Genomic DNA, 239,165 nt, shown 5'->3' on the forward strand with positions numbered 1-239,165 from the left:
TTAAACGAGAAAAGCCAGAGAATAAAAGATAAAACAACAATCACTTACCATTACACATAAACTGACTGATCCAGAAATTTTCATAAAGGGGGTGGGGGCACTGACTGTTAAAAAGCAGGCCTCACAAGTCATGGCAGTGGCGGATCCAGATATTTTCATAAGTGGGGCCCACTGACTGCCTAACTGAGGGTCCCGCTCTGGTCATGCTTCAGTGATTTCCTATATAATCAACCAAATCCCCCCCGGCCCCCTCTAAATCCACCTCTGCATGCTTAAGTGATAATCCCTATACAATCAATCAAATTTTTCCCACAAAAAGGGGAGGGGCAGGGTGCACTAAATTCGCCTCTTTGTGCAACATGAACATCCAAAATACATGAATGAACTCAAGTAGAGATAGTAGTGAACAGTTCGGAACTTCCCGTGGCTGCTCAACATGTGGAAACCTACGTCTTAGTATAATTGCAAATTTAGTAAGTAAAATTTTGATTTGATTCGACATTTTGACAAACATGATAACATAAGGGACTGACGACATCATAAGATCGATGTAGGATAAAAAAAAACTTAAATCAAATAGTTTGGGGGTGGGGTGGGTGGGTAAAAATTGCTGCAAGTTTTGTTTATCCAACATCAATTTTACATATATATCAAATCAATTTTTCCCAAATTAAGTGAAAAAGGGGGGGGGGGGGGCAGTGAATTATCCTACATTGAACTTTTGATGTCGACTCGTCCCTAAGATCTGGTGAGCTTTTCGTTGAATATAGGAGATAGTGATTAAAGTATTTGCAAGCAAAGTTCATAAGTTGAGAATTATAAAACAAAATATATTGTTTAACCTTGGACCAATAGATCAAGTCCAAAATTTAGCCATTTCAAGGATCGATCAGGGTGATAATGTAGCACTGGCTATTATAATACTTGTGTAGAACCTTGTATAGAGTAAACCAAGGAGGCAGTAGGAAAACTTATAAGATGTTTCCTAATAATCATGATTACAAAAGAACTTGACACGGATTCTTAACTGAAGGTCTGTCCGATTAGTAAAATTTCGAATGCACTTAAATGAATACATAAGTGACCCCCCCCCCCCCCTCCTTAAGTCTCCGCCAAGACTGATAGACTCCTAAAGCCAATTCTGTAACCAAGAGCATTCCTATGTTTATATTTTATTTATTATTGAGTTACTGTTTAACCTTTAGTTCTTCTCTGATTAGAGCTAGGATTTGTATAGTAATAATATACAAATCCTTGATAAGAGTAATCCTCGTTTGTCAATTTTCCATAATTCCGCGGCACCACCCCCTCAGCAAACAGTCTTGTATTTAATTCTGAATAGAACAAAATGTAAAATAAGTGAATAAGTTATAGATTAAATAATAAATAAATAATTAAATATTCTTTATTTAGTTTTTTCTTTATTCTCACTTCTTCCAGAGACATGTACATGTATGTCTCTGATTCTTCATAGTCTTATATCAGAGACATATATACACAGAGATTGGCAACTCCGTGAAATCCCGTTAAAAAACGCGGCCCGGAATGAGATTCTCGTCGATAATTATTCTACAACATGTAGACAAGTCAGGGATGAATAACCTCGATAGCTAATCAAGAAAAGTAATAGGAAAACTTATTTCAGATCAAATAAATTCTTTTTCTAAAAAACTACTTGAAATAATATATTATATAATAATATTTTTTTAATGTATTTGATTGAGAAAATATTTTTTTCTTTTTTTCGGCATTTCTTTTTATTTAAAAAGTAAAATCTGGTAATGATCATGATGATCATGATATTACAAGAAACATTTCTTTGCTAAAGTTTGCTTCTAAATTACACAGTGAAATTATGTGTGTCCGATTTTCCGGTCATTATTTCCTTAGAGTTGTGACTGTGGATTCACAGGTGTGCGATTACGCAAATTTATTGCCCTCCGATCACCTGAATTTTGCCGGAGGTGAAGTTCTAAGTGGATTGTTACTTGGTAATTGTTTTTACAACTAAACAAATTCTGACATTATTTTAACCATGACCAGAACTTTATTTTAACAGAAACACTGGGCTATACTATGAATAGGGTAAACGGACAGAAAGTCACAGGACATAAAGTCACAAATTTGATAGGACAAAAAGTCACAAATAATGTATTGACAATTGTTTGATTATATAAGAGAAAGATCTTCAAATAATATATTTTTTTACATTTATTCATTTTTAAGTTCAGGAAATTGTTCATAAGCCTTGATAAATGAAAAATTATTAAATTTTAATCATGCAAATAATATATTTCTTGGCACCATGAAGCCATTTAAGTGCCAAACCACTTTGACATTTTGTTATCATAACAATTATTTGATCATCATTGATATTTATTGAATAAATTTTTAATTACAAAGTTGCTTCATATATTATAGTTCAATAAAAAATCAAAAAATTATTTTTAAAATTAGTGTTTTCTTGTTCAGAGAAAAATAATCTCAAAACTGAATTGTGACTTTTCGTCTGTGACTTTTTGTCCGTGACTTTTTGTCCTGTGACTTACTGTCCTACATTCTACTATAGTATTCAATCAGGAACAAAAATAGTCATTTAACATGTCAAAAAAAAAAAGAAATCAGAAAGCAACTTTTGTATATAAAAAAAATATGTAGCCAGTAGAATTTTGTCTCGTGGAAAACGGATTTAAATGATTACTTTTTGATTGACCTACAATTACATTATTTGTGGAACCTTTGCATGAATTTCCTAAATGAACGTACATTATGTACAGTGTTGTCGAAATCACTATTTTTGCTGTCATGAAATATTGAATATGAATCTGTCATTATTTGTAGTTTTTTATAGACTTAATATCACAGACCCTGATTAAAAACAACGTGTATCATAAGTGCAGTAAAATGCTCTGCTGAACTGTAGAATTTTAATGTTCTGTTTCATAGACCACAGAAGTACTGCAACATTCTTATCTTTACTCTTTCCTATCGGGTAGTGAAACTCGAGTTTGAAATTAGAAAGATTTAAAATTGAAGACAAGTTTTATCTGATCTTTTGTGGGTTTATGTTTCGGTGCAGTGCTATGTGGGCTGTTATTTTCTTTTCATTTGTCATTTTTTTATCTGTGTTACACGACCTTGTACTTTTTGTATTGCCCCTTGACATCTCCTGCTTCTGTTTAAACCTTTACCACTAATATCTCATCTGGTTTAAATAAAATAGTGTCTCATTCCCGGAATTTGTTATACAGGAATTCATTGCAATATCAGTTTTTTTATAAGCATATAAACTGCTTGGTCTCTTCACACAATTTATGTTTAGGACGAAATGCATCAATAGGTACATACATGTACCAGGTCACCAATATATAAGTACACGTTATGTGCTTTTGACCTCCACAAGAATTCTTAAACATTCATAGATGTGCAAAGAATATTTTTGTCGTTGGGTTGTTGTCTCATTGACATATACCTCACATTTCTGAATAGTCATAGCAGCTGTGCCTTTTCAATTTATTGCAGAAAATATTTGCATTAACATTTTTCAAAATAGGTGAGGTGAAACAGTGATCACAGAATGAGGACATGTAAAACTGAAACAACACAACACAACAGATAAATATAAACAAGCACCATTGCTAAAGGACTGAAACAAACATAGATGATGACTAATATGAGCGACTAGTAGTGTACAAGTAGAGTAAACATTTCTTGCTTCTTATTCTACACATTTTGTCATTTCATGTAAACAATTAAATATGTTATTTTCCGAGGAGAGGAAGGAATTTGTGAAACGAAATATTTTGCCTTTAGTACTGTCAAGTTATATATTCACAGGAGTGTTGTTGAATAAATGAACATTTTCCCTTTTTTACATTATGCTACCTTTATGCTACAAAGGTAGCATTTCCATTCTCATGATATACAAAGATATTATAGAGTGGTCTTCCAATGATAGTCATACATGTAAATCATTGTCTCATTGGCAATCATACTACATCATCATATTGTTATACATGTATGTAAAAATTATGTACATGTATACTTTGTAAACGTAAAGAAGACAAATGAAGTTGAACACAAGATATTTATTTGCATTTTTATCCGTATAGTCTCTGCACAACTGCCACTTCTGTTTCAAATTCAATAGATTGAATGCAGAGTCTTGTATTTATTCTTAGTTCAATGATGTCACCATCACTTGCACAAAAATCGCATACACATGTACATCAAGTTTGGCATATGAACTATGATATTTGAACTACAATAATGTGGTGTTTTCACAGTCAGGATAAGCACAGGTCATTTTCTCTCTTACAAAACCATTTTTTAGTATCACATTGATAGTAGTACATGTAATCAGTCCACTACACGACTGTGCAGTAACATTTGAAAAAAGTCATCACTAATAGTTGTTCTTGTCTGCCAGGGAATCTTTTTTTTTCAATCAGAAAGGCTAGGGAGTCCTACATTCAGCACATGTATGATATTACATCTCTTGTATGCTGCACTGTTAGGTAAATTTGATCAACATCTTTGTTCTTTTATAACATGCAGGATCCTGTTAAAAAAAAAATGCTGTCAGATACTGAATGTAAATATACATGTATATAAACTTGTAAATGTCATCAAAGTGGTGGAAATAATGAAAAAAACAATTTATATACACAAAACCGGTATGACTTGGGAAAGTAATTCCTGTGATCAATGGTGATGGGTACATTTTTTCTTTAAAGATGGACAATTTTATAAACTGTAGCCATGGACAGGTGCCTGTCTTTATATTGAAGAGAATGAAAATGGCTGACAGCTTGAATGGTCATTTTTAATTGTAAATTGCATCAAAGCTGGTGAAAATATGGAAAAAACAACTGTTATATACAAATCCAGTATGTCATAAGAAAGTAATTCATGTGCTGGGAATAATTATTCTCTAAAGATGGAAAAGTTTATTGACTGTAGACATGGACCTGTCTTTATATTAAAGAGAATGAAAATGGCCGACAGCTTGAATGGTCATTTTTAATTGTAAATTGCATCAAAGTTGGTGAAAATATGGAAAAAACAACTGTTATATACAAATCCAGTATGTCATAAGAAAGTAATTCATGTGCTGGGAATAATTATTCTCTAAAGATGGAAAAGTTTATTGACTGTAGACATGGACAGGGGCCTGTCTTTATATTGAAGAGAATGAAAATGGCCGACAGCTTGAATGGTCATTTTTAATTGTAAATTGCATCAAAGTGGGTGAAAATATGTAAAAAACAACTGTTATACACAAATCCAGTATGTCATAAGAAAGTAATTCATGTGCTGGGAATAATTATTCTCTAAAGATGGAAAAGTTTATTGACTGTAGACATGGACAGGGGCCTGTCTTTATATTTTAAAAATTGAACGTGGCCGACAGCGAGAATACTGAATTTTAATTGTAAATTGCATCAAAGTGGGTGATTTAATGAAAAATTCAACATATTTACAAAAAACCAGTATGTCTTGGGAAAAGTGATTCATCTCATAAATGGTTTTATTCCTTTTCGAATGAAAAGGTTTTAATAAAAAATACGTCCGTGTAAAAAATTTTCATAACGTCCAGTCGGCCAAGCTTTCCCCTTATTATTGACCACAATAAAACGTTAATCGTCACAATATTTTAACTAACAATTACTACAAACTGAATAAAACAAGGTAAATAATTTACGAAATTGAAATATATACTTACATTATGCTGTTTTGAAAAGCTTGATGTAAAATAAAAATCGAAGCGGTGGTGAACTTGTCATGATCAGTTGCAAAATGGCGATCTCGTTAAAGTCTCGTGTGACGCGTGTTTTTAATTGGATTTCGCTGACCACTGTTACAGTTGCCAATCTCTGTGTATATATGTCTCTGCTTATATTAAGGATTTGTAGAGTATACAAATCCTTGATTATAACAAAGGCATATAATACTCAGTGTACCACTTCTGAACTTTTTTGTAATTATTTTCTATACTTAAATCCCCATTCTTGATTCCAGACCGGGTAAAGAACTAACTCTCATATATACGTAAATGATCGTAAATGTACGAAAGCTTGACACGTCGAATACGAAAACCCGGAAATATTTTCTCCGTTGCCGTTTTTTATACTATGACGCAAAATCCATGGACGCTCGTCTGCTGCTGAATTCATGTTTTACAGTTTAACAAGGATTTGTATAGTGTCACTGTACAAATCCTTGAGTATAAAGAATGGAAAGATATATTATAGTCAGATAGATAATACAAAGAACTCTGGTTTTTCAAAACCGATTGGTCAAAAAGTTATTAGTATGAACAGATAAATTGAAATGGGTTGCTTGTCGATTAACTGATTAACTGGAAGAAACCGGGGAACGAAAGAAAGTTGTGTTTCTCTTAACGGATTACGTACCCAATATTTTGTACTTGGAAAGCGCAACGAAAGGTAAATATTATCATGTACATATTTAAGAAGATGCTAGTGCTATACTTTTCACGAAAACAAATTTGAATTTATAAATGTCATCGCATGCAAACCCGAAAATCAGTCAAAGATTGTCAAGAACGGACGCAAGTCAACTCGACCCACTGGCAAAACGCCCTACTTTTTTAACAACACGCCTCCCTTTATAAAAATATCCCACTCTTGTTAAGGGAGCTACCATGTGAGTTTTATTGGGGGTACTGGTAGGGGTGTATTATTTGAAAAATATGCGGAACTGGAGTTCTGTCAAGGGTGCAGGTCGTTTCGTAACCTGGTCGTTTCGTAACTAGTCGATTCCTAACTTAACTAGGTCGTTTCGTACCTGAGACGTTTTGTAACCTTATATCAATATATAATAACAATAAGAGTAGTAGGTTACGCAAAAAGTAATAAAAAGACTTAGTGATGTATGTAAAATTGAGAATGGAAATGGGGAATGCGTCAAAGAGACAACAACCTGACCATAGAACAGACAACAGCAGAAGGTCACCAACAGGTCTTCAATCACGCGGCAGCGAGAATTTTCCGCACCCGGAGGCGTCCTTCAGCTGGCACCTAAACAAATATATATACTAGTTCAGTGATAATGAACGCCATACTAAACTCCAAATTGTACACAAGAAACTAAAATTAAAAATAATGCAAGACTAAAAAAAGAGGCTCCTGACTTGGGACAGGCGCAAAAATGCGGCGGGGTTAAACATGTTTATGAGATCTCAACCCTCCCCCTATACCTCTAGCCAATGTAAAAAAGTAAACGCATAACAATACGCACTTTAAAATTCAGTTCAAGAGAAGTCTGAGTCTGATGTCAGAAGATGTAACCAAAGAAAATAAACAAAATGACAATAAGACATAAATAACAACAGACTACTAGCAGTTAACTGACATGCTCCAGACTTCAATTAAACTGATATATATCTATATTTATTTATTAAATAATTAATTGCACATAAATTTACACTTTACAAGTACAGTTTTGCACACATGCGAATAGAACAGAAGAATTTGAATTGTCCATCATCATTTAGATGTACCCCGTCTTTATCAAAGTATTTAGTCTTCTGCCACATGCTTTGGTGTCTCCAATACTTGACATCACTCATCTTTATGTTGCTTAGTTCTTTATTTATCTTCTTTTTTTTCTATCATAAGTTGTTTCTTTCATGTTTCTTGTTTTTAGTCTGACGATGTTGGAGCCTATAACTACAGAAGGAACACCTAAGCGCTTGACATCTTTTGCGAGTTGTACAATCTCTGATGCTGTGTGTGATGCAGATAATTTATCACAGATGTCATTCTCTCCAATCTGTATGAAAACAAGCAGACTTTGAACGTGGCCTGTGGAATGCTCTACACAGTCTGTTTCCAGGAGTCCCCGTCCAAGGTTGTGCATTTCACTGGAGTCAAGCCATCTTCCGTAAAATCCAAAAGACAGGCTTGGTAGTTTCATACAATTCCAAGGGCAACACTTTTAAATTTTTACGTAAGTTGATGGCCTTACCATTCCTACCAGTGGAGCATATCAGTACTGCCTTCAACAAGCTAACGCCGGTCCCCAGCCCGGGTAAAAAAGGAGGAGGGTTATGCAATTGCATGTAAAAGTGAAAAAAAAGGAGAAAATAATTATTTTTTTCAGGTCGTGTGCCATTAATCTACTTAATCACTTTACACCTACTGTAATTACTTTTTATTACCTGTCATTAGTTGTCATAAAACCATTAAAGCTGTCACCGAGTGTAATTACCAATTAGCCAATTAGCCAATAATTAAAAAGATTTCAGAAAATTTTAAATTAAAAATATTACAATATTGTTATTATTAGATGAACAATTTGATTATTTTTAAATAATAACTTTAACTTTTTTATTTAAACTAATTAATTTAAACTAACACTTTTGAACCATATTTAATCACAAAAGTTACGAAACGTCTCAGTTACAAAACAACGTGGTTACAAATCGACCAGGTACGAAACGACCAGGTTACGAAACGACGTGCATTCTCTGTCAACTTATAAGGAATCCATGACAAATCGCCCCACTTTTTCACCAACTCGCCCCACTTCCTAAAAAATTGCCCCACTCTTGTTTACCAACTCGCCCCACTTATGAAAAGGGTAAAATCCCATTGAAAATAGGTTGGATAACTTGCCCCACTTATGAAAAGGGTTAAAATCCCGCTGAAATAAGGTCTGCCAACTCGCCCCACTCATGACAAATAGATAAACCACGATGAATTTAATAATGCCAACTCGCCCTACTTATGGAAAAAGATGCTATCCCGTTGTATATGTTCCTGCCACTTATAAATAAAATCAATACCTATGAAAACCTTGGATAAACATCTTTTGTAATTCTTTTCTTTTTGTTTAAATAAAGCAGTAAGAAGTGAGTATCAGTATTTCGGTGACGTGAATGTCAACTCGCCCCACTTGTGAAAAATAGAAAAATCCTGATGAATTGAGTTAAGTCAACTTGTCCCACTTATGAATAAAATGCTCCGCTGGGGCGCAGCTTGATACGACCGCAGAGGTCGAACCCTGAACAGTTGGGGCAAGTATGGACACAACATTCAAGCTTAATACAGCACTGAATTTGGATTGTAATTAAATATTTGACACAGCATAGGTTTCTGACACAGAATGAAAGTGGACTAAGAACTTAAAAATTTTCAATTTACCTATTCATACATGTGATGGACTGTGAAACTCAGATCAGGAGATTGGGAAATTTTGGTCAGGAGATTAGGACTCAGATCAGGAGGTTTTTAATCGACATTAATTTTGTTGTAAATGTAACCGTGTGCTGTAAAAATGGTCTTTTAAAGTGTGTTTTCTTCAACTTTCCAACCAATTTATTATGTTTATAGTACCCTTGTACTTATAAAGTTTCTCCATATTTATATTCTACATGTTCAATCTAACATTGTTTTTTTCCAGTATGTTCTTTAAATTTTTTACTTCATATTCTATAAAACAATCATTGCAACCAGAACATTTGTTTAGCTGTCTGCAAATAGTTTTTAATTTTTTTTTTTTCTCTTGCAAATAGTTTTTATTTGCAAACTCAGAAATTCATTCTATCTGTAAAGTTAGGGTCATAGTTATTATATAAATTTCAATTTAAGCCTTAAAAGGAAGTATAGAATCCTCAAATAATTTTCAAATTATTATTTTTTTATTTGTCCTAAGACATTTAAAATCATTTGATAACCATCCTTTTATGATTATTTGTTCAATTTATATTTTATTTATATTCTTTTAAAAATTTTCATTATTAAAAGGAAAGTAACTTAAAACAGGATAAATCAAGGGAAGTAACCCAATAAATACACAGTTTTTGTTACACAACGGCAGTTAGCCTGAGGTAAAAATCGTTGCTTACCAGTATGTTTGACACCCAAGCTGACAAGTGAAGCCATATAATTATGCATGTTAATTGATTTACAGGTAAAATATAACTTCAGGTAATATCAGTTACACCAGATGCCTGAGATGTTATGTTGGGCAGAAATTTTTCATTCATGAAAAATTTCATACACGGGATTTTTTCAACGGGAGGTCGGGAGGAGACCCCTGAAAAAGGGGATTATTGTACTCCCGTCGGGAGGTTCACATGTATGCCTATTCAAACCATATCATTATTATTTGCTTTTATATATAAATCAGAAATAACCAATTTAAAATGGAAAATGTTAAAGAAAAAAAAGGAAAAAAAAAATCCCCCCCCCCCCCAATTTTTTGAACCCCCTTATGATTCATCGCCCCCAAACTCAATCCCAGCTTTCCCTTTGTGGTATGGTACCTTGCAGTACAATTTCAGAGAGATTCATACACTTGAACACAAGTTATTGTCTGGAAACTAGAAAAATGCTTGTTTTTTGGCCCCTTTTTGGCCCCAAATTCCTAAACGTTTAGGGCAATTACCCCCAAACTCAATTCCAGCTTTCCCTTTGTGATATGGAACCTTGCAGTACAATTTCATAAAGATCCATACACTTACACACAAGTTATTGTCCTGAAACTAGAAAAATGCATGTTTTTTTTGCCCTTTTATGGCCCCTAATTACTAAAATTTTGAGGGAAAACCCCCAAAATCAATCCCAGCCTTCCCTTTGTGATATGGAACCTTGTAGTACAATTTCATAAAGATCCATACACTTACAAACAAGTTATTGTCATGAAACTAGAAAAATGCTTGTTTTTTGCCCCTTTTTGGCCCCTAATTCCTAATATTTGGAGGAAATTACCCCAAAAATCAATCCCAGTATTCCCTTTGTGATATGGAACCTTGTAGTACAATTTCATAAAGATCCATACACTTACAAACAAGTTATTGTCATGAAACTAGAAAAATGCTTGTTTTTTGCCCCTTTTTGGCCCCTAATTCCTAAAATTTGGAGACAATTACCCCCAAAATCAATCCCAGCATTCCCTTTGTGATATGGAACCTTGTGGTACAATGTCAGAGAGATCCATACACTTACACACAAGTTATGTCTGGAAGTTACAAAAATGGTTATTTTTGGCCCCTTTTGGCCCCTAATTCCTTAACTGTTAGTACCATAACCCCCAAAATCAATCCCCACCTTCCTTTTGTGGTATTGAACCTTATGGTAAAATTTCAATGAGATCCATTCACTCAAACTAAAGTTAGAGTGCGAAAACTAATGTGTATTTGGACGACGACGCCGGACGACGACGACGACGACGCCAACGTCATACCAATATACGACCACAAAAATTTTTTTTGCGGTCGTATAAAAATAGGAAAATCCTAATATTGAGTCATGTCAACAAATGAGTGTAGGCCTTCCAATTCGCCCCACTTATGAAAACGTTAGAAATGCATCTTTTTTTTTGTTCTTTTCTTTTGGTTGAAATAAAACAGAAAGAAAGTAGCATCAGCATTTATGTGATGTTTTTTTCCTGGTAAATATATTCAATGTTTTATAAGATAAGTCAAGAATCATGTGTGTTTACATAATTTTATTCTCAGATGATAGGTCTGCACATCTACGTAAGTATGCATAACAATAACATTTTAAACAAACATACATTAAATCAATTATGACAAGCACTGGCATGATAACATAAAAAAGAAGTACTAGATGAAATGTCAGCACTAAAAACAAGCACATGAATACATGAATACATTGTCATTAGAAAGTTCAATAGCTGTCTGCTTCCACGACTGGACCGTTGACACGACCACACTGGCGTAAGAGTCTGGTTGTAGATATGCTGCCTGCAACTTGATATACTGCTCCCACATGTTGAATAGGATGGCTTGGTTAGTGCGGGCTTGCTTGCACTGGTATTCTGTGTAGATTAGTTTTCATTAAGTGGGGCGAGTTGGCAGACATGAAAATTATATATTCATCTAGATATTACCGTTTTTCATTAAGTGGGGCGAGTTGACAGGAGTAATATTAACGGGATTTAACCCTTTTTACAAGTGGGGCGATATTTTAAAAAGTGGGGCGAGTTAGTAAACCAGTTTGGGGCGATTTTTTTAAAAGTGGGGCGAGTTGGTGAAAAAGTGTGGCGATTTGCCAGTGGGGCGATTTGTCCTGCTTCCACTTATAAGTTAAAAAAAGCTAGGATTTATGTAAAGAATTACCAGGAACGAAAATAGTGAAAAATTAACTGGCAGGACAGAGATTTCAATTAAAAAAAAAATTCAGGATAACATTCTTATCCTAGCCCCCACCCCATAAAAATCAAGTGGTGGCTTCCTTACCAACTCGCCCCGCTTTTAAAAAAAATTGCCCCACTTATGAAAAGGGTTAAATCCGTAAAATATACTCCTGTCAACAATGGCAACTCGCCTAACTTGGGTAAAATCCAAATGAATATAGAATATAAAAAAAATAAAGGTCTGCCAACTCGCCCGTATTTACTTATCTACCCAGAAATTAGAAGACACTGATACAAAAAAATCGAAATTTAATATATGATATTTATTGATTTAAAATGATGTTTCACTTCTTAAAATATGATTGTAGATTCATTATTTATTATTAAATTATTATGTAATTTATGTATTAATTTATTGTATCATAATCTATTTGATTCTTTTTTTTAGCTGACTCAAAATCATGCATGATGATGCTGTTTGGGCCCCCTGGTTGTACATAGGAAGTGGACTCCTCGAGAAGATGAAAGGTCTGCTTTACATGTATGTAATGTAAATATAAAAATAAGAAAATGTGGTGATTGCCAATGAGAAAAAATAGAGGAATTTTTAAAAGTGTAAATTCACTTGTTTTTCAATCCTAATAAATCTGTCATATTGTAATGATAATAATGTTTAAATTACGTAATTATTTTCAAAATAAAATATTGTTTACACCAATGAGAAAAGACAACTCTCCACCAGAAATCAAATGACATTGAAGTTAACAACAATAGGTCACTGTACATCCTTCAACAATGAGCAAAGCCAATACCGCATAGTCAGGTTTTAAAGACCCTATATGAGAATCACAAATTTGTAAATCAATTCAAACCAGAAAACTAACAGACTAATTTATACAATGTAATAAATAAAAAACAGAACCAAAAAAACAAAATATTATAAACAGCAACAAACGACAAACTGAACCACTGAATAACACTAACAGGCTTCTGACATGAGACAGACGCATTCAAAAGGTTGTGGTGGGGCTAGACTAGTAGTTTGTGGTGCTAAACCAACCACCTTAGCTGGGATATTGGTGTGAAAAGGGCTTTTAAAGCAGATTTATACATCCCCAAAACTAAAAAGACTAAGTATAGATTTGAGAGTACTCCCAATTGCTAACAGCTAGTTCAAAGCCAATAACAACTTTCAAGGTACATGTATTTACCACAAAACCTTGTCTCGTTTAGTCCATTTCTCAGATATTACCTTATATCAAATACTAGTTCAACTTTTGGTATAATTTAAACATTTTTGAATGACTTCAAATTTCAAAAAGTATCATGATTATTAAAATAACTTGATGGTAAGTTGATGCCCAAAGATTGGCATTATAAATCATGACAGATTCAGAGATCCAATTATACATGTATATAACCGCTTTTGTTCATCCCTTCATTCAAGGGTCATATGGATTTTATATGATGGATTAGATCATTAGAACATTAAAATGATTAAATACTTTGATTTTTTAGTCATTTTTATACGCCTGTCAAAATTTTTACGGGACATATTATGGTATACAAATGTCCGGATTCCGGCCGTCTGTCTGTCTGTCTGTCTCTCTGGCGTCCACATGTCGCACTGTAACTTGAGAACCACTTATCCAAATTTAATGAAACTTAACATAGTTGTTTCTTATGATGGTCAAACTATCTGCATACTTTTTGGTGAAAATAAGATTTAAACTTTCGTAGTTACAAGACTTTATAGCTAAAACAGGGGTGTGTTTTTTTCACATGTCGCGCCGTATCTCAAAAAACATGTATTATTATTACTTAAAACTTTACACACTACTTATTTATATTAATCTTAAGATCTGTATACTTTTTGGTGATGATTCAAAATTTTATTTTAGAGTTATTGAGTTTTTTGTAAAAAAGGGGGGTTTTCACATGTCGCGCCGTATCTCAGAAACTATTTATGATTATTGCATAAAACTTCACACACAAGACGACGGGTGTATCATGCGCTCGTGGCACAGCTGTTTATTAGCTTTTCTCATCACAAGGCGTCTGTCGTCGTTGTCCGTCGCTGTTAACTTTTACAAAAATCTTCTCTTCTGAAACTAGGGAGTCAAATTGAACCAAACTTGGCCACAAACATCATTAGGATATTTAGTTAGAAATATGTGTCAGATGACCTCTCCTGCTAACTAACATGCCAACATGGCTAAAAATAGGACATAGGGGTAAAATGCAGTTTTTGGCTTATACATGTGTAGGACTCGGAGGTGCGATGGGGATGCTGAAGTGCGATGGTCCACGCCGAAGTGCGATGGTCCACGTCGAAGTGCGATGGTCCTTTCGATGAAGTGCGATGATTTTGCATGACGTTTGATATTGTGACGTTTTCAAATACAACGTTATGAAACAAATGGATTCACAGGCAGGAGAATAAGATTTGTAGATGAAGGTTTCGTACGTACGAAGGAAAGGAAACAGAATGAAACGAACGATTTAAGTCCCAAACAGTTTTGAGCATGTCTTGGTCTTATATAAAATTTGACTTCTCCTCAAGTTAACATCACATGATTTTGTGTGGACAACTTTTAAAATAATAAATTAATATTAGCAATGTTTTCGTTATATCAAGTAGCGATAATTTTGTTTTATTCTCGAAATGAGTCCGGCATGCTTTGTAAGAAAACGGGCAATCTTGGTTATTTTATTTTGTTTAAAGTATTAATATTCTGCTATGGGTTAGGCCAAAAGAAACCCAAATGGTGCCAACTTGTTGTAATTCTCAGTTTCTGCTGCTTAGCGAAAAATCAGCTAATTCTCAAGCTAATGACAGAACAAGCGTCATGTCTCACTATATGTCAAGCATAAATGTAATCGGTAGTTTTTATTTCTTAAAAACTGTTATGATTTATTAAATAAATAGATGCATGAGTGTTGTGAGAAATTTCGTAGCTACTGACATGACAAGAACAAGTTACTAGTATATTTGATAAAATTAAATGTATCCTGCTTAGTTAGTACTACAAAGAGCGCTGTGCTATACCCGTTTTTTTTATTTTATCGCACTTGAATGCTCATTTTAAAAACAATGTCCCCCAACTTGAATCCATTATACTTAATCTGAGCCATCCAGTCTATTTTCTGCCTCATACTGTTGTATACTAAGCAAAACATTAGCAAATTAAAAATTAAAGTCTTTATTTTGACCTGACCAGAAAACCCAGTCTTCCAAACGCGAGGCTAGCACATTAACCACTACACCGCCACATTTAAAAATGGGATTTCAACTTCAGACCATTGCATTTAGCTAGTATACACGTCACAGTTAGACCATCGCACTTCAGCGTATCCACCAAACGCACTTCAGCATATCTAACAACAAGTTAGTGTCACAATGGACCATTGCACTTCAGCGTGTTAACCAACGCACATCAGCATGGACCATCGCACTTCGGCGTGACCATCGCAGTTCGGAGTACCATCGCGGTTCCGAGTCCTACACATGTATCTCTGAGACTAAAGCATTCAGAGCAAATCTGACGTGGGGTTAAAACGTTCACCAGGTTAAGTTCTATCTGCTATGAAATTTTTAGACAAATCAGACAACCTGTTGTTGGGTTGCTGCCCCTGAATTGGTAATTTTAGGGAAATTTTGCAGTTTTTGGTAATTATCTTGAATATTATTAGAGATAGAGATAAACTGTAAACAGAAATAATGTTCAGCAAAGTAAGACCTACAAATAAGTCGACAGGACCAAAATTGTCAATTGACCTTTTAAGGAGTTATTGCCCTTTATAGTCAATTTTATTAACCATTTTTCGTAAATTTTTGTAATCTTTTACTAAAATCTTCTCTAAAACTGCTCGGCCAAATTTAACCAAACTTGGCCACAATCATTATTGGGGTATCTAATACTATTTATTATGATTTAAACGTTATTTTACATGATTTCCAAAACCACAGTGGATACTGGTGAGTGACTGAGGCTCTTGGAAGCCTCTATTTTTTCAGGGTTGTTTGTTGGTCTAGTTTTAAAAGATCAAACTAAGCCAATTTTGCCGGATCAAATATTAAAGGCAATTTTGGCAGATATTATAACTTCATTTCATTAACCATTATTTCTTTTAGCATTTTCAATGAAAGTACAAGTACTTTGAGAAGTAGGAGAAGCTAAGCAACAGAACAGAATTCATTTGGGTCATTGATGTCTAGATTATATAGTGGATTCATAGATTGTCATATTGATTTATGTGCATATGAGCACAGAGGAGCAGTAGTCAATGAATAATTTTGTGATGAGAGGTATGTTATTAAAATGATGACTTTATTTGAATATTTTTTTCTTGTCAGACTCGGTACATCATGTTCATGTAGTCTCCAAATTTTTTTAAAGTTTGAGGTCATAGAGTTCAAAGTTTTGATTCTTGTTGTGGGCAAGTCGAAAATTATCCATGTTAGAAGTGACAAATTATTTTATTTACAAAACCGTAAACAATTTGTTGATATTCGTGATGAGGTCAGTTTAAGGAAACTAAGAAATAACTTATGGTAAAGTCATTAATATTGTGCAGTTGTAGTAATAATACTCCTTAGTACTTAACTTAAATGTTGACAAGTTTCTGATTCCTTGATACAGGTCTGAATTTGGTTTTAAATTAATATTTGACACATTATAGTTTTCTGAATAAATGTAGTCAAAGAACTTGACATTGGTTACACAGCTACTTTTGCATAGCTACTATTTCTGTACCAAAATTATGTAGTACTGGAAATCTACTTTTAATATTTAGTACCATTTTGTTACTTTAAAATTATCATGATATTAAGTTCCTGTATTTTACAGTACTTGATTTGTACTTGAAATTTAAGTACTACAGTTTTTATGCCCCCACCTTAGCGGAGGGGGCATTAAGTTTTACCCTTGTCCGTCTGTACGTACGTCCGTCCGTCCATACGTCCCGAAATTGGTTTCCGTTCTCCAACTTGAGTTTGCCTCAACCAAATGTTATGAAACTTATACACAATGCTTATTACCACAAAACACAGATCAAGTTTGAATTTTGGTGGCGTCACTATAACCGATCTAGAGTTATGCCCCTTTATAAAAGGAAATATTGCAAAATTTTTAGTTTCCGTTCTCTAACTTTAGTTTGCCTCAACCAAATATTATGAAAGGTATACACAATGCTTATTACCACAAAACACAAATCAAGTTTGAATTTTGGTGGGGTCACTTTAACCGATCTAGAGTTATGCCCCTTTATAAAAGAAAATATTGCAAAATTTTTAGTTTCCGTTCTCTAACTTAAGTTTGCCTCAACCAAATGTTATGAAACTTATACACAATGCTTATTACCACAAAACACAGATCAAGTTTGAATTTTGGTGGCATCACTTTAACCGATCTAGAGTTATGCCCCTTTATAAATGGAAAAATTGCAAAATTTTTATTTTCTTCTAAATATCAAGTTTATAATATATTTTTAAAATTGGAGTTATCTTCCTTTGACCATGATTATAGTTTAATCAACTACAATCAATGCTTTATACAATGCAATGTTTAATTTTGACTTCCACTGATAAAACACAGATCAAGTTTAATTTGGGTAGTGTCACTTTAACCATTATTGAGTTATGCCCCTTTATAAATCGAAAGATTGCAAAATTTTTAGTTTCCATTGTGTAACTGAAGTTTTCCCCAGCCAAACATTATGAAACCTTTACACAATATTCATTACCACAAAACTCAGTAGAGATCAAGTACAATTTTTTTGTTTCCGTTCTCTAACTTGAGTTTGCCTCAACCAAATGTTATGAAACTTATACACAATGCTTATTACTACATAATACAGATTAAGTACGAAATTAGGTGGCAACACTTTTATCATTCTAGAGTTATGTCCTTTTATAAACATAAAAATTGCTGATTTTTTGTAGTTTGTCTCAACCAAATGTTGTAAAACTTATACACACTCACGTTAGAGTTATGCATGTTTACAAATAGAAAAATTGCTAAATTTTTAGTTTCTGTTTTCTACTTAAGTTAGCTTCAACCAAATGTTATGAGACTTACACACAATGCTTATTACCACAAAACTCAGATCAAGTTCAAATTTGGGTAGCGTCACTTTTTCCATTCTTCAGTTATGTCCCTTTATAACTATATGGTATGCAAGTGGGGGCATCATCTGTGTCCACATGTGGACACTATCCACATTTATTCATTCATGTTATTACACCGTTACATTTTCAGCATTTTGATAGTTTGTCTATTTCAAATCTCTTAAAGTTATGATTTTCAAACATGGAATATTATGATCACTGTGGGTATTATTTCTGTACCAAAATTTTTAGTACAAAACAAGTACTGTAAAATACTGGTACCGTACCTAAATATTACAATAATTTTTAAGTAAAGAAGTAGTACTAAATATTAAAAGTAAATGTCCGGTACTAAAGATTTTTAGTACAGAAATAGAGTAAAAAGGATAAGAATGTACGAAAAATACTCTGGTTACCAACCAATCAAAATCCGGCATTACTATATAAGGTTGAATTTATAGGAAAATTGCATTGCAAGCAATCCCAAACAGGCCTACATTTCTTGTAGATGAATTATGAAAAAGTTTAAAAGAACAAACAATTTTTTTATACAACCACAATATGGGGTCGTATACTGCTACACAGTATACTGCTATCACATTGTTGTCCTTTAAAGACATTTGGTTTCTGGACAAAAAACTTTAGTTTAAGTGTATGGTACTCTTTAATCTAAAGGTTCAATACCCAGTGGCGGATCCAGAAATTTCCCCCTATAATGTGTCAAATATTTGATTACAATCCAAATTCAGACCTATATCAAACTTGAATATTGTGTTCATTTTTACCCCAACTGTTCAGGGTTCGTTTCCAGCTTTGCTTGGGAAACCGTTTATTGAAATATTTTTGCTTTTTGACAGAAAATTTATCCATTGCCAAGGTACATTGAAAGGTTTTTCTTTTATTAAAATCTGCACATACATTTATATTAATTTTTTATAAGCTTAACTGTTGATCTTCTTTCTGTTGTTTGCTTACATTTTGTTTCAAGTCACTCAAAAGTAAAAGTATATAGTAAAGGTATAAATTAGTGAGCATCAATTCATACTACATGTAGTTTTTGTCTGGACTTCTTGATTAAATTATTTATATATACAATTTTAGCTTGTTACCAAATGAAAGGAAAGTACAGTATTGACAATGATTGATATCACTGGTGAACATGTATGTCATGTAGGTGTGAATGTCCTGCAAAAAAGAACTGATATCAAAGTAAGTTCATCTGTAGAATTGCAGTTAATTTAAATAATTTGATGTTATCTACCTTAAACTGTTTCAAGTATATCTGTACATGTACACTGTTGCTTATTTTTCTCACTTTCCCATGTAATGTATGCATCAAGGCATCCTTACTTTGCCCCTTCTACTGCTCCATACACACACACTTGAGATGTCAGAAGTTCAAACTATCATAGCATTTACATTTCAAACTTACACAGCTACAATAGTACAAGTAATCTTGACGTACAGTTCTAAAGATGCATATCGAATGTACATCTGTAAAGCTGTATATAAACTGTACAGCTGTAAAGCTGTATATCAACTCTACAGTTTACAAACAGTTTTACAGATGTACAGTTTATATACAGCTTAACAGCTGTACAGTTGATATACAGCTTTACAGATGTACAGTTTATATACAGCTTTACAGCTGTACAGTTGATATACAGCTTTACAGATGTACAGTTTATATACAGCTTTATAGCTGTACAGTTAATATACAGCTTTACAGATGTACATTCGATATGCATCTTGAGAACTGTACATCAAGATTACTTGTACTAAAGTAGCTGTGATATAGACATCAATCTTATTCTACAAGAAGAGAAAAAGGGGGGGGGGGGGGGGGAGGGGGGAATCAGAATCAAAGGCATGTATAATAGATGTGCCATTTGACTTTGGTACACTCAAAATGATTGCTACTACTTGACAATGTCCAGTACGGGGTGACATCCTCCGCTATTGCTTGCAATAGCAAATCTAGTGTTAGAATAACCTTAATCGCCATTCATTTTTTTCTGATGTAAGAAGAGGAAATAGAGTATATTTCTCAATCTTACGTGTAAAATTGTGCGTTAGATATTTGACACTGAACAGTACAAAACGTATAGACAAGGAATAACCAATGCAAAATGTGTCATTTTAGGCTATACAAAGTATTGATCAATCAATCAAATCATGATTAAAGTGATCAAATCATGATAAGAGATCAATCAATCAAGTTTTGATATCAAACAAGTAATTAATCAAGTGCAGAATTCGAAAAAAAAACGTCCCCTCACCTTTTACAAACTGTCGATCAATCAAACGATCGATCAATCAATCGATTAATTGATCAATCATGATCACAAACCATCAATCAACCAGTCCACATATCTTTTCCGATCAATTTATGAAAGAAAATACCTTTAATTCGCTTTTGAACAATCAACTTTTGCATATTATTATGTCACCCCTTTGATAAAAGGGGGGACATATTGTTATTCTACGAATTATTCTTCCACACTTTTTGTCCAGCTTAGTTCTCGGAGATGACTTGACATACATTGATAAAACTGCTCCATAATGACAATCCCCATGTGCAGATGTGCACTTTGGGTTTGGAATTTTCAAGATGGCTGCCGTTACCATGGAAATGGCAAAAATGTGAAAAACCGAAAAATGGTCCAAATTAAATGAAACTTTATAGCTGTACAGTTAATATACAGCTTTACAGATGTACATTCGATATGCATCTTGAGAACTGTACATCAATATTACTTGTACTAAAGTAGCTGTGTACCTAGTCAGACTGGCCTATATTATGAACTGATAAGTTGTTATCATTTAGAATACATAAAATATTTGCCACTGGACATTAAAATAAGCAAGAAAAATCAACCAATTAATGATTTTGCATTATCAGAATGAATTTGCAAACATATAACAATCAGACTATGTACATGGATAAACCTTGGAGCTTTTTCAATGAACCAGGCTCAACCAGCATATAAATATAAAAAGATGAGGTATGATCCTCAATGATTCATTTAAAAGACCAAAGGACATTATTATTTATATAATATAATGCTATTTCACACTTTCAATTTTGTTTTTTGATCAGAATGTTTTTTTGTCAAAACATAGCCATAAGTATTTCTATTCTTGGCGGCATTGTCAACAATTTGTATAAAGCTTTATATTTCAGAAGGTAGAAGACCTGGCCTTGAAGTCATAAAACTTTTGAGTCGGATTTTTGTACTCATACTCCAAAATCAACCAATCAAAATGTTTGATTTCATGTTTCGAGCAGGATTTTTGTGCTCCGAGCACTGAGCAAAGTTTTATGACTTCAACCCCTGGACTTCATATCTTGTTTGCAGAGGCTTATGTTACAAAGATTCTGTCTGTCATATGTCCATTGTCCTCGACCTCATTTTCATGGTTCAATAACTGCTTGAAAAAAATATATAGTTCTTTTGTCATGTGAATTTCTCACTTATGACATGTATGAGTTATAGGATATTATAACTATATTTGGTATATGGGTTCCTTGCAACATCTACATGTCTGTTAGAAGGGTTCACCTGACTTCTTCTTCACTTTTTTGATCAGTGACAAGGTCCATTTCTCAAATCCTATAAGCAGTAGGTCAACTGTACATGTATATCAGTCTGGCAAGTCAGTCTGGCAGGTTTCATCTGATCTTGGGTATGACCTCATTTCATTTATCAATGTTAAGTTTTTGTATTTTTGCTGATTTTCAAGTACTACAAGCTTAAATAATAGGTCAACTATATTTGGTGTATAAAAAAATCGTTTGGTGTAGATGTCTGTCTGATAGGATTTATCCGACCTTCACCTCATGGTCAAAGATCTGTAAAGTGTTAAGATTTTGTGATACTTTTAGTAATTTTACCTTTATCTTAAAGAATTTCAACATAAAATAAATGGTCAGCATGTGCACTCTAAGTCTTGTTGAGGTACTGGTTACCTATGAGTTGTACGCTTAACATGCTTTGACAATTTTGTAAATACTGGTTCAACCTACAGCTTGTATTTAATAGAGGCTCTTCCAAGTTACGGCTATGGTAGTTTGATCAAAATTCCTTCATTGTTTGATTAATCTATTGATACTGTTTCTGCACATTGATATATGAGTACACACACAACTTTGTTTTAAGATTTCATAAAAGGAAAGTAAAAGGAAAGGCTTACATTAGTTTGACAGCAACCTTACAACAAAAAATACAATAAACATGGACATGACAGCAGTTTTTATACAACCGCCAAAAATCACATGTCAACCACAGAAATAGCCAAAAGCACAGGCACTTGATAAACATTTGGCTTTCCTCCAATTTTTAGGAAATTAAATTGCTGCCAACAATTAGGTTTCGATGCTTTACTGCTTGAAAAAAAAATGGTTAAACAAGTTAACGGTTATGAATGATTATCAAAATATCTTTATTGCAATCACGCAAAGTCGAAACCAACAAAATAAACCACCAATTACTGAGGCAAAATAATAAGAAACTGATCAAACTCAATAAGTCTCACAACCTTATGTTTTGTGATTTACGAAGTCGTAGCAATTTTATCACATATTTTATATTTTGATATAAATTAAGTAAGGCGAGAAAAATCACATCATCGTCCGAAATTAAAAAAATTCGCAACAGCATAGTGTACTGCACAAAAGCAAAAAATGAATATAAATTCAAATCATATAACCAATTCTAGTTCTTTGACTACATTTATTCTGTGTCAGAAACCGATTATTTGTCAAATATTTAATAACAATCCAAATTCAGACCTGTATCAAGTGCGAATATTGTGTCCATTTTTGCCCCAACTGTTCAGGGTTGGACCTCTGCGGTCCTATCCAGCTGCAATCGGCAAAGCAATTTATTTTAACATGCTAAAACTCACAATATGTCATAGGCATATAATTTGTAGGCGGTTTGGGACCTCTTAAGTGTATTAGACTATTAATTATTATAACATTACTTCATGGAAGTTAAATTTATATTATTTATGAATATTTTATTTCAGTTACCATTCACAGTGAACATGGTGAAGAATAACCAATACCATGAATACAGGACATAGAAGACTACCTCACAAATATGGGAATTTTACAAAAAATACAACATTTAAATTTACAAAGAAGACATTTATTTTGACATTCATGGACTTTTAAAGTAAAGAAATTAGAATGTGAATAAAAATCCTTGGAAATAAAATTTTGAACTTTGAAGAAGATTAAAGATTATGTTTGTTCTAAGAAAGTTTTAAGAAAACAGATACATTCAAAACTGTAAAAAGGAAACAATACAATATTCACAATTACTCTTGAGATCAATTACTCTTGATATATAATTAAAAGATCATATAAAAGTAAGGAAATTTGGTTGAATTGCCAATGAGAAAAATATCCACCAGAGTTCAAATGATGTGATAGTGAGCAATTATAGGTCACCATATGTCCTCCAACAATGAAAAAAACCGAACTATATAGTGTGCTATGAAAAGGTTTGGATATGACAAATAGAGAAAACTAAGAGCCTTATTTTAACAAGTTAATATATGAAAGCAAAATATGAACCAAAGACAAGCACTGAAATACTTATGATTATTGTTGATTTACTCTTGAATATTCATGTTGAATGTTAAAAAAGATTTTAAATCAGAGTTATCATCAATATTCAACTTGTTAAACAACAAGTCACTGTTTGACAGAAAGTTCTATGCCAAAAACCTTGTATGTATTGCATCAGAAACAAATTTTAGATAGAACACTAGGAGACTATATACACAGGTAAAATAGCTACGGACGTTTCACGGATGTGGTAATAAACGTCCGTAAAACATCCGTAATACGGATGTATTACGGATGATACGGTTACGTCCGTAAAACGTCTGTAAAAATACATCCGTAAAACGTACGTGTAAAAACTGATGTAAAACGGATTTTCCGTTTCACGGACGTTTCTTAAACATACGTATTACGGACGTTTCTGCAACATCCGTATTACGGCTATATCTTATTCAAAGATGTAAAAGTACCATGCATGATATATGCACGACAGCTAATACATGCATAAAGTAAAATTCTTAACTTGCTTTCAACATTCTGCATGCCAGACATACATGTGTATAGTGAATCTCTGCTTCAAGCCTATAACTTTTAATATTTGCATAATATGAATACATATGAAGTGATTTTTTTCCAAAAAGACCACATGATTTAATTAAAAGTATGAAATATTAAAATAATTAACTGACAATGTCAATGACTGATTTATAATCCTTTTCTCCAGAGCATTTTTTTTTTATATACTTCATTTGCATAGGATTTTTCAATGAAATGCAGAAAATACGTGTACTTTAATGCAATGTTAACTGTACATGAAAACGTTTCAATTGATGCACTACAACACAGAGGCGTCATTATAGAGAAAAGGGTTAAATATAGCAATTTAATGAAAAGTGTATAGTAACAGGAACATATATACTGATAAACTGTCATGACTGTTCCCAGGTAGTAATTAACAAAATTAAATGGAAAGCTTCTTAACAACAGTCACGATGATTCAACAGTTTTCTCATTCTTTCATATAATAAAAAAGATAGTGAGTTTCTAAACACTGAATTTTTTCATTGCTTCTTGATGTTCATCATGAACATCCATTTATTTAATTTAAGATATGGTTGTACTTTTCCATCAACCATTTTAAAACATATCTTCCAAAAAAAATCTAGAAAAGGAGTCAACTTGTAAGTGAAATTATATAAAAATAAAACAATGTTAATTAAAAAAAATATCTTTTTCCTGTATGTAAGGTCAAATAAAAAAATATGTGTGTTTCTTATTTCCGCAACTACCCTATATTTCAAGCTTAGAAATAGCCTACCCTAAAGTTTTTTTGATTTATCAATAAGCACTGTTAAAGTCAGAATTTCTCTCCCATCAGCCCATAGACTCAATGTAAAAAAAAATTGTAAAATAAGAAAAATCCCCTACCTATCCTATTTTTTTCAAAGATGTAATAGGAAACACACATGTTATTTCAGTTGGCCTAATGAAGAAATAAATGTAATTGAAAAAAAATATTTATAGTTTTTAAAAGATTTTATTTTTAAAAGCTTGTCCTCACAATATTCATGATATAAGTTGAATTATACAAAGAGTGCTTGGTGTCTTTCCCACAAACAACTAATGATGGATGGCTGATTAATTGCCATGAATGCAGTTAAAAGAATATAAAAATCTAACATTTAACCTTATTTGTAACGCTTGAGTAAAAATGACTGGATGTATATATATATTGTACAAGGCTGAATTAAAATTACCGCATACCTGGTTTCTTCAAATGAGACCGATGAAAATAGACCTGACTGTTGTCAATACTTGATTGTTGATCATTCTGATTATCTGTCCAAGTACAAAACTATGCTAACAAGAAATTGCACATGAGCATATAGAAAGTACTTGAAAAGTTTCAGATTGTTTGATGTCTGAAATAGTTTCTATCCTGTTCAATGACTGAATGAGGATCATAAGATTTAGGGGGAAGGAAACACTCTTATCGTGTTTAAATCACGACAACCAATGCAATAGTCACATGGTGTTACTTCGTCCCTTATACCCGCCCTTATATTAAAGCCCTTATACAATGCATCTGAGACTACTATAACCTCAGACTATAACATAGTGTTATAATAGTCTCAGAATATATGTAGAATAATGCCGGTAACATTATAACTTTACCATACATTCATTCTCCTTTGGTGTGGAATAAAAGCAAATTACCTGCAGTGCTTCTATTTTATTAAGTTGTGTTTCAAGCAAGCATTTGTGAAAACAGTACTATTTAAAGTATTTTTGGGCAAGATAGAAAATTACAGTACAGGGCCTTTTGGTGTAGGTCTATTGTTAATGATGAAATTGAAAGAGGATACCAATTAAATTAATTTATAACCAAAAATCTAATTAAACGAGAAAAGCCAGAGAATAAAAGATAAAACAACAATCACTTACCATTACACATAAACTGACTGATCCAGAAATTTTCATAAAGGGGGTGGGGGCACTGACTGTTAAAAAGCAGGCCTCACAAGTCATGGCAGTGGCGGATCCAGATATTTTCATAAGTGGGGCCCACTGACTGCCTAACTGAGGGTCCCGCTCTGGTCATGCTTCAGTGATTTCCTATATAATCAACCAAATCCCCCCCGGCCCCCTCTAAATCCACCTCTGCATGCTTAAGTGATAATCCCTATACAATCAATCAAATTTTTCCCACAAAAAGGGGAGGGGCAGGGTGCACTAAATTCGCCTCTTTGTGCAACATGAACATCCAAAATACATGAATGAACTCAAGTAGAGATAGTAGTGAACAGTTCGGAACTTCCCGTGGCTGCTCAACATGTGGAAACCTACGTCTTAGTATAATTGCAAATTTAGTAAGTAAAATTTTGATTTGATTCGACATTTTGACAAACATGATAACATAAGGGACTGACGACATCATAAGATCGATGTAGGATAAAAAAAAACTTAAATCAAATAGTTTGGGGGTGGGGTGGGTGGGTAAAAATTGCTGCAAGTTTTGTTTATCCAACATCAATTTTACATATATATCAAATCAATTTTTCCCAAATTAAGTGAAAAAGGGGGGGGGGGGGCAGTGAATTATCCTACATTGAACTTTTGATGTCGACTCGTCCCTAAGATCTGGTGAGCTTTTCGTTGAATATAGGAGATAGTGATTAAAGTATTTGCAAGCAAAGTTCATAAGTTGAGAATTATAAAACAAAATATATTGTTTAACCTTGGACCAATAGATCAAGTCCAAAATTTAGCCATTTCAAGGATCGATCAGGGTGATAATGTAGCACTGGCTATTATAATACTTGTGTAGAACCTTGTATAGAGTAAACCAAGGAGGCAGTAGGAAAACTTATAAGATGTTTCCTAATAATCATGATTACAAAAGAACTTGACACGGATTCTTAACTGAAGGTCTGTCCGATTAGTAAAATTTCGAATGCACTTAAATGAATACATAAGTGACCCCCCCCCCCCCCTCCTTAAGTCTCCGCCAAGACTGATAGACTCCTAAAGCCAATTCTGTAACCAAGAGCATTCCTATGTTTATATTTTATTTATTATTGAGTTACTGTTTAACCTTTAGTTCTTCTCTGATTAGAGCTAGGATTTGTATAGTAATAATATACAAATCCTTGATAAGAGTAATCCTCGTTTGTCAATTTTCCATAATTCCGCGGCACCACCCCCTCAGCAAACAGTCTTGTATTTAATTCTGAATAGAACAAAATGTAAAATAAGTGAATAAGTTATAGATTAAATAATAAATAAATAATTAAATATTCTTTATTTAGTTTTTTCTTTATTCTCACTTCTTCCAGAGACATGTACATGTATGTCTCTGATTCTTCATAGTCTTATATCAGAGACATATATACACAGAGATTGGCAACTCCGTGAAATCCCGTTAAAAAACGCGGCCCGGAATGAGATTCTCGTCGATAATTATTCTACAACATGTAGACAAGTCAGGGATGAATAACCTCGATAGCTAATCAAGAAAAGTAATAGGAAAACTTATTTCAGATCAAATAAATTCTTTTTCTAAAAAACTACTTGAAATAATATATTATATAATAATATTTTTTTAATGTATTTGATTGAGAAAATATTTTTTTCTTTTTTTCGGCATTTCTTTTTATTTAAAAAGTAAAATCTGGTAATGATCATGATGATCATGATATTACAAGAAACATTTCTTTGCTAAAGTTTGCTTCTAAATTACACAGTGAAATTATGTGTGTCCGATTTTCCGGTCATTATTTCCTTAGAGTTGTGACTGTGGATTCACAGGTGTGCGATTACGCAAATTTATTGCCCTCCGATCACCTGAATTTTGCCGGAGGTGAAGTTCTAAGTGGATTGTTACTTGGTAATTGTTTTTACAACTAAACAAATTCTGACATTATTTTAACCATGACCAGAACTTTATTTTAACAGAAACACTGGGCTATACTATGAATAGGGTAAACGGACAGAAAGTCACAGGACATAAAGTCACAAATTTGATAGGACAAAAAGTCACAAATAATGTATTGACAATTGTTTGATTATATAAGAGAAAGATCTTCAAATAATATATTTTTTTACATTTATTCATTTTTAAGTTCAGGAAATTGTTCATAAGCCTTGATAAATGAAAAATTATTAAATTTTAATCATGCAAATAATATATTTCTTGGCACCATGAAGCCATTTAAGTGCCAAACCACTTTGACATTTTGTTATCATAACAATTATTTGATCATCATTGATATTTATTGAATAAATTTTTAATTACAAAGTTGCTTCATATATTATAGTTCAATAAAAAATCAAAAAATTATTTTTAAAATTAGTGTTTTCTTGTTCAGAGAAAAATAATCTCAAAACTGAATTGTGACTTTTCGTCTGTGACTTTTTGTCCGTGACTTTTTGTCCTGTGACTTACTGTCCTACATTCTACTATAGTATTCAATCAGGAACAAAAATAGTCATTTAACATGTCAAAAAAAAAAAGAAATCAGAAAGCAACTTTTGTATATAAAAAAAATATGTAGCCAGTAGAATTTTGTCTCGTGGAAAACGGATTTAAATGATTACTTTTTGATTGACCTACAATTACATTATTTGTGGAACCTTTGCATGAATTTCCTAAATGAACGTACATTATGTACAGTGTTGTCGAAATCACTATTTTTGCTGTCATGAAATATTGAATATGAATCTGTCATTATTTGTAGTTTTTTATAGACTTAATATCACAGACCCTGATTAAAAACAACGTGTATCATAAGTGCAGTAAAATGCTCTGCTGAACTGTAGAATTTTAATGTTCTGTTTCATAGACCACAGAAGTACTGCAACATTCTTATCTTTACTCTTTCCTATCGGGTAGTGAAACTCGAGTTTGAAATTAGAAAGATTTAAAATTGAAGACAAGTTTTATCTGATCTTTTGTGGGTTTATGTTTCGGTGCAGTGCTATGTGGGCTGTTATTTTCTTTTCATTTGTCATTTTTTTATCTGTGTTACACGACCTTGTACTTTTTGTATTGCCCCTTGACATCTCCTGCTTCTGTTTAAACCTTTACCACTAATATCTCATCTGGTTTAAATAAAATAGTGTCTCATTCCCGGAATTTGTTATACAGGAATTCATTGCAATATCAGTTTTTTTATAAGCATATAAACTGCTTGGTCTCTTCACACAATTTATGTTTAGGACGAAATGCATCAATAGGTACATACATGTACCAGGTCACCAATATATAAGTACACGTTATGTGCTTTTGACCTCCACAAGAATTCTTAAACATTCATAGATGTGCAAAGAATATTTTTGTCGTTGGGTTGTTGTCTCATTGACATATACCTCACATTTCTGAATAGTCATAGCAGCTGTGCCTTTTCAATTTATTGCAGAAAATATTTGCATTAACATTTTTCAAAATAGGTGAGGTGAAACAGTGATCACAGAATGAGGACATGTAAAACTGAAACAACACAACACAACAGATAAATATAAACAAGCACCATTGCTAAAGGACTGAAACAAACATAGATGATGACTAATATGAGCGACTAGTAGTGTACAAGTAGAGTAAACATTTCTTGCTTCTTATTCTACACATTTTGTCATTTCATGTAAACAATTAAATATGTTATTTTCCGAGGAGAGGAAGGAATTTGTGAAACGAAATATTTTGCCTTTAGTACTGTCAAGTTATATATTCACAGGAGTGTTGTTGAATAAATGAACATTTTCCCTTTTTTACATTATGCTACCTTTATGCTACAAAGGTAGCATTTCCATTCTCATGATATACAAAGATATTATAGAGTGGTCTTCCAATGATAGTCATACATGTAAATCATTGTCTCATTGGCAATCATACTACATCATCATATTGTTATACATGTATGTAAAAATTATGTACATGTATACTTTGTAAACGTAAAGAAGACAAATGAAGTTGAACACAAGATATTTATTTGCATTTTTATCCGTATAGTCTCTGCACAACTGCCACTTCTGTTTCAAATTCAATAGATTGAATGCAGAGTCTTGTATTTATTCTTAGTTCAATGATGTCACCATCACTTGCACAAAAATCGCATACACATGTACATCAAGTTTGGCATATGAACTATGATATTTGAACTACAATAATGTGGTGTTTTCACAGTCAGGATAAGCACAGGTCATTTTCTCTCTTACAAAACCATTTTTTAGTATCACATTGATAGTAGTACATGTAATCAGTCCACTACACGACTGTGCAGTAACATTTGAAAAAAGTCATCACTAATAGTTGTTCTTGTCTGCCAGGGAATCTTTTTTTTTCAATCAGAAAGGCTAGGGAGTCCTACATTCAGCACATGTATGATATTACATCTCTTGTATGCTGCACTGTTAGGTAAATTTGATCAACATCTTTGTTCTTTTATAACATGCAGGATCCTGTTAAAAAAAAAATGCTGTCAGATACTGAATGTAAATATACATGTATATAAACTTGTAAATGTCATCAAAGTGGTGGAAATAATGAAAAAAACAATTTATATACACAAAACCGGTATGACTTGGGAAAGTAATTCCTGTGATCAATGGTGATGGGTACATTTTTTCTTTAAAGATGGACAATTTTATAAACTGTAGCCATGGACAGGTGCCTGTCTTTATATTGAAGAGAATGAAAATGGCTGACAGCTTGAATGGTCATTTTTAATTGTAAATTGCATCAAAGCTGGTGAAAATATGGAAAAAACAACTGTTATATACAAATCCAGTATGTCATAAGAAAGTAATTCATGTGCTGGGAATAATTATTCTCTAAAGATGGAAAAGTTTATTGACTGTAGACATGGACCTGTCTTTATATTAAAGAGAATGAAAATGGCCGACAGCTTGAATGGTCATTTTTAATTGTAAATTGCATCAAAGTTGGTGAAAATATGGAAAAAACAACTGTTATATACAAATCCAGTATGTCATAAGAAAGTAATTCATGTGCTGGGAATAATTATTCTCTAAAGATGGAAAAGTTTATTGACTGTAGACATGGACAGGGGCCTGTCTTTATATTGAAGAGAATGAAAATGGCCGACAGCTTGAATGGTCATTTTTAATTGTAAATTGCATCAAAGTGGGTGAAAATATGTAAAAAACAACTGTTATACACAAATCCAGTATGTCATAAGAAAGTAATTCATGTGCTGGGAATAATTATTCTCTAAAGATGGAAAAGTTTATTGACTGTAGACATGGACAGGGGCCTGTCTTTATATTTTAAAAATTGAACGTGGCCGACAGCGAGAATACTGAATTTTAATTGTAAATTGCATCAAAGTGGGTGATTTAATGAAAAATTCAACATATTTACAAAAAACCAGTATGTCTTGGGAAAAGTGATTCATCTCATAAATGGTTTTATTCCTTTTCGAATGAAAAGGTTTTAATAAAAAATACGTCCGTGTAAAAAATTTTCATAACGTCCAGTCGGCCAAGCTTTCCCCTTATTATTGACCACAATAAAACGTTAATCGTCACAATATTTTAACTAACAATTACTACAAACTGAATAAAACAAGGTAAATAATTTACGAAATTGAAATATATACTTACATTATGCTGTTTTGAAAAGCTTGATGTAAAATAAAAATCGAAGCGGTGGTGAACTTGTCATGATCAGTTGCAAAATGGCGATCTCGTTAAAGTCTCGTGTGACGCGTGTTTTTAATTGGATTTCGCTGACCACTGTTACAGTTGCCAATCTCTGTGTATATATGTCTCTGCTTATATTAAGGATTTGTAGAGTATACAAATCCTTGATTATAACAAAGGCATATAATACTCAGTGTACCACTTCTGAACTTTTTTGTAATTATTTTCTATACTTAAATCCCCATTCTTGATTCCAGACCGGGTAAAGAACTAACTCTCATATATACGTAAATGATCGTAAATGTACGAAAGCTTGACACGTCGAATACGAAAACCCGGAAATATTTTCTCCGTTGCCGTTTTTTATACTATGACGCAAAATCCATGGACGCTCGTCTGCTGCTGAATTCATGTTTTACAGTTTAACAAGGATTTGTATAGTGTCACTGTACAAATCCTTGAGTATAAAGAATGGAAAGATATATTATAGTCAGATAGATAATACAAAGAACTCTGGTTTTTCAAAACCGATTGGTCAAAAAGTTATTAGTATGAACAGATAAATTGAAATGGGTTGCTTGTCGATTAACTGATTAACTGGAAGAAACCGGGGAACGAAAGAAAGTTGTGTTTCTCTTAACGGATTACGTACCCAATATTTTGTACTTGGAAAGCGCAACGAAAGGTAAATATTATCATGTACATATTTAAGAAGATGCTAGTGCTATACTTTTCACGAAAACAAATTTGAATTTATAAATGTCATCGCATGCAAACCCGAAAATCAGTCAAAGATTGTCAAGAACGGACGCAAGTCAACTCGACCCACTGGCAAAACGCCCTACTTTTTTAACAACACGCCTCCCTTTATAAAAATATCCCACTCTTGTTAAGGGAGCTACCATGTGAGTTTTATTGGGGGTACTGGTAGGGGTGTATTATTTGAAAAATATGCGGAACTGGAGTTCTGTCAAGGGTGCAGGTCGTTTCGTAACCTGGTCGTTTCGTAACTAGTCGATTCCTAACTTAACTAGGTCGTTTCGTACCTGAGACGTTTTGTAACCTTATATCAATATATAATAACAATAAGAGTAGTAGGTTACGCAAAAAGTAATAAAAAGACTTAGTGATGTATGTAAAATTGAGAATGGAAATGGGGAATGCGTCAAAGAGACAACAACCTGACCATAGAACAGACAACAGCAGAAGGTCACCAACAGGTCTTCAATCACGCGGCAGCGAGAATTTTCCGCACCCGGAGGCGTCCTTCAGCTGGCACCTAAACAAATATATATACTAGTTCAGTGATAATGAACGCCATACTAAACTCCAAATTGTACACAAGAAACTAAAATTAAAAATAATGCAAGACTAAAAAAAGAGGCTCCTGACTTGGGACAGGCGCAAAAATGCGGCGGGGTTAAACATGTTTATGAGATCTCAACCCTCCCCCTATACCTCTAGCCAATGTAAAAAAGTAAACGCATAACAATACGCACTTTAAAATTCAGTTCAAGAGAAGTCTGAGTCTGATGTCAGAAGATGTAACCAAAGAAAATAAACAAAATGACAATAAGACATAAATAACAACAGACTACTAGCAGTTAACTGACATGCTCCAGACTTCAATTAAACTGATATATATCTATATTTATTTATTAAATAATTAATTGCACATAAATTTACACTTTACAAGTACAGTTTTGCACACATGCGAATAGAACAGAAGAATTTGAATTGTCCATCATCATTTAGATGTACCCCGTCTTTATCAAAGTATTTAGTCTTCTGCCACATGCTTTGGTGTCTCCAATACTTGACATCACTCATCTTTATGTTGCTTAGTTCTTTATTTATCTTCTTTTTTTTCTATCATAAGTTGTTTCTTTCATGTTTCTTGTTTTTAGTCTGACGATGTTGGAGCCTATAACTACAGAAGGAACACCTAAGCGCTTGACATCTTTTGCGAGTTGTACAATCTCTGATGCTGTGTGTGATGCAGATAATTTATCACAGATGTCATTCTCTCCAATCTGTATGAAAACAAGCAGACTTTGAACGTGGCCTGTGGAATGCTCTACACAGTCTGTTTCCAGGAGTCCCCGTCCAAGGTTGTGCATTTCACTGGAGTCAAGCCATCTTCCGTAAAATCCAAAAGACAGGCTTGGTAGTTTCATACAATTCCAAGGGCAACACTTTTAAATTTTTACGTAAGTTGATGGCCTTACCATTCCTACCAGTGGAGCATATCAGTACTGCCTTCAACAAGCTAACGCCGGTCCCCAGCCCGGGTAAAAAAGGAGGAGGGTTATGCAATTGCATGTAAAAGTGAAAAAAAAGGAGAAAATAATTATTTTTTTCAGGTCGTGTGCCATTAATCTACTTAATCACTTTACACCTACTGTAATTACTTTTTATTACCTGTCATTAGTTGTCATAAAACCATTAAAGCTGTCACCGAGTGTAATTACCAATTAGCCAATTAGCCAATAATTAAAAAGATTTCAGAAAATTTTAAATTAAAAATATTACAATATTGTTATTATTAGATGAACAATTTGATTATTTTTAAATAATAACTTTAACTTTTTTATTTAAACTAATTAATTTAAACTAACACTTTTGAACCATATTTAATCACAAAAGTTACGAAACGTCTCAGTTACAAAACAACGTGGTTACAAATCGACCAGGTACGAAACGACCAGGTTACGAAACGACGTGCATTCTCTGTCAACTTATAAGGAATCCATGACAAATCGCCCCACTTTTTCACCAACTCGCCCCACTTCCTAAAAAATTGCCCCACTCTTGTTTACCAACTCGCCCCACTTATGAAAAGGGTAAAATCCCATTGAAAATAGGTTGGATAACTTGCCCCACTTATGAAAAGGGTTAAAATCCCGCTGAAATAAGGTCTGCCAACTCGCCCCACTCATGACAAATAGATAAACCACGATGAATTTAATAATGCCAACTCGCCCTACTTATGGAAAAAGATGCTATCCCGTTGTATATGTTCCTGCCACTTATAAATAAAATCAATACCTATGAAAACCTTGGATAAACATCTTTTGTAATTCTTTTCTTTTTGTTTAAATAAAGCAGTAAGAAGTGAGTATCAGTATTTCGGTGACGTGAATGTCAACTCGCCCCACTTGTGAAAAATAGAAAAATCCTGATGAATTGAGTTAAGTCAACTTGTCCCACTTATGAATAAAATGCTCCGCTGGGGCGCAGCTTGATACGACCGCAGAGGTCGAACCCTGAACAGTTGGGGCAAGTATGGACACAACATTCAAGCTTAATACAGCACTGAATTTGGATTGTAATTAAATATTTGACACAGCATAGGTTTCTGACACAGAATGAAAGTGGACTAAGAACTTAAAAATTTTCAATTTACCTATTCATACATGTGATGGACTGTGAAACTCAGATCAGGAGATTGGGAAATTTTGGTCAGGAGATTAGGACTCAGATCAGGAGGTTTTTAATCGACATTAATTTTGTTGTAAATGTAACCGTGTGCTGTAAAAATGGTCTTTTAAAGTGTGTTTTCTTCAACTTTCCAACCAATTTATTATGTTTATAGTACCCTTGTACTTATAAAGTTTCTCCATATTTATATTCTACATGTTCAATCTAACATTGTTTTTTTCCAGTATGTTCTTTAAATTTTTTACTTCATATTCTATAAAACAATCATTGCAACCAGAACATTTGTTTAGCTGTCTGCAAATAGTTTTTAATTTTTTTTTTTTCTCTTGCAAATAGTTTTTATTTGCAAACTCAGAAATTCATTCTATCTGTAAAGTTAGGGTCATAGTTATTATATAAATTTCAATTTAAGCCTTAAAAGGAAGTATAGAATCCTCAAATAATTTTCAAATTATTATTTTTTTATTTGTCCTAAGACATTTAAAATCATTTGATAACCATCCTTTTATGATTATTTGTTCAATTTATATTTTATTTATATTCTTTTAAAAATTTTCATTATTAAAAGGAAAGTAACTTAAAACAGGATAAATCAAGGGAAGTAACCCAATAAATACACAGTTTTTGTTACACAACGGCAGTTAGCCTGAGGTAAAAATCGTTGCTTACCAGTATGTTTGACACCCAAGCTGACAAGTGAAGCCATATAATTATGCATGTTAATTGATTTACAGGTAAAATATAACTTCAGGTAATATCAGTTACACCAGATGCCTGAGATGTTATGTTGGGCAGAAATTTTTCATTCATGAAAAATTTCATACACGGGATTTTTTCAACGGGAGGTCGGGAGGAGACCCCTGAAAAAGGGGATTATTGTACTCCCGTCGGGAGGTTCACATGTATGCCTATTCAAACCATATCATTATTATTTGCTTTTATATATAAATCAGAAATAACCAATTTAAAATGGAAAATGTTAAAGAAAAAAAAGGAAAAAAAAAATCCCCCCCCCCCCCAATTTTTTGAACCCCCTTATGATTCATCGCCCCCAAACTCAATCCCAGCTTTCCCTTTGTGGTATGGTACCTTGCAGTACAATTTCAGAGAGATTCATACACTTGAACACAAGTTATTGTCTGGAAACTAGAAAAATGCTTGTTTTTTGGCCCCTTTTTGGCCCCAAATTCCTAAACGTTTAGGGCAATTACCCCCAAACTCAATTCCAGCTTTCCCTTTGTGATATGGAACCTTGCAGTACAATTTCATAAAGATCCATACACTTACACACAAGTTATTGTCCTGAAACTAGAAAAATGCATGTTTTTTTTGCCCTTTTATGGCCCCTAATTACTAAAATTTTGAGGGAAAACCCCCAAAATCAATCCCAGCCTTCCCTTTGTGATATGGAACCTTGTAGTACAATTTCATAAAGATCCATACACTTACAAACAAGTTATTGTCATGAAACTAGAAAAATGCTTGTTTTTTGCCCCTTTTTGGCCCCTAATTCCTAATATTTGGAGGAAATTACCCCAAAAATCAATCCCAGTATTCCCTTTGTGATATGGAACCTTGTAGTACAATTTCATAAAGATCCATACACTTACAAACAAGTTATTGTCATGAAACTAGAAAAATGCTTGTTTTTTGCCCCTTTTTGGCCCCTAATTCCTAAAATTTGGAGACAATTACCCCCAAAATCAATCCCAGCATTCCCTTTGTGATATGGAACCTTGTGGTACAATGTCAGAGAGATCCATACACTTACACACAAGTTATGTCTGGAAGTTACAAAAATGGTTATTTTTGGCCCCTTTTGGCCCCTAATTCCTTAACTGTTAGTACCATAACCCCCAAAATCAATCCCCACCTTCCTTTTGTGGTATTGAACCTTATGGTAAAATTTCAATGAGATCCATTCACTCAAACTAAAGTTAGAGTGCGAAAACTAATGTGTATTTGGACGACGACGCCGGACGACGACGACGACGACGCCAACGTCATACCAATATACGACCACAAAAATTTTTTTTGCGGTCGTATAAAAATAGGAAAATCCTAATATTGAGTCATGTCAACAAATGAGTGTAGGCCTTCCAATTCGCCCCACTTATGAAAACGTTAGAAATGCATCTTTTTTTTTGTTCTTTTCTTTTGGTTGAAATAAAACAGAAAGAAAGTAGCATCAGCATTTATGTGATGTTTTTTTCCTGGTAAATATATTCAATGTTTTATAAGATAAGTCAAGAATCATGTGTGTTTACATAATTTTATTCTCAGATGATAGGTCTGCACATCTACGTAAGTATGCATAACAATAACATTTTAAACAAACATACATTAAATCAATTATGACAAGCACTGGCATGATAACATAAAAAAGAAGTACTAGATGAAATGTCAGCACTAAAAACAAGCACATGAATACATGAATACATTGTCATTAGAAAGTTCAATAGCTGTCTGCTTCCACGACTGGACCGTTGACACGACCACACTGGCGTAAGAGTCTGGTTGTAGATATGCTGCCTGCAACTTGATATACTGCTCCCACATGTTGAATAGGATGGCTTGGTTAGTGCGGGCTTGCTTGCACTGGTATTCTGTGTAGATTAGTTTTCATTAAGTGGGGCGAGTTGGCAGACATGAAAATTATATATTCATCTAGATATTACCGTTTTTCATTAAGTGGGGCGAGTTGACAGGAGTAATATTAACGGGATTTAACCCTTTTTACAAGTGGGGCGATATTTTAAAAAGTGGGGCGAGTTAGTAAACCAGTTTGGGGCGATTTTTTTAAAAGTGGGGCGAGTTGGTGAAAAAGTGTGGCGATTTGCCAGTGGGGCGATTTGTCCTGCTTCCACTTATAAGTTAAAAAAAGCTAGGATTTATGTAAAGAATTACCAGGAACGAAAATAGTGAAAAATTAACTGGCAGGACAGAGATTTCAATTAAAAAAAAAATTCAGGATAACATTCTTATCCTAGCCCCCACCCCATAAAAATCAAGTGGTGGCTTCCTTACCAACTCGCCCCGCTTTTAAAAAAAATTGCCCCACTTATGAAAAGGGTTAAATCCGTAAAATATACTCCTGTCAACAATGGCAACTCGCCTAACTTGGGTAAAATCCAAATGAATATAGAATATAAAAAAAATAAAGGTCTGCCAACTCGCCCGTATTTACTTATCTACCCAGAAATTAGAAGACACTGATACAAAAAAATCGAAATTTAATATATGATATTTATTGATTTAAAATGATGTTTCACTTCTTAAAATATGATTGTAGATTCATTATTTATTATTAAATTATTATGTAATTTATGTATTAATTTATTGTATCATAATCTATTTGATTCTTTTTTTTAGCTGACTCAAAATCATGCATGATGATGCTGTTTGGGCCCCCTGGTTGTACATAGGAAGTGGACTCCTCGAGAAGATGAAAGGTCTGCTTTACATGTATGTAATGTAAATATAAAAATAAGAAAATGTGGTGATTGCCAATGAGAAAAAATAGAGGAATTTTTAAAAGTGTAAATTCACTTGTTTTTCAATCCTAATAAATCTGTCATATTGTAATGATAATAATGTTTAAATTACGTAATTATTTTCAAAATAAAATATTGTTTACACCAATGAGAAAAGACAACTCTCCACCAGAAATCAAATGACATTGAAGTTAACAACAATAGGTCACTGTACATCCTTCAACAATGAGCAAAGCCAATACCGCATAGTCAGGTTTTAAAGACCCTATATGAGAATCACAAATTTGTAAATCAATTCAAACCAGAAAACTAACAGACTAATTTATACAATGTAATAAATAAAAAACAGAACCAAAAAAACAAAATATTATAAACAGCAACAAACGACAAACTGAACCACTGAATAACACTAACAGGCTTCTGACATGAGACAGACGCATTCAAAAGGTTGTGGTGGGGCTAGACTAGTAGTTTGTGGTGCTAAACCAACCACCTTAGCTGGGATATTGGTGTGAAAAGGGCTTTTAAAGCAGATTTATACATCCCCAAAACTAAAAAGACTAAGTATAGATTTGAGAGTACTCCCAATTGCTAACAGCTAGTTCAAAGCCAATAACAACTTTCAAGGTACATGTATTTACCACAAAACCTTGTCTCGTTTAGTCCATTTCTCAGATATTACCTTATATCAAATACTAGTTCAACTTTTGGTATAATTTAAACATTTTTGAATGACTTCAAATTTCAAAAAGTATCATGATTATTAAAATAACTTGATGGTAAGTTGATGCCCAAAGATTGGCATTATAAATCATGACAGATTCAGAGATCCAATTATACATGTATATAACCGCTTTTGTTCATCCCTTCATTCAAGGGTCATATGGATTTTATATGATGGATTAGATCATTAGAACATTAAAATGATTAAATACTTTGATTTTTTAGTCATTTTTATACGCCTGTCAAAATTTTTACGGGACATATTATGGTATACAAATGTCCGGATTCCGGCCGTCTGTCTGTCTGTCTGTCTCTCTGGCGTCCACATGTCGCACTGTAACTTGAGAACCACTTATCCAAATTTAATGAAACTTAACATAGTTGTTTCTTATGATGGTCAAACTATCTGCATACTTTTTGGTGAAAATAAGATTTAAACTTTCGTAGTTACAAGACTTTATAGCTAAAACAGGGGTGTGTTTTTTTCACATGTCGCGCCGTATCTCAAAAAACATGTATTATTATTACTTAAAACTTTACACACTACTTATTTATATTAATCTTAAGATCTGTATACTTTTTGGTGATGATTCAAAATTTTATTTTAGAGTTATTGAGTTTTTTGTAAAAAAGGGGGGTTTTCACATGTCGCGCCGTATCTCAGAAACTATTTATGATTATTGCATAAAACTTCACACACAAGACGACGGGTGTATCATGCGCTCGTGGCACAGCTGTTTATTAGCTTTTCTCATCACAAGGCGTCTGTCGTCGTTGTCCGTCGCTGTTAACTTTTACAAAAATCTTCTCTTCTGAAACTAGGGAGTCAAATTGAACCAAACTTGGCCACAAACATCATTAGGATATTTAGTTAGAAATATGTGTCAGATGACCTCTCCTGCTAACTAACATGCCAACATGGCTAAAAATAGGACATAGGGGTAAAATGCAGTTTTTGGCTTATACATGTGTAGGACTCGGAGGTGCGATGGGGATGCTGAAGTGCGATGGTCCACGCCGAAGTGCGATGGTCCACGTCGAAGTGCGATGGTCCTTTCGATGAAGTGCGATGATTTTGCATGACGTTTGATATTGTGACGTTTTCAAATACAACGTTATGAAACAAATGGATTCACAGGCAGGAGAATAAGATTTGTAGATGAAGGTTTCGTACGTACGAAGGAAAGGAAACAGAATGAAACGAACGATTTAAGTCCCAAACAGTTTTGAGCATGTCTTGGTCTTATATAAAATTTGACTTCTCCTCAAGTTAACATCACATGATTTTGTGTGGACAACTTTTAAAATAATAAATTAATATTAGCAATGTTTTCGTTATATCAAGTAGCGATAATTTTGTTTTATTCTCGAAATGAGTCCGGCATGCTTTGTAAGAAAACGGGCAATCTTGGTTATTTTATTTTGTTTAAAGTATTAATATTCTGCTATGGGTTAGGCCAAAAGAAACCCAAATGGTGCCAACTTGTTGTAATTCTCAGTTTCTGCTGCTTAGCGAAAAATCAGCTAATTCTCAAGCTAATGACAGAACAAGCGTCATGTCTCACTATATGTCAAGCATAAATGTAATCGGTAGTTTTTATTTCTTAAAAACTGTTATGATTTATTAAATAAATAGATGCATGAGTGTTGTGAGAAATTTCGTAGCTACTGACATGACAAGAACAAGTTACTAGTATATTTGATAAAATTAAATGTATCCTGCTTAGTTAGTACTACAAAGAGCGCTGTGCTATACCCGTTTTTTTTATTTTATCGCACTTGAATGCTCATTTTAAAAACAATGTCCCCCAACTTGAATCCATTATACTTAATCTGAGCCATCCAGTCTATTTTCTGCCTCATACTGTTGTATACTAAGCAAAACATTAGCAAATTAAAAATTAAAGTCTTTATTTTGACCTGACCAGAAAACCCAGTCTTCCAAACGCGAGGCTAGCACATTAACCACTACACCGCCACATTTAAAAATGGGATTTCAACTTCAGACCATTGCATTTAGCTAGTATACACGTCACAGTTAGACCATCGCACTTCAGCGTATCCACCAAACGCACTTCAGCATATCTAACAACAAGTTAGTGTCACAATGGACCATTGCACTTCAGCGTGTTAACCAACGCACATCAGCATGGACCATCGCACTTCGGCGTGACCATCGCAGTTCGGAGTACCATCGCGGTTCCGAGTCCTACACATGTATCTCTGAGACTAAAGCATTCAGAGCAAATCTGACGTGGGGTTAAAACGTTCACCAGGTTAAGTTCTATCTGCTATGAAATTTTTAGACAAATCAGACAACCTGTTGTTGGGTTGCTGCCCCTGAATTGGTAATTTTAGGGAAATTTTGCAGTTTTTGGTAATTATCTTGAATATTATTAGAGATAGAGATAAACTGTAAACAGAAATAATGTTCAGCAAAGTAAGACCTACAAATAAGTCGACAGGACCAAAATTGTCAATTGACCTTTTAAGGAGTTATTGCCCTTTATAGTCAATTTTATTAACCATTTTTCGTAAATTTTTGTAATCTTTTACTAAAATCTTCTCTAAAACTGCTCGGCCAAATTTAACCAAACTTGGCCACAATCATTATTGGGGTATCTAATACTATTTATTATGATTTAAACGTTATTTTACATGATTTCCAAAACCACAGTGGATACTGGTGAGTGACTGAGGCTCTTGGAAGCCTCTATTTTTTCAGGGTTGTTTGTTGGTCTAGTTTTAAAAGATCAAACTAAGCCAATTTTGCCGGATCAAATATTAAAGGCAATTTTGGCAGATATTATAACTTCATTTCATTAACCATTATTTCTTTTAGCATTTTCAATGAAAGTACAAGTACTTTGAGAAGTAGGAGAAGCTAAGCAACAGAACAGAATTCATTTGGGTCATTGATGTCTAGATTATATAGTGGATTCATAGATTGTCATATTGATTTATGTGCATATGAGCACAGAGGAGCAGTAGTCAATGAATAATTTTGTGATGAGAGGTATGTTATTAAAATGATGACTTTATTTGAATATTTTTTTCTTGTCAGACTCGGTACATCATGTTCATGTAGTCTCCAAATTTTTTTAAAGTTTGAGGTCATAGAGTTCAAAGTTTTGATTCTTGTTGTGGGCAAGTCGAAAATTATCCATGTTAGAAGTGACAAATTATTTTATTTACAAAACCGTAAACAATTTGTTGATATTCGTGATGAGGTCAGTTTAAGGAAACTAAGAAATAACTTATGGTAAAGTCATTAATATTGTGCAGTTGTAGTAATAATACTCCTTAGTACTTAACTTAAATGTTGACAAGTTTCTGATTCCTTGATACAGGTCTGAATTTGGTTTTAAATTAATATTTGACACATTATAGTTTTCTGAATAAATGTAGTCAAAGAACTTGACATTGGTTACACAGCTACTTTTGCATAGCTACTATTTCTGTACCAAAATTATGTAGTACTGGAAATCTACTTTTAATATTTAGTACCATTTTGTTACTTTAAAATTATCATGATATTAAGTTCCTGTATTTTACAGTACTTGATTTGTACTTGAAATTTAAGTACTACAGTTTTTATGCCCCCACCTTAGCGGAGGGGGCATTAAGTTTTACCCTTGTCCGTCTGTACGTACGTCCGTCCGTCCATACGTCCCGAAATTGGTTTCCGTTCTCCAACTTGAGTTTGCCTCAACCAAATGTTATGAAACTTATACACAATGCTTATTACCACAAAACACAGATCAAGTTTGAATTTTGGTGGCGTCACTATAACCGATCTAGAGTTATGCCCCTTTATAAAAGGAAATATTGCAAAATTTTTAGTTTCCGTTCTCTAACTTTAGTTTGCCTCAACCAAATATTATGAAAGGTATACACAATGCTTATTACCACAAAACACAAATCAAGTTTGAATTTTGGTGGGGTCACTTTAACCGATCTAGAGTTATGCCCCTTTATAAAAGAAAATATTGCAAAATTTTTAGTTTCCGTTCTCTAACTTAAGTTTGCCTCAACCAAATGTTATGAAACTTATACACAATGCTTATTACCACAAAACACAGATCAAGTTTGAATTTTGGTGGCATCACTTTAACCGATCTAGAGTTATGCCCCTTTATAAATGGAAAAATTGCAAAATTTTTATTTTCTTCTAAATATCAAGTTTATAATATATTTTTAAAATTGGAGTTATCTTCCTTTGACCATGATTATAGTTTAATCAACTACAATCAATGCTTTATACAATGCAATGTTTAATTTTGACTTCCACTGATAAAACACAGATCAAGTTTAATTTGGGTAGTGTCACTTTAACCATTATTGAGTTATGCCCCTTTATAAATCGAAAGATTGCAAAATTTTTAGTTTCCATTGTGTAACTGAAGTTTTCCCCAGCCAAACATTATGAAACCTTTACACAATATTCATTACCACAAAACTCAGTAGAGATCAAGTACAATTTTTTTGTTTCCGTTCTCTAACTTGAGTTTGCCTCAACCAAATGTTATGAAACTTATACACAATGCTTATTACTACATAATACAGATTAAGTACGAAATTAGGTGGCAACACTTTTATCATTCTAGAGTTATGTCCTTTTATAAACATAAAAATTGCTGATTTTTTGTAGTTTGTCTCAACCAAATGTTGTAAAACTTATACACACTCACGTTAGAGTTATGCATGTTTACAAATAGAAAAATTGCTAAATTTTTAGTTTCTGTTTTCTACTTAAGTTAGCTTCAACCAAATGTTATGAGACTTACACACAATGCTTATTACCACAAAACTCAGATCAAGTTCAAATTTGGGTAGCGTCACTTTTTCCATTCTTCAGTTATGTCCCTTTATAACTATATGGTATGCAAGTGGGGGCATCATCTGTGTCCACATGTGGACACTATCCACATTTATTCATTCATGTTATTACACCGTTACATTTTCAGCATTTTGATAGTTTGTCTATTTCAAATCTCTTAAAGTTATGATTTTCAAACATGGAATATTATGATCACTGTGGGTATTATTTCTGTACCAAAATTTTTAGTACAAAACAAGTACTGTAAAATACTGGTACCGTACCTAAATATTACAATAATTTTTAAGTAAAGAAGTAGTACTAAATATTAAAAGTAAATGTCCGGTACTAAAGATTTTTAGTACAGAAATAGAGTAAAAAGGATAAGAATGTACGAAAAATACTCTGGTTACCAACCAATCAAAATCCGGCATTACTATATAAGGTTGAATTTATAGGAAAATTGCATTGCAAGCAATCCCAAACAGGCCTACATTTCTTGTAGATGAATTATGAAAAAGTTTAAAAGAACAAACAATTTTTTTATACAACCACAATATGGGGTCGTATACTGCTACACAGTATACTGCTATCACATTGTTGTCCTTTAAAGACATTTGGTTTCTGGACAAAAAACTTTAGTTTAAGTGTATGGTACTCTTTAATCTAAAGGTTCAATACCCAGTGGCGGATCCAGAAATTTCCCCCTATAATGTGTCAAATATTTGATTACAATCCAAATTCAGACCTATATCAAACTTGAATATTGTGTTCATTTTTACCCCAACTGTTCAGGGTTCGTTTCCAGCTTTGCTTGGGAAACCGTTTATTGAAATATTTTTGCTTTTTGACAGAAAATTTATCCATTGCCAAGGTACATTGAAAGGTTTTTCTTTTATTAAAATCTGCACATACATTTATATTAATTTTTTATAAGCTTAACTGTTGATCTTCTTTCTGTTGTTTGCTTACATTTTGTTTCAAGTCACTCAAAAGTAAAAGTATATAGTAAAGGTATAAATTAGTGAGCATCAATTCATACTACATGTAGTTTTTGTCTGGACTTCTTGATTAAATTATTTATATATACAATTTTAGCTTGTTACCAAATGAAAGGAAAGTACAGTATTGACAATGATTGATATCACTGGTGAACATGTATGTCATGTAGGTGTGAATGTCCTGCAAAAAAGAACTGATATCAAAGTAAGTTCATCTGTAGAATTGCAGTTAATTTAAATAATTTGATGTTATCTACCTTAAACTGTTTCAAGTATATCTGTACATGTACACTGTTGCTTATTTTTCTCACTTTCCCATGTAATGTATGCATCAAGGCATCCTTACTTTGCCCCTTCTACTGCTCCATACACACACACTTGAGATGTCAGAAGTTCAAACTATCATAGCATTTACATTTCAAACTTACACAGCTACAATAGTACAAGTAATCTTGACGTACAGTTCTAAAGATGCATATCGAATGTACATCTGTAAAGCTGTATATAAACTGTACAGCTGTAAAGCTGTATATCAACTCTACAGTTTACAAACAGTTTTACAGATGTACAGTTTATATACAGCTTAACAGCTGTACAGTTGATATACAGCTTTACAGATGTACAGTTTATATACAGCTTTACAGCTGTACAGTTGATATACAGCTTTACAGATGTACAGTTTATATACAGCTTTATAGCTGTACAGTTAATATACAGCTTTACAGATGTACATTCGATATGCATCTTGAGAACTGTACATCAAGATTACTTGTACTAAAGTAGCTGTGATATAGACATCAATCTTATTCTACAAGAAGAGAAAAAGGGGGGGGGGGGGGGGGAGGGGGGAATCAGAATCAAAGGCATGTATAATAGATGTGCCATTTGACTTTGGTACACTCAAAATGATTGCTACTACTTGACAATGTCCAGTACGGGGTGACATCCTCCGCTATTGCTTGCAATAGCAAATCTAGTGTTAGAATAACCTTAATCGCCATTCATTTTTTTCTGATGTAAGAAGAGGAAATAGAGTATATTTCTCAATCTTACGTGTAAAATTGTGCGTTAGATATTTGACACTGAACAGTACAAAACGTATAGACAAGGAATAACCAATGCAAAATGTGTCATTTTAGGCTATACAAAGTATTGATCAATCAATCAAATCATGATTAAAGTGATCAAATCATGATAAGAGATCAATCAATCAAGTTTTGATATCAAACAAGTAATTAATCAAGTGCAGAATTCGAAAAAAAAACGTCCCCTCACCTTTTACAAACTGTCGATCAATCAAACGATCGATCAATCAATCGATTAATTGATCAATCATGATCACAAACCATCAATCAACCAGTCCACATATCTTTTCCGATCAATTTATGAAAGAAAATACCTTTAATTCGCTTTTGAACAATCAACTTTTGCATATTATTATGTCACCCCTTTGATAAAAGGGGGGACATATTGTTATTCTACGAATTATTCTTCCACACTTTTTGTCCAGCTTAGTTCTCGGAGATGACTTGACATACATTGATAAAACTGCTCCATAATGACAATCCCCATGTGCAGATGTGCACTTTGGGTTTGGAATTTTCAAGATGGCTGCCGTTACCATGGAAATGGCAAAAATGTGAAAAACCGAAAAATGGTCCAAATTAAATGAAACTTTATAGCTGTACAGTTAATATACAGCTTTACAGATGTACATTCGATATGCATCTTGAGAACTGTACATCAATATTACTTGTACTAAAGTAGCTGTGTACCTAGTCAGACTGGCCTATATTATGAACTGATAAGTTGTTATCATTTAGAATACATAAAATATTTGCCACTGGACATTAAAATAAGCAAGAAAAATCAACCAATTAATGATTTTGCATTATCAGAATGAATTTGCAAACATATAACAATCAGACTATGTACATGGATAAACCTTGGAGCTTTTTCAATGAACCAGGCTCAACCAGCATATAAATATAAAAAGATGAGGTATGATCCTCAATGATTCATTTAAAAGACCAAAGGACATTATTATTTATATAATATAATGCTATTTCACACTTTCAATTTTGTTTTTTGATCAGAATGTTTTTTTGTCAAAACATAGCCATAAGTATTTCTATTCTTGGCGGCATTGTCAACAATTTGTATAAAGCTTTATATTTCAGAAGGTAGAAGACCTGGCCTTGAAGTCATAAAACTTTTGAGTCGGATTTTTGTACTCATACTCCAAAATCAACCAATCAAAATGTTTGATTTCATGTTTCGAGCAGGATTTTTGTGCTCCGAGCACTGAGCAAAGTTTTATGACTTCAACCCCTGGACTTCATATCTTGTTTGCAGAGGCTTATGTTACAAAGATTCTGTCTGTCATATGTCCATTGTCCTCGACCTCATTTTCATGGTTCAATAACTGCTTGAAAAAAATATATAGTTCTTTTGTCATGTGAATTTCTCACTTATGACATGTATGAGTTATAGGATATTATAACTATATTTGGTATATGGGTTCCTTGCAACATCTACATGTCTGTTAGAAGGGTTCACCTGACTTCTTCTTCACTTTTTTGATCAGTGACAAGGTCCATTTCTCAAATCCTATAAGCAGTAGGTCAACTGTACATGTATATCAGTCTGGCAAGTCAGTCTGGCAGGTTTCATCTGATCTTGGGTATGACCTCATTTCATTTATCAATGTTAAGTTTTTGTATTTTTGCTGATTTTCAAGTACTACAAGCTTAAATAATAGGTCAACTATATTTGGTGTATAAAAAAATCGTTTGGTGTAGATGTCTGTCTGATAGGATTTATCCGACCTTCACCTCATGGTCAAAGATCTGTAAAGTGTTAAGATTTTGTGATACTTTTAGTAATTTTACCTTTATCTTAAAGAATTTCAACATAAAATAAATGGTCAGCATGTGCACTCTAAGTCTTGTTGAGGTACTGGTTACCTATGAGTTGTACGCTTAACATGCTTTGACAATTTTGTAAATACTGGTTCAACCTACAGCTTGTATTTAATAGAGGCTCTTCCAAGTTACGGCTATGGTAGTTTGATCAAAATTCCTTCATTGTTTGATTAATCTATTGATACTGTTTCTGCACATTGATATATGAGTACACACACAACTTTGTTTTAAGATTTCATAAAAGGAAAGTAAAAGGAAAGGCTTACATTAGTTTGACAGCAACCTTACAACAAAAAATACAATAAACATGGACATGACAGCAGTTTTTATACAACCGCCAAAAATCACATGTCAACCACAGAAATAGCCAAAAGCACAGGCACTTGATAAACATTTGGCTTTCCTCCAATTTTTAGGAAATTAAATTGCTGCCAACAATTAGGTTTCGATGCTTTACTGCTTGAAAAAAAAATGGTTAAACAAGTTAACGGTTATGAATGATTATCAAAATATCTTTATTGCAATCACGCAAAGTCGAAACCAACAAAATAAACCACCAATTACTGAGGCAAAATAATAAGAAACTGATCAAACTCAATAAGTCTCACAACCTTATGTTTTGTGATTTACGAAGTCGTAGCAATTTTATCACATATTTTATATTTTGATATAAATTAAGTAAGGCGAGAAAAATCACATCATCGTCCGAAATTAAAAAAATTCGCAACAGCATAGTGTACTGCACAAAAGCAAAAAATGAATATAAATTCAAATCATATAACCAATTCTAGTTCTTTGACTACATTTATTCTGTGTCAGAAACCGATTATTTGTCAAATATTTAATAACAATCCAAATTCAGACCTGTATCAAGTGCGAATATTGTGTCCATTTTTGCCCCAACTGTTCAGGGTTGGACCTCTGCGGTCCTATCCAGCTGCAATCGGCAAAGCAATTTATTTTAACATGCTAAAACTCACAATATGTCATAGGCATATAATTTGTAGGCGGTTTGGGACCTCTTAAGTGTATTAGACTATTAATTATTATAACATTACTTCATGGAAGTTAAATTTATATTATTTATGAATATTTTATTTCAGTTACCATTCACAGTGAACATGGTGAAGAATAACCAATACCATGAATACAGGACATAGAAGACTACCTCACAAATATGGGAATTTTACAAAAAATACAACATTTAAATTTACAAAGAAGACATTTATTTTGACATTCATGGACTTTTAAAGTAAAGAAATTAGAATGTGAATAAAAATCCTTGGAAATAAAATTTTGAACTTTGAAGAAGATTAAAGATTATGTTTGTTCTAAGAAAGTTTTAAGAAAACAGATACATTCAAAACTGTAAAAAGGAAACAATACAATATTCACAATTACTCTTGAGATCAATTACTCTTGATATATAATTAAAAGATCATATAAAAGTAAGGAAATTTGGTTGAATTGCCAATGAGAAAAATATCCACCAGAGTTCAAATGATGTGATAGTGAGCAATTATAGGTCACCATATGTCCTCCAACAATGAAAAAAACCGAACTATATAGTGTGCTATGAAAAGGTTTGGATATGACAAATAGAGAAAACTAAGAGCCTTATTTTAACAAGTTAATATATGAAAGCAAAATATGAACCAAAGACAAGCACTGAAATACTTATGATTATTGTTGATTTACTCTTGAATATTCATGTTGAATGTTAAAAAAGATTTTAAATCAGAGTTATCATCAATATTCAACTTGTTAAACAACAAGTCACTGTTTGACAGAAAGTTCTATGCCAAAAACCTTGTATGTATTGCATCAGAAACAAATTTTAGATAGAACACTAGGAGACTATATACACAGGTAAAATAGCTACGGACGTTTCACGGATGTGGTAATAAACGTCCGTAAAACATCCGTAATACGGATGTATTACGGATGATACGGTTACGTCCGTAAAACGTCTGTAAAAATACATCCGTAAAACGTACGTGTAAAAACTGATGTAAAACGGATTTTCCGTTTCACGGACGTTTCTTAAACATACGTATTACGGACGTTTCTGCAACATCCGTATTACGGCTATATCTTATTCAAAGATGTAAAAGTACCATGCATGATATATGCACGACAGCTAATACATGCATAAAGTAAAATTCTTAACTTGCTTTCAACATTCTGCATGCCAGACATACATGTGTATAGTGAATCTCTGCTTCAAGCCTATAACTTTTAATATTTGCATAATATGAATACATATGAAGTGATTTTTTTCCAAAAAGACCACATGATTTAATTAAAAGTATGAAATATTAAAATAATTAACTGACAATGTCAATGACTGATTTATAATCCTTTTCTCCAGAGCATTTTTTTTTTATATACTTCATTTGCATAGGATTTTTCAATGAAATGCAGAAAATACGTGTACTTTAATGCAATGTTAACTGTACATGAAAACGTTTCAATTGATGCACTACAACACAGAGGCGTCATTATAGAGAAAAGGGTTAAATATAGCAATTTAATGAAAAGTGTATAGTAACAGGAACATATATACTGATAAACTGTCATGACTGTTCCCAGGTAGTAATTAACAAAATTAAATGGAAAGCTTCTTAACAACAGTCACGATGATTCAACAGTTTTCTCATTCTTTCATATAATAAAAAAGATAGTGAGTTTCTAAACACTGAATTTTTTCATTGCTTCTTGATGTTCATCATGAACATCCATTTATTTAATTTAAGATATGGTTGTACTTTTCCATCAACCATTTTAAAACATATCTTCCAAAAAAAATCTAGAAAAGGAGTCAACTTGTAAGTGAAATTATATAAAAATAAAACAATGTTAATTAAAAAAAATATCTTTTTCCTGTATGTAAGGTCAAATAAAAAAATATGTGTGTTTCTTATTTCCGCAACTACCCTATATTTCAAGCTTAGAAATAGCCTACCCTAAAGTTTTTTTGATTTATCAATAAGCACTGTTAAAGTCAGAATTTCTCTCCCATCAGCCCATAGACTCAATGTAAAAAAAAATTGTAAAATAAGAAAAATCCCCTACCTATCCTATTTTTTTCAAAGATGTAATAGGAAACACACATGTTATTTCAGTTGGCCTAATGAAGAAATAAATGTAATTGAAAAAAAATATTTATAGTTTTTAAAAGATTTTATTTTTAAAAGCTTGTCCTCACAATATTCATGATATAAGTTGAATTATACAAAGAGTGCTTGGTGTCTTTCCCACAAACAACTAATGATGGATGGCTGATTAATTGCCATGAATGCAGTTAAAAGAATATAAAAATCTAACATTTAACCTTATTTGTAACGCTTGAGTAAAAATGACTGGATGTATATATATATTGTACAAGGCTGAATTAAAATTACCGCATACCTGGTTTCTTCAAATGAGACCGATGAAAATAGACCTGACTGTTGTCAATACTTGATTGTTGATCATTCTGATTATCTGTCCAAGTACAAAACTATGCTAACAAGAAATTGCACATGAGCATATAGAAAGTACTTGAAAAGTTTCAGATTGTTTGATGTCTGAAATAGTTTCTATCCTGTTCAATGACTGAATGAGGATCATAAGATTTAGGGGGAAGGAAACACTCTTATCGTGTTTAAATCACGACAACCAATGCAATAGTCACATGGTGTTACTTCGTCCCTTATACCCGCCCTTATATTAAAGCCCTTATACAATGCATCTGAGACTACTATAACCTCAGACTATAACATAGTGTTATAATAGTCTCAGAATATATGTAGAATAATGCCGGTAACATTATAACTTTACCATACATTCATTCTCCTTTGGTGTGGAATAAAAGCAAATTACCTGCAGTGCTTCTATTTTATTAAGTTGTGTTTCAAGCAAGCATTTGTGAAAACAGTACTATTTAAAGTATTTTTGGGCAAGATAGAAAATTACAGTACAGGGCCTTTTGGTGTAGGTCTATTGTTAATGATGAAATTGAAAGAGGATACCAATTAAATTAATTTATAACCAAAAATCTAATTAAACGAGAAAAGCCAGAGAATAAAAGATAAAACAACAATCACTTACCATTACACATAAACTGACTGATCCAGAAATTTTCATAAAGGGGGTGGGGGCACTGACTGTTAAAAAGCAGGCCTCACAAGTCATGGCAGTGGCGGATCCAGATATTTTCATAAGTGGGGCCCACTGACTGCCTAACTGAGGGTCCCGCTCTGGTCATGCTTCAGTGATTTCCTATATAATCAACCAAATCCCCCCCGGCCCCCTCTAAATCCACCTCTGCATGCTTAAGTGATAATCCCTATACAATCAATCAAATTTTTCCCACAAAAAGGGGAGGGGCAGGGTGCACTAAATTCGCCTCTTTGTGCAACATGAACATCCAAAATACATGAATGAACTCAAGTAGAGATAGTAGTGAACAGTTCGGAACTTCCCGTGGCTGCTCAACATGTGGAAACCTACGTCTTAGTATAATTGCAAATTTAGTAAGTAAAATTTTGATTTGATTCGACATTTTGACAAACATGATAACATAAGGGACTGACGACATCATAAGATCGATGTAGGATAAAAAAAAACTTAAATCAAATAGTTTGGGGGTGGGGTGGGTGGGTAAAAATTGCTGCAAGTTTTGTTTATCCAACATCAATTTTACATATATATCAAATCAATTTTTCCCAAATTAAGTGAAAAAGGGGGGGGGGGGGCAGTGAATTATCCTACATTGAACTTTTGATGTCGACTCGTCCCTAAGATCTGGTGAGCTTTTCGTTGAATATAGGAGATAGTGATTAAAGTATTTGCAAGCAAAGTTCATAAGTTGAGAATTATAAAACAAAATATATTGTTTAACCTTGGACCAATAGATCAAGTCCAAAATTTAGCCATTTCAAGGATCGATCAGGGTGATAATGTAGCACTGGCTATTATAATACTTGTGTAGAACCTTGTATAGAGTAAACCAAGGAGGCAGTAGGAAAACTTATAAGATGTTTCCTAATAATCATGATTACAAAAGAACTTGACACGGATTCTTAACTGAAGGTCTGTCCGATTAGTAAAATTTCGAATGCACTTAAATGAATACATAAGTGACCCCCCCCCCCCCCTCCTTAAGTCTCCGCCAAGACTGATAGACTCCTAAAGCCAATTCTGTAACCAAGAGCATTCCTATGTTTATATTTTATTTATTATTGAGTTACTGTTTAACCTTTAGTTCTTCTCTGATTAGAGCTAGGATTTGTATAGTAATAATATACAAATCCTTGATAAGAGTAATCCTCGTTTGTCAATTTTCCATAATTCCGCGGCACCACCCCCTCAGCAAACAGTCTTGTATTTAATTCTGAATAGAACAAAATGTAAAATAAGTGAATAAGTTATAGATTAAATAATAAATAAATAATTAAATATTCTTTATTTAGTTTTTTCTTTATTCTCACTTCTTCCAGAGACATGTACATGTATGTCTCTGATTCTTCATAGTCTTATATCAGAGACATATATACACAGAGATTGGCAACTCCGTGAAATCCCGTTAAAAAACGCGGCCCGGAATGAGATTCTCGTCGATAATTATTCTACAACATGTAGACAAGTCAGGGATGAATAACCTCGATAGCTAATCAAGAAAAGTAATAGGAAAACTTATTTCAGATCAAATAAATTCTTTTTCTAAAAAACTACTTGAAATAATATATTATATAATAATATTTTTTTAATGTATTTGATTGAGAAAATATTTTTTTCTTTTTTTCGGCATTTCTTTTTATTTAAAAAGTAAAATCTGGTAATGATCATGATGATCATGATATTACAAGAAACATTTCTTTGCTAAAGTTTGCTTCTAAATTACACAGTGAAATTATGTGTGTCCGATTTTCCGGTCATTATTTCCTTAGAGTTGTGACTGTGGATTCACAGGTGTGCGATTACGCAAATTTATTGCCCTCCGATCACCTGAATTTTGCCGGAGGTGAAGTTCTAAGTGGATTGTTACTTGGTAATTGTTTTTACAACTAAACAAATTCTGACATTATTTTAACCATGACCAGAACTTTATTTTAACAGAAACACTGGGCTATACTATGAATAGGGTAAACGGACAGAAAGTCACAGGACATAAAGTCACAAATTTGATAGGACAAAAAGTCACAAATAATGTATTGACAATTGTTTGATTATATAAGAGAAAGATCTTCAAATAATATATTTTTTTACATTTATTCATTTTTAAGTTCAGGAAATTGTTCATAAGCCTTGATAAATGAAAAATTATTAAATTTTAATCATGCAAATAATATATTTCTTGGCACCATGAAGCCATTTAAGTGCCAAACCACTTTGACATTTTGTTATCATAACAATTATTTGATCATCATTGATATTTATTGAATAAATTTTTAATTACAAAGTTGCTTCATATATTATAGTTCAATAAAAAATCAAAAAATTATTTTTAAAATTAGTGTTTTCTTGTTCAGAGAAAAATAATCTCAAAACTGAATTGTGACTTTTCGTCTGTGACTTTTTGTCCGTGACTTTTTGTCCTGTGACTTACTGTCCTACATTCTACTATAGTATTCAATCAGGAACAAAAATAGTCATTTAACATGTCAAAAAAAAAAAGAAATCAGAAAGCAACTTTTGTATATAAAAAAAATATGTAGCCAGTAGAATTTTGTCTCGTGGAAAACGGATTTAAATGATTACTTTTTGATTGACCTACAATTACATTATTTGTGGAACCTTTGCATGAATTTCCTAAATGAACGTACATTATGTACAGTGTTGTCGAAATCACTATTTTTGCTGTCATGAAATATTGAATATGAATCTGTCATTATTTGTAGTTTTTTATAGACTTAATATCACAGACCCTGATTAAAAACAACGTGTATCATAAGTGCAGTAAAATGCTCTGCTGAACTGTAGAATTTTAATGTTCTGTTTCATAGACCACAGAAGTACTGCAACATTCTTATCTTTACTCTTTCCTATCGGGTAGTGAAACTCGAGTTTGAAATTAGAAAGATTTAAAATTGAAGACAAGTTTTATCTGATCTTTTGTGGGTTTATGTTTCGGTGCAGTGCTATGTGGGCTGTTATTTTCTTTTCATTTGTCATTTTTTTATCTGTGTTACACGACCTTGTACTTTTTGTATTGCCCCTTGACATCTCCTGCTTCTGTTTAAACCTTTACCACTAATATCTCATCTGGTTTAAATAAAATAGTGTCTCATTCCCGGAATTTGTTATACAGGAATTCATTGCAATATCAGTTTTTTTATAAGCATATAAACTGCTTGGTCTCTTCACACAATTTATGTTTAGGACGAAATGCATCAATAGGTACATACATGTACCAGGTCACCAATATATAAGTACACGTTATGTGCTTTTGACCTCCACAAGAATTCTTAAACATTCATAGATGTGCAAAGAATATTTTTGTCGTTGGGTTGTTGTCTCATTGACATATACCTCACATTTCTGAATAGTCATAGCAGCTGTGCCTTTTCAATTTATTGCAGAAAATATTTGCATTAACATTTTTCAAAATAGGTGAGGTGAAACAGTGATCACAGAATGAGGACATGTAAAACTGAAACAACACAACACAACAGATAAATATAAACAAGCACCATTGCTAAAGGACTGAAACAAACATAGATGATGACTAATATGAGCGACTAGTAGTGTACAAGTAGAGTAAACATTTCTTGCTTCTTATTCTACACATTTTGTCATTTCATGTAAACAATTAAATATGTTATTTTCCGAGGAGAGGAAGGAATTTGTGAAACGAAATATTTTGCCTTTAGTACTGTCAAGTTATATATTCACAGGAGTGTTGTTGAATAAATGAACATTTTCCCTTTTTTACATTATGCTACCTTTATGCTACAAAGGTAGCATTTCCATTCTCATGATATACAAAGATATTATAGAGTGGTCTTCCAATGATAGTCATACATGTAAATCATTGTCTCATTGGCAATCATACTACATCATCATATTGTTATACATGTATGTAAAAATTATGTACATGTATACTTTGTAAACGTAAAGAAGACAAATGAAGTTGAACACAAGATATTTATTTGCATTTTTATCCGTATAGTCTCTGCACAACTGCCACTTCTGTTTCAAATTCAATAGATTGAATGCAGAGTCTTGTATTTATTCTTAGTTCAATGATGTCACCATCACTTGCACAAAAATCGCATACACATGTACATCAAGTTTGGCATATGAACTATGATATTTGAACTACAATAATGTGGTGTTTTCACAGTCAGGATAAGCACAGGTCATTTTCTCTCTTACAAAACCATTTTTTAGTATCACATTGATAGTAGTACATGTAATCAGTCCACTACACGACTGTGCAGTAACATTTGAAAAAAGTCATCACTAATAGTTGTTCTTGTCTGCCAGGGAATCTTTTTTTTTCAATCAGAAAGGCTAGGGAGTCCTACATTCAGCACATGTATGATATTACATCTCTTGTATGCTGCACTGTTAGGTAAATTTGATCAACATCTTTGTTCTTTTATAACATGCAGGATCCTGTTAAAAAAAAAATGCTGTCAGATACTGAATGTAAATATACATGTATATAAACTTGTAAATGTCATCAAAGTGGTGGAAATAATGAAAAAAACAATTTATATACACAAAACCGGTATGACTTGGGAAAGTAATTCCTGTGATCAATGGTGATGGGTACATTTTTTCTTTAAAGATGGACAATTTTATAAACTGTAGCCATGGACAGGTGCCTGTCTTTATATTGAAGAGAATGAAAATGGCTGACAGCTTGAATGGTCATTTTTAATTGTAAATTGCATCAAAGCTGGTGAAAATATGGAAAAAACAACTGTTATATACAAATCCAGTATGTCATAAGAAAGTAATTCATGTGCTGGGAATAATTATTCTCTAAAGATGGAAAAGTTTATTGACTGTAGACATGGACCTGTCTTTATATTAAAGAGAATGAAAATGGCCGACAGCTTGAATGGTCATTTTTAATTGTAAATTGCATCAAAGTTGGTGAAAATATGGAAAAAACAACTGTTATATACAAATCCAGTATGTCATAAGAAAGTAATTCATGTGCTGGGAATAATTATTCTCTAAAGATGGAAAAGTTTATTGACTGTAGACATGGACAGGGGCCTGTCTTTATATTGAAGAGAATGAAAATGGCCGACAGCTTGAATGGTCATTTTTAATTGTAAATTGCATCAAAGTGGGTGAAAATATGTAAAAAACAACTGTTATACACAAATCCAGTATGTCATAAGAAAGTAATTCATGTGCTGGGAATAATTATTCTCTAAAGATGGAAAAGTTTATTGACTGTAGACATGGACAGGGGCCTGTCTTTATATTTTAAAAATTGAACGTGGCCGACAGCGAGAATACTGAATTTTAATTGTAAATTGCATCAAAGTGGGTGATTTAATGAAAAATTCAACATATTTACAAAAAACCAGTATGTCTTGGGAAAAGTGATTCATCTCATAAATGGTTTTATTCCTTTTCGAATGAAAAGGTTTTAATAAAAAATACGTCCGTGTAAAAAATTTTCATAACGTCCAGTCGGCCAAGCTTTCCCCTTATTATTGACCACAATAAAACGTTAATCGTCACAATATTTTAACTAACAATTACTACAAACTGAATAAAACAAGGTAAATAATTTACGAAATTGAAATATATACTTACATTATGCTGTTTTGAAAAGCTTGATGTAAAATAAAAATCGAAGCGGTGGTGAACTTGTCATGATCAGTTGCAAAATGGCGATCTCGTTAAAGTCTCGTGTGACGCGTGTTTTTAATTGGATTTCGCTGACCACTGTTACAGTTGCCAATCTCTGTGTATATATGTCTCTGCTTATATTAAGGATTTGTAGAGTATACAAATCCTTGATTATAACAAAGGCATATAATACTCAGTGTACCACTTCTGAACTTTTTTGTAATTATTTTCTATACTTAAATCCCCATTCTTGATTCCAGACCGGGTAAAGAACTAACTCTCATATATACGTAAATGATCGTAAATGTACGAAAGCTTGACACGTCGAATACGAAAACCCGGAAATATTTTCTCCGTTGCCGTTTTTTATACTATGACGCAAAATCCATGGACGCTCGTCTGCTGCTGAATTCATGTTTTACAGTTTAACAAGGATTTGTATAGTGTCACTGTACAAATCCTTGAGTATAAAGAATGGAAAGATATATTATAGTCAGATAGATAATACAAAGAACTCTGGTTTTTCAAAACCGATTGGTCAAAAAGTTATTAGTATGAACAGATAAATTGAAATGGGTTGCTTGTCGATTAACTGATTAACTGGAAGAAACCGGGGAACGAAAGAAAGTTGTGTTTCTCTTAACGGATTACGTACCCAATATTTTGTACTTGGAAAGCGCAACGAAAGGTAAATATTATCATGTACATATTTAAGAAGATGCTAGTGCTATACTTTTCACGAAAACAAATTTGAATTTATAAATGTCATCGCATGCAAACCCGAAAATCAGTCAAAGATTGTCAAGAACGGACGCAAGTCAACTCGACCCACTGGCAAAACGCCCTACTTTTTTAACAACACGCCTCCCTTTATAAAAATATCCCACTCTTGTTAAGGGAGCTACCATGTGAGTTTTATTGGGGGTACTGGTAGGGGTGTATTATTTGAAAAATATGCGGAACTGGAGTTCTGTCAAGGGTGCAGGTCGTTTCGTAACCTGGTCGTTTCGTAACTAGTCGATTCCTAACTTAACTAGGTCGTTTCGTACCTGAGACGTTTTGTAACCTTATATCAATATATAATAACAATAAGAGTAGTAGGTTACGCAAAAAGTAATAAAAAGACTTAGTGATGTATGTAAAATTGAGAATGGAAATGGGGAATGCGTCAAAGAGACAACAACCTGACCATAGAACAGACAACAGCAGAAGGTCACCAACAGGTCTTCAATCACGCGGCAGCGAGAATTTTCCGCACCCGGAGGCGTCCTTCAGCTGGCACCTAAACAAATATATATACTAGTTCAGTGATAATGAACGCCATACTAAACTCCAAATTGTACACAAGAAACTAAAATTAAAAATAATGCAAGACTAAAAAAAGAGGCTCCTGACTTGGGACAGGCGCAAAAATGCGGCGGGGTTAAACATGTTTATGAGATCTCAACCCTCCCCCTATACCTCTAGCCAATGTAAAAAAGTAAACGCATAACAATACGCACTTTAAAATTCAGTTCAAGAGAAGTCTGAGTCTGATGTCAGAAGATGTAACCAAAGAAAATAAACAAAATGACAATAAGACATAAATAACAACAGACTACTAGCAGTTAACTGACATGCTCCAGACTTCAATTAAACTGATATATATCTATATTTATTTATTAAATAATTAATTGCACATAAATTTACACTTTACAAGTACAGTTTTGCACACATGCGAATAGAACAGAAGAATTTGAATTGTCCATCATCATTTAGATGTACCCCGTCTTTATCAAAGTATTTAGTCTTCTGCCACATGCTTTGGTGTCTCCAATACTTGACATCACTCATCTTTATGTTGCTTAGTTCTTTATTTATCTTCTTTTTTTTCTATCATAAGTTGTTTCTTTCATGTTTCTTGTTTTTAGTCTGACGATGTTGGAGCCTATAACTACAGAAGGAACACCTAAGCGCTTGACATCTTTTGCGAGTTGTACAATCTCTGATGCTGTGTGTGATGCAGATAATTTATCACAGATGTCATTCTCTCCAATCTGTATGAAAACAAGCAGACTTTGAACGTGGCCTGTGGAATGCTCTACACAGTCTGTTTCCAGGAGTCCCCGTCCAAGGTTGTGCATTTCACTGGAGTCAAGCCATCTTCCGTAAAATCCAAAAGACAGGCTTGGTAGTTTCATACAATTCCAAGGGCAACACTTTTAAATTTTTACGTAAGTTGATGGCCTTACCATTCCTACCAGTGGAGCATATCAGTACTGCCTTCAACAAGCTAACGCCGGTCCCCAGCCCGGGTAAAAAAGGAGGAGGGTTATGCAATTGCATGTAAAAGTGAAAAAAAAGGAGAAAATAATTATTTTTTTCAGGTCGTGTGCCATTAATCTACTTAATCACTTTACACCTACTGTAATTACTTTTTATTACCTGTCATTAGTTGTCATAAAACCATTAAAGCTGTCACCGAGTGTAATTACCAATTAGCCAATTAGCCAATAATTAAAAAGATTTCAGAAAATTTTAAATTAAAAATATTACAATATTGTTATTATTAGATGAACAATTTGATTATTTTTAAATAATAACTTTAACTTTTTTATTTAAACTAATTAATTTAAACTAACACTTTTGAACCATATTTAATCACAAAAGTTACGAAACGTCTCAGTTACAAAACAACGTGGTTACAAATCGACCAGGTACGAAACGACCAGGTTACGAAACGACGTGCATTCTCTGTCAACTTATAAGGAATCCATGACAAATCGCCCCACTTTTTCACCAACTCGCCCCACTTCCTAAAAAATTGCCCCACTCTTGTTTACCAACTCGCCCCACTTATGAAAAGGGTAAAATCCCATTGAAAATAGGTTGGATAACTTGCCCCACTTATGAAAAGGGTTAAAATCCCGCTGAAATAAGGTCTGCCAACTCGCCCCACTCATGACAAATAGATAAACCACGATGAATTTAATAATGCCAACTCGCCCTACTTATGGAAAAAGATGCTATCCCGTTGTATATGTTCCTGCCACTTATAAATAAAATCAATACCTATGAAAACCTTGGATAAACATCTTTTGTAATTCTTTTCTTTTTGTTTAAATAAAGCAGTAAGAAGTGAGTATCAGTATTTCGGTGACGTGAATGTCAACTCGCCCCACTTGTGAAAAATAGAAAAATCCTGATGAATTGAGTTAAGTCAACTTGTCCCACTTATGAATAAAATGCTCCGCTGGGGCGCAGCTTGATACGACCGCAGAGGTCGAACCCTGAACAGTTGGGGCAAGTATGGACACAACATTCAAGCTTAATACAGCACTGAATTTGGATTGTAATTAAATATTTGACACAGCATAGGTTTCTGACACAGAATGAAAGTGGACTAAGAACTTAAAAATTTTCAATTTACCTATTCATACATGTGATGGACTGTGAAACTCAGATCAGGAGATTGGGAAATTTTGGTCAGGAGATTAGGACTCAGATCAGGAGGTTTTTAATCGACATTAATTTTGTTGTAAATGTAACCGTGTGCTGTAAAAATGGTCTTTTAAAGTGTGTTTTCTTCAACTTTCCAACCAATTTATTATGTTTATAGTACCCTTGTACTTATAAAGTTTCTCCATATTTATATTCTACATGTTCAATCTAACATTGTTTTTTTCCAGTATGTTCTTTAAATTTTTTACTTCATATTCTATAAAACAATCATTGCAACCAGAACATTTGTTTAGCTGTCTGCAAATAGTTTTTAATTTTTTTTTTTTCTCTTGCAAATAGTTTTTATTTGCAAACTCAGAAATTCATTCTATCTGTAAAGTTAGGGTCATAGTTATTATATAAATTTCAATTTAAGCCTTAAAAGGAAGTATAGAATCCTCAAATAATTTTCAAATTATTATTTTTTTATTTGTCCTAAGACATTTAAAATCATTTGATAACCATCCTTTTATGATTATTTGTTCAATTTATATTTTATTTATATTCTTTTAAAAATTTTCATTATTAAAAGGAAAGTAACTTAAAACAGGATAAATCAAGGGAAGTAACCCAATAAATACACAGTTTTTGTTACACAACGGCAGTTAGCCTGAGGTAAAAATCGTTGCTTACCAGTATGTTTGACACCCAAGCTGACAAGTGAAGCCATATAATTATGCATGTTAATTGATTTACAGGTAAAATATAACTTCAGGTAATATCAGTTACACCAGATGCCTGAGATGTTATGTTGGGCAGAAATTTTTCATTCATGAAAAATTTCATACACGGGATTTTTTCAACGGGAGGTCGGGAGGAGACCCCTGAAAAAGGGGATTATTGTACTCCCGTCGGGAGGTTCACATGTATGCCTATTCAAACCATATCATTATTATTTGCTTTTATATATAAATCAGAAATAACCAATTTAAAATGGAAAATGTTAAAGAAAAAAAAGGAAAAAAAAAATCCCCCCCCCCCCCAATTTTTTGAACCCCCTTATGATTCATCGCCCCCAAACTCAATCCCAGCTTTCCCTTTGTGGTATGGTACCTTGCAGTACAATTTCAGAGAGATTCATACACTTGAACACAAGTTATTGTCTGGAAACTAGAAAAATGCTTGTTTTTTGGCCCCTTTTTGGCCCCAAATTCCTAAACGTTTAGGGCAATTACCCCCAAACTCAATTCCAGCTTTCCCTTTGTGATATGGAACCTTGCAGTACAATTTCATAAAGATCCATACACTTACACACAAGTTATTGTCCTGAAACTAGAAAAATGCATGTTTTTTTTGCCCTTTCATGGCCCCTAATTACTAAAATTTTGAGGGAAAACCCCCAAAATCAATCCCAGCCTTCCCTTTGTGATATGGAACCTTGTAGTACAATTTCATAAAGATCCATACACTTACAAACAAGTTATTGTCATGAAACTAGAAAAATGCTTGTTTTTTGCCCCTTTTTGGCCCCTAATTCCTAATATTTGGAGGAAATTACCCCAAAAATCAATCCCAGTATTCCCTTTGTGATATGGAACCTTGTAGTACAATTTCATAAAGATCCATACACTTACAAACAAGTTATTGTCATGAAACTAGAAAAATGCTTGTTTTTTGCCCCTTTTTGGCCCCTAATTCCTAAAATTTGGAGACAATTACCCCCAAAATCAATCCCAGCATTCCCTTTGTGATATGGAACCTTGTGGTACAATGTCAGAGAGATCCATACACTTACACACAAGTTATGTCTGGAAGTTACAAAAATGGTTATTTTTGGCCCCTTTTGGCCCCTAATTCCTTAACTGTTAGTACCATAACCCCCAAAATCAATCCCCACCTTCCTTTTGTGGTATTGAACCTTATGGTAAAATTTCAATGAGATCCATTCACTCAAACTAAAGTTAGAGTGCGAAAACTAATGTGTATTTGGACGACGACGCCGGACGACGACGACGACGACGCCAACGTCATACCAATATACGACCACAAAAATTTTTTTTGCGGTCGTATAAAAATAGGAAAATCCTAATATTGAGTCATGTCAACAAATGAGTGTAGGCCTTCCAATTCGCCCCACTTATGAAAACGTTAGAAATGCATCTTTTTTTTTGTTCTTTTCTTTTGGTTGAAATAAAACAGAAAGAAAGTAGCATCAGCATTTATGTGATGTTTTTTTCCTGGTAAATATATTCAATGTTTTATAAGATAAGTCAAGAATCATGTGTGTTTACATAATTTTATTCTCAGATGATAGGTCTGCACATCTACGTAAGTATGCATAACAATAACATTTTAAACAAACATACATTAAATCAATTATGACAAGCACTGGCATGATAACATAAAAAAGAAGTACTAGATGAAATGTCAGCACTAAAAACAAGCACATGAATACATGAATACATTGTCATTAGAAAGTTCAATAGCTGTCTGCTTCCACGACTGGACCGTTGACACGACCACACTGGCGTAAGAGTCTGGTTGTAGATATGCTGCCTGCAACTTGATATACTGCTCCCACATGTTGAATAGGATGGCTTGGTTAGTGCGGGCTTGCTTGCACTGGTATTCTGTGTAGATTAGTTTTCATTAAGTGGGGCGAGTTGGCAGACATGAAAATTATATATTCATCTAGATATTACCGTTTTTCATTAAGTGGGGCGAGTTGACAGGAGTAATATTAACGGGATTTAACCCTTTTTACAAGTGGGGCGATATTTTAAAAAGTGGGGCGAGTTAGTAAACCAGTTTGGGGCGATTTTTTTAAAAGTGGGGCGAGTTGGTGAAAAAGTGTGGCGATTTGCCAGTGGGGCGATTTGTCCTGCTTCCACTTATAAGTTAAAAAAAGCTAGGATTTATGTAAAGAATTACCAGGAACGAAAATAGTGAAAAATTAACTGGCAGGACAGAGATTTCAATTAAAAAAAAAATTCAGGATAACATTCTTATCCTAGCCCCCACCCCATAAAAATCAAGTGGTGGCTTCCTTACCAACTCGCCCCGCTTTTAAAAAAAATTGCCCCACTTATGAAAAGGGTTAAATCCGTAAAATATACTCCTGTCAACAATGGCAACTCGCCTAACTTGGGTAAAATCCAAATGAATATAGAATATAAAAAAAATAAAGGTCTGCCAACTCGCCCGTATTTACTTATCTACCCAGAAATTAGAAGACACTGATACAAAAAAATCGAAATTTAATATATGATATTTATTGATTTAAAATGATGTTTCACTTCTTAAAATATGATTGTAGATTCATTATTTATTATTAAATTATTATGTAATTTATGTATTAATTTATTGTATCATAATCTATTTGATTCTTTTTTTTAGCTGACTCAAAATCATGCATGATGATGCTGTTTGGGCCCCCTGGTTGTACATAGGAAGTGGACTCCTCGAGAAGATGAAAGGTCTGCTTTACATGTATGTAATGTAAATATAAAAATAAGAAAATGTGGTGATTGCCAATGAGAAAAAATAGAGGAATTTTTAAAAGTGTAAATTCACTTGTTTTTCAATCCTAATAAATCTGTCATATTGTAATGATAATAATGTTTAAATTACGTAATTATTTTCAAAATAAAATATTGTTTACACCAATGAGAAAAGACAACTCTCCACCAGAAATCAAATGACATTGAAGTTAACAACAATAGGTCACTGTACATCCTTCAACAATGAGCAAAGCCAATACCGCATAGTCAGGTTTTAAAGACCCTATATGAGAATCACAAATTTGTAAATCAATTCAAACCAGAAAACTAACAGACTAATTTATACAATGTAATAAATAAAAAACAGAACCAAAAAAACAAAATATTATAAACAGCAACAAACGACAAACTGAACCACTGAATAACACTAACAGGCTTCTGACATGAGACAGACGCATTCAAAAGGTTGTGGTGGGGCTAGACTAGTAGTTTGTGGTGCTAAACCAACCACCTTAGCTGGGATATTGGTGTGAAAAGGGCTTTTAAAGCAGATTTATACATCCCCAAAACTAAAAAGACTAAGTATAGATTTGAGAGTACTCCCAATTGCTAACAGCTAGTTCAAAGCCAATAACAACTTTCAAGGTACATGTATTTACCACAAAACCTTGTCTCGTTTAGTCCATTTCTCAGATATTACCTTATATCAAATACTAGTTCAACTTTTGGTATAATTTAAACATTTTTGAATGACTTCAAATTTCAAAAAGTATCATGATTATTAAAATAACTTGATGGTAAGTTGATGCCCAAAGATTGGCATTATAAATCATGACAGATTCAGAGATCCAATTATACATGTATATAACCGCTTTTGTTCATCCCTTCATTCAAGGGTCATATGGATTTTATATGATGGATTAGATCATTAGAACATTAAAATGATTAAATACTTTGATTTTTTAGTCATTTTTATACGCCTGTCAAAATTTTTACGGGACATATTATGGTATACAAATGTCCGGATTCCGGCCGTCTGTCTGTCTGTCTGTCTCTCTGGCGTCCACATGTCGCACTGTAACTTGAGAACCACTTATCCAAATTTAATGAAACTTAACATAGTTGTTTCTTATGATGGTCAAACTATCTGCATACTTTTTGGTGAAAATAAGATTTAAACTTTCGTAGTTACAAGACTTTATAGCTAAAACAGGGGTGTGTTTTTTTCACATGTCGCGCCGTATCTCAAAAAACATGTATTATTATTACTTAAAACTTTACACACTACTTATTTATATTAATCTTAAGATCTGTATACTTTTTGGTGATGATTCAAAATTTTATTTTAGAGTTATTGAGTTTTTTGTAAAAAAGGGGGGTTTTCACATGTCGCGCCGTATCTCAGAAACTATTTATGATTATTGCATAAAACTTCACACACAAGACGACGGGTGTATCATGCGCTCGTGGCACAGCTGTTTATTAGCTTTTCTCATCACAAGGCGTCTGTCGTCGTTGTCCGTCGCTGTTAACTTTTACAAAAATCTTCTCTTCTGAAACTAGGGAGTCAAATTGAACCAAACTTGGCCACAAACATCATTAGGATATTTAGTTAGAAATATGTGTCAGATGACCTCTCCTGCTAACTAACATGCCAACATGGCTAAAAATAGGACATAGGGGTAAAATGCAGTTTTTGGCTTATACATGTGTAGGACTCGGAGGTGCGATGGGGATGCTGAAGTGCGATGGTCCACGCCGAAGTGCGATGGTCCACGTCGAAGTGCGATGGTCCTTTCGATGAAGTGCGATGATTTTGCATGACGTTTGATATTGTGACGTTTTCAAATACAACGTTATGAAACAAATGGATTCACAGGCAGGAGAATAAGATTTGTAGATGAAGGTTTCGTACGTACGAAGGAAAGGAAACAGAATGAAACGAACGATTTAAGTCCCAAACAGTTTTGAGCATGTCTTGGTCTTATATAAAATTTGACTTCTCCTCAAGTTAACATCACATGATTTTGTGTGGACAACTTTTAAAATAATAAATTAATATTAGCAATGTTTTCGTTATATCAAGTAGCGATAATTTTGTTTTATTCTCGAAATGAGTCCGGCATGCTTTGTAAGAAAACGGGCAATCTTGGTTATTTTATTTTGTTTAAAGTATTAATATTCTGCTATGGGTTAGGCCAAAAGAAACCCAAATGGTGCCAACTTGTTGTAATTCTCAGTTTCTGCTGCTTAGCGAAAAATCAGCTAATTCTCAAGCTAATGACAGAACAAGCGTCATGTCTCACTATATGTCAAGCATAAATGTAATCGGTAGTTTTTATTTCTTAAAAACTGTTATGATTTATTAAATAAATAGATGCATGAGTGTTGTGAGAAATTTCGTAGCTACTGACATGACAAGAACAAGTTACTAGTATATTTGATAAAATTAAATGTATCCTGCTTAGTTAGTACTACAAAGAGCGCTGTGCTATACCCGTTTTTTTTATTTTATCGCACTTGAATGCTCATTTTAAAAACAATGTCCCCCAACTTGAATCCATTATACTTAATCTGAGCCATCCAGTCTATTTTCTGCCTCATACTGTTGTATACTAAGCAAAACATTAGCAAATTAAAAATTAAAGTCTTTATTTTGACCTGACCAGAAAACCCAGTCTTCCAAACGCGAGGCTAGCACATTAACCACTACACCGCCACATTTAAAAATGGGATTTCAACTTCAGACCATTGCATTTAGCTAGTATACACGTCACAGTTAGACCATCGCACTTCAGCGTATCCACCAAACGCACTTCAGCATATCTAACAACAAGTTAGTGTCACAATGGACCATTGCACTTCAGCGTGTTAACCAACGCACATCAGCATGGACCATCGCACTTCGGCGTGACCATCGCAGTTCGGAGTACCATCGCGGTTCCGAGTCCTACACATGTATCTCTGAGACTAAAGCATTCAGAGCAAATCTGACGTGGGGTTAAAACGTTCACCAGGTTAAGTTCTATCTGCTATGAAATTTTTAGACAAATCAGACAACCTGTTGTTGGGTTGCTGCCCCTGAATTGGTAATTTTAGGGAAATTTTGCAGTTTTTGGTAATTATCTTGAATATTATTAGAGATAGAGATAAACTGTAAACAGAAATAATGTTCAGCAAAGTAAGACCTACAAATAAGTCGACAGGACCAAAATTGTCAATTGACCTTTTAAGGAGTTATTGCCCTTTATAGTCAATTTTATTAACCATTTTTCGTAAATTTTTGTAATCTTTTACTAAAATCTTCTCTAAAACTGCTCGGCCAAATTTAACCAAACTTGGCCACAATCATTATTGGGGTATCTAATACTATTTATTATGATTTAAACGTTATTTTACATGATTTCCAAAACCACAGTGGATACTGGTGAGTGACTGAGGCTCTTGGAAGCCTCTATTTTTTCAGGGTTGTTTGTTGGTCTAGTTTTAAAAGATCAAACTAAGCCAATTTTGCCGGATCAAATATTAAAGGCAATTTTGGCAGATATTATAACTTCATTTCATTAACCATTATTTCTTTTAGCATTTTCAATGAAAGTACAAGTACTTTGAGAAGTAGGAGAAGCTAAGCAACAGAACAGAATTCATTTGGGTCATTGATGTCTAGATTATATAGTGGATTCATAGATTGTCATATTGATTTATGTGCATATGAGCACAGAGGAGCAGTAGTCAATGAATAATTTTGTGATGAGAGGTATGTTATTAAAATGATGACTTTATTTGAATATTTTTTTCTTGTCAGACTCGGTACATCATGTTCATGTAGTCTCCAAATTTTTTTAAAGTTTGAGGTCATAGAGTTCAAAGTTTTGATTCTTGTTGTGGGCAAGTCGAAAATTATCCATGTTAGAAGTGACAAATTATTTTATTTACAAAACCGTAAACAATTTGTTGATATTCGTGATGAGGTCAGTTTAAGGAAACTAAGAAATAACTTATGGTAAAGTCATTAATATTGTGCAGTTGTAGTAATAATACTCCTTAGTACTTAACTTAAATGTTGACAAGTTTCTGATTCCTTGATACAGGTCTGAATTTGGTTTTAAATTAATATTTGACACATTATAGTTTTCTGAATAAATGTAGTCAAAGAACTTGACATTGGTTACACAGCTACTTTTGCATAGCTACTATTTCTGTACCAAAATTATGTAGTACTGGAAATCTACTTTTAATATTTAGTACCATTTTGTTACTTTAAAATTATCATGATATTAAGTTCCTGTATTTTACAGTACTTGATTTGTACTTGAAATTTAAGTACTACAGTTTTTATGCCCCCACCTTAGCGGAGGGGGCATTAAGTTTTACCCTTGTCCGTCTGTACGTACGTCCGTCCGTCCATACGTCCCGAAATTGGTTTCCGTTCTCCAACTTGAGTTTGCCTCAACCAAATGTTATGAAACTTATACACAATGCTTATTACCACAAAACACAGATCAAGTTTGAATTTTGGTGGCGTCACTATAACCGATCTAGAGTTATGCCCCTTTATAAAAGGAAATATTGCAAAATTTTTAGTTTCCGTTCTCTAACTTTAGTTTGCCTCAACCAAATATTATGAAAGGTATACACAATGCTTATTACCACAAAACACAAATCAAGTTTGAATTTTGGTGGGGTCACTTTAACCGATCTAGAGTTATGCCCCTTTATAAAAGAAAATATTGCAAAATTTTTAGTTTCCGTTCTCTAACTTAAGTTTGCCTCAACCAAATGTTATGAAACTTATACACAATGCTTATTACCACAAAACACAGATCAAGTTTGAATTTTGGTGGCATCACTTTAACCGATCTAGAGTTATGCCCCTTTATAAATGGAAAAATTGCAAAATTTTTATTTTCTTCTAAATATCAAGTTTATAATATATTTTTAAAATTGGAGTTATCTTCCTTTGACCATGATTATAGTTTAATCAACTACAATCAATGCTTTATACAATGCAATGTTTAATTTTGACTTCCACTGATAAAACACAGATCAAGTTTAATTTGGGTAGTGTCACTTTAACCATTATTGAGTTATGCCCCTTTATAAATCGAAAGATTGCAAAATTTTTAGTTTCCATTGTGTAACTGAAGTTTTCCCCAGCCAAACATTATGAAACCTTTACACAATATTCATTACCACAAAACTCAGTAGAGATCAAGTACAATTTTTTTGTTTCCGTTCTCTAACTTGAGTTTGCCTCAACCAAATGTTATGAAACTTATACACAATGCTTATTACTACATAATACAGATTAAGTACGAAATTAGGTGGCAACACTTTTATCATTCTAGAGTTATGTCCTTTTATAAACATAAAAATTGCTGATTTTTTTTAGTTTGTCTCAACCAAATGTTGTAAAACTTATACACACTCACGTTAGAGTTATGCATGTTTACAAATAGAAAAATTGCTAAATTTTTAGTTTCTGTTCTCTACTTAAGTTAGCTTCAACCAAATGTTATGAGACTTACACACAATGCTTATTACCACAAAACTCAGATCAAGTTCAAATTTGGGTAGCGTCACTTTTTCCATTCTTCAGTTATGTCCCTTTATAACTATATGGTATGCAAGTGGGGGCATCATCTGTGTCCACATGTGGACACTATCCACATTTATTCATTCATGTTATTACACCGTTACATTTTCAGCATTTTGATAGTTTGTCTATTTCAAATCTCTTAAAGTTATGATTTTCAAACATGGAATATTATGATCACTGTGGGTATTATTTCTGTACCAAAATTTTTAGTACAAAACAAGTACTGTAAAATACTGGTACCGTACCTAAATATTACAATAATTTTTAAGTAAAGAAGTAGTACTAAATATTAAAAGTAAATGTCCGGTACTAAAGATTTTTAGTACAGAAATAGAGTAAAAAGGATAAGAATGTACGAAAAATACTCTGGTTACCAACCAATCAAAATCCGGCATTACTATATAAGGTTGAATTTATAGGAAAATTGCATTGCAAGCAATCCCAAACAGGCCTACATTTCTTGTAGATGAATTATGAAAAAGTTTAAAAGAACAAACAATTTTTTTATACAACCACAATATGGGGTCGTATACTGCTACACAGTATACTGCTATCACATTGTTGTCCTTTAAAGACATTTGGTTTCTGGACAAAAAACTTTAGTTTAAGTGTATGGTACTCTTTAATCTAAAGGTTCAATACCCAGTGGCGGATCCAGAAATTTCCCCCTATAATGTGTCAAATATTTGATTACAATCCAAATTCAGACCTATATCAAACTTGAATATTGTGTTCATTTTTACCCCAACTGTTCAGGGTTCGTTTCCAGCTTTGCTTGGGAAACCGTTTATTGAAATATTTTTGCTTTTTGACAGAAAATTTATCCATTGCCAAGGTACATTGAAAGGTTTTTCTTTTATTAAAATCTGCACATACATTTATATTAATTTTTTATAAGCTTAACTGTTGATCTTCTTTCTGTTGTTTGCTTACATTTTGTTTCAAGTCACTCAAAAGTAAAAGTATATAGTAAAGGTATAAATTAGTGAGCATCAATTCATACTACATGTAGTTTTTGTCTGGACTTCTTGATTAAATTATTTATATATACAATTTTAGCTTGTTACCAAATGAAAGGAAAGTACAGTATTGACAATGATTGATATCACTGGTGAACATGTATGTCATGTAGGTGTGAATGTCCTGCAAAAAAGAACTGATATCAAAGTAAGTTCATCTGTAGAATTGCAGTTAATTTAAATAATTTGATGTTATCTACCTTAAACTGTTTCAAGTATATCTGTACATGTACACTGTTGCTTATTTTTCTCACTTTCCCATGTAATGTATGCATCAAGGCATCCTTACTTTGCCCCTTCTACTGCTCCATACACACACACTTGAGATGTCAGAAGTTCAAACTATCATAGCATTTACATTTCAAACTTACACAGCTACAATAGTACAAGTAATCTTGACGTACAGTTCTAAAGATGCATATCGAATGTACATCTGTAAAGCTGTATATAAACTGTACAGCTGTAAAGCTGTATATCAACTCTACAGTTTACAAACAGTTTTACAGATGTACAGTTTATATACAGCTTAACAGCTGTACAGTTGATATACAGCTTTACAGATGTACAGTTTATATACAGCTTTACAGCTGTACAGTTGATATACAGCTTTACAGATGTACAGTTTATATACAGCTTTATAGCTGTACAGTTAATATACAGCTTTACAGATGTACATTCGATATGCATCTTGAGAACTGTACATCAAGATTACTTGTACTAAAGTAGCTGTGATATAGACATCAATCTTATTCTACAAGAAGAGAAAAAGGGGGGGGGGGGGAGGGGGGAATCAGAATCAAAGGCATGTATAATAGATGTGCCATTTGACTTTGGTACACTCAAAATGATTGCTACTACTTGACAATGTCCAGTACGGGGTGACATCCTCCGCTATTGCTTGCAATAGCAAATCTAGTGTTAGAATAACCTTAATCGCCATTCATTTTTTTCTGATGTAAGAAGAGGAAATAGAGTATATTTCTCAATCTTACGTGTAAAATTGTGCGTTAGATATTTGACACTGAACAGTACAAAACGTATAGACAAGGAATAACCAATGCAAAATGTGTCATTTTAGGCTATACAAAGTATTGATCAATCAATCAAATCATGATTAAAGTGATCAAATCATGATAAGAGATCAATCAATCAAGTTTTGATATCAAACAAGTAATTAATCAAGTGCAGAATTCGAAAAAAAAACGTCCCCTCACCTTTTACAAACTGTCGATCAATCAAACGATCGATCAATCAATCGATTAATTGATCAATCATGATCACAAACCATCAATCAACCAGTCCACATATCTTTTCCGATCAATTTATGAAAGAAAATACCTTTAATTCGCTTTTGAACAATCAACTTTTGCATATTATTATGTCACCCCTTTGATAAAAGGGGGGACATATTGTTATTCTACGAATTATTCTTCCACACTTTTTGTCCAGCTTAGTTCTCGGAGATGACTTGACATACATTGATAAAACTGCTCCATAATGACAATCCCCATGTGCAGATGTGCACTTTGGGTTTGGAATTTTCAAGATGGCTGCCGTTACCATGGAAATGGCAAAAATGTGAAAAACCGAAAAATGGTCCAAATTAAATGAAACTTTATAGCTGTACAGTTAATATACAGCTTTACAGATGTACATTCGATATGCATCTTGAGAACTGTACATCAATATTACTTGTACTAAAGTAGCTGTGTACCTAGTCAGACTGGCCTATATTATGAACTGATAAGTTGTTATCATTTAGAATACATAAAATATTTGCCACTGGACATTAAAATAAGCAAGAAAAATCAACCAATTAATGATTTTGCATTATCAGAATGAATTTGCAAACATATAACAATCAGACTATGTACATGGATAAACCTTGGAGCTTTTTCAATGAACCAGGCTCAACCAGCATATAAATATAAAAAGATGAGGTATGATCCTCAATGATTCATTTAAAAGACCAAAGGACATTATTATTTATATAATATAATGCTATTTCACACTTTCAATTTTGTTTTTTGATCAGAATGTTTTTTTGTCAAAACATAGCCATAAGTATTTCTATTCTTGGCGGCATTGTCAACGATTTGTATAAAGCTTTATATTTCAGAAGGTAGAAGACCTGGCCTTGAAGTCATAAAACTTTTGAGTCGGATTTTTGTACTCATACTCCAAAATCAACCAATCAAAATGTTTGATTTCATGTTTCGAGCAGGATTTTTGTGCTCCGAGCACTGAGCAAAGTTTTATGACTTCAACCCCTGGACTTCATATCTTGTTTGCAGAGGCTTATGTTACAAAGATTCTGTCTGTCATATGTCCATTGTCCTCGACCTCATTTTCATGGTTCAATAACTGCTTGAAAAAAATATATAGTTCTTTTGTCATGTGAATTTCTCACTTATGACATGTATGAGTTATAGGATATTATAACTATATTTGGTATATGGGTTCCTTGCAACATCTACATGTCTGTTAGAAGGGTTCACCTGACTTCTTCTTCACTTTTTTGATCAGTGACAAGGTCCATTTCTCAAATCCTATAAGCAGTAGGTCAACTGTACATGTATATCAGTCTGGCAAGTCAGTCTGGCAGGTTTCATCTGATCTTGGGTATGACCTCATTTCATTTATCAATGTTAAGTTTTTGTATTTTTGCTGATTTTCAAGTACTACAAGCTTAAATAATAGGTCAACTATATTTGGTGTATAAAAAAATCGTTTGGTGTAGATGTCTGTCTGATAGGATTTATCCGACCTTCACCTCATGGTCAAAGATCTGTAAAGTGTTAAGATTTTGTGATACTTTTAGTAATTTTACCTTTATCTTAAAGAATTTCAACATAAAATAAATGGTCAGCATGTGCACTCTAAGTCTTGTTGAGGTACTGGTTACCTATGAGTTGTACGCTTAACATGCTTTGACAATTTTGTAAATACTGGTTCAACCTACAGCTTGTATTTAATAGAGGCTCTTCCAAGTTACGGCTATGGTAGTTTGATCAAAATTCCTTCATTGTTTGATTAATCTATTGATACTGTTTCTGCACATTGATATATGAGTACACACACAACTTTGTTTTAAGATTTCATAAAAGGAAAGTAAAAGGAAAGGCTTACATTAGTTTGACAGCAACCTTACAACAAAAAATACAATAAACATGGACATGACAGCAGTTTTTATACAACCGCCAAAAATCACATGTCAACCACAGAAATAGCCAAAAGCACAGGCACTTGATAAACATTTGGCTTTCCTCCAATTTTTAGGAAATTAAATTGCTGCCAACAATTAGGTTTCGATGCTTTACTGCTTGAAAAAAAAATGGTTAAACAAGTTAACGGTTATGAATGATTATCAAAATATCTTTATTGCAATCACGCAAAGTCGAAACCAACAAAATAAACCACCAATTACTGAGGCAAAATAATAAGAAACTGATCAAACTCAATAAGTCTCACAACCTTATGTTTTGTGATTTACGAAGTCGTAGCAATTTTATCACATATTTTATATTTTGATATAAATTAAGTAAGGCGAGAAAAATCACATCATCGTCCGAAATTAAAAAAATTCGCAACAGCATAGTGTACTGCACAAAAGCAAAAAATGAATATAAATTCAAATCATATAACCAATTCTAGTTCTTTGACTACATTTATTCTGTGTCAGAAACCGATTATTTGTCAAATATTTAATAACAATCCAAATTCAGACCTGTATCAAGTGCGAATATTGTGTCCATTTTTGCCCCAACTGTTCAGGGTTGGACCTCTGCGGTCCTATCCAGCTGCAATCGGCAAAGCAATTTATTTTAACATGCTAAAACTCACAATATGTCATAGGCATATAATTTGTAGGCGGTTTGGGACCTCTTAAGTGTATTAGACTATTAATTATTATAACATTACTTCATGGAAGTTAAATTTATATTATTTATGAATATTTTATTTCAGTTACCATTCACAGTGAACATGGTGAAGAATAACCAATACCATGAATACAGGACATAGAAGACTACCTCACAAATATGGGAATTTTACAAAAAATACAACATTTAAATTTACAAAGAAGACATTTATTTTGACATTCATGGACTTTTAAAGTAAAGAAATTAGAATGTGAATAAAAATCCTTGGAAATAAAATTTTGAACTTTGAAGAAGATTAAAGATTATGTTTGTTCTAAGAAAGTTTTAAGAAAACAGATACATTCAAAACTGTAAAAAGGAAACAATACAATATTCACAATTACTCTTGAGATCAATTACTCTTGATATATAATTAAAAGATCATATAAAAGTAAGGAAATTTGGTTGAATTGCCAATGAGAAAAATATCCACCAGAGTTCAAATGATGTGATAGTGAGCAATTATAGGTCACCATATGTCCTCCAACAATGAAAAAAACCGAACTATATAGTGTGCTATGAAAAGGTTTGGATATGACAAATAGAGAAAACTAAGAGCCTTATTTTAACAAGTTAATATATGAAAGCAAAATATGAACCAAAGACAAGCACTGAAATACTTATGATTATTGTTGATTTACTCTTGAATATTCATGTTGAATGTTAAAAAAGATTTTAAATCAGAGTTATCATCAATATTCAACTTGTTAAACAACAAGTCACTGTTTGACAGAAAGTTCTATGCCAAAAACCTTGTATGTATTGCATCAGAAACAAATTTTAGATAGAACACTAGGAGACTATATAAGGAAATGCAGATAAAAAGTATCATCACCTTAAAATAAAGTATAGCATTTTGTCATTGACAGTTCCATCAAAAGTTTCAGCAATATAACTGTTACATAAAAATCAAACCATACAGGTATTTTTTTTCAAAATATCTCTATATAATAATATGCATAATATTAATAGACGTTATACGTCCGTGGTACAAAAAATCCGTATTACGGACGTGGTACTAAACATCCGTATTACGGACGTAGCATTATAAATCCGTATTACGGACGTTTAACGGATGTTTTACGGTTTGATACGGACGTATTATGGATGGGAAGCAACGGACGTTTTACGTCCGTGGTACTATTCGTCCTTAGGTTTTCCGTATAATACGGACGTATTACGGATTTTTTACGGACGTAATACGTCCGTAGCTATTTTACCTGTGTAATACATAATTCAGAAAATAATAATGATGTTTATAAACCGAAGTGAATTTCGTGTAATGTAAAGAATAACTTGTATTCTGTAACTTACATGAAAATACAACCATGCTGATTCCCAACATGCTTATTGTTCGTGATTACCAGTACGTTCTGAAAAGAAAATACAGAATCAATATTACTCTATCGTTTTTTCTCGTGTATGATAACCTTACTTGTACTTTTTTCAGGTACAATAATACAGACAAACGACTCTCACATATTGAGTTCATCTAGTTCCGGTAGTCTGTTGAAAAAAAGAACGTCCTAATATTTTTGCCGTTGAACGTTTTAGTAAAACAACAATCAATCAATCAATCAATCAACCAATCAATTTTTCACTCATTCAATCATTCAATCGACAGTTTGCATGCAATTTTTTACCGAGTAGCGATATATATATTGATTGGGAGAATACCCATACATTTTTGTAAAAACTTTTTTATGTCGAATTCTAACTGTAAATCGAAAGCGATGCACATTTATCTCATATTTCTTTCTTTTGGACAGATGTATTGGAAATTATAAACTGTAAGTCACCGAATAATATAGAATGCACTCAAATCGGTGAACTCTTTTCTTTAAAACCAATGTATATATATTTTCTTGGAAACCGATATGTTGTTGCCCATAAATTATCCAAGGAGCACTTGTTAACAAGTAGATAGTGAAATAAAAAATTTGTTAATGTTACAAAAAATTATTCAAGGAAAAGTTATCGATGAAAAAAAATATCATATGTCGGGATATATGCATGCAATACCAAGAATTTACAAACTGTTAGTTTGTATATTTCTAACCTGCACTGAACAGTTGACAGAAGGGATGCAACTGTATCATTTTAAATAGTGCAATACTACTGATGTTTGTACTCAGAATAAACTCATCATAGATACCAGGATTAACATTTTGTACACCAGATGCGCGTTTCATCTACAAAAGACTCATCATTGACGTTCGAATGAAAAAAGTTAACAAGGCCAAATAAAGTACTAAGCTAAAGAACATAGAGGACACACAATTCCGAAAGGTTTTGCGTTATACACCTCAGGTAATTTATTCCTGGGTAGATATTCTAAGTCTGGTATCATATATGATGATGACAGGGTACACATTAAAATAAGTTTACGGTATCCCTTGGCTCCTTCTCGTCGAAAAATTACCCTTCTTAAATTTACAAGACACCGACTATTTACGTCTTATTTACATTCAAATTTAAGATAAGATATTTATGTTCAAATAACTTACTTACTTATCCCCTTCATCCCAAGTGGGACATAAGGCCTCAGTGTTGAAATCATATTCCCTGACAAAGCACTGTTCATTAGGAGATATCAATAAGCCACGACTATGACTATATCAAATCATAGAAGAAGAAGATATGCTTGCCAAAAGTTAAAAAGAACGATCGATTGATTTGCTGAGGATTGAATAAACAGGTCAGGGGAATCATCGCTACCATAATAAAAACTTAAAAGTTGAGTACTTTGAGCCTGCTTCCAATAAATGCTATGATTCTTTGAAAACGTTATGATTCGTTATCTATTTTGTGTTTTTGTTGCCTTTTATGTCGTTGAGTGCTTTTCCTGTAATGTTTTTATTGTATACTGGTATGTACTTCATAAGGAGATGTGGTATCAAAGAACGAGGATGTTTGTACAAAATAAGGAGATGTGGTATCAAAGAACGAGGATGTTTGTTCAAAATAAGGAGACGTGGTATCAAAGAACATGGATGCATGTACAAAATAAGGAGACGTGGTATCAAAAAACAAGGATGTATGTACAAAATTAGGAGACGTGGTATCAAAGAACGAGGATGTATGTACAAAATAAGGAGACGTGGTATCAAAGAACATGGATGTATGTACAAAATAAGGAGATGTGGTATCAAAGAACGAGAATGTATGTACACAATAAGGAGACGTGGTATCAAAGAACATGGATGTATGTACAAAATATGGAGATGTGGTATCAAAGAACGAGGATGTATGTACAAAATAAGGAGACATGGTATCAAAGAACATGGATGTATGTACAAAATAAGGAGATGTGGTATCAAAGAACGAGAATGTATGTACAAAATAAGGAGACGTGGTATCAAAGAACAAGGATGTATGTACAAAATATGGAGAAGTGGTATCAAAGAACGAGGATGTATGTACAAAATAAGGAGACGTGGTATCAAAGAACGAGGATGTATGTACAAAATAAAGAGATGTGGTATCAAAGAACGAGGATGTATGTACAAAATAAGGAGACGTGGTATCAAAGAACGAGGATGTATGTACAAAATAAGGAGATGTGGTATCAAAGAACGAGGATGTATTTTCATTTATACATGAGATTAAAGAGATCTAGAAAAGTAGTTTAACCCCGCAACATGTTATTTTCAGTCCTAAGTCAGGAACCGCGGTAATACTAGTAGTTTTATTTCATATCTGATTGTCTTTCGTTATTTTGGAGAATCGGGTTTGAATGAGACCTTTTATGATTGTTCCTATTAAATTTATTCACAGCTTTTATGGTCTCGGGACGATTTAAAGCTTGACATATTGTATAGACACGTGTCTATTGTTTAAGACTGTGTGTTGCCCTCTTGTTTTCGGTTGGTAATTTTTGTCGTTGGGTTATTATCTCGTTGACATGGAGTCAACATTTTTATGTTATTCAAAGCCATTGTTGAAACTGTTCTATATTTCTGCTTTATTAATAAAGTTAAAAAAATATGTTGAATTTAATCAGTAATTTGATAATTTTAATCAAATCCCAAAATCTTCGAATGAATTGAAGTTATATTCCTGTATAGATGATTTAAATTTGTCATAAAATGTCATGAAATAAATTAAGTAAAACTTACCAGTAACAGACAATGACAACAATTCCGCTGCTACATTCGCATACTAATCAAATTGTCACATCGTTAAGTCTCGCAGCATCTTATATACGGTATAACCGCAAATTATGTATTCATGTCATATTGAATTATTAAATGTTATTTTATAAAAGAGGGGCGAAAGATACCAAAGGGACATTCAAACTCATAAGTCGAAAATAAACTGACAACGCCATGGCTAAAATAGAAAAAAAAAACCAACAGACAAACAATAGTACACAAAACACAACATAGAAAACTAAAGACTGAGCAACACAAACCCTACCAAAAACTGGGGGTGATCTCAGGTGCTCCGGAAGGGTAAGCAGATCCTGCTCCACGTGTGGCACCCGTCGTGTTGTTCATGTTAGTACACACACGGTAATAAGTCTAATTCAGTAGGTCACATTCGGGGAAAGGGGACGGGGTTGTAGTTACGACATTAGGAACATATCCGTTATCATCTGTGAAACGGATATTCTGTAACGGTCAACCAACTCGTGATGGCGTCCGTAAATTTTACGAAGGGATGATTTCAACTTGGAACTCTTGGTTTAATAGCTTCCTTGTGAGCAGCAACCTTCTATCAAGGAAATCATGATAGGAAATACAAGCCCTATAGTATCGTATCAACTGAGAGATATATACTCCGTATGCAGGCGCTGCTGGAATGTTGCTACATAAAAATGGAAAGTTCACAATTGGGAAGCTGAAATCATCTCTTTTGTCATAAAGTTTTGTTTTCAACCGACCCTCATTGTCAATTTCTAGATGTAAGTCAAGATATGAGGCAGACTTAACTGTATCTGTTGTGTCCTTTATCTCAAGTTCGATGGGATAGATGCGTTCAACAAAATCACCAAATTTTGAATTACAGTATTTAGTGAGAGAACATCATCTATGAAGCGGAAAGTAAAGTTAAAGGATACTGCTAACTTCTTTTCTTTCTTCCTAAGAAGTTCCTGTATGAAGTCAGCCTCGTATGAATGAAGGAACAAGTAGGCAAGAAGAGGAGAACAGTTGGTTCCCATGGGAATGCCGATTGTTTGTTGAAAAACACGTCTTCCAAACGTAACAAATATGTTGTCAATCAAGATATCAAGCATCTTGATAATGTCTGTTTCAGAGAATGTTTTGTTAGAATCAGAGTGATTTTTTACAAAGTAGGATTTATCCCTCCATAAGACCAGATACTTGTATCTACGTTGGCCATTCTTTTTTATGAAACAAAGCAGGACCAACTCTTTCAATTTGTCTTTTAGTTTGGAATGGGGAATACTTGTGTAAAGTGTAGAAAGTCAAATGTTTTAATACTACTGCAAGATGAAAGAGTCTTAGATTGTATGTATAGAATATGTAGTTTCACAATAACTTTGAATATCATCATTCTGGGGAAAACAAAATCAGTCTATTTGTGAAAATAGAATAAAATCTTTGGAGTCAATAATAATGTATCTACTTACAACAATTATAATAAGACAACCCAATAAATCCCTGTATTAACTCATACAAAGGACAGTGATCTAATAAGTAGATATAAGACCTTTCAATTAGAGCAAGTACACATAATTTGTCATCTAGTAACGTTTCATAAATAAAACAAAAATGATTACAGACTTTCGGTTATAATATCTTTTGAATCTTGTGTAATAATATCTTTTGAATCTTGTGTAACAAGAAAACAAGATAATAAAAGCTAAATCAAAAAATTAATAACAATGAAACGCATTCTGAAGTATTATATCAAATCATAAGTAAAAAAGTTTGTCCTTGGATTAATCTATAGGATTGAATGTACTAGGTCATGGAAAGCATTGCTACTTGAATAATTTAAGTAAAATTGAATGACTTCAGAGAAAAATAATATTTTCAACACCTCTTTAGCGAAGGACCCTCCCCCAAAACAAAAACAAAATAAAAACATATGAAAATATAACCTATAGTTTCAGAGAACTGTGATAATACACGAAAAAACACTGTACGCTCAAAAAAGTAATATTACGTCAAATAGACCATTATAACTAAGCTCATAACAATGATACTACCCGAAAGACCCCAATATCGAGAGCTTAGAACAATGATATTTCCTGATAGACTCCAATATCAAAGACTCACAATAATTAAACTACCTGATCGACCCCAATATCAAGAGCTCACAATGATGAAACTACATGATAGACCTCAATATCAAGAGCCCGAAACAATGATGCTACTTGATAGACCCTAATGACAGAAGTTCATAACAATGACACTACCTGATAAGCAAGAGCTCACAACAATGATACTACCTTATAGACCATAATAAACAGAGCTCACAACAATTATACTACTTGCTAGACCCTAATGATTAGAGCTCAGAACAATGGTACTATTTGAAAGACCCTATTAACAAGAGATCATAACAAAGATTCTACCTGATGGATCAAAATATCAAGAGCACACACCAATGATACTATCTGATAGACCGTGATAACAAAAGTGCCAAGTCAAATGATACTAACTGATAATAATAAGAGCTCAGAACAATGATACAACCTTACAGACCCTTACAACTAGAGCTCAGAACAATGATACAAGCTAATAGACCCTTACAACTAGAACAGAACAATAATACAACCTGATAAACCCTTACAAATAGAGCTCAGAACAATGAAACAAGCTAATAGACCCTTACAACTAGAGCTCAGAATGATGATACAAGCTAATAGACCCTTACAACTAGAGTTCAAAAACAATGATACAAACTAATAGACCCTTACAACTAGAGCTCAGTACAATGATACAAGCTTATAGATCCTTACAACTAGAGCTCACAGCAATGATATAAACTAAAAGACCCTTACAACTAGAGCTCAGAACAATGATACAACTTAATAGACCTTTACAACTAGAGCTCAGAACGATGATACAAGCTAATAGACTCTTACAACTAGATCTCAAAAACAATGATACAAACTAATAGACCCTTACAACTAGAGCTCAAAACAATGATACAAGCTTATAGATCCTTACGACTAGAGCTCACAACAATGATACAAGCTAATAGACCCTTACAACTAATACTCAGAACGATGATACAAACTAATAGACCATTACAACTAGAGATCACAACAATGAAACAAGCTTATAGATCCTTACAACAAGAGCTCACAACAATGATACAAGCTAATAGACCCTTACAACTAGTATTCAGAACGATGATACAAGCCAATAGACTCTTACAACTAGGTCTCAAAAACAATGATACAAACTAATAGACCCTTACAACTAGAGCTCAAAACAATGATACAAGCTTATAGATCCTTACGACTAGAGCTCACAACAATGATACAAGCTAATAGACCCTTACAACTAATACTCAGAACGATGATACAAACTAATAGACCATTACAACTAGAGATCACAACAATGAAACAAGCTTATAGATCCTTACAACAAGAGCTCACAACAATGATACAAGCTAATAGACCCTTACAACTAGTATTCAGAACGATGATACAAGCCAATAGACTCTTACAACTAGGTCTCAAAAACAATGATACAAACTAATAGACTCTTACAACTAGAGCTCACAACAATGAAACAAGCTTATAGATCCTTACAACTAGAGCTAACAACAATGATATAAACTAAAAGACCCTTACAACTAGAGCTCAGAACAATGATACAAGCTAATAGACCCTTGCAACTAGAGCTCAGAACAACGATACAAGCTAATAGACCCATACAACTAGAGCTCAGTACAATGATACAAACTAATAGACCCTTACAACTAGAGCTCAGTACAATGATTCAAGCTTATAGATCCTTACAACTAGAGCTCACAACAATGATATAAACTAATAGAGCCTTACAACTAGAGCTCAAAACAATAATACAAGCTTATAGACCCTTACAACTAGATCTCTTAACAATAATACAAGCTAAAAGACCCTTACAACTAGAGCTCAAAAACAATGATACAAACGAATAGACCCTTACAACTAGAGCTCAGTACAATGATACAAGATTATAGATCCATACAACTAGAGCTCACAACAATGATATAAACTAATAGACCCTTAGAACTAGATCTCAGAACAAGGATACAAGCTTATAGATCCTTACAACTAGAGCTCACAACAATGATACAAGCTAATAGACCCTTACAACAAGAGCTCAGAACGATGATACAAGCTAATAGACTCTTACAACTAGAGCTCAAAAACAATGATACAAACTAATAGACCCTTACAACTAGAGCTCAGAACAATGATACAAGCTTATAGATCCTTTCAACTAGAGCTCAGAACAATGATACAAGCTAATAGACCTTTACAACTAGAGCTCAGAACAATGATACAAGCTAATAGACCCTTACAACTAGAGCTCAGATCAATGATACAAACGAATAGACCCTTACAACTAGATCTCTTAACAATAATACAAGCTAATAGACCCTTACAACTAGAGCTCAAAAACAATGATACAAACGAATAGACCCTTACAACTAGAGCTCAGTACAATGATACAAGATTATAGATCCTTACAACTAGAGCTCACAACAATGATATAAACTAATAGACCCTTACAACTAGAGCTCAAAACAATGATACAACCTAATAGACCCTCACAACTAGAGCTCAGAACAATGATACAAGCTAATAGATCCTTACAACTAGAGCTCAGAACAATGATACAAGATAATAGACCCTTACAACTAGAGCTGAGAACATTGATACAAGCTAAAAGACCCTTACAACTAGAGCTCAGAACAATGATACAAGCTTATAGATCCTTACAACTAGAGCTCAGAACAATGACACAAGCTAATAGGCCCTTACAACTAGAGCTCAGAACAATGATACAAGCTATAAACCCTCACAACTAGAGCTCAGAACAATTATACAAGCTAATAGACCCTTACAACTAAAGCTCAAAAACAATGATACAAACTAATAGACCCTTACAACTAGAGCTCAGAACAATGATACAAGCTAATAGACCCTTACAACTAGAGCTCACAACAATGATACAAGCTTATAGATCCTTACAACTAGAGCTCAGAACAATGATACAAGCTAATAGACCTTTACAACTAGAGCTCAGAACAATGATAAAAGCTAATAGACCCATACAACTAGAGCTCAGATCAATGATAAAAGCTAATAGACCCTTACAACTAGAGCTCAGAACAATGATACAACCTTATAGACCATAATAAATAGGACTTAGAACAATGTGACTATAAATCATATGATACATTTAAACATCAGTATTTTACCGATGTTCAAATCTCAAAAATTTATTAAGAAGACAATCAAAGTAAAAAAACACAAAGTAAGGGAATCACTTGTTTTCCAAAGGTAGCGATGCTGGGTGCGTCGACAGGGTAATAGTCTTCTACTATACATATATGGTAAGCCGTTATAATATAAACTAAATAAGATATCTTATATACTAACAAAGATATCCTATAAACTAAATAAGACATCTTATCTATTAAATCACAACATCATTGCCCAGATAGTCTTCAAGCATAACCTGTTATGAGGTAGACCAGTTTTACGTGCTTACAACCCCTGAAAATAACTAAAGAGCTCAAAGTGATGGTAATGCACGATAAGACGTAGAGCTCAGAGTAATGATACATCATGATAAGACGTAATAACTAGAAGCCGGAATATGATTCTACACCATAAGACATAATAGCTACAGAGCTGCTCAGAGTTATGATAATACACGATAAGTCGTAATAGCTATAGAGCTCAGAGTAATGATAATACTCGATAAATAAAGGCAACAGTAGTATACCGCTGTTCGAAATTCATAAATCGATTGAGCAAAAAACAAATCCGGGTTACAAACTAAAACTGAGGGAAACACATTAAATATAAGAGAACTACGACACAACAGAAACACATTAAAATGTAACACACACAGAAACGAACTATAATATAACAATGGCCATTTTCCTGACTTGGTACAGGACATTCTAAGAAAAAATGGTGGGTTGAACCTGGTTTTGTGGCTAGCCAAACCTCCCCCTTTTATGGCAATGTTAAATATAACATAAAAAAATGACAACATTACATGACAGGACTACAATACAAATAAATGGGAGAACATATAGGACAGAGAAACATACGAATAATAGCTAACAAAAGGTACCAGGTTTAAAATTTAATACGCAAGACGCGCGTTTCGTCCACACAAGACTAACCAGTGACGCTCAGATCAAAATAGTTCGAAAGCCAAAACAAGTTCAAAGTTGAAGAGCATTGAGGACCAAAAGTTCCAAAAAGTTGTGCCAAATACGTCTAAGGTTATATGTCTGGGATAAGAAAATCCTTAGTATTTAGAATAATTCATACTTTTGCAAACAGTAAGTTTAAAATTTATAAAAAAATGACTATATAATAGATATGCAAGATAACACCGAAGTGGTGACTAACTACAGAATAAAAACTTAAATTTAGACGTAATAGCTATAGAGCTCAGAGTAATGGTAATACACGATGAGACGTAATAGCTATAGAGCTCAGAGTAATAATAAGCGTGTAAAATACATTTCAAATTTAATTCCAAACTCGTTCGATACAATTTTTACAATAACTAAAAATTCTTTGCTGTTTTGATTTACCTGAAACCTCGGCAACAAGAAATGCTTGTATTCAAAACAATATTCAAGAAGGCGAAATGTTATCTTTACATGTTTAAAGTTGATTATGCTATATTATTGAAATCCCAAAACCATATAATGTATGTCTGATAGAGAAATAATCTTTCTTTACTTATTTTGTATACTGGTTTAAATGAAAGTCACCGAGGGTATCACCAGCCCAGTAGCCAGTACATCGATACTGGCATGAAAATATGGATTTTGTAATATCAAAATTGCTGTTACAAAATTAAAAAAAAATATTTTAAATTAAGGAATATATCTCCCTCATGCAAAGCTCTGATTCCTTGCACGGCTTTTGCTATACTTTTTTGTCCTTTTTTATCCATAGCTCTTCCTCTCTTTAATAAGCTTCGGATTTTCTAATATTTTGGCCTCAAGCATCACTGAAGAGACATTGATTGTCGAAATGCGCATCTGGTGCAGAAAAATTGGTATCGTTTATTTTACTAAACAAATATCAAAATGCAGTGTTTGAATCTTATATAATTAGCAGGCCTTGAAATGAACTGCAACTGGCCACAAGAATCCAATCTCGTTTCTGAATTAATTGTCATTTTTTAAAAAGTATTAAAAAAGGTGTGTTAACACAAAAAAAATACCCCTACCAGCATAAAATACAACATGAAAAGGAAAGCAGACATAATTTTCACAAATGAGCAAAATATTGACTTATGATGTACATACCACAGAACTTTTGTACATTGACTGGTGATGAACATACCATTAGATTTTCGTGAGCAACCTCACATATCAACGCCCTTATATACAGGGGAAGCTGATACAGTGACCTGCTTGCATCATTTTTAAAATTTGTTTTTAGGTAGGATTCTTTTCTGTTATGATTTCATACAGTTATAGTGTGAACAAAACTGTATTTTTAGTAACTTTGGCAAATTTCATCAAATAAATTAGGGAAAACATAGCATCTTATACACGGTCTAACTGCCAATTATGTTTTCAAATCGTACTGAACATAAATTACTGTTATTTTATGTAATATCATCACTCTGGAGGGATAAACAACATCATTATATTTGTCCCAAAAAAACAAAATATTTGGAGTCAATATTAAAGTATCTACTTACAAAAATTATTATAAGATAACCAAGTAAATCTCTTTTTTCAATCAAACAAAAGACAGTGATCTAATGAGAAGATATAATACCTTTCAATTAGAACAAGAACATATAATTTGTCATTTAGTAACGTTTCATGAGTAAATAAATATTATGATAATAGACTTTCGTTAATAATATCCTTCGAATCCCGAGTTCAAGAAAACAAAATAATGGAAACTTAATATTTCTCTTTGGTATCTTTCGCCTCTCTTTTAGAAAATAAGTTTCAAGTAACCATTACTGTGAAATATGATATCAAATCATAAGTGAACAAAACAATATAATTTCTTAGAATAATCCATAGGATTGAATGTACTAGGTCAAGGAAAGCACAGCTACCGAGAAAAGAAAACTCACACGAAAACTCGGAGAACAGAGATAATACATGAAAAAAACTGTAGCCTAAAAAAATAAAAAATATCCTAAAATCAAGAGCTCCAAAACAATTATAAATAAACCTTATAAATAGGATCTAGAACAATGACTAAATATCATATGATAAATTCAAGCAACAGAAGTTTACAGATTTTCAAATCTCATAAATCGATTAAGAAGACAAATCCAGATAACAAACAAAAACTAGGGGAATCACATGCTCTCTTAACAGAGCGAGTCCTGGAGCGTCGACAGGGTATCCTTCTCCTGCTCTGCATGCACCCCCGACATGAAAATCCAAACTCAGTGTCAATGTTACAATAAGGACCGTTATGAAATAGAGATACGAAAATGTTACAGGATGATTACATGCTAAGACCATAATTACAGAGCTAAGAACAACCATTCTTCATAACAAGACCATATAAATGGAGCTAAGAATAGACATACTAGTACTTGATTACAAGTACATAGTGAATTGAGCTTAAAAAATCATAGTTCATGACAAGACCATAATAACTAAAACAAAGAACAGTCATACTTCATTACAAGACCATATTAACTAAAGCTTAAACAATCACAATTCACGACAATATCATGATAACTAGAGCCAAGAACAATCATACTTCATGACAAGACATTGTAAATACAGCTAAGAACAACTATACTTCATGATGAGACGATTATAACTAGAGCTAAGAACAATCATATTTCATGACAAAACCATAAACTTTTCCTAAGCGCAATCATATTTCATGACAAGACCATAGTGACTAGAGATAAAACAGTCATACTTCATGACAAGACCATAATTACTAGTGCCACATTTGGAGCAGGATCTGCGTACCCTTCCGGAGCACCTGAGATCACTCCCTTTTTTTTTTTGGGATTCGTGTTTCTCAGTCAGTCTTTAGTTTTCTATGTTGTGTTTTTTGTAATATCGTTTGTCTGTTGGTCTTTTTCGTTTTTAGCCATGGCGTTGTCAGTTTATTTTCGACTTATGAGTTTGAATGTCCCTTTGATATCTTTCGCCTCTCTTTTAAAGGTTGCATGAATACGGATTCCAGAGAGGTTGAAAGTATGTACTATCAACTACAAAAACTTTTTATCGGCGTCTTTGTAAACTTACTATCAACTACAAAAACATTTCTGTTGGTGTCTTTGCCAAATTTACTACCAACTTCAACACCTCTTCTGTTGGCGTCTTTGTCAGATTTATTTGTATGTTTTTTTTTTAATTTGTTTAAGTCAGTTGTGTTGTATGTCTGTGATGTATGTTTACACATTTTGGTTGCTGGATCCCAATTATTGTCACATTAACCTATAATGTCTGTTTGGGTTTGCTAACCCAATTTTGTCAATATAACAGAACTATTTTCTTCGGGAAATGCATGTACCAAGTCAGGAATATGACAGTTGTTTTTCACTCGTTGCGTTGGTTGATAACATATGATTTGGTCAGTTTTTATCAACTTCCACTTTTTGAATTTATCTTTGAGTTCGGTATTTTTGTCTTACTTTTTTGGATTTATTTATTGACTTCCAAGCCAATAGATTATTTTGACAAAATTGAATCAAACTGACTGTTAATAGCGAAATGTTATTTCAATATTCCGCTTTTATAAGTGTTTGAAACAAAACAAAGACATATTTTAGTTTTTTTCTACATCAATATAATTTCTCTCGTTTTGCCACGAATTAAAAAAAAAATCCTATGAATAGTATCTAGTTGTATCAAAGCAACAAAGTAACCAAGTTTTGAAAGTTCTACTCGTGTAAAGATGTAATAAGGCATATGGATTCCAGCAAACTTTTTTTTATATCTATTGACATAAATGTTCAGTTAGACGTGTATTTTCACTTGAAAGATTATTTATTCCACTATTCTAACCCCCGATGAGAAAACTTAGAATTAACTCCGCTAGCAAGTTAAAAAACTGTCGCCGATTTTGCAATCTACGAAGCAAAAATAACAGATAAAAGAGAGGCAGAAGATACCAAAGAGATCCAAACTCATACGTCGAAAACAAAATTACAATACCATGGCAAAAAAACCCACCAAAGACAAACAACAGTAAACAAAACAAAACACAGAAAAAAAACCGACTGAGCAACTAGAACCCCGTCAAAAATAGGGGTGATCTCATGTGCTCCGGAAGGGTAAGCAGACCCTGTTCCACTAGTTTCAACCAGTTGCTCATATAAGTACAAAACCCTGTCCAACTCGTTAGGTCACATTTGAGGAAAACAGGACGGGAGTGTGTTTACGACAATTGGAACATATTCGTCATCATCAATGAAACAAGTATTTCATAACAGTCAACCAACTCGTGATGGCGTCCATAAAATTTTAGATAGGATGATTTCAACTTCACTAATTGGAATTCTTGGTTTAATAGCTTCTTTGTAAGCAGCAACCCTCTATCAAGGAAATCATCATAGGAAATCCTGTGACCTATAGTTGTTAACTTTTATGTCATTTGGTCTATCATTGGGGAATACTTGTGAAAAGGGTATAAAAGTCAACTGTTTTAATGTTATTGCAAGAGGAAAGAGACTTAGATTGTGTTTACTATTAACGGATCTTTAGAATTTTTAAGTATCCACATCTAGTTCACGCCGCCCCAACAGTTGGTGGTTCCACAATAACTTTGAAGCCCGGCTTTCATTGCTGATAAAATTGATTATAATAATTTAGAAAGGGGTTATGTGGAGCACATGGAAGACCCAGCAATATAACGTACTATGTAACGACATTTATACAATTTAGGTATCCTAAACAGTAAAGGAAGATCCAGTTCTTAATCTTTGGTTGAAATTCCAAAGGAACATAGAACAGACCTATGATTATTCACGATTTCCTCATTGGTAAGTGTCGTGGGGGTATATGTTGAGTTTCAAAGTGAATTGTCAATACCTAGTTCCTTTACCAAAGAGAGGCAAAAGATACCAAAAGGACATTCAAACTCATAAGTCGAAAATAAAGTGATAACCTCATGGCAAAAAAAGAAAAAGACCAACAGACAAACAGACAAACAAGTCAAGATATGAGGCAGACTTAACTGTATTTGTTGTATACTTTATCTCAAGTTCGATGGGATAGAAGCGTTCAACATAGTCACTGAGAGAACATCATCTGTATAGGAAAAAGTAAGGCTAAAGGATACTGCTCACTTCTTTTCTTTTTTCCTAATGAGTTCCTGTATGAATTCAGCCCCATATGAATAAAGGAAGTTAAACTGTTTATGTATTGTGATTTACACACATAAACTATGTTGTTTGGGGCTTTATCTGAGAGGACAATAACATATTTGTCACATAAATTAGCATGAAAAATGAACTGTTCCTGTAAGTAGAACAATATTCAAGAATGTGTTATGTTATCGTCATATGAAAACAGTTACTAGTAAGAAAATCTCAAATAATTTCAATGGAAAAAAGCTATGCGTTCTCGTTTTAGTATACAAAACGATGATTGTGTTGTGTTCATTCTACATTTTATAGATTTTGTGCTGTTTTGAATTACATGCAGAACAATATTCAAAAAGGTGTAATATTATCTTCATATGATATTTGTGCTATATTTCTAAAATCCCCAACCATGTGAGTTTTATCTGTTAGGTACATAAACTCATCATATATACCCGGATTCAAATCGTGTACGCCTGACGCGCATTTTGTCTACAAAAGACTCATCAGTGACGCTCGAATAAAAAAAGGCTAAAACGGCAAAATAAAGTACGAAGTTGAACAGTATTGTGGATCAAGAATTCCGAAAGGTTTTGCCAAATACAGCTACGGTAATTTATTCCTGGTGTAGAAAATGCTTAGTATTTCGAAAAGTTCAAAGTTTTGTAAACAGTTAATTTAAAATTATAACCATATCAATAATAATTCACATCGACACAGAAATGCTGACTACTGGGCTTAATTATAATATTCCTTCACTTATTTTGTTAACTGGTTTTAGCAAATATCAAGTATTTCATTCATATATATTCTTCAGGTATTGATTTATAGAGCTGCGAATGGTCACAAGAATTCAAGCTCATTCTGAAGTAAATGTCAATTTCTAAAAGGTATTATGTAAAATAAATTGTGTGTTTTAAAAAATAAATAAATGACTAAACCAACATCCAAATTCCAATATAAAAAGGAAACCAGACAATATTTTCACAAAAGGGAAAACTTTTGATTTAGCATGTACATATCACCGAATTTCTGTATACCCAGTCAACAGACTAACAGTGGGCCAACGTTGGCAAATTGTCGGTCCGTTGGTCGACCGTTGGTGTTGGCTGCACAACATTGGCCCAACGTTGGCAAATTGTCGGTCCGTTGGTCGACCGTTGGTGTTGGCTGCACAACATTGGCCCAACGTTGGCAAATTGTCGGTCCGTTGGTCGCACGTTGGTGTTGGCTGCACAACATTGGCCCAACGTTGGATTGCTGTTGTAAATCCATATTATTATCTCATGTTGGTTATAAATAATCGGGCCAACGTTGGCATTATGTTAGTAGCAACATAGGGCCGATATGAAATTTTGTTAATAAAAATTGATTATGAAATATTTTACGCTTTATTTCTCTTGGGAAGGCGGATGATTTCGATTGCTGCATGCTTTGTGAAAAGTTAATGTTATACCGAAAGTGTTCATCAACTGAAATTACATTTACAACTCTTATGTTGGGCCAATGCTGGGCCAACGTTGATCCTATATTATACTCTATATATAAGTCAGGTAAAATTTATACTGGAATATCATTACTGTAATAAAACAAATATATCGTAAACATAGATTGCCTGGTTAAAAGTTTAAATTTATTGCAATCATTATTTATTATAACTTTATTCATTTAACTTTGTGATACATAATAATTTAGCAATTATATACAGAGTGATATTTGATACAGCCAGTCTGTTAATCAAGCACATTCTGATAAGGTTGACCATATGTTAGCCAAATTTCAAAGATAGTTGCTATGGTAATAAAGTTTATAGGAAATCTGAATGTAATGGGATGGTCACTTTTGTGGTTATTTCCTGTTGTGTATTTGTAAGAAAGCAGTGAAATGAAGAAAACGAAAAGAGAAAATCATATCATCTGAGGTTCAAAGAAAAAGAAAGTGACATGTAAGTTATAACTTTAAAAATTCTGTTATATATACGATTGTGAATGACAAACATTTTTTTTTTAATCTGAGGGATGTTGTTCAAAATTAAAATATATAATTTCTATCATTTTATAATGTTGATCTTGAAGTTTATACGTTTCTGGCGAAATATTTTCTAGATTTTGTTTAAACCATTTCAATCCTTAATAATCATGAAATATTTGCCACTGAACATTATTATCATCAAACAAATTGTAAATTGCTAATATTTTAATATTTTATTTCTGAAATCTATAACGATTGCATTCATCACCATTACTGAAGTTAATGGAAAAAATCTGTCTTAAGATGTACCTTGTTCCGTAATGTTTCAGAAATGTGGTATAATGATTTCTACTTCATATAAATTAAATGAATTTGTTAGTTTTATTATTTCTAAATCGCATGCAAACATATACAATATATTTGTGAAACCTTATCATATACACACTTGCATGTGTAACAGTATTTTAGATATCAAATAGAGTATTTATTTATTAAATTCATTGCAAGAATGTTGTAATTTATATATAATTATACGGACTCGACTGAATTTAGTTTTTTGTCCTCGGCAAAACTTTTGCAAAACAAACCCGATATTTGAATAGTTTGTAGGAGTAAATATCAGTCACAAAAAGCTGACACTTGAAATATAAAAAAAATAGGGGGGATGTAAGAAAAGACTTTACCACCCATAAGGATATTTATAAAAGAAAAAGACTATAAAGATTATTGTCTGAATTACTTGAAGTAGCTTTTCTTTTTAATATACAATTTTACATTTTAATATAAATTTATAGGTCAGGTATTTGAGTACTACAGAAGACAAAATAAACCAGAGTGCAAAGGAAATAATACAGAGCTAGGAATAATAGAAATTATTGACAACATCCTGGCTTGAAAATGCATGGGAATGGAGATGGGAGAAAATGCATTCTACCATTTGATAGCCCAGAATGAATAACTTTAAGAAAGTAGGTTAACATAATAGCCATCATTTATGTTACATCGGATTCAAATTTTACAGATATATATATGCATAAAATGTTTAATACTACCGTTAATGCTAGTGTATTTAGATTTGACTTTGTGTTTTTTTTTCAGCTAGTTTTATTTATTTACTTAAAACGTTTTTTGACAAAGTTTCCTGTATCCATTTCTACACTCAATTGTCCTGCTTAACCTAGCTAGCGAGGTTAAGTCTAGCCATTATGGTAAAGCATGCAATATGCCTTTTACCTTGGCTTGTATAGGATAGGGAAAATATAAAAAAAAGAGTATTTTTTCTAACTATTGTAATGTGCCAGGACACCGGAAACAATGCATTTTTTGTCTCTTTGTTTATTTGTTTAGGAGGATTTAAAATACTCTAAATATACATACATTGAGTACTCATTTATTCATTACTTTATTACAGAGGTACACGTAGTGAAATAACTTTTATGAAGATATGCTAAACTGGATATTAAAAAGATTTAACATAAGACGGAGCCAGAAATAGTGACAAAACAAAGTGTAGCAGAAAACAAAAGGAACTCTCTTGTGAATAAAAACCTTGTTGGAATACAGAACTAGAAAAATAGCTGTATAAAATAAATTATCAAGGCCTTTATACTTGGATATTGTAACATAAACTGTAATGATATTATACAAATGGGATAAATGGCATGAATAGACTTTATAATTTTCATTCTATAGATCTGATTTAGCAACGTATAGATACAAAAAAGACTTTTTTTAAATTTGCTGGTTGTCTAGTTAATAATAAATTATATTTAATCATACCTTTGTATTTACATTATTTAAGAAAAATAGGTAACATGGATACGTTGATTGAGTTCATACAAATATAGGTATAAAACTCAGAAGTACAATTCCTAGAGAGAGATTAATTGGTTGTTGGTTACTGAAACGTTCATTGGCAAATATTTCATGCATGTTCAGGAAGATTGAGAGAAAGCGGCAAAATACAAAATTTTCGGGTAGTATGTAAGACACAACATGGTATAGTGGATCTGTAAAACGCAATAATTGCAACATTTTAAAAAGGTAATACTTTCGCCATTTTGAACTGATGTAAAAACCAGGAATTATTGCAGTTGTTGTCTGAAAGGGATTTTAGTATCCTTCATATGGATAGAAAAGTTTACAGATTGAACCAACGGAGTGCCAATGTTTGTTAACAGTTTGTATTACTACGTTGGCCCAACGTTTGTTCAACATCGGCAAGTATTATTCCATCATTGGACCAACGTTGGGCCAATGTATTGTATAAAACCTTACAACGTTGTGCCAACGTTTAACCATCACGTTGGGCCAACATAGGGCCACTTTGCACTTATACATTGGGCCAACGTTTAAAAACAACGTCGGGCCAATGCATGTAGATACGTTGGGCCAATGTTGTGCCAACGTACCAATGTTGTCTGGGTATTGACTTTTGATGAACATACCAATGAATCTATGTATAAATTAAAGAACCTCAAGTGAGCAAACTCACATATACCACGCCCTATATAAAAGGGAAGCTTAAAGTGACTTGCTGGCATCATTTTTTAATATTTAGATTAAGGTATGATTCTTTTCTATAATAATTTCAGTTATAGTTTCAACAAATTTTTTTAGTTACTATGAATTTGACCTTAGACACAGTAATCTAATCAAAGAGCTGAAAGCTCTGAGGAAAAATGACGCCACTGTCTCTAATATTGTGATATTTTTTATGCAAGTCTTGATTTTCACATACCGTAATAAGTTTAACATTGCAACATGTCTCGTAAGCATATAATTGATATTCGTATATGTGTCTGTTTTTTCAGTACAAATGAATAGGTCAAGACTACCTGAATGATCTACAGTATCCAATTACTACCGGCTGTTTTTTTTGTATAAATAAATAGGTCAAGACTACCGGAATGATCTACAATATCCAATGACTACTGGCTGTTCTTTTGTACTAATAAAAAGGTCAAGACTATTTGAATGATCTACAATATCCAATGACTACTGGCTGTTCTTTTGTACATATAAATAAAGACTACCTGAATGATCTAAAGTATTCTAAGTAATGTGATTTTTTTCTTGCAATTACATTTTTCTAAATCAAGAATATAGACTACTAGTATCCTTTTCAAACCAAATGATTATGAAGAGCCTGTTGTTAGCAAGCTCTTATACCCCACATACTCATTAAATAAGTTACAAGTGACCTAGTTATTTCTGTTACTTGAAGCAAATTATATATCTGTATATTTAGACAATAGTATAATATTGTTTTACTAGTTTTATTTCACCTTGAAGATTAGACAAAAAGGGATACTCCTTCGATTTTTTATTTCATGTCAGTCAGGTCGCTTTAAATGAAACTTGAAACCACTTCTCTGCCATATTGTTATTTTATAACAACTCTGCCCTTGACCATGTTGACCCATGTAATTGATATTCATTCTTTAACCATATATCATAGTCAGTTAGTTTTTGATTTTGCAATCCCACACCACCTTTCATGTCTTTCAGGTCAAATGTCTGTCTCCATTTAAGTTAATGACATTGAACAATCATGGTATTAAACGCAATTTCAATAGTGATAATGCTGTTCTCGTGGGTCACCATATATTCAACTTGGGTAGCATTCCAGTTATTGAAATTTGTGTCAGATTAGAACAATGATCTAGATCTTTAGGAATGGATCTCATAATTTAATATGGAGCCATAGTATGGGGCCCCTACACGGTAACAAAAAAAAAAGCTTGAAAGGATACAATGTCAAGCGGCAAAATCTATCACCAGAGATTACAAGTCAAAAGAGGATGGACGGGATACGTCTCTAAAATGCTTGCTGAACTGGAACTACAGCAAGATCTCCAGACAAGACGAACAAAGCGTTGAAGCCAGAAGTTAATATTTATGTAAAAAGTAGTTGAGGGGCTGATTCCCGCTATTGAACCATACTGTCATTCTATAATACCATTGCGTAAGTATTTCTGTATTGGCCTTGTTATTGGTCCATGTCTTGGGTGTATTGGTCTGAGGCGAAGCGGAAGGCCAATACTGCTGGCCGAGGACCAATAATAAGGCCAATACAGAAATACACGTAATAGTATCTTTATTAATTAACTACAGTGTTACAATATTTTTTTTATTTCATTTCACAAGAGATAAACATTTTTACCTTGAAGTGGAACTATCCAAATCTCAGTTTCCTTTTATAAGATGCAATATCTAATGATTCGTTGCCGTTTGACTGCTGGCCGAGAACCAATAATAAGGCCAATACAGAAATACACGTAATAGTATCTTTATTAATTAACTACAGTGTTACAATATTTTTTTTATTTCATTTCACAAGAGATAAACATTTTTACCTTGAAGTGGAACTATCCAAATCTCAGTTTCTTTTTATAAGATGCAATATCTAATGATTCGGTGCCGTTTGAAGTATCTTCAGCCTTTTCTCATCTGATGAATTTTTCTATCCTTTCCAGTCACTATAAAGTGTTACAACTTTAATTTAGACACGACACATAAATAGTTATTGGAAAGATACTGCCATTGCATGTGTAATGCAAACATATTTAAAAAAAAAAATAATGTAAGAGTTGAAATTGATACAACTATCCATAAGCCAATTGACCTAACGAAGATTTGCACAATTACAGAATGCATATGCCTGGTTCGGGTTTAAAAATAAACGACCGTTTAAATACAAAACATGAGAAGCGACAGTAAACAGTAAAAATCGATGAAATTATGAGGTCGTCAAGAAATGAACTTTGTGATAATTTACTGATAAACCTGAAATAATACCATCGTCTACTTTCAAAATGCTTTTTAAATGAATGGGACCGTCTTTAACCTAAAATATATTCCATACTGAACGTTTCAGCTTGTTTATGGTGAGTAAACCTGCGTCTTACAAACAACTGTTTACTTTCAGTTTGAGTTTATCGTGACTTACGATCTAAAAACTAGAGACGTTCCGAAATCCTGTTTTGTAAACAAAGATTCATACGCACCGCGTGGGTATAACCGTATTACTAATTTCCGATTTTTGAAATCTTTGTGAATCTGGATAAAGACCAGTTTCTATCCAATGGATATCAAAATGATTCCGATTTTCACATTTTTTAATGATCGTAAAGTTGAAATGGCATGAAAGGCTGACCTTATTTAGGAGAACTATTTTGTCTAGCGATTGCTGATCATTGGAGGGTAAAAAGTCCAACACCATAACAAAACGGATCTATTTATCATGTATACATACCGATTGTTAACGATTGTAAGACATGTGCATAAAAGTGAAAGCTCGAATAAACATGAAAAATATAACAAAGGGATAGTTCCAAATACCATTTAATAACAAAAACATATGGACAGGTCAAGATATCTTTTTGGTAAATAAAATAAAGTATGTAAACTGGTTCCCGTCCAACTACAACACTTTGTTCGAGTGTAGCGTAATACAAGCAGATTCCAGTTAGTATGTAAAATAGTAAATATGAAACCGAGTGCGGTTGGATGAGGCAATAATCGACTTCCGTAAGTTCTGGTCAATGGTATCGGAAACATGCCGATGATAGCGTTATTTTCCAAAAATCAAAATCTTTCCCTAATAATAAGAGACCATATATCCAAGGTTAAAATCTAGATGTCAAATATTAAGATCCCTTTTCTGTACAGATTTTGATATATTTTAGTAACTTTGACTATAAACATTGACTTTTACCTTAGATGTAGTGACATTAAAATAAAAACGGATCTTCCTCCCATTACATGTGACTATATATCCTACTGATGAGTCTTTTGTAGACAAGGGGAGAGTCTGGCGTTCAAAATTTGAGGTGTGGTGTCTATGATGAACTGATTCCAAGTAAGGTTGCGATCAGAAATCAGGTGTTTGATTTAGAATCTGGAAATCACTTTCCTGCACACATTTTGGTTTATTTTCAGTAACTATGAAAGAGAGGCGAAAGATACCAAAGGGACATTCAAACTCATAAGTAGAAAATAAACATTTAAAACTTAAGACTAAGCACCAAGAACCCCACCAAAAACTGGGGTGATCTCAGGTGCTCCGATAGGGTAAGCAGATCCTGCTCCACATGTAGCACCCATCGTGTTGCTCATGTTAGTACAAACCCGGTAATAAGACTAATTCGGTAGGTCACATTCGGGGAAAAGGGGGACGGGATTGTAGTTCCGACAATTGGAACATCTGTGAAACGGGTATTCCATAACGGTCAACCAACTATGACCTTGACCTTAATTATATAAACCTCATGGTCAATAGGGATCTCTTCTTATTTGTGTCCATATATTCAAGGAAGGTTTCAGTCAGATATAAGGTATTTGATTTAGCATCTAGAATCCACTTTACTGCACAAATTTCGGTCTATTTTTAGTTACTATGACCTTAACCTTGGACGCAGTAGCCACAAAATCATTATAAGGATCTGCTTCTCATCATAATATGACTATATAGTCAATACAGGTTGCAATCGGATACAAGTTACTTGATTAAGCTTTCAGAAACCATTTTGATCTATTGTTATTAAATATGACTTTTACCTTACCACAAGAGACCTCAATATCATTAAACGGATATTCCTCTAATTATATTTGACCATATTGCTCAGCAAGGTTGCAATCTGATATAAAGTTTTTGAGTTAGCATTCGAAAATAAAAAATCTGGCAGATTTCGTAGCGTTGGGTATATCAACTGACCCGTTATTCATTCAAAATTAAAGGTAAAACTTATCGAATTATAGTTATACATCTAAACATAAAAAATTGGCTCCTACTCAGTATTGGAAAAAGTTTTAGACAACTGATATATACAAGAAGCATGTAATGGTAAAGGAATAGAAGGAAGAAATGATTAAAATGACAGAAAAGAGTAAAGCTATGTGTCGTCCAAGTAGTTGGTGTCATTAAAGCATAGCTAAGAGGGTGAAGACTCACATAGAAAAATTTGTTCATGAAATTAAACTTTCAACTTCATCATGAAAGAGGGTCAGATAATTAAGTTAATAGTCAATTAAAATTTATGGATTTAAATGGAACTGTTCTTCTAATATCAATGGTTTAAAGTGGTGATTAGGACATAAGGTTACCTGGAAATCTCCAAAGCAGTAAGACCAATTCTTAGGATTTGTCCGTCTAGCAACTCTAGATCCACTTCATGTCAAAAAGAACATACCTTTTTCTCACCCTCATTCCCTGTACATCCCGTTTACAGAATATAGCTATTTTGTCTATTTTGATCTCCTTCTGAATATGCATTATTAGCCACCAGTGGTCAAACAAAAACAATAAGAAAATCAAGAATAATTATTCTTAAATGAATTCATTGGAAAAGCTCAAAATAGGCGTTGAGAACAATGAAACATTAAAACTGTTTTCTTATTTTGTTGCAAGGCTATACAAAACACCAAACCAATAAGACAATGCATGTTTTATTAACAGATTTGAAGCATAACCAATGCTTATATTGAGTATCATGGAAAATATAATAATATGACTCAAGTTGTAAAACAGTAATACAACTTACATTTATCAGTAATTCAGACAATATTAGGATCTTTTAAAATCAATTAACATACAAAAATAATTAGTCAGACAACTCTATAACTTCATTTGATGAGAATGCCATTTTCAAAACATTTAATTAGTATTAACAGATTGTATGTGGGGATAGTGATTGACATATAGTGAGTAGCTGTACAAATATATCAAGCATAGTGGAAGAAGTGTGTAGTGTGCACTGTAGACTGATGCAGTTCTGTCTTAACTATCATAAATCAATTACATTTAAAAATTAATTTTTAATCTGTTCAAACTAGTAATATGTTTTGAAGAATAACGTCATCTCAGTTATCAAAGGCTGCATTCATCTTTAAAAAATGCTCTATGGTTTGATACTTAAAAAACGTATTTCACCTCCAGTTTAAGGTGAGGTTCATTTGACTCAATCTTGAATTTTCTGCGTAGTCTGTGTACTGGTGATTGTCTTTTCATTATAATTATTTTTTTTTGCCATGATGCTGTATGTCCTTTGTTTACTAATGATCGCATTTTCCCCTAGGTATTTTCTTATTGTTAAAAATATAATAATGTAAAATACATGAAAAGGTATAGGCACTTTGATGACTTATGGAATGTTATAATATACATATGTTATTTAAAAAATTCAAAATTATTTCATGTAAATATAAGCAATCTCATTAGCAACTACATAATAAAAACCACTTTCAATTTGCTAAAAGCTCTAATATTTTGTTCGTAAGCTAATCTTTTGCTGTTTCTTTGCTGTAACTGCATTCTTTCTACTATTTCTGCATTTAAAACATTTTGTTTTGAAAGATAGAAGTAAAAGTTGAAGCTTTTTTCTAATTTCAATGCTGAAAAAGACAAATTGATGACATGCGTAAAAAAAATAGAGAGACTTCAAAGATTGTATATTACAAAGTTTTCTCTTTGGTACAAACACCTAAATAGTTAGTTCCCTTGTAGCTTAGACATATTGTAATATCATGTTCCAACTGCCAATGGTTATACCATCAATATCTTCACTAAAGAAAAACCAGACATAAATAACATTAATATTACTATCAACTATGGCAATATATACAAGTAGTTTTGGTATGAAAAGTATAAGAAAGGCTTTATATAATCATTTCAGCATCAATATATTAACATATTTATTCCAAAAAAAAATAGTTTTTTTGTAATAAAACAACTATAATACCCTCTGTATCATTTTGTGAAATATCTCAATCTACCTGTCAATAAATCATGATATGAATATCAAGTCTTTCATCTATTGTGCTTCATTGCAAAAAAAAAATGCCTTTACCTTCTTTTTATAAAAATAAGAGATGTGGTATGATTGCTTTTGAAATAACTATCCAACAGAATCCAAATGAAGTTGTTTTAAGCAACTATAGGTTACTGTACAGTGACTTATAATTAGTATCTTATACATATACATTGTTTACTACATGTTGCAATAATAATCACTAGGCAATAATAACTTAACACCTAGAATTCAATTTTACTACACAATATCATTTTTTGCAGCTAACATTTGCGTAATAATTGTATGCATGTTTTACTTTTCATTTTTTTATACATTATGCCAGCATTAAAAATTAGATATACAAAAGCACAACTCAGCTATTTTAAAATGACTTACTATTCATTTTTAAATAAGTGTTTTACAATTTGATAAGCTTCGCTTTAAAATTGGATCATACATTCCGGTTTCATTGTCATTTCTGTCTGAAGATGTCACTATTCTTTCCTTCAATCAGTTTAAATGATAAATACTTTTGATTTTTTAAAAAGAACTCTAAATTTGTACTTTTCAAATTATCAAAGTTCTTTCATAGGATAAATCGATATTTTTGTTAATCATATGAAACAAATTTCCTAAAAAACTGGTACATTTAAAAAATGAAAAATAAAATGTCAATATATTAATCATCTACAATAACTGTTTTTCATTATCAAGTGCATCACAGTTTCTCATGTTAAATCATTTTTGTAATAAAAAATTATAAAATACTTTTTATAAAACTTAATAAATACTTAATCTATACATAGAACTATTTTGTTTGATCACAGTTACCTCAATGTTGTCCTCTCCAAACATTATGCTATATATATATATCTATCTTTGTTAGTAACAAAAACTCTAAATTAAATAACTCGGTTTATAAACTTCAAATTCTTCATCGCTCTTACATGGTCAAATGTAATACTAGGAATAAAAACAGAAACAATACTGTCCTCTTCTGGATCAAACAATCTATAATCAAATAGTTGTACAGCTAGAGGCGATGAATTATACCCTTTAAATTCTTCTATTGCTATTTTCTAAAATTTTCCTATTATAATTTTTCATCTCAAGATACTCGAATGAGATGAGTTTTTCTCAGTTGTGTGGAAAGAGCAAGCAAAGACATCATATTAAAGCCATACATCATTGATGTTGCCTAGGAAATTAGCAATAAAGGGAACCTAGGAAATTAGCAATAAAGGGAATATTTATGTTTTTCGAAACTCAATACAATTTTTATATTCTCATCAATCTAAAAGGCTGTTGCCTTTGAGGAGATGAGGAAGAGAAAAGGTATTGAATTTCAAAAAAACATGTGTAATCCAAAAGGATCAAGCATACCACATTCCTTCTTTTGTTTGTCATTACTCCATCCATAATTTCAAAAAATATTACACTTAATGATTTGTAAAATTTTCAGTAGTTGTATTTCAAGCAATATATACAATAGTCTATTTCTAGTCAGAGGAAAACATCCTTAAGTGTTCAGTTTCATTAGTGATTAATCTAAAATAGTCTCAGCTTACTTCAGTATAATTAGTGATAACAATCTGATTTTTTAAAGACCATGTCATCAGGCGAGTTTGATAACATACTGTATTGTCACGAATTAACCTAATATATTTCTTCTAATAAAAATGTTCCAACAGCAAACCATCTAAGCAATTTGTCTACCTAAAAAGACATGAGTGTATTAGTTATAAATTTTAAATAAAATGCTCCGCTGGGGCGCAGCTTGATACGACCGCAGAGGTCTAACCCTGAACAGTTGGGGCAAGTATGGACACAACATTCAAGCTTGATACACCTCTGAATTTGGATTGTGATTAAATATTTGATACAGCATAGGTTTCTGACACAGAATGAATGTGGTCTAAGAACTTAAAAAATTTTAATTTACCTATTCAAACCATATCATTATTATTTGCTTTTATATATAAATCAGAAATAACCAATTTAAAATGGAAAATTTTAAAGAAAAAAAAGGAAAAAAGGAAAAAAAATCCCCCCCCCCAATTCTTTGAACCCCCTTATGATTCATCACCCCCAAACTCAATCCCAGGCTTTACTTTGTGGTATGGTATCTTGCAGTACAATTTCAGAGAGATCCATACACTTGAACACAAGTTATTGTCTGGAAACTAGAAAAAATGCTTATTTTTAGCCCCTTTTTGGCCCCTTATTCCTAAACGTTTTGGGCAATTTCCCCTAAACTCAATTCCAGCTTTCCCTTTGTGATATGGAACCTTGTGAACAATTTCAGAAAGATCCATACACTTACATACAAGTTATTGTCATGAAACTAGAAAATTGCTTGTTTTTTGCCCCTTTTTTTGGCCCCTTATTCCTAAAATTTCGAGGCAATTACCCCTAAAATCAATCCCAGCATTCCTTTTGTGATATAAAACCTTGTGGTACAATGTCAGAGAGATCCATACACTAACACACAAGTTATTGTCTGGAAGTTACAATGCTTATTTTTGGCCCCTAATTCCTGAACTGTTGGTACCATATCCCCCAAAATCAATCCCAACCTTCCTTTTGTGGTATTGAACCTTATGGTAAAATTTCATAGAGATCCATTAACTTAAACTAAAGTTATTGTGCAAAAACCAATGTGTCTTCTGACGACGACGACGACGACGCCAACGTCATACCAATATACGACCGCAAAAAATGTTTGCGGTTGTATAATAAAACTGGTATCACAGAGAAATAAATGCCTTGCCTGAATACAGCAGAATAAAAAGAATAATTCCATGATATGTAATATTTTTGATTAGAGTGAGTGTCCTTTTCAAAATATTCAAATAGAATGGAGTAGGACTAAAGAATAAGGCTTCACAATCTTCTTGAAAATGCTAGTCTAATTTCATTGGTTAATAATTCATTACTTTTAATAAAAACAAGTAATTTTACATTAACACAATGTAGAATTTCTAAGGTCACTGAAGCATGATTCATAAATGTTAATGCAATAACATTCCTAATATCAATTGACTACTGTAAATTCAGAAATTATTGCGATGTTTTTATTATTGCGAAAAATGTGCAGGGTTATAATCGCAATAATTAAACTCGCATTTCAGTCTAAAATGACAAAATCGCAATAATAAATGCACACAATAATTTCTAAATTTACAGTATTCTGAGAAACTTCATTATTAACACACCTAGGCAGAATATCTCATATTGAAGCAAGTGTTAGAAAACCCATCTTTTAAAGCATGTGATGCGTTACTTTTGCACATAATAACCATTACATTTGTGTTCCGCTTTTTATTGCATTTCCAATTACTGCAAATTCAACTATAAATGTGTGCATGTATTATTGAGAATCCTTGACCACTGGCAAATATGTGAAGATTACGAAAAATTTTATGATGGAAAATCACTAATTAAATTATGAATGAGACTTTTCATTATTGCAAACCTGATACTGTCACATATTTGGCATTAATAAATATATAACAACTTAATTTACAGTAGCTTTACATTACATTCACAGGTAAACTAATTTACAGTAGCTTTACATTACAGTCACAGGTAAACTAATTTACAGTAGCTTTTCATTACATTCACAGGTAAACCAAGATACATTTTAGGCAAATCTAAAATTGTCCAATATATGTTGATATGTTTAAAACATATCCTAATAGAAAAACCTTTGTTTTGCCTTCAAGGACATTAGTTGCTGGAAAATAAACAATACAATGTAAAGTTAATATAAAGAAAACAATTGATGGCACAACAGTTGACTTTTACAGAAAGTTGCAGTTTCCCATGTTTCTGGTACATAAAAAAATGTCTTTTGTTTTTATAATATGTTGTGCCTAATTCTTACAGAATATTTTACTTTATGTTATTTCGCATCATCAAATAATCACTACCAATGTAATGGAACTGGTAACAATAATTAAGCACGTGCATATTGGTTTACAAATTATAAACTAGAACTTTGAGTGGATACCCCTGCAATACTATGATTATATTGATGTCAGTTAATTTGATTATCTCTGAATAAGGTTTATGCTTCTTTGTGAACATCATCAGGTTGTGTTATACAACTGTGTGTAGTTTGTCAATATTTGTCTATCTTTTTAAGGTGGAGTTGCCCAAAATAGGTACATGGACACACAGACTGATGGCTAGACCTGCAGACAAGGTGATTTCTATATAACCACCCCAAAACTTTGTTTGTGGAGGGTATAAATATGTGTATCATACAATAAAATAAGACAAATATAAAATGATATATAAAATAACACCGATTAAACATATAACAAACAAAAAATAAATGTTAGGAATGATCAATCATTAACACAAATATATACAGATTTTTCTGAACTTGAATTAAATGTTGCCAGTTTTGTCTTCAGACTGAGCCAAAATGGCCAAAGTTCCCTTCCAGGACATAAACAAAGGCCATAAATAGTTATACATTTTCATATATGGTATGCTTGGAGCTATAAACTCTGTTTTTTTAAATGTGTATCTATTGTGAATATAATATCGTAAACATTTTTACTGTATAACAGTACACTTTCAATTTGCAATTTAATAGTGTTCTTTCTTTGTATAGACAGGGAACTGTTGTCACTCTAGGACCAGTCTGAATACATAAGCAGAATCTAAAACAAAATCAAAATGAGGATGCAAAACAAACTATTAGTTACAAATTATAAATATACAACAATACAAACAATTTTAAATACATAGTGTTATTTTTTATTAATAAGGAATTTTGATGCAGAGAAATCAATAAGATTAATGTTATTGCTATATATGTATGATTTCCTATTCTGTATCATAGGATAATATACATATTTGGTTGGACAGTCTTATCAAAGTATGAATAGAGCATATGATGTAAATAGCATGACCCAGTGTTCTCCCAAGGCTGTTTTAGCGCTGTGGTTTTCAGGGCAATCGTATTTAAGCATAGTGCTATTGGGCAGACCGCAGTGGTATCCAATCAAATATTGGCGCTATTGCTTTTTAATTTTTAAATTCTGGTGTTTATCTGTACAACTTTGATCCATGATCATCTGGTTGATACGTCCGAGATAATTTATTTACCTAATGAAGTCAAATATGGGAGGGGTCAGTTCAATGAAAGAACAAAATGGCATCATTGGCAGAACTTTAACTGTCAAAAATACCTATTTCTTTCTAGAGATTTTAACTTTAAAGAAAAAAGAGATCTAGAAATTTCTAGAAAGGGATGGAAATTGCTCATGAAATCATTTCCAAAGCATTTAAGAAAAGTTTTACCCTTTCTCTGACAACCTGGTCTTGTTCAACTTTTGAATCATCTACGATTAACTAAACTGATAACTTGTCCTTGAATCACTATTTACAAAATCTAATAGAGGATAAACAAAACAATAAAAATCTCTTTATATTATAAAATTATTTTTTGCAATTCAACTTTCATTAGATTTCAAGATATTATTTTAAAATCAATATTGACAGAGGATTGCTTGGATTTGAAATAGCATTTAATGATTCATAGAAACAGCCATTTAGTCAGTGTGTAAACAGGAACGGGGAAAAAAAAGGGAGACAATTTTGGAGGAAAAATGTACTAAAACCAGTATTGTCAAATATTTCTGGTGCCAGGTGGCAATAATTTAAACATTGTAAAGTTATTAAACACAATACTTAAAGGTGGATGTTTCAATTGGCAAATATAATTGGTATTGATAACTCACCTTTAATAATAAAAAAAATCATTCTTTAAAAAAAAAATAGGTTTCTATCAGATGCATCTTGGAATGTGTTAGCATTTCTTAAAAAATGTCTTTGATACCATTTTTAGTACTTATTATGGAAAGGGTAATTCTATTTCTTTCTTTGATATGAAATAATATACCCACTTTACATGCAAAATGTAATCTTGAAAGATGTATGAAATCCATTTGAAATAAAAGTTTAAGAAAAAAGTCCAATTTGGTCATTGAAATCTTTCTTTAAATAGGTGTCAGTTAATTATGAAGTTGTAAATGAAATACATAACTAGTTTATAATTCAACCTACTAAAAGTGAAAAAAAGATATACCTACTGTGCTACATTTACATACTTTCTCTTTAAAAAAAGGATGGGTGGGTTGGTAATGAAATCAAAATATGGAAATTATCTAGGCACTTTAATTTTTAAAGCTAAATAATGAAAATGTAACTTATTTCCATTTCTGTTCATGCATATGTATAAAAAAATCCTGGGAGAACACTGTGACCTCTAAATATTTCCTCATATGAACTTTTTGACTTATAATGGATTATAAACAAGTTTTTGTTTAGGAATATATTACTGATGGTAAAAGAAAATTTTGCTTATGAGATAAACTTCTTAAGATAAGCATCTCAAGTTCATTAACTATTTAAAAGTCTGTATGGAATTTGTTTAAGAAATATTTTGATTTATCATTAGTTTGATTATTTTACAGAAACAAATTGTTCAATAACAATGAATTTCCTCTGAGTAAATGTATATAAAATAAAGTCCTTAAATTTAATATTATTAAACTGAATTATTATCATACTACATTCAACTGGAATTAAATACTTCAGTTAATTCTTCATTTTGATTGGTTTATCAAGTCAACAATATAAGAAATAATTCAATGGTTGTTTTTTTTAAAACATTTTACTGAAAAAAAACATTAACTACAGTATAGTTTTTGTATATTTCACTTGACACAAAAACTCCAGGCATATCCAGAAACACAAACAAGGAGTTCCAAATTGACATTTGACAACTTATGGGAAATTGAAATATTCACATAAATCAAACCAATTATATTTGAACACACTTCAACTATGAGACAGTTTAACATTGTTCTTTTTTACATGTTGGTATGGTATACAGGAATAATTGTCAATTATCTGAAGAAAAAAAACTTATATCCATTTACATGGGTTTTTTCATATTTCAAAATATGTGGTAAAGAGAATAGGAAAAATTAATAAAAATCACTTTATAAAGTCTAACAGATATATATGTTATTTGACACTATTAGAAACCACTTATTGTCAAAACTAAGTTTTATTTTTTTCTAATCTAACCTTAAGGTGTAAAATGCTTTTATTGAATGAATGAATTCTTAATTGCAAAACAGTAGTTACATGCTATAGCAACACACACATATTGAATTTTAGAACTTACTGGAGTTGAATTTTTATTTCATATTTTTTATTTAAAGTTCCAACAAAAGTTTTCAACAACAGACAGACTGATAAGTAAGTTACAACTAAACAATTCTGTTGTTAATTGTTCCCTTATAAAATGCTGCAATTACATTGGTGATTCCACATAACTTTCATGTAATGGTTTTGATGAATTCTCATAAAAATATATTACAACACCATGAAAGCACCATATACAAAACTTGCCAGTGACAAAAACTTTTTAGAACTGCCAAAATAAACATGATAAATGAAATTTATAATTTTACATAAAAAGCACATTTATAAGCAACCTATTGTACCAATGGTATAAATAATAGCAGTATAACAGGGTTAAAAGAACTACTAAGAAGTGTTGTACAAAAATTTGAACCTTGTTCTCTAATTCTCGTTTTGTATTTCAATTCTATGACATTACATACAGAGATCTTATCAATTTACATATAATGTCAATAAGATAATCTGACATTTTACAAAAAAACATAACAAACAAACTTTAGTGTGAGCAACTACTCACAAATTAAAAACCCTTTCCCTTGTTGATTGTTAGCATAATCCTATGACTTATGCATCTGGATCACACAGAGCAGAAATACATATATTTGGCTTTCTTAACCGAAAATCTTAATTATTTTTATATATTGTATTTGGTATCATTCTATAACCTGCATAATATGTCATACAACAACCTTGCATATTTCAAAATGCCAAAAATTCTAAATATAAGTGAAACATTTGCACTTCATAAACAATTACTGTTATGATCTTCCCAAATTTTCACAACCCAGTTAGCTATTACCAATTATTAAATATTTGCTTAAATTTTTATAGAAAATCTCAAATTGTAATAAAATGTCTTCTATCATATATCATTGAAAAATTTTCAATACAGACATACTATTATAATAATGCCATATTCATCAATAACCACTGGGTAAAGGACCAATGTATGGAATACAGGCTCTTAGTTTCTAGCACTGACTTAGACTTTTGATTGTTCACTGGGGGATTGGGTAGGCTCAGTAACTTCCACAATATTACTGTCATCTGATGCTGATGATGAGGAAGTTCTAGTCAATTCTTCTTCTGAACTTGCCTCTCGTAGTACCTATGAAAATAAAATATACACATACAACATTTTAATTATTTTCTTCTTTTTTTTTAAAATAACTTTTTACTTCTTTTGATCTCCCAAAGAAGTCTCTATTATCAATCTTTGTATTAAACTGTTGACACAGAGATATGTCTCATGTTTTGTAATTTTGATGGTATAATGCAAAGGTTGAAATTAAAATGGCAAAATTTCAACATGTAAATTAAACTGCAAATAGTTCAAAGTCAATGAACTATCATAATAGGCCAAATAACCTCCATGAAAATGTGAATTGCCAATGCTTATTAAACTGCATAACAAATACCACCGACTTATCAAAAGTGGTTCCCTTTCAACTAATCTAAACACAAACTTTGTTGTAAACTATGTAAAAGTTACAAAGTCAATGAACCGTGATGAGGGGATGGTGCCATATAATCTTCATGGAAATTAGACTTGCAAATGTCAATACATGTACAACTGTATACCAAATATCTTAACTTGACTTAACATTAGTCTTTCATCTTAAACTGATATAATTACTAACTTTTACTTGTAAATAATGTAAAACATTCAAAATCAATGAACCTTGACTGATGAGGGAGCCATACAATCTCCATGGAAATGAGATGTGCCAATTTATACAACTGCATACCAAATATCATTGACCTACCACTAATGGTTCCCCTTAAACTGACCTAATCACAAACTTTTACATGTAAACTAAGCAAAAGTTTCAAAGTCAATAGAACATAACTGATGGGGCGGGGTCAAATAATCTATATGGAAATGAAATGTGCCAATGCTAATACAACTGCATACCAAATATCATTGACTTGATATTTGTGGTTCCACTTAACCTGACCTAATCACAAACTTCAACAAATTGTTGAAGCCATATTTGAAACAGCATGCCAAAGTCTTAACTTTGTGATTTCGTCCTAGCAAGACAAACAATGATTGATTGAAAACAATTTTGAAAGAAATTATTATAAATGTATTTCTATTTATCCTAAGATCCATGTTGGTGCCATTTTGGATTTGGGATCAATGGTTATGACCATTTTACATTTTGGATCTAAAACTTTATTTAAATAATGATGTCAGATGTCCATCTTTGGGTAGTTACAATAGCCAATTGTTGTTTACTTGCTAAAACACTTAATTGAATATGCTTGGTATTTACATTTCTAACATAAGATCCATTGTAAAACATATTATATTCATGGTACCCATCTTTGAATTTGGACAAACAAAACAATCATTAGTTCTGTTCATGTCTATCGAGACAATTGCCATCAGCAGTTCTTTTCAATATATGCCTTCAAATATTTGTGAGCTAACAAACAGAAAATACACATTTCTATTTCTAAAAAAATGGCTGCAGTACTTATATGACTACAGCAAAATGGTTTAAACTTACCCTCAAATGCTCTTCAATATCAGCTAATGATTGGTCAATCCAATCCATACTGCCAGAAAACTGACAAGCATGCTTTGTGACTAAAACAAGATGGCTAACAGACAGAACCAATGCCGTACACCTGAAATATATATAAATTGATCTGTTTGTCTGAAATTTTTTGCTATCAACATAGGCAAATAATAGAACATAATGTTTGTAGATCTACTGGTATAGTACTTCTAAATAAATTGACCTAATCAGTAAAACAAGCATGTTCAGTTATTGAAGCATGATTAAGGGATCAGGAGTCGGTTTCAAAAAAAAAAACTTAGGACTAAGATTGATCGTAAGTATACTGAATTGTTCATGACTTACGATCAATATTAGTCGTAAGTTTTTTGTGAAACCAACTCCAGAGCTTCATATTCTCTCTAAAAACAAAGTGCATGAATCATTCCTTGATACTAAATCAAAAGCTTTGATCAGCATAAAAGGTAAAAATTCTAAAGACTTAATAAAAATAAACTGTTGACACAGAGATGTCTCGCCAGGGCTTCCAAAAAATATTTGAGCCAGCCGGACATTTTATATCTTATCCCGATTTTAATCTCTTAAGACTAAGTCACAAAAGGCAATTATGGTAATCAGATTGCCATCCCAATGATTGACATTAGATTAAAAAAAAAACGATATTAAACTTTACTTTGATGTGAATTTGATGTTCGGACGTAAACTGTTAAATTGGCAGTGCATAATTCGAAGTGTGCACATCAGTGTGCTCATAACTGCCTTAGACTCTTTATTTGTGCAAAATTACGTTGTCAAAAACTTTACTTTCGTTTTTAAAATCACGTTTTCCTAATACCGGATGTTGACCTGACAATGGTAAAACATGGACCAGAAACGGATACGTAAAATCCGTGTACGTTTACAAAGCACGACTGAATGAAGAAGCTCTTTCCACGTTATTTCTGCAACAAAATACTTGAAATGAACGTTAGATACAGGTATCAATGATAATTTTTATCATTTTTTAAGAAATGAAGGATGCATAATATTAAATTTCCCTACTGCGCACATGCGCACACGTGTTCTAGTTCATAAAACGTAGTTCTTACGATTTTTCATTTAAAACCTTTTTAAATTTTTCATCAAATCATGTTTATAAACGTATTTCTTATAATTTCAATCTTTTGGACTAAATCAATTAGATAGAAACCGCCGAAATGTAAGAAATTAACTTTGAATAGACCGATCAATTTATACGATGTCCGGTACTGGAAATAGTTTACCTGTCACCTGAACAGGTAGATTTCAGCTGTCCAAAAACTAATTAGCCTTGATTAAAATTAGAAAGTATTGAAGTAGGGGTTGTTTTGATAGTAATTAATCATCATGTCACTTTTATGACCGGAAATGTGTGGCTGTTAAAGGCAAAAGGTTGGGTCAAAAAGATCGCGAATTATGCTAAAATGACCGTCTCTTAAGAAAGCCTTGACAACTAAAAAGTAGATGACCGTTTCATGCTTTGCCCAGCCGGACTTTTACCGGACATTATACAATTGTCCGGAATATATGACCGTTTTGGAAGCCTTGTGTCTCGCCTGTCTGCATAAAATTCAGAAAAAGACAATCTGATGGACAGCAACATTGCTAATTAATTCAGTCGCAGGACCAATCAGTGGGTAGGGCCTCGAAATGGTTGACAAACTGAGATGTACAGACAGCAATGTAACTTTATAGAAAATATTGTCTATTGTAAGTAGTTCCTATCAAACTAACTTAATCAGAAAACTGAACATTAAAGAAATTTAATTGATTGAAAGTCACTGGACCATGACCTAGGAGCAGGGTCTTAAAATAGTCGTCAAACTGATATGTACTGATAGTAATACAACTTTATAGAAAATATCATTGATCTATCGCAAGTAGTTCATATCAAACTAACTTAAGCAGAAAAATTATCATTGATGGCTACTTAAATCAAAGTCACTCAACCATGGCCTAGGGGACAGGGCCTCAAAATAGTCGTGAAACTGATATGTACTAATAGCAATGCAACTTAACACAAAATATCATTGATCTATCACCAGTAGTTCCCATCAGCCTAACTTTTAACATTTAAAATGGCTAATTAATTCAATGTCACTGGGCCATGGCCTTGGGGGCAGGTCCTCAAAATTGTCGTCAAACTGATATGTACTGATAGTAATGCAACTTCATACAAAATATCATTGCCCTATCACAAGTAGTTCCTATCAAACTAACTTAAGCAGAAAACTTAACAATGAAAATGGCTAATTAAATCAAAGTCACTGGACCATGGCCCTGGGGGCAGGTCCTCAAAATTGTCGTCAAACTGATATGTACTGATAGTAATGCAACTTCATACAGAATATCATTGCCCTATCACTAGTAGTTCTTATCAAACTAACTTAAGCAGAAAAACTTAACAATTGTTGACGCTGTCATCGCCGTCGCCAGAAAAGCAATCCCAATGTCTCGCTGTGACAAAAACCAAGTGTTTCTAAAAGAAAATGTCTTATGATGATGAGAGCCCTACTTTTACACATTTTTGGATTTCAACGTTTCTTCAGAACTTTAAAAGACTAGCATTTATCTTACCTGGCTTCTAGTAATCTTGGATCTAGTGGTGGATACATGGAATTAACAACTTCATCCACTCTAGGACTTATTCTTTTTGCCACAGCAATAATATCTGTCAGTAATTCTTGGGTGCGTATCATCTGGGAATTTCCCATTGTCATACCAACTAGACGTTCCGTCAAAATATGACAGGTTTTTAAAATGGCAATACAATGAGGAACTAAACCACTGAAATGCAACATGCAAAAAACTTTTATAAATATTTTATAACAATATTACTATTATTATCATTTAATTTCATTTTAAGTCATACCAACTAGACGTTCCGTCAAAATATGACAGGTTTTTAAAATGGCAATACAATGAGGAACTAAACCACTGAAATGCAACATGCAAAAAACTTTTATAAATATTTTATAACAATATTACTATTATTATCATTTAATTTCATTTTAATTTTTTATATCTTAAAATATGCTAGAAAATGATGTTTCCTGGAATAATGATTAATTTATCAAGTATCTTTAGTTTTCTTTGATAGACTAAGAAATGAAAAAAAAATCTATCTTGAATTGTCAATGATTGTATATAAGAGACATATGCATAATTATGAAAAAAATATGACAAATAGACTGATGGACAGACAGGAAAGTTGAAAACTATATAACTAATATATAAGTCTTTAAACTCTGGAGGTACTAAATTAATCTGAAATTTGTCATAGAAAAGATGTTATACAAATTTCTACATATATAATAACTATCTGTGTCTTTGAGATGTAGATTAGCAATACAAGAACTCTTCTTGAGCTTGAGTTTTGTTAAGGGCATACGATACAGTAGAGATCCCTCGTTGATTTTTTCTTGACATTTTGGCAGAAGGTCAATTTCGATGCGTACTTTTGAAATATGCAAAGAAAAATATACCTTCATGACTTACTTTTTGAGATAATTTGGTTCGAAATTTGCATATTTGAAGGAAAAACCCTGAAATTTCAAAAATCAGGACTTTTAAGGAAAGTACCAATACTTTTGAACGAACAGTCATAATTTAACCGGGTTTTTTGTAAAATGTTCCCTTGATCCATGGCATCAGCATGCTGTAACAAGTTAACGGTTGAAATAAATATTTATATCCTAAATTCTTTTAATACAAGTGAAATAAAGAAGATGAAAATATTTTTGCGTCTACACAGAAGTGCAGAAAAAATTCTATCGTTGATTTTTTCTTAAAATTTTGGCGGAGCGTTCTTGAAACAGAACCTGATTGATTGCAAAAGAAAAAACTGGGGGTCCATGTGCTTGTTTTTTCAATAAAAGCAATAAACCTTAATTTTTATTGGCAAACGTCCCGTTTGCCAATAAGGCGCCAAACTACGTTGGAATAAGTTTTATTCGCAACAACGTCGTGAAATCTTTCCCGCCGTTCACTACTACGTTGTCAATTTCAGTGGTAGAGCCAAGGTTTTTTTTTTAAACCAATGATATTAATCATGAAAATTAATGAAGCTGGCTCCTCGTAAATAGCATCATTTTTGCCAAACCTTTATGAATTGTTACGAAACTTGCATAGAAAAAGTATTCTAGTAAATTACTTTTAGAAAAGAAATGTTCGGAAACAAAACAGATATATATATAATAAAAAAATTAATTTGCATCTCTGCATGTCCGACATTAGTCATACAATTCATGTAGACAACACAGCTTGAACATACATGTAGTTTTAATTATTCAAAAGGCCCAGACATGACAAAATGTGCAACAATTATAAAGTAAGGGGGATGATATAAAAATAAGGACATTTGGTATGATTGCAAAATAGAAAACTATCAACCATAGTTCAAATGACGAAGATAAACGCTATTAAAGGTAACCCTACGGCCTTCAACACAAAAAAAAAAAAAGAAAGAAAAAAAAAGCCACACAGTATAGTCAGCTTTAAAAAGCCCCGAAATGAAAATGTGAAATAATTCAAACAAGAAAACTAACGACCTACTCAATAGGCATTACATGAACACAAAATCATACCCACATTAAATCGGGTCAGCTTAGTCCATTACAGTGTAGTATAACATTTCATACAGCAGTCGATATAAGAGCATGAAATTTAATGATTCTGTATCAATAGATAAGTTACCTAAGCTTGTCTTCAGGGTATTTTTTTTTATTACGGTACATATAATCATTGAATTACTTGTCTGTATTATACCTTCAATCTAGGAGTGAGTGCAACCACATTGTTTGTCCGGTCCAACAAATATATTTATCTTATCTGAGAAACTTCTTTACAAAAAGACTTCGTATTGTTCAGTAACTTAACATCAATGAGTTGCAACTCTGGTCTGTCAAATACCAAATTCCTGTGTGCCGATTTTTCTCTCTCAATATGTACATAGAGGATATGCTTAGCACATCAACGGGTGCGTTTTTGTTTTTGGGCTATAATACGGGGCTTATAACTGTGTCATTTTAACTGACAGTTCTTCTTCATACACATATATATTCCACGGGTTAAATTCTAAAAATGTCGTTAAACTCTTTATTGTACCTTTTCAAAGTCAGGAACAGTAAGATGCGCTGTCATTATTTAATATTACGTTTTTTTTGTGAGCCAAATGGTGAAGTTACTATATAAATTATTTTCATATCTCTTATTCATTTCCTATATGAAATAACAGACATACAAAGTTAAGAATGTGGATTTGATTTTTTCCCCATTCGAAGTTAATATTGTTGACTTCCTTATTAATGAATAAATATAACAATTCTCGTGATTTGGCCGATTTCCATTGCAGGTACTTTTTTCAAATTCGCGCAATCGGGATTATGACGTCAGTGGATTTTCCGCAAATGTGACTACATCTAAAGCGATGTCGCGAAATGTAATCGTTCTTATTAGAAACATCGCGAAATTACAACGTTCTGATTAACAACGTCGCGAAAACAACACGAAAAGTTTTGAAAACGTTATTATCTGCCCCTGCTACTGTATCGTATGCCCTTAAGTGTATGTAAGGATGTTATACCAAGACTTAATACACCATCTCCTTTCATTTTCATTTTATAATGCTAAAACTTGTCAGAAAAGAACTGTGGGCATTGAGTTTACATACCCCCTGCATTTATATCCAGTAGTCATACAAATATTATCAACTCTCTCAGAGCAAGGAGGTGAATACATGAGAATAATAGGCAAATAAATGGAGAAACAGGTGATGCTCCGCTTGCATATAATGTTATAAAGGGACATAACTCAAGAACGGCAAAAAGTGATGCCACCCAATAGTTATTAAGATATTAGGTAATAACGCAAAAAATTGGTAAAAATCGTCATTAAAGGGCAATAACTATAATGAGTCGTCTGACGATTTTGGTCATGATGACTTGTAGATCTTGTCTTGCTGATCATTTTTACTTCTAAAGTTTCTGTCTATGCATTATAATTTTTCGAGATAATAGGCAAAATATTTAAACTAGAGGCTCTCAAGAGCCTGTGTTGCTCACTTGTATCTACTGTGGTTTTGGAAATCATGTAAAATAAGGTTAAAATCATAATAAATAGTATTAGACACCCTAATAATGATTGAGGCAAAGTTTTGTTTAATTTGGCCCAGTAGTTAAATTAAAAGCAGGTCATCCCACTAGTAACTAGTCTTACAATAGTTACTGAAGACTACTAATCATTATTTAAATTAGTTTTCAAGTTGTGACCATTTGAAATTGGTTTTTTTTACAATTTTACCCTAGACTTCTATAGTAAATCCCTATGTTCTATTTTTAGCCATGGCGGCAATGTTGGTTGGATGGCAGGGTCATCGGATGCATTTTTCAATCAAGATACCCTATTGAAAATTGTGGCTAATTTTACTTTCTATTTGAAAAAAAATTTGTTAAAAATGGACTATAAAGGGCAATAACTATTTATGGGGTCAATTGACAATTTTGGTCATATGACTTATTTGTAGATCGTACATTGCTGAACATTATTGCTGTTTACAGTTTATCTCTATCTATAATAATATTTAAAATAATAAACAAAAACTGCAAAATTTCCTGAAATTACCAATTCAGGGGCAGCAACCCAACAACAGGTTGTCTGATTTGTCTGAAAATTGCAGGGCAGGTAAATCTAAACCTGATGTACATTTTTACCCATGTCAGATTGCTCTAAATGCTTTAATTTTAGAGATATAAGCCAAAAACTGCATTTTACCCTTATGTTCTATTTTTAGCCATGTTGGCCATGTTGGTTGGCATGCAGGGTCATCGGACATATGTTTTAAACTAGATACCCTAATGATGATTGTGGCCAAGTTTGGTTAAATTTGGCCCAGTAGTTTCAGAGGAGAAGATTATTGTAAAAGTTACAACGGACGAGGACGAGTGACGATGGACGCCAAGTGATGAGAAAAGCTCACTTTGCCCAATCGTAAAATTTTTTAAAAATCGTAAAATTTAAGGGCAATAAATCGTATAAGAAGTCATCTAACAGTTTTGATACAAATGGACTATAGGTAAAGTTCCACATTCTGAACATTTTTCGCACCTGTCAAATTTTCTCTCTTTATCGCGGTTTTCAAAATAATAGGCAAAACTTGCATTTTTACCCTATGTTCTATTCTTAGCCATGTTGGCCATATTGGTTGACAGGCAAGGTCATCAGACACAATTTCCAAACTACATACCCTAATAATGATTGTGGACAAGTTTGGTTAAATTTAACCCAATAGTTTCAGAGGAGAAGATTTTTGTAAAAGTTAACGGACGAGGATGGACACCAGACACCAATTGATAAGAAAAGCTCACTTGGCCTTTTGACCAAGTGAGCTAAAAAATCAGAGCACATACTTTAATACTTGAAAAAGGCAAACAAAAAAGAAAACATAAAATTGGGACTGTAGTGCATAACATAATTTATAACAACTGTCTGAATCTATAAATAAAAAAAGAATAAAATGCTCCGCTGGGGCGCAGCTTGATACGACCGCAGAGGTTGAACCCTGAACAGTTGGGGCAAGTATGGACACAACATTCAAGCTTGATACAGCACTGAATTTGGATTGTTATTAAATATTTGACACAGCATAGGTTTCTCACACAGAATGAAAGTGGTTTAACTTAAAAATTTCTAATTTACCTATTCAAACCATATCATTATTATTTGCTTTTATATATAAATCAGAAATAACCAATTTTAAAAAAAAGGCAAAAAAAATCCCCCCCAATTTTTTGAACCCCTTATGATTCATCACCCCCAAACTCAATCCCAGCTTTCCCTTTGTGGTATGGTACCTTGCAGTACAATTTCAGTAAGATCCATACACTTGAACACAAGTTATTGTCTGGAAACTAGAAAAATGCTGGTTTTTTGGCCCCTTTTTGGCCCCAAATTCACCCTTTGTGATATGGAACCTTGCAGTACAATTTCATAAAGATCCATACACTTACACACAAGTTATTGTCCTGAAACTAGAAAAATGCTTGTTTTTTTGCCCTTTTATGGCCCCTAATTACTAAAATTTTGAGGGAATTACCCCCAAAATCAATCCCAGCCTTCCCTTTGTGCTATGGTACCTTGCAGTACAATTTCAGAGAGATCCATACATTTGAACACAAGTTATTGTCTGGAAACTAGAAAAGTGCTTATTTTTGGCCCCTTTTTGGCCCCCTATTCCTAAACTTTTTGGGCAATTACCCCCAAACTCAATTCCAGCTATCCCTTTGTGAAATGGAACCTTGAAGTACAATTTCATAAAGATCCATACACTTACACACAAGTTATTGTCATGAAACTAGAAAAATGGTTATTTTTTGCCCCTTTTTGGCCCCTAATTCCTAAAATTTGGAGGCAATTACCCCCAAAGTCAATCCAAGCATTCCCTTTGTGATATGGAACCTTGTGATACAATGTCAGAGAGATCCATACACTTACACACAAGTTATTGTCATGAAACTGGAAAAAATGCTTGTTTTTTGCCCCTTTTTGGCCCCTAATTCCTAAAATTTCGAGGCAATTACCCCCAAAATCAATCCCAGCATTTTTTTTGTGATATGGAACCTTGTGGTACAATGTCAGAGAGATCCATACACTTACACACAAGTTATGTCTGGAAGTTACAAAAATGCTTATTTTTGGCCCCTTTTTGGACCCTAATTCCTTAACTGTGGGTACCATTACCCCCAAAATCAATCTCCACCTTCCTTTTGTGGTATTGAACCTTATGGTAAAATTTCATTGAGATCCATTTCACTTAAACTAAAGTTAGAGTGCAAACGACGACGACGCCAACGTCATACCAATGTACGACCACAAAATTTGTTTTGCCCATCGTATAAAAAGATTGTTTCTATAAATCTAATAACATACGTTGCATCATCAACCCAATGTTCATCTTGTAATAACTGATCTAGTCTGGGGTTAGATATCCTAACTTCATCTAACTCAACATCAGCTGGATTAGACTGTGTGTCATCTTCTATCAACTGTACATCTGGCCTGAAATCAGAAATTAACAGATCGTATCCATTCTTTGTCAAAAATATGGTTATCACCTGTATCTAAATTAACTGAAATGTAACAAATTTGAAAAAGAGAGGAGTTATTGGAGTTTAATCTCATCAAAAGCCAAAAACATTTTCAAACACAATATAACAAAAACAAAATATTTTAGTTAGGAAAAACTTTTTGGATATTGAACTGTGAAGACAGACATCTTACACTCTATTGAATTATACTTCATCTTTATAACTAATGCCATGACACTAATTTTGTTGAAACATGCTTCTGGCACAATCACCAGTTTGTACTTATTGAGCAACAACATGACAGGTATTAATTGTGGATCTGGAACTACTTCCCCTTGTAGAGCATTTAGTTTATTCCCAAATTTTGGGAGGCTTGTGTTGCTTAGTCAAGTTTTTCTTGTAGCTTTTTGAGTGCACATGCTGAAATGTCTTGCCTGCTTTACTGAACATTGATTTTATGAAGTCTTACTGATAAAGGTTTTACTACAAGTATCACACAAACTAAATATTTCAGAGATCCGTGACAATGAGGTCAAGGTCAGATGAATCCTGTCAGACAGACATGGATACCTTACAATTAATCCATACACCAAATATAGTTGACCTATTGTTTATGGTAATTGAAAAAAAGACCAAAACACAAAAACTTAACATTGAACAATGAACCATGAAAATGAAATCTGCCAGACTGACATTTACCCCCTTGAAATCATTCCATACAACACATATAGTTCACCTACTGCTTATAGTATCTAAGACACAGACCTAATCACGTAACTTTAACCTTGATCACTGATCCATGAAAAGAGGTCCTGGTCAGGTGATCCCTATCTGACGCACATGTAGACATTGCAAGGAACCCAGATACCAAATATAGTTATCCTATTACTCATAATAAGTGAGAAATTCACATGACAATAAAACTATAATTTTTTTAAAGCAGTCACTGAACCATGAAAATGAGGTCAAGGACAACGGACATATGACAAACAGAAACTTCATAACATAAGGTATATGCATACAAGGTATGAAGCATCCAGGTCTTCTACTTTCTGAAATTAAAAGCTTTATACAAATAGTTTACGCCACTGCAGGATAGTAATCCCTATGTCTCACCATCAATTATCGTTCTATGGATTATGCAGCTCTTAATCCCTCTTATATGTTTACATGATAAATTATCTTTTATAAATGCTCTTATAAAATTGGATTTTAATTTGGTGTTACTGTGACCTTTATTAACTATGCATTTGGCCTGAATTACAATCTGGCCATGGTTAGGTATACCACCAAAAACTATTTTAATTTATCCATGTCTTAATTATCAACTGCTACATCTAAGACAACAAATCCTGATTGAGTAGAAATATTCTCCTAATCCATCTATCAGCAAACTTATTAAGTATTGATACACACACACATATATATTCATATATAATATGGTTTGAGAAAAGTTAATTTCATCCTTGTAGAATTAAATGTTTTAATTCTTCTTCATTTCAACATGTTCAAGCTACACATAGTTAATGAGTGAATAATTCTTTGTTATCAAGACCTTTCACTGTTGATGGTGACTAAATGATTGTTTTTGCTCAAGTAACAATATCCCTCCTTCCTCCATTGATACATGATGCTTACCTTGTATCCTTCAATTGTGATGTTATGAGATCGGTTTTCTTACATTTCACCTTACAAACATATAACAGTCCAACAAGAGAGGCAATAAATATGGTTGCTAATACACCAATGGCTACGGCAACTACTGTTTCCATCATGGCCATTCAATGACTAGGAAAAGCAATTTAACTTCAGCAAATCTTTCAAGGCCCCATTCATACTGAAAAAGACACATATTTATATATCAACTTTCAAAAGTCTTTTACCACAAACTTATGATCATATGGAAATAAACTCCATGTATAATAACAAAACATGTGATTGTTAAATTAACTGAATCTTTCAAAATGTATGAAAAAATTATATAATTTTGCATTGTTAAAAGCTTTTAAAAAATTAGATGTTCCATTAAAATATGATAATGCTATTGTCTTGCACTCTGTATTACTTTTGAATATGAATTTTTATGTTTTAATGAACCATTCCTGAGGATGACTTTAAGTAATCCCCTCAATCTAGTTCTCCTTTTAAAACTTTAACAAAACAACTTGTAGGAAAAGTTGATATCATGAAGATGAATGTTATATAAAATAAAACTTCAACTTTATTTAATATGACCTTCTAGCTTGTAACGCCTATTATACCTAAATATAGTGTAATCTGTAATATGAGCAACTGCACTTTTAAGTCTGCAGTTTGTCATGCATGACTTCCATACAAAGACAAACCAGTGATTTATTTATTAGTAAAATTGACATTTAAATCATTAACTTGCATGATAAAATCATATCTTGTTATAATAGTAAAGTGTTTTAATTGCATACTAATAATATCTTTTTCAGAAATTTGTAAAATCGATGGAAATTACATTATGTCCAATTGAACGCACAGAAACATTGAAAAGAGATTTACTAAGTTAAATAATAAGGACAATGAATGCATTGTAGATTTTTTGTAAAACGCCCTTGACGTTTAAGTGGGTTTTTTTGTTTGAAAGAAATGTCTTTTTTTTTTTAGACTTGTTATCCGAACTTCCCATATTCTTTTATATTGTTATTTATCAACAAATTAGATAATTGTTGTGTTTTTTGTGACAAAATGAACTTTGGAGTTATTTTGTATAAAATGAGCTTTGCAGTAAATTTCTTTAAAAAAAAATTTGACACAAAAATCTGCTGTGTCTGAGTTAAAATAATAATAGAAATGTAACAGATACACAGAAAGCGTGTTAAAATAATGATTATAATAATAATAATGGCATAAACTTAAATCCAATATCTTGTATTACAGGATTATGGTACAAGTGTACACATTTTGTACATGTAGTAATATTGTATAGACACCTGTCTATTGTTGACCTCTTGATGTCTTACAGTTATTTGTGTTTTGTTGCGGTCTCATTGACATATACCTCATATCTCCTTTTATGTGTACAATAAAAACATTTTTAGATAATACTACATACAACAATTTTAGATAATACTACATGTACATACAATAATTTTAGATAGTACTACATACAACACATGGAGTCATTTAATTTCATGGATAACAATTATCGTGTATATTTGATTTCGTGGTTTTGCCAAATTCTGCATTCAAGCATTATGAAAATGTGCATTTCGTTGAACATTTAAATTTGTGGTTTAACTATACCCACAAATTCATGGAAATAACTAATAATAATGAATGTATATAATTGTTCAAATGAGTAAAAAGAAAACAAAAATCACAAGTTACTCCCACTTTTTAAAAACTTGTTTTCATTAATAAAAGAACAACATCCTATGGTACTAAATGAGAAGACCAGATCTTGTATGTCACCAAATAGAGTTATGTTGCTACATTGTTTGTTGTGTACTGTTGTCTGTCTTTTCTTCGTTTTTCATTTTTTGCCATTGCACTGTCAGTTTGTTTTCGACTTATGAGTTTGAATATCCCTTTGTTATCTTTCGTCTCACTTTTACCTATTGCTTTTATAGTATTTGAAAATAAATGTGGAATGTGTCCATGGGACACAGATGATGCCCCCGCTTGCATATAATGTTATAAAGGGACATCACTCAAGATCGGTACAAGTGATGCCACCAAAATTCAAACGTGATCTGTGTTTTGTAGTAATAAGAATTGGGCATAAGTTTCATAACATTTGGTTGAGGCAAACTAAAGTTAGAGAACGGAAACGAAAAATTCAGCAATTTTTCCATTTGTAAAGGGGCAATGCCGCATTACTCTTTAACGGGTACAAGTGACGCCACCAAAATTCAAATTTGATCTGCGTTTTGTGGTAATAAGCATTGTGTATAATTGTCATAACATTTGGTTGAGGCAAACTAAAGTTAGAGAATGGAAACCAATTTTGGGACGTACGGATGGATGTACAGACGGACAAGGGTAAAACTTAATGCCCCCTCCACTATGATGGGGGCATAAAAACAGACCTAACCATGACAAATTAACTTTGCTAACTGATCCATGAAATGAGTTGGTCAGGTGGACCCTGTCTGACAGACATACATACCAAATATGTTTATCCTATTACCCATATAATAAGTGTGAAAATTACACCAGAAAAAACACTATTTCTTGTGAAATAGTCCTTTTCTTACAGATTTGATGTAATTCAAACTAATGAAAACACAAAATTTAATAGTTACTCTCAAACTGGTAAAAAAAAAATTGTCTCTATGGAAGTTTAAAAAAAGTGAGATTCAGCCTTATATAAACATGAATAAGCATATTAAAATTTCTTACCTGCTTAAATTATCAATCAACAATGAATAAAGGTCAGTCAATCAATACTATGAGGAGACATCAATCAATGTTTCACTACTTAACTTTACTTAACTGAGACAATCAACTAATACATTAGCATGATTAGTGCACATGTTACTTGTACATTAATCCAACATCCTCATATTAATGTTCAATTATTGGATATACAGCAAATTTGAGATGAGCAAAAAGCTTTCAGACTATACATTTTGATATATTTTGTTAAGGATAAATTAATAAACTGAAAGGCACTTTGAATAAATAAAGGAAAAGGGTAATATGTGATAGATCAGACAACTTTCCCAAAATATAAAATAACAATAAATTGCTGTTCTTAATCTTTAAAATTATTAGCTATAGTTGTGCAAGGCTATACTTGTAAGGAACTAACACCTTTCTGGATGGCACCTTATTATGGCATACAAGTTTGTTGGTCTGGTGTACACCTCAATATATTAACTTATGTCATTTATCCTTCATTCTGGTAGATTGAACAGATATAAAGTTGTGCGTATTGCTGTGTGTTTGTTTATTTCACATTGGCTAGAGGTATAGGGGGAGGGGTTGAGATCTCACAAAACATGTTTAACCCCGCCACATTTTTGCATCTGTCCCAAGTCAGGAACCTCTGGCCTTTGTTTAGTCTTTGATTTTAGTTCATTTATATGTTTTTGAGTTAAGTGTGACGTCCATTTTCGCTGAACTAGTATACATTATTGTTTAGGGTCCAGCTGAATCCCGCCTCTGGGTGCGGAATTTTCTCGCTGTGTTGAAGACCCATTGTTGGCTTTGGGCTGTTTTCTGCTATCTGGTCGGGTTGATGTCTCTTTGATGCATTCCCGGTTTCCATTCTCTATTTTATTTAATATGCAAAAAATTTGAAGGAATCCATGCTTGTTTTCATATACATTGTAGGGTGCACTTGCAACATAGTTTCTTATTTACAAATTCATAAAGGATACACTGAAAAATCAGATTTATCAGCCAAATTAAATCATAAACTTGATCTGATTACACACCACAAATAAAGCATTTTCCTGCTAAATTTAGTTAAATTTTGTTATCATATGAAGTTTCAAAGAAGATAAAATTTATGTTCAACTGCAAACAATGGCAATAGTGAACATTGCCCAAATGGCCAGGTGAGTAAAATATCAATGTAGATAATTTACGCTTTTCACTGTAGACAGTCTTGACAGTCTTGACAGCACATTTGGATATGCATAAGGAAAACTTTCTTGTAATTCATTTCATGATCAAAACAATTTATGTGCATACAATTCTAAATAGCATGCTAAAAAAAAGTACAGGACAGGGCATGCTTTGTTAGTGAAGTTTTAACTGATAACTTTTACAATTGACTTAGAAGAAGATGGTCAAAATCCTTAAGTAGAAAGTTATTTAGCCAGGCTTTTGCTAACAGGTAACTGTATAGTTATTTTTGATTTCCAATATTCTAAAATTGTTGTTGAAAGTTTTTTACTTTAAATGATGTCTACATGCCTATTAAAGTGTAATTTACTGAGGCATTCATCTTCCAAGATTATTATTTTCATCCTTATATAATGCATTATGTCTTTTTAGACAGCCATTCACAACCAAAATAACAACTTTTGTATAAGCCTGATATTGGAAATAATATATAAGCTGGATACTATAAAAATGTCAAACGAAAAAGATATTGATTTTTCTTTTGATAACCTTTTATAATTAGTAGATGTCTTATGATTGCCAAAGAGACAACTATTCAATAGAGTCCTTTAAGCAATTATATGTTACCGTACAGCCTTCATCATTCAATGAGAAAAACACATACTGTATATAGTCAGCTATAAAAGACCCTAACATGAGAAAATGTGAAACCATTCGAAAAACTAGAGGCTCTCAAGAGCCTGTGTCGCTCACCTGTATTTACTGATGCTTTGGAAATCATGTAAAATAAGGTTAAAATCATAATTAATAGTATAAGATATTAGATATTATAACGATATCTAAGATAATAACAAACAAGAGTGTACACGCTGAAATGTCTCGCCTTCTTTACTAATCACTGATATTATGTTGATAGTCCTAAATATAAAGCTTTATTACAAATGTCACATAAACTTAACATTAACCAAGAAAACTAAACATTGACCAATGAACCATGAAAATGAGGTCAAGGTCAGATGAACCATGCCAGGCAGGCATGTACAGCTAACAATTCTTCCATACAACAAATATAGTTGACCTATTGCTTATAGTTTAAGAAAAGCAGACCAAAACACAAAAACTTAACACTGAGCAATGAACTGTGAAAATGAGGTCAAGGTCAAATAAAACCTGCGCGACTGACATATAGATCATAAAATATTTCCATACACCAAATATAGTTGACCTATTGCATATAGTATTAGAAAAAAGACCAAAACTCAAAATCTTAACTTTGACCACTGAACCATGAATATGAGGTCAAGGTCAAATGACACCTGCCAGCTAGACATGTACACCTTACAATCATTCCATACACCAAATATAGTTGACCTATTGCTTATAGTATTAGAAAAACAGACCAAAACACAAAAACTTAACATTGACCAATGAACCATGAAAATAGGTCAAGGACAAATGACACCTGCCAGACAGACATGTACACCTTACAATCATTCTATACACCAAATATAGTTGACCAATGGCTTATAGTATTAGAAAAACAGACCAAAACACAAAAACTTAACATTGACCAATGAACCGTGAAAATGAGGTCAAGGTCAGATGAAACCTGCCAGACTGACATGTATCCCTTATAATCATTCCATACACCACATATAGCTGACCTACTGCTTGTAGTATCTGAGAAACGGACCTAATCACGTAACTTTAACCTTGATCACTGATCCATGAAATGAGGCTGAGGTCAGGTGAACCCTGTCTGATGGACATGTAGACGTTGCAAGGAACCCATATACCAAATATAGTTATCCTATTACTCATAATAAGTGAGAAATTTACATAACAAAAAAACTAAACTTTTTTTTCAAGCAGTCGCTGAACCATAAAAAAAGGTTAAGGACATTGGACATATGACAGACGGAAAATTCGTAACATAAGGTATCTGCATACAAAGTATGAAGCATCCAGGTCTTCTACCTTCTGAAATATAAAGCTTTATACAAATAGTTTACGCCGCCGTCGCCGCCGCCGGATAGTAATACCTATGTCTCACTTTCTGCGACTTTCATCGCAGGCGAGACAAAAACTGCAAAATTTTTGTAAAATTACTAACTCAGGGGCAGCAACCCAACAACGGGTTGTCGGATTCGTCTGAAAATTTCAGCGCAGATAAATCTAAATCTGATGAACTTTTTGCCACCTGTCAGATTTGCTCTAAATGCTTTAGTTTCAGAGATATAAACCTATGTTCTATTTTTAACCAAGTCCGCCATGATGGTTGGAAGGCGGGACATCGAACAAATTTTTTAAACTAGATACCCTAATAATGATTATGGCCAAGTATGGTTAAATTTGTCTCAGTAGTTTCAGAGAAGAAGATTTTTGTAAAAGATTACAAAAATTTACGAAAAATTGTTAAAAATTAACTATTAAGGGCAATAACTCCAAAAGGGGTCGACTGAAAATTTTGGTCATGACAACTTATTTGTAGATCTTACTTTGCTGAACATTATTGCTGTTTACAGTTTATCTCTATCTATAATAATATTCAAGATAATAACCAAAAACTGCAAAATTTCCTTAAAATTACCAATTCAGGGGCAGCAACCCAACAACAGGTTGTCAGATTTGTCTGAAAATTTCAGGGCAGATAGATCTTGACCTGATAATCAGTTTTACCCTATGTCAGATTTACTCTAAATGCTTTGGTTTCAGAGATATAAGCCAAAATCTACATTTTACCCCTATGTTCTATTTTTAGCCATGGTGGCCATCTTGGTTGGTTGGCAGGGTCATCGGACACATTTTTTAAACTAGATACCCTAATGATGGTTGTGGCCAAGTTTGGTTAAATTTGGCCCAGTGGTTTCAGAGGAGAAGATTTTTGTAAAAAGCTAACGACGACGACGACAACGACGGACGCCAAGTGATGAGAAAAGCTCACTTGGCCCTATGGGCCAGGTGAGCTAAAAACCAAACAATGGGTCTGATTTATTACAAAACAATAAACAATAAATTGCTTTGACAAGCGCAGCTGGATACAACCGCAGAGGTCCAACCCTATACAGTTGGGGCAAAAATGGACACAATATTCGCACTTGATATCAACAGGTCTGAATTTGGATTGTAATTAAATATTTGACACATAATAGGTTTCTGACACAGAATAACTGTAGTCAAAGAACTTAGAATTGGTTCTATGATTTGAATTTATATTCAATTTCTTGCTTTTGTGCAATACACTGTGCTGTTGTGCAATACTTTGTAAATCTGTTTTCAGACAATATACAAAGAATTAGCAATTGTGACACACAAGTTTTCTTTGTTTTCTTTGGAAAATCTTGAAGAAAAAAGAAAAATTGACCCCCCCCCCAAAAAAAATTATTTTGTTACCCCCCCCCCCCCCCCCCCTTTCTTTTGTCTAAAAAAAAATATTTGAAGAAATTTTCTTTCTAATTTCTGAAATCTTGATAAAAAATTGTCCCCATCCCCCTCCAATTCCCCCCTCAAATTTTTTTTTTTACCTCCCCCCCCCCCCCTTTTTCCAAAGAGAAATTCTTTCCCTCAAGATATGGTCATAATCTCAATTCAAATTTCCAATGGAGTTTGCAACCATAAAAACCCATTTAAGTACATCATAAAAGTATTGAAATAGAAAATGACATACATAATCATGGCTAAAATTAATATACCTTCATCAGCATTTAACAGTAACTTCTAAAAATAAATTGACAGCTAATCACCTCAAGACAATACAACATTTCTTTATAACAAAACCATTGTAAGGGAGGTAACTCTTAATGCTAAAAAAAAACTAAACAAATGATATTGATCACAAATAAACAATTCTGAATATGAAAATTAAAATTTATTACCACTGAACCCTTTGATATACACTATTATTATATTAATAAAAAATATAAATAAGTCTATATACTTCCATCACAGTATTTGATGTTTCTAGAAACAGCTAAAAATAATTCATACTAGAACTAGCTGACAACTTTACATAATTTAAAAGCAATGTAAGGAAATTAAAGTAATTCAAATATAAAATTTGTAATTATTATCTTTTAAATTTTATTTAATGTTTATTAAATCAAACAAAACAAATCTTATAGCCTTAGGACCAAAATTTGGACCAATTAGAAAATGGACCCAACAACCAAATACACAGTTAGATTCAGCATATGAAAAAAATTGTAATACTAATAGCATGAAAAATTGTAATACTTATAGCAAAAAATCCCAAAATATTGTTCTCGTCTATATACTGTTAAATATCATGAATCAATCGAATGCTATCCCTTATATAATGCTTAATGGTCCAATATCTATTTCATACAGATCCAAAGACCAATACTTAAGTAATTGTCCATTAACCAGGAAACCCTTGTTTCCCCCCCCCCCTTTTTTGCCCCTAATTCCTAAACGGTTTGAGCCATAACCCCCCAAAGCCAATCCTAACCATCCCTTTGTGGTATGGAAACTTGTGGTATAATTTCAGAGAGATCCATACACTGTTCCACAAGTTATTGTCTGGAAACTAGAAAAATGCTTATTTGGGCCCCCTTTTGGCCCCTAATTCCTAAACTGTTGGGACCATAACCCCAAAAATCAATCCCAACCTTCCTTTTTGGTTTTAATTAAACCTTGTGTTTAAATTTCATAGATTTCTATTTACTTATACTAAAGTTATTGTCTGGAAACCAAATGTCTTCGGACGAAGCTGACGCCGACTTGATACCAATATACGACCGCAAATTGTTTTCCCGGCCCAGATCGATCAGTACAAAAGAAGTGTAAAGACCTCATAAACAATCTGGGAAATGCATGACCTTGTGCAATGCCAAAATATAAGTACATAAGTATTAACAAAAATACCGAACTCCAAGGTAAATTCAAAAAGCTTGAAAATTGCTTGTTTTTTGGCCCCTTTTTGGCTTCAAATTGCTAAACATTTAGGGCAATTACCCCCAAACTCAAACCCAGCTTTCCCTTTGTGATATGGAACCTTGTAGTACAATTTCATAAAGATCCATACACTTTCACACAAGTTATTGTCCTGAAACTAGAAAAATGCTTGTTTTTTTCCCCTTTTTGGCCCCTAATTCCTAAAGTTTTGAGGCAATTACCCCCAAAATCAATCCCAGCCTTCCCTTTGTGGTATGGTACCTTGCAGTACAATTTCAGAGAGATCCATATACTTGAACACAAGTTATTGTCTGGAAACTAGAAAAATGCTTATTTTTGGCCTCTTTTTGGCCCCTTATTTCTAAACGTTTTGGGCAATTACCCCCAAACTCAATTCCAGCTTTCCCTTTGTGATATGGAACCTTGTAGTACAATTTCAGAAAGATCCATACACTTACACACAAGTTATTGTCATGAAACTAGAAAAATGCTTGTTTTTTGCCCCTTTTTGGCCCCTAATTCCTAAAATTTTGAGGCAATTACCCACAAAATCAATCCCAGTCTTCCCTTTGTGATATGGAACCTTGTGGTACAATGTCAGGGAGATCCATACACTAACACACAAGTTATGTCTGGAAGTTACAAAAATGCTTTTTTTTGGCCCCTAATTCCTTAACTGTTGGTACCATAACCCCCAAAATCAATCCCAACCTTCCTTTTGTGGTACTGAACTTTATGGTAAAATTTCATAGAGATCCATTCACTTAAACTAAAGTTAGAGTGTGAAAACTAATATGTCTTCGGAAGACAATGACGACGTTAATGTCATACCAATATACGACCGCAAAATTTTTTGTTGGTCGGCAGACGGGGTCATCAAACACATTTTTAAACTAGATACCCAAATGATGATTGTGGCCAAGTTTGGTTCTAATTGGCCCACTAGTTTCAGAGAAGATTTTTGTAAAAATTAACGGATGCTGACTGACAACGTACACCAAGTGATGAGAAAAGCTAATTAGGCCCTTTGGGCCAGGTGAGCTAAAAAGTCTGTATAACTCTTATTTTCACAAAATTTTCAACATCCAAAGCCTGTAATTTCTGCAAAAATCAGCAGAGTCAGAGTGGAACCAAACATAAACTCGATCTGTAACTCACCATAGTAGACTCACATACAAAAATCAGCTCAATATCTGAAGGCATTTAGAAAAAAAGTTAGTATAACTGTTATTTTAACAAAATTTTCAAAGTCCAGAGCCAGTAATTTAGGCAAAAATCAATGGAGCAGAACCAAACAAAACCCCACCACATTTTGTTTGAGTACCAAGTCAAGGTATCTGGACCATGTGTTGTATGTTGTTGTTTGTTTTTATTTGTACATTTATTTTCTCAGAAGAGCCAGGCTTTGCTAGTTGTTGTAATGTGGGTTTTTATTCTGTCAAATATCCCTGTTAATTCACCTATTAGATTAGAAACCCGACATTGTCAATATATTCTACAATATACATATTTTTGTTACCTGGTACTTTTATTTCAGTAGATAAAATGTGCTACATGTAAATTTGTGTCAATGTCAGAATGTCACTAAATTTACATAAAAGTTTCTTTGAAATTGCAATTAGATATTCTTATCATTGCTTATCGAATCATGATCAGAGTTTAAAAGTTTTAAGTTTACATTTTGTCTTATGCTTGTAGTTCCTGTATAAAACATGTATATATAAATATATATACATTTAAAATGTCACACAAAACATCAGCATCCTGGTCATTAGGAACAATTGGTTTCTTCCAATTTCACATGGATCAAATCAAATATCTGCAATATTAATGACTTCCTCCATTTTTTAAAAATTTAAGAGTACATTTTTTTTTCAGTAACACTGATTTCCTAAATTTTCAATCTGGATATAATACATAGTGCATTGTACATGACTTTTGGTCCCAGCTTCAATCGTGAGATACCAATTGCATTACTGATACAGTCCATCATAAAAATTTTGACATGGGTAAAATAGTGGTGCCAAAAATATAGCTAACAGTTTTATGAAGCCTGATGAAATTAAAAATTGCAGTCAGTAGGATCCCTGGTTTTAATGTACAAATGTAACAAGATCAGACCTGTTATACTAAATTATGTAAGTCAAAAGTTTGGTAAAATGTTTGATTAAAATTTGCATAATATAAATAGAGGAGTTGAATTAAAACTCCACCTTTGTCTTTAATAGACGACTTTCAAATTCATGCATTTTCCTGTACATTTCCTACATGTATGTCACAATGCTATTGTTAGAACTGATTTTTCAAGGACGCCATTCACGCTGATTGACCTTGTGGTTTTCTAAAAGAAACTCCAATACGATTGATTGGTGTTTAATGCCACTTTCAGCACTATTGTGCTGTTTCGTGGCAGTCAGTTTCTACTAGTGGAGGAAGCCAGAGTGCCCGGAGAGAACCACTGACCTTTGGTAGGAAAACTGACAAGCCTAGTCAATTAAGATTGGAGTTGAGCGAACCTGCCACTCGCGGGATTCGAACTCACAACCTCAGTGTTGACAGGCTAGTGATACAGTATTTCGACTACTTAGACCCCTTGGCCACCGAGGCCCCAAACTCTAATACGAAAAATGAGGCACTTTAGAAGAGCACCCCTCCTTCAAGAATGGTACTGCTACCAAAGTCCTGTATAAGCTGGTGTGACTTCTTGCTTCTGGTCATTTGTCATACATGTAAGTCTGCAAATACATAAGACCAAGTTACGGTTCGTGGATATTTGAGATCATAGTCTCTTATATACTTTTACATAAAAGTGTTAAAAGGTACAAGCTGGTGTCTGATAGGAAATTACTGACTTGTATCAGTTGTAGCTTTACGAGGTTGTACCGTATTGGACTATTGTTACAGCTTGTAGGGTACATAATTGTACCATAAGGACAAGTTTGTTCCTGACAGAGGATAAATTTTTAATTGTACAAATTTGCACCAGTCGTATATACATTTGAAGTAGAATAGATAGAGATAATTTGTTTTAGAACGTAAAGAGCAGTGGTACATGTACATGTATATACATGTAATTTAGTTCATTGGTATCATTTTATGTTAACTTCTTGGATAATCTTAATATTTGTAAATAGAACATTTCAAATCCAGTATCAAACTGGTAACAGCCCTTTTACATATTTAAAAAAAATAAAACAGACATGCTGACCTGGTGCACACGTTGAGGTATATGGTAACAATGCACAAACTTTCAGCAAATTGAGAAAAATAATAATATACTTACTTAATAAAGTATAGCAGTTAAAATAAGGGTGCAAAATGAGTATAACCAAATTTCTTTTGAATTCTTTCTGTATTATTCATAGATATGGGATGTATATGTATCTGAAAATTTATTTCCGTGCATGTAAATTTAGTGGCAAACCAGGCTACATCCATGTCTGTGATTGTGAAGCACTGAAGGGATGCCTTTAGAAAGTTTGGAACATTTTAATCTTTACAAAAATTGGTAAACTATCGTTTTGCATAAACATGTTAAATTGAAACCGTTAAATTAAGTCAAGATTTTCAAGTGTCAGATTAACCCCTTGTTTGAATTTTTAGAACAAGGTAAAGGCATTTTCATGTGGTTTTGGTACAAGTACAATTGCATTTCTGGACTAGGCTCTTTGATCAGAAGGGCGGGAATTGAGGTCATGGAACCTCTGATACCAGTTAAAAGTCAAACAGGAGTATCAAATTCAATGTAACATTATTATGGTTTACTGATCGTTGGCTTGAGCCTCGACTCTGAAATCGACATCGATACTCAAAATGCTGGTGCTGCGGGAATGTTTCATAAATTTGTCTCGATTAACTGATGCAAACTGGGTCATTTACTTCCCAATAGTACATGACATTGACTATAACAAACTAGATTTACCTTAGTTTTTTACCTGTTTTTTTTTTGACAAAAACAATGTTTTCTGAACTTTGGAAACTTGGAAAAAAATATAAATTGCCGTTTCTTTAAACGTAAATAAGATATAGATTTTTCAAGAAATCTCTAACATAAGAGTATTTGAGTAAAATGTAAAAATCGTTAAATATGTAAGGAATAAAGAATTTAAACATTTAAAACTCATTTGATATTTTTCATGATACATATTAAAGATAATATTATATTATCTTTTAAAATGTATTATGAGTGAGTTGTTTTGGTTTAGAGATTTTTAAAGGGTGGCTGGCGGTAAAATTCGTAAATTTGTTCAGAGAGCCACTTGCAACAATTACAATGTATTGGTTATTATAATAAGTCAAATAAAACAAACAATTTCAAGAAATGCACACATTTAAATTTTATTGAAACAAAAAATGAGACAAAACTATAAATAGGTTTAATACCTGGGATCTCCTGTAGTTGGTACCAGTACAGAAACAACTCACTCATAATACATATATTATTTTTATTATAACATGCACGGTCACATTCTTGAGTCAGTTGAAAATGCAAAATATTTAGGTATAGCTATATCATCAAATTTAAAATGGAACAAACACATTCAGAACATGACATCAAAAGCAAATAAGACTCTTGGATTCATCAGAAGAAATTTAAAAATAAACTCAGTAACCATCAAAGACCGAGCATACCAAGCCCTTATTAGACCAAAACTTGAATACTGCTGCACTGTCTGGGACCCTTACACAACAGAGAACATTAACTCCATAGAAAAAGTCCAAAGACGTGCAGCGAGATATGTATGCTCCAACTACAAATATACTGAAACTGTGAAAGTGTAACAAACATGATAAACACACTTCACTGGCCAACATTACAAGAAAGGAGACTCAAAAGCAGATTAAATATGTTCCATAGAATAACAAACAACAAAATTGCCATACCACATACTGACATACTAATTAAAAGCAAATCAAACACCGGTCTAGCCACGAACAAACATACCGACAAATTCGATGCAGCAAAGACAGTTACAAATTTTCATTTTTCTGCCAAACTATAAAAGACTGGAACAAATTACCTGAACCAATAGCCTGCAGCACCACTACTGAGTGCTTTAAGGAGAAACTCACTAGAGAGATGCTCCTTGACACTTACAAACACCTACATGTTTAATATGTATTTTGTTTTTATCTTATACCAAAATTAAAAATAAAAATTGAAAAATATTACTTACATACACGTATATATAAAAAATTGAAAAATTATTATGAAATCAAAAATATATTTTTAATCATTAACAATATTGTTAAACCAGGCATGCGCCAGAAAGTAATCATCAACCAGTTGTCGTTTTTCTGTATATAAAGAAGAGTACGTATTGTATTCCAGTATTGTACCAGTATTTTTTTTTTTTTTTAAATAAACAATACATATATGATATAGTAATTAATCTTTTATTAAAGGTGTCACATAATGCAATTAACATATTTGACATGACAATTTTATAAGACATTTGAATGATTGGACATATAGATAGTCGAGCACTAAATGATAATAATAAACATAAGGATAATAAATACTGATATGAAATGTACCTTTTTAGCACTAATTATAAAATGAAAGCATGATGTGTAACAAATGATAAAATTACATGCTTAAATGATGGTACACTGCATTTTTCATCAAAGGGAACTATACCGTATACTGTCCCAGCAATTCAACAAACTCTTTATTTTCCTCTACCTTATCTTTCAGGGCTTTCTTTCCAAGGCTCATGGTATATTTTAGTGATTTGTTGATTGACATTATAGCTCCTGTATCATCAGCATTGGTATTGTCTATTTCTTCTTCAGATGGCATCTCTGGAACCCTCCTCTTTCTGTATTGGTTTTCAGTCTCTGTGGACTTTCTCTTACGCTTTACAACATGACTAGCTTCTTCAAATGGCACTTGTACGGCTCTCTAACTGTTGTAGGTGTTGGAGTGCTGACGCCATAGGATGGTGGCAACATCTTTTGCTCTTGTAGTACTAGTGATTGTACCAGTTGATATATCTGCTACGTATTGTGTGGCCCATGGTTCTGAATCATCTGCTTCTCCCTTAGCCATACATAACGCCAATTTCTTGTTCCTTGAGACCTCATTTTTCTCTATATTTTCTTTGTAAATAGATTCTGTGATTGGGGTTAAAGGTCTTGTTGTGAACCATATGTTTGCCTGATCAATTCAGTTGACCAGTTCTTGTAGTAGTTGCTGTTGTGTCTGATAACTTTTTTGCTTAGGAAAGTCCGGGAATAGAAGAGAAATACCAGCCATATCAAAATCTTAGTTAAAGAAGATAGCATGCATATTATATTCTTATACAATTATTTTATATAATTAACAATTGTTTGAATAATATGAGTTAATTACAATAATATTTTGTTTATTTGTATCTGTTTGATTTTAATTAGGGCTAATGAGTATCATGTTTATTTTAACTAGTTGTTGATTTATTTAATAATTCAATTATCTTCTATTATCGTTTTGAGTTCATTTAACACCCTTTTGAACTTCGATATCCAATTTTACTAAAAAATACACAAGATATTGTCTACAATACAACTACAATACTGGTATATCAGTAATGTACCAGTATTGCGATCACCAACTACAAGAGATCCAATACCTGTTAACCTTCTCGACATGCATTAACAAAATGTAATTTAATTAACCCACCCTATTCCTTCAATACATAAATGACCTTCAGATTACACAGTCAACAAATCGTCAGACTATTTGCCGATGACTGCGCCCTGTACAGGGAAATAAAAAACAGCACAGACGCAGACCTTTTAGATTTTACGTTTCTGAGTTATGGGATTTTATTTCAAAAAAAAAAGGGGGGATTTTCCCGTTCTCGGACAATAACTCAAAAATGCTTTGAGCAGTTTTCATGAAACTTTGGTGTCTGGTTTGTATCTATTATATAATAAGCTCCCTTTAGTTTTTTATAAATTTCTGATATGACATTGAGGAGTTCTTGAACCTTATTCGATTGAAAAAGCGACAGGGGGTATCATGCACTCATGGCGCAGCTCTTTATTAATATTGGTGTACGTGTAACTACTGTTTCCTTTTTAGCTCACTTGGCATCCATGGTCGTCGTCCGTCCAGTTTAAACTATTTTAAACATCTTCTCCTCTGACACTACTGAACCAATTCCAACCAAACTTAAGCTGAATGATCCTTAGGGTATCAAGCATAAAGTTTGTGTTTTATTTTCTGTTTCGTCAAAAAATATGGCCGCCATGGCTAAAAATAGAACATAGGGGTAAAATGCAGTTTTTGGCTTATATCTCAAAAACTAAAGCATTTAGAGCAAATCTAACATGGAATAAAATGTTCATTAGGTCAAGTTCTATCAGCCCTGAAATTTTCAGATGAATCTAACAACCCATTTTTGGTTTGCTGCCACTAAATTGGTAATTTTAAGGAAATTTTGCAGTTTTTGGTTATTATCTTGAATATTATTATAGATAAAGATAAACTGTAAACAGCAAAAATGTTCAGCAAAGTAAGATCTACAAATAAGTTTCATATGACCAAAATTGTCAGTTGACCCCTTATGGAGTTATTGCCCTTTAAGGACAATTTTACACAATTTGTTTATCATGTTTTCTAACTTTAAAAAATCTCCTCTGAAACTACTGAACCAAATTAAACCAAACTTAAGCTGAATGATTCTTAGGTTATCTAGAATAAAGCTTGTGCTTTATTTTCTGTTTCCTCAGAAAACATGGCTGTCATGGCTAAAAATAGAACATAGGGTAAAATGCAGTTTTTGACTTATATCTCAAAAATCTAAAGCATTTAGAGCAACTCAGACAAGAAGTTAAAGTATTCATTAGGCCAAGGTCTACCTGCCCTGAAATTATCAGCCAAATCGGGTATCTGATTTTTAGGTTATTGCCCCTGAATTGATGATTATAAGGAAATTTTGCAGTTTTCGGTTATTATCATGAATATTATAATAGATAAAGATAAACTGTAAACAGCAAAAATGTTCAGCAAAGTAAGATCTACAAATAAGATTCATATGACCAAAATTGTCAATTGACCCCTTAAGGAGTTATTGCCTTTTAAAGACAATTTTTCACAATTTGTGTATCTAGTTTGCTTACTTTAAAAAATCTTCTCCTTTGAAACTGCTGAATCAATTTCAGCTAAACTTGGGCTGAATGAGTTTCAGAGTATCTAGTATAAATTTTATATTTTATTTCCTTGTATGTCAAGAAACATAGCCACTATGGCTAAAATGGAACATAGGGGTAACATGCATTTTTTGCATTTGAAGAAAATATGACAGATACAAAGAACATTTAAATGAAAAATTTAAGCAAAAAATTACAGGTGAGCGATTCAGGCTCATGAGAGCCTCTTGTTTAATATTGGTGTTGTTTTGTATACTTTTTTAGGCATATATATTATTTTTCTATTAGGTACATTATCATTTTGTCATTCCAAAGGATCCAACGCCCTCGTTTGAAATTCATTGACAATTATCTAGATGTTTTATATATATATATATATGTTCCATCTTGTTATGGGAGAGGATGAACATAGGCTTTGCTTGTTGTCCAATTGCCTTTGATAATCATAATTACTATCAATAAAATATTTGAAACTAAGGCCACACCAATTTGATTAATAGTTCTTTGGAATTTCCCGCTCCTGTTTTGGAGAAATTGACTTTTCAATAAATAAAAAAAATTACCGCTTCCGAAAATTTTTGGGCCGCATGCCGCTCCAAATTTTGTTTCTCCTTGAAATTTTTTTTTCACATAGACGTTTTTCTTGTGCATATATTGCTCTGTTCGATTCAAATGCACGTGTGATAAATCGAATTGTAAATAAAAGGTCAAAAATCGGGATGCCAACATGTAGTTGTGTCAGCTCATTGTCGTAGACAAGTAGTTACTGAACACACATCCGAAATGCATCTTGTTTTATCTATGAAGACCTGTTCTAGGAGACAAATATTAAAAATCTGTCTTTAGATGACCACGATCACATCAATGTTCGTTAGAACCATCGTCATCCCGGATTATTGTTTCAACAGACATAGACCTGAATCTGAATAAGTACGTTGCAGGGCCAGGATAGGCATCAATGGCAACGCCAACGGAAGAGAGGCGCTGGAAAATTAGTCCAACGATGTGAGAGCAACCGAAGTTTTAAAGCTCTCAATTGTATTGGTACACACGAGATTGTTTGGTAGTCTATTCCAATAAAAAAATGTTTTTACAAAGAATGACGGTTTATATTGTTCAGATTTGCTATGTGGAATTTTGAAACACTGGCTGCTGTTTTGTACAAATTTATCTACAATGTTTGTTGTTTTATAGACCTATCTATCTTGGATGAAATTAATATTAAATTCCCTTGAATTTTAAAAAAGTCACAGATTTATCTTATTTTGATGAAAGTCCATATCCCCTTGTTAGTCTATTGGCATACAAGCAGAAATCTTTTGTAAGGGAAAATTTAAGAGTTCCAACGTTTGAGACCAAAGTGGTGGTATTGTGATTGGCATGCTCATATAACAATTAGGGATGTGTAATTGGTTCAACCACTTCTAGTCAAGCTAAAGAGTTTAAAATGCATTGCAGCTTTTAGGAGCAAAAGGAAAGAGTATTTTGCTGTCAGAATAATGCATGTGAATGTTGTGACAAGTATTTTAAGGGAATATTTTAATACATTGAGATCTACATGCATAGCAATATAAATATCTATAAAGTGGACATCAAGCAGCCAATAAACAATCATTACCATATATAGATATAATGAAAACAACTATATCAAAAAATATTTAATATTTTGCAGGGGCATTTTTTTTTGGTACATACATGTACACATATTTAAATTTTATTCAACATATGTCATTTACCTAACTAACATAATTCCACAGGCACTTGTTTCAGAATTTTTTCCCCCTATATACCTTAATAAGGTGTTATATTAAGGTATATAGGAAATTTTTTTTCTGAGACAAGTGCCTGTGCATAGTTCCTCTTGTTAAACTGCATCTGCTATGCTTCCTTAATATGTACACATGTATGAATTTTAATGAAAATTCATGCAGACAAAGCTTATTTGACGAAAATAATTATAAATTAACTAAACCCCAGCGAGACAAGAAAGTTGGGTATGGTTCATGCGCCAATCCATCAAATAATATGCATTAGAGCATGTTTCTTCTCCTTTTTCTATGAAGTAACCCAGTTTTAACATGTACATAACTTCTAAATCGCACAATTTAAAAAAAAAATTATACCACTCACTTCACCTGTAAAGCACCCGCCTCATAAAAACTCATTTTCAAGAAAAAAATACAATCAAAATAATTTCGCTCGCTCGCCCCATATTTTTTGGAGCTTTTGTCCGAAGAACTACAAATCAAATTGGTGTGGCGTAAAAAACAGCAGACAAATAATCTGATGTATAAAGAATTATGGATTGTACTGGTACTTTTGATTCCAATACAGTATAGACTATAAGCAATCTGATTACCAAAAACTTGTGCTTTTATGACTATTATACAAGGAAAAAAAGCCTGTGGGTAAAATACACACAAGAGATTTACGACCAGCGACAGATACATCTTTATTTAATAGGACACAGTAAAAGAAAAAAAAAAACAAGTTTAATGAACATCACATTTTAGCTTAATGGAAACACTTAAGAGTCATAAAACACTCTGTTTGAGTCTCTAATTACATTAATTATTTTCCAGAAGTATGACATCAACAGGAATACAAACAAGGTCAAGGAAGAGAAAAGGTAAGATAAAAGAATTATATTAATGTAATGGACCTTTGTCTGTACCCCCCTTTTCAAACAAGAATTCAGTGAAAAAACTTTTTGTAACTGCTAAAAACTAAAACTCTGGTAACTTCAAATTGTGTGTGATCGTTTGCAGTATTTTCATGGAAAAACCCGTTTTCCATCATCAAGTAGAAATTGAAAATGCTTTTTAATGATTCTAGAACACTTCACAGGTGTTAAAATAAGTCAAAATCTCCAAAAAACAATTGGGAAAGTTGTGTTTGGAAGTACATATACCTCGTCTAAATCGAAAATAAATACAGTTAGAGTGTGTGGAAAATCAGTACTTTATAGATATAACTATAGATATAAACTAAAACAGTTCCGTTCTTCAGTAAAATACTGTTAAATATAGCCATTACATGTTTGAATGATCTTTAGCTTTTGCGTCAGTATGAAACACCAACACGGAACAAATAACTGATTACATTTTGTAGTTTATACATCGTAATGCATAAGCTGGTTCTTGGCTGATTTATATACTTTTTATATGTCCGTTTACGCGTCGTATTATGGTATACAGTTGTCCGTCTGTTGTCAACATGTCGTACACTAACTCAAAAACGCTTTAACCAATTTGCATGAAACTTTGGTGAATTGTTTATATCTATTGACTTGAGCTCCCTTTCCATTTTTATAAATTTTTGATTTGACGTTTCCAAGTTATGGGGATTTATTCATTAAAAAAGGGGGACTTTCCAGTTTTCGGACAATAACTTCAAAGTGTTTTGAACAGTTTTCATTAAACTTTAGTAACTGTTTTATATCTATTCAAATAACCTCCCTTTAGTTTTTTTTATAAATTTCTGATATGACATTGAGGAGTTATGGAACTTTATTCTTTGAAAAAGTGACAGGCATATCATGTGCTCATGGCGCAGCTCTTTATTTCATTCTGGTAAATACAAGCAGATTCCAGTTTATGTTATGCAATGCTATGTAAAGAAACTTGTAATTTTTAATGAAGCATTAAATTTTGATATTTATCAGTTAATATTGGATTTTGAATTAAAATTGCATATTAATATGGATTAGGTAAATTTTTAGTTTTAAAAATAATAAGGACGCCCTCTACATTTTCAATAACAAACATGACGAAACGTAAACAAACCTCGTGAAATTGAGTTTTTCTCCTATTTCTTGCTCATCTTACTCTATAATCTGCATCCCTGCCTGGCAATTTTAATTATGAAGAAAAAAAACATGGACTATACATTGTACAAGCCCGAATTTCAGTATTTTGATTTGGAAATATATAGAAAGTTGATTTATACAGTCAGAACTGGGACACAAACAAATCAAGACTCTCACAAGTCAATGAAGATTAAGCACATGAGTTACCATTTAAACAAGTTGATAGCAGACAAACCTCATGCATAATTGTTAAAATGTGGGTCCTTTCGAAGGCCATGCAAACCAATTTATGAGTCAAGCGCCCAGATGTGAATGCAAAAATATTGCTTACAAATACTCCTTTATTGGTAAAAATTTAGAACATCAGCACAACATCAGATATGCAGATCCTCAATGATAAAGTAATATATTATATTTGCATTTAAGTTATTAACAAACTTAAAAAAAAAAAATATCTAAAACTGAAGCAATATCTTGAAAAGATAATGTTTTTCTTTTTGTACATGTGTAGCTAGCAACAGTACCAGTGATACATCTGAAGAAATCACAGATAAGTACATCAATGACATCCTGAAGAATAAACAAATTTTAGAAAATATTTGTGGACAGTCAAGTTGTACTGATGTTTCCAGTAAAGGTTCACAGTATGAAAAACTTGCAAAGCAGGTTGGTAGACAAATTCATTTTATCAATATTGCAAGAAGCAAGAGAAATAATACTTTGCCTAAAACATCACAATGAAAGTTATTTTTCATTACTAAATTCTTTTTAAAAGACAGAATAGCGATGACATTTATATAAATATATTCACTTGACTATAAAAATGTCTAAGAAAAATGAATTATATATTGGTATTGATAGATTTTTTTATATTTTTTACTCACAATGTCTTAGTAAAGGAAAACATCTTTGTTGATTAAAACACATGTAAAAAGACAAGTTTTAGTTGAACATGATGATGATCGATCAAGTCTTCTTATGTGAAATAAAATATTTGCACAACATACAATTGACCCTTATTATTTATTTGAAATCTGACATACAATCATGCACCACCTTTTGTCATATACAGAAGGAAAATTATTTCACAATTTACTTTTTTTTTCTATATGTTTTGAGTGAAATAGCCTGTTAATTTTTCAGTTTGCAAAATAAATCAAAATGTCACATAAACATATTTAAAAAAACATGTAATTTCCACATGCTTTATACTATTTTATTTCAGGTTTTGAACAGACATCTATTTATTTTACACCAGCCTCCATTGTGTTTTTATTTGACAATTTTTAATTTTCAAGAAGCTCTTACTTGCCTTTAAAACTGCATTTGCAACTATCAAATCCTCAAGTGACAGTAGTAACTTTTCAAATATAGTACATTTTAATATTTACTAAATCTGGCATAGTATGTAATAATCTTGTATCATTGATGACCTTAAAGAGCCATAAAGCTTTAAAAGGTGATACATTTTCTATGACCAAACAGATTGAGGATTACACTTGGGTTCAGTGTGATAATGTAGACTGTCAGAAATGGAGACAGATTCCTAACAGTGTAGCCAAGGAGTTAAGTGACGAGAGCCAGTGGTATTGTTACATGAACAGTAACACACCTTACAATAGCTGTAGTAAACCAGAGGAGGACTACACAGCATATGATAAACTAGCTAAAAAACTAGGCTTTAAATATGTCATGTCACAGCTTACTGAAGGAGTCCTTGTTTGGGCTAAAATGCATGGTTATTGCAGGTGAGAATATTATATGTCAAGTAGTTTTCACATTAGGGTTGTGAGAAATTTCAGTTTTTAATTGTTGGTTACATATACAAGTTTTGTTGATATTAAATTCTAGGTATAATGCATCCATTATTTTACATTGCTGACTCACACTTGACATATATGTGTCGTTTATACAGATTTTAGAGGCAGTCCTTTAACACATTACTAACCTTCATGACTGATGTTTAAGTTAGCAAAAGCTTTAAAATGTAATGGATGTATCATCAAGGCCAGCTAAGAATTTATATGGGAATCTAACAAGCAATTTCAAAAATAGTTTTGTTAACTTGTAATTTTGTTATATATTTTTACATCGCTCTCTCTCTCCATTTAGTAAATAACTCCCATAATAAATTCATTCCCATGTGTAGAATGTTTTCTTCTACACATAAGTGTGTTTAATGCAAATGGAAATGAAACCCTTGGAGTAAATCTTTCATGGAATTTATACACAAATATAGTTAATTAAAAAGTGTTTAGTCAGTTACTTCTAAAAATGTCTCTTTAATATGTAAGGCTAAAGAATGATATGATTTTTTGACATCAGTGTTGCCATGACATCATTATGACCAAGGGTCCGGAAACGGTCATATTTGCCAGTCATGTCCTAAGATGAAACTATTTGTCCTAAACGAGTAATTGGGATTTAGGACAAATTTTATTTTTTTACAGAAGTAATTTCGGTCATTTCTTTGACTCAATGTTTGAAATCGGATTTCTTAATAGACATTTTGCACTTGTGATCACTTGTTTTTGTTTATAATCCCTTTCCTGTAATAAAACTGCCACTACAGTAGTTTGATAATTCTGTGGGCCCTCCTAATATCTATATCAATGCCTCCGGGAAACATTGGCTAATGATCGCTAATCACTTTTTACCTGTGGTTTTAATTCACACCTGACAGTGATCACAAGCTCAGAATAATATCTTTAAAACATTAAAGTTCCCTGACAAGTGTTTTCATTATTTATTTACTTTCCATCAAAGACAGTCATCAATTCTGATTTAAAAGTAAATCTAAATTTACGTAGAAAAAGTATTTTTTTCATGAGTAACACATGTGCTTTATTTACTATGTAATACGCATGCGTGAAATTATCTTCAGCAAATTTAATATTTAATCGTAAAATGCAAATTGATTTCATGCTAAATTAAACGAGTGCAACTATTATCTGTTATATTCAAACACTTTTAAAGGTAATAAAATAAAAAAGCCATAAAAAGCCGGTGATTTCCTGTCAATTTGATAAACAAAACAAATCCCGGAAATGAATCCGGAATTATTCGTACTTTAAAATATCGCAAACTTCCGGTTTTAACTTTTGTCAAATCGAAAGAAACGTAAGCAATGTCTGAGAAATTAACCATTTTGAGTCATTAAAATCATTTCAATTTTAGACTGTTGCCTTCCCTAAACTGTCCTTCATGGTAATGGTAAGACATTTACTTAGTAAATGCGATAATGAAACAGCAATACAAGTTCGTCATGTTCGTTGATGCTATGAATATAGTCCAGTCGATATTGACAATTTGAGAAGGGGCACCAACTTTTCAAACACCTCAACATGACCGAAATTGTCTGGAAAAATTTCCGGATCCTTGATTATGACAGCACAATTTTTTACACAATTATTTGAGAAAGCAGTTAGTATAAAGATTTTTGTCTACATTTTAAGATATCTTTGGCAATGAACACAATTCATTTAAAAGATAGTATACATACAAAAAAAATATATTTGACTAATTTGAATTTTCTCACAAAATAGAATTTTATTCTATGCTTAATGTTTCAGAAGCAAGAACAACAAGAAATTAGGCAATTTCCTAATTAAGTTATTTGAAAATATGATGCTATGGTTGCAAATAATTATAAGAAATATTTTAAAAACCTATTTTTAGCTCAACTGATCCTTTTCTCATCACTTGGTGTCCGTCGTCCGTTGTCGTTGTTGTTAACTTTTACAAAAATCTTCTCCTCTGAAACCACTGGGACAAATTAAACCAAACTTGGCCTAAATCATCCTTAGGGTATCTGGTTTAAAAAATGTATCCGATAACCCCGCCCACCAATCAAGATGGCCGCCATGGCTAAAAATAGTACATAGGGGTAAAATGCAGTGTTTGGCTTATATCTCTGAAACTAAAGCATTTAAAGCAAATCTGACAGAGGTAAAAATGTTCATCAGGTCAAGATCTATCTGCCCTGAAAATTTTCAGACGAATTAGGTTGCTGCCCCTAAATTGGTAATTTTAAGGAAATTTTGTAGTTTTTATACGACTGCAATTTTTGCGGTCGTATATTGGTATGACGTTGGCGGCGGCGTCGTCCAAAGACACATTGGTTTTCGCACAATAACTTTAGTTTAAGTGAATGGATCTCTATGAAATTTTACCATAAGGTTCAATACCACAAAAGGAAGGGGGTTATGGTATCAACAGTTAAGGATAAAGGGGCCAAAAATAAGCATTTTTCTAGTTTCCAGACAATAACTTGTGGAACGGTGTATGGATCTCTCTGAAATTATACCAAAAGTTTCCATACCAAAAAGGGATGGTTAGGATTTGCTTTGGGGGTTTTTGGCTCAAACCGTTTAGGAATTAGGGGCAAAAAAGGGGGAAAAACAAGGGTGTACTGGTTAATGGACAAATACTTTAGTACAAAACATAATTTAAAGCAGTGTAAGGGAGGTAATTCAAATACATCATTTGAATTACCTCCCTTACACTGCTTTTAAATTATGTATAAAGTAATGGTTAGTGAACAATTAAGACAATTTAAAAGCAGTGTATGGGAGGTAATGCAAATACAATGTTTTGATTACCTCCCTTACACTGCTTTTAAATTATGTTTAAAGAAATGCATATTTATAAAGGAAGACCGGTAAAAATATCTGCATCTTTTTTTTTTAACAAAAAAAAACCATATGAAAGATTTGACACCATATTTTAAATTCTATTATAAAATAGATTAAGTTAGAACTATGGTAAATTGAAATGGGTAATTATGGTTGCAAACTCCATTGGAAATTTGAATTGAGATTATGACCATATTTTGAGGGAAAGAAATTTTTTGGGGGAAAAAGGGGGGAGGGGGGTAAAAAAGCAGTGTATTGCACAAAAGCAAAAAAAAAAAGGGGGGTTAATTTTTTTTTTTTTTTTGTGGGGGGAGGGGGGGTCAATTCGCAACAGCAAAGTGTATTGCACAAAAGCAAAAAATTGAATATAAATTCAAATCATATAACCAATTCTAAGTTCCTTGACTACAGTTATTTTGTATCAGAAACTTTTTATGTGTCAAATATTTAATTACAATCCAAATTCAGACCTGTATCAAGCGCGAACATTGCGTCCTTTTTTGCCCCAACTGTTCAGGGTTGGACCTCTGCTGTCGTATCCAGCTGCGCTCGGCGAAGCAATTTATTGGTTAATATCTTAAATATTATAATAGATAGAGATAAACTGTAAAACAGCAAAAATGTTCAGCAAAGTATAAGATCTACAAATAAGTCAACATGAACAAAATTGTCAATTGACCCCTTAAGGAGTTATTGCCCTTTAAAGTCAAATTTTCACAATTTTTCGTAAATTTTTGTAATCTTTTACAAAAATCCTCTTCTTTCAAATTACTGGGCCAAGTTAAACCAAACTTGGCCTAAACTATCCTTAGGGTATCTAGTTTAAAAAAATGATTCCGATGACCCTGCCCACCAACCAAGATAGCCGCCATGGCAAAAATTGAACATGGTGTAAAATGCAGTTTTTGGCTTATATTTCTGAAACTAAAGCATTAAGAGCAAATCTGACAGAATGAAAATGTTCATCAGGTCAAGATCTATCTGCCCTGAAATTTTCAGACAAATCAGACAACCTGAGTTGGTAATTTTAAGGAAATTTTGCAGTTTTTGGTTATTATCTTGAATATTATAATAGATAGAGATAAACTGGAAACAGCAAAAATGTTCAGCAAAGTAAGATCTACAAATAAGTCAACATGACCAAAATTGTCAATTGACCCCTTAAGGAGTTATTGTCCTTTAAAGTCAATTTTCACAATTTTTTGTAAATTTTTGTAATCATTTATAAAAATCTTCTCCTGAAATTACTTGGCCAAATGAAATTAAACTTAGCCACAATTACTATTAGAGTATCTTGATTGAAAAATGTATCTGATGACCCTGCCCTACAACCAACATGGTCCCCATTGGTATCATTTACAAAAATCTTCTCCTGAAATTACTTGGCCAAGTTAAACCATACTTGGCTTTAATCAACCTTAGGGTATCTAGTTTAAAAAATGTTTTCGATGACCGCGCCCACCTACAAAGATGGCCGCCATGGCTAAAAATTTAACATAGAGGTAAAATGCAGTTTTTGGCTTATATCTCTGAAACTAAAGCATTTAGAGCAAATCTAACGGGGTTAAAATGTTCATCAGGTCAACATTTCCAAAATTGTCAATTGACCCCTTAAGGAGTTAATGCCCTTTAAAGTCAATTTTTCACTATTTTTTTTAATCTTTTACAAAAATCTTCTCCTCTTAATCTACTTGGCCAAATGAAATTAAACTTAGCCACAATTACTATTAGAGTATCTTGATTGAAAAATGTATCTGATGACCCTGCCCTACAACCAATATGGTCCCCATTGGTAAAAATAGAGTATAGGGGTTTACTATAAAAGTCTATGGGAAAAATGTAAAAAAACAATTTCAAATGGTCACAACTTGAAAATTAATTTAAATAATGATAAGGGGTCTTCAGTAACTAATGTAAGACTACAATGGGATGACTTGATTTTTTTTCCAGTGGGTGCAATTTCTTCAGGGGGGAGGGGGTTGCTAATAATTTCTCCTTGATATGTTCCATTTTCAGAATTATTCAGTGCTACTTTTTCTATAAATCATTATTATATCTTTTCTTTCAGCATACTTATATAGGGTGAATGCCCACAAGACCCGGCAGGTTAATCGTGGTCATTGGAACCCCTGCCGAAATTTTTTTTGAAGGGTGTTCCATAAAAACATTTAAAGGCATTTTCAGCATTATACAGGCCCTGGGTAAAATAAATTTTGGAGCGGAGAAAGGAATTTTTTTATTTTTTGTTAATTATCTTGAATATCATTATAGATTGAGATATACTGTAAATGTAACAAAAAATTTGTTCCGGCATGACATTTGTTCCGCTGGAACAAATTTCATAGGAAATATGTTCCGACGGACTTTATATCACAGAAAATATGTTCCAGCACTGTAAAATTTGTTCCGGAACTAATTTTATGACCAAATGTGAAATAAGTTCTGGAACAAAAATCATAGCTCCATGAATTTTGTTCCAATTAATATTAAGAGTTTTAAAAAGTTAAATAAGTTCCTGTGATATTTGTTTTAAACAAACTTATACATATTTCATAGAAATCAATGAATAAGTTCCGCTCAAACCTATTTTCACAGAAAATAAGTACCTTTGCAACAAATTGCAAGTGAAATATTTTCTTGTTACATTTAAATTATAATGCAAGCTGAGTGCTGTACTGAGTGTGCTTGCATGGAATACATTTGCAATTGAAGGCATGACTGTAACTAAAGGATGAAGATAAGAAATAAAAGCGATGGAAATGTATCATAATTTGTATTTATGTTTTATGTGGTATTCCGCCTTGGTTTTTGTTAACTGTCATGGACGCGTGTTCTAGTCATACATGTACTTAGGTCATAGCACAGTTTCAAAAGAGTGTGTCTTTTGTTTCTACATGTCTTTTGATATATTAGATCAGTCACTTTGTCCTTTTCAAATAAGTACATATGTTCATCTTTAACTATACTTTTTTTCTGAATGATTGATTTTTCTTATTCTAATCTTTTCTGGCTGAAAAGTGTCATTTTGATATTTTTTACGGAGTATATAATTAAACATTTGCTATACCCCACAGGATCCGAATTGGATGATTTACACTTTTTACTTTTTTTATTATTGATATAATACTTATTTTTATAATGCACTTGAATGATAACTTTAAACTCACTGATGACAAATGCTCAGTATATAAGATAACTTGTTTAACCAGTGGAACATATTTCACAGACAAGGAACTTATTTCACCAGGTGAGGAACAAATCTCACAAACCCAGAACTTATTTCACCAGATAAGGAACAAATCTCATAAACCCGGAACTTATTTCACCAGGTAAGGAACAAATTTCACCAACCCGGTACTTATTTCACCAGGTAAAGTATGGAACTTATTTTATAGAGATGGAACAAATTATATAGAAATCATCTGTGAAAAAAGTTCTCCCAGAACATATTTCCTGTGATATTAGTTCCACTAGAACTTTTTTCACAGGAACAAATTTTGGCTCACATAAACAGCAAAAATATCAAGCAAAGAAAGATCTTCAAATAAGTTAACATGACCAATTGGCAATTGAGATCTTATTGGAGTTATTGTCCTTTAAAGTTATTTTCTGCAATTTATTGGTAATTTTTGTAAATCTTTTTTTAAAGTAAAAAATCTTCTACTTTTAATTTAACTACTGGGCAAAATTAAACCAAACTTGGCCTCAATTATTATTAGGGTATCTATATGATTTTAACCTTATTTTACATGATTTTCGAAACCACAGTAGATACAGGTGAGCGACACAGGCTCTTGAGAGCCTCTAGTTTAAATGACCTTTCAGTATCTGGTCCTTTGCATTCCACAGTTTCAACCAAAAGCCCAAATATTACATGGTACATCTCATTTTAAATCATAAAGCTATTCAAGAAGGAGGTAATTGATTTCTTAATAAATTCTTATAAAACTTACATTTAAAAAAAAGACCATGCAAAAGTAATATTTATTAGATCCTATAAAATTGATTGGGCTATTAAAGCAATATGTTTGTATTTTTATATCTACAACAGAAGAGTCATTATGTTTTCTGGTCTGCCTGCCTTTATCAGGTTAACATTTTGGTTTAAGGTAGTTTCCCATGAAGCTGTGGTCACATCAATTTAAAACTTAGTACATATACCTTTAAAAATCTGCCAAATTATGGTTTTGACCCAGATTTTACAGTTCACCAATCAGGTTAAAGTTTCCCTAAACATGGAAATGTGATAGTGGGATCAAGGCATTGTGTCCTATGGTCATGTATTCTTGTTAACATAAGCTTCATTGTTCAGTATTTTGTAAATACATTTCTTAATTTGAACTCAGGTAGCCAGACTAAACACAGGTGAACAACAAGCTTAACAAACCTATAATACTCATCAGCATGTATACATCCTGATGGTCAGAGTATTGAGAAAAACCCTTTCATATAAACATAAGTAGCAACCTGTCAATCTGACCTGGGAACAGTATATCTAACGGGAAATGAATCTGATAGGCTTTTCAGTATAAAATTGATAAAATCTCGGACTTTACGAGACTTCGCGAGATTTATGGATTTTGATAGTGTCTGACTGTAAAACTATCGGAACTGCTCAATAAATTAACCACATAATTCTAATCGTAAATAAATACAAGTTTTATCATAAAGTAGATATATTTTGTCATGTAATATGACCAAAATAAGTGTGATTTATTTAATGTAAAGTGTTTTATAATGGTTTGGGAATTTGGGATTGCAATCGGCGCCATTTTTTTATTACCTGGTTTGCATTCTGTACCCTTCTGTGATGAAATGAATGCGATTATAACGAATTTGAAGTGACAGATTACAAGTTCGATACACTTGCATCACTTTAAAACTTAGTTTGAATGACATTTTATTATTATTATCAGAAATTATTACGATAATAGCGAGTACGTTTTTAACACATGTCTGTTTCCGTATCGTATCCTTATTTACTATGACCCAACGATGAAATCAGCTACAATTAGGTAGTGTCAAGTCCCGTCAATATATATGTTCCTGATCTGACATCACAAGCGATGTTCTTATACCAGAAAGTTTAATAGATCAGAACTGAATAAATATACAATTTTAGAAAAGTTAAAATAAAAAGGTAACATTAAGGGAATGCATTATAAGACCATGATTCTTACAAAATTTATTTTTTTACTCCCAAATTACAGATTTAAGCGAGTACACACAATCTAAGTTGTTGCCAGACACTGTATATAATCTTAATTGCAGGGTATTTTCCTACTGTACCTTATACATCTTGACATTTAGTCAGTCATTGTAGATCTAGTATATGTACCCATAACTTCTGTAATTTTCTCATTACACAAGACACAAAAGTTCCCTAAAGCAATTTGTGGCAATAGTACACTTTTACTGACTCATAAGATTGAGTCAGTAGGTATCTGCCCAACAAAGGATATTTTAAATTTTTGGCCATGAAGTGACAAGTAAATATTATTTATTTTAATCACAGACAATTTCCTGCAAGTTGTTTTGAAAGACTGGTAATGTAAGTATCAGTTATGGAAACAACATAATATTAGTGGAACAGACAGATTTTTAGGAACACATTGAGGTGAACTTTCTATTTTCTCTCCTAGCATGGCATGTTAAATAATATATATATTATGCTTTATAATCCTCATCTAACACATATGTCACAATTGTTTTTTTAGATTATCTTAACTGAAGCATGCATGTTTCCCCATTAAGCTTTTATCAATCCTACTCATATTTATTTAACACTTTCCCAACAGACTTAGGTATGTTAGGTGAAAGAAACTTTTTAGTTGTCTGTATTCTTGTTTTTGCCATGCTTTGAGACTTTGAGCTGAATCAGCTATATAGTTATAAGTAAAAACAAAAATATATAGGTTATAGTATTTATTTTAGGTTTAGCACTTGGACCAGTTTTATTTAGCACAAAAACACAAAAAATTAACATTTAACAGCAGCTTTTGTATGTAAATGAACTTTCAAGAATAATTAAATTTACAGATAATTATAATGCCAGATGTCCTGGCCACAAACTTCAGATTTATGATGCATTAGATGTTAAGTACAAAACTCGTACACAATAATTTTTTAATGTAAGATATCTGATATTAGCTCATACTTTTTGGTCCTGGATATATTCAATGATAATCAGTCATCCTTAGCTTAGTTAGTCGTTCAAAGAACCTAGCACCAAGTATTTAATTATCTTATAATGTAACACTGCCATTAAGTAACTGTAGATGTATTTTTAGGTGGCCAGGTATTGTAACCAAGGATCCCATCACAGAGTATTGTATGGATGTGGACTTTGAGGGTAATCCTACCCACTATCACATTGAGTACCTGGGTAAAAACCATTGTCATGCCTGGATAGCAGCTACTAATATCACATTGTATGGCCACAAGGAGGAGGAAAGTCCTGATGTATGATTAAAAAGTTCGAGGGCAGTTAAATGTAGTAACTCACTGTTTTAAAATGAAGTTTAAGAAAATTTAGTTGTTTTCCAGTGCTTATAACTGCATGCAGACTAATGCTTATGATTTAACTGTTCAAGCAACTCTTAAAGCTATAGCAAGTCAGTAATTATTTGAAATGAACATTTAGTTCTAAGTTGTTTAAAACTTGCAGAATTTTTTTTTCTTCCTTTATTTTCAGATCCCTTGACTAAATCCCATGTGAACCTTTGCCATCATTTTTTGTCTATTGTCTGTTTCTCTGTCAGTCTATGGTAAACATTTGAAGCCGCCAAATGAAATAGAAGCAAAATTGAACACAAGTGCCCTTATGCCTGTAAGAGCTGTTAATTGAATGTGTTACTTTTGTTTAATCAGTTAACATATATGAATCTGTCATGGCAAAAACAATAGGCTTTTCTGTTTGTCTTAAATTGTAAGGATACATTAAAAGTAGACATAGAGATTAACCTAAATGAGACATCAACCTGACAAGATAAGACCACCAAAATAGATATTTACAGGTCATAATAGAGTCTTTTGCATGAACATCTAAGCTTTTTGGCAAGCTAAAAATTACCTGAGTCTAGAAAAATGGTAAATTCAGCTAAAAAAAAAAAATTTATATATATTTCTTGAGGACTCTCTGAAAGCTACAAAAAACCAAATATGTCTGAAAGGTTCCTTGTATAATACTTTGGTGCCAATCAACCAACCAATAGGGCCACAACAGGGGAAGTAGTTTTGTATTGTAACATATCACGAAATAGGAAGTATTTTTACATAGAAATTTTACACTAGTTGAAATATAGCTCAAAGATTCCTTGTTAAGGACTTCCTGATAGTGTCAACATATATTTGTTCCGCCTAACAGAAGTTCCCCTGGAAACTTTGTTATTAACAATGTCATAATATTTGTTCCTGTTGGAACACATATTCCATACCCTTTATTCCATTAGGAACAAATACTGTAATATTTGTTCCAATGGAAATAATATTACAGAATATTTCTTCCACTTGGAACTTATATTATGAAAGAACTTCTATTTCATGACATAGCACTATACTTGAAAGATTTTCCTCCGCTTAAGCACATATTCCCAATCATTTTATTCTAACTTCTAGTGAAGGAAAGATTAGATCATTGACATAAGACTTGGGAAAGGTGCTGGATGGTTCACTCAACATCATCAAATGGACATGATTTATCATTTACTGGTGGGAACAAAAAGTCAATGAACAATTGAAAAATTATTTAACTAAAATTTCTCAAACTTTTATCAGTAAATATCATATTTTATTGGATTAACAAGCATCTTACTGGTGTGACTGTATAACCATTTTTTTTTAATGAACTTTGCATTGTGTCCACTCATCCATAACACACACCCTTGCATAGCTCATACTTGTATATATAGATGTCTTATGTTCTGAAGTTTCTGTCTGTCATATGAACTCGTTTTCTTGGTTATGTGTCTGCTTTAAAAAAGTTTTATCAAGTGAATTTCTTTTTTAATGCCTAATAGGATAACTATATTTGGTATATGGGATCCTGGCAATGTCTACTTGTCTGTCTGACATGGTTCATTAACCCTTCCCTCATTACAATGATCAGTGATCAAGTTTTTAGTTTAGTGGTCAAGTCTGTATCACAGATACTTTTACAATAGATTAATTATATTTGGGGAATGGAATGATTGTAAGGTGTACATGTCCGTTTTCAGAGTTCATCTAACCTTGACCTCATTTTCATGGTTCATGGTTCATTGGTCAAAGTCAAGTTTTTCAGGGTTAGGTTGGTCTCTCTGTTACTATAAGCAATAGGTTAACTATATTTGGTGTATTATATAATTGTAAAGTGTAGATGTCCATCAGGCAGGGTTTATCTGACCTTGACCTCATTTACTTTGATCATTGATAATGTTAAGTTTATGTGATGCTTTCAGCAAAATGTTTATCTGAATGACTTTCAAATTTATCATGATCAACAAAGCAGGTGAAACATTTCAATGTGTGCATACTTGTGGTAAAAAAGGTGACTTTTCAGAATTGGACCTTTTTGAAGCGATAATTTGAGCAAAATTGAATATAATTTATTACAATGATAAAAGCAATTTGTGTAAGATTAGTTGGGAATTTTTAAGGGTGTCTAAATGTTAGACAACAAATTTTTCTTAAACTTCTGTAAAAGACTTCTGGGTCAATGTAGTCTAAAGTTTCAATATAAAACCTAGGGGTCACGGACCTTGTTTTTTCGTTAAAAAAACATTGAAATTAACGATATTTACAGTTATGATGCATGGGTTATTTGGTGGAAACTTAATATTTTTCTTATTCAGGAAATATAAAACAATAGAATTGGTTAAAATTCAATGAGAGAATTGCTTTTCATAAATACTTTCGAAATATCAAATAAAAATAGGGGTCACAGTCCTTATTTTCTTGAAAAATAAAAAAAAAACACAAATTGTCCATCAATTCAATGTAATTATCTGCCCTTGATTAGAAAAGATTTTTATCTGAAAATTGTAAATACACTTAACGAAACTTAATTTTTTGATAGTTTAATCTTTAAATTTGAAGCTTTAAATATTTTTAACCCAAAAAAGTATATTTGCAACATGTCCAGAAGGGATGCTCAGAAAAAAGAAACCTGATCTACCTTAAGGTGGTACCCAACACCTTGACTAATATTAATTTGGCTCGTTTAATTTTCATAAAATTTTGACAAAATGTTTACTTTGACCCTTTGACAGAAATATAAAAATTTCAAAAAATTTGAACCAACCACTTTATCAGAAAAATTTCACTGGTTATATAGCAGTTTGACAAACACTAATTTTGATCACTGAGAAGCTTAATATTTCCTTAACAATACAACGTAATTAAAACGTTTAATTGATTTTTACAGAGTTATCTCCCTGTAGTGTTAGGTACCACCTTAATCTTGTTTTAGCAATTATTTAATTAATGGTGACCAAAATTCTATAATTTCGCATGCCAAAGCTGCTGCTGATGCTGCTGCTGCTTGCTTAAATCATACATGGAGAAGGCCATTAATAAAATAATTTTTGAAAACCTTAAATTTTGTTGGAAAAAGAGTGAATTTTAGAGAGTTTTTCTCATAATGATTTGAGTAAAAAAAAAAATGGCTTTCAATTTTTAAATGTTGCTTGTTCAATACTATTTGACATTCAAATTCCTTTCTTTTAAGAAGTCAAAGATTAAAATAAAGAAAAAAGGAAGGAAAAAGAAAACCTTGACAAGTCAAAGCAATAATTTATATAGAAAAAAATACAAACAAACACTGGTTGATGATGCTATACAAGAGGCTGAAAGTATGATGGATCAAGGTGTTGAGGATCGACTGAAACAAATCAAATTCATACCAAAAAAGTCATTAGGTTTGTAAAGTTATGTATAGGATTGGCTGAAACATAATTTTCATAGTGAAACATAACATGTCTTTAGGTTTATATATAAGGTCAATATATAAAAGATGATGAAGAAGATGACTGAACTAGATCAAATATAGAAAAATAATAGTTGTTTGGTTTGTATGAGAAATTTATGTTTAAAGAAAATCTAGGGGTATTAAATATACTATGTGTGGGGCTGAGAAAATTGTAAAAAATGGTTTTTTTTAATGTTCTGTGTGAAGTTGAAAATATGATTTTTATCAAAGATATTGCACATCTATTGTTTTATTCTGTTAGCCTAAATTTTACCAGAAATAGAAAAGCCATTTTATGAAAAACCCTTCCAATCATGATATCAAATTTTACCAGCCTTGAGTCAAGATTATTTTGGAAATGGGATATAAACGTATGTCATATAATCAATATTCTAATATGATGTTCTTCAAACGCTTTGAGTTTATAGAATAGGAATGTATTGTATGTAAGCTGATCTTAAAAAACATCACGATTTATTCAGGCTGTTCTAATCATACTCCCACGTTATAAGCTTTTTATGAACAAGTAACCTGAGGTAAATGGCAGTAAATGAGGTCATTGAATGATTGACTTTAACTATGGCATAAGAATGTAAGCATTGTATGGGAAAATGCACAAAATGTAAAAGTTCAAAGATATCAAAACATGGAAACATACAAATGATGAAACAAATTTGTTGAAAGTCCATAATCTTAAAGAAAAGTAAGATTTATTAAATTGTTCAGTAATCATGTAAGTAATTATACAAATTAAATCGATGTATGTCTAAAATATTAATTTATGGTTTGCATACACAAAAACTGGTTGGGAGCCATGTACATCCATCCTCCTTCATTTGACAGTGCCATTTTGATATACAAAGATCTATTCCTTCTTTTCCCACAGTAACACACACAATACCGGTAATTATATTTTCATAATCATTTAGCGAATTTCATCTTAATCTTTCTAAATATGTTATTGTGAATTGTTTACTATCTCACTTATTCCTTTTCTTCATCTTTTACGTCAATATTAATAGTGTTCAATTATGGGACCAGCAAATATTTGCCTTCACTTAGAGCGTATTGATCTAAAAGTTTCGCCGTCTTTGTCCTATGAAGATAGAAAAAGTTCTTAATATTTTACTGCAAGGGGTAAATTATTGACATAAAGGGCCAACCTGTGGTAAAATCAATATAAATTCAAGCCCACATGAATTATTTCTTAATATGCATATTGATTACAAAGTACAGTCAGTTGATATACTGGTTGATTAATTTGAGACCCATTTGTTTGATATGCTTGCTTTCATGATGCTCTTCCTATGTGCAAAATGAAACAAAGCAGCAAAGTATGTTGTCAACATTTATAAAATAGCAGTCTGAAGTAAGCTAAGCCCAAAATGAAGTTCCAGTTAACATGGTTAATTTGTTTTGTTTATTTATTTTACTTAAAACAATTTCTGAACTTGAAATAGTTTCATTTTTAGGAGGACCAATTATGGAAGTAAAAACTGAACCACCAGATGAATTTGAACAGATCCCTAGTTTATTGGATGAGAATAAAAATCTATTGTATTTGACTAAAACTCCAGAGGCAGATAAAAAGAAGTCATCTAGAAGAAAGGGCAAAGATGGTCTTCATCAAATAAAAAAATCTACCAACACACAATTACAGAAGGAATTGAAAACGTCAAAGGTCAAGCAAAGAGTTCAGAAATCAGTCTCTGTTCAAGATGTTGCTGTCAGGCCAAATTTTCAGGTATCTTTTGAGTCATCTTGTATAGCAAGCACTGACCTTCCACAGACCAAGGGCACTGACTGTTGGAAGAAATGTTCACAAAAGGTTGTTGTAAAAAAAGAAACAGATGATCTTTTATCAGAGGGCACACTTGTTCTGGCTAAACTGGATGGATATGACAAGTAAGTCTGCTTATATAGAAACGAACTGTAAAGTTGTAAATATAAAATATTTTAACGAAAGTATGATGTTGAAATATATATTTAATGACTGAAAATTTCTTGAAACAAAATTGGAAGTAATCTTTTTAAGTGTATTCACCAAAAATATGAAAGGAAAAAAGAAAACAAATAAAATCACAAGTACTAAAAATGTCAACAATAACAAATTTCAAAGATCATTAGATTTGATGGAACCATATGCATGTTAACCACTGCAATATCATAGTATTTTATTGTACCTCTGACCATCTGGTTGGTGTAAGCATGTCATGTATTGTGATGATAAGATTACCTATAACATAAATCATTATTAATAGTAATAGTGTTTTGAGGGTCTATTCTATTTGACAATTTTTGTTCCCTGCATAACACGTTGTGGGGGACATGGAAATACCGGGCGTCTGTCCGGTCTTGTTAGCGCTCTCACAGGTACAATTCTTGCCAGATTTATATGAAAACTTATACTATAGGTTAATATCAGCAATATCGGACAAGTTTTATAATGGTGGCCGATCGACTTTTTTTAAAAGAGTTATGCCCCTTGGAAATATTAAATTTATGGAAAATGGCCTCGTTAGCACTCTCACAGGTACAATTCTTGCCAGATTTTTACAAAACTTATACTATAGGTTAATATCAGCAATATCTCAAACGAGTTTTATAATGGTGGCCGATCAACTTTTTTTAAAAGAGTTATGCCCCTTGGAAATATTAAATTTATGGAAAATGGTCCCGTTAGGGCTCTCACGGGTACACTTGCCAGATTTTTATAAAACTTATACTATAGGTTAATATCAGCAATATCTCGGACAAGTTCTATAAAGGTGGATGATCGACTTTTTTAAAAGAGTTATGCCCCTTGGAAATATAAAATATGTGCAACGTGGGGCCATTGGAACTCTGTTCTTTTATCACCTTTGTTGTTCCAGAGTTTTGAAACTTTAAATCTGCAAAAATGCACATTTTTCATTCATTCACAATCTTGAGTATGCCTTGAGCAATGCACTTCAAACTTATGTTGTCGTCTTAGAATCAATATACTTTTGACACTTTTTATACGACCATATACCAATGTCCCTCCATTTACACTTTGTACGTTAACTCCAATTCTCATATAATTCTAGTACAACATTAGAATTGACACAAGAAAGCTCTGTTTCTTTTTTTTTAATTTTTGGATTTGCCCAAAGAGAGATATGGAACTTTGACCCTTAGATTAAAGGCAATTATTCATGAATATCGCTTTTACTACAGTATTACTGGATTGATTTCCTCCAAATTTTACATTATTGTTGGGATTGATGAAAGAGAGCTAACTTTTAATTTATTGAACTTCCCAGTTTGTCGCTCCAGAGTTATGGGACTTTAATTGTGATTTTAGTAATTTTTCACATATTGTACCATAACTTGAGTTTGCTTTGATTGAATGATTCAGGGGAAACTTTACATAATTGTTGGAAGGATAACATTTGATTAAATGTCTTGAATAATCCCATTTTATTCTTGCAACAATTTCAATATGCATAATAAGGGTTTGTCTTGTGCTCTTGGCGCAGCTGTTTATTGTTTCTGTAGTTACAGAATTAAGGGACATTTAATCCTTTAAAAAAAACAATAAAAGTTTTCAGAGACTAATTTCCTATCAGAAGTTTTAAGTACTACATTAAAATGATATCTCAATAGATGGCCAGCAGTGATGACTAGAGACCCACATACAGGACTACAGTTTGAAATGGATAGCAACCGTCAGTTGTCTACGTACCATGTAGAATTCTTAGGACCATCACATACTCATGCATGGATTAAAGCCGACAGAGTTTGTCTTTATTCTAAAGATAACATGAATGATAGTCAATCCCAGTCTGTAAGTTTATATGTAAATGAACAAAATAAAACAAAATGAAAATGCACTCCTAGAAAAACACTTAAATTTTGAAAATACCTGTCCATATAGAACATATTTCATATGCTTTCTATAGGTGACATTATAATATTGGAGTATTTTTTTGTGATTAATCTGTTTTCAATGGTTTTCTAACAATCTCATTGAAAAAAAAGGTAATATTTGAAACTGTTTCAAATTTTAAATTAGATTTTATATTGAACTGAAATAAATGTATGGTTGGGTTGGAAGGCACTTTTTATTTAAACCAGCCATTCATAAAATTTTAAATGATTATTTGATATAATTGTTAAGGCTATCTGTCTAAAATAACCACCACCAATCAAATTTTTATAAAAGTGCCTTCCGACCACCATTGAATTAATTCACGAAAAGCCCTGGTAAAATTATACTACCAGATGTACAAATTATTAACATGAAGTAAGTTTTAGTTACTATTTGTTAAAAGAGTGAAAAACAGCAGGAGAACAAAGTTAAAAAGAAATTAACATCACCAAAGAATAAGCCTTCTAAAGTTATCCTACAGAAGTTAGAGAAATCTAAAGAGGAAGCAGATTGTATGGTGGTCCTATCAAGAGAACAGAGATTGAAATTATGTAAATTCAGATTTTTCAAAGACAATCATGGTAAAACTATATATTCTTAATGTTTAACCCTGAGGGTTTTCAGTTACTTTTTTTTACGACTAAGGAAGGTTAGGTATATTTTTATTTTACAATATTTGACTATCAGACATACTTGGCTATTTACTTAATGTTTAGTATTTAAATGAATTTTCAATTGATAGAACTAGAATAATTCATTTACAATACATATATTTCCAAAGTCCTTCAGACTTTTTTTGTTTGAGAGTGAGTTATACCCCACTCTAAGAGTGGTGGGGGGGGGGGGGGGGACTATTTATTAAACTGAACCTCAAAGAGGGGTATAAATAGTGATGCATATATCTGTCTGTCCATCCGTAACAATTATAGTTTCAGAATGATAATGAAAAATATCGCTTGACTAAATCATTTGTATATTTTTTCATTGTTTCTAATTGATAATTAAAGTACCATTTGACAAAATCAGTTAATATTTTATATATCACAATTTTATGAAACATAAAACACAGGCCAAGTTCACTCTTGGCATTTACTTTTCAAGTGTTATACCCCTAATTATCTTTGAAAAAATGGGATTAGTTTGGTTTCCACACAACTATGTATCACTTAAGTACAACTTTATATCTTCCCTGGCTTTCAAATGTTTAGTTTTTAGCATTCCTGATGAAGGTAAATCCAGAAAAGTGCTTTGGATGCACCAAATTTATAAAGTGTTATTTTCATTCCTAAAATCTTTAACCAATAATATGTCATAAACCATGAAATAAGGTCACCATCAATAAAAACAGTTTTGGCATTTTTTACCTTTAAAGAGTTTTTCTGTGGGTGGGGTATCTGTGCTCACTAGATCACCTCATTCTAATTTATACTTCCATTCTAGGAGTAGGGCTATATTGCAATCACCATGTCTGTCTGTTTGTCTGTTCTTCGTCCAACAAATATTTTCAACACACTTTTCTCAGGAATAAATGAACAGAATGACTTCATATTTGGTCAGCTGCTTGACAGTAATGAGTTGTAACAGGCAAGCCCTTTCCAGATCAGACAGAAGGCTACTTCCTGATTTCTTTTACTTTGAATTACAAGTGGGGTATGCTTAGCACTAGAACATGTGTCTTCTTGGATAAGTTGTAAAAAATAGGTTTTAACCTATGATAAATCTTCAGATATACCTGTGGAATCAAAGCATCAATTTGTTGGACAATTAAATTTCAGGAACTAAAGTGTTAAAGTTCATCATCCATTCATATGCCAGCTGGATGACTCTAGCAGCCTCTTTTGTTCTGTTATCAACTTAATGTCATGTTTGTATTTTTAGTTATCAATTTATAAACATCATGTTTGTATTTTCAGAAGCAGAAGATTTTCAGTGCAAAGATAGTGGTTTTGAGAGCTGGAACTACCCAGCATCATCAGGTAGTTCAGCCATAAGTTCTGCTGAAAACTTTGCATGTTCTAGGCTCCAGTATAACACATCATTAGTAGACAAATCTAAAGAGGAAAGGTTTAAACTTGATGTAGAGGTATGATTCTATTAATTCATATACAGAATGTCAGTCAAATATATGTAAACTATACAGTCTTGGGAAAAAGTCTCTATTTTATTAATGTCAATTTGTAAAAGCCATATTCCTTAAGTTGAAAGTTTTTTTCTCCACCAAGGAGAGAAGATAGTGTGCTTGAAAGTTTCAGATGGTATATATTGAGCGTTTGTCCTATTCAGTAATCCTGTATAAATATACTAGATACAGTTAACTGAAATATAAAAAGAAAACTACAATTCATTGGAAGTTCATCAACATATGTGTATGATGTCACATTCATCTAACTAGTTTGATGGTCTATTCTTTTGACTCTATCACTTGCATCATCACCTGTTTTATTCTGATTAAGTGCATGTCAATAAAACTGACTGCCACGAAATAGCACAATAGTGCTGAAAATGGTGTTAAACACCAATCAATCAATCAATCCTTAAAATAGATCTTCAAAACTCTTCATCTGAACCAGTTACAGAAAAGTTATGTCATCTTCTTGCACAATCACTGTTTTTTTGTATTTTTTTTCGTTGTTAATTTGTCTCTTTATATTCATTACTTGAAATCCTGCATTTCTGAAACCCCTTAATTTGGATAATGCTTTACTTTTTGTACTGAAAATAAATTTTAAAATCAAGGAGTAACCATGGAAGTTTAGAAGCTAAAGAAATATATATAAAAGGTAGACAAGTTTTGATACTCTAAATTGTAGAGTTGCCATTGTGAAAACCTTTCTTAGATTAGGTTGATCTGCAAAAAATAGATTGTCAAAAAATCAAACAAGATGAAGACTGATTGCTGAATACTATCCTCATTTGTTCATGGCATGAGAAGGATTTCAGTCAGTGACAAGAAAAATTTGGCCTGAGATTAGTCATGAGTTCTATCAGATCAATAAGCTTTATGTCAGTGGTATCATATTTTGTGTCGCCTGCGACAAAAGTCGCAGTATGCAGACATAGGTATTACTATCCGGGGGCGGCAGCGTAAACTATTTGTATAAAGCTTTATATTTCAGAAGGTAGAAGACCTGGATGCTTCAAACCTTGTATGCATATACCTTATGTTACGAAGTTTCCGTCTGTCATATGTCCTTGACCTCATTTTCATGGTTCAGCGACTGCTTGAAAAAAAATTGCAGGTTTTTTGTCATGTGAATTTCTCACTTATTATGAGTAATAGGATAACCATATTTAATATATGGGTTCCTTGCAACATTTACATGTCTGTCAGACAGGGTTAATCTGACCTTGACCTCAATTCATGGATCAGTGATCAAGGTTAAAGTTACAAGATTAGGTCCATTTCTCAGATACTACAAGCAGCAGGTCAACTATATGTGGTGTATGGAATGATTGTAAGGGGTACATGTCAGACTGGCAGGTTTCATCTGACCTTTGACTTCATTTTCATGGTTCATTGGTCAATGTTAATTTTTTGTGTTTTGGTCTGTTTTTCAAGTACTGTAAGCAAAAGGTCAACTATATTTGGTGTATAGAATGATTGTAAGGTGTACATGTCTGTCCATCTGGTGTCATCTGACCTTGACTTCATTTTCATGGTTCATTGGTCAATGTTAATTTTTTGTGTTTTGGTCTGTTTTTCAAGTACTGTAAGCAAAAGGTCAACTATATTTGGTGTATAGAATGATTGTAAGGTGTACATGTCTGTCCATCTGGTGTCATCTGACCTTGACTTCATTTTCATGGTTCATTGGTCAATGTTAAGTTATTGTGTTTTGGTCTGTTTTTCAAGTACTATAAGCAATAGGTCAACTATATTTGGTTTATGGAATGATTGTAAGGTTTACATGTCTATCTAGCCTGTGTCATCTGACCTTGACCTCATTTTCATGGTCCATTAGTCAACGTTAAGTTTTTGTGTTTTGGTCTGTTTTCAAATACTAATAGCAATAGGTCAACTATAATTGGTGTATGGAATGATTGTAAGTTGTACATGTCCGTCTAGTCAGTATCATGTGAACTTGACCTCATTTTCATGGTTCATTTGTGAATGTTAAGTTATTGTGTTTTGGTCTGTTTTTCAAGTACTATAAGCAATAGGTCAACTATATTTGGTTTATGGAATGATTGTAAGGTTTACATGTCTATCTAGCCTGTGTCATCTGACCTTGACCTCATTTTCATGGTTCATTAGTCAACGTTAAGTTTTTGTGTTTTGGTCTGTTTTCAAATACTAATAGCAATAGGTCAACTATAATTGGTGTATGGAATGATTGTAAGTTGTACATGTCCGTCTAGTCAGTATCATGTGAACTTGACCTCATTTTCATGGTTCATTTGTGAATGTTAAGTTATTGTGTTTTGGTCTGTTTTTCAAGTACTTTAAGCAATAGGTCAACTATATTTTGTTTATGGAATGATTGTAAGGTGTACATGTCTGTCTAGCCGTTGTCATCTGACCTTGACTTCATTTTCATGGTTCATTAGTCAATGTAAGTTTTTGTGTTTTGGTCTGTTTTTCAAATACTAATAGCAATAGGTTAACTATTATTGGTGTATGGAATGATTGTAAGGTGTACATGTCTGTCTCCTCAGTATCATCTGACCTTGACCTCATTTTCATGGTTCAATGGTTAATGTTAAGTTTTTGTGTTTTGGTCTGTTTTTCAATTACCATATGCAATAGGTCAACTATATTTGGTGTATGGAATAATTGTAAGGTGTACATGTCTGTGTGACAGTTTTTATCTGACCTTGACCTCATTGTCATGGATCTTTAAAAATGTTAAGTTTATGTGATACTTGTAGTAAAACCTTTATCTTTAAGACTTTCAGCATAAAATCAATGGTCAGTAAAACAGGCGAGACATTTCAGCATGTGCACTCTTGTGTTGAATTAAATATTAAATTATAAATGCTTTTAAACAATGCAAAAATGAAGGCTATAGAGTTTATGTACTAAGGAACTAAATTTAACAAGGTCTTCTCTGAAGGAAATGACAAAATGTATCATTTGTTTTAAGTCTACTGAAAGGATAAAATGTCAAATCCTGAAAAAAAAATTTCAACTTAGTTTTGCTCTTATTTTTTGGGATTCTGGAAATAAGAAAATAAAAAAAAATGACTAATATCATAACTGTTTCTTAATTTCTGCATAGACATTTCCTAGAAAAAGATTGGAAACAATAAAGAAAATTGACATTTTACATCTATACTGTATAGGTTCTACATTTTCCAAAAGAAAATATCTTACTATCATTTAATGAATCGTAACTATCTTCATAATTTTGGTGGTGATGTGTATTGTACAGTCAGCTATGTATTCAATTGTATTTAAAAATGAATTGTAAAGCTTGATGTAAAGTGAAAGGATCATAGTCTCTGGATTTTTTACTTTATTTTTTATTTGGTTTGGAATAACTGACATCAGCACTCTTGACAAGATGGAAGAATTAGAAATATTTTTTTGTGATTTTTGTCGAGCCTTCGACTTTAGTCGAAAAAGCGAGACATAGCGATCCTACATTCCGTCGGCGTCGGCGCCGTCCACAAATATTCACTCTGTGGTTAAAGTTTTTGAAATTTTAATAACTTTCTTAAACTATCCTTGATTTCTACCAAACTTGGACAGAAGCTTGTTTATGATCATAAGATAGTACCCAGAAGTAAATTTTGTAAAAATAAAATTCCATTTTTTCCGTATTTTACTTATAAATGGACTTAGTTTTTCTGCCGGGAAATATTACATTCACTCTGTGGTTAAAGTTTTTAAAATTTTAATAACTTTCTTAAACTATCCTGGGTTTGTACCAAACTTGGACAGAAGCTTGTTTATGATCATAAGATAGTATCCAGAAGTAAATTTTGTAAAAAAATAAATCTATTTTTTCCTTATTTTACTTTTAAATGGACTAAGATTTTCTGCTAGGAAACAACACATTCACTCTGTGGTTAAAGTTTTTAAAATTTTAATAACTTTCTTATACTATTTTGGATTTGTACCAAACTTGGACAGAAGCTTGTTTATGATCAAAAGCTAGTATCTAGAAGGAAATTTTGTAAAAAAAATAAATCCATTTTTTCCATTTTTTACTTTTAAATGGACTTAGATTTTCTGCCAGGAAACAACACATTCACTCTGTGGTTAAAGTTTTTAAAATTTTAATAACTTTCTTATACTATTTTGGATTTGTACCAAACTTGGACAGAAGCTTTTTAATGATCAAATGCTAGTATCTAGAAGGAAATTTTGTTTTCTTCCAGTTATCATTACATTCAGTCTGCAGTTAAAGTCTTTAAACATTTATTAGATTCATAAACTATCATCAAACTTGGACAGAAGCTTCTTACAATCAAAAGATAGTATCAAGAGGAATATTTTTATTGATTTACTTCCTCATTTTTGTTGAGCCTGCGATTAACAGAAAAAGTAGGCGAGACACTGGGTTCCGCGGAACCCTTACAAATTTTTAATTGAATAAAAGCAAAATTACAAATTGATGTTTTAGATGTACAAGAAAAATGAGAAGGCATTTCTTCATGACCTGTCAAGATTTATGAAGAGGAACAACTTAAGTGTAAATCTAACAGCTCATTGGCACCATATACCAGTAGGAGCTTTTCAGCTTTTCCTCGCTGTCCATGAACGTGGCGGATATCAAGAGGTAAAGATTTATGGAATTGGAGTAATTGTATCACCATAAATTTTTTAATTTTATATGTATTTGGAAAATTATTATGAAGATTTTTAACCTGTAGCAAATACATGAGATATTTCTACATTAGTATACTCTACACATGTTCTTTAATTCATTTTATCCACACTTGCTATATATGAGGTAATAGCAGCCTCTAATATAGGTGACTATGTAAAACTTTCATTTTATTTTTCATCTAGAATTAATCAATTGATCACCAGAGTAACTAAATTAATTTTAGTCTGTGTCTAACACAGGCAGTCCTCACCATCAAAATTGGGTTCTGACCAGCAAATTTTTTCTTTTTTCTTTTAGTTTTTACTGTGTTTATTTATTCAGACAGATGGAAAATAAAGTTACATTTGTATCATAGATTGCTAAGTATTTTCTTAATATACTTTTTTAATCATTTGATTAAATTTGATGAAAATTGAATATAGATTTGCAGAAAGAAGCAGTGGACTGCAGTATTCAGGGAACTGACAGAAACCCAGCTCTCTGCTGGTCCTGCTCCAAAGAATTTTTACCTCAGGTTTGGTGCTTCTGTGGATTATTGCTACATTAAATTTTTATTTGGAAGTCAATAGATACTTGAGTCTCAAGATTATCAAATATGAACAAAAATTTATATTAATTGTTTTTGAATAACAAAACAATATATAAACTGTTGATAAATCTAAAAATAAGGAGAAGGGTATGATTGCCAATGAGACAACTTTCCACTATGCTGGTTGATGTCAGGTTACCTACATTTAGATATTTAAACTTTTTTTTTCATATTTGATATAACAAATTGATTGTAGTATTCTTTCTTGTTGAATTTCAGTGACAAATCGATTGTACATACATTTCTATACATACATGAAATAACAGTTAAAATAACTTTAATTACCAGTCAAATTTCTTCATATTTCAACACACTTTAAAAATTTACCCAAAAAAAATAGGCAAATCAAACAAAATGATTGGTCACCTGAATTATCAGTTCTTTTTGAATTTGATTATCATTTAAAGGATCAACTTGACAAATCTAAATGAAATCATATCAGCTTAAGACAATTATTTTGATGTGTAATTTTTTTTTTATATTACATTTAAAATTAACAATTTGATATTTCTTTAATCAACTTATGTATTATAGTGGTAATGAACTTTCTCTCATACTATCAGTAATATATAGACTGCTGAATATTAAATAACCAACATTGCATCAGTCAATCTTAACTTTTAGGAATATTTATGCATATGAATTGTATGTAACCAATGGTGATTTTGAGGCTGAATTAAAGCGACTACTGAGCAAAAGAAAGAAGAAATCTGTAGGAGATGTGATGATAGAAGATGATACAGGCAGTTATACCAATGTTGATGATGATGGTAAGTATTGTATGTTGTGGAGTCCCTAAAAGGAGTTCCACTATAAAATAGACTAATCAACAACTATTGGGAAACAAATAAAATTGTGTTGTCTCTACTCCCACCTCTGAATAGAATTCCCATTGTGATGAAAGAGTTGAGTTTATGATAGTATTTAGATTTTTACATTTATATATTTCTTTAGCTGACTCAGATGGTTTAGCGGCAATGTTAGCAGATCTTGAAGAATACAGTTCACTTTGTCAATTAGAAGAAGGTAAACCTTACTGATATTTAATAAGTAATTGAACACTGTTAATCAAGTCCTTCTGTCACACTTTTGAATTCACAACTGCTTGGGAACAGCTTGATAGGATTTTTGTAAAACTTTCACAGAATCTTACTCACATGATAAACTTATGCACCACCTATTTCTGCATCCAAATATTTTTTTGGGTGTAATTTGACATGACATGGACATTGTCATATCTGCACACTAGTTCAAATTTGAATTGTCTTCTCCTCATATTCACCTTATCAAAATTTCATGGAACCTTCTAAGAATCTTCATGATATATTGCCTTGGTGCACCTATTTTGTTTTTCTATCTGACTTTTTTGGGGTTTTCTTAGCATTGCTTTTTCTTGTGGATACACCAACTTTGTATATTCAACTGCTCCTATACTACCTAAAAGATTTGATTGAAACTGTCTCAGAATCTTCTTAACCATACAATGCCATTGTGCCCCTATTTTGTTTTTTAATCCCAAATTATATTTTGGTTATCTCTATTAAGCAAATTATAGAATTTGCCATTGCTTAATTTGAGAACTGGGGGCTGCAGTTTTGTGAGATTTGGTCCAAATTTCTATAGTTTAATTTGATTTTGAAAAAATAAAACACTTATGTTACAGTATTGGAAAGTGAATGATGAGCTATTTTTTGGCTCTTAAATTCATTATTCACTTAAGCTATAAAAACTATTGATTATGATTTTACAGATGATCAGATGACACAAGCAGCAAGACATTAAATTTCCTTCTTACATATTTGCTTCTGGCCTTAGAAGTGTAGTTCAAGAAAACTAATGGCACTTTTATTTTTTTCTTTCTTTTTATTATTAATATTTGGATATGCACAACATTCTTAGCCTAAATAATGTCTTCTTGAGATAAATATGTTTCTTTGAAATAATTTTAATTTCCGGGAATGGCTTTATTTAGTTTGAACAGAAATGTGTTGAATGCATAAAATGATCGGATGACTGTGGCAACATACTTATGAATGAATTATAGATTCTAAAAATTAATTTTATTATGGTTCTTAAATACATAACATCACAATACCTGTTCTGGACTAGACTTTAAGGAAATATGCTATACCTCCTAAGGTACCTGATAATATATTGAGTTAAGCATGTTCAAAATCAGGACTTGATATTATGAACTGGGTATGACGTAACAATACATGTATATGAACTGTTCATGGCTTTCTTTTCTTCAATTCTTTAGAATTAACACCATATGAATATCAAATTTTAGCATGATGAAAGTGTATGGGTCTTTGAAGGCTTTACAGTCTCCTGTTATTAATGTTTCTGATTGATAGTAGTCTTATTAACAATCTCATTGGTTCCTTTCCAGGTTTAGATGATTTCTCTTTCAGATATGTGCCCAGTTAAAAGTCTACATTAAGTTAAAAGTCCTTTCCAAATTAAATGCATTAATGAATTGGTAGAGATTATTAGAGATTTAGCAAGGTAAAAAATGTATGGGATTGCAATAATCACTTGACCTTAAAATAAGCCCTAAATGCTAATCTGCCGATGAGATTTCAGATCATATCAGCACTAGCTGGTATGGAAAACATAAGTATCAGGTTGTATTTGTCGTTCTCCCTCCTTATGCCTTTCAATGTATTTCAGATATTGAAGCTGAGAAAAAGAGAATGGGAATCAATATAGCCTATCATGAAGATTCTCCTTACAGTAAAGTTTCTCCAGGAGTTAAATATGTTAGCACTCCTTCAGAATTTGACTGCCCTGTATCACATGGTAAGCTGTTACTGCTAATAATCCTTTAGAATCATTTGTTAATAACTAATCATGCCATCATCATCTTCATCTTGTTTTAAAGAAAAACGATAATGTACAAAAAGTAATGAGGAGCTTCCTATGTTTGAGGCTAGTGATTAATGTAGATGAACTACTTAGACCACATGGCCACTGAAGCCTACAAAGGCCTTTGAAGAAAACTGTTAAGTAATCTACAGTGAACTGCATTGTTACAAAATTGTAAAACATGTTATTAGATATTCTATCATTGATAATTTATTTGTTTATAATTGTTAGGAAATCACAAGAAACAGCAAGAAGTACCTGAGACAATGTTTTCTGTTTCTAGTGTTGACTCACAGAATGACCTGGTTTTTCACCAGATGGAAAGAATTGTTAATGAGGATTTATCATAGAATAGGATGAACTGGTCTTTCACCAGATGGAAAGAATATTGTTAATTAGAATTTATTACAGAAAGTGTCATGATATTTGAGACAAACTGGCATTACAGACAGTCTTAATTTAGATTTACTGTTAGAAATCTATACAAAAATCCCTTTCAGAGTATTAATGTTGTACAAATTACAGTCTGTCCTATTTAAACGAACTTAATGTTGTTAGAGGTCTAGGTTTACTAGGATACACTTAAAAGACATGCATTTACCTAGAATATGAAATCATATAAAGTATAATGTTTGGCATACAATTTCAGTGAGGATTTTTTTTATGCCCCACCAATATGCAAAGAGGGCATTAAGGTTTAACCTTGTCCATGCGTAGTCCATCAGTCCTTTCTCTGTCTCTACGTCCCACAATTGGTTTCCATTCTTTATCTTTATTTTGCCTCAAATAAATGTTATAAAACTTATACACAATGTTTATTACCACCAAACACAGATCAAGTTCAAATTTGGGTTGCTTCACTTTCACCCTTCAGCTATATTTTTAAAGGGGCATTTGCTGTCAAAATCATGTTCACTGATTTGATTTATAACATACTAAAACATATATCCAAATTACAAAAAGTCGAAAATAAACAATTAACAATGCATGGACCCAATAATATGTGTATTTTTGTCTCAACATCATCTAATTAACCATCGAGATGACCTCCGAAGACTGCCTACGGTCATATAACCCGATATAAACATAAATACAAATATAAATAGATAGCGACCACATGCAATTAGATTTTTCTAGGTCTGTTTGATTTCATATTGTAGGTTAAACAGTGTTTAGCATTGTTTTTACCTCTATAAGAAGAATTTTTTGTGTATTGAATCAGTCAATCAAACGGTTCATCCTTGTTTCACTTTCAATGTTGACATTCTTTTCCTTTTAATAGCTGAATACATGCGTAACCCATCTCCAGCTTAGGGGTTAAAATGAAGGTCACATGAATACAGATTCAATGAGATCAAATTATTCATTTGCAACTGAATAATTCATCAGCTATGTTTCCTTGCTTATTTTGACAAAATTGAACCAAACTGGCTGCTGAAAGTGAATTATTATTTCATTATTTCACTTTCGTTAATCACTGAACAAAAGAAATCCTATTTTATTTATTTTTTATATCTTGTAGTTAATGCCCCTGTAAGAATCTAGTATATTGTTCTGTTTATATTTTGTTAGGTTGTATTTTTAAGATTCTAGTACATTGTTCTGTTTATATTTTGATAGGTTGTATTTTTAAGATTCTAGTACATTGTTCTGTTTATATTTTGATAGGTTGTATTTTTAAGATTCTAGTACATTGTTCTGTTTATATTTTGTTAGGTTGTATTTTTAAGATTCTAGTACATTGTTCTGTTTATATTTTGATAGGTTGTATTTTTAAGATTCTAGTACATTGTTCTGTTTATATTTTGTTAGGTTGTATTTTTAAGATTCTAGTACATTGTTCTGTTTATATTTTGTTAGGTTGTATTTTTAAGATTCTAGTACATTGTTCTGTTTATATTTTGTTAGGTTGTATTTTTAAGATTCTAGTACATTGTTCTGTTTATATTTTGTTAAGTTGTATTTTTAAGATTCTAGTACATTGTTCTGGTTATATTTTGTTAGGTTGTATTTTTAAGATTCTAGTACATTGTTCTGTTTATATTTTGATAGGTTGTATTTTTAAGATTCTAGTACATTGTTCTGTTTATATTTTGTTAGGTTGTATTTTTAAGATTCTAGTACATTGTTCTGTTTATATTTTGTTAGGTTGTATTTTTAAGATTCTAGTACATTGTTCTGTTTATATTTTGTTAGGTTGTATTTTTAAGATTCTAGTACATTGTTCTGTTTATATTTTGTTAAGTTGTATTTTTAAGATTCTAGTACATTGTTCTGGTTATATTTTGTTAAGTTGTATTTTAAAGATTCTAGTACAGTCAAACCTGTATTAAGCAGTCACTCTTGGGAAGTATCAAAACCTTTGAAATGAGGTTGGAAAATAATTCTTATTTCGACATTGCCTATGGTCAGGTGTATCATAGCAAATTGTTTTAGTGTTGTTAATCCGTAGTGTTATGGTTCTTGCTTCAGTGAAATAAAAAAAATGACGGATTCTGGCTGAAAATTTGAAGAAAACATTCAAAATATTTTAATATTCATGGAGAAATAAGTCTCTGACACGGTTTTCAATGGAAATGGAAAGGAGTAGAACAAGAGGAACTCACGAATTGACCTATTGCTCAATCTCTGTTGCAAACAGATTCCGATTTTCATTTTGATTTCGATACTGAATACAAAGTCATTTATTTTTCGTCATGATTATTTCGATAGTTGAAAAATTGAAATGACCGTTGTTATAAGTTAAAATGAACATTTCGTGCTACAAATAGGTGACCCCGTTAGACAGGTCACTGCTGATTTGAGTTAAATTATATATAGAAAACATTTGGGAAGGGTCTGAAGGTGGCTGTTGGAGGCAGGTGCCAGCTGAAACGAGGTGACTGTTAAGGCAGGTTTGACTGTACATTGTTCTGTTTATATTCTTATGTTCAACTGAATTGAATTGTTTATATTCTAGTCCATTGTTTTGTTTTTATGATCTAGTTAGTTTTATTGTTTTAATTCTAGTCTGATGTTGTTTATATTCCGCTGAAATGTTGTTTTAAGATTCCAGTCTGTTCTGTTTATATTTTATTCAGTTTTATTGTTTAGATTCTAATCCATTGTTCTGTTTATATATTCTGCTGAAATGTATTTTTAAGATTCTTGTCTGTTGTTTTGTTTAGATTCTTATATTCTTACTTGTTTTTTATTTGTAAAGTAGTATGGTATACCATGGTCTATCTATCCATCGTAAACCTGTATGCATTGATCAATTTTATTTAAAACAATATCAAATTATTACAATTGAGGTCTATTGGTATAAAATTTTGTTGTCATTAAAGAGTAATGGGAGCTTAATCTTTTATAAATCAGTAAGTTTTCACATCTTGCTCACTTACTGAAGTGTGCCTTTAGTGATAACCCCAAACTAAACCATAGTATTAAGAATGGTGGTATAAGGGTTAGTATTCTTTATGACAATTTTCATGGGTCATGTGGCTTAAAAATAGAAATAAATATATATTTTTTCATGTTGCACACAACCCCAAGAATGCCTCCAGTTATTTACTTCATACTTTACCAAAATATTTAAAATGTGATCTGAGGGTCTATACTTGAGCTGCGTCAGGTAGAAATCAACCTTATGCAAATTAATAGCAATTATACATTTGTTTTACTACATCTCTACGGAAATTCTGTAGCTGTTTGAAAATTGAGTTGTTATAAGAACCCTACAAAACAGACCAAAATTCATCTTTTATATTGTATTTGAATGTTCCAAAATCAATTAAAGTCTTGTACATGTACATGTATACGTGCACATACAAAAGATTGATTTCTATCCAATGCAGCTCACTTAATGATTTTGTAATTTAGATGATGAGATTAAAATGATTAAGTCAGGTATTTAGATATGATCAGTTAATATTGGAATTAACTTTGTAAAAAAGTCTATATTTTTCCAATAATCGTTAAACAATACTTTTTATAAAATGTTTGGGACAGGTGTATCGTGTGCTCATGGCACAGCAATTCATTTTGTCTATTGTCCTGTTGAGATTTTTTTGGAATTTTTTATACTTGATTCTGCATATTAAAAAAAAAACAAACCCATAGTAATATTTTCAACTTGTGTATGCAACTGAACAATAGGATATTTTTATCTTTGGATGGAATTGTTTTACTTAGTAAAGAATAACACTAAAGTCATTCATTCAAACAAGACACCACATTACTGATTCCTAAACTGAATTTGATCAACCATAATATATTGATTATCTAGTGTGTGTTTGTAGAATAGTTTAAAACTTAAATTTTTGATGTCCATCTATATTTTATTGAAAATGTTATACATCACGATTTAGAAAGTAAAAAAAACATTTTTCTGTTTGTGAATATTCATTTATTTATAAATACTGGGCAGTAAATATCTAGATCTGGGAAACTTCCATAATTAGAAAAAAACAATATCTGCTGACTTATATTTATTGACATTGAAAATTATTTAATATTTTATTTTATTTTTTTATTTATTTGAAATTACCAATATAACTTGAAATAATATTGTTAAAGATCCCAGCAATCTCTGGAGCTATATTTTTATATATTGGTCCAATGTTTTTTTTCTAGGGCAAGGGAACTATGCATAAGTTATGCATTAGATAGAATAAACACACTAAATTACTACACCCTATCTATTACACTGTTTGGGCAAGTGGAAAATCAAACATTCTCTCTCTTTCATCAATTCAATAAAATTGGTACCCAAGAACTAGAAAATAATTTGCATATAGTCATGTATTTTTTATATGGTTTGTTTTTATTGAATGTCATACAAAATCAAGATTTAAAGCTTATTTCCTAATGCTTGTACAGTAAGACTTTGGTTGGCTTGCTTACTTTGTATAAGTGTTTGCTCAAGCATTGTAATTAAGATTGACATCTACATACAATATATGCGGAGTTAAACCTGTTTACATGTACAATTGAGTGTTCCTAACCTCCAACTTCCAATCAAATTAAAGTATAATGTATACATCTTTTCCTCCGCCTATCTATATTGTTTGCAGATGTCAATCACAATTACAATGCTTGAGCAAACGTTTATACAATCAAAGCAAACAAACCAACCTAAGTCTTACTCTACAAGCAATAAGAAATAAGCTCTAAAGGTTTTAGAATGTTTCAAAGTATACCTATGAAAGTATTGAAAGTCTTTATAGTTAAGATATAATCACTGTTCAATTGGGATTAAGAAGCAATTCTTTTGTAACCAATCATGCATATATATGACTGCTGGTATAAAGTGTTCTGTTGATTTTCTCTAATATTTACTGGTAGTTATTTACTTTTATCAATTAAATACCTTTCATTTGAATGTTTTTATTTTCATTATTTGTATGAGATACATGAATAAAAGTTAACAAAAAAAAACTATATTGTTAGCATAAATTTCCTGCAAATGATCTGCTACCAACCTAGAAGAATTTTTGGAACCCAAAAATCATTGTAAAAGCATAACTATAGCAGATGCACAATGGCATTTGATATTGAAGTTTCTGTGAATGTTTCATTAAATACAGTAAGTTTTCCAATAGTTATGCCTTTCCTTTTTGTAGATATGGCAAAGGTTATGTTTAACTATGTAAAACCCCAAAATCATTCAGTTTATAAAAAAAAATAGAGTGTACATGCTGAAATGTCTCGCCTGTTTTACTTATCATTGAATTCATGTTGAAAGTCTGTCAAGATTTTACTACAAATATCACATTAACTTAAAATTATCAATGTTCTATGAAAATGAGGTCACAGTTAGATGAACCATGCCAGAAAGACATGTGTTTACAATCATTCCATACACCAAATATAGTGGTCATCTCGCTAATATTACCCAAGAAACAGATCAAACCAAAAAATCTTAACATTGACCAGTGAACCAAGAAAATGAGATCAAGGTTATATGAACCCTGCCCTACAGACATGTACACCTTGCAATCATTTCATACACCAAATGTAGTTGACCTATTGGTTACCGTATCTGATAAACTGACAAAATTACAAAAACTTATCATTGACCAATGAACCATGAAAATGAGGTCAAGGTCATATGAACACTGTCGGACAGAAATGTACACCTTACAATCGTACCATACACAAATATAATTGACCTCTTGCTTATAATATCTGAGAAATAGACCAAACCACAAAACCTAAACATTGTCCAATGAACCATGAAAATACGGTCAAGATTGGATGAAACCTGCCAGGCAGACATGTACACCTTGCAATCGTTTTATACACCAAATATAGTGGCCTTATTACTTATGGTAATTGAAAAACAAACCAAAACACAAAAACTTGTTTTTCAAGTAGTCACTAAACCATGAAAATGAGGTCAAGGACCATGGACATGTGACAGAGGGAAACTTCATAACATAAAGCATCTATATACATAGTATGAAACATCCAGGTCTTCCACCTTCTGCAATATTAAGCTCTCAAGTAATTGGTTAATGCCAAATCACTATCCCTATTTCTCACTTTCTGTGACAGAAGTCTAGTACTGTAAAGGTACCCCCTACACCACACTATAATAGTCTTATTATTGCAATTCATAACAAGAAATGATTGTAACAGGATGCTGTTATGAAGTCTCCCAAACAAAGCTCCCATAATTCGTCATTCCCAGGTTCGCCTGACATTGGTCAGAGTCCAGTAAAGTTATATGCATTAGTAATGCCTGGGGACTGACCCTGTATATCATTCAAATCATCTTGGCATGACAAACCAGAATATATATGGTTTACGGGTGGGGATCTCGACCATTTACAAGATATTAGATCATTGGTGGTGGGGGGACCCCATGGGGACTGACCCTATATATCATTCGAATCTTTGTGACATAACGAACAGGAATATATATGGTTTAGGGGTGGGGATCTCAACCATTTGCAAGATATTAGAACTTTATCAAATGGCAGGGGGTGGGGGTGATCCCTAGGGACTGACCCTATATATCATTCAAATCTTCTTGGCATGACGAATAAGAATATATATGGTTTAGGGGTGGGGATCTCGACCATTTACAAGATATTAGGTCATTGGGGGTGGGGGGACCCCTGGGGACTGACCCTGTATATCATTCAAATCATCTTGGCATGACAAACCAGAATATATATGGTTTACGGGTGGGGATCTCGACCATTTACAAGATATTAGATCATTGGGGGTGGGGGGACCCCATGGGGACTGACCCTATATATCATTTGACATGACGAACAGGAATATATATGGTTTAGGGTAGGGGATCTCAATCATTTACAAGATATTAGAACTTTCTCAAATGGCAGGGGGTGGGGATGACCCCTGGGGACTTACCCTTTATTTCATTTGATGTGCTTTATCATGACGAACAGGAATATATATTGTTTAGGTGAGGGGATCTCAACCATTTACAAGATATTAGAATTTTCTCAAATGGCAGGGGGTGGGGGTGACCCCTGGGGACTTACCCTTTATTTCATTTGAAGTGCTTTATCATGAAAACCAGAATATATATGGTTTAGGGGAGGGGATCTCAACCATTTACAAGATATTAGAACTTTCTCAAATGGCAGGGGGTGGGGGTGACCCCTGGGGACTAATACTTTACTTCATTTAATGTGCAGTATCATGGCTAACCGTAATATATATGGTTTAGGGGTGGGGATCTCGACCATTTAAAAGATACTACAACTTTCTCAAATGGCAGGGGGTTGGGGTGACCCCTGGTGACTAATCCTTTTTTTCATTTGATGGACTGTATCATGACAAACAAGAATATATATGGTTTAGGGGTGGGGATCTCAACAACTTACAAGATATTGGAACTTTATCAAATGGAAGGGGGTGGGGGTGACCCCTGGGGACTAATACTTTATTTTCATTTAATGTGCAGTATTATGATTAACCGGAATATATATGGTTTAGGGTGGGGATCTCGACCATTTAAAAGATATTACAAATTTCTCAAATGGCAGGGGGTTGGGCTGACCCCTGGGGACTAATCCTTTTTGTCATTTGATGGACTGTATCATGACAAACAAGAATATATATGGTTTAGGGGTGGGGATATCGACAACTTACAAGATATTAGAACTTTCTCAAATGGCAGGGGGTGGGGGTGACCCCTGGGGACTTACCCTTTATTTCATTTGATGTGCTTTATCATGACAAACCAGAATATATATGGTTTAGGGGTGGGGATCTTGACCACTTACAAGATATTACAACTTTGTGAAATGACAGGGGGTGGGGGTGACCCCTGAGGATGAACCCTTTATTTCATTAGATGTGCTTTATCATGTAGAACATTTTCAATTATAAAGATTGTGTCTATCACAAACGGTTTTCAAGTTATAATCATTTGAAAAAAAAAAAAAAATCCCATAGGGTTCTATAGTAAACCCCTCCCTTCTTTTGGCCCCTCAAAGTACCCCTTTTTAGACCCCAATGCACAAATGAAACCCTGATTGCACCACTAGACATGTTAACCTAACATATTGTGAAACCTTAAGTAAATCTGACAAGCGGTTTTGGAGAAATGGTGCGGACAAGTTCATTAAAGAAAGTGGCGGAAGAGCAAGAATAATAATAATAACTAGATTTGCCATTGCAAGCAATAACGGATGTCACCCTTCCCCCATTGCTACTAGATTGCAGCCAGTTTTAAAATTTTAAACAGTTAATGCACATCTACTGATGGCTATACATCTTTCTGTAATTTTTTAGAATATTTAGCGGATTTACAAATTTTACGCATAATTTTTCCTTTTTTGCCTTGTTTCCATGGTAACGGCAGCCATTTTGGAAATTCCAACGCCAATTGCCGCTTCCACACATGACAATCAACATTATTGTGAAGTTTCATTAAGTTTGAAGCATTCTGAAATTTTTGCTCCTGTATCCATGGTAACATAGTAGTTCCAATGATTGTCAAAATCATTCAAAACCTGTATATAATGGACAACTATATTGTATAAAAATTTGATGATTTTAAGTTAAAGCATACCAAAATTATTCACCAAACCCTGAAGTTTTTGGAGCATTTTGATCTTTTTGCATTGTTTCCATGGTAACAGCAGCCATTTTGGAAATTCTAACTCCAAATGCCACATCTTCCAATGTTGCTCATCGTTACTGTGAAGTTTCATTAAGTTTGGGAAATTTGATATTTTTGAAATTTTTGGTGTAGTTTCCATGGCAACATAGTAGTTCCAATGATTGCCAAAATCATCCAACACCAGTATATAGTGGGCACCTACATTGTATTAAAATATAATGATTCTAAGTTTAAGCATATCCAAATAGTTCACCAAAACCAAAAACTGGATTTTTTCACATTTGTTCCGTTTCCATGGTAACGGCAGCCATTTTTTGTGTTCTTAAGACCTACTGCAACTCGAAATTTTGTGTTCCTCATTATAGTAGACAATCATTAAGATTGGTTCCATTGGCTCCAAAAAAACTGCCGGACAAAAATCATTGGAAGAATAATAATAATAACAAAGAAACAGAGGAAAAGCAATATGTCACCCGACATTGTCGATCGGGTGACATAACTAGATTTGCCATTGCAAGCAATAGCGGATGGCACCCTTCCCCCATTGCCAGGCGAGCGGCAGCCATTTAGAAAAATCCAAAGTCAAAGAGGGCATCTACACATGCAAATTATCATTTTTGTAAAGTTTCATTAAGTTTGGAGCATTTTGAAATTTTGGACATTTTTGCTGTTTCCATGGTTATGGCGGCCATTTTGAAAATTCCAACTGCAAAATGCAACTCTGCCTATGCCAGTTACCATTTCTGTAAAGTTTCATCCAGTTTGCAGCATTTTGATTTTTTTTTAAATTTTGGACATTTTTGATGTTTCCATGGTTACAGTGGATAATTCCAAAATTCTAAAAGCAGACATCTCATTGCCACATGTCATGTTATATATCAATACAGTTTCACTGACTTTGGTGAAATACTCTTTAAGAAAATGCTGATTTTATGCATTTTCCCATAGGGTCAATGTAAAACTTGCCCCATGTTTCCATGACAACGGCGGCCATTTTGGACTATCCAAATATTATCTTGACATCTTAGCATACTGGGTAACATTTTCATAAAGTTTCATCCAGTTGGGTCTTATAATGAAAGAGTTAGAATTTTTGATATTTTAGCTGTTTCCATGGTAACGGCAGCCATTTTGAAAATTCCAAAGTCAAACTGCAAATCAGCACATGCAAGTTAACATTCCTGTGGAGTTTCTTCCAATTTGGAACACTTTGATTTTTTTCGCATTTTTGCTCTTTCCATGGAAACGGCGGCCATTTTTTACCATTCCATAGCAAGGTGCACAAATTTACATGGGGGTCCTCATTATAGTAAAGTTCCATCAACATTGGTCCGTTGGATTCCAAGAACTCGCGCGAACAAAATGTGTGGAAGAAAAATAAGAAAAAAAAGAAACGTAGAATAACAGTATGTCACCCCAACTCCGTTGAGGGTGCCATAATAAGAACTGAGCAAAACCAATAAGTCTTCCCAAACTTCTTTTGGGAGACTTAATAAATATGGTTTAGGGGTAGGGATCTGAACAATTTTCAAGACATAAAAGGTCATGGTCAGACATCATATTGAATGGTATGCAACACAATGTATGGAATTGATGCCACTATGAACCTAATATCAAAAACCTATATCAAAGGATAAAAATGTTCTATTCTGGACTCAAAAAATATTATCAAAACCGAGTAATCTGCAACAGACCATTTTATGGTGATACACCTTCATGCTAATTATCACAAGTCAATATAATCAAACTACTGAAGTACTGAACATCGGATGACCGCAAGTTCTGGCGGATGGTCACAAGCACTTGTCTCAGAAAAAAAATCACATCTCTATACCTGAAAGTTTGGTTTAGGTACATAGACATATTTTTTTCTGAGACAATTTCCTGTGTGGATGATGAATAAATGACAGGGAATCCAACCTCATCGTAATAATTATTATATTGTAGTGATATAATCATTTGTTATTAGTATACTCTGGTTTGTTGTTATATATTATATTAATATTTGTATACCAGTTATATATATATAGCAGATCATCTAAATAACTCTACAGGCAAATTTTCATCCATTTACATATTCTATTCTACTATTCTAATGATAGTGCAGTGTAAGTGCATGGTGGACACTCTTCTGTAATAATTTGTTTTTCTAATAGATTGGATTTGAGTAGGCATTCATATTTTCCCGCTTTTGTTGCAAAACGTTCTCAAGATATTCTTCCGCATGCGTTAACACAAATTTTCAGTATCCATGATTTGTTATTGATATATATATTTCTCACGACAAAACATTTTCATACATTTATCTATGTTCTTAAAAATTATTTTCATGAATATTTATTGATGAAATTAATATATAACAAGCGATAAGGAATGTTATTTTGCACTCGATAATATCCGCGTAATTATACGAAATACGTACGGTTATCAGTCAAACAGCAAGGAAATTTCTGCAGCAACAGAACACCGGTATGACCTCGCAAGGTCACATCCGATGTAAAAAGGTCCTCAATATTAAAAATGTGAAACAATTCAAGAGAGAAAGCCATAGTCTGATGAATGACAAAACAGAAATATGACAGACGGCAACCGATCTTGACAAGAAATGTAGGTGTGAAAGTGCTTACAAAGTTATTTCCAATATAAATTACATTTTAAAAGGACACTATTTCCGTAAAAAATATTGATTGGCACTAATTTTGTTTTTTGTCCAAGACATTGTTAATATAAACCTTTGATATAAATTTCATTGTAGTCTCACAAGAAATGTAGGCACTTCTATAAAACAAAGTTCAATATCACAGTAAAATATCAGTTCATTAAAATTGTTGGGTCAACCAAGTTCAGAGACCATGAAAGCTCACTACTATATCCACTCCTTAATTCCAATGGGCTGATGATAAACAATGATACAGTTCTCAAGATATTTTATTTACTCCATGTTCTCAACACTTCATACATAAATTATAAAAATTGCATTTACATTATAAAAAAAATAAAAAACAAACATTTTACATACAAAATTGAAAGAATGAAAATGGATTGCTTGTAACTGAAGACATGTTTCTTATCTGATACATCAAGTCAACCATTCTAAGTTGCACTTTTATTTGATTAAGTCAATTTTCAGACAAATATCTATATACATTTTTAAGTAGAATGGCCTTTGAAATCAATGTTCTTGAAAAATTTAACAGAAATATGCATACAATTTTGCCTACAATCTGACAAAAACAAAAACTTATATTTTACAATAATAACTTCAAGGTTTGAAGGAGCCAGATAGTTATCCAAGTAGTTATTAGGTAAATATCATTCAAACCAAAGTTGGTTCAATATACTATTTTCCTATTACTGACATTGTTACCTACGCTGTGGTAGGACATTCTGGTACTCCGGTCAAGTAAGAGCAACTAAAAGAGGTAAAATCAATCTTACAATCAGTGCAATTAGATGGGATCCTTAACTGTTTTATGTTTTCTTCCCCAAAATTGCACCTATCATAAGCTTGATTTTACTTCTTTTAGTTGCTCTTACTTGACCGAGTACCAGAATGTCCTACCACAGAGTAGGTAGGTAACCTGTCGAAAAATTATATACTCTGGAGTCAGAAGTTGGTATTATGAAAATAGTCTATTTGCTTCATGATTTATAAAATATTTTTGACTATTTATTAAATAAAATAGACAGGGGTCTAGGCAAATAGATTCTTTCCTCAGTTCTCAGAAGAGTTACGTTCACCAGTTGTCATTGTGGTTTGTGATGGACGGATACACAGACAAGCTGATTACTATTGGTCTTCTGCAGATTGGTCAATTTGCTGGGCCCTATCAAGAAAAGAAAAATTGATAGAGACCCATAGAACCTAAAAGCATGATCTGTCAAAACTCAAGCTGAAAGCAAAGTGAAGAACAATTCCATATCCAGCTCATCCTGTCAGCCGTGCAAGGCAGGCCCATTAGTACTATAAGCTTAGAGCCAAAGCTACAACCAGAAATCGTTTATTTGAGTCTCAAAGTTTATTCAACAAACTGTTGACACAAGAGATATGTCTTACCTGTATATAATTTTGATAGTAAATGCAAATGTTGATATTAAAATGGCAATACTTTAACTTGTTAACTATGCAAAACATCCAAAGTCAATGAACCATGCCTTAAGGTTCAGGGCCAAATAATATCCAGAAAAATGAGATGTAATAATGCTTATACAACTACATACCAAAAGTCTATGACAAATGACAAGTGGTTCACCTTAAAATGACCTAATCACAAACTTTAACATGTAAACTATGCAAAACATCCAAAATTAATAAATGAGAGAGGAGGGTGGGCCATATATTTCCATGGAAATGAGACGTACAAATACTAGTATAACTACATATTAAATATCATTGACTTGCCATTATTGGTTCCCCTCAAACTGACCTAATCAAACTATACCAAAGTCTCAAAGTCAATAAACCACAACTGAGTGGGCAGGGCCAAATAATATCCACTGAAAAGAGATGCACCAATGCTACTTCAACTGCATACCAAATATCATTGACATACCACTAGTGGTTCCCCCTTAACTTACCAAATCAAACTTTAAGCAAGACAATAAATATTTCAATAAAAAGTGTTTTGTTCATTTGCAGTACAAACAGGGTGGTATACTTAGACATAAGTCTTGTTGATTAATTTTAAAAGTAACTCATTATCTTTTTCCATTTTACATACTCGAACCAATATAGCAAAGGTATGTTTAAATGAATCACATTCATATTGCAAAATTTGATGCATCTTTGAGTCTCAACAATCATATTTTTATTGATCAAATTTTCAAAATTTGGTTCCAATAGCAATTCTTAAAAGGGTCAGGAAAAGCCCTGAATGTATCACAAACATCAAAATGAATACACTTTTACTGCAAATAATGAAACATTCAGTCAACAATAATCAATCTACATTAAACAACAGTATGAAACCATTCATTCAAATACAGATTGCCTCACTCATTCTTATAAATAAATACAAACTCAAAATTCACCGGAATATTACTCTAGTACAATAAAGTCAAATGATCCAGTTGACATATTTGTTCCTTTGTTCAAAACTTGTTTTCAAAATGAGGCAAAAGACAATAAATTTGAGAAATAAATTTTGTTTCAGATTTTCTAAGGTCAATTAAATCATTTTATATGAATTAAATAACTTTGGCATTAACATTTGTATACAATAAAATATTCCATATCACATGACGAGAATTAAATAAATTTCAACAGTCTTATTAATTCCATTATGACCATTCTAGTATAAAAGTAGAAAAATAAACAGTTTGATTATAAGAACTAGAGGCTCTCAAGAGCCTGTGTCGCTAACCTGTATTTACTGATGCTTTGGAAATCATGTAAAATAAGGTTAAAATCATAATTAATAGTATTAGATATTAGATATTATAATGATATCTAAGATAATAACAAAAAACTGCAAAATTTTTGTAAAATTACTAACTCAGGGGCAGCAATCCAACAACGGGTTGTCGGATTCGTCTGAAAATTTCAGGGCAGATAAATCTAAATCTGATGAACATTTTTGCCACCTGTCAGATTTGCTCTAAATGCTTTAGTTTCAGAGATATAAACCAAAAACTGCATTTTACCCCTATGTTCTATTTTTAACCAAGTCGGCCATGATGGTTGGAAGGCGGGGTCATCGGACAAATTTTTTAAACTAAATACCCTAATAATGATTATGGCCAAGTATGGTTAAATTTGTCTCAGTAGTTTCAGAGAAGAAGATTTTTGTAAAAGATTACAAAAATTTACAAAAAATTGTTAAAAATTGACTATAAAGGGCAATAACTCCTAAAGGGGTCGACTGACAATTTTGGTCATGACAACTTATTTGTAGATCTTACTTTGCTGAACATTATTGCTGTTTACAGTTTATCTCTATCTATAATAATATTCAAGATAATAACCAAAAACTGCAAAATTTCCTTAAAATTACCAATTCAGGGGCAGCAACCCAACAACAGGTTGTCAGATTTGTCTGAAAATTTCAGGACAGATAGATCTTGACCTGATAATCAGTTTTACCCTATGTCAGATTTACTCTAAATGCTTTAGTTTCAGAGATATAAACCAATAAAATGCTTCGCTGGGCGCAGCTTGATACGACCGCAGAGGTCGAACCCTGAACAGTTAGGGCAAGTATGGACACAACATTCAAGCTTGATACAGCTCTGAATTTGGATTGTGATTAAATATTTGACACAGCATAGGTTTCTGACACAGAAAGAATGTGGTCTAAGAACTTCAATTTTTTTAATTTACCAATTATAGTCCAATGTCCAAAATCAAAATACATGGCTAGATTCAGCATATCAAAGAACCCCATATATTCAATTTTTGTTGAAATCAAACAAAGTTTAATTTTGGACCCCAACTTGGACCAACTTGAAAACTGGACCCATTATCAAAAATCTAAACACATGTCAAGATTCAGCTTATCAAAGAACCCCAAGAATTCAATTTTTGTTAAAATCAAACTAAGTTTAATTTTGGACCCTTTTGACCTCAATGTGGACAAAGTTGATAACGGGGCCCAACTTTCAGCATATCAAAGTACCCCAAGAATTCAATTTTTGTTAAAATCAAACTAAGTTTAATTTTGGACCCTTTGGACCTTAATGTAGACCAATTTAAAAATGGGACCCAAAATTAAAAATCTAAAAACACGGTTAGATTTGGCATATCAAAGAACCCCAATAATTCAATTTTTGATGAAATCAAACTTAGTTTAATTTTGGACATTTTGACCTCAATATGAACCAATTTGATAGCGGGCCCACAAATAAAAAATCTAAATACATGGTAAGATTCAGCATATCAAAGAACCCCATATATTCAATTTTTGTTGAAATCAAACAAAGTTTAATTTTGGACCCCAATTTGGACCAACTTGAAAACTGGGCCAAAAATCTAAAATCTAAATACATGTGTAGATTCAGCATATCAAAGAACCCCATATATTCAATTTTTGTTGAAATCAAAGTTTAATTTTGGACCCCAACTTGGACCAACTTGAAAACTGGGCCCATTATCAAAAATCAAAACACATGTTTAGATTCAGCATATCAAAGAACCCCAAGAATTCAACTTTTGTTAAAATCAAACTAAGTTTAATTTTGGACCCTTTTGACCTCAATGTGGACAAAGTTGATAACGGGGCCCAAAAATCAAAATACATGGTTAGATTCAGCATATCAAAGAACCCCGTATATTCAATTTTTGTTGAAATCAAACAAAGTTTAATTTTGGACCCCAATTTGGACCAACTTGAAAACTGGGCCACAAATAAAAAATCTAAATACATGGTTAGATTCAGCATATCAAAGAACCCCATATATTCAATTTTTGTTGAAATCAAACAAAGTTTAATTTTGGACCCCAATTTGGACCAACTTGAAAACTGGGCCACAAATAAAAAATCTAAATACATGGTTAGATTCAGCATATCAAAGAACCCCATATATTCAATTTTTGTTGAAATCAAACAAAGTTTAATTTTGGACCCCAATTTGGACCAACTTGAAAACTGGGCCAAAAATCTAAAATCTAAATACATGTGTAGATTCAGCATATCAAAGAACCCCAAGAATTCAATTTTTGTTAAAATCAAACTAAGTTTAATTTTGGACCCTTTTGACCTCAATGTGGACAAAGTTGATAACGGGGCCCAAAAATCAAAAATCTAAATACATGGTTAGATTCAGCATATCAAAGAACCCCGTATATTCAATTTTTGTTGAAATCAAACAAAGTTTAATTTTGGACTCTTTTGACCTCAATATGAACCAATTTGATAGCGGGGTCCACAAATAAAAAATCTAAATACATGGTTAGATTCAGCATATCAAAGAACCCCATATATTCAATTTTTGTTGAAATCAAACAAAGTTTAATTTTGGACCCCAATTTGGACCAACTTGAAAACTGGGCCAAAAATCAAAAATCTAAATACATGTTTAGATTCAGCATATCAAAGAACCCCATATATTCAATTTTTGTTAAAATCAAACAAAGTTTAATTTTGGACCCTTTGGACCTTAATGTAGACCAATTTGAAAACTGGACCCAAAATAAAAATCTAAATACACAGTTAGATTCAGCATATCAAAGAATAAATAAATGTGGTCAAAGATTTTACAAATCTAATGCACCATACTGTCCAATTAAAGATTACTTCTTGAAATTTTTCAATATTTGAAATTTGAAAAAAAAATAATATTTGAAGAATAATTCTTTTTAATTTCTGAAATCTGAAATGAGAAAAAATTGACCCCCCACAATTTCATTAAACCCACCCCCCCTTTTTCCCCCAAAAAAATTCTTTCCCTCAAGATATGGTCATAATCTCAATTCAAATTTCTAATTGAGTTTGCAACCATAATTACCCATTTAAATTTACCATAGTGCTAACTTAATCTATTTTATAATAGAATTTAAAATATAGTGTCAAATCTTTCATATGGATTTTGTTGTAAAAAAAAAAGATGCAACATTTGCAGATATTTTTACTGGTCTTCCTTTATAAATATGCATTTCCTTAAACATAATTTAAAAGCAGTGTAAGGGAAGTAACCAAAACATTGTATTTGGATTACCTCCCTTACACTGTTTTAAATTATCTTAATTGTTCATTAACCATTACTTTATACATAATTTAAAAGTAGTGTAAGGGAGATAATTTCAACGATGTATTTGATTTATCTCCCTTACACTGCTTTAAATTATGTTTTGTACTAAAGTATTTGTCCATTAACCAGGACAACCTTGTTTTTCCCCCTTTTTTGCCCCTAATTCTTAAACGGTTTGAGCCATAACCCCCCAAAGCAAATCCTAACCATCCCTTTGTGGTATGGAAACTTGTAGTATAATTTCAGAGAGATCCATAAACCGTTCCACAGTTATTGTCTGGAAACTAGAAAATGCTTATTTTTGGCCCCTTTTTGGCCCCTAATTCCTTTACTGTTGGTACCATAACCCCCAAAATCAATCCCCACCTTCCTTTTGTGGTATTGAACCTTATGGTAGAATTTCATAGAGATCCATTCACTTAAACTAAAGTTAGAGTGCGAAAACTAATGCGTCTTCGGACGACGACGCCGACGCCAACGTCATACCAATATACGACCACAAAAATTTTTTTGCGGTCGTATAAAAACTGCATTTTACCCCTATGTTCTATTTTTAGCCATGGCGGCCATCTTGGTTGGTTGGCGGGGTCATCGGACACATTTTTTAAACTAGATACCCTAATGATGATTGTGGCCAAGTTTGGTTAAATTTGGCCCAGTGGTTTCAGAGGAGAAGATTTTTGTAAAAATTTGACAACGACGACGGATGACGGACGCCAAGTGATGAGAAAAGCTCACTTGGCCCTTTGGGCCAGGTGAGCTAAAAAACGATTAACATAAATTACAAGCTCTTTTCAATCTTATGCAACAAAGCTTTGACTTTATCACATGAAAAAGGAATAAACATGAGATCATAAACAATAATTGATACTTTGAAAATAAGTCTTATTATTACATCATATGATCATGGCAGTGCTTCTTCATATCATAATTAAATTTAAACATAGTCCTTCTCAACAAATAAATGTATGATCTTGCTGAAGGTTATTTTACCTGATCATGTATTAAAATTTATGATTAGGCCCTATATTTGTTCAATCCTAACATTCATTTTTTATACAGCAGTGCCTGCCAAAACCATTCATACTGATTTCTGACACAACCCTTACTCCAAAAATCCTTTTAATAATATCTTCATGGACATGATTAAAACCATATAAAATCTTTAACAAGTCACTGGATCATTGTTCATCTAGGCTTATCCAGAAAAACAAAAAGCACAGTTGATTGTACTTTTGAACATTAAATTCTAATGCCTTCCAACCTATTTCCCCATATTTTTTTCTGGAATAACCCTCAGGTAAAATGTTTACATCATATCACAATTGAACCACAATTTAAATGCTGCCTAAAACAGTATGCTTTAAATGTAAGTGTGTAAAAATGATTTTCTTAATGTAGTATGATCCAGACCAACGTGTATTAAATGAATTAAATGAAATATGTCTACACAACTTTAAAACAAAGGTTAACTAACCAAACAATACACAATAACTGGTCTTTGTTTCTTCATATCTTAAATCATCCATCTTTTTTTTTTTATACTCTTTTCAATGCTCGGTTCATATATTGGTGATTTCTCTTACATGAATAATTAATTCCCCTTTTCTGCAACCAACTTGTTCATACATATTTCTTTAATACATTCTATAAATAATATCCAGTAGGAAACCCTGTCTCAATAACATTCAAGAACTTTTTTTGCCCTTTCCTGTACTACTCAACTTTCTCAAGCACAGTTGGGAAATGGATGACTTTCATGTCACTGGCATAATCGCAAACTATCACTGTACTCTCAACCACTTTTATCTGATGGACAAAGGCCATTTTGTCTGTACTGTCACCTAAACTGATTGTCTTTATAATCTGTCCTTTAATTATATCTAACAAGTGTATACACCCCTGAAATATATTTACTCTGTTTAGTTCTACATTATACAATACATACATGTGCAAATGAAAAAAGAAATACAGCTAAATATTAATCAATTTCTAAACTACAGTTAATGCCTTAACATTACAATGAAATTATGGTAATTTTGAGATCATTAGGCCTTTGAATCCTTCTTAAAATCAAAAATTTATAAAATCAGCTATTTAGTGATGTGGTATTATCATAAAATTTTCTATGCTTGTCTATTCTTCGTGAAAAAGACAGAGTCATTTTCATTTGCTTTTTTTGTGATATTGCATATATATTTTGAACAATTCAGAATTTTTAATAATATTGTTGACAAAATGATGCTCACTTCAGATTCAGATAACATGCAAAAAGTTTTATCTGCAGATCATTTACTTTATGTTTCATCAAAGTATATTCATGGAATAACAGTACTGTAGTTAAAGAGTTGCCGCCTCCAATTTGCGATTTGATGGTCGCAAATGCAGTTTTACTGGCAACATGTAGCGGAGCCAGTAAAACGGATAATTACGAAAAATCAAATCAAAATTGACGGTGGCAACTCTTCAACTACAGTACTTTTATTCCGATTCTAATACATAATAAAAATAAATAATACATAAGTGCTTGAAAAAAATTATAAATTTGAAAATAAATAAAATTTTGCAAAACTTCAAGAATGTTTTTAGCACATAAACATCATGGGAAAACGTGAGGAAGGTGTTCTTTTTTTTTCTATTATATTGTTGTTATAAAGATTTGTTGATCCAAGCAATCCAATATGATGGCTAACTCCTTAGTTACGACAAATCAACTGTGGATTTGACTGTAAATTTTACCTAATGAAAAATTACATTAAAATAGCATTAGAATATAAGTTGTTTAACTAGAATGACTGAATGAGATTTACAGATTCCATAAAATACCATTTAAAAAGTAGAGGGTCTCTTGTTTGTGGTAAATTAATATCAAAACATATACTGACCTGTCCACCAGTGACCAATAAATCTTTGGACAGCAATGACAAACAATTATTACCACAAGGGTCCTGTAAACAACAGTATTTAAGTTAAAATATCAAACATTATTCAGTAAAGCATAAACATCATAATGTGGAAAAGACTTTTTTCATTAAACCTTATTTCAACTTTCAAATTATTTATCAAATAATAAATGATTATGAGAATTATTTACAGCTAGAAAAGAAACTCATATTTCAATACTTACTTATTACTTTTTTATATTCGCTTCTTTAGCTTTTGATATAAATATGCTTTGATACAGTTTAATACTGCAACATATTATTTAATTTGTCTTGTAATTAGACAATATACGTATAGTGTCTTGAAATATGAAATTTATTTGTATGAGGCTAAGAAACGGGGGGAAATGCAAGGTTTACCGAGCATTTCCCCCTGTTTCGTGCCGAATACAAATAAATTTCATATTTCAAGACACTATACGTATATTGTCTTTATACTGCAATCGATAAAAAACATAAAAAATAAAATAAAATACGTAACAAATTTATTGTTAAAAAAAGTGTTTGGAATTTCCCTCTTGGGGTACCATTGTTGGGTATTTCCCTATAAGCGTAGTAACTCATAAAGTCCAGGCGATAAGACATTGACATTTTTTAGGAATTAGAAAGAGAAAATAAACTAATTTAATAGTATTTAATAAATATGGTATGTAAATAACGAATTTCAAGACATAACAAGTTTAAATTTACAAAAGTTTGACAATTGTTACTACACGTTGTCATGGTTGTGACGTGACGTTGTTGATGAAATACAGTAGTTCCGGTAAGTAGGCGTGGCTAATAGGTTAGTTGAGGTCATTGACGTATAAAGCTAACGTTTATACGTATAGCTTTATCTGTATAGTAAAATAGCTGATTGCAGTATAATGCATATTAAATTTTTCTTTAGGTATATTTCAAGATCAGAACAGTTTACAGTTAACTCTACAGAAGGCATGCAAATAAGGACTAAGATTATCCTGCTAAAGATTAAAGCTGGCTCCAACACTGTAGTACTGACCAGATCTAGGGAATGCTGTATGCAGCCTTTTTTCCTGTCCCAGATACACAGTTTATCATCCAATCCCGAACTAATCACATGCTTATCTGTACTATTTATTGACACAACAGCACCATCATGACCCTTAACCTTGTGTAGACAGGTACCAGCCTGGAGGTCCCATAGTCTGACAATTCCATCAGCATCACCACTGGCAGCATAAAATGGTGGCACCTACACAATCAAAAACAAAAGTGATAATTTTTGTTATCCTGGATTGCTGAATATAAGGTTTGATTGACAAACTGACTGATTGAGAAATAGTTATTGGTTGATGACCAATTATTGGCAAACTGCATATTATTAGCAGAAGAAAACAAATAATCGAATATAAATGCCCAACCTAAGGTTAAATGAAAACAAATCTACAGCTGACATGAATTATTTCGATTCTAATAGGACATATACAGTAATTTTGTCAACCATAAAAGCCCTATACACACGATCCTGTTTTGGCTGTCCGGTTTTACCCCCCAAATAATAATATTAATAATATATATTATTCAATAATACATAAAAAAACTCAAATTTTTCAACTAAAACTGTTCTTTTTATCTAATTTTATTACATTCTGAGGCGTACAAGGAGCCTGAAAACACCTGTTGTTTACATTTGACGCCAGAATGACTTCACCTTGTTTAGTTGCTAAAGACGATAACATCATTTCCAAAAAATTTCGTTTTAAGACATTTTCCATCGAAATGATAACTGAAATGGACTGATTTGTTTATTTTGCTTTAGAATAGAGATAACCGTCTTGTATTTGAAGCTTGGCCTTCGTAAAAGGTAGGTTTTACTGTCAAAAATTGAGTTTACCGTGTCGAATAAATAAGATGTGGGTAACGCGGATCAGCCAATTTTGTGTATAAATGCGTCTGTGCCAAAAGTAGATATACTATGTTTATACTGATTGAAGATATATAGGTCGTCATATAAGAAACGATCTTAATCAATATAACGCATATATTTTTTTCGTTTTATTTGTTCCTAATTGAAGATTACTCTTTAAAATCTGCACCTTCTGTATAGTGTTAATACTTACAAAATATATTTTGACTAAATAACACAACAGATGAATGTCATACTATAAAAACACTTGGTGCTCAAATAATTATGTCAGGTTTTAAAATTCCTCAATCCAAATGACTAGAACAGTGATGCAAATACGAAAGTTATACATAAATTAGAAAGACAAGCATACCGTATCAATATACAATACTGTAATTTTAAACAGAAAGCATCATACCTTATCAATATACAATACAGTAATTTTAGAAGAATGCCCATGTAGTGTATACAAACAGAAAGCATCATACCTTATCAATATACAGTACATTTATTTTAGGAGAATGCCCATGTAGTGTATACAAACAGAAAGCATCATACCTTATCAATATACAGTAAATTTATTTTAGCAGAATGTCCATGTAGTGTATACAAACAGAAAGCATCATACCTTATCAATATACAGTACATTAATTTTAGAAGAATGCCCATGTAGTGTATACAAACAGAAAGCATCATACCTTATCAATATACAGTACATTAATTTTAGAAGAATGCCCATGTAGTGTATACAAACAGAAAGCATCATACCTTATCAATATACAGTACATTAATTTTAGAAGAATGCCCATGTAGTGTATACAAACAGAAAGCATCATACCTTATCAATATACAGTACAGTAATTTTAGAAGACTGTCCATGTAGTGTATACAAACAGAAAGCATCATACCTTATCAATATACAATACAGTAATTTTAGAAGAATGCCCATGTAGTGTATACAAACAGAAAGACATCATACCTTATCAATATACAGTACAGTAATTTTAGAAGACTGTCCATGTAGTGTATACAAACAGAAAGACAACATACCTTATCAATATACAGTACTGTAATTTTAGCAGAATGCCCATGTAGTGTATACAAACAGAAAGCATCATCTATCTGGAAAACCTGTAACAAATATTAATAACAAATTCTGTAACAAATATTAATAACAAATTCAACCATTTTAAACAACAGTTGACACACTAAAATTAATAGCTTATGTATGAATAAAATGTTTCAAGTTTGAAGTCAAAGTTTTTTCTACATGTATAATCAAGAAACTAAAAATTAATCAACTTATGATGAAAATGAGGTCAAAGTCAAGTGAATTAAGTCAGACAGACATGTATACTAACAATGATTCTTCAGATTTAATATAGATGCCTGATATATTATTTTTCCAGAAACTTAGCTAAGAATAAAAACTTAATGTCTATCAAAGAACATCAAAATGAGGTCAGCCAATTTACCCCCATCATTCTTTTATATAGTATTTAGCGATTAAACCAAGTGCTGAAAAATATGTTAAACACAAACAATCTATCAATCCTTTCACTGATTTTTGATATATTTCCTTCTATGTCCCCTTTTATTATTTATATAATTGTGAAATACATTATGATGCCCAAAACCAACGTCAATTTAACCACTTTTAATAGTTTTAGTATCGACTAGTTGATACTGTTTTGATACAATCTTTTGACTCACCTTGAGGATATTGGCTACCTGATGAAATCTTTTGACTCACCTTGAGGATATTGGCTACCTGATGAAATCGTTTGACTCACCTTGAGGGTATGATCTTGGCTTGCTGATATAATTTTCCTACATGTCCCTGCATACTGTAATGATACTATTTGTTGTTGATGAGCCTTGATACTCTTCATTAATGTCATATGAATGATTTCATCACGTCGCTGTAAACTTTCTACTTTCACTTTGGCTTGACTATACTGCCTACTATGACCTAATAAGCAAATTATTTTAACTTATTTCTTTTTTTTTTTAATGCCCAACAATTATATTAAATGAAGGTATATGTGAAATTTATCAATTATATATGCATACATAGAAAAATACAATCTTGTTCTGCTTTTGTTAATAAGCAACGTGCAAGTTTCATTTTCAGATAATCATACTCACAGCCCAAATACAGTAGCTTGACTTAAATAACATGAACAGAATAGGTGTTCCTGATAACTTAATATTTTTAATTTCACTTTCTCTTACTTATACACAATGTGTATTTTCAGTCAAGTTAATATTATCAAAGTTCTATTGGTTTTATTTTCTTTTCTTTCTATTTTGATTGACAAAAATGTACATGCTGTACAAGGATATTTTTATTGACTTTTAACCTTTTTTCATTGTAGTGATGATACTATTGATATATACCTTTGGTAAAACTAGTATTAGGTGTAGATGTAGAAGTGAAAGCAGGATTATGGAATGTCTCTAAGTCTATAAAATCTATTGTTCCATTTAACCTGGCAGCAACAACCCTGAAATTCATATTTGTATATTCAGTAAACATGTCAGTTATATAGAATGTCATTATAAGATTGTATGATCAGCTTTAGTCTGACTGTAATAACCAATAAAAGACAATATAAGTTCTACTGGTAATGATCAAAGTTACTGAGAATGCACACATTAGTGTCTCAAAAATATTCTAGCATTATGTCCATTTATCATAATAATTCAATTTTATAAATGGTCTGATGTTTTTATTAATTTGTGTTACATAGCATTTGTCTCCCTATCTAATATACTAAGTTTATTTCTAATACAGAAACCAAGATTATCAATTTCTACTAAGGTACTGACCTATTACCCACCAGACAAACAGATGTGACACCTACTCTACTGTCTCCAAACATATTCTTGAGGGTTCCTGATGCTCCATCCCACAGCTAAAATACAAATATCAGTAAATGAATTCTACACAGAACAGACATTTTAATATAAATGAAAACCAAAATGTATAACAAAGAAAACAGAATCTTGTTTAATTTTTTTAATCAATTTTTCATAATTATACTTACCATCTAGTTAATTCAGCTATATTCATAAAATTCCCTTGACATTAATCCAAGACATGTTAAGATAGATATTTAGTAAGATAAATCTTGTAACTTATATGATACAATATATATATCTTTATATTTTCTATGTTATATTTCTCATTTTTGGTATATAAACATATGATAGAAAAATAAAGAATATGGGGTATCCATCCATGATAAAAAATCAGTACCTGCACAGCAAAAAACACACAAAAAGATGTTGATTTCATATGACAAAACATGTTTCAGGCATCAAATTTATTAAAATTGCTCAAAATAAAAAAAAAAATTCAGGAAGGAAACTACATAACACATTTTGGAACAGCCTATTCCTTGATTGTACTGACATTTACTTCAATAATAAACTAAAATTTGTAATTAAATTGTAACATATAAAATCACGACAATATATGCACTTCCTTCTTGACCATTTAAGGCCTTTTTGACATCAAGGAGCCAAAATCTATAGCTCATTCTGTGCAAATCTATCATCTAATACATTCTTCTAGCTCAAGTCTTATAATTATCTGTATACAACATAATTTGCATCTGTATTTTGTAACTATATTCAGGCATGAATGTAACTTAACACCTTATATTTAATATCATCTAAACATAATTCTTATTTCACTTACAGTGTATTTTTGTTCTAATAACATTAACTTAAGTACAACACACAAATTTTTATACTAAAGTTGTTTGATTTGTTTGACTGGGAAAGTAAGTATCGACAAATTCACATCTATCTACTTACAACAGAAACACTATCGGCAGTTCAGATCTTTAAAAAATCAGGAAAAATATTTCTTTTAGAAATAAATGGAGACTTTTTTCCATGGACACAGATGATGCCAGGGCTTGCATGTAACATTATAAAGGGACATAACTCAAGAACAGTAAAAGTGACGCCAAGGGGGCATAAAAATACAAAAAATAAATCACCTCAATTCTTCCATTGCCACAGCCAGCTGCTACAAGACCGTCTGAGAATGACAGACACCAGATGGGAGGAGCTTGGTTGTCTTGGAAACCAGTATCAAACAGAGAAGCATCATGCTGCAGTGTTACTGGAAGGTCACCTGTTCAAAAAACACTGGTTATTGCTTAGGCATTTAATTGTATAATCTAAAACTAGTATGATCTACATCAAATTAAAATTTACTTGTAACAATCATAAAAATACTCTTGGGACTTTAGTCTTTAAACAACATATATTCAAGCTTTACTTCCTTAGCATAAGCAGATATTGTCATACATTTATGCTGTCAAGAAAAATGATGCAAGCACAATACTAATTCATAAAGTCTAAATAGACTTACCAGCACTCCAGCTCCTTGACCTCCATTCATCATTCTGGTTGGTCTGTCCTCCATCCCTAAGGTTACCATCACCGTTTTCTTCTAAGAATCGTTGGTGGTTTGTATAAATACTGCCAAATTGTCCTCTAAAATCAAACCCTGCATTATTTGGCTGAGGGGATGGTGTCAAAGACAACGGGTCATCATTTGACAGTGATGAAAAGTTTGTGTAAACTGAACCTGATAAATCAGGCTGATTTGTAAATAGTTTCCTTTGAGGTTCAGTACTTTGACGTTTGCTGGAACTTCTCTGTCTGGGACCTACAATATTTAAATCCTTAGGAAATACTGAACTATCATCACCATGGTATTCTGCATACAGATCAGCATCACTGTCTTCTATGTTACGTCCAACACATGGTTTACGTTTCATCGGTGGTGTTACACTGAAAAGAAACATGCTATACATCAAACATACCTTGATTTATAAAATAGTCAAATATTGTATATTTTTAACTTAAAAATGAAAGTTATTAAAATTTAAAATTATATGACTGTTACATATCAATATAAGAACATCTTGAAATATTCAGAAAACAGCTATTTTTCTGTTTTAGTGATTTGCTGCCATATATCATATTTTTTATTCATATTACCTTTTCCTGAGTATAACTGTGACACATTCTCCAGTTATGGAATCCCATACACGTAACTGTCCACCCAGACAAGTACTAACAATAAAATGTCCATCTGTTGCTAAACACTCAATCTCCTATTGAAATAAAATAAACACTTTAATTAAGCAAAGAAAATGAAATGAAAAAATAAAATCTACCAACTATAGTGAAAATTATTCATCTATAATTGTGTAACAGTTAAAGAATCCTTGATAGGATCTTCATTTTTCTATAGCATCAAAAATCTAACTAAGATCTTATCATCTGACTGATTAAATGAACTGATTATAATCAGTGTGGAACAGCTAATCATATTATATATATATATATTTTAAATATTCTGTATAACAGAAAAGATTAACTAAACTCTCAAGAATGGCTTAGCCAATATTTACCTGAGCATGTCCTTTAAGAACCTTTGGTACAGATGCTTTTATCTGTCTTATGTATCCACTATGACGGTTTTTTCTCCCATTACGGCTCCACTTTTGTCGCCATTTGGCATAGTTGCGTGGACAAATACAATGATATAATGCTACAACAAAATATGAAATGCAAATAACAGTAAGAATTCCAAAGCACATAGTTATCACATACTCTCTCCGTGACTTTGGATAAAACTGCTTGAAATGTTCTGAATCATACATATATTGTGGTGGAAAATCTCCTCCTTCTACTGTGACGTCTTCTGTCATGTCTACTCTATTACTCTGTTGTTCTGGTGTACCATCTGAAGGCTGTCTGAACTGTATGGCTTCTTGTGGATTAATGAGCATAGATATATGGATTGATGGAATAATACTGATGTATCTGGAATATAATAATAAGAATATAAATGTTTAAACCAAATTTCATGGTGCTCTGATTAGCAGTTTCTGAGAAAAATGTGACAAAAAGTTTATGAATGGTTAATATCTTTAAGAATATATAAGTAGTTGGTAAATAGGACAGGAAGTTGATAAACCATGAATGTGAAAATTATTCATACAGTAAAACATGATCACTTGAAGCCTGATAACAAATTTCAGGAAGGTCTGATTTGTAGTTCCTCCAAAAATTTCACACATGCTAATTCTTCGTAAGAATATCAGGAATCTGATGTTCAGTAGTTGTCGTTTGTTGATGTGGTTCATAAGTGTTTCTCGTTTCTCGTTTTTTATATAGATTAGACCGTTGGTTTTTCCGTTTGAATGGTTTTACACTAGTAATTTTTTGGGGCCCTTTATAGCTTACTGTTCGGTGTGAGCCAAGGCTCCGTGTTGAAGACCGTACTGTGACCCATAATGGTTTACTTTTATAAATTTTGACTTGGATGGAGAGTTGTCTCATTGGCACTCATACCACATCTTCTTATATCTACTTAAGTATTCGGAAACAGGAAGTTGATCAGCGATGAATGTGAAAACACATTAAAAAGTATAGCATGCTCACAGAAATTTCCATTTTACTGATGTATAATAATCAGAAGATTTCAGACAAATTAAAATTATCATGACATGCTGATTGGTTTGACATGACAGTTTTTTTCTCTATTTAATTTTTGAGATAGAAACCAAAAGTCTGTTTTGATGCCATGTTCTATCTTTAGCCACAGGAAACACCTTTGAGACTTGGCAGGCATTCACCCCAAACTTTTAAACCAGATTGGCGCAGAAGTTTCTAAGATATGCCTAGTGAATGCAATACCTTGCACAACCTTTTGCTCAGAATATGCATGAAATAATTGCCACTACATGCACTAGAGGTTAAGCAAGCAACAGTTAATCAATCAATCCTAGGTGAGCCAATCAAAGGACTGTAGTGCTGAAGTAACATTGATATATTTCACATTATTGTGAAAATAAATCAGAACAGAAAGTTAACATACTAAATTTCCATTTCATTAGAGTAAATTTTACAAGAGAAATTTCTGATGAATTATACTTTGTTGTGAGTTTTCTAGGATGGAGGTAGAATTTATGGACTTGTTTATTGAAGACAACCTGTTTCTATCTAACTTGTAATTACCTGCCATAAAGACTTATATTGTAATAACCAAACATAGTCAGCCAATGTTTATGATTCAAGTCCTTCCACAATTCTGCTTCCGTATGATTCACTGGTGATATCTCTTCTGACTCTAGGAATCCCCAAGGAAATGACATTCCATAATACTCATCTTTACCACTGTTCTGCTTTGCTTGGTTGATAGAATAATTAATAGCTAGTGTAGAATTAGTTAAATGTTCTACCAGACCTGATTTGTAGACAATCAATCCTATCCAGATAACTGTACAAACCTGTCAAAACAATAAACATATAAAATAAATTGTCCGTCTCTTAGACACCAAATCCCATATTAAAATCAGTTCTTTGCTCGTATTTCTTTATCAGTAAAATGTAAATACATGTTTGTTTTTAAATTCTCCATCCCTTTTGTAAGTAAAGCTTTCATCACTTTCAATAGCAAAAATCCATGACAGTTCTATATAGCAAAGGTATTATTAGATAGCTTGGTTGTGTTTTTAAAAATGAACACATTTTTGATATAGCATGAAACTTACGATATTAACACTGACAGAAAACAACAAGAAATATACCAACTGAAAATCACCACTGAATGACAACAACTTCTTATCGCACTAAATTAGTTACTTAATATTCTGTCTGAGTCAGAGTGCATATATCTATGACATAGTGACACATTCACTAAACAATTCAAATCAAGTCTATATTTAATATATTCAAAAAAATATTTTGTGTAAAAATAGTTCTATTATTCAAAGTTTTGAATTTTCATGGTTACTAACCCTTTGAAAATCCACTCCTTTAAGACTTTCTATGAAATATATAACATGTTTTGACGAAACTGTAAAATCATTGAATCTGAGATGAAAATAAAGACTTGTTCCAAGATTTTTTTTCATAGTATTTGCATTACCATCATACACTTCTGTAAAGCTCTTGTTCTGCCTATAAAATCTATCAATTTAAGTCTCCTGGAAGATTGAAGAGCCTGTGGATTAGATAAGAACCCATCTTTTTTCACTGGTTGTGAGGGTGCTCCGGGAGATTTAGAACCTGTCTCAGCTGATCCCAATAATGTCATCACAGGACATCGGACTAATGGCTCCATATTTTCTTTCTTTCTTAGAACAGAATCTGATGTACTTCTTCTGATGGCCCTCTTGTGTAAATCTGATAGCTATGTATGAAAAAAAAACCATTTAAAACATTTAATGTTAATAATAAATATGCAACTTTTAACTGAATATAGTAAGAATCTTAAGTATAGCTAAATGTTCATTCTACATTATTAAATACTCTCCTCTCAGTGAGAAATTTATATTCAATTGTCATTTATCATTAGATAGAGTGACGACAGCATACCATCTCTATGTAAACTGTGTAAACTTACTCACAAAATGTATTTTTTAGCTACATACACATATTACTTGTGATATTGTGTAGTTCAATTGTTCAATTTCAAGAAAATATACTCCTTTTTTAATCCTTTAAGACTAAGTAACAAAAGGTAATCATGGTTATCAATTGGGCATCATATATAAACAATGATTAACATAATAACGATATTAAACTTGACTTTTGATACAAATTCGATGTTCTGACGTAAACTGTTAAATTGACAGTGCATCATGGGAAGTGTGCAACATTAGCGTACTAATATCTGCCTTAGAATCTTTATTTGTTCAAAATTACATTGTCAAAATTTTTACTTTTGTTTTTTTAGAAGGCACATTTTCTTATACTGGATGTTGACATGACATTGGTAAAACACGGACCAGAGAGGGATACGTAAAATCCGTGCATGTTTACAAAGCACGATTGAGTGTTAGTAGCTCTTTCCTGGTTATTTCTTCAAGAAAATATTTGAAATGAACGACAGATAACGGTATCAATGATAATTTTAGCATTTTTGAAGAATTCGGTTCATTCTTAAATCTCACAACTGCGCACATGCACATGCTTGTACTAGTTGAAACAACGTGGTTCTGACCTTAAAACCTTTATAACTACCTTTTTTAATTTTTCATCAAATCATATTTATATACATATTTTTGAGAATTTAAATCTTTTTGAATAAATCAATTGGATGCAAATTGCTGAAATTTAAGAAAATAACTTCATATAGACCGATCAATGTCCGGTACATATTAGTTAACCTGTTACCTGAACAGGTGAATTTCAACTGTCTGACAACTAATTAACCTCATTGTAATCAAAGGGTATTAAAGTAGGGTTTGTTTTGATAGCACTTATTCACCATGTCACTTTTATGACTGGGAATGTGGCTGTTTAAGGCAAAAAGGTCAGGTCAAAAAGATAGCAAAAACTTAAATTTTTTTTTGAATTATGTTAAAATGGCAAACCCACGTTAAATGTCTGTTTCAGGTTTGGCATAAATTTAATTTATCGGACAAGTCCGGACAATACGGCCGTTTTGGAAGTCCTGATATAAAGTTATGATGCCAATATAACATTATGGAAATCATCAAGATGATTGTTTGACAAAAATATAATAGAAACTGTAGACAGGTAGATCTGACTGTAAGATTAAGAACAAATGAAACATAAATTTCTTACTTCCATTCTTCTGATATCAACAGATAATACTGTAACAAAGAACACAACTTGTAGGAAGAAATCAGTCAGTAAACCAACCAACGCAAATACAGCAAACTCCTGGAATAAAAAAATTAAGAGATTTATTGAAAAAAAAAAATGAACTTAAAAATATAGACCTAAATTACTACAGTGCAAGAGAACAGACAAAAGATTTTCCATCATGCCTTGTCGTTTTGATAGGCTAAATTTTTTCATGACACAATGCCATCACTAGAACAAGCAATGGCCGTAAGGCTTAAACAAATAATGAGCATTTTCTTTACTAACCAATCCACAAAAATGGATCACAATTTAAAATGACTAGGTTGAACAGAATGTTTTTTTTTTACAATGGAGAACAGGGAGTTTTTTTAACACAACTCCACTATGTTGTCGAAGTTTAAATAATCTGGGTTGAAAGATAATAGACAAAAACTTAAAAAATGGTAAAAATCATCTTTAAAGGGCAATAACTGCATTAACGAGTCGACTTAAGATTTGGGGGTAATACCACCATTGTTTCCCCCTATTAGTCTTTGTTAAATTGGCACTTTTTAAAAAATTGTGCAGAAATTTACCTTTGTTCCAAATAAAGAAATACTAGGCATGAGTAAAATTTTATCCTGTCCAGTACTACAGACAAAGTTTCATTGCATATAAGATAATAACCATCACTGGAAGTTAACCAATCAAATTTTCACCCCTTATTTTCTTGTTTACAAGCTTTAGTAATCCTGTAACCTCAAGTTTTGAAAATATTTTATAGAAACACCAATTAAAAAAAGAAGTGTGCTTTGAAACACCCAAGATACATGTTTATGACTTAGTTTTTTTTTTGGTGGTATTAATTATACCTTTAAGCCACAAGGCTTATATGTATATCTTGTCTTGCTGATCATTTTTGCTATTTAAAGTTTCTATATATCTATTATAATTTTCAAGATAATAGGCAATAAACAGCTGCGCCATGAGTGCATGATACGCCAGTCACGTTTTCAAAGAATAAAGTTCAATAACTTCTCAATGTCATATCAGAAATTTATGAAAAACTGTAGGGAGGTTATCTTAATAGATATAAACCCGTCACCAAAATTTCATGAAAACTGCTCAAAGCACTTTAAAGATATTGTCCAAAAACTGGAAAATCACTCCCTTTTTATGAATAAAATTCCAAAACTTGGAAATGTAAAATCTAAAATTTTTAAAAATTGAAAGGGAGCTTACGTCAATAGATATAAACAATTCACCAAAGTTTCATGAAAACTGCTGAAAGCGTTTTTGAGTTATTGTCCGAAAACTGGAAAATCACCCTTTTTTTAATGAATAAAACTCCATAACTCGTAACATAACATCTAAAATTTATAAAAATCGAAAGGGAGCTCATGTCAATAGATATAAACAATTCACCAAAGATTCTTGCAAATTGGTGAAAGTGTTTTTGAGTTTTTGTCCGAAAACTGGAAAATCCCCCTTTTTTAATGAATAAAACCTATGATCACAACTTGGAAACGTAAAATCTAAAATTGATAAAAAAAAGAAAAGGAGCTGACATCAATAGATATAAACAATTCACCAAAGTTTCATGAAAACTGCTGAAAGCATTAAGTTATTGTCCGAAATCTGGAAAATCACCCTTTTTTTAATGAATAAAACCCCATAACTCGGAAACATAACATCTAAAATTTATAAAAATCGAAAGGGAGCTCATGTCAATAGATATAAACAATTCACCAAAGTTTCTTGCAAATTGGTGAAAGTGTTTTTGAGTTATTGTCCGAAAACTGGAAAATCCCCCTTTTTTAATGAATAAAACCTATGATCACAACTCGGAAACGTAAAATCTAAAATTGATAAATAAAGAAAAGGAGCTGACGTCAATAGATATAAACAATTCACCAAAGTTTCTTGCAAATTGGTGAAAGTGTTTTTGAGTTATTGTCTGAAAACTGGAAAATCCCCCTTTTTTAATGTATAAAACCTCATAACTCTGAAACATAAAATCTAAAATTTATAAAAAACGAAAGGGAGCGCACGTCAATAGATAGAATCGTTTTCATAACAGCGTAGACAACCGTAAAACTTTTGTTTGTAATAATACTGAATAAATTACCTTTAACTTGTTTGTCATTGGCTATCGATAACAATGATTTTACGCTCACTCAGTCTGTCAGAGGCCTTCCAGTGGGGATTTAAATAATGATCACTTGTTACACATTTCGATACATAAAATGAAACTTTCTTTTCACAAAACTTAAGATTTGTTTTAAATATTTTTAATAATATTAATAAATTTTGACTGTTGACCGCATTTTAAAATTAATTTTCTTGTTGTAATCCTGTTGGAAGCTGCGCTCTGTAGTTTATTTTTCTTTTATTGTTTATTGCCAAATATAATCAAGACAGACAAAAAAAGTTTGAAAGGTTACATGTTAAAATAGAGAATGGAAATGGGGAATGTTTCAAGGAGACAACAACCCGACCAAAGAATAAACAACTTTGAACAGCCGAAGGCACCAATGGGTCTTCAACACAGCGAGAAAATCCCGCACCCGAAGGCGAACTTGAGCTGGCCCTTTAACAAAAATGTGTACTAGTTCAGTGAAAATGGACGTCACACTGAACTCCTAAACAAATAAATGAACTAAAATTAAAAAACATACAAAATGAAGACTAACAAAGGCCAGAGGCTCCTGACTTGGGACAGGAGCAAAAAATTCGGCGGGGTTAAACATGTTTAGTGAGATCTCAACCCTCGCCTATACCTCTAGCCTATGTAGATTAAACAAACACACAGCAATACCAATACACCGCTACATATTGTGCCAAAGTCGGGCTGGGGAGGGTGCATGTTATACTGATTTAACCCACTGGATTGTGTGCCTGCACCAAGTCTAGCAAGGGAGGGATTGCATGTTAAACTGGACTAGCCCCACTAAATTTGAGCTAAACGTCCGGCTATCCGGGTTTTGTGTTGTTCATTGTTGATTAAACGTCTATTTTACTATTTATGGACAGGACTCTATGGTCTTTGTTGTTGTGGTCTCTTAATTTTCCTTCCTTTTATCTTTTTATGTATTATTGTTGTATAACAGATCTAAAGCCGTTTAATTACGAAACTATCTGCAATATATTTAATAGTCCTAAACATGCATGACAAATTTAACACTAGACGTTACGCAAACAAAAATCAATACATCAATGTATCTAAAGTCACAATTGATACAACTTTATATAAAAATAAGGAGATGTGGTATGATTGCTAATAAGACAACTATCCACCAAAGTTCAAATGAAGTGGATGTAAGCAATTATAGGCAACCGTACGGCCTTCAATAATGAGAAAAACCCATATCGTATAGTCGGCTACAACAGTCCCCGACATGAAAAATATGAAACAATTCAATTGAGAAAACCAATGGCCTAATCTACAACAAAACAATTAACGAAAAACAAATTTTCTGCTCTTTGGTCGGATTGTTGTCTCTTTGATACATTCCCCGTTTCAATTCTCAATTTTATTATAGATATAACTGCATATAAAAATAAGAATATGTGGTGTGATAGACAATCAGACAAATCCCTTCCAGCGGTCAACAGAAGTTAGCAATATAGGTCACTGTACGACCTTCAACAATAAGCAAAACACACACTGTATAGCATGAAAGCTTCAAATGGCCTTGTCATGACAAACACGAAAGATCAGTGGATGCAGAACAGAGCGAGTGAAAAAACACGGATACCGCATGGAAACTGGCAAATGGTCCGCAATGTTACTTTGGTCAACTCACTTACTTGAAATTAAAGACCTGGCGAATTTAAGTCCTTATCTATGACTGAGATGTATGTTTAAAAAAAAGGAAAATCAAGGTTTGTTTGGACATTTTTTTTGCAAGTCTTGGTTTTAAATTATTTGCGAGTAAGCTTAAGGAGTCAATAACAAATAATTGCTCCCAGAAAGACGGGAAAATCCATTAACAAAAGAAAAAATGAATATACGAACTACAGTGCACAGTATATTATATAAATATTTTATTTGCGATCAGAAAATGTACAATGTCGTCCATTACTATGTAAATTGGGTCGATTAAAAAAAAATGTTTATGTTGCCAAGGGTTTTTCACAAGTATAGTAGTTAGCAGAAAAGTTCACCAAACTATACATTTTACCTATTCAAAAACGAAAATGCAAATTTCACAAGGCTTGATCCAAATAGCCTTTTTACTGTCTAATAACTTGCAAGTACGAAAAAGACAGGACAGAAGTAGAAGTATATTTTGTCTATATGTTTGGTGTTTGCACACTTTTAAAAGTTGATCATGCATTCGTTTCAAAATAAAATTTTGACCAGATAAAAGTTAAAAGATGACATAATTGGACAACCGCAATTGTTAAATCCTTTTGACGTCCGAAAAAAGATAATAATCAACACATGCATTGTAACTTTTAAAGCCAGTTAAATCCTTTTTTTGCTGAAAGAACGTGCGATATCATAAAAATTGATTATCAAAACATAACAAAAACACAAGTAAAGAACATTTAAGTATTCAATATAAATCAAAACACAAAGGTTATTCCTGATTAGTTTTGTTTTCGAATCATTTTATTTAGGCGTTGAGACCCTTTGGTGACCCCACAGTTTAAATGTCTATAACAAATACGTCGTGAATAGTGGGCGTTACAGACGAACGTTCACCTAATCTGACCCAGTCAATGGGATATTTTAGCGCGCCAATCAATGGTCTCGTCTACGCTGTTATGCACATGATTCTATAAACAATTCACCAAAGTATCATGCAAATTGGTTAAAGTGTTTTTGAGTTATTGTCCTACATATTGACGACGGACGGATGGACAGACAACGGTATACCATAATACGTCCCGTAAACGGGCGTATAAAAATGTCAAATATGGTAAAAATCGTCATTAAAGAGCAATAACTCCAAGAACAAGTCCTTTGACGATTTCAACCATTTGACTTTCAAATAGATCTTGTCTTGCTGATAATTTTTCTTAATTAGTTTTTCAAAATAATAGGCAAAAATAAAAGAAATTAGTAAAATTTACCATTTTATGGCAAGAACTATATGAAAATGTCTGACATTTTTGACGTAAATGGACAGCATGTAGATCTCAACATTCTGAACATTTCTATCGCCAGTCAGTTTTCTCTATTCATAGCGATTTTTAACATAATAGACAAAACTTGCATTTTACCTTTAAGTTTATTTTTAGCCATGTTGGTTTGCAGTCGGACACATCTTTTAAACTAAATACCCCAAAAATGGTTGTGGCAAAGTTTGGTTAAATTAAGCTTAGAGAAGAGGATTTTTGTATTAAAATATTAGGTAAAAATACAAAAAATTTGTAAAAATATTCAAAACAATAACTCTAATAAGGAGTCATCTGACAATTTTGATAAAGTTGACTTAGTTGAAGATCTTGTTTTACTGATCCTTTTTGCTGTTTAAAGTTTCTCTCTTTTTTTTTTTAAAGATTTCAAGATAATAGGCAAAAATGAAAATAAATGGTTAAACTTGGCAATAACTCCAATAAGAAGTAGTCTCACTGTTTTGACGTAAATGGACAATAGTTATAGCTCAACATTCTGAACATTTCTGCCCCTGTCAGATTTTCTCTTTTTATAGTGGTTTTCAAGAATTGACAAAAGTTGCATTTTACCCCATTGTTCAATTTAAAGCCATGCAGCCATCTTGGTTGGCAAGCTGGGTCATCAGACATATTTTTTAAACTAGATACCCCAATGGTAATTGTGGCCAAGTTTGGTTAAATTTGGCACAGTAATTTTAGAGAAGATTTTTGTAAAAACTAACAGTTGGCGAGGACGACAACGACGGACTGCAAGTGATGAGAAAGGCTCACTAGGCCCTGATGGCCAGGTGAGCACAAATGAAAAGGAGTGAAGTTGAGAATACAAAATTTAATAAAACTATCAAAGAAGAAAAATGAGTCATATCTGAACTTGCAGATTTAACTAGCAAGCATTTTCCAACTATTCTATGACTATGTCTTGAAGCCTTTTGTTTTGGCACATTTACTGTTATGCATTTAATTCAATTAATTACATAACTTTATAAAAATTGCATGTTTGGTTAAAGCATTGAAAAAATGTCTTTTCTCTCATGTTCATCTCTAAACAGGTAAAACTCGTGTTTTTCCTGATTTTTTTTCAACTGTTATTTTCACGAAATATTCAAAAGTCCAAAGCCCATAATTTCGGCATAAATCAGTGGAGTTGAACCAGACGTAAACTCAATCTTTAACTCATCATAATAGATTCACATACAAAAAATCAGCTCAATTTGTGAAGGCGTTTAGAAAAAATGACGGAATGACGGATAAGAGTAAAACTAAATGGCCCTGACAACTTTGTTGCGAGGCCATAAAAATTTGGAAAATGAGCTATGAACTGTAAGGTAGGTCAACATTACCTGAATCTGTGGAACAAATGTAACAAAACCTCCAACTACAATCATCAGTTCTGTTGCCAAGTTCTTGGTTATGTACCAACCTTCCTTACTAATACCTGGTAAATAAAGTTAAAAGAGAATATGTATTTCTGTAATGTGCAGGACACATTTGAAAAGAAAGCAGTTAATCAAACAAAATACTATGTGTTTACAAGTATAGGAGTAATTGTTTTTAATAATATTACGCTCTGTACTTTATATTATAATTGTGCAAGCATCAATGAACTTCTTGAAAACAGATTGCCTTTTGATTGATTTGAAACTCTAAATATAAGAGTTAAAATAAGAAAATCAAGTGGAATTTTCAAATGGCTGATTTAAAAATTGCTATGTGTAGCAAGACTGGTAGCTACATCCCTTTAACTCAGTCAGTATCACATCAGTTCAAGTATTTGTTAGAAAAATTATCATTAAACCAGTAATCACTGTCTAGACACTGAAATGATTTAAGTATATATGCAAGCCGACACCAAAGGTTCACAATAATGTAATGTAATAAAATCTATGACAATGCAAATCAGTGTCCTAAAGGTTGATGCAGAAGAATGTCCTATTACAATCAGATTTGAATCACAAAGGTTTAGAAATTTGGTTGCCTAGCTGTACTGCAATAAGAACCATGCTGAGGCAGTGTCTGTTTGGCTTTAAAGTTTGGATAAATATGCAGTCACATCCAGCAGTCGGGATAGGGATGTTAAAGCACTCTCTGTATTTTAAAGAACCCATGCAACAAATGTTGAAATGATTAATAGATGGCCTATTGCAATACAAATTTCTGCTACTATTCTACATACCCATCGTTTCAGCGGCAGTCCAAATTTTCCAACGTTCATGCCCATTGACAAACTTTGCAGAACCTAATTAATCAATGCAGTTTAATTTTTTTCCCCTCCTTATTATGTATGAAATATTTCCCACTGAACAGTAAGCAAAACAATCAACAAATTGGATATCTTTAATTGATATCACTACTCAACTGTTGGCAGTCTTGGTAGTGCCCAACAGGACTGTCTTGTTCTAAGTATGTCATTTAACCACTTCCCTAAACATAGGTAACCTTTTTTATAGTTTTTGCTAATCTTTTCATACTTATTCTGGTTTTAATGTTTTAAACAGTATTTTCTTGAGAGAAAAGTACTTTTTCTTTTATTTTACTGCATTTATAAAGTAAATTTTATAGCATTTGTTTCATCTTTGGCTTTATTGTGTAATTTAGTCTTACCTATACCTATACAACATCTGTTGAGAGAATATACAATATTTAATGTATAAATACACATTTAGATTCAATATTGACCTTGAGCTATCCTGTATTTGACCTCCAAATCTACAGGGGTTGATACAACAGACTTTGTAATCACTAGTATGTTCTCAACACCAATAAGTACCACAAGGTATGGAAATATCTCCCTGAAAGAAAAAAATAAATACATGTTTTCATGTAAACTGACTCCAAATTTCTAAGAATAACATTACATATGCAAGATTAATTCATATGAAAAGTTGACGCTTTATTTTCAGTGCTTAAATTTTAAAAACTTATATAATCTAAATTGAACAAGGAATAACTGTAAGAGAAAGGAGTTTTCAAAGTTGAGGTAAATTCATTTTATTATACAACTTCTTATGATTAAAACATCCATTAAATTTCCATCAACTAGCAAGACATATTTTTCTAGACCTCCTCTAATACCTACCCTCCATTTAGAGTAGGTGTCAATCCAAACATAGTACAGATACTGACAGACATGAGAAGAGAGGCTACAACAGTAAATACTGCACTAAATACCTACCCTCCATTTAGAGCAGGTGTCAATCCAAACATAGTGCAGATACTGACAGACATAAGAAGAGAGGCTACCACAGTAAATACTGCACTAAATACCTACCCTCCATTTAGAGAAGGTGTCAATCCAAACAGTGCAGATACTGACAGACATAAGAAGAGAGGCTACCACAGTAAATACTGCACTAAATACCTACCCTCCATTTAGAGCAGGTGTCAATCCAAACATAGTGCAGATACTGACAGACATAAGAAGAGAGGCTACCACAGTAAATACTGCACTAAATACCTACCCTCCACTTAGAGTAAGTGTCAATCCAAACATAGTACAGATACTGACAGACATAAGAGAGGCTACAACAGTAAATACTGCACTAAATACCTACCCTCCATTTAGAGTAGGTGTCAATCCAAACATAGTACAGATACTGACAGACATGAGAAGAGAGGCTACAACAGTAAATACTGCACTAAATATCTACCCTCCATTTAGAGTAGGTGTCAATCAAAACATAGTACAGATACTGACAGACATGAGAAGAGAGGCTACAACAGTAAATACTGCACTAAATACCTACCCTCCATTTAGAGTAGGTGTCAATCCAAACATAGTACAGATACTGACAGACATGAGAAGAGAGGCTACAACAGTAAATACAGCACGAAATACCTACCCTCCATTTAGAGTAGGTGTCAATCCAAACATAGTACAGATACTGACAGACATAAGAGAGGCTACAACAGTAAGTACTGCACTAAATACCTACCCTCCATTTAAAGTAGGTGTCAATCCAAACATAGTACAGATACTGACAGACATGAGAAGAGAGGCTACAACAGTAAATACTGCACTAAATACCTACCCTCCATTTAGAGCAGGTGTCAATCCAAACATAGTGCAGATACTGACAGACATAAGAAGAGAGGCTACCACAGTAAATACTGCACTAAATACCTACCCTCCATTTAGAGAAGGTGTCAATCCAAACAGTGCAGATACTGACAGACATGAGAAGAGAGGCTACCACAGTAAATACTGCACTAAATACCTACCCTCCACTTAGAGTAAGTGTCAATCCAAACATAGTACAGATACTGACAAACATAAGAGAGGCTACAACAGTAAGTACTGCACTAAATACCTACCCTCCATTTAAAGTAGGTGTCAATCCAAACATAGTACAGATACTGACAGACATAAGAAGAGAGGCTACAACAGTAAATACTGCACTAAATACCTACCCTCCATTTAAAGTAGGTGTCAATCCAAACATAGTACAGATACTGACAGACATGAGAAGAGAGGCTACAACAGTAAATACTGCACTAAAAGCTAATCCTCCTTTTGACTTCACCATATCTATTTTACCTATAACACAAAAAAGTAACAATTATTTATTCAATTATTTTACTGACCTTGTTTACTTCTTTTTCAAAAAAATATAGTCAAAAATTATTTTATGTTAACTCGTAATTCAGACCACATGATTTTTTATTTTTATATTTTAGCATTGTTGACAATTGTGTCAAGTATTTTATATGAGGGGCTTACAAAGACTTCTGCTCATACAAGAAGCCTTGGACTTTCATAATACCAATGCGATATTAAAAATTTGTAAGTGTTCCGCGGAACCCAGTGGCTAGCCTACTTTTGCTGTTGTCTATGTTTTCGGTGTGATAGGGGAATGCTCATAATAGATTTACAGTTAATGAAATAAAACGTTTGAAATGTATGAAAAAAGTTATGCTTGTAAAAAATGAATACAGTATGCAATCAAATCTATACACTTATAAAAGAGTTGAAACATAAATTTATTGAATGAAGAAATGATAAAGAAGATAATTTTTACATTGCTTGATATTTTTATCCCTTAATTCGTCAATAAAAATGCATGTAAATAGAAGATGCAATTATAAAATTTTGTTCAAAATACTTGATGCAACTAAAAAAGTAGAATATATGTGCAAATAAGAAAATTGTGTGTTATAGGAAATATGGGAAGCATTTTTTTCCTCATAAACAACATTTTCAATGATTATAGAGTCAATTAAAATAAAATGATTATCGGCCAGGTGACATAAATATAACCAAAGAGTTAATGTAAATGTATGTAAGGTTAAAAGTGAAATACAGAAAAACTAAAAAAAAAAATCCTAAACTTTCCTTATATTGATCATTAACAAGCTTCTATGCAAGTTTGGTTAAAATCCAGTATGGTAGAAGAAAGTTATTAAAATTTTAAAAACTTTCACCACAGAGTGAATGGTATGTTAACTTGAAGAAAAACTAAGTCCATTTATAAGTAAAATACTGAAAAACAGAAATAATTATTTTACAAAATGTTCTTCTGGATACTATCTTCAGATCATAAACAAGCTTCTGTCCAAGTTTGGTACAAATCCAGGATAGTTTAAGAAAGTTATTAAAATTTTAAAAACTTTAACCACAGAGTGAATGTTATAGTAACTGGTAGAAAAAATAAGTCCATTTATAAGTAATATATGGAAAACTGGATTTGTTTTTTACAAAATCTACTTCTGAATACTATCTTATGATCATAAACAAGCTTCTGTCCAAGTTTGTTAAAAATTCAGGATAGATAAGAAAGTTATTAAAAATTAAAAAACCTTAACCATAGAGTGAATATTTGTGGACGCCGCCGCTTCCGCCGCCGACGGAATGTAGGATTGCTATGTCTAGCTTTGGTGACAGGCTCAATAAAAATGGGGAAAACATTATTAAAAGTTTTCCTCTAGATACTATCTTTTGATTGTAAGAAGCTTCTGTCCAAGTTTGGTAAAAATCCAGGATGGTTTATGAATCTAATAAATGTTTTAAAAACTTTAACTGAAGACTGTATGTAATGTTAACTGTAAGAAAATCTAAAATTGAGAATGGAAATGGGGAATATGTCAAAGAGACAACAACCCAACCAAAGAGCAGACAACAGTCCATTTATAAGTAATATACGGAAAACAGGAAATAAATTTTACAAAATTTCCTTCTAGATACTAGCTTTTGATTATAAACTTTAACCACAGAGTGAATGTAATGTTAACTGGCAGAAAAACTAAGTCCATTTATAAGTAAAATATGGATAAACAGGATTTTTTTTTTTACAAAATTTACTTCTGGATACTATCTTATGATCATAAACAAGCTTCTGTCCAAGTTTGGTAGAAATCCAGGATAGTTTAAGAAAGTTATCAAAATTTTTAAAACTTTAACCACAGAGTGAATGTAATGTTAACTGGCAGAAAAACTAAGTCTATTTATAAGTAAAATATGGATAAACAGGATTTTTTTTTTTACAAAATTTACTTCTGGATACTATCTTATGATCATAAACAAGCTTCTGTCCAAGTTTGGTAGAAATTCAGGATATTTTAAGAAAGTTATTAAAATTTCAAAAACTTTAACCACAGAGTGAATATTTGTGGATGCCGCTGCTGACGAAATGTAGGATCGCTATGTCTCGCTTTTGCGACAAAAGTCGCAGGCTTGACAAAAAGTGTAAAGTAATACAAATAATATAAGTGCTCTTATGATATATTTTGTCATTTGAATGAAAATCGTCTAATAAAATAGCTAGCTATCATGCACATAACAATAGAAAAGTTTGACCTCAATATGAACATTTCTATTATATATGCCAAGAAATGTAAAGCTGACAATGATCAATCAATCTATCATGATGACTTTCTTCTTAGAACGCATAACAATATATAAACATCTTTAAAAAAGTGTTCAGAACAAATCAATTATAAAAAGTCAGGGGCTACGACAAAAGCCCTATATAATCATTTGATTTATCATTGGTTTTACAGTTTATTACATTGTATGAATGTATGAAACTATATTCAGATTTCAGTGGAGAAAACATTAAGCATCAACCACTTAATCTGTGTTTTTGAATAGCAGGAAGTGTCATCTATTTGTTTCATACAGATATTTAAAGCTTCTTGTATATTATGAGCATTAGGTGAAAGCCTATATGACTTTTATGTCTACATAGATGAAGCGCTGTTTCAATAGTTATTATGACAAACTTAATACCCTTACTTATTCATACATTTATAGTGATATATATGAAACAAATTGATAACTTACTGACAGAAAAATACAAATACAAGAACAATACAATATAAGTGACCACTAGATATGTATACTCCGACATGAACTTAATTTCTTGGTAGTGCACATGTACAATGTTGACTGGTTCTGTCAAATTTACATTGTTTACAGTCTCAGGGTACCAGTCTATCAATTTCTTCTTTAAAGCATCTAAAAATCTGTAAAGCAAGTAATCCATAAGAGTTAAGATATCTTAATACATGAACATATCTAACTAGACGTGTCTGACACAATAACATGCATAGATCACAGTCTAATCGTCAAGGGCTATTATTCCATTACAAGTATATCAAAACAATATGCTAGCTTTATCTGTAACACTTATTGTACTGGATCATACAAAATAGAAGTTCAATACCTTACACATGATAATAAACACAGTGTGTACAAAATTGCATAACTTGTTTATGCTCATGGCAATTTAGAGCTTAATCAATGTTACAGCATCTTGTCTATTGTTGAATAGTGTATGATGACCCCAACAAGTCTTCTATATTGTTTTTCTTAGCATTGTTAGATCGCTTTCTAATTGATGTATACCCAACAACCCCTTTGATTTATAAGTATAAAATTAATCAAACTTCTGAATTCTTTTAAAGTGTATAACAGGAGAAACAATTTGTAGCTTATCATTATACAATTACCATGATTACAAAATATCAAATTAGCACAAAAGTTAAAAGTTGATGCAATTTCTGCAGTCTAATGGCTGTAATTGAGTCAACAATTGACAAACATGAATTAACAGATAACCCAATAAGATATTATCCATTATATTTTTGTTTGTAATTCCCGTCATCTTTTTCATATATTATATCATTCATTCACACATTGACTAGAATTATATACAGTTTTAGTCAGAACAGATGTAAACTGTATACTTTATCTTGATGGACAACCATTTTCTTAGTTAGGGTCATTATATCATTATTTACCTTGAATTTTTCATAGATATGAACTAGCTAGGCATGGGGAGAGCAGAGAGAATTAAATTCCATGTTATCCAAGGTATATTTTTGATTTCGTGTTCAAAAAGTTTACAAAAACAGATACACATGATGAAATACCATTAAAGAAAAATTACAAAAAATATAATTGTCATGTAAAGGATAATAACGCTTTACAAATTTTGTGTGATCAATGCACTCTCCTGGATTTACCTTCATTAGGAACACCCAACCATTTGAAATCCAGGGATGTATAAAAAGTAGAAAACTTAAGAGCTATATGACCAAAAGGGACCTAAAATAATATGAATAATTTTCATTATCTTAATTCTGATTTGAAATAAATGTATTTATTAAAGTTGAGCATACACGTTTCTATTTATGTAAACCAACACATGTGAGTGTGTGTCTTTATAGAGGTCATCTATAGGTGTTTATATCAAATAGTCAATCGATTAGTCAATATTTGTTGCAATGCGTAAATATATTGAGTATGATATTTAATATGTAAATAGCACAGGATTTTTTAAGCGTGAATAGTTTTTAGTTAAAGTCAGTTAAGGAATATTGTCATTCGAATCTCGTATAAAGTGCAGTTTAGTTTAGATGAAGGGGTACCCCCTCCCCCAAAAATGAATGTTTATTTATACTATGACATTGGTTCAAATTTTAGACTTACATATATATATTATATGATTTCGCACTTTGATTTTCTATTTTGTAGGCTGTCGTGTACCACATAGAGGTATTGACGTTTCCGCATTGGGACTCATATTATTTCATTTTTGTAATAAAATAATCAAGTAAGCTGCACATGTTGGCGAGCTATTCCTATGAAATAAGTGTTTGTTTTTATTTTATAAATACTTTATGTTCGTTTGAGGTAATGAATTAGAATATAACCAGTGTTACATACTTATGATCATATTTCTTCAGGACTAAGGTGACAGCATAAGATATTGTCCTTTGTTTGTTCCTGATAAAATATCTGGAGATTCCTGTGTTTGTCCATGGTAATCCAAATAGTATGTCTGAAACAGAAAGAAACATTACCATAAATATAAAACTCAGATTAGTCCACCATCACAAGGATTTTTTTATTTCCCCCTAGAAACAACACTTGTCTACTCTATATGGTATTCATGATGTGGGCAGGGTGCTTTCTAGGAATTTTAAGATTTGTGGACATGTAGCACTGATTGAATGATAAAAGTCAATAAACTTGGTTTCTACTGATCTTTATTATCACATGAACTAAATTGATATTGTTTACCTTTAGGATAAGGGGGAGTCTCTAGAGCTTGTCCGTGCCTCTTAAATATAGTCCTCAAAACTTCATCATCTCTGAATCTGAAATTTAAAAAAATTTAAGACAAAAATAATCAAAACAAAAACCTCTTTATACATTGAAGGTTGTGACAAAGTAAAAGATATTTGTTAAAATTTGACATCATCAATGACTCACACAAAGAAAAAATGGAGTAAATAATTAGAACTCTCATAAATTCAAATGGCAATATTTGCATATATTTGCATATATTATACTAAGTACTTGTTGCTGGGTTTTTGTTTGGCTCAAGATAAACTAGTAAGCCATTAAAAAGGTCAAATTTCACTGGGTTCCAAATTTCAGTTGGTAAAACTCATACACAGCAAAAGCTGCCTAATTGATTAAAATTTCAGGGCTTATGCTCAAAATAAAGTTAATACTGTAAATTCAGAAGTTATTGCAAGCATTTATCATTGTGATTTTGACATGACCAATCAAAATTCGAGATAAATTATTGCAATTTCAGGAAAATTTACATACAGATGTATGTATCAGATATCAGAATACAACTTCCTATAATAGCGATTCTTACCCAGTTGCATTATTCTCAGTAATAACAAGAATGCACACGCTGAAATGTCTCGCCTGTTTTACTTATCATTGAATTCATGCTGAAAGTCTGTATTATGATGGTTTTACTACAAGCATCACATAAACTTAACATTATCAATGTTCTGTGAAAATTAGGTCAAGAACAGATGAACCATGCCAGATAGACATGAACACTTCACAAGCATTCCATACACCAAATATAGTTGACCTTTTGCTTATAGTATCTGATAAACTGACAAAATAGCGTAAAACTTATCATTGACCAATGAACAATGAAAATGAGGTCAAGGTCGGATGAAACCTGCCAGATGGACATGTACATCTTATAATCATTCCATACACCAAATATAGTGGCCCTATTGATTATAGTATCTGAGAAATAGACCAGACCTAAAAAAACTAAACATTGTCTACTGAACCATGAAATTGAGGTCAAAGTCATTTATTTTGGCATTGCACAAGTCATGTCTTCTTTGACTGTCCATGGCGTTAAAACACTAAATCCCTGCCTGGGATGTGTTTTAATTGATTTTAGTCTCTAATGCATGATTTTTTATTATTAATTGTTTATGGCTTTTAACAAGCTTTCAGTAACTGCGAGTACTCTCAAATAGTACTTTCGTGTTAATTTGACCTGTTGACACAATTTGTAATGCATTTCTGTTATTCAATGTTTACTTATTTTTTGTTATATCTTGTCTTACTATTTTTAATATGTACCACCTTAAGTATTTAGTATGAAGAAAAAAATTTCACTTCTGTACTTGTACTATGAATAACAAATTTATTTTGAAAAAAATGTTTCTGTACTCCTTACAACAAAATTATTATATTTATATTTACCTGTGAACGTTACTTTATTTAACGCCATTTTGTCCTAGGTTAAAGTTGTCTTTTTGACATTGAAACATCTTTTTTTTATTTACATTGTGCCATAGATCAAACTTATTCGTTCAGTGTATATTTACTTGTTTTTGTGTATTGTCTTTTTGATCGAATTAAGCCATTTCAATTGATATTTTATTGTGTGTCTTTTAATGTTGTAATGTTATACCACTGTTTCAGGTTAGGGTGAAGGTTGGCGCCTGTTAAAATGTTTAAACCCGCTGCATTTTTATGCACCTGTCCTCAGTCAGGAGCCTGTTGTTCAGTGGTTGTCGTTTGTTGGTGTGGTTCATTAGTGTTTCTAATTTCTTGTTTTTTATATAGATTAGACCGTTGGTTTCCTGTTTGAATTGTTTTACACTAGCCTTTTAGGGCCCTTTATAGCTTGCTGTTCAGTGTGAGCCAAGGCTCCGTGTTGAAGGCCGTACTTTGACCTAAAATTGTTTACTTTTTACACATTTTGACTTGGATGGATAGTTGTCTCATTGGCACTCATACCACCTCTCCTTATTTATATATGACAAATGGAAACTTCGTAACATAAGTTATCTATATACAAGGTATGAAGCATTCATGTCTTCTACCTTCTGAAATATAAAGCTTTATACAAATAGTTTATGCTATCGCCGCAGCTTGATTGTAAACCCTGTGTCTCGCATTCTGCGACTTTCGACAGGCGAGACAAAAACCTAGTAATAATTTCTGAATTTACAGTAATCAGTTGATAACCCTTGATTTTACTGATTTTTTTTCTGTTTAGGTGATAACATTTGAACATTCATAGTTACCATTAAGAAAATTAACCAACTTAAATTTATTGTGTAATAAAAAGTAATAATGAAATAATGTCATGTTTCATATTATGTCATGTTGGGCCTATCATAGCTGACTGTGCAGTATGGGTTTTGCTGACTGTTGAAGGCCATGGTGACCTAAAGTTGCTTACATCTTAGTCATTTAGACATTGGTGGATACTTGTCTCACTGGCAATCATACCACATCTCCTTATCATAATTTATGACATAATGTTAAAACTTTGCTTCAGATGAACAGACAATATATAAACTAGAGGCTCTCAAGAGCCTGTGTCGCTCACCTGACTCTACTTTGGTTTTAGAAATCATGTAAAGATAGATAAAAATCATAACAGATACCCAAATAATGATTGAGGCCAAATTTGGATTAATAATGGTCCCGTTATTTAATAAAATATCCTGGTGGCCATCTTGAACAGTAAATCGGCAACAAAGTAGCCACACTTGGTCAGCACTTCATAAGGAACATTCAAGCCATGTTTGGTTTCATTCCATTCAGTGGTACTCTAAAAGAAGACATTTGTATGTATTTCCCATAGGGTCCTATGTTAAACTAAGCCCCCACCCCACCCCACCCCCCCCCTAGCGGCCATCTTGGACGATGGATCGACTGCAAAGTAACAACACTTGGTCAGCACCTCATAAGGAACATTCATGCCATGTTTGGTTCCATTCCATTCACTGGTTCTCTAAAAGAAGACAATTGTATGTATTTCCCATAGGGTCCTATGTTAAACTAAGTCCCTCGCTGTCGGCCATCTTGGATGATGGACTGACTGCAAAGTAACAACACTTGGTCAGCACCTCATTAGGAACATTCATGCCATGTTTGGTTTCATTCCATTCAGTGGTTCTCTAAAAGAAGACATTTGTATGTATTTCCCATAGGGTCCTATGTTAAACTAAGTCCCCCGCTGGCAGCCATCTTGGATGATGGATCGGCTGCAAAGAAACAACACTTGGTCAACACCTCATAAGGAACATTCATGCCATGTTTGGTTCCATTCCATTCAGAGGTTCTCTAAAAGAAGACATTTTGTATGTATTTCCCGTAGGGTCCTATGTTAAACTAAGTCACCCACTGGCAGCCATCTTGGATGATGGATCGGCTGCAAAGTAACAACACTTGGTCAGCACCTTATAAGGAACATTCATGCCATGTTTGGTTTCATTCCATTCACTGGTTCTCTAAGAGAAGACATTTGTATGTATTTCCCATAGGGTCCAATGTTAAACTAAGTCCCCAGCTGTCGGCCATCCTGGATGATGGACCGACTGCAAAGTTACAACACTTGGTCAGCACCTTATAAGGAACATTCATGCCATGTTTTGTTTCATTCCATTCAGTGGTTCTCTAAAAGAAGACATTTGAATGTATTTCCTATAGGGTCCTATGTTAAACTAAGTCCCCCGCTGGCGGCCATCTTGGATGATGGACCGACTGCAAAGTAACAACACTTGGTCAACATCTCATAAGGAACATTCATGCAATGTTTGGTTCCATTCCATTTATTCGTTCTCTAAAAGAAGTCATTTTTATGTATTTCCCATACGGTCCTATGTTTAACTAAGTCCCCCGCTGGAGGCCATCTTGGATGATGGATCGGCTACAAAGTAACAACACTTGGTCAGCATCTCATAAGGAACATTCATGCCATGTTTGGTTTCATTCCATTCAGTGGTTCTCTTAAAGAAGACATTTGTATGTATTTCCCATAGGGTCCTATGTTAAACTGAGTCCCCTGCTGGCGGCCATCTTGGATGAATGATCGGCTACAAAGTAACAACACTTGGTCAGAACCTCATAAGGAACATTCATGCCATGTTTGGTTTCATTCCATTCAGTGGTTCTCTAAAAGAAGACATTTGTATGTATTTCCCATAGGGTCCTATGTTAAACTAAGTCCCCCGCTGGCGGCCATCTTGGATGATGGACCGACTGCAAAGTAACAACACTTGGTCAGCATCTCATAAGGAACATTCATGCAATGTTTGGTTCCATTCCATTCAGTGGTTCTCTAAAAGAAGACATTTTTATGTATTTCCCATAAGGTCCTATGTTAAACTAAGTCCCCCACTGGCGGCCATCTTGGATGATGGATCGGCTACAAAGTAACAACACTTGGTCAGCACCTCATAAGGAACATTCATGCCATGTTTGGTTCCATTCCATTCAGTGGTTCTCTAAAAGAAGACATTTGTATGTATTTCCCATAGGGTCCTATGTTAAACTAAGTTCCCCGATGGCGGCCATCTTGGATGATGGATCTGCTACAAAGTAACAACATATGGTCAGCACCTCATAAGGAACATGCATGCCATTTTTGGTTTCATTCCATACAGTGGTTCTCTAAAAGAAGTCATTTGTATGCATTTCCCATAGGGTCCTATGTTAAACTAAGTCCCCCGCTGGCGGCCATCTTGGATGATGGATCGGCTACAAAGTAACAACACTTGGTCAGCACCTCATAAGGAACATACATGCCATGTTTGGTTTCATTCCATTCAGTGGTTCTCTAGAAGAAGTTCAAAATGTAAAAAGTTAACGCCGACGACGGACGACGCCGGACGCCAAGTGATGAGAAAAGCTCACTTGGCCCTTCGGGCCAGGTGAGCTAAAAAGTCAGCTATATGCCTTCCTAACAATAAAATTTTACATGAAGTAGTTAATATTCAATGAAAAATGTTTTGATCTTATATTAACTTACTTCTGAGGATTGCTCTGCCATAGATTAGCTGGTGATAAAACCATACAGGAATATTCTGGCAGCAGGTCCTTGATGTACCTAGCAGATGTAGCCTCTGATACACGGAAACAAATATCTGATACGGAATAATCTTCTCCACTACAAAAAAAATATAAGAGTTATCTTCAATTCTTAGGTGCAATATGAATTGTTAGTTTTGTTTCCAAACAAGTTCTATCATACAGAAAATAAAACCTTTATTCTGCAATGGCTTAAATTTTACAAAAGATGACAGTGAATTGGTATTGTCTCTCTAGTGACAAACATAACTGGTACATGTATATCAGGAGGAGAACATGTTAATGTAATTTGTATAAAAACCCTGCTTACTTCGTACTAGACCAACATGTTGAGCTTGATTTTTAACATGGTAGTTCAAAAAGGTAACAGTGTGCAGGAAAACATGTCGTTCTAACCAAACACATTATTCTGACCACAAATCAACCAGTCTTTCCTCTTACTATCAAATGCTGCATACTTAGTGGAGAAGCAGCAAATACCAAGGTTCAAGTCTTTGATTTCACCCCATATGGGAAATCCACAACCTCCTGCACCCAAGAGGAGCATGCTATCAAGAGACCACAGAGGTGGTTTCTTTCACAAAAGATGAACTGAGTAAACTTCAAATTAATAAAAACTACACCAAAAATACTGATTATAAAATAAATCTTACCCCTCATTATGTTGGAAATGATTGATTTTATCTATCAGCTGGAACACTTTACTTAAAGGTGATCTGTAAGCATCGCTAGGTGTCATTACATCTGGTTTCCATGGTGAAACTGCCACCTTGACTACAATCTGCTGAATATATCCTAGGGGTTTACCTTTAAACTGAATAAATAAAAAATGATTTCAAAATTTTTATTTCACCGCTAATTGCAGTTATAGTTACTTACTTAATTTTGTGAAAGAATTCGATGTTTGCACTACAATTGTTTGATAGTAAAAGATAATATTGCTGATATCATAAAGTTCAAATTGTTTGCTGTTTTAAAAAATATTCTATGACCTTATGCATTAGTTCACAAAATTATGTTTTCACTATGCAGATTTTATGTAAGAATTTACTCAGTGTTCTCCCTGGGCCTTTTAAAATCACATTTATGTGATGCTATCTAACTTTTTTTTTCTTATAGATAGTGTTATTGATGTGATGCTATAATTTTAAGAAACAAGATGGTATTTCAAATTTCCATGTTTACCAGGATGCTATATGAAATATTTGGAGAGAACACTGTTTACTACATTTATTTCCCTTTGAAACACAAACATTCTGTAGCGTTAATTTGCCACTTTAAGATCGAAAAAAAACGTGCCAACACAAATATATCGGTTTAATCAATTATTGCAAAAAATTTGACTGATGTTTATTGGGTGCTAGTAGAAGATCAATCAAAGTGCTTGTAAGAACTGAAGGGTAAAGATTGCTTTAATTTTTCAGTGGGAAGTAACTGCATTGTAAAAAAACATTGGTTGTAGTTGATTCAACTACAATTATATATGGACAAAGGAAGATAACTCCAATTTTACAGATTACTTTAACAATGACATCATTGATATTTTTAGAATAGATATTAGATTATTGCACCTTGCACAAGTTATGTGTAATTTTCTTGACAAGTATAACATCATTTTATAACTTGAATATCTGAGCATCGATTTCATTGATAAATTTCTGGAAATGTTCATTGATAGGATGTTTAGAATGTTATGATCAATGCACTATATTTTGTGTATTTCAAAAGTAGTGATAAACCTTGGAAGATTTAGAAATCAAGTCAGTACCATAGGGTTTTGATTGCATTTCATGCAATCTTTACCCAAAAACACAGTGCATATAAATATATATGTTTAATTGATAATTGCAAAAAGTTGGACTAATGATTGTGTGGTCATTTTTCCTAGAAGAGGTTTTCAAAAATCTTCCATATTCTCCATACAGTATTTATCCATAATACATGTCAAAGAAGTGGACTAGTCGTTGCTATTAGTATTGAATTCCATTTGATTAAGTTATTATTGTTTAACCAAATTCTGCATACATGATTTATGTCATAAAAACGGGTGCAGTACATTTTATCCAAAAAATTTAAAACTACTAGGGAACATTTATACATAATATCCCATTTTAGCGCCAGTTTAATCTGTTCACCTTTATTTTTGATAGCCTATTTTACTGAAAACTTACCTTGTTCAATAACACCACATACATATATATACATGTTTATATGTCTCTGATAATACTTACCATATGAAAACAGAGAACAGTAATTTATGATGGCTTAATGCTTAAGTTGCTTGCATTTACAATTTGGTTAAACATGGAAATACGTTGTTGAAACAAACAGGAAATAAAAGTGCAATATGTGATGGTTTTTGTGGGTACTATCATCAAATTAAAAACAACAACATAATTATACTGTAACAAGGAGCATTGATGAATCTGCACCTCAATCTAGTACAAGGGATATATCAAGAGTCCATTCCATATGTTTTCTGGGATATAAATTTCAGGCTAGAACAGACTTCAATTATCTTTTTATACATTTAGTGCTGTATTTTATGGATATGGTATTTTTTATGTTGTGCTGTCTTGATACTTTTTAAATTGATCATTCTACTATGAATTAATATTTGTCGCTAAAATGAGCATTGATAATTTCACTTTTCTCTAAAATGGGTTAACAATTTAGCACTAAAAGGGGTTACACTTTTGGCCTAAAATGTCTGATTTTTTCGCTAAAATGTCCTCAGCCACATAAAAATGTAGTCATCTGTAAAGACGGAAAATAAATCATTTTTCAAATAAATTATCATCAGACAGGTTAAAAGCAACAACAGCATCCAATTGGCCACTTTATGTTTTGAGTTCCTGGTCAAAATCTATAAAAAAAATTACATTTTTGCTTTCTTATTAATCAATCAGTGCCTCATGGTGATTGTTCTTATACAATTTGGGATTCATGGAAGACAAGTATATACAAATTAAAATTGCAGTAGTAAATAATTTACCCAGTGAGGCTGCATTTTCCCTTCTTCCTCTCCATTACTTCCCTTTGTTGTGTGATGAGGTTGTGTGTCAGGAGAAACAGGTGTGGTATAATATTTAGGCACTGTCCCAGGTAATGGAACATATATCAAAGGAAAGCTGCAATACAATAATAAACAACTAAATTATGAATATATTACACCCATTAAAATCCTATTTATAAGTGAAAGTTGAAATACACAAATAAACAACTAATTACACCCATTACAAACCTATTTATAGATCAAAATATGTGAATACATCAGATTGGCCAAGAAATGAAACTGATAATATGGGTGAAAACCCTTATTTATGTTTGGGAATCTGAGACACTTGATCTGAGATTTTTTTTAATGTGTCTCTTGTTTGTCTTAATGTTTGTTTTGTTTCTGTACTTTGCAGTGATAATACCCTGCAGCTGTGTTATTGAATGTCCATATGTAGCTAAATCAACATCTAACAAACAATATCGCTCAAACAGGGGCTTGGGGCTGTCTTAAACTTGCTGTCACTTTGAAATGATGAATGGCAATAAAAATGTGTGTAGGGCAAGTAGGATTTTGTGTCATGAATAAATACCCAACTTAAAAGATACAGTAATCAACACTGAAAGTAGATTGATTTATTTGATTCATATCTGTTTGCCATTTGTGATGAACAAGATTTATTAAATGTGGTTGTTCTTGAAACATAAACTGTGCAAAACTAAGATAAGGTAATAATGAAACAGTAAACATCATCAAAACTACGTCTTGAAAAAATAAGAACAGTAATTTGTAATCTCTGTTACTGTAACTGTAAACATGCCTTTTTATTTGTAATCATTTATTGTATTTGTTTAACTAGACATTTCTGTTAAAAGAAAATGGTTAAAATATGTTTTTCTATATTACAAAAATATACATTTTTTATGGTCAAAACAGCTAGTTTGAGATGTACAATGTAACAAAATCCCTAGCAATATTTTGATTGATTTTATTAATTTTTCCGAACAATTTCATGGATTTAACAAACTTACTAAAACTGATAGTGATTTTTACAAATTCATTTGAACATATATACACTTGTTCAATGAGACTTTCAGAGCTACTTGTATGCATTATTAACATAGCGATATTGTATAACAGTTCGGGAAACAAGAATTCCACAGTTGTTGATTAATTCAACAACTTTAGTAAATTGACAAACAATACTGAGAGTACATCTTTTATTGTGTTGCAGAAGGGAAAAGTTTTTAACAAAGAACTATTATAATAAAGACAGGAACAAAATAAATGTACAGAGTATTGTCTAAATTTTCCAACCACAGTCATAGAGATGGACCAGAATACTTACAATGTAACCAACATGAGACATACAAGGGCTGTGAGGATCGCCACAGGATGTGAGGCACAGAATAATCCATGTGTATAATAAATCTGTGCAACTCGATCCTGTAAAACTTTCATCTTCACTTAACTGATCATTATGTTGTGTGTCCGGTATATGTTACACTCCTACAAAATATATAAATATATAAAACATATGCATATTTTTATAATTTGTTTTGAGATAAAGAATATATTTTGTACACATGCACATGTAAGTACAACTTAACACTGTAAAGAGAGAATTATTACTCACTTACTAATGAGAATACGGCCTAAATATAACTGTTAAAAGTCCTACAACTCTGGAATGACAAACCAGAAAATTTTCAAAATCAACACTTTACAGTGACTTTAAATTCACCATGTCCCAAAAACTGTGTAGTAATGTTATCCAAGCATGCTACAGCTAGTTCATTGCATTCATAAAATACCTTTTATTTATCAGATGGTCAATTGCAAAGTCCCATAACTCTTGAATGAAATATTGGATTTTTTTTTTCTATCAAACAAATGTTTCTTTCACAAATTCTAACAGGTATACTGGAGTAAGTGCGCAATATGTGCAAAATTGTCTAAATTCAAACGGTTCAAGACATGTAAATCTTGAACAATGAAGCAAAAAATTTTCAAAATAACAAGCATTCTGTGAGTTTTGCATGGCAATACATAGTCCCCTAGACCCCTACCAGTTAAAAATTCATTGTATTGGAACAACATTCTAACTTGATCTATAACTTGTCATGGTGTAAACTATATAACAAATATCAAGTCAATATCTTCAAGCATGAAGAAAAAAAGTGTTGAAAACTGATTATTTAAGTGAATTTTCTAAGTCCAAGGACCATAACTCTGCACAAAATCATCAGACCAGAACAAAATTTGAAGTTGATCTGTAACTTGTCTTGGTTAAAATATATACCAATTTTCAAATCAATATCTTCAAGCATGACGAAAAAAAAGTTTTGAAAACTGATTATTTAAGTGAATTTTCTAAGTCTATGGACCATAACTCTGCACAAAATCATCAGACCGGAACAAAATTTGAACTTGATTTGTAACTTGTCATGAAAAAACTATATACAATTTTCAAATCAATATCTTCAAGCATGACGAAAAAAAGTGCGGATAACTGATTACTTGAGTGAGTTTTCTAAGTCAAAAGACCATAACTCTGCACAAAATCATCAGACCGGAACAAAATTCAACCTTGATCTGTAACTTGTCATGATAAAAAAATACACCAAATATCAAATCAATATCTTCAAGCATGAAGAAAAAAAGTGTGGAAAACTGATTTGCCTGACTGACGGATGGACAGACAGACAGACGGACGGAGTGCAAACCTAAAGTCCCTTTCGACTTCTTCGGTAGGAGACTAAAAAGGGTGCTTTAGATCATGTTTCATCCATCTACAGTACACACAGAGAGGATGTAATCTCATACTCCCAACACTGATTCTGGTGTAACACAGTGTCATACTGTGAAACACAGATTTCTCTCCCAAAAAACACCAAGTAATTACTCCCATCTGGGAGGGTTTTATGACCTGTTGATTGCAGGTAAGAGTAATAAAAATCAACAAAGCACGACTGCATGGTCTGACAGTGACATAATTACAGGTCAACTATTCTCTCACTTCTTCCTATTTCAATCATTTCCTATTTAGTTTTATTTCTGAAAGCACTAAAAAAAGGTTAACGAAATGATTTTTAAAATTTTTATACAAATATGTATTTTTAGATTGGAAAATTATTTACATTCTTTCATAATCTCATAATCAAGAATGGCAACTTGATATTTACAATAAGTTGTATTTATAGTCAGTTTAAACATATAGATATTAGTATATACATGGTTTAAAAAATAATAGTAATGATTCAACAAAAAAAAATGAATAAAATAAAATAATGTAGATAAATTACATATATATATTATATTTATATAATCTTCCTTTATTTCTTATCATTTAAATTTAGAAAAAACGATTGAATAAATTCAATTAAAATATATGTCTTTATTTTCTATTAATAATACTCCACTTACAGGTGATGTTTTGTTTGTTTTTGTATGTTTCTTAGGTATGAAAAACCAACACGGTCAGAACAAATGCTGAATATAATTTTAATAAATAAAGTTGTACAGGATTCTTTAATAAAATCAGATTATAATATGTCTCTGATTAAATTTAACAAATCTCACACTTTTCATCATTTTTGTGACTGTCATTTAATGACAGGAAACACAAGAAATGTTTATTGTAGTCATCAACTACTGGCACACTTCAAAGGTAATCATAGCAATAAAAATCATGTTGTTGGGAGAAACCACACCAAGGTAATAAACAATTAAGGAGTTTTAGGGAGGAATTTCTCCCAATTTCCTCCCAAGATTTGGAGAGAGTTGCTGGAGTTTCTTGGTGTGACACCAAGTTTTTACACAGTGTAGGGAGTATGAGATTACATACTCTCTGTGTGTACTGTATTGCTCGCAAAATAATGTTCCTTTCCAAATCGCTTGTCAAACATTGTTTATTTTCGTAAATATTTCTTCATCAGCCATTGAAATAATTATACATACTATGGAACAGATGCAAACCAACTATGACCAAAATCTGTATTCTTGTTATAATCACTACATAAGCACATGCACTAACGTCTCACTTGACAGAATAATTATGACCGCAAAGAATAAACTATGCATTCCACATGCATTAAACAGAATTTGGTCATATTCCCTTAGTTAAATGTATATTTCTCTAGTTTTTATGCTTTTTTCACATTTCACAATCAGTGTGAGCAAAATATTTCTCGTCTCTAGGGAAAACTTTTTTTCTCATAAAATGAATGGTAGAATTTAACTGTCTCGAGTGGAGAAATATCGTAACACAACTGATGCAGTGGTGGAATCTATATATAACCATGTAAATACATTGTTCCAATTTATTGTTTTAAGTTGCTTAAATTTTTTAATTTCATTCACAGAACAATTTTCCTCTTTGAATTTTTATTGATAAAAGATAATTGCTTTTCCATTTTAATAAAAAAAAACCTTTTCTTAAGAAGTTATGACAGATCTCAATATTTAGTTGGTACTTTCTGATAAGTAGATCAAATATAATTGTGTAACTATAAATGATAATCCAGCCCTCAAAGTAGCTTAAAACATCAGGTTACCATTTGGCCACCAGGTATAAAATTTCAGTCGCCAATTCAAAATTTTAATTGCCAGGGAGTCATTTCTGGTCGCCTTAGAAATTTGCTATGAAAGAGCATAACATGAAGACTAGTCATAAGTCTCTAAGAGAGCATATTACTATTAATATTTTTCTATAGAACTGAAGTAAGTATCTTACATGACTTACATGATCATGTATGGTGGTTTGGTTGTTAATAAAAAGATTGAACAGCTTATTTCTGATGGCTATTGCGTACTGAGGTAAAAAAAAAAAAGTAAGTGTGTTTCCTGTTGCATCCCCTAAAATAAAAGGGTAGGTAGGTAGACTAGTGATTTTGTAACTTTTCTTTTTGTCCAGCTTGCATTGTGTTTTTAGTGCACCAGAATCCCTTATCAACACCACAGAACGGCATTCGGGAAAACTTAACCTAGACCCCTTTCTCATGTTTGAGGTGTTTTCATAATTAATCCTTTTTGTCTCTTCTACAGCGGTATAGACAACGATAGCCAACATATTTGTCTCTGTTTCGCCTCAAAAATTTTGACCATATTATTTCAAGTGTCTTCACATTTCAACATTTATTTTGTTTAGCAGGTTTTGTTGTCATATCAATGGCAGTCTTTACTCATGGTCGACGAAATGCTTGACACTTATAACAAGCATTCTGAGAGTATTGCATGGCAATACATAGTCCCCTACCGGGTAAAAATTCATTATACTGGAACAAAAGCTAACTTGTTCTATAACTTGTCATGGTGCAAACAAAAAGAAAATATCAATTCAATATCTTCAAGCATGACTAAAACCAGTGTGGAAAACTGATTAAATGAGTAAATTTTTCAAGTTCAAGGACCATAACTCTGCACAAAATTATCAGACCGAAACAAAATTTCGAACTTGATCTGTATAACTTGTCATGATAAAACTATATACCAATTATCAATCAATATCTTCAAGCATGATGAAAAAAAGTGTTGAAAACACTTTAACATTAGATATGATTAATAGTTCTCTAAAATTAGATATGATGTAATACAGTGTACATGCATATCTATTTTCAAATTATAATCAAATATAATTAATAGTTCCAAATATTTTTTCTTTTATTTGTCACAAACTAATATAGATTTGTAACTTATCTATAAAATGTCAACAATTTTTATCTACACAATGTAATGTAATATATACATTAATAAAAATAGATTATTATCTAATTAAAGGATTTCAATTCATAATTTTATATATATATATATATATATATATACAAATGTAAAAAAGTCTATTTAAACAAAACGCATTTGACTAACAGGTCGAACAACTGATGTTCTTAAACCCTGCTGACTGCCATTGGCGATTGCCAAATAAATTGATCACCAGATCTAACAAAATGGATCTTAATATTAATTAAATACCAAACAGAAAACAATAAACTTGTGGAAAAGATGGTATACCACAAACATGAGGTGCAAAAACTTGTACACCATATCCGGATTTCGTCCTTGAACTTGAAAAATTTACTCATTTAATCAGTTTTCCACACTGTATTAAATACAGCACATTGTTGTTTGTGCTGTATTTAGACCCCTCTACCAAGAAATTTGTTTTACATGCACGCGTATAAAAATTGCGGTTTTTATCCAACGCAATCATAGGTTTGAACGTTGTTTTCAATTTAGACTTTTATATATACAAATGTATATATATATATATAGCATTCAGAAAATTAGTTTATACAAAATAACAAACAAACCTGCCAAAAAATTCTTCAAATAATTTACCAAAGAATGCCTTTTAAAAAATGAGTTATCTCCCTTTGTACAGCAAAATGGTTTAACATAGTACTCTAACATTAGATATGGTCTACTAATCATCAGACCCGAACAAAATTCGAACTTGATCTATAACTTGTCATGGCAAAACTATATACCAAATATCAAATCAATATCTTCAAGAACAAAGAAAAAAAGAGTGGAAAGCTGATTTGCCAGACTGACGGATGGACAGAGTGCAAACCTAAGTCCCCTTCAACTTCGTCAGTAGGGGACTAAAAAATCTCCCAACTTGCAAGCGCATTGCTGATCAGGCAGTAGAATCATATTTTGAAATCCACTTACGGGATAGGGCCTGAAAAAAAATCCTGAAGAGATTTTTATAAGGTAACCAGGTTGAAAAAGTAAAGTTTGCCAAATGGCCACCAACAGTAAATTTTAGATCGCCTGTGGGCTTTATAGGTCGCCCAGGCGACTGTTTTATTAGTCTAAATTGAGGACTGATATGCTTTATTTCTTCAATTCATGGTTATAATCTAGACAACTATTATTACAAGGTATTTATTTTGTTGCCTTTTTCAATACCTCTGAGTCTCATAATTCATAAAATTCCACATTTTGATTTTGTTGTGAGTTTCACACTAAGCATGCTTTCAAACGTTCTACAGACCACCAGAAGAAACCGAAAAGTTGATTGAACATGATGTGCAAAATGAAGATTCATTGCCAAGTGAACTTGGTCATAAAAATTAAAAATCTTTCATTCAATCTGCTTGATATTTCGATTTGCATTTATTTATTTCTTCTTTTTAACACTGCTGCTTGGTCCTGACAAAGACATCTATCTTGTCTGAGTTGACATAGCAATATGACTTATAAATCGAACATAAAAACTACTGACCAAAGTTTTCAAATGATCACCGATTGTTTATTTATTTCTAATGACCATGATGGCAGTAATGAAAAAGCCAGAGAATTAGGAACGTGGGTCATTCCAGGTAAACATATCTTAAAGCAGGAGATTCTATTCTCCCGGAGTGGGAGCGGACCAACAAGCGGGAGATTTCCGGAAATTTCGTCATTTGCGCGGGAAACTCCTGCTCAAAACAGGAGGGTTGGCAGGTATGAGTTTATCACATATTTATGAAAGGAAAATGGTGTTTTATTAATAGACCACTTTTAAAGGGATTCCAGACAACCGAAAAAAAACTTTCAAGTCAGAAATGAGTTTTGTAAGGTTAGCTTCAGGAACTGTATATATCTATCACTTGATATTTTTGTAATAAAGGATTTTTCTTTAAAAGTTGACATGCAGTGAGAATAAGTACAGTTCCTATGAATAAAATAGCAGACAAAATATTCACGGAAGTAAATGGAAGTGGGCGGGTCTACCGGAAGGGCGGAATTACCAGACACAACTGTAGGGCAGACAAAATTGGGCGAACAAAACCTGGTGAACATGTAATCAAGGCAATTGTCTGAATTGAATCCAACAGCAAGATAAATTTGTCTTTTATCAATATTTGATTCAATTTTTTTTAATCAGATACTCGTTTCGCGTGCAGATTCTCAGTGGAATAAAAAACAAAGACATTAACTATAGTAGCACGTTATACATTTCGTGATATTTTAATGATAAAGCCAACATATATATTTTTACGCTTTGTACTTTTTGTAGGTGTGTTTTGAAATTTTTGATAAATGTTCTTATTGCAACACGTACAGCAGTTATTTAACCCTTTGGTAACATGTTACAAATCGATACACAGTGGCAAGGAACTGGAAATACTAGTTTGGTTCTGCTTCCACAATGTTTTCATTCAGCACCGCCTGAAGTTGACTTCCGTCGATTATGAGTTATCTTTCCTAAAATAAAATGTTTACGCAAGGGAGTTAATAATTCCCGCCAAATTTGGACGAATTGCGTCATTTATATCGTACGATGTGATTCATCTGTTCAATTTGGTTGAAAAACTAATACTAAACACAGTGTTGTATCTAGGCAAGTCGATACAAAACATTTAAAAAGGAAAAGGGTCAGTTGTGTATGCGTTCTGATGGGACAACGTGAAATAATATTTATTAAAATTTCTTAATAATATATTTTCCTTACGGTTTTATCATCCCGGGTTCTTATTCTTATAATTATGGATCCATCATGTAGTTTATTTGTGTTTTCCCTTTACTCTAAATTTGCCACTTAACTCCTACGGTATCTTTATTTTATACCACAGGATATGACATTGAACCTCCGTTTTTCAAGTTTTATATTTTGTGTCGGTTTTAAAATATTTTATCGTATTGTTTTTTTACTGAATTTTCAGTCCGCCAACTCATTTACACTAATTTAATGTGTTCTTGCTCTTATCCATACGACATTGCAATAAAAGTCAGGTCAAATGTATACTGTCCCTCTATTCTTATTTCAATAAATGTGTAATAATTGTGAATATGAAGTAAAGGGAAATTAATACAGATGCCATTTCTAGGATTGAAAATAAACTTCAAGTAGGTTCTACTAAGAAAACGTTTTTGTTCGTACCAGCTGAAAAAAGTAGGAAATCATAATTACATGATTTCGCCTTCATACGGCCTCCTCCGAGTATTTGCCGATGAATACCACTTTCTATGTATTAGCTACATAAACTGCACAAGCACAACAAAAACCATCAAATTGTGTTTCATCTCGGCTTCAAGTAAGACTGTATTTTGCAACAAAAAACTCAAATTTCGATTAATCTAACCGTCCAGCAATTTTATTCCACCAATCTTTCTATCCTTTTGATTACTTTTCTAATAACTAATGAAGAACTTATATAATATTATGAAATTTTGTAAATAAATAAATCAAACATTTCTGAGTTAAACAACTCTTTGGTTGATAAATGAAGAGCATTTTAATGGATCTTTCAATTCCGTTGACAGTGATGACTCAGTATGGCTCTACAATTTACTGCTGCACAATCTTATCAAACAGATTTTTTTTGATTCAATTAAATGATGCTACGAAATCCCGATTGCAAATATATTGGTTGCAACCCATACAAAGCCTTTTTGAATATGAAATGCAAAAAAATTGTATGCAGGATAAACCTACTTGAAATGTGATGAGATGACTAAAGAAGTAAATGATCATCTATGTACGTTTCGGTCATAAGGGTTATCGACACTGAGGTCGCAGGTATTCCTATGGACATCAGTTGTGCCACTTTAATAGCAGACTTGTTCCTGTATTTTTATGAATCATAGTTTATGCCCAAACGCAATAAATATAAAATTAAAATGCATTTAATAGAAAGATTTAATTACGCTTTACCTTTACCGTGATGATGTTTTTAGTTTAAATAAGCAAGAACTATATATATGAGATGGTGATGTCTTCATTTCTTTATTCTCTAATTGTTTAGTCTGTTTTTCTCTCTTCTTTATAATTATTTCCCCATTATTCTCTATCCTTTTTATTTCAGTAGCCCTTTAAGTTCTCTGTGTTTTTATATTTTTTGCCAATTTTCTCTATTCTTGAATTTTTTGCTCATTTTTCTACAGCATTGGCCCATTATTCTCTAGTTTGTAAACCCCATCCTGATCAACAGATATATTGCAGAAATTTACCCCATGAAACTGACTAAAATATAATTCTCATATCAACAGCAATAATTGTTGTTTTCTTAATTTGAATATTTCCGTTTCACAAGGGAAACTCTAAACTAAAGTTCACAACATTTTTGTCGTTCCTTATCATTGTTTTCCTTTTTGGATGGTGGTGATCCCTCGGTGCACGTTCGGCCCATATTTACCGTGTGCGCATTTTCCAACTAGTTCGCTTTGGTTATGTCTGAAGTTGTATTGGATTTAACTGGAACAAATATATAGCCTGTAGAAATTTTATTACAAACGGGATATTTTATCCTCGCTTTTACGGCGATGTTGTATAATAAAAATCCATATAAACGCATTGGACCTTTGAATGTACTTTCTCTTAAAGATTTAATTGATTTTTTTCGGTACTAACATTGGTTTTTTTTTAATATTTTAAGACATATAGCTAAACGCTAGTAGTTATTAACATCCTGTTGATACTCATATAAATATATAAATTTGTCTTTGCACAAAATCATGCTTTTCCATGACGGCTTATGACGTTTTTATACTAAATCCGTTGGAGGTGTGCTGATTGATATTTATATATATGTTATATTGTCTTGGAAAATTTAACCTTTTTATTAGTTGAAATTTTGCTTGAACTAGCTTTGTGTCTTTTGTTGATATATATGTTAGTTGAAATTTGTACCAATCTGATGAGTTGGACCCTTTTCAACTGATCTTTACAGTTTGTTCTAATGTTTAACCCCAACAAATGCTTTAAGTGTTTATCTGTAATCCAGTGGTTTTGGTTGATTGCCGCAGTGTCTGTCATAATGAATTGTTTTTCTTTTAGTGTTATTGGCATACATGAGGCCGTTAGTTTTCTGTTTTATAGGTAACCATATGCTATTGCTCTCAATCGAAGGCCGTGATGTGACCGGTAGTTGTTTACATCCATGTCCTTTGGTGCAAGGTTATATTTCAAGAATAACTGTGGTTTCAGCAAAGAGAAATTATGGGCTAACTATAAATGAGAACAAGATTTTCATCGTCAAAAATTTAGAGTCGAGCAAATTTCTTTAACTATCTTTCAATTCCGTTGACAGTGATGTTTTTTCGACTCTACAAGACACTGCTGGACAATCTTATCAAACAGAAGTTTCCTAATTTAATCAGATGGTACGTCGAAAATCCCGATTGCAAATAAATTTACTCGGAAATATATTAAGTGGTTGATACGATAAATATTTGACGCACTAAAAAAACTCATCATAGATACCAGGATTAAAATTTTGGCACGGCAGACGCCGTCTGTCCAAACTCATTACTGACGCTCTTATTGGAATTTTTTTTTAAAAGGGCCAAACGAAGTACGAGGTTGGAGAGCATTGAGGACCCAAAATTCCAAACGGTTTTGTCAAGTGCAGCTATGGTAATCTATTCCTGGGGTAGAAAATCCTTCGTATTTCAAAAAAATCAAAGTTTTGTAAACAGTTATTATAATTATAATTATGACCATATCAATGATAGTGCTGACTAGTTCTGAATAGTAAAGTTGCCTTGCTATTTTATTGTACACACATTATAAAATTATAGTTCATACAGATTATTTGTTGAAGATACATCTTTAACGTTTTCCTCAAAATTGTTAAATTAAACTATTCTCGGTTAGCTTTGACTTTGTGACGCTATTCTATCTGTCACGATGTATAGTGGAGTGACAAATCAAGAAAAAGGTGCTTATTTTATGACATAATGGACCGGCATAACTGCATAATAATCACATTTTAGAAAATAAACTCTAATCCGTACCCAAACTAGAATCGTACTCTCATTTCGCTTTGATTTGTAAATTGATTATAGATTTAACATTTATAGCAGATATTGTTAGAAAGTTTCATTCGATTATTTCTTCTGTTGAAACCACACGAAGACAGACAATATAGGTTTTCAAGAAGAAACAGAAGTGGATATAACTCGGATCAATGAAGCTATGAATTTTGTCCATTTGAATATGCAATCATCGTCCGAAAAATCAATATGATATGGGCGCAAATCATTTGGGATAAATCATTAGTATGGCCATGGTACCATTTGAGCTAAAAATGTTGGATTCAAGTTTACATTTGGGCTTATTATGTGCCTGTCTGTGCAGGTAAATTACAGGTAAAATTTATCTATATCAATATTTGATATGAAATATATAAAATATGTATTAAAACATATTTTTTAAATACAACCTACATAAAAATTCGGTCATTTGGGAAACCACGCTTGTTTGAAAAAAACAATTTGAAGTTTTACACCACTTAAAGGAAATGAGTTTAAGTTGAGATCAGGCAGTATGACACGACTATATTTTTTAAAGGCTGTTATCTTTAAATACAGGACCTGAATCTGGAAATAGTATACTGACGATATATCATGCCCGAGCCTGAACCAATCTTTGAAAAGAATCTATTGGATGTTCTTTTT

The 239,165-nt window shown here is 32.4% G+C and overlaps 3 protein-coding genes and 9 long non-coding RNA genes across 33 annotated transcripts; 3 read left to right on the top strand and 9 right to left on the bottom strand.

Annotated features, from left to right (window-relative positions):
* Positions 1 to 4,073: 4,073 nt before the first annotated feature.
* On the bottom strand, positions 4,074 to 5,873 carry LOC127730699 (uncharacterized). Its single transcript, XR_007995247.1, has 2 exons — positions 5,726 to 5,873; positions 4,074 to 4,561 (listed from the first exon to the last, which is right to left on the bottom strand). It is a non-coding gene; the product is annotated as an uncharacterized LOC127730699 (long non-coding RNA).
* Positions 5,874 to 5,903: 30 nt separating this feature from the next.
* LOC127730693 (uncharacterized) lies at positions 5,904 to 76,864 on the top strand. Of its 20 annotated transcripts, none has more exons than XR_007995241.1 (6): positions 5,904 to 6,449; positions 7,672 to 7,974; positions 38,787 to 38,879; positions 42,474 to 42,647; positions 45,549 to 45,656; positions 49,479 to 50,233. It is a non-coding gene; the product is annotated as an uncharacterized LOC127730693 (long non-coding RNA). The 20 variants fall into 20 exon arrangements; XR_007995242.1 differs by lacking the exon at positions 7,672 to 7,974 and adding an exon at positions 33,881 to 34,183; XR_007995238.1 differs by lacking the exons at positions 38,787 to 38,879; positions 42,474 to 42,647; positions 45,549 to 45,656; positions 49,479 to 50,233 and adding exons at positions 12,578 to 12,670; positions 16,265 to 16,438; positions 19,340 to 19,447; positions 23,270 to 24,024.
* On the bottom strand, positions 8,975 to 11,259 carry LOC127730700 (uncharacterized). Its single transcript, XR_007995248.1, has 2 exons — positions 10,780 to 11,259; positions 8,975 to 10,618 (listed from the first exon to the last, which is right to left on the bottom strand). It is a non-coding gene; the product is annotated as an uncharacterized LOC127730700 (long non-coding RNA).
* LOC127730698 (uncharacterized) lies at positions 30,283 to 32,082 on the bottom strand. The gene is made up of 2 exons (XR_007995246.1): positions 31,935 to 32,082; positions 30,283 to 30,770 (listed from the first exon to the last, which is right to left on the bottom strand). It is a non-coding gene; the product is annotated as an uncharacterized LOC127730698 (long non-coding RNA).
* On the bottom strand, positions 35,184 to 37,468 carry LOC127730701 (uncharacterized). The gene is made up of 2 exons (XR_007995249.1): positions 36,989 to 37,468; positions 35,184 to 36,827 (listed from the first exon to the last, which is right to left on the bottom strand). It is a non-coding gene; the product is annotated as an uncharacterized LOC127730701 (long non-coding RNA).
* Positions 56,492 to 58,291, bottom strand: LOC127730697 (uncharacterized). The gene is made up of 2 exons (XR_007995245.1): positions 58,144 to 58,291; positions 56,492 to 56,979 (listed from the first exon to the last, which is right to left on the bottom strand). It is a non-coding gene; the product is annotated as an uncharacterized LOC127730697 (long non-coding RNA).
* LOC127730702 (uncharacterized) lies at positions 61,393 to 63,677 on the bottom strand. The gene is made up of 2 exons (XR_007995250.1): positions 63,198 to 63,677; positions 61,393 to 63,036 (listed from the first exon to the last, which is right to left on the bottom strand). It is a non-coding gene; the product is annotated as an uncharacterized LOC127730702 (long non-coding RNA).
* Positions 76,865 to 93,262: 16,398 nt separating the features above from the next.
* LOC127730709 (uncharacterized) lies at positions 93,263 to 94,863 on the top strand. Its single transcript, XR_007995259.1, has 2 exons — positions 93,263 to 94,055; positions 94,499 to 94,863. It is a non-coding gene; the product is annotated as an uncharacterized LOC127730709 (long non-coding RNA).
* A 5,657-nt stretch (positions 94,864 to 100,520) lies between these two features.
* On the bottom strand, positions 100,521 to 132,813 carry LOC127730718 (uncharacterized). The gene is made up of 2 exons (XR_007995260.1): positions 131,619 to 132,813; positions 100,521 to 104,167 (listed from the first exon to the last, which is right to left on the bottom strand). It is a non-coding gene; the product is annotated as an uncharacterized LOC127730718 (long non-coding RNA).
* LOC127730716 (transmembrane protein 98-like) lies at positions 100,521 to 135,188 on the bottom strand. Of its 3 annotated transcripts, none has more exons than XM_052239230.1 (6): positions 135,132 to 135,188; positions 122,377 to 122,575; positions 120,581 to 120,709; positions 114,233 to 114,442; positions 111,626 to 111,746; positions 100,521 to 110,217 (listed from the first exon to the last, which is right to left on the bottom strand). In XM_052239230.1, the coding sequence occupies exons 2-6, from the start codon at positions 122,517 to 122,519 to the stop codon at positions 110,092 to 110,094; spliced, it is 729 nt and encodes a 242-aa protein (XP_052095190.1). In that variant the 5' UTR covers positions 122,520 to 122,575; positions 135,132 to 135,188; the 3' UTR covers positions 100,521 to 110,091. The 3 variants fall into 3 exon arrangements, with proteins under 3 accessions (XP_052095190.1, XP_052095189.1, XP_052095191.1); XM_052239229.1 differs by having other exon boundaries at positions 135,119 to 135,182; XM_052239231.1 differs by lacking the exon at positions 135,132 to 135,188 and adding an exon at positions 122,804 to 122,962.
* Positions 135,189 to 140,803: 5,615 nt separating this feature from the next.
* On the top strand, positions 140,804 to 173,373 carry LOC127727750 (uncharacterized; the record flags this gene model as incomplete). Its single annotated transcript, XM_052234865.1, has 14 exons — positions 140,804 to 140,812; positions 144,626 to 144,888; positions 154,065 to 154,236; positions 157,481 to 157,670; positions 159,193 to 159,625; positions 161,348 to 161,528; positions 162,016 to 162,193; positions 163,526 to 163,695; positions 168,182 to 168,337; positions 168,811 to 168,902; positions 169,602 to 169,747; positions 169,932 to 170,003; positions 171,651 to 171,779; positions 172,077 to 173,373. Coding segments are annotated over 14 exons (2,310 nt in total), but the record flags the coding sequence as incomplete, so codon positions are not given.
* A 17,910-nt stretch (positions 173,374 to 191,283) lies between these two features.
* Positions 191,284 to 234,955, bottom strand: LOC127730710 (sterol regulatory element-binding protein cleavage-activating protein-like). Its single transcript, XM_052239219.1, has 25 exons — positions 234,829 to 234,955; positions 228,127 to 228,287; positions 226,776 to 226,911; positions 224,434 to 224,594; positions 223,722 to 223,859; positions 218,705 to 218,781; positions 218,348 to 218,462; positions 216,461 to 216,642; positions 213,592 to 213,718; positions 211,861 to 211,973; positions 210,525 to 210,619; positions 204,055 to 204,153; positions 202,391 to 202,654; positions 201,478 to 201,749; positions 199,866 to 200,280; positions 199,450 to 199,565; positions 198,815 to 199,239; positions 198,438 to 198,574; positions 197,257 to 197,342; positions 196,825 to 196,931; positions 196,218 to 196,396; positions 195,475 to 195,555; positions 193,558 to 193,770; positions 192,501 to 192,563; positions 191,284 to 191,517 (listed from the first exon to the last, which is right to left on the bottom strand). Exons 2-25 carry the CDS (start codon positions 228,237 to 228,239, stop codon positions 191,332 to 191,334), a joined length of 3,900 nt encoding a protein of 1,299 aa, XP_052095179.1. The 5' UTR covers positions 228,240 to 228,287; positions 234,829 to 234,955; the 3' UTR covers positions 191,284 to 191,331.
* Positions 234,956 to 239,165: the final 4,210 nt, after the last annotated feature.

The sequence above is a fragment of the Mytilus californianus genome, unplaced genomic scaffold, assembly GCF_021869535.1.
Source record: "Mytilus californianus isolate M0D057914Y unplaced genomic scaffold, xbMytCali1.0.p SCAF_2, whole genome shotgun sequence".
Lineage (NCBI taxonomy): Eukaryota > Metazoa > Mollusca > Bivalvia > Mytilida > Mytilidae > Mytilus > Mytilus californianus.

Excerpts from the sequence above, each read along its gene's own strand:
- LOC127730716 (XM_052239230.1), bottom strand. The coding sequence starts at position 122,519 with ATGGCCATGATGGAAACAGTAGTTGCCGTAGCCATTGGTGTATTAGCA. Across the intron at positions 114,443-120,580 it reads CATTGGGTTGATGATGCAAC|TGGTTTAGTTCCTCATTGTA; the intron begins GTATGTTATTAG and ends GTTGCATTTCAG. Across the intron at positions 110,218-111,625 it reads ATATTGAAGAGCATTTGAGG|GTACTACGAGAGGCAAGTTC; the intron begins GTAAGTTTAAAC and ends TTATTTTCATAG.
- LOC127730710 (XM_052239219.1), bottom strand. The coding sequence starts at position 228,239 with ATGAAAGTTTTACAGGATCGAGTTGCACAGATTTATTATACACATGGA. Across the intron at positions 199,240-199,449 it reads ACAGTTATACTCAGGAAAAG|TGTAACACCACCGATGAAAC; the intron begins GTAATATGAATA and ends GTTTCTTTTCAG. Across the intron at positions 198,575-198,814 it reads GTCAAGGAGCTGGAGTGCTG|GTGACCTTCCAGTAACACTG; the intron begins GTAAGTCTATTT and ends TTTTTTGAACAG.